The sequence below is a fragment of the Anser cygnoides genome, chromosome 1 (genome assembly GCF_040182565.1).
Source record: "Anser cygnoides isolate HZ-2024a breed goose chromosome 1, Taihu_goose_T2T_genome, whole genome shotgun sequence".
Lineage (NCBI taxonomy): Eukaryota > Metazoa > Chordata > Aves > Anseriformes > Anatidae > Anser > Anser cygnoides.
The window spans coordinates 36,307,890-36,515,894 of record NC_089873.1 but is presented as its reverse complement, the minus strand read 5'-3'; the positions used below and the strand labels follow the sequence as shown (position 1 = coordinate 36,515,894).

At 43.1% G+C, this 208,005-nt stretch overlaps 1 protein-coding gene, 1 long non-coding RNA gene and 1 other non-coding gene across 4 annotated transcripts; 1 reads left to right on the top strand and 2 right to left on the bottom strand.

Annotated features, from left to right (window-relative positions):
* Window positions 1-22,616: 22,616 nt before the first annotated feature.
* TRNAA-AGC (transfer RNA alanine (anticodon AGC)) lies at window positions 22,617-22,689 on the bottom strand. The gene has a single exon. It is a non-coding gene; the product is annotated as a tRNA-Ala (tRNA).
* An 8,682-nt stretch (window positions 22,690-31,371) lies between these two features.
* LOC125182938 (uncharacterized) lies at window positions 31,372-41,172 on the bottom strand. The gene is made up of 3 exons (XR_007163781.2): window positions 41,092-41,172; window positions 37,610-37,834; window positions 31,372-32,482 (listed from the first exon to the last, which is right to left on the bottom strand). It is a non-coding gene; the product is annotated as an uncharacterized lncRNA (long non-coding RNA).
* Window positions 41,173-46,179: 5,007 nt separating this feature from the next.
* Window positions 46,180-185,395, top strand: PPM1H (protein phosphatase, Mg2+/Mn2+ dependent 1H). 2 transcript variants are annotated; one of them, XM_048065338.2, is made up of 10 exons: window positions 46,187-46,741; window positions 108,485-108,650; window positions 124,013-124,357; window positions 131,575-131,687; window positions 146,456-146,540; window positions 153,108-153,226; window positions 166,329-166,392; window positions 168,065-168,172; window positions 174,093-174,244; window positions 180,315-185,395. In XM_048065338.2, the coding sequence occupies exons 1-10, from the start codon at window positions 46,491-46,493 to the stop codon at window positions 180,460-180,462; spliced, it is 1,551 nt and encodes a 516-aa protein (XP_047921295.1). In that variant the 5' UTR covers window positions 46,187-46,490; the 3' UTR covers window positions 180,463-185,395. The 2 variants fall into 2 exon arrangements, with proteins under 2 accessions (XP_047921296.1, XP_047921295.1); XM_048065339.2 differs by lacking the exons at window positions 166,329-166,392; window positions 168,065-168,172; window positions 174,093-174,244; window positions 180,315-185,395 and adding an exon at window positions 157,411-158,125 and having other exon boundaries at window positions 46,180-46,741.
* Window positions 185,396-208,005: the final 22,610 nt, after the last annotated feature.

Genomic DNA, 208,005 nt, shown 5'->3' with positions numbered 1-208,005 from the left:
GGGGTCATGATCTGAGAGGAGTCTCCATTTCTGGGTCCCCCAGACTGTGCTGTGGGTTAGGAGTGCTTGTCAGGGTGGAGGTGGAGGAGAGAGAAACAGCCTGGATACACTGAGGGGGTTAAAGAGGCAGCCCAGGAACTGGCTGTAATCACAGCAGCCTTCTCAAATGGACACGTCCAAGTTGCATCCAGCTCAGCTATGGACACATCCTAACATGAAAGCACTACACCTGGGCTGGCCATCAGTTTGTCCATCCTTTACTGCAGTAGTAAATATTTTACTCCAAGCAATAATGAGTCTTTGGTCTAGGAGGTAAAGCCCTGAGGGGCAATTTCCAGGACATGATTCCTGAAACTCTACATCTGTGGGGAGGCTGAGCGATTCAATAGGCTAAGATTATGCAGGCAATAAAAATTAATACTGTTTGGCTGTTGGTTTAGTACATAGCCTTTGGTCAGCCATTTAATCTTTCCCACTCTCCCTCGTATGTAGTACTGCCGTGCTAGGACCTGGCTCAAGGCATGTTGTGATAGTCTCTGGAGATGTACAGGTTATGTAACTGCTGAGCATCACTTGTGTCTTGTCTGTTACATACCTTAGAGGCTTAAACGGTAGTGCTGAAAGACTTCTTAGTAAGAGGAGTGCTATAGCCATAACGTAACTATAATTACAGGTAAATCCCCTCTTGATGTTTGCTTTGTCCTCAACTGGATCACCAAAATTAATCTCTTGCTTCACACACATTAAATAGCATTTCCAGAACCTAAAGAGTTTTTGGCTTTCTGTAGCATGAATCTTCTGCAAGTGTTCAAAGATGGCATGAGTTACACATGATCTGATTTGCTTTCTTTCAGTTTCTTTTCAGGGGTCTATATGCTCAAATTATGAAGCCACATTTTTTTGTGTTGCCCAGTTTTTCATATCTTTTATACGCTTGGTAGACTGGGTGCCATTTGCATTTAAAGTACTACCAGCAGTATGTTCAGTCAGTAATGAAAGTCTTCACAGCTTTCTGAGCTACTGCTCATTATCTAAATAGTACTGACATCTAAAGAACACACACTGCTTGAGCTTTGCCATTTAAAACAACGTTGGTTCTCAAACAGCACAGTGGAAAATTCTGTAGGATCAGTGTTCTGGGTCATACACAGAAAGATGATAGTCATGTGGCCCTCCTGCACCTTTCTTCCAGCTGCTGAAACTAAGATGCTAACACAGATTAAGACAGACGACAGAAGAAATGGTCTTGACAGCAGAGTGGAACAGCAGAGAAATTATGACAAAATCTGCACTCTGGATATATTTGAGGAGCCCATAATACACTCTTTTCGTTAGCAATAACATTTACACCATTAAGAATGCTTGGGTTTTTGCTAAGCATGAAATGAGAGGAGATAAGGAGTTTGTGGCTGATGCAAGGAAATTGTTAGTTATTCTTACAGATTAATTGCTGATTTGATCATAAAAAAAAGCAATTAACCTATAATCATAAAATTATTATACTCTATTTGAAACGTTGGGGAAAAAGAGAAATATAATCCTTGACATTAAGTGAAAATTAAGTACAGATTCTGATATTTTGCATTTGGGAATGGACCTTGAGTGGTCTTCTTGCAAGACCAGCCCAAATGAAAAGCAACTCTGTTAAATAATGGCTGTCGGATATTTTTCTCATCTGTTGTTAAAAACTCCAAAAATAAAGATTCTCCACCTTTATATGTTGGATAAATTCAGTTCTGTTTTACACAAAGTCAAAGAGAAAATTAGAATTCTTGACCCATATTCACTGGAACAATAAATTTTATTAGAAAAGTTTCCTATCAGCAGTTGGTGCTCTCACTTCACTTTGTTGAAGAAACTGTATTCAAGAAATTTCCCAACCTCACGAAGCCATATGTTGTCCCTCCTAGCACTGGAAAGCCTCTTGACCGAAGTAGCCATTGCACAGCACATTCATTTTATACCTTCTATCAATGCAGTGGGTTTTTTCCTAATATGACAGTAATTTAGCAGTCACTGCCTTATACCACTGCCCCCCAAGTCCCCTAGGAGGCAACTAGTTGACCAACCTTGCCATGCTCTTGTGGAAGCAGCAGCCTGTGCCTGCTCTCTGTTGCGACGGTCCTGACCCTAGTGGGTAGAGGGGAGCCATAACATGTGGGACTCTGGAGAACCTCGCTCTCGTCTTAGACCATGCTTTTACTTTTTGAAGAAACAGCTATCAGTAGCCATTTTCTTCCCTTTAGGATGTTGAAAATACTGTCTGGGAAGACTAAAGCAGTCCATGTGTACGGCTGACTCAGGAAGCCAAAGTGGCTGAGCCCTGGTAGCCGGCATGTTACCTTCCCTTAACTCATTTACAAAGTGCCTCATACTAGGTCTCCATACCTAAAATCTGGCCTACACAATGTAAGTCCTCATCATCCATCAATCCTGTAATTTTATCAGGACCCTAAAGCATAAGACATTTCCTCCTCTCTCATTCCTTCCCAAAGATTCACATTGGGATGGAAAACACGATGCATTTTCTCCTGACATGTAAGGGTTAGAGCTGACTCATGAGTCTTCCTGCTTCTCCCAGGACTGCAGCCACTCTGTCCCATTTCTGCCTTGGAAATACAGCGCAGTTTAGGAATGACCCTCCCTTATACATTTAAGTAGCACAATGTGTTAACTTTACAATACTCTCCCTCATCCCCCTGCACCGGACAAATCCATTTATTTAGTCCCTTCCCTTTGTGTCAGGGAATACTTGTAAACACAACCCCCTCAGGCAACTTTCAAAATATCAGCCTTTATCAAGACTGTTTATTCTGTTGATACAACTTCTCTTTCATGTTATTTTTCATTTTCTACCTTCTCTAGACCTTCTCTGTGTGAAGAAGCAGGGATGCATTTTTCCCACCCTGCACTTGTTTTAAGATTTTACAGGTGTCCCTGGACTCACTGCAATGCAAAACATCCCTATACAAAAAGGGTCAGAGATCACTTTGCTCAGGGCTCCCTGTACCGCTCTCCTATTCCTCTTTATCCCCTGTTTCGAAGAACTTTGCAGTCCCTCTTTTGGTCTCCTTTACAGCGTTTTACCTTTGCTACCTTGCTCAGTCGCTGCATCTCTGCTCTGCCTTCAGGCCCCCCTGCCTCTTTCCCTGCTCCCTCCATCAGCATGTTTTCTCCTCCGCAAGCACCTAGAGAAGTTCTTCTCTTGCCAGGCACTTTTCCCTTTAATTCCTTTGGCTGCCTCTGCATTTCTGAATTTACTCATGGCCTAGGAGTACAGCCTGCAGCTACATCCCCTGCATTTCTGAGTTTACTCATGGCCCTGGAGGACAGTTCCTGCAGCTACATCCCCTATGAAGGGCTTGCAAAAAGCCCCAGTGTCCCAGGTCTGTTCAGAAGGGACCCTGCTGGCTTCTGTTTATTATTTTTGGCCTCTGTCCACACCAGCTCAGCCGTGGGCTCACTAGCAGTGCTTGTTCTGGTAACTCCGGCTGGATGAAGCATCCCCCCAAGGAAAACCCAGGGACGTGCACACATGCCTGCGTACACACACGTGTCCAGTGCTACCCAGCAGCAGCCCTGGCTCTCTGTGCAGGCTCCCACATCCCTTTTATTACTGAATTTCCATTTTCCTGCTGCCCTGAAGGGGCCTCCAGCTCCCATGTATCCGGCCGGGGCTCCAGCATTCCTCACCAGCGCGGGGGGAAGAATAGCATGTATTGCATGTGCAGAATGGCCTGTTCACAGCCTGGTAGACTAAAAACCACACAGAAATCACTCAGGGCTCCTCCGTCTCGGGCCGGGGCACCCAGCCAGCACCAAGCGGGTACCGGTGCACTCCGTGCCCCATTGGCATGTCAGACCCTGCTGTCATCCCAGCGCTGGCTGCAGATCTGGCAGCACGTTCACGGGAGGCACTTCTCCTTCGGCTCCCAGTGAGGAGCTGGCTCGCTTCCAAAGGCAATGTTGTGTGTACTCTTCTGGAGGCCGTGTCAACAAGGCAGTTCAAGGAATTAAGTGGGATTTCTGAGTAATGGCAGCTCCTCCCCGCTGAACCCCCGGCAAGGCACCGCTCTGCTTCCCTCATTCCCTGTGCCACCTCTGTCCAGGCAAAGCTCTCTGCAGATCGGGAAATGCCGTCCTTGGGACCAGTGGTTTCAATACCCCTAGCCATTGACTTGTGTCTTGCTTCATAGATCCCCTTGTTCTTGGTTGTACGTCAGAAAATTGCAGCCTGTTTTCAGACAAAAGTTTATGTGAGAGGGCCTTAGCCGTGTTTTCTGCCAGCAGCACTGCTGGTGGCCCTGGTGTCTGGGCTCCGCCACACCGCTGGCCTCCAGAATCAACATCACCTTACATTTTAACAGCTGCTTTGGGAAGTCCCTGACATGTGAAAACAGCTGAATGCAGCAGTGCTCCCGGTACGCTGGGCCCAGTCTCCCGTACAAGCAGCTGCCTTGTCTGCCTGATTTGACAACAGAAAGCACTGAGGAAACACAACCCTGGGCCTGTTTGGTTTGTGCAGCATCCACTGCTGGGGTTCTAAAAATACTGCATTCATATCACACACTCCTTCTTAATTTAACTCAACTTCAGTTTTTGGCAAAGGAAAGCAGTATTTTAGACATCATCCGTCACAAGAATGAAAGGAGGAGCTTTCACTTCCAGCCCTGAATGGACTTCTGCAAATTTCAGTTAAAATCCCTGGTCACATTTTCTTCATCTGTAAAACTGAAACAAGGCTGTTCTGGTGTCCTTCTCGCGGGGGATTAGGAAGTGCTTTAAATGGCTTTCAAAACTGAAAATACTTTCCTTCTCCTCAGTCCTCTTGCCCACCTATGTACCATTTGGAGGCTCAGACCTTCAGAGGTGTTGGGGTGATGCATGTTATTACAGGAAATAAGCCGGAAAGGAGCAACCCAGGGAGCCAGGGGCTGTGAGGACCATCGTCATTTCAAGGCTACCAGCAGTGATGACAGACCTTGTCTGTGACTATTTCCTATGCACACAGTTCAGCAGGGGTGTAAGCATATCCAAAACACGGATTCAGGGATGACATAGATGGATGGCAAAGATGGCAAAATGGATTTTGGAATACCCGAAATATGACTGTTGTTCATCCAGGTTAAAAAATAAATCAGTAGCTTGATCTTGTTGTCATGACACAGGTAAGAAATTGAAGAAATCAGTGTGACTAATCCTGTGTTTAAGCACTACAGACTAGGTTTGGGACTTAATCTCTCCTGGGGCAATCCCAATTTAACAGGAGTAACAAGATCCTAGCACCAGGTTATAAGGGTCAGTGTTTCGAGCATGTAAAAGAAGGCATTGTAATTAGTTTTCAGATTTGGAGGGATATTCTTCTGCTTAGATAACTCTGTTATACATGTGAGGCAATTTTGTGTTTGATTCTGCAGCTGTGAAATAATGACAGTTTTTATTAGAAAATTAAGATCATGTGAATGCAAGGCTCTTTCAGGACAGCACAGCACTTCTGAAGCATGAAAGGAAGAACCCAGTGATTTGCAGAAAAAGCAGTGATAGAGAAGGGATGCAGTGTCCTTTTTCAGGAGTCACATTTAAAGGGTAAGATTAGAAGTGCATTATCTTGATGCGGGATTACAGAAAGCCCACTTGCACAGCTGGTGCAACTGGCACTGGGAGGAAGACAATCTGCCTGCTTTTCAATTTCTGACCAGTGATAACATCATGTTGTTTTCAACATACAGTAGGATAACAATGGGGAAGGGACTAATTTAATTTTAAAATAATTGCTACATATATATATATATAGGTGCGTGTGGCTAATAGTTGTCTTTTGCTGCTTCCAGTTTCTTAAAGATCACATAGAACAGTTTAACACCGTTCAATTTTATTTTTTTTTAATTTCCTTCAACTCTTATTTTTGAATGTCCTTCTTTCAGTGTGCTTTCCAGGAAGGGAGGGAAGAGAGAGCAGAATAAACATCCACGGTTAGGTCTTGTTTATAGAGCAGTTCAGTAAATTCCTGCAGGCCAGGCAGAAGAGGAAGAGTGTTATTTCAATATTAGAGAGAACTGCTATGTTTTCTCGAAGTTAGAGGCCGTCCAGACATTCCAGGAGTCATTCATTTTTATGCAGGGGGCACATTTTGCTCATTTGCACACGTTGAGTGGATCCAGATGAGGACAAGGGTGCAGAGAGATGCAGACAGCACACCTTCCAGGTAGGACGGGGGTATCTGTGAACTCAGCCAGCATAGTTTGCCCCACAGTTTTATGAGAGTGTCACGTGCTGCCTACAAAGCTGAGACAGAGAGACCTTTGAAAATTATTTCTGCAGATAGCCTGAGTGGAGGGGAAAGTCTTGTAACCAAAGAGTTTACGGTGTTTGTCTTTGCAGTCATTGTGTTTGCAGGTACCTAACTGCTCAAATAGAAGTTCTGTCTGCCATTAAGCATTTGCAGGCTCAAAGCCTCAAAGGTCAGGAGATATCTGGGTTAAAGTCGTACCCTAGGTAGCCCACACTACCCATCCCTAAACACACACATAGGAACCATAGGCATTCAGAAACTAAGGAACCTGCTTTTGTGGAAACGTAAAGTGTTGAAGCCTATCTCTTTTAAATAGGTGGATTTGGACTATTTTTTGGAGACTTTCTGGAGTGTTGCTCTGTAATAGCATAGGTCCTCTGTGAGGCTGCAATGTCAGCAGCAAGCTGGCTGGTGAGGGAAAGGACTCTTGGAGTGTTGTAGAAGGTAACTGGTAAACCAGCACTGAAAAGCAAGAGCCGGCAAACAGTTCAGAAGGAAACCAGTTCCTTTTTGGTCATATAAAATGTTTTCCTTTTTGTAGCCCTTTATTATATACGTTATTTTAAATCAATGCAACCAAATGATAATAATCTGAAAATCCTATTAGCAAGCAGAGTGCTAGAGTTGGTAGTCTGTCACTGCTCAACTTCTTTGCTATTGGTTTGGGATGCCCACAGATAGGCTCCCAGCATGCTTATAAACAATAAAGGGAATCTGAAGAGATCAGAAGGCATATGCACAGTCACTTATTATTTGGTGCCAACTGGGAGCATAATAAAAGCTGTAAAGGAGAAGGCCACCAATTTCTTATTGTGTTCAGTGAATTAGTGAAAAATCAAACCAAAAGTCCTACTCCAATAACAGCTAATGTCTCTGCTGAGCTCCAAGCTTATTTCAAGATTGAAATTTCTCTGAGACTGACTGGCTTACATAATTATCTAATGAGCCAAGCCTCCAAGGAGCAGCATTTGACATCCTGGCAGGGAAAAAACAGCTTAATTGTCAACATTTCATAATCTGAAATTTAAAACGTTAACTGATCATTTTGAAGCTGCTGATCCATCCTGGTAAGATATGTATTTTCCTTATGTATACTACTACTTTCAATCTTTAGGTTTTCCCTGATGTACCTCTGGCTGCAATTAACATGGGCTATAAACCATTTGCTCCCCTCCCTCTACTCCCACCCCACCCCCTCCCCATGTTTTTATTTTCTTCTGGAGTATGCCAGCTTGCTTACTTCTTATCATCTTCTTTTTTCTTGAAAATGCAGCTTACTTGCATTGGTTTAATTGTTGGCCTGCTATAAAATTCCTCATTATCAATTATATCATCAAGAAATTAAAAAAAAACCACAAAAAACTAAACAAGCAGAATAAATCTTCAGTGTCATTTGATGTGTCTGAGTCTCGTTACAAATAAATACATGAGAGAAATATTTTTTGTAAAGAACCTCCAAATTATAGCATTGCCCAGATCCTCTTATATTTACCCGGCAGAAATCTCTTCTCTGAATATCAGGGCTTCGTGATGAAGGAGGAGTGAATTTGCTTCTCGGTATGCAGTTTTTTCTCCTTCCTAAACTGGGTACTTCTGGATGCTCTTCCTTCGCTGAGGAAAATTACGGGCTAGCCCAAACATCCCTGATTTGTTCCACTTAATTTGTCATATAGAATCATTAGCATTCAGTTTGTTAAGCCAAATCTATCAGTTACCACAAGCAGTTCCTGCTCGTCTGGGAAAAAAAGAGAGGCATGAGTCCTTTCCCCTCAGTTGTTAGAGAACTATCAGGGAAAGCATAGCTCATTTCAAAGTATTAAAGGTGAAGTTTCAGTTTTCAGCACTCCTGAGTCAGGCAGAAGACCTACTTGCACCATACAGTAGTGGGGCATCTCAAGGAACTAACTTCATCTGCAAAGCTGAGGGCAGCAGGTGCTAATGACAAACCAGCTATCTAAAATACTACACTAATAGACTGTGAATCCCTGAGTGGTTAGAAAAGTGGTATCATCCTAAATGTAAAGGGAAAGCATCTTTGCACCGAAGGAGGAGCTATAATCTAAAAGACCGTCAGAATGCAAGGCACTATTCAAAGGGAAACTGAGCCCCGACTATATCTGTTTTTCACAACCAAAGGGAAAAACCTTTTCAGTCTGCTTAATTCAAGGAATAAATGTTGGAGGTTTCATTTCAGCATGGTTAATTGTATAGGTATATCAGTTCTGCCAGTTTAATCTATCAGTCAGGGCACAAGAGAGCAAAAGGAAGATGCTCACTAACTGCTTTTTCAGTGACACATAAGGACTTCTGCTGACAAAAGAAAAGGTGGGTTTTGGTCTCCTAGCTCATGACACGGACTCACTATGGACAACCTGAGGAGTGGTTAGCCTTTGGAAGGCATTTTACTCACTCCAATTAGTTTTCAAGGGTTTTATCCATTCTGTTAATGAAATCTTTGGCAGGCAAGTCACTCCCTGAAACATTATTTTGTTCTCTGTAGGTAAATCACAAACCTGAGCCTGCTGTGACCCTGCTGAGCTGTAGCCCCTTGCTTCTTGCCAATGGGCAGCCTTGTGGAAACGTGTACATCTGGCTGTTCTGAAGAAACAGTGTCTCCAGCTGAAATCACATTTTGGCAGAGATGACGTGAGCAACTAAAATTACCACTCTGTAGCTGTAAGTGGTAAGGACGCAACCCAGAGAGTTGTGCTGTGAAAAGGCATCTAGCAATGTAGCGGGGTACGCTGTAATTCCAGGCTGTTCCTCACCATCTGTTGGGAGCTACGTCTTAGAGGAGAAAGGAGGCGCCGCCGTATAAATCCTTTTTATTTAGAAATGCTAAATTTAGGATCCAGAAGGGATCTGCATTTTTCCCCACAGCCTTTTGTGCATGCGTGTGTTCAGCTGTGGCAGCTTTGCCTGTGCCTACACCAGCGCTGCCACAGGGTGCTGGGCAAGGAGGCTGGTGGTGCTGCCTCGCCGTTCCTGCAGCCAGCAGCATGCTGTCCCCGTTGTGCTGGTTTCACCCTGCTGGGCAGCTGAACTTCATCACAACCATGCTCTCACTCCCCCTACCCAATGAAAAAAAAGGGGAAAAAATACAATGGAAAAGTCTTGTGGGTTGAGATAAGGACAGGGAGATCACTCAACAATTATCGTCAAGGGCACAACAGACTCAGCACAAGGAGGCTAATGTAATTTATAACTTATTACTAACAAGCTAGAGCAGTGAGAAACTAAAAACAAAGTAATAACGCCTTCCCCCCAACTACACTCTTCTACGTCCTCCCCCTGAACAGCACAGAGGAACAGGGAATGGGGTCTGTGGTCAGACCCTAACACTTGGTCTCCGCCGCTCCTTCACGGTCACTCTCTGCCCCTGCTCCACGTGGGGTCCCTCCCACGGGATGCCGTCCTTCCCCAACTGGGCCTGCGGGGGCTGCCAAAAGACAATATGGATCCTTCAATATGGCTCCGTACCATGGGGCCCATCCCCCAGGAGCAAACTGCTCCAGCACGGGTCCCCCACGGGCGGCAGCTCCCCCCAGACCCCCTGCTCCTGCGTGGGCTCCTCTCCACGGGCTGCAGCTCCGGCCCGGGGCCTGCTCCTGCGGGGGCTCTCCATGGGCCGCAGCCTCCTCCAGGCCACATCCACCTGCTCCACCGGGGGCTCCTCCACGGGCTGCAGCGTGGAGATCTGCTCCGTGTGGGACCCATGGGCTGCAGGGGGACAGCCTGCTCCACCAGGGGCCTCTCCATAGGCCGCAGGGGAACTGCTGCTGCGTGCCTGGAGCACCTCCTGCCCTCCTGCTGCACTGACCTTGGGATGTGCTGGGCTGTTTTGCTCACATTTTTCCACTCCTCTCTCTCCCAGCTGCTGTTGTGCTGCACTTTTTTTTTTTTTTTTTTATTCCCTTTCTTCAATCTGCTCTCCCAGAGGCCCAACCCACATCGCTCACTGGCTCGGCTCTGGCCAGCAGCAGGTCTCTTTTGGAGCCACCTGGAGCTGGCCCTTATCTGACATGGGGCAGCTGTTGGGTTCTGCTCACAGAGACCACCCTTGCAGACCACCCACTACCAAAACCTTGCCAAGTAAATCCAATACACCATAAATGAGGACAGAGAGAGATGTTTCAGCTTTAACTTTGAGCAGACCAAAGAGTCCACTTAATTCCTACAGCCTTGGGCATTAGTACTCTTGTATGGCAACGGTAATACCTTAGTGGGAATCCTATTTTCTCATTAATATATGGAAAAAGCATCATACCCTCTGTAGGAAAATCTCTCCAGCTGCTTTTCTGTGCTTAGTGAAACTGTTTGGAAGATAAAATACCAAACTCTACCCCAGTAGGAATTTGCTAGGCACTGCACTAAATGACCCATTGTTTCTGAGTGCTTTATGCTAACGGTCTTTAGAAACAAGGATTAAAATTGGAGTTGATTTGACTCCAAATTGACTATTTCCCAGTGCTCAGTAGCAATCTATAGAGCTGTTTGGAGGCTTGAGCTAAGTTTTCTGGGTTGGAACAGTTTTGACTTCCAGCATTTTGCCTCTGTAGCTTTGTTAAAAAAAATGAAGCTAGCACAGTTGTATCTGTATGCATTTGGCAAACCTAATATCAGTTTGTGGTAACCAGGCTGATCCCACCTGTTTAGCAGGGACACAAGTGGATACCTCTTCAGTGCCTTAAACAGGCCTGAACACTGACTTGGCTGAGTAAATTAAAAAAAAAAAAAAAACCAAAAAAAAAAAAAACCAGCATGGTAGTTGATGAAGAAGCAGGTTACATGGCAAATCCCAATTTTTGGTGAATTCCCAGCACTGGGAGCAATTGGCAGTGTGGACAGAAATTACAGAGCTTGAAAGATGTTCCCTCAGCCCTTGCTAGCTTCCAGCACACTAAGGCACAGTGACAGGCAGAGCAGGAAACTGGTTGGATTCTTGCTATGAAAACCAATCCAGAGCAGTGGTTCTTTGGGGGGCTGGCTAGCACACCAGCCTGGTGCTTCTCCTTGTAGTGAGCTGCTAAGTCACAGTGAAAGCTACAACTTTACTGCAAGTGCTTTCTGTTGTTATTATCCCATGTAAACAATAGTGGCAGCTGCTGCAGAGATCACACGTTTTTATGTGATGGCTGTGCCCAGCTCTGAGCTGCGCTGCCATGTGCCAGGGCACCCAAGAGAGCACTCGGCTCCAGCCGCTTGGAAGAAGCCATTTCTCCCAGGGCTGCTGTGCAATCTGCTCTGCCCTGGTCGATAGGAGGAACCAGGCTGCTCCTAGTGCCATGGCCCTTCCTTGTCCAGCCAAGCATGGAGGGGACGGAAAAGATGGGGCAGCTTCTTTGAATTTGTTTTACTCTTTCCCACCAGGAAAAGGAGGCAACTTGGGCAACTTGCTCTCCACTCACAGCCTTCCCCCTGCATTTAGTAGGTGGTGGTAGTGTTTATTTTGTAGGCACCCAGGTCTTAGAGCTCCATATCTAGTTCATTTGTACATTTGTGAGGTTCATGCCTGTTATCACTGTAGGAAAAAGAAAACCCCTCTGCCTATTAACAAATTCCTTTTGCCTTCTCAAATCTGAAGTGCTGTATACCTCTACATTGTCCAAAAAGCTTTCCCCATTCCAAGGGAAAAGCAAGTGAATGGCTCCAGTAGTTATTTTATTACAGTGTAGTAAAGAACAAAATAAAACATAATTAAAATTGATTTTTAAAATAGTTAGATCATCTTCATTTTGAGGATGGGGCGATATTTTGGTGTAATAACTCTTCCCTTTGGGAGTTTCTAGGACTTGGGGAAATTTAGGAACGTAGCAGGGTCATTTTCTTTCACCTCAATATAGTGATTTTCCCCTGAGCATGGCCTTTGCTTTTATTAAGATATGAGAAGACTGCTGCTGGCTGATAAAATACCAGTCTCCAAGACAGCAATAACAGAGCCCCTTCTTTATTTGACTAACAATCTAAATAACCTAATACGTTAGCTTAATACTTTCCAAGTGAGAGTGAAGATGATGATGGATAACGACGAGAAATGTTTTCCTGCACTGTGTACAACTTAATTATGGCCCCAATCCAGTAGCATGCCTTATCCAAATTACTTCTGCTCCAGTCATTACATTAAACTCCTGCTGAGGGATTCTGCTCAGACATGTGCATGTTGATGTGAAGGTGAATTTGGCCCCAAGAAGTGATCCACACCAGGATGTGTAGGGGGATGTAACACATGGAAGCTGAAGCTGCTACAACCGACACAGAGACAGCATCGTTACTCAGATAAAAAGCAGAAGTGGCAACTTCTTTCTCTAACATGACTCCACAATTCTGTGCAGACATAAGACAGCACAAGTTATGCCACCATACAGCTCTCACACCCTTCTCATCCCATCCTTCTCTTGGGATGCCCACAGAGATCAGCACTCTGCCAGGCTATCATCGAAAGTGTTCACGCACAGGGAAGTTCATGCGCAGGGACATCCACTACTTCCAGCTCTTCTCAGCCATGCATACCGGTTCCCTAGAAATGGCAAAAGGTGGCTTTGCAGTTGACATGCAGCACAATTTTATCATAAACAGCAGAAATACGATGTACTCGTTAGCAGTATGTAGAATAATGGCATTCCACTAAATATCAGGATGCAGACATTTTTCCTCCCAACCCTAAAACACATTAATTTTTGCAAGTAGGAACTGGCACAGCAGAGAATTTCTAGTGCTTCCATTTAGGAAAATAGAAGAGCCATTTTGCCATGTTATCTGCAGGTTCCTTTCCTGCGGAAATAATCCATAGAAAATGTTGCTTGCTTGAGCCTTGGAGAAATTATACTTGATTTCCTAATGTGCGATTGGTTTTTTTATCAGTGACAAACCAAGAGAGAATAATTTGTCACTGGATAAAGAGACTACAAAGCCAAAGAACATGGCACACACACAAAAAAATGTTCATCCTAAGTAAAATGAGTGGTCAAATTCATCCACCATTATGAATTTGGCTCCACAACACTGATATTTGGATAGCTTATTATTTTATATCTCTACTGTGTTTTTTTCTCAGGCAGGCAGGTAAGAAAATAGGACAGAATGGACCACTTCAGCTAATGGTCTCAATCCTGAAAACATTTGCCACACTTATTTGGTACTGTGGCAAGTGCAAATATTTCAAAAACATTAGTCACAGAATTCATTTCAAAATAATAGGATTAAAATAAATGAAGCAAACAACAAATCGTAGTCTTTTAGATTTGCTGGTTTGCTGCTGAACCAGCAAGGTGCAGATTTTCAAGTTTCCCCCTGCAATCATAAGGAACTACTGAGCTTTTAATAAAATCTTGGAGACTCACATAATCCAAGATTTTCAGAAACAGAGTCAAAGAGAAACTATTCAACATTTTACAAGTTGGAATGAAATTCAGACTTGGTAATGAAAGCAGTTTTGTTCGCACCTTTGACTTTCAGGGTATTCGGTAGCACAGATTATTTTTGTATGAAAGTATGTCTGCATATTGCCATTAGTCTAGACTCAGATGAACAGCAGGCATCTGTTCATCATTTAGACATTGATTTTCGGCTTTGGTGGCTCAGCTGAGCTGATCTGTGCTTGGAGTTAGACATCCAGTTGAATCAGGGATGTAAAAATGTCCTGTTACAAAAATACTGAAGTGGCATGGCCTTTGGCAAGAAACTGTTCTAATGCTTACAAAAGCTGGGAGTATACAGTTTGGTCATTATGTTATTATGGTTTAATAATCTTTTTTTTTTTTTTCTGGACAATGTACATAGATATCCATGCTCAATCTTGGTACCAAGTGAGGAATCATCACTAGTAGTGTTTGAGGATGGTCACGCATCATTTGTGTAAGATGTGCAAAACTGGCAGTCTGCCGAGGAAAAAGGATGAAGGTGACAAAGATGTCTGTTTCCAGATCTAACCTGACATCCCAAAAGGCACGGCACCAGAAAGCCTGGATCTGAGATATTAGAAAACCTCTGCCATTAAAGCAGCCCCTGGGACAGGTGAGAGCTGCAGGATGCAGGAGGGAGGCTTGAGGGCTCCCCCCAGCCTCTCCAGCTGAGGGCCAAGGCTGGGGCAGGGACCAGCACCTGGAGAGGATGGGGCAGCCAGGAGACGGGAAAATCAGAAGAATGTCTTAATTGATTTGATGGCTTAATGGGCTCGATACATTTGTGATTTATTTGGGGCAGGGGGAGGGGGAGAGGCACGTTTTCAAGGTGTGCAAGGCAGTTGCATGCACCTGCTGTGAACACCAGCAGTTGGAGGCAATAGAAATGCTGAGAGACTGAGCATGAAAAGAGGAGGGAGAAGTAGCCTTGCTGCAGTGGGGATTGCTATCTGGTTCTCAAAAAGGTAAAGGCTCCTTTGGATCTCATTTCTGCAGAGCAGAGGAGGAGTTGGCCCAGATCTTGCAGAACACAACCTTGTGCAAGTGATCACAAAGAATGGTATTCCTGACATTTAGCAATAAAGCAGCAACATAAAACAAATAATTTCAAAAAAAAAAAAAAGAAACATCACTACATGGTGAATTGAGAAATAAGCAAGGCAGAAGTAAAATAGGGGGGTTAGAAAGAAGTTCTAAAAAGGCAGCCTCAAAGAGAGAAACACACTTTATTCTTATTGAAAGGAGACACACGAAGTGTAGTGAGAAACCTCTTTTGCTAACTCAGAAGTTTTTCAGTAACCTGAAAATTATTTGGTGTGGAAAGTAGGTCAAGTTACTAAGAAGATATATGTAAGACTAGCACAAACCTACAAGGACAAAATCAGAAAGGCCAGGGCATAGAAGGAAGTAGAATCAACACAGAATGGAACAAGAAAAAAGAAATAGAAGAAATATCATGAAAGAACATTTGTAAAATATGTAAAATATTCTTCATATTGTAAAATATGAAGACAAAGAAAAAAAAGGCTCATTGCTAAGGGCAAAGAAGGTTAATGTTATATAGAGATAGGAAATGAGGCCTTCTGAGCAGGGAAGAAGTGGTAGATTTTTTGATATTGGCTGCAGCAAAGCTTTTGACTTTGCTTCCCACGGGACACTCATAAACAAGTTAAGGAAGCAGTCTTATTGAAACCACTGTGAAATTGTACAACTGGCTGGAAAATCATACTTCTACAGAAAATGACAAGTAAATTTGTGCTAGGATTTCTCCAGGGTCTGGTATTATACAATATTTAAGGGTTTGGACATAAGACAACGAAGCCGTGTAGTACAGGACACAGGGTAGAAGATAGGGTTGGACTTCAAATTTATTTTGCAAAACTGAAGTGGTCTGAAATAAATAGCACAATACACAGGTAGTAAAAATGACTGTATGAATACAGATAGGAAATGGTGAACAAAGCTCCTGTTTTTTATTTAAGGCTGTGGGGTGCACATGAACACGTGGGAGCACATGATCCGAGTCAGTAATGTTGAGCTGCTGCAAGAACACAGCTTTGCAGCGGGACGCTGAAATAAAGGATTTGTGTGGAAGATGTGCTAAGTAATCCTTCTGCCCTGTTTGTCACTGGCAACGTCTCAGCTCTGCTTGGAGAAACATGGGGTCAGTTTGAAAGAAGCTGGAGCAGAAGCAGCAAGATTAAAGGCTGAGAGTCCCTGATCTCTGAGATGAAACAGAGAGCATCGGGGCTGTTCAGGCAAGAGAAAGCAGAGGAGAAATATACTAACAGCTGCCACCTTTATAAAGTTGTCCTGCAGGCCGTGGGTCACAGGTTGAGAAGAAACACTCTTAAAAAGTGCCTAAACAGCAGATTTAGGTTAAACAACACCGGTCTCAAGCTGCAGGAATAACTAAGGGCTGTCTGCCTCCAGGGGCAGGTCAGGCGAACCTCCGGCAGGGCTGGCCAGGCAGCGCTGAGCCTGCCCTGGGGAAGGGGGTGGCCGACGTGACACCCAGGATGCTTTCTGTAACTCCACGAGGACTAAAATCCTTAGAAAAAAAGAGAAGGGTTGTCACAGAGAGGTGTTGTCGTGCTGACATTTTCCCCGTTCGAATCATAACTGCATCTGTAAGAGGAGTGACCAGAATACCTAATGACTCATGCAGATAAAAATATCTTAAGGAGCAGAAAAATGAGAGCACTTAACATCATCTAATGCCGCCTTGAGGGGGCACAGGAGCAGATTTATTTTCCAAATGTGACACTTGTAAAACTGGCCTGTCTCAGACACAAACAATGCATCTATTACTCTAATATTTCAAATACAAGAAACCATTCATCTGCACGTGGCCTTAAACTGGAAGTATTGGCTCACCAGGTTTCATTCCAACTAACTACAGCAATAATTAGAGAAGACAACCAAGGCGTCTGTTCAATGAGGCTTTTAGATCCATAGGGGTGTCCTGATTCTGCTGCATCAAACCCCCCCCCCCCCCCCCCCCCGAAAAGCCACATGGAAAAGCCTGAACTACCCCAAGCTCTGAGCCATGCCCCTTCTGCCACCTCAGACCAGGCCGGATGGGCAAAGATCAGAAATGAGCTAGTTAATTTTTTTGTGCTTTGATTTAGACTGAAATTATATTTGGCTCTACTGGAGCAAGAAATTTGTTCTGATGTCTTATCTACTTTTTATGTGGAAAAAAAATCCCCTCTGCCTCTTTCTGGTTATGTGGTAGATATGCACATACTTAAATGCTAACACAAATATTTTGATAACTCTCTCTAATAAAGATCCTTCCAAGTGTAGGGAAGGCAAGTGACTGAATGATCACAATCAGTAGACTAAAGCTGAAAATGTGTCTTGGACTTAGATCATGTGTGAGCAGCTTCTGTCTGAAAAACAGGATTTTTTGCTAAGGTTAAAACAATCTGAGAAAGACAGATGGAAATCACATCCCTGCCTTACAACAGCTTTTTGCTACGGGCAAATATTATTATCATGATTATCTATACCAAAGCAAAACACAATAGCTTATTTAGTTGCAACAACTCAAACAGAATTTCTCATTAAGAAATCATCTGGAGAGTTGCTCTAGGAGATGAAAGCCATCATCTTCACCATCCATTCTCATTCTCTGACTCCTCGTGTCAGCTGTATAGATGGATATCCTCAAAGATATCTCTTGAACTCTATCTGCCATAAACGCAGATCTTATAAGCACGGTTTGCCTGTAGGATTGTGCACAGCAGGTATTCCCACTGATTTCAGCAGGCTGCCTGGTGCACAAGGGTCTCATTTCTCAGCCATGCAGGAGGTGCTGGCAGCCTCCAGGGAAGGCAGCATGGGGCAGCTGCCTGGCAGCCCAGACCTCCATCCCAGGAGACCTCGGCAAAGCCACGGCCAGCCCAACTGTATGGGCATGGGAGCCCTGCCTCGTGGCTGCTGGCTGTGGGACACTCGAGTCCTTCCAGCCTGTGATTTGGTGATGAACACCACAGCAGGAAGGGGTTGAATCAGATCCACGATGGAAATTTCCTTAGCGCTTGGAGAGGTGTGTGTGTGTGCTGATAACGGGGTTATCGGCACAGGGTGGCTGTGCGTGTATCTGCACTCTGAATAAATGCAGCGAGAGTACAACTCCGTGCCCTTAGATACGAGAAAACATTTGCTGATCATCATGCAAATTATAAGGACCTGTGACAGCAGGATACGTGTTAAGGATTATTTGCTTCTGGATCGCTTGTGGTGCGGCCAGTATCGCCGCTCGGCTGGGCCCATCCTCTTGCCAGGAGTCAGCAGGGGAGGACAAAGCGATGGCCAACCTTTTCCAGGCCTCTTGTGCCATTTGGGAGGACAAGAAGCAGCACTGAGCCAAGAAAGTTTGGGCATCTATTGAGACTGATAATGCCCCAGTGAAGCACGTGCATTAATTATTAATACAAATGGCATCAGACAGCAAAACTTTGCGCATATGAAATTGCCTTATATTTACATTTGAAACATTCTTGTTTTCTCCAGCATGAAAGTCTGTCTTTAATGGCCTATTAGCGTTTAGTTAATGCTACATTAGCTGATTTTTAATGTACTGCACTAGCAACAAAGAAATCACGATCCAGACATTACCTCAAGAAGGAAACACAAAAGGAATCAGGCATGAAAAAGAGGTGCAGACTTTTTTCCTTTTCACTACATCTCTCATCAGAGTAAATTCATTAGGAACACAGTCTATAAAATAATGCTCAGCACATTACAGAAGATCATGTCAAGGGTAATTTTGTAGTGTGATAGCAGGGGAATTAAACCAGCCATTCACATTAGCAATAACAAGCATTCAACATCTAATCACCTGTGTACTGTCTGAAATTTTTCCTCTGAAATAGCATGTCAACATTTTTCCCTTTTTTCCTGAGTTTGGCCACTCAGGAGGCAGAAAGAATTTTAATGAAATGCTAATGCAGTACCTGTAGCTTTATTTGCAATTTTACATAAAATTAAGGAAAAAAAAAATTAGGGAGCTATACACAGGTGACATAAATACAGCAAACATTGTTTAGTCTGTGGGTAGCTGGTAGCCTGTATATTGCATTGAACTATATAGGTCTCCGCAGAGGTGGTTGCACTAAGGTTATGTGATGCAGCCACTTAGACTGATATGGCACATTAGTAGGCAGCTGAGTAAAGGGAAACAGCAAGTGGCAAGTGTCAGAGATGACAGGTTTGAAGACACTTTCCTCCACAGAGGCTGGCTAGAAGTAACGTGGTCACAAAGTTACCCTCCGGGTGAGCTGCTAGTGGTGTGGGTGCTAAGGCAGCGGCAGAGCTGAGGTAGGACTCTGCTGAGATGCCTCCCCCCAGGCCACGAGCCCCAGGAGCTCGGGGAGGTGCTGGGGTCCAGGAGCACCACGGGCTCCTCTGTAATGAGGCCCAGGGTGACAGCTTCCAGCCAGCAAAAGGGCAGGCTAAGAAAGCAGCATCCACCAGAAGTAAGATTTGTTGCTATTGTCCTAAAAAACAGTGGGGATAGCATCCTTGTATGTACTCTTTTTTCCTTATTTGCATGCATTACTCTTTATTTACCTAATGAGCTATATGCTCAAGATTTTCAGACTTGTAAGTATATTACCTTCTAATACTTGTTTCTCTGCACAAAGATGCATGATTTCTCCTCATTTGTATTTCATATTTTTCTTCCTATATGTTTATAATATGTCTTAAATTGCTTACACTAAAACATAGTCATTGCTTGTGAAAGGTAGAATTTCTGTCACGTAATCGTAGCCACATAGAGTTCAGCATCGTGTCTGTTCTTGCAGTCCAGTTTCTCTCGATTGTCAGTGGAGAGACAGAGGCGTCTCCAGAGAGCAGCTCGTCTGATTTGTCTCAGGTGCCTTCTTTAGACCAGGGCGAATCACTCAGCTATGGGAGGTCTGACATCTCCCTGCTTTGATAGGAGAAATGCCTGTCTCTTGCCTGTCTTCCCGGTGCCCAGCTTGGAGATCACAGAAGTTAGGGGAGCTGAATCTCCTCTCTTCCTGCTATAATGATGTTCCTCTGCAGAAATGATGCTTCTCACAGTGATTTCTGCCTGGCAATAGCAAACTATTCCGGGCAAAATTCATTCAGTGCAAGGCTGTAATGTAAGGCCTATGTACAGTTGGATTTTCATTCATGCCTTCTAAACAACACTTTAGGAGCACTTCAGAAGTGCAAAAGTCCCAGCCTGGCCCTTTGACTTCCACTGACTGACTGTTGTGTGTTAGCCTGGCAGGCAGGTAAGCACCACACAGCCGCTCGCTCATTCCTACCCCCGGTGGGATGGGGGAGAGAATTGGGGAACAAAATAAAACTTGTGGATTGAGATAAAGATGATTTAATAGGAAAGGAAAGGAAAGAGGGGGGAAAAAGAAAAAAGAAGAAGAAAAAAAAAAAGGATACCCAAAACAAGTGATGCAAAACACAATTGCTCACCACCATCTGACCCATGCCCAGCCAGTCCCCAAGCAACAGCAGCCCCCCAGCCAGCTCCCCCAGCTTACAGTGCTGAGCATGTCATCATACGGTATGGGACATCCCTTTGGTCCCTTTGGGCCAGCTCTCCTCACTGTGTCCCCTCCCAGCTCCTCGTGCATCCCCAGCCTCCTTGCTGGTAGGGCAGCTGGCAGAGCTGAAAAGTCCTTGGCTCTGTGAAAGCCCTGCTCTGCAGCAACTGGAATCATCTGTGTGTTATCACCACCATCCTAAATCCAAAACACAGCGCCATATCAGCTCCTAGGAAGAAAAATAGCTCTACCCCAGATGAAGCCAGGGCACTAATTTAGGCTCTGCCTATTTGTTTATTTATTTAGTTAGTTTATTGCAAAGTACAAGGAAGGTCTGAGAATAGAAAAAAATTCTTCTCAGTTCCTAAACCCCAAGACCATAAGTACCTTATATATAAAGATACTCACTTCCTATGCTGAAACTGTTAAACATCTTCGTAGAATAACAGAATGGTTTGGGTTGGAAGGGACCTTAAAGCCCATCCAGTTCCACCCCCCTGCCATGGGCAGGGACACCTCCCATCAGACCAGGTTGCCCAAAGCCCCATCCAGCCTGGCCTTGAGCACCTCCAGGGATGGGGCATCCACAGCACTTTTACAGGTTTCAGGAGGTTCTTAATACCTTGTTGTCATTTTTGTAAATTGATCTCTGATGACTTTCTCCCTGGTTACTTATTCCACAGCTGCTGTCTTGACAAGGCAAGCAGCAGGATTCTGCTCATCTTTGGACTCCCTTAACTCCGCTAAGATGCGATTCATTCATTACAGAGACATAAATACCAACCTTCTGGTTTCTTCATGCAAGCACACCTTCTAACCAGATCTGGATCATTACCAGAAACCGCAGGGTATTCTCCATAACAACAACTTCATTTGCATTTAATGATGCTACATTAGGCGACATTTGAAATGACACTAGAAAAGGTAAAATGGTTCTGCATTGATTCAAGAAGATGGTAGCAGCTCAGTTGCTTTTTAATGAAAGCTGTGCTATGTGAACATTTCCAAATGTGTATCTAATGCCTCCCCTGAGAAGCGGGAAGTTTTTTTTACTTTCTGTGTAACCAGGATGTTCTAAACTTTCTAACTTGCAGGGACTTGCTTTATTTACCTTCCTCTAACTCCAGTGTTGGTTTTGTTTCCAGCTTCCTGCCTCTCTCTTGTTCTCCTACACAAATACTGCTGTGTAAGTCAAAGGGAAGTAGCCTTCATGCTAACTTTTAGTTGATGGTAATAGGTAGGTAGGTCCTTTTGGTAAGAAAACTTCCTTCAGTAAAGATGTAAGCTCCAAAAAAAAAAAAAAAAAAAAAAAAAAAAGTTCTGTTTAAAGCAGTTTCTCTCCTACCTTTCTTTAGTCTTCTCATTGATTTTAGTGGACTTTGTCCCCCTTGGCTATTGACTTGGGTCATCTAGCACTTAAAACCCCTGAGCATGTATGAGCAAGTCTGCTCCTTTATTTGCTTCTTACAGTGTCAAAGACCCAGACAGCCTGGCTGATCCAGGAGTGGCACCTCATGGGGCTGCTGAAGTCTACATGCCTGCGTGAGGGAGGAGCCATCCCTCACCACAGCTTCCTCCCAGCACTCCAGCAGAAGCAGCTGCCTCACAGCCTTACGCCACCTATTTGCCCTCTCTAGGAGTCATGGTAGGGCGCTGCTCCCAAGCTACTTTACATATTTATAAACATTAATAAGGTCACCCCTCAGTCTCCTCCAAGCTAAAGAGACCCAGCTCCCTCAGCCTTTCCTCGTAAGGGAGATGCTCCACTCCCTGAATCATCCTCGTGGCTCCGTGCTGGAGTCTCTCAAGCAGTTCCCTGTCCTTCCTGAACTGAGGGGCCCAGAACTGGACACAATATCCTAGATGTGGTCTCACCAGGGCAGAGTAGAGGGGCAGGAGAACCTCCCTGGACCTACTAACCTCCCCCAGGATGCCATTGGCCTTCTTGGCCACAAGGGCACGGTGCTGGCATGGTCATCGTGCTGTCCACCAGGACCCCCAGGTCCCTCTCCCCTTCACTGCTCTCCAGCAGGGCAGTCCCCAGCCTATACCGGTGTCTGGGGTTGTTCTTGCCCAGATACAGGACTCTACACTTGTCCTGGTTATATTTCATTAAGTTTCTCCCCACCCAGCTCTCCAGCCTGTCGAGGTCCCGCTGGATGGCAGCACGGCCTTCAGGCATGTCAGCCACTCCTCCCGGCTTAGTGTCATCAGCAAACTTGCACTCCATTCCCTCATCCAAGTCATTGATGAATATATTGAACAACTCTGTCCCAGTACCGACCCTTGAGGGACTCCACTAGACACAGGACTCCAACTCGGCTCCATCCCATTGACCCCGACCCTCTGGCTCCTTCCCTTCAGCCAGCTCACAGTGCAAAATGGAGAATGCGGGCATCGATCCCGCTACCTCTCGCATGCTAAGCGAGCGCTCTACCATTTGAGCTAATTCCCCCTAAAGTCCCTGAGCTAAATAAAATGGCAAACTGCTTTGAAAAGTGTTGCTGTTGCAAGAATAATTTTTAAATATATCAGAAAAGGTCTGTTTTTTTAAAGACGTGAATATGAAAGAGAATGCAGGAACACAGCAGACCTGTATTAGGAATATCCATGCAGGAAAACTCAGTATAATAAATGAAACAGAAAACATTTTCCCATGTGAAACAAAGAAGAGTTTGTAATGCTCCTTTATTTATTAGAGTTCATGATCAAGTGCATGATTGAGTATTGCACTGCGTATGAGCTTTTAAATTTCTTCATACCATATGCAGGGTAACCAGGAGTGCACCAGTTATAAATGCATTCTGCTTTGGCTTTTCTTTTTATGATCTCTGGTGGCTCAACAAAGGAATCAGGAGCAAATTCTGTTGCTTCTATTACAGAATGTAAGGAGAAGCTTTCTTCCAGCTAGTGCAGGCCTGCCATTTACTTCAAGAAAGTACTTATCTCTGGGAGCATACCAGGAAGGAAACTATAAAAATACATTTGAGGATCTTGTCAAGTTAAAAGTGAAAGACAAAGAACAAGCCTCTGCTTATATTTCAGTGCATTCCAAAACTCAGCCAGTCGGCCAGCTGTGTGTACCCTGTATCACAATACAGAGAGATTACCCCTGACTTTTACCTTTAAATCTGCAGTTCCATTTTCCTTGTACCTTTCCTGTTACTGCACTTTTTCTGTAATGTTCAGAGAGAGAGAACTTTGCATTTCAAGGAAAGAAAAGAAAAGCCATCAAGAGCTTTCTTAGGAACTATCTGTTGACCTCCGGTTGGCCCAGAAGTATGTGCATAGAAGAGGCAGGACTTTACAGCACAGGAAGTCAAATCAGTAGAGTCTGTTGCAGAATTTGCAAACAAAGATTTAACTCATATAAACCTCAGCTCCAGAGACATCTGTAAAAAGGAAATGGAAATTATTAGACAGCTTTAATGGCAACAGAAACTGCTGTTTTCCTTAGAGTATTCGTATGCCACAGTCACAAGTACGTGCTTATACTTGTACACTTAACATTCTTGCTCACTTACCTTGTTCTTTGTCAGGAAGGAAGACCACACACAGAAAAATGTGTGTTGCAATAGCAATGTTTGAAAAAAATAATGTTAGAGATGTAGTAACCCCTCTGTGGCATGTAGCTAGACAGATGTCAACTGGAGAGCTTCGGTGAATATGACAGACCCGAGGGGCTGGAAGATGCTCTCTGCACCTCGCAGACAGACTCGTGGCCATCCTGCCAGGTGCAGCCCAGCTCCGGCATTCAAAGGAGTGGTTCTGGCCAGCTTTTAGAAAGGCTGATGGTGAGATGAGAAAAAATGGCCCAAGCACCTAGGTGTCTACTTCAGGGTGACCAAATTGCTCTCTAGGCTTTCTCTCACCTGCATTGAAAAAATGTCCCCTGCCTACAGTGGGAGCTTATATACCTGATCATGGATTCATTTGCCCCAAACATAGACATCAAATGCACTTCATGTGAGGTGCTCCAGATTATCAGACCTGGCTTGCCCTGCCACTCCAGGGGGACTTGGGGGTCCCGTGTGTGGCCACAGATTGCCACAGCTGAGTGACTGAGCAGCTCTGCTGCAGAAACATGCAGTCAAGCACCTGCAGCATGCCCTTAGCTCACATACAGATACTCTAGTTTGGAAATCATAATCTTGAACACAATTGGACGAATTCCTTTTTTTTTTTTTTTTCCATAAAGCATACCCAGTTCAGCCTATTTCTGAAGTACAGCTAGGGAAGTGCCAGAGCACTGCTAACTGATGAATTTTCACTTCATTGTCTACTGTGAAGAACCAGATCTGGTTTACTGAAGTTTCAACGCAAACCAAATGTAGGTGTCCCATAGATTTCTGGCGTGACTGAGGAATTTTGTGGGTTTTACTCATTTTTTACAGAGCAGAATGGATATGACATGATATTTTACAGGGACTTAAAGACAAATCCCTGTCCCAAGAGGCTTAAATGATGTAAGAAGTTTAAAATGGATTAACTTCTATCAACCTTAAGGTACATAGCTTTTGCTTCTCTGCTCATTTTCTAACCAACTAACCCTTGTCTTTCTCTGAGAACTGACATGTGATGCTTTACCAGTTCCTGGAGAGCAGAAGCTAGTTGCAGCCTGCATAGCTGAAATTTAACGTGTTGAACTAAACTGTGTCTTTTAAATACAAGCCAGATGGTGGAAGGTTGTGGGAAAAGAAATAAAGCAACAACTGGACATTTAGTGAAAAAAAACATCCTGAGCATGACTGGGAAAGAACTGCAGATGGGAGGTCTCACATGCTCCCACAGGCTGTGCCGTGACTCCTTCCTGTGCTAAGCTGGCAGTCCTCTGCAGTGTCTGCACCCTTCATTTAGCTTCGCTTGTGCAGAGCCAGAAGAAGAAATGAAAGTGCTCTTCATTCACCTCAACAGCTACAGAGAGCCTCAGCATGCAGCACATTACTCTAAGATCTGGGTAGCAGTCTGCTTTTTAAGGAAATCCATCAGTAAAGCTGCTAGTCAAAGCAATGAAAAGTTACACCAAGGAGGTGCAGAGCTTGTAGAGATTCCTGTCTGGTACAGGGGGAAAGCTCCAGCCAGCAGCAGCCAGTCACACAGCCACTTTCCAGACTGGCCAAAATGGCAAGAGAATGGGAATTAAATACACAGTAAGTATATACAGCAATTAAAACGTGAATTTTTAACAGTGTCATACTCACGTTCAGATGTATATTTAAATGATGCAAGAAGTATGTACTTCTACCTCACAGCAACTGCTTTCCTTCTCTCCTCTCCCCCTTAAAGCAAAAGTAGACAAGAGCAGATCAAAGGAAGCATTACCAAATATTTCCTAATTAACTATTCAAATGTCTTTAAAAGTTAATTTGTTGAACACCTGTTTCAAGCCACTTGCTGTTCAAGAACTCAGGTTGTTATCCCACAAAATGCTCATTAACTGTGAATTAAAGCCTTTTGTGCTTCAGTAGAATTAGAAAGCAAATGTTCAGAGACCAGCAAAGTGCACAAGCATCTGACGGCACTCTTCAGAACTGGAAACGGCATCCAGTCACCTTCACCTTCACGGTAACCTTGAGATAAATTTGCAGACTGGCAGCAATGGCAGAATATACTGTGTGGAGAAACATACCTTTCACCAAATCGCAAGGCAACCGTGACCTAAACTGTAGTACACCCTCACGAGGACTACAAGCGCAATTGCTTTGTGTGTAAGTCATCACAAGAAATGAACATTTATATGTAAAAAAAGAAATTTGACAATAACCTTTACTTCAGAAATTATTATTAGGAAAACACTTTATCTGCCAGGATTTTAGGGGGAAATGTTCTGATCTTTTTTCTTGTCTTTTCCCAAGCTCTTATCCTCTGAGCAAAATTCTCATGACATTTTTTCAGCATCTTTTGTCAACAAAGCAGAGAAGACTATGCTCCTTTATCTACCTACACAACGAAGTAATGGCCCTAGAAGCTGTATACTGAATACCAAATACTCACATAAAATTGCTCATAATCAATCCCCCAAAGTCATTAACATTTTGAATAATTAATAAATTCAAGAAAATTACAATCTGTTCAAAGACAATCCATGAAAAAAAAGCCCAAGACTGCCAAACAAGTTCTTCATTGTAAATTATTGCCCTGCTGATTCAGTTGCATCAGATAAAATGAAGCACTCGATTCTTCAAAAACCAAATGTTTTGCTAGCCTTTCTAATGGGTAGCAAACAGATTAAATGAAGCACACAGAAACAACTAATAGAGGAGAAACCTTGCAGTGATGGGAGATTATCCTCAACATGTCTGACATTTCATATATCTGAAACACTGAGATTACTTGTAAGTAGAATAATAATAATAATAATAATAATAATAGACAATAGATAATAATAATTATTAATAATAATAATAAAGTAACACCAAAGCAAGGGTCATGCTGAGACCAGAATGAGTGTCAGCATACATTTTGATGAGGCACAGCTGGAAGGTCTGGGAATGTGCTGTGTAACCAAGCCTATTACTATTGAACTGTGGGATAACTGCTGACACAGCAACTGAGCTGCTTATACCTAAAGCAGCCCCACAGCTGGTGCACAACAGCACACATCAACAAACAGACCAGTGAGCCCCAGTTGATCTAGTCTGAGGTCATCAGAAGCATTTTTTAAATAATCTTCAGGACTAAAAAATGGGCAACATTGAAAATTACCACTAGGTTTATAAACCACTGCCAAGTCTTTTGTTGTATATGAATGATCCACTTTAATGAAATGTGACATTTTCTTCCACAATATACTATGAAAACTATTTGGTACAATAAAGGTAATATCTGAGAAGCTTTCATCCTCTCAGTTTTCTGCTAATAAAACACAGACACTAATCAGATGTTGCCTTTTAAGTGCAAATCAGAGCAGAGATTCACATTCTTAAGGGTATTTTTACAGTGCTTTGTCCTACTGTCAGATATAAAATGTGTGCCAGCTGTAAATGAGTAACTTGAAATGCTTCTTCCCTGGGATAATTTCAGTGTGTTTCTGTTAGTCAGACCAGATGCCAGTCATGTATTTTTTGCACGTATCCAGCTATCGTCCCAGCACTTCCCAGCACTCTTCCCCCTAACCCAGCTCTACCAGCACTGGAGGTGTTTCCATAGGCACATCGATGCTTCTCCCCTGGGAGATGGCCTGACCCAAGCTCAGGTCACCTTTCCTCTGTTGCGCCCATGCTGCTGAGATGCCTTCAGTGCCCTGTGCTCTTCAACTGGACCAGCAAATAGAGCTGGAAGAGGTCCTTAGGACTCCTGTGCGGTGGGAGGGATGCCACTGGCATACCTGACCGGCATTCAGAAGCAGCACCCATGCAAGACAGCACACAGAGATATAGGTGGGCTTCCGTGGTTACCAGGTCAGAGATTTTAAATAGCTCCAGCAGCCAGGTTGGGATGACACATCCCACAGAAAAGGACTTTCTACCCCCTTATCCCTCCAACAACCATTTAGCACTGAGATGATAACTTGTTAAAACTCAGATAACCTTGAGGTAGTCGTATGCTCAAACATTTCCTTAAATAAACACTTTGAGGATTTAAAATTGTAAGGAACCCATTTACCAGGCTGTGGTAAGGGAGGTACTGGGCTGTTAAAAAGAAGCAAATAATCATGATAAGAAACATTTTGTTCTGCTGTACATCTCTCTCTTCATACATTGCCAGGAGACGGTAATGAGCGGTGAGTCATGAGCAGAGTTTTACCAGAATGAAAAGGGGCAGAAATAGACCCTGCCTATCCTCTCCACATCACCCCATCCCATACACATCCAGATATTCATTAATTAGGGCCTGAATGTAAATGATTGTGATTATTGCAAATTAATGCTGGGAACCCATCCAACAGTGCCTTCCAATAGGTGCCGCTGAAAAGAGGAGGCACATATGCTTCTCCTCACAATGCCACCGGGAGCCTTGTCTCCTGCCATGGCTCCCCAGTGTGAATGTGCTCCTGGCAAGGCGCTTTTACATCGTGCCTCCAGCAGCCCTGAGGCCTTAGGGCAAAGAAAGAATGAGGTTAAGCAATTTGTAGGTTTATTCCAAACATAACAGGTCCTTAGAGCCTTAGAAATAGTCATTTGACAACCAGCGAAAGGTTTTCCATGCATACAGAAGACTCAGACAAAACACTAGGAAAAGAGTTGTCTAATCATTGTTGAAAGAATGACTTGCAGAAGGGTTTGTACTGCCGTAAAATATCCTTTCTTTGCTGTCTTACCCAAGTGGGTTTTGCATGGGTGAAGTCCTGTCTCTAGGGAATAAGAGCAACTACAAAGACCCACCAGAGGCTTTTCTGTATTCATTTTATCACTAAACGTGATACTATCTAAATAGGAACGTTATAGCTATAGGAATGATATAGCTATCTGAGTAACACTGAATGACATACTAGTCACCTTTTAGTGCCTGGATGCAAGTCTCCAGCCAGGTATTCTAGAAGAATTCCAGGTTAACAGAAAGCAACAGCACCTTGAGCTGTTCACTTTTTTTTTTGCAAGGCGTCCTTCTAAGTGCCTACAAAAGCTTCCCAAAACAAATTTGTCAGTATCAGCTTCTCTGACCACTTATATGGCAATCTAATTTGTCTTGTCAGGACCCCAGCCCCACATCTCCATCCATTTCCCTACTCTTCCCTATCTCCTGCAACCAAGCGCCCCCCTCTGAACTCTGTGTTCTTTCATTCCTCCTCCTTTACCTGCATTTCCAGCCCTCACCCCCATCTTTTCACCCATGCGAGGCAAGATGCAAACCTCGAGCCATCCTCCCCTCCTCGTTCTGAGTTGGCCCATGACACGTCCCAAACCAAAAGCTCAAACACAGGCTTCAAAGTGCTGTGTGTGTGAGGCAGCAGCTGCAACAACAGCAGCTCCGATCTCGGTCTGTGTGTTTCTGAGAGCACACGGAGGTGCCTGTGTCACGTCTCCTGAAAAGCCCCCACACAGCGTGCTGGGAGAAGCTGTGGCCGCTGGTTCTCACTTTGGAAAATTTCTCATACGACACTTGAGCAAAGCCTGGTCAAGTGTGATACTTGGAAGAGCCACCACCATGTGGTCTGTATTTCCTCGCCTGCAATGAACATCTGGATGTGATCTGAGAGGAACTTTTGCTTCTTACAAGGAGAAGCTGAGGAGGCTTGGGTTGTCTAGTCTGTAGAAAAGAAAGCTAAGAGGTGACCTCATTGCTCTCTACAACTTCCTGAGGAAGGGAAGTGGAGAGGGAGATGTCGGTCTCTGCTTCCTGGTAAATGACAACAGGATGCATGGGAGTGGCACAGAGCTGCGTCAGGGGAGGTTCAGACTGGATATTTCAAAAAACTTCTTTACCATGAAGGTGGTCAAACACTAGAAGAGGCTTCCTAGAGAGGTGGTTGATGAGGGCATTTGGACAATGCCCTCAATGGTGTGCGTTAACTTTTGGTTAGCCCTAAAGTGGTCAGGCAGTTGGTCTTGATGGCATTTGTAGTTCCCTTCCAACTGAGCTATTGTATTGTATTGTATTGTATTGTATCCTATCCCATCCCATCCCATCCCATCCCATCCCATCCCATCCCATCCCATCCCATCCTATCCTATCCTATCCTATCCTATCCTATCCTATCCTATCCTATCCTATCCTATGGACACTTTGTGAAGATTGATCCCATCTCTGAAGGGATATGATAACAAACCCCATCCAGCTGCTGACCTGCTAGTCACCAGCACAGGCAATCTTACGTGCTCATAAACAGATGGCCACTGTGAAAGCATGGCGTTTTTCATGAAGCTTTGCAAATCTCCAAGGAATTAACAGAATTACGCAGAAAGCCATGCCAACTTTGACCCATGTGCTGGATTCAGCAGATTGCTGACTTAGAGCAGCTGGTGGGACCTTTCCAGGATCTGCACGCTTTCCTGAGGGTCAGTCCCCTGAGCAGGACGCAGCCTGACTTGTGGGTGTCACAGTGGCAGAGCTGGGGCTCTCATTTGCCCAGGGCTGCCGTCTCCCAGGCTCTGAGAGCAGGTCCTACACCTGAAAGAGCTGTGGGTTCAAACACCACGCTGCATCCAGCAGCACTCTTCATCCATTCTAAATAGGTATCTTTGGCATCTGGGTTTCCATCTGAGATGCTCTTCGGAGGTGAGGTTGTGAAAACCTGGTACCTGAGGTAGCAGAGAAAGGCCAGTTCTCACTGCCAAAGTCAGACAAGTATTTGCATTTTTGTCTGTCTCTCTGGTCTGTTCCACTCTGCACCATCGCCTTCCCAAAGCTGACCCCCCCACCTCCCCATGCTTGCTGGTAGGCCCCAAAGGCCTTCTCCTCTGTGTGGGCTCCTCAGCAGCACACCCTGAGTGCAGGTGGGAGGCATCTGCAGGATGGGAGGCTTCAGGTCCTCTCTAGGAGACGAAGAGAAGGAAGATCAGGTGTTTCCTTCTCTCTGTAGCCCTACATTTTAAGCTCACCCAGGTCAGTTTTAGAGGTGGAAGTAGCAGTATTGAAAGATTAGTATATCAATTAGTATTGAAAGTAGTAGTACTGAAGTGCTACTTCAGTGCTACTTCAGTACTACTACTTTTTAAAAGGTTGTATAATTTTTTAATCCTCTTTTGTCTTAATTTTATCTCAGTTTTGGTCTTTTTATACATTTGATCAGAAAACTCGTAACTTTTTGAAATAGGTTCAACAAGGCTCAACCCCAACCTTTCACAAAACTATTTAGAAACTGATTAAAACCTGGAAATAGAGGCAAACTGGATAAATAGCACACTCCGCAAGCCAGCCATTTGGTGTGACACAGGAAATGGAAATTCTTTCAAACCTATGCTGCTTCATCATTTTGATCCATTTAATCCTACAGTGATCATTGTTTTAAAAGAGGGAAAGAAACATACGACTAGTGCATAGCGTGCTGTCAGCATGATCCAGAGGCTCATTTGCTGTCTCACTATGCTAATTCTCTAATAGTTTGGTTATAGCTATGGATTATGATAGCATGTATGAGTGCATAGTAATCAGAATTATAACAAATCTGAATTAAGTCTTTAACTGAACCGTTCCAAGTGCTCATTAATCAATATGCTTATCAAGTTGTTTTTCTAATGTACTCTTATTCTGCTGGCAGCAAGTGAAGTGTACTTACACACAGTTAAAGATTTATCCTTGTCATCCAATACAGAAGCAGGAGAATGTCCTCCATCACCGTAACAGCCAAATAGCCGATTTGTCTTGCAGTCCTTGTGTAGGACCGTGATGGAGCAATACATCCTACAGTCATGAAGGACATACCTGAATGTGTGATGTGGAACAGAGAGCACTGGGAATGGCACACGGAGCCATTTTTATGTGAAACAGCAATCTCAGTCTTGCAAATTTATGGATTGCTGGATGTCTGTAAGCAGGTCCAGTCTTTCAGCATAAATGCTGGGTAGCCTTAAGGCTGCTGTCATTTTCATCTGCATTGAGCAACTGCAGGAAAACCTGTACAGCTTGTGATTTTCTGGGGTTTCTAATACAGGTAGGTGTCGCCCCAGGAAATAACAGAAGCCTAGTGAACCTGGAACCAAGTTCCTTGCCAAATCTCATATTCCTCCACCAAACAGGAGGCTTACCACAAGTACTTTATAGTGGAAAATACATCAGGTGCTGAGGAATCTGCCTCCCGGTCCTAGCATTCCTTTCAGTTATGTCTGAACTTCTTAAAATCACATTTAACATTAAAATTCAGGGTGAGGTAGAGATCAAATAAAAAATACAGCTCAGTCAGTTGAAATTTCTCAAAAAAAAAAAAAAAGGCAACTGGAAAAGGAGGTAATAGGCTTAGACAGCCCTAACAAAGGACTGAGTCATCTGAGAAGCACAGTTTAAATAAATAGATGAATGCATGATGTTTTCAGTATAAAGTTCAATCCCTCTCATCCCATAATGGCCGGTTTTCATTTTAATGTAATGAAAAGTTCGTAACACCCCCACCACTGCCTTTAATTCCCCGTAATATAAGATCAATTACATTCTTTCCAGACAGTTGTTCTTTTACTTCATGTTTTGCTTCAGAAGAAATCATTAATATCTTTCACATAGGCATGCTTTTGGTGCCGTTATAACAATATTATCCGAAACAGATTATAGAAGCGGGTTCATCAGCTGAACAATCTTGGCCTCATCATATCTTTTTCAGCCCAGGAGAAACCGGTCTGTTTTATTAATGGCTGCTTTTTCCACCAATATTTTTTCTGCAGGAAAAGAAAATAATAATAAAAAAGTAGTTACATAGCTGTCTCTGAGGCAATATACAGTATTATTTTCTGAGATATTCAAGGAAAAGTACTGTTCTTTTCTTTCATGTTTATTCTATATCCATTACCAAGTTAAGTCACTGCTGAAGTAATGACCTTAGTGTACTGGATTACAGCTATGCAGTAATACATCTTCCATGTATTGTACCCACCTGTCATATATTTTCACTCCTTGAATAAGTATGGAAGGAATAGATAATGAGGATTCATTCAGTATACGTATTCAAAAGGAAGACCTATAAAAGAGCAGCTATTCCATCAGGTAGCTGTTTATTTCAAAGGGATAGAGATTAGTTTGTGTCAAATATATTTCTGGTGTCCTTTGTTACCGCTATGTTTAGGCAGAGACAATAGCTTTTCTTAGTTTTTACAGTTAAAATTGAAAAAAGTTCTATTTTGGTTTGAAATGTTCATTTGACAGTAGCATTTTCTAATTTAACCTGAAGACCAAGAAGAATATATTTGAAGAGCTTCAAAACAATGAGAAAATATGTTTGGTTGGTTGGTTGGTTGTTTTCCTAATAGTCACTGAAAGCTGATGGCCAGGTTTTACGTAGCCAGGCTGCATTCAAAGGTCAGGTCTGTAGGGCAAAAATCACTTCAGGCCACTTTTGTTGTCCTTCTGCATGAATATAGCAGTTCCCAATACACATTAACACAGATTTAGGACAAATGTTGAAAAATACTGTAGATAGACACTGATGTTCTCTTTGATCTGCTTAGTCATGCTACTCCCTCTGCTATTTCTCTTTCTACTAATTTTATTTAAAGCTTTATGGTACAGATCTCTGCAGGAAGGAGAGCTGAGCAAACAGGATTTTTATTTTGGAAGATTTGGGATATTTTCCTATTTTTTCTCAAATCAAATTGAAGTCAATTTTTATGGGAAGAAAACATACAAAGAATTGCAGTTGAGAAAAGCAGAGGTGTTTTCTGGGCGTGTGGTCACGTAATGGCCAAGATTTGTTATGGGACTCTGCAGAACAGATGCCCTCCTGCATGATAACAAAGAAATTCATTCCAAGGACCCAAAGCACTGAGCTTGTAGTTCAGATTAAACAAATCCAAAACAATCTATTCTACTTTACTCCTCTCAGTGCAAGAAGTTTGCAAATTTAACTTTTTCTTTTGAGAATGCCCAGTCAGGTCCAGGAGAAAGTAAATCTTAGAGTTGCACACTGACATAATAAAGGAATAAATTAAATAAACCCAAGCAGGTGAAGTACACACTTGCCCAGGCAAAGAATAGTAGCTGCAATGTGCAGCTTGCCTCTGCAATGGGCAACTTGCCTCTGCAGTGACAGCTAAGCCCCAGGGTGAGAAGGTGATGCTTCAGCCTGGGAAATCTTGTCACTCACTCCACGGAATAAGGCAATTTGTACAATAAAACAGCCCAAGAGATTTAATCACAGAAATTTGAGGGAATCGTGATATGCTCAGAAAAATGTTGTAAAAATAAATTAAAAGGCTAAATCTGTCACGAATATACATGTTGCTGTTAACCCTTCATTTGTCTTGGATATAAAATAGTTTCAATTAAAGGTATCAAGGATATCATCAAACTCCCTTCCAGAGCAGAAGTTGCTCTTCCTCAGCTCACTGGAGTGTTTTTACATTGTCATTTGGGAATTCCAACAGAAATATTTAGCCATAAGGAAATGTTGCAAGCAAAATATGACTTGTGCACAAAATGCTTCAATTTAAAATAGAAGCAGTCCTCCTTTGACAAGGTTAAATGCAACTTTTAACACTCTGAGGGTGCCAGCAGATAAAACACAGAAGTAAAAAGCAGGGAGCCAAAAGACACATATGGAGTTAACAATGCTCTTTAAAGCCTCAGTGGAGGGCTGAGACACACGTTTTTAGAATAGTTAGGTCTGAGTGTGCATATTGGTGCAAGAATCTCATGAAATTGGCACGGGCGTGCCCACACGTGAGCACTTGAGGCAAGCCCTGCAGGTGGCAGGGCCACAGCTCTGGTCTGTAGGATGGAAACCAGGATGGAAACCAGCAGCTCTGTTGCCCTGTTCTTGCTGGAGGTTCTCCCTTTTGCATGGGCTGCCAGCCAGCAAAGTGTGGGCATCCAGATTCGTCCCCAAGGCTGGTGTGATGCGTGCTCCTGGGCCTCTCCAGCTGTATGAATGATGCTTGCACTGAGCCTTGGGCTACCTCATGAGCTCACTGTACGCTAGTAGCTTGGCCAGTGCCCAAAAAGACGTCACTCTGACCTCTGCTCTTCACCTTTAAAGTTTTTTTGCATCCCAGTAGGGCACAGTTTAGCATCCAGTTGGCTGGGGAATTTGCAAGATAACACACTCATGAGAAGCTGCTTACATCTTTTGATCTCAAAAGTCCCCTTTGTAATTACAGCAGAGTCATCTCCTTTCTGCTACGGGGGATGCTGTTCTGCTTGTAACCTTGAATCACAAAGGAATAAGATGGATTGGGTCTACAGGGAGCTGTAAGTGGACCCAAACTGTTCCACAGTGCAGTAGCTGTGATCTTTGTGATATTTTACACTTCTTCTACCTTCCTCTGCAAACTGTGCTGCCTCACTGGCAATGATGCTGGGGAGAAACAGAAATTGTGCCTGATCCGGACCTGCTCTGTGCTTCTGCACACATGCATCAATCCCCTTGCATTGCCGGATGCAAAACATGTCAAATTGGAGGAGAATTGGGCCCGTTACACAAGAGCAAGCTGTCTGCATGATGATGTGTATACAAGGATAGTGCCTGGACTGGTCTGGTTGCTTGCAAACAGGTGGCCTTTGGGGGTAAAGGGCCCAAGCACATGCACTTTGCAGGACTGCAGAGAATAAAGCCTGCCAGGGAAAAGAGAGCATTGGTCAGTGCTGCAGCCCGTGTGCCCTGCATGCATGGCATGGTTTTGGTGCTTGTGGGGAGGAGGGCGCTGCTCAGGCACAGCCCTGTCACCCCATGCACAGGAGTAGGTGGCTTCAGACAGCCCTGGAGGGCACGGGCAGGATGCGTGTACACAAACATTGCTCTTTCAGACCAGGACAGACTCAGTCATACTGTCCTGACTGCAAATCTGCTTCTCCCACTTGAATATGTCACACTCCACTGACAAAAGCAGAAGGTGTCTTGCATCAACTGTGCGTGCAGGTACCTGAACACATGTATAATAAGGCTTTATACCATGTTCATACAGCTTTATACCATGTCTTACAGAGAGAATTCTTTCTCCATACTGCAAAGAAGAAGCTGCCAGCCTTGGGGCAGCTTTTTTTTTTGTAATACCACATTAAAACATTGCTATTCAGATTGCATTTTAGTGTGAATCATATGATCACACTGATGCTTCAGAATGTAAGTGCAGAATTCCCTTTTGGCATTGATGGTATTTATGAAAGAAACCAGAAGAACTTGTTCAAATTTAAAATGTGTTAATATTTTGCCTTCTGGCTATTTTAAAATTTTTATTTTCTTTCTACAAAAGGAAAAGGAAAAAAAGTCTGCAGAGATTTACATGAAAAAATATCAAAAGATCATTTCACTGCCCTGAAGGAGATTCTCACAAGAAGTTCCACTCTGTTGTAAAGGCAACAGTTTTCTGCATAGATTTTGTTGTTGTTGTTAAGGAATTAATCTATATTTTATTACAAGCATTCTGAGCTGATATGCAGTTCAAATTATACAAGATGTGCAACTACCCTGTTAATGACCAGCTGGAAGTGATATGCAGAGACACCCAGAACTTGTTTGGAAGATACTGAAGAGGAAGAACACACAAGATTCATATGAAGATGTGTTGAACATTATGTTTCTACAAAATGCGACTGTCCACAAGCCTGAGGAGCACCAGCTGCTGGGGTCTGGCATCCTCTGTTACAGAGGGCCTGTGCTAGCTTTCATCGGGGTGACCCCAGCTGGGTGCCCTGGTTTCACTGGGGAGAGCAGCGGCCTGTGTTTCAGCACAGGCTGTGAGGAGACTACCAAGGACGTTGGATTTTTCCCCAGTACCTCTGTCACGCCGTCACCTGCATTATTTCATTTTACGGTGACCATTACTATTACCCAAGCTATCAAAACTAAAACTACACACACCGCAACACTCCTTTACCGCTCTCTTTGCTATAGTGGATGTCACCAAACAGAAGGCATGATTAGGCCCTAATCTCACCGGCGTTACCATGTCAGTGATTATATACGGGTGAGCAACCCTGGCAAACTGTCATATAAAAATGTAGTTGGGTTTATGCATCCTTGCAGCCTTGTTAATACAATACAGTAAATTTATTTTTCCAAATCAGTGTTTCAAGACACAGCTGATGATGTATGTGCTAGTATACAAACAGGAAAGGCCAAGTATTGAAGGTGGCAGTATCTGCCCCAATTTTTGATGAAATACAGTCACTAGGACTTTTTATGAAAAATGCTGTTTTGTCAGACTGTCAAGGCCAAGTACTGAACTCCAGCTCTTCAACACCTCTTTGGGTACCTGACAGAAATGCACTGTTTCTCAGAGATGCTGAGGACACACAAATGTTACTGAAGCCGAATGGTCACTGCAGCAGAAGTCAAGGGGCAGAACTTTCTAAAAATCAGGTTTGCTTTCCTTGGCAGCTTCAGGAGTAGTTAGAAACAAGTTCTGCCTCCAGAGTTTCTGTGAGCTCCGATGGCTGTGCTGTGCAGAATAACAACATGAAGGTAAGGTGAAAGGCTACGAATTCCCTGCCGTGACATATCAATAGCAATGTTTAATATGTGGCTACAAAGTTACAGACAACAGCTTTTACAGTGATTTACCAAATTTCCTGTTACTCGTTAAATCAATAGTTTCCAAACTTCATCTTCATCAAGATCTGGAGTCTTTGCTGAAATATTGTTATGGAACTAACAATGGAATTACTATGATAATAGTCTGTAACTATCATAATCCACATCACTGAATTAATAAATCATTACACTTCCTGGATGCCTTTTTCCATCTCGCCCAGACTCCTCTTTTATTCCTGCCTTGCTTCTATCCTCTCACTGCCCCCATCTTAAAAACCTCAACCATTTTTCCCTGTGGGGTATCCCCACAAGCACTTCTCACCCGGTCTTGAGCACCTCATTCCTTTCTCAGAAAGGGTGGAGACCCCATAGAGGCACCATTCCCTGTGTCAGTCCTGAGGAGGATTTCTGGTCATTTTCAAGCTTGTGCTCAGGGAGGAGGCTCCTGGGACCAGAAGAACATCATGAGGAACCTGGGGCACGTCAATGTGCTCTGGAGAGAGGTGGCAGCCTGGGCACACTGCAGTGCCAAAGACCAGCTTGAATCCTTTGTACAAAAAAAAAAAAAAAAAAAAAAAAAAAAAAAAAAAAGCATGTAAACAGTCACTGAAAGTCTTTAGGGCATCTAGAATAAAAAGATAATTGCACATGGGAGCTATATAATCCCCTGTCACAAAATCCCCCATGAGGAGCAAGTGAAAACAAAGCAGGGAGCATAGCAGTTCAGTGCTCGTGGTGTTTTCCTTAAATGTGTTTGTTTGAGCTTCAGGGAGGTTTTTGCCTGGTTTTGCCTGAAAGCACTGGCACGTCAAACGCTCCTGAGAAACTTCTCCAAAGGAACTTTGTCCCTGAAAATGTGTATCAATGCAGCTGCCAACAGGGTCAGAAAGATACCTGCTTATCAGCGTTTTTAAGCGCTTCCTGTGCAGTTTATACAAGCCTTTCCTACCAGCTTTGGATTTCAGGCTTCATCAGGTTTAATGGAGCATTGTCGCTGCCTTTGTGGTGTCGACACTTTTCTTCAGTCTCCTCTCAAGCTTCGGTTTCTCTCCCCGCTATCGTGCCGAGCAACTTTTTGACCTTGATTATCAGACCTGCATCTCTTACTGATGGCTATGGGGTTCAGGTACTGGGGCTTCCTACAGCAGGCGTATTTCTGTATCATGCAAATTATCATGTGTTGTTCCCCACACACCCCTAAATCTTTTAATAGCAAATAATGCTGAAATACAGACAGTACATTTCCAGATTTTTCTTAACCACGAGTCTTTTTATGGGGCTGTAGATTCCCGTGGCTCACTCAGTCCCGTTACAAAAGTGCAAATGGAGACATCACAACCTGTGCTATCCTGAAATCTGCGGAGGGAACCCCTTTGTGTTTCGGGATTTCAAAGCACAGATACAAAATGCAGAGGACAAGTGAGTGCCCAGTGACTCCTGGGTTTTGGCACAGGTTGTCTGAGGGCTGGATGTGCAGGGAGGGGGCTGAGCAGCCCCTGAAGCTGCCCCACTACCCTCACTGTCAGCCCCACGCCGTCCCTGGCCAGGGAAGGCAGTGAGCAGTCACAGGGTTACTTTACTCCCACCTTCAGGGAGACAAAAATGGGCTTTACCTATGCTGGTGGCAAGTTTTGGACACAGGATGAAGGGAACCCCTCTGCACCACGGTGAGATTTATCGTCAGTGGCTAAGCTGAGGAACAGTTGGCAGTGACCGGCAGTAGGTTATGGCATGCTAATTATTTACTTACATTACTTAAATGCATTTGAGGTGCATGAGTCACTCTTCAAAGGGGCTACAGCTCCATAGAAACTGTTGATTTTTTTTTTAAACACTCTATATTAATAAAAATTGTAAACACAGATGTTCATCACAAATAATGATATTTCCAGAAGGTCAGCATATTTATTCTGTGTCAGCTATTTAGTGGGAGATCGTGAGGCTTTCTTTATTGCTTGAAATCTGACAGAAAGCACCTTTTCTATCAAGTTTCCTAGGTTGTTCCGCACAGTAGTTGAAAGGCCATGACCCAGAGAAGTCAGAGGTTAATTAGATTTGTAGCTCAGCTGGAGCAACCAGCAGGCCGTGCAGATTGCCTATTGTTGTGGCTACGTGTTTGTTGGGGACCTTTCCTGCTGCTGTGTCTGCTGCGGAAGCAGCGATGTTCACATAATCCTGTTTGCACTTTTCCCTAATTAGCTAGCCCGGCGCTGGACCGACTTCTCCCCAGCACAACATTTTCAGTCTGATTTTTGGCCTCCAGTTTATTCTTTTTTTTTTTTTTTCTTTGTTGAGGACATCTGAAAAAACAATGGCTTGTGTGATCTCAAAGCAGCCTTTACATTGCACTATGGTTGCAGTGCAACCCAGGTGAAATTTCTGTGCCTTGGGCAATCTGTTATAGGAAGAGATGCGAAAAAAAAAAAAAAAAGTTCATTTTCTATTATTATTTTTAAATCTCCTCTACAAAAGACTGTCAAAAGCCATAGCTTCTAGTCAGTAAAAAAGGAAGAAAAAAAAGAAAAGACAAATCGAAAAAAAACCCCACCCCACACATAAAACAAGACGACAAAGAATCCATTTAAACAATCTTGTTAAAAGCATTAATAAAAGGAAATGGTCAAGCTATAAAACAACTGTGGGGGAAAAAAAAGAAATGTGCTTGCACAACTCAAAAATGGATTAGAGCCCCCGCTACTGACACAGGTCTTTGCAGACAAAGCAGCAGATCCTATAACAAGAGACCTTTGATGCTGCAGAAGAAAGGACAACATTTATAGCACCTTATTACACAGATGAAACTGGAGAGCTCTGAAGTCTTGAACTTTCACATTTTTTTTCTCCAACACAACTTAATAAATATTTATATACACACTTTTACAACTTTGCAAGACTTTTGGAAGTGTCAGTAAATTCTAAATGTTTGTTTTTGCCTTGTTTGCAATTGTTCCTTCAGGTATTGATGGGATTCTGGGTATTACCCATAGCAATCTGAACGATAACACGTTAATATCAGAATGCCACATATGCCACATATTTGGGAAACCAGGCAGCCAGGCTGACCGTGCAGGGCCACATGCACCTCAAGAGCAGGGCTGGAAAGAAAAGAAAGGAAAAAAAAAAAAAAAAAGAAAAAAAAAATGGAGAAAATAGTTTCCATACTCCTGCTTACAGAAGATAAACAGAAATCCAAGAGCCGAATGCAAAAGTAGAGTAATTTCTTTCTCTGCCATGATTCATAATAACCAGGACTGTGATTTCTGACAGCACAAAACATCTGGTAAACCTTCAGCCTCAACTCTAGGAGCCTGGGGTTTTGACAACTTGTTCAAAAATCCCACTTCCTCCCTTGGCAATGTTGCCTGAGAACGAGTGCCACGTAAGAGCTTTACCTGTGATTTTGTATGCCCAGACTGACATTAAAACCTTGAAGGTTTGCCAGAACCATTCACTTAATTTGTATTAAAAGAAAAAAAAAGTCAAGAAAAAAAAAACAACAAAACAAACAAACAAAAAACAAGGAAAATAAAGAAGGAAAGTCAAAGCAGGGTGTGATGGTGAGGCTTGGCTCTCCTGTACCCCATGCCCCAGCCGATGCTCTCCTCATGCCTGCCACCTGCTTCTGCCCCACCGGCAGCCAGGCAGCCCCTGCCCATCCCATTTACTCTTGAAACACCCCAGGTAAGGAGCCAGTGAAAGCAGCTGGCAGGTTACACAAACATTCCCCACCACTTTGCAAACACAAAACACTTCCCTGAGCGCTTAACCCATGCTTGACTTGGGCATGAGTCGAGACCTCCTTACCAGCTACAGCTGACACTGTGAAGCATCTCATGGCATCATCCGGGCAAGCTGTTCTTTCCCAGGAACCAGGGCAAAGGAGCACAAGGAGGATATATAATCATTTTGCTCCACCTCCCCCATGTAAAGCTGCCAAGAGGAGCACATAAACAAGCTAATCCCCAGTGCAGCCCGTTATTAGCAGATTGAGCTACAGGCATTAAAAAGGAGCAGATAATGGAAAGTAAGAGGAGGCTACAGAAGCAAAATGTTGATGATGTTTATTGTGAAATTAGATGGTTATTTCTTCGGGATACTTGCATACAGATTCTTGCAGAAAAAGTCATCCTGTAGTTTTTAGCAAATATGAAAATTTGCGGGCTTACAGGCAGCTTATGCTGAAGTATTTATTTATACTTACACAGATTGCAAGCCATTATAAGGTATTGTGACATCTTTTACTGTGACCGCCTGTCACCTAAGACCCCTCTTTAGGGCCTTTTTCCTGCCTGGGTACCTAAACCAGGGCTACTTCCATACAGCTCAGAATTGTGCATTTATTAGTGCTCCATCGTGAGAAGAAACACGAAGCCATTTTTCTGGCCTGAATGTTTTCCCCATGCAACTATTCAGCGTATTTTTGAGTAAGGGCAGGGCTGTGACAGAGGTCCTCATCACCTGGCTACAATTGCTATGCACTAGGGCCCCTGGCCCCTGTTGCTTGTCAGCATGAAACTCATGAATACAGGTTTTATCCCTAGTTTCTCCCTAGTCTAAAGGAAACCTTGGATGCTTTCTCATCCCCCTCACCCCCCAAGCCACACTGGTGAGGGTGGCTACAGATGCTGCAGCCTGGCAAATCGTACTTACTGGTTTTGGTCACGTCATGGTTAGGGCAGAGATGCAAAATGAAGAGTTTGCCCTAAATTTTGTGCTTCAGAATGAGATATTTGGGTGGTTTGGCCCTGGTGCCACATTGTGGATTTGGTGTCTTTGGGTAGCCTGCAGCCTTCAGTGGGACCACTCAAATCACGCTCTGTGGGGACTGGATTGGGTCCCTAAGCCGTGGGACCGTGGCACTGCTCATGTTCTGCAGGAGATGCTCTCTTTGAACTTCAGCCTCGGAAGTCTCTCATAAGGAAATACCACATGTGAAATAAATACAGACTCAGGGATGAAATAGAAATCAGGTACAACAGAGGAAATACATCACTGCAAGTATTGCTGTTTATTTTTTAATTTACTTGGTGCTCTTGCTTGCAAACTGGCAAGAGCACCAGTGGCTTTGATCTTGTCAGCTCCGATAAGCCTAGAAACACTGTGGGTAGCGAAGGGCATGGAGGGGAGATCGGGCACTGCAGGAAGTAGCACTGATGTCTTAACAAGAGGCATTTTCCCCTCCACGTCTCTGTGATGCTTCAGGCACTCTGCCTCTGAAGGGCCTTTCTCCAGAGATGAAGAGCTTCCTCATGCCTATTAAAGATTGTACTGTACTTCTGAAAAGGTAAGAATAAGTTCATTGATCACCACATGACGTGGTGATCTTCCTAAGCAGAGTCATGTGCAACAATAAGGCTCCAAGTGCTTTTCTTTCAGGGGATTAACTGAGAAAAACAAACAATTCTTCCTTTAATTTTTTTTTTAACCCTGCTGATACAGTTTCATCACCATAATGCCAGATACGTATTCTGACATACTCTCAGAATTAACCTAGTAGCAGAGTTCACAACCGTCGATATTCTGCACATACGCAATACTAACAACAGCACAGAAGTTCATGCCAGCAGAAATGCTCCTTTCATCCCACATTAGACCTACTGCTTTGGGAGTCTTTGGGAAGTCCTTGGGAGTTTTCCCATTGCTTTTATACAGTGCATAAAAAGCACAGCAAAACAAGACTAAAGCAGGCAAGCAATGTAAGGTATAAACAATGTACAGGCAAGTACAAGAATCACACTGAAATAAATATGTATTTTTTATTTATTAATACATTACGAAATAAATTCCATAACCCTTTAGGAAACATGAATATATCCAATGGCTTGTGTAGTCTGGTGCCTTTTATGAGACAGTACTTGCATGTTCTGTAAAAGAAACAAAGAAGGGCCTGCCCCAGACATTTCGTTTAATCAGAAAATACGCAAACACGTTGACTCAAAGCACCTTCATTGGTCCAAGCACTCCTCTCAACATGCCCTCTGCTCAAGCACTCCATATACTCAAGAGACAGAACCAAACTCCTCAGAGCCACACGGATCTTGCAAGCTTTTCCATTTTTAAAGTGAACTTTGTTACTGTTCTTTAAAAAGTGCCCAGAAAAGCTGTGGTATCTGCATCCTTGGTTACACTGAAAACTCAACTGGACAAGATTCTGGACAATGGGATATGACTTTAAAGTTGGCCCTTCTTTGACAAAGAAGTTGGAGCACGTGATCATCAGAAGCCCTTTCCAATCAGAATTATTCTATTATTCTGTAAAGATTTTGAGCATTCTCTGCATAAATTTTTTTTCATCATGAGTAAAATGCTGTTGAATTTGTCAAATGTTGAATATAATGCACGACAAGGTGACATACTGTAGTGCAGATCCTTCAAAGAGCTGCGTGTGAATGTGTCTCTAGCTCCATGACGTGGTTAGCCATTCAGAGAGAAAATTATATTTATCTCAATTTCACAAATACGTTTGCATTTAAAAAAAAATAAAAATCAAACTTGTCATCTTTTCTTTGCATTAGTCATGGGATAGCAGAAAGAGAGAGAGTCAATTTTCAAATAGTGACATTGAGAATTTAGCCTGAAAATTTGATGTGAAGTGAATACCCAGACGTTTCAAGGTCTGCCCACCACCAAAGGTGTCTGGCTTGGACCTGATGGACCACAGGCTGGGCGATTTGAAGAACTTGCTCAGATCTGCCAGGCCTGACTTCCTTTGAGAAGTGGGGCTTCACCTTTGACTCAGAAGTGAACAACACGATCCTCTTTCCTCAAAGAGAACTGAAATCAAAGCATCTCTATACGTTTCATTATGGAAAGGTCACATCATAACTGTTTTATCCGCATAGCGTTCTTGTGTCAGAGGCAAACAACCCCAGAATTTCAAATAGCGCACAGATTTGTTCTGAATGGTGAGCTGCTAAGCTGTCTCCCCATATGTCTGATCTGAGCTTTTCCTTCTCATCTTGCAGAGACAATCATTTAAATTCTAACAAGCCTATATATACACTCCCTTGCATTTCTCCCTCACGTTTTGTGCAGAATGGTGACCACAAGAGGGGCAGGAGGACAAACACTCATCCTCTCTGAGTCCTTGTCAGTGGACTTGTCAACTGTATTTTCTGAAGCCATGAGTCAGATATACTGCAAAATTTAGTCTGCTGGCATAGCCTCTCCAGGAGCGTATGTGATAACCTGTGAGGAGCTCTGCTTTTACACAGAAAAAATAAGCCCCTTCAGGATACGTGTCAAGTTCTGCTCGTGTCCCTCTTCTCACTCTTCACTGTCTTCCTCAGACAGCAGGCTGTTACGGCACTAGTGAGGAAACTGGCACTGAATTGCTGCTTGAGGAAAAACATTGGCCATCTAGCTGACAAAGGAGAGGAGAGGGATTATCCTCAGGTGAACGGGGCCAGCAGTGAACTGAACTGGGCAAATCAAATACTATACAGACCACTGAATAGAGTAACCAGGGGTTTTGGGTCAACCCTGGTCACCTCAGACCTGCCTTCCTCTGTAATGCGTGGATTGGATGAACAGCTGCCCGTTACAGCACACAGACAAAAGACCCCGGAAAAAAAAAAAAAAAAAAAAATTAAATAATTTTAACAAGCCTTTTCTTTCTCTCTCTCTCTCTTTTTTTTTTTTTCTTTTTCCCCTTTAAAGTAATGACCTCTGCAACATAACCAGGAAACAAAGCAAAGCAAACAGAAATGCGTGAATGGCAGACTTACAAGGTGTCCATTACATCGTTATCAACTGGTTAGTTATTAATATCATGTAGCTTTTGACCTAGGAGAGGTTTACTGTTCCCCAAAATATCTCTACCAATCCAGGAAACTGTTAAATAAGAGACCTGAAAAATAACCACCTCCCCTGAGACCTGGGTGTATATCTGCTTCAGTGTTTAATTTGGGGTGGAAATTTTCCCAACTCTACTTCACTAGCCCTTAACACATCCTTAATATCCCTGTTCACTAAGCTACTTTTGGCTCTGTAGGCTTTATTAATAGCTAGCTTTGTCATAAAAACTAGTAGCCGTCACGGCACCTTTACGCTTCTCACGTCTGTAAACAAGGAACTGGGAGGAAACGTGGCACTGCTGGAGCCCAGTGTGTTGTCTAATCACCAGCAACCAAAAGAACTCGGAGGGCTCAGTCTCCAAGGCCGTGTGGCTGTGTTCGGAGGTACGCCAGCTGGTTTCTGGTAGGAGCCAACCTGATGACAGCCGATCGTCCCCGCTGGCCGCGGACGAGGACTAACCAGCGTTTCCCTGCTGGGTGCCAGTGCCGTGCCACCCTCGCGGCTCGTTCCACTCCACACAGGTCGCTGCTTTCTGGTGACTTAAAGGATTTGGGGAGCACTGCAACGTAACAGGGCACACACACAGCCCTGCTGGAGGGGTCGGACCCCCTAAAAATGCTCTTGCTGCCATCCCAGCCCCGTTTCCCCCTCAGCCTGGCACACCCAGCCCCGCAACCTCTCCGCACCTTTGGCCGCCCGCCACCTGAAGGAGGCCTGCCGAGATTTCTGTGCAGGAGTGCGACGGGGTCACTACGCCACAGACAGGCGGGGGGGGGGGGGGGGGGGGGTTGGATAAAACTTCCATGTCCTCAAATCTGCGGACACCCGGGCTCGCCCTTCGCCTGAGCATCCCCCTGCTCCATCCACCACGGCACCTGGGGGCCGGAGCAACCCCTCGGGGGGGTGTCCCGCGGCCACGGCTCGGTGCCGGGAGGGTCGGGCCGCGGGCCGGCGAGGGCGGGGGGCGGCCCCCAGGTGGCTCTGCCCGGGGGCGGCCGTGCCGGGCCCGCCCGCTCCGCGCCGCCGCCGGCAGCCGTGGGCGGCCCCGCTCGGCCCGGCCCCGCCCGCCGCGCACCTGCCGGGGGCCGGGGGCAGGCGGGGGGGCGGCGGCGGCCGGCCGTGAGCTCCGGCGGTGCCGCAGGAGGAGCAGGAAGCGCCGGGGCGAACCCAGCCTCGCCATCACATGACTCAGCAGCAGCCGCCGCCACCGGGCTGAGTCCAGCCGGGAGGGGGAAACCTGCCGCTGCTGCCGCCGCGATGAGCCCGCCGCCCCGCGGCCCCTGAGCCTTGAGCACCCCGGCTCGGCCCGGCCCGGCCCGGCTCGGAGCCCCCCCCCCCGGTGCGGGGTTGCGGCGGGGGCTCCCCCGTTGCGGGGGGCTCCCCGGCGGCGGCTGCGGCGGGGTACTATGCTCACCCGGGTCAAGTCCGCCGTGGCCAATTTCATGGGCGGCATCATGGCTGGCAGCGCGGGCGGCGAGCACGGCGGGGGAGGCGGCGGCGGCGGCTCCGACCTGCCCCTGCGCTTCCCCTACGGCAGACCCGAGTTCCTGGGGCTGTCCCCGGACGAGGTGGAGTGCTCCGCCGACCACATCGCCCGGCCCATCCTCATCCTCAGCAAGGAGACGCGGCGCCTGCCCTGGACCACGGGCTACGCCGAGTGAGTACGGCTGCGGCGGGCAGGTGGGGGGCGGCCGGGGTCGTCCTGCTCCGCCCTGCCCTGCCCTGCCCTCAGCCCAGGGGCTCGGCTCTTCTCCCCCCCCTCCAGGCCTGCACGGCGCCCAAGGGCATCGGTAGTCGGTTTTGGGGCAGTGGGGGGGCATCCGCGGTGCCCTGTCCTCCCCCCCAGCGTTGGTGCCCCCCAAGGAGGAGGGGGTGAGGCCGGAGCCCCGCCGGGGCCGGCTGTGCCCAGCCGGGGCTGGGGAATGCAGGGGCTGTTGGTAGGGAGCTCAGCTTGTGCGGACGCTTCCCGCTAGCCAGAAGGGCTGGGAGGGGGTCTGGGGGCACCTTCGTTGCACCCAGCGGGCAAGAAGTCACACAGCGGTGGCTGGTTGCTTCTCCCCGAAGTGCCCCCAGCTTGGGGGAAGACACGAGGGACACGAGCTCTGAACTGATGGAAACAATCCTAAAAGCGGGCTTCCCCAGCAGCTCGTTGCTCTGATCCGTGTCACGCTATTTGCTTTGGAGGGTGCCCAGCTGGGACTGGAGGTAGCCCTGAGCGCGAGTGACATGGTCGCACCTTCAGCACCGGCTGCAGGCAAAGGGCAGCGCTTGTTTGGATGCAGCTCCTCATCCCGCTGGCAAGGGCAGCGGCTGCGGAGGCAAGGCACGTCCTTGCACTTGACTCTTGTACCAGCACACGTTGCTGCCTTTAGTGATGCTGGGAGCAGGGCCGAGTATTTGATGTCTCCCTGCTGCTGTCTCCAAGTCCTGACTGTACCGTACCGTCCACATCACTCCTACCTGGCAGATTGCTGAAGTCCCACCAAAGGAGCTCTTCCGAGCCACCAGCTCTTTTGCCGTACTGTCTCTCTGGGCATCCGTGAATTCCCAGAAAGCCGCTGCAAACACTACGGCGAAGGCTTTGTGTTGCTAATGAGCGATTGCTAGCTTTATTTAAAAGGTTCATATGAGTTGCTGCATCATTGGGGATGCTGAAATAGGAAGGGAGTTTTAAAGAGTTTCAGATTGGATTGTTCTCCTCAGATTATTAAGGAGTTGAATACGCTGCTGAGCGAATTCCCCAGGAACTATAAGTTTAAATGTTTAAAAGTAAGCTCTGATTGTTCTGCTAGTGTAATAGTCCCTTCAAAAGCAGTTCTTTACCAAAGCAAGTAAGTGCTGCTATTTTTAGCTTACGTGAGGTGCTGTGGCTTTCAGCGAGCAGCTGTAATTGCAGGTTGGTGACGGAGCGGGAGGGAGGCTCTCCGGCTCCCAGGTCTGCGCATCCACCGCTACCGGCAGCCTCTGCCCGGGACTGCCAGGGAAGGAAAATGAGGATGCTGGAAGGGGAAGGCTGGGGGAGACCCTGTAGCTGAAACCTACAGCTTGGGGGGAGTGTTTGGAGACAGGGTAGCCAGCTCTGGCGATAGTGAAAGGAGAATGTGCCAGGATCACTTTCAAATACTTCTTTGAGCTTTGAGCAGTTTGGTTAGTTGGAAGGCGTAAAAAAGTAACTGGCCTTCTCCCTTCCTACTGTTATCTCTGTGAAAAGAGATCAGCCTTTTGCTTTATCTGTTTGTTTGTTTTTTTTTTTTTTTAATCTCATCCCCTCTCAGTGCAGTCCTGGCTGCAGTAACTGACTTGTGTGGAGCAGAGCTCAAGGAGGGTACTGCTGCCTTAAGGGAAGAGAAGAGCTTGTGGAAGTGTTACCAGGCTGATCCCAGAAACATCCCTCTGCACTTCCAAAATGGGGCTTGGTTGTAACCAGATGTCAAAAAGCTCACTGCGCTGTAGCTAAGAAGAAAACAGGGCTACCAAAATTATGTTGTCATCCAAAGGCGAAGCAATGCAACAGACATAATGCACAAAGAAAAAGAAGGAAATAAGGACAAAATCGGGTTTTGCCAAATTTGACTTTTTTTTTTCCCAACACTCCCCCCCTCAAGCTGTTACCAGGCTGTCTGAAAATAATTGCAAGATTTACTTGGTGGTATATATTGAAAATATCTGTTTTCCTTTTGGATTGCATTTGGATTATATAGAGAAAATAAAGGGGAAAAAAAGAAACAGGAAGGTCAAATTACTATTATACATATTCTCAAGTTTGTTTGCTCAGAGGGATGTGGGGGAGGAAGTACTTTTATACCATTATTTAGCATTGTGTTAGCATCTGTATTAAGGAAACTGGCAGAGCAGTGCTTGCCTCTTGGTGCAGTACAAATGAACGCTTGCAAGAATGTCAGGGGCAGGCTTGGTGTCCTCACCAGCAGCTGGTGACATGCAAAGGGCAGCGGTTTAATTTGTGTTTTACTAGTTTGCTGGCAGTGATAGCTCTGGGCTCTGAGTTTTTTTTATTCCTTGAAGTTAAGGAGAGGTTTGCTGTAGCCTTAGAAGATGGAGATTTAGCCCTGGAGAAGGTGTGTGCTGCCTTTATTACATCTTCACTGGTGTCACGGGCTGTGCACAGCAGGGTTGGAGTCACTGGATTTATGCTCTGTGCCCAGTGCCAGTGCATGTCTTACTGTCTTTGGGAGGAAATTTTGGCTCAGAGAACAGATCACCTGGATGCCTTGGCTCAGGAAGGCGTTTGCTGTGTTCATGTTCTTTAGTTGTAAAAGCATGTCAGTGTGCTGATGATACTGGAGCTCCCTCATGTCCTCGTGTCAGTGTTTCATCCAAGCTGGAGAATGTGTTTCGGGGTTAGAGCTGGTTCCTGTGCTGGACTAAAGCAGTCCAAGCCCACTAAATATATATACGTACATATATATTTTCAGGGACTTCCTCTTGTTTCTTTGGTTCCCGAGGACAGGGATTTCTTACCACCTTAGACAGTGATAAAGAAACCCACCCTATTTTTTTCTTCTTCTCCTTAGCATCTGTGTTATATGCCTGTTCATCAGACTTGTCCCACTGGAACAAGCACTGGTCCTTCCCTTTTTCTATCTTTGCTCATACTGAGCTTTTTTCGTAATAGATATTTTTGCAATATTGCTCATCCATGTCATATATTTTAAGTAGGTAATTTAAAAAATAAGTTATCTCTGTGGTGTTATGCAGTGAAATGTAAATTAGCATTTAATTTTTATTATTAGCTTCCCCTCTTTCAGTGTTATAATTATTATGCAAAGCATGTAGGCAGGCAAATGAAATCTTCAAAAACATACTCAATGCTAGCATAAAATATCATTGCTTCCTGAAATTTCAGTGGGAATCCCATAGGGAATCAGCTTTCCGTAGTGAGCAGACGGAAAATTGCCTTCCAAAACATCTGTCCTGTTACTCCCGTGGAAGACCTGAGACCCTGAATTTCAATTCTTCTTGATCTACAGAATAGCAGAAGGCAATAATGTTTCAAAAAGAGATACTCTTATACTGCAGGCAGTCTTCTAGTGGTGGACAAACTCCATAGAAAGAAAATGCAAGTTGTCCCACGTCTAGTAAGCTTTTTAATTGTCTTTAGAGGTATCAATTTGTTTAGAAATACTTTTCCTTTTTTTTTTTTTTTTAAACCAAGGACATCCCTGGCATAACTACTGAATGTGGTTAGCTAACATGCATCGGGAATGACCCAGGGAGTGAGCAGTCTGTTAACAAACATTCCTTTAAGTCTGACTTTAATCCAGAGGGGTAAGGAGATTTGCTGCTCTCTGAAGAGTTCAGTGATTTATTTGAGTGAGGGGGGAGTCGCCCCTGACACTGCATTTGCTCGTTTCCCCCCTGCCCTCCAAAGGCATCTGTGCCCCAAGGCTGAAGAGCTCCTCTGATCTTCACCTCGAGCTAGTTTCTGAGCATCTGCTTGGATTGCGCTGTTCCCGGGAGGAAAACTTCTGTGGTCCCTCTCTCTGCTTGGCTTTAGTGTGTTGTGACCTCTTTCCCATGGTTTCTGTCTGCCAAGCTGCCATCAGCCCCAGTGCTAAACTCCAAACGTAACCGGCCAAGTGGAGGCAGCAGCAGAGCTGGAGGACATAGCATTAAATGGGTTGGGTGGTATTCATCTGGCTGAACTCTGCCTGTAACGTTATTTTTTCATCTTTTTCTCTATCCTGTTCCTGCTTTGAAAACAGAGCATCAGTAGGGTGGAGCAGAGCCTTCCTCTCCTGATTGAATTACCTGGAGCACATATAACACAAAAAAAAAAAATCCTAAATCTGAAATTGACAAAGAAATAGCCTTGTTCTGGTGAAGTTGCAGAGAAACTGCAACTGAATAACATTTTGTGATAGAAAAACAAAACTTGAGTCATTTTTCATCTCTGTTGAATGTGGATGTGCATTTCTGGTGGTCCATAATTTAGTGCTGCAATTACTTTTCTAAATAATGAGTCCTGGGGGTGGGATCATGGCTAGATTTTTCTCTATCACATGCTTTCTTCTCTTTTCCCTACTCTTACCGTTCAATGATCTCTTTGGAGACTAGTATCAAAAGGTACCATTAAATGCACTTAACAGATTATTTGAGGGAAATGTGGAAACAGGCTCATATGTTGACTGTGACTTTATGCAAGGGCTTGTTTTGCTTTTTTTTTTTTAATTTCTAAATGCCACTCTAGATATCTGTCCATTTCCAAGTCATAATAGGTAGCTAGAAACTAGGCCTTTGTGGTGTGTATGCGTCTTGGCTTTATAAAATCAATTTATTATCCCAGCGGTGCCTTTCGTTTGATGAGCCACAAAGTCCGGGCTCTTTTTTCCGTAACGTTACATTTCAGAAGTCTTGCGATGCTGTGGTTTCTCTGCTCTGCAGGCCTGCAGTGGCAATTACATCTGCTCTGTGCTGAGGTGACTACTGGCCCGTAATGAATGCAGAGTTGTAGGTGAAGTCTGACGACCGTGTCCTTCTGCAGTGTTATTCCAGAGGCACGTTGTTACAGCAATAACTTAAGCTTAAAATGAAAAAGGCAAAAGGTGGGAGGGAGAAGGGAAGCTTATGGATTTTATTTCTACTCCAAGTCCTGGCTGTTTGGTAAGGCTGGTGATGTTGCAGCACGTTTTCTCACGCTGTGTTACTTAGCTTATAGGAAATGAATGTATGCAAGGATTGAGCGAAGGATTTTTACTAAAATCTTTTCCATCCACTTTCAGTCGTCAGAAATTTTAGGTTGGCACAATCAAGCCCAAACTTGTTGATTTTGGGGGTTAAAATAACAGAGAAGTCGTTTTCCCCCTGAAGTACCTTTCACATTCTGTCTAGACTGAACTGTTTATACAAATGCTGAGCGTTGCAATAACCCTCTGGGGTAGGTGGAAGCTCACCACGTCTGTGAGGTGGGATAAACCAAAGCGCAGAAACTGCTTGGCCGGAGCTGGGCAGCGTGGCAGCGGATAGCGGAGGGCTTGCAGCTCCCCATCCCTTATTCTGATGCCCATCGCCTGTTAATAGCAGCATTTGGCTCCTGTGAATTGCAAGTTATGTTCTCCTTTCTGGGAGCCAGTCTTTCGAACCGTCAGCTGGGAGCATGACTCATCCCCTGCCTGTAAACAGGTTTCTTGTGTGTGTTCTGCTTGGTACAGATTTCAGGGGGATAGCGTGCCCGGAAAAAGGAATACCTTTTTTGTCTTGTTCTGTTTGCCTTTTTCCTTGGGTTGAATACACAGAAATAACGAATCGCTTTCCTTTTTAAACTTTAAAAAATAATGTTTACTTTTTCCCCTATATCTGGATAAAATCATGTTCCTTAATTCTTTCTGTAGTTCAGAAGGCAGGACTGAATAGGGACCTGATGGATGAGCTAAAAATTCAAGTCCCATATGTGTACCTAAAGAAGCCTGAATGCTTTTCCTGTGAACAAATTATTCTTTTATGCATAATATAATCTTAACTTTAAATAAGAGTTTGGCAATGTATATTAAGCCTGGGCCCATATAAAACAGCCTTCAGAAACCTCATGGTAGCTGTAAGAGCTTCAGAAATCCCTCTCCTTGTGTAAGAGCTGATACCATAACATTTAATATTTATGTAATGGCTCTAATCTGCCAAGTGTCTTGCAAATAATCACTTCAGAACAACCTCGCAGAAGAATATACATGTGCAAATGTCCTGCTGCTTCAGCTGAAGAAACTGAGGCAGCGAGGATAAGCTCTGGCAAGGGGGGGGGAGTTACGAATGTGGAAAATGAGTCCTGTGTTCGAAGTTGCGTGCTTGGACGACACAATTTTTCCTGCCTTTCTGTGCTTGGCTTTTCCTATGTGGTCTCTGGTTTCTTAGAACTAATCGGGAGGGAGGGCACGGGGGGAAAGGGTAAATCATGTGCTCTGGTGTTTTTAATGTTGTCTAAATTGCATGCACATGATTCCTAAAGAGACAAATAGGAAATCCATCCCTCTGTGCTGTCTCGTGCTGTTGGCCCCAGGGGCTGAGGACTGGTGCTGTTTGAGGAGCTTGCTTGAGCTTGGTCCCAGCTCCCAAAATGGGAGGGCATCCGTGTCTTCCCGGGCAGTTTTGGCTTGTCCAGTTTCACCAGGCTCTGTCAGTGGTCGGCGAGCGCTCTGGCTTGGCTCCTTTCCCTCCAGTACAGCTGCATTGCTCGGGAAGGTACGTGCTATAAGGAAACCTGACAGGGCTGTGCCCCCGAGGGTGAGCCTCTTCCAGCCCGTGAATGTGATCAAATGAAACGTGCTCGCGTTAACCTTGAAGGGAAGCGGAGCTGCAAAGCACAATTCATCCCTGTGACAGGACCCGTGTATTGCGTGAGGAAGAAATATGGTTTGTGGGTTTAAGGACAGGTTGGTCAGCTCTGTATTGAGCTGCACCCTGAATATGACTCGTGATTGAACTCGCTGCTCTAAAATGCAAGACGTTGTGCCAGGCAACTCAGTGTTAACTGTGCTTTTTCTCATCTCCTAACTCTCTGAGGACCTTTTTTCCTCCCAGTGAAGCAGGAGGAGGAAGATGACTTGTAAGACTTGGTTCCTATTTGGCCAGTTACATTCACCAAGTAGGGTTTACGTTTAGGATGGCTGCATGCAGTACATGGCACTGTCCCCAGCATTTTCCCTGCCCCCTCGTTAGGCGGAGTGGAAGGGGTTGTGGTTTCAAGTGTTCAGTCTACAAAACTGTTGGAGATGGTGGAGAGGTCCCAGCTTGTGTCCAACCCCTGCAATCCAAACCCAACAGGCACGGGGTGGGATTTTTACTGCATAGGAATTAAAGAGCTTGAAGAATGCAAGAGGAGGCCAGCAGGTCCATGGCAGTGGTGTTGCTGGTTTCACCCATGACCCCCTCGCCTGGTCCCCCCTCCAGCAGCACGTCTGTTATACCCTGCCAAACGTGCTCATAGTTGGAGGCAGCAGCTGACACTGGTAAATGCAGAGGTTGGAGCAAGGCTCTGAGCCTTGGCGTTGGCAATGTGTAGCTGGGGAAAACCAAAATATGTACCTGCGTACTGCTCCACACTCATGCTGATTCAACACAACCCCCCACCACCACCAATAAAAAACAAAACACAAAAGGGTTATCAGTGTTGCTGTGGCAGGCGTGCCTCTCTGGCGTGAAGCAGGGTGGCAGTTCTTCTCTTATGGGATCTGTATTTGATCATCTGTTACTATCACTTGTGTTCAGCTTCATTTCATTTCTTTATCTTTCTTTCCTTTAATACCAAAGGTTGCATTAACACCTCACGTTTGTGATGGCTGCGGTGGTGCTCCTCCCAGATGGTTACCATCTCTGAGACAGGCAGGGATTGAGTGGGCCTGGCCCTCCACAAGGAAGCAGCAGTGTCGCATCAACCTCTTTCTCCTCTGGTGCAGAGAGATCAGGATCAGGCTGTCCCATCGGTTTCGCTCCTGATAATGTCAGGTTGGTCTTAACTTTGCTGGGCATCTCCTGTGCTGGAGGAGGAATGCTGTCAGATCCCGTTGGCTCTGCATCCTTTCTTCTCATGGAAGCAGACCCTGGGTTCTGATGGTCACTGTGGCTGAGGTGGATAATCATTTCCAACCTTTTTTCACCCCTTTGACCCACATTTTCTTTCTGAACTGCTACCATAAGGTGTTTAATCCTGGCTGACTGATTTTGATGCCATTCAGGCTGTCTTCAGCGTGGCTTGTAGCTGTGATAGCCCCCTGATATCGAGAGCTGGTGCAGTTAGATGGGCCTTGCTTTTCAGGGAGAGAGGGTTGGGGGAAGAGTGGGAAGCCACGTACTGCCTTGCGTATGCTTTCCATGTGGGATTCTGCTCTAATAGGAGAAGAAAGCCTGAGCTTTGATTGCATCTTTTGCTACTCTTGTTTTGCACTGTAAACAATTAGTTTGGAGAGGGGGGCAGCATCTGTGTGCTTTGGAGTAGAAGAACAACTGCTGTTTGTGTGTTAGTCCACAGTGGTTTTGTGGACTGCATTCTGATGTCCTGCATACCACTACTTCCAAAATCTTATGACAGTGTCCAGGACTGGCGTTAGAGGTCTCCAAGGTTGTCTAGGGATCCTGTTGTAGTCATAGCTCTGCTTACAAAGTCTTCCCAGTTAAATTCTTCTATTAAACTGCTGGTCCTGCAGCTAGGCTACTTTTATGCTGTCCTGCCTGTGCCTCTGCCCCCTTACACAAAGGTACCGACAGAGATGAGGTCTCTCTTTGCTCCTGCTGCTCCCATGAGCCCTTCCGAATTTCCCAGTTTGTTCTGTCCTTTATGGCCTGTTATAGTTTCTGCTCTCCAAGCTTCCTGCAGAGAGGTGCAAGAAATCCAATTCCAGCCAAGCAAGCTCTTTTATTTTTTATTTTTTTTTGCCAACACTGATTCATTGAGACTAAGTGTTGTTTGTCTGTCTTTAGGTACGTGTTAGAGGCCTCCTTAGAAACAGATGATGCATAGTGCATGGTCGTAATGTCACAAAATATCTACCACGCAGAACTAATGGTCTGGTCCCTGGTGAGGTCTGAAGTAGGATGGAGGGCACATCTCCAACTCTCGTCTGGGACAGTGGTCTGTTTTGTGAAATAGTCTAAAGGGAAGAAACGTTACCCCTGTGTTCTCCTGAGGTCTCTGTCTTCAGCTATAGCAGGTCACCGTGCGGACAGACATGCTTCTGGCTGGCATCCGTCGGGTCTTCCAGAAATGGCAGCTTCAGCCTTTACCCAGCTGTGAAACACTTGATACACCTTCTCCGGGGTGAAACAGGATCCCTTGTGCTGCAAGCTGCCCGGCACTTGGAAGGCTGAGAAAACGCTGTAGGTATTGCTGCTCTGAGTATGGAGGCTTTTTGTTAGGTTTCGGAGGATGCAGTTTGACAGGTCAGAGAGTTTCCCAAAGTGGCAATGATAATGAATGAAATGATGATGATTATCATTATTTAATTCCCCCCTCTTGAGGGAAGCTGCTTTTTTTTTTTTCTTCCTTGGCTGTGGACTTTATTCCTTTTTTGGTTGGTCATGAGGAGGAGAAAATGAGAAGCTGCGAGTCCAATAGCAAGAAGCAAGACTTCCTGTAGTATCTGGTTGGGAAGTACGTTCCTGAAATGGCTGCAGGCCCCAGGGCTGTCACCGGGAGCCGAGCCCTGTCCCGTGAGTGCAGTTTGCAAAGTGTTTCAAGGTGAGAGCCACTGTGTTCAACCCATCACATCCCAGCTGCCTGCACATGCCAGGCTTGCTGAGCAGCGCGAAAGTGCTCAAGGGTGAACTTTTCCTGCATTTCCACTAGTTTTAGGAGATGTGCAGGGGGTTTAGTGCCCCCTTGCCCTCAGACCCCATTAATTCCCTGGCTCAGCTTCTGTGTGAGCTCCTTGGCGTTTAGAGTGTAGGTCTTAGGTTTTTGTTTATTTGTTCGGCAGGATGTGATGCTTTGCAGAAGTCTGTGCAGTAAAACTGAGTTCCTTAAATTACTGCTTATAAGTGTGTGTGGTTTTGAAACAATTTCTGAAATTTTAGAGAAAGTGGTGTGATTTTTTTTTTTTACCCAAATCTATTTTAAAGGTCTTTGTTTCAGGTGTGAATGCTGAATTTTTGTGCTAAAGTTGAATCTACAACACAATTCAAGCTAGTTTTTGTTTTTCTATGCTGCACTTATTTGTAGGTGTCTTGATTGAAAAAGGAAATTGCCCCCCCCCCCCCCCCCCCCCCCCATTTCTTTCCAAGGACTTCCTCATTGGATTTAAATTCAAACTTTTAAAACTTTTCCTTCAGAAATTTTAAGAGCTGTAGAGTGAAACCTGCACTGTGTGTTTGGTGCTGCTGAGGATGTAGTATACCTTTCGATTCAGATAGGTAGGTGTTCAGAAATGAGAAATTCTGATCTCAAAGCTAACTCTAATGAATATGGTTGCTTAAATCATCACATACATCAGAGCTTTTTGAGTTGCTCTGAAATGAGCAATTTCAGAATATTTGCAGAATATAAATATTTTCCTCCCATCTTCCCTTCTTTTCCACAAAAAAAAAGTGTTTTTCAACCATTCTCTTACATCTTTTGAAGGCAAGAACTTAAATGAGGCACATGTGCTCTACACCAATATTATCAGGAAATGTTAGATGAGAAAATACATGTGACCACTTCTTTAGGCTGGGGCTCCCTCCAGTGTACTTCTCAATGTCATTTTAAGGTCTCTGTCCTTTTCCAGTAGTGCAAAGCTGGGAATTACAGCCGAACGAGCGCCTTCAGCAACCCCTCTGGCATAATCCCCTAAAACCCAGGTCTGTGGATTGTAATTCTATTAGCTGTTAATCAAATGAAGCCTGGAAGAATGCAGCTGGCATGCAGGAATGTGGGAATTTCTACATCTCTGGCTGTAATCCTGCTTTTAGAGGGAAAAAAAAGTTATAGGCTAATGTGATTAACTGTAATCCCATTCTTGCTGGGTTTGAGAGAAGTGTCTGATGCCTACATCACCAGCTAGCTCTATGGAGCACCCGAAGGGCTTCTGTGGAGGGGCTAGCAATTGTTTTGCTACTCAGCTGGTTGTCTTTGAAAAAAGACAGTGGCAAGAGAGAAATGAACTGTCATAGTTCGCACTTTGTTTCTACTCTTTGTTGCTTAGCATAATTCAGAAATCTGAAACCAAGAGGATGGAAGTGGAAACACAAAAGGAGCATAATCCTTTCAGGTAGCTGTGTGTGTTTAAACATGGGCAAGAAGCAACTTATACATACACTGCAAGCTGCTCTTTGGAGCTTTGTAGACCCAAAGGTTTATGTTAGAATACTATTATTTGCTAATATATTATTGCTGCTGACCAAATTGCTATTCTTTGTTTTTGTTTGGTCCATTGTCTGCATTAAAAAAAAAGTCTCTTAATAAAAGCTTTAACTTTGCATGAAGTGAATGACCTGGGGAATTTTTTCCCATTGGTGTGCGTGTTTTTCCTTTTAGTGCTAAGAGGGCAGGTATGCTGACTTCTCTTGAGAGGCTGGTTTGAGGTGTTAGCAACCCTGCTGGGGTGGGAGAGACATAGGGCTCTTCATGAAAGGAATGGAAAATACCTCTGCTGTGTGTAAGGGCAGCAGAGCACAAACAATGAGGTGCTCTGGGGACGAAGATCATCTTTTTGCTGTGTGAAACGCGAAGTGCAACCTGAGATGGAGGTCTTTCAATGCCACATCATTTGCCAACAACAACTGGTCGCATTCAAAGGTTGGGTGCTGTCTGGGGGACAGACGGTGGCCTCTGGGAGCAGTGGGGTCCTCTGCACTGCCACTGCTGGGGCTTGCCACAGTTTCCAGGGGGCTTGAAGGATGAAGTATGAGGTATCTGTGGGAGCAGACAGGAAGATACCTTGTTCACATCTTGCTCATTTGCTGGACAAATTGAAAATAAGGGTGGCTAATCTCAGAGTCAGATGCTATGCGAGACCTCTAGAGTGAGTTCTCGAGAGGAGTGAGACCTGAGAACCGAGCTCACTACTTGCTTAAGCAGCAAATTAGAGATGTGCAGTTTCTCTCAGTCTCTACACTGCACTGAGCTGAGGCTTCCCCTTGTTTTCCCATCAAGTTCCCTCTCCCACCAGTGTGTGTATGATGGTGTTAGGTGGGGAGGCCCTGATGGTGCCTGCCTCAAGTCCTGGGGAGAACAGAGGGTTGCAGGCCCCACTGAAAGGATGGCCAGGCTGTAACCTGCCCATCCAGCTCCCTGAAGGAATGCAAAGTGGGAGCAGAGTCACCAAGTTGACTAAAAAGGAGTATTAATTTTGTCTTTGGTGCTTAGTTGGCCTCAGGTGTCAGTCCCCTCATGGCAGTTCAAATGTTTGCAAAAGGTAGGAGGGGTGGGAGAGACGATGCTGCAAACTGCAACAAAATGCTGTAGTGCTAATCCTGTCACCAGTTAGGCTTAGTCGATTTGGTATTTGGAGAGGTTGTGCCAGACTGCCTTGTTTACACTTAGTTTAATAGGAAGTGTAAGGCACGCTGCTTCTCTTGCAGTTGCTTACAGAAGTTTGGTATGTGGTATTAGTACTGCGTTCCCTCACAGCCTCCTCTACTGCAAGCACACCTCTTGAGGCTATCATGTAAATAAATGTGTGGCTTTAAATAAAGAAACAAAACCAACAAATAGTTGAAGGGAGAGTTTTTGTTCTTCTTTTGTCTTTGAAACTTTGCCGAACTTGGAAAGACTAGGTGGATGTAATCTTGGAGAAATGTGGTGGTGGTTGGCAAAGCTGACTTGAACTAGCTACACAGGTATGCATTTTAAAATTACCTTAGCCCCTTTAGAATCCTTCTAGAGAGCTACCAAAAATAGTTGCTCAGGGTGTAGTCAAAAAGCCAAAGAAAATGTTAGAATACAAGGGAAGTGGGATGCAATAGTGGAAAATAAATTGCCTCTGTAGAAGTCTGCATTTAAAACACTGTTGAGAATAGTGTTCACCCTTAATTATGGGCAAAGCTTAAAAGGAGAAATAATGACTATGGAAAAAGTAATTAGGAAATGCAGAGGAGTTGGAAGAGAAGGAATAGAAATCAAGCCTTATGAAACCAGGAGAGAGCACACTGAAGGCAGGCTAAATATTTTTGTATCAGGGGAAACATTTAACAGGAATAGAAACCCTTATCACAGGCTGTAAACGGTGATAAAAGATGATGCTTCTCTCTGTAACTTAGAGTTATATAGACAGAACTTGTGTGAGGACATACAGCGGTGAAAGGCCTGTGACAGGTCGGGGCCTTCTGTGTCAGAGTGCCCAGAGGCCTTGGATCAGTCGGTGAAACTATTGTTAGAGGTAGGTGTCATGAAAGCCCAGAGGCTTTTTAATGTATTTTGAAGAAGATATAACGTCTCATGCTCTGCTGCTTGGCAGATGACTCTACTGGGCATTGAGGGAATTGCTCTGCTATGGCTGGGTTCATTCCTGCATTAACCTGGCATTTCTCAGAGTTCCACTGGGAATAGCGAGTCTGCAGCTGAAAGCAGGGTGCAATTAGGGGGCACAAACCGAGCTGCTCTGAGAAATCCTCCCAAGTGTGTTTCTATTTAGAATGACAGTCCAACCTGTGGGAGAAGGCCCTTCCGTGGAGACTGCAACAGAAATCGAAAATGGCAGCACACACTGTATTGAAAAGCAGTGTGTAGGTATTCTGCATTGGAAGGAAATTCCTTCTTAAACAGAAGGTCTTCTAAGGGTAGGCTAACAAGTCTTTGTTTTAGTAGTCCATAGTTAAGTACTGCAGAAAGCAATTTTTTTGTTTGGGGATGGATGTGCTTATTTTATGGAATCCTAAAACGAGAGCTTTTCCCAAGCTCTCTAGCTGCTTATTCTTCATCTTTCTGTTTTTGTGCAATATTTTAGTCTGCATTCCTGAAACAAAAAAGCAAAAGAAATATATGCAAATAGCTGTCCTCTTCTGTTATCTTTCTGGATGTGCTGTTGAGACTCCAGCCTCTGACAGTGTGACAGAGCTGTGAGGTTCCACACTGCTCCCCTCAGCCTTGCAGAAGTGCCGTTAGGAAAAGACTTTACAAAAATAAAATGAACTTACTGCACCTGTAAGCAGTCAAGCATTGTTACAGGCAGTTATAAGGCTGATACCACAAAGGTGCGTGAGTAACGAATGGAATAGTCAGAAAGAATCTGGAGGAATGGCAAGATGGTCTTGAGTTTTGAAATGAGAATGGGGTTTGAAAATTGTTTCCTGTGTGAGGGTTTTAACAAGACCTGAAGGAACCAAAATATCTCCAGTGAAAGTCATACTAGCAAGCAGCGTGGAGCAGGTAGGGTTTGCTCTCGGCTGAGAGGCACTTGCAATACAAAAGCACCTGGCACTGGCAGTGGTGTGTCACGCAGCAGTGAGGGGTATAAGTCAAGTATGGAGCTAACGTCGCATTTTGCAGGAGAGCTCATCTTAACCGGAATTAAAAGGATGTTTGTGTAGGCAGAGATGGGGGCAGTGTTATTTCAGGGAATGGAAAAACACGGTGGAGTTTTCATACAGCAGGCGTGAAGTAAGCTTGTTTGGGAACGCTGCTGCTAGAGCATCTTCATGAGCTATTACTCTCTTACATGTGAAATAGTGAAGCAAACGCTATCTATAGATAAGAGCTTATGCAATATTCTTCAGCAAACTTGGTTGTAAATCAAATAGAAAATAAACCTGGTAAGCTGTGTGAATTTAGTTGTGCAGAAAGTCAGCCTTTGGGGATATGGGAGAAAATGTAATCGCAAACTTATGTCAAAAGAGTTTTAACCTGTAGTTTTAAGAAACAGCATGGAATCTGAACAAAAACCTCAGATGTAAGAAATGTGTAATACACTTCCAAATAGCTGTATAATCTGTGGTTACACTTTCTACAAGACTTGATCTGCTTTGGGTGGCTTGTAGGAAATGTACCCCTTTCTCCTGTGTTTGTTCACCTGCTGCCCTGGGGAATGGAGACTTACAAAAGCTTTAATTTTGCAGCAGTTCTGTTAATTTTTGTGGGCAAGGAAACCAGTGGTAATATGGCTGTGGAGTGGGAAACTGGATCTGTGTTGTTCAGCTGAGGACAAGAGGAATGCACTGTAGAAAGCGTTGGCTTCTTACAGTCTCTTCATGTGGACGGTAGGATGTCTTCAGATCTCCATCCTGTACGGAGGGGTGATGTGACTGCGAAGCTGACTTCTGTCCATCTCTTTCTCCGTGTTTCATGGGACCAGTTGCTATTACTGAAGAGTGAAATGTGGCCATCAAACTGCCAAGTAGTCTGACAAGGTACTTAGGGAAATACATTTTGTCTCAGTCAACTCAGAATAGAAATTTGGTCTAGAAATCTAGAAATAAAAAAGCTGGCACCTGATTGAAGTCTAGGACCATTGTTAGCATTTCCCTGTTACAAATACAGACTGTGTGAACATCTGCCTTACCTGGTGGTAGCAGCTAGGGGAAATGTACCACAGCTGAGGTGTAGGTTTCATTTGTGTGTATTGGCAGTGACCTGTGACGTGATATTTTCAAAAAGGAAATTGTTCTGTTGCCTTCAAGAAGGCCATTTTAGGCATTTTTATTTTAAAGAAAGCAAATTCATGGTCTTGTAAACAAAAGCCTTTACGCATTCAGAACATGCCCCACAAGCTGTAGGTCTTGGAGACCTTGAAAGGGTTTTGTTTTCTTTTGCCTGTTACTTCACTTTGTCCCTTCCTGTCAAATTGATCACTTGAAATTAGCCACTGTCTGTTTTTCAACAAACAGAAAACTTCTATCTTTATCTAAGAGTGCTGACACACTTTGAGTACCCATTGAAATAGAAAGCCACATTGCTCTACAGCTGGACAGATCATCTAGTGTGATGGAGAAGTGTAATTCATGAAGTACACCCATGACCTTTGATCCTTTTAATTAATTGTGTGGTGAATCAGAGCATAAAAGAGGAGAATTATATCGGAAGAGAGCCAATATTGTTATTGTTTTCCTCTGGCAGCTTTCAGTTGGTGATGTCCAGCATGACCGTGTTGTCTGTTTGACCTGCACAGTGGAGTCTGGGGGACAAGGAAGTTGTTATCACACTTTGATTCCTCTGTCCTTGCCAAGCTTCTGAGGCCCAACCCACAGACCAAGAAGCCTTTCCCCACAAAACCAGCAGGCATCACACACGCCAGCGAGGTGGTGGTTTGCAACTTGGGTGCTCAGTGCTTGCTGTAGGGAGAGCCCTCCTTCATGAGAAGAGCGCTCTGGTTGCTTCTCTAAACAAGCTGTGCCTGTGTACGAGACATTTGGAACAGAAGTTATCATTAATTGTTCATTCCTTTATTTACCAATCTATTCTGTCACCATGATAGATCAGTGAGTATTTTTCAGCCAGAATCAAAAGACCAAACCTTGAAATAAATTTTTCCATTACCCCCAACCCACATACTTCATCTGCCCCTGCTTCTTGAGTCCTCAGAAAAGCCATCAGCCTTACCAAAGTCTTCACAAGGAACAAACTGCCAATGGATGAAAAATAATTGTGAAACCACGCTGGGTCAGAATAGCATATGTTCACATTAAATGTTTAGAGAACGGAGTTGTAGGAATCCCTGAAAACTACATATGCTTTGAATGCAACAGACTCAGTCCAGAGCAGTAGAGCTATCACAGGAATTGTGTGGGTGACTCTAAAGAGCCATTAACACCCAGATGCTTTCCTGCAGACAGTTGGTAAAGGACTGGAACTCTCTGTTTTTAGCAGGAAAGCATCTCTCGTATCTTCCCACTTTCTTCCTGTCCTCGATCCTCCAGTTATTTTGAAAAACAAACAAACAAAAAAAGAGAGAGGGGGGAAGAAAGCAGTATAAATATGAACTTGAGAAATTGAACTTGTTGCAGCTCTCCTGGATATGCATAATGGATAATGGTAGAGATACACATATGCAAAATAGTAGGGATATCTCAAGGTATGCATAATAGCTGTATGGCGTGGCTTGTAATTATACCCCTCTCTCTAGCTTCGCCCTCTTCTTTTCTAGTGCATCCTTTCTCTTGTTATCTCACAAGCTATTGACCCACTTCTCTTGCCTCTTTGTGATCTATGTTCTGTCAGCAGGCTGTTTCTTTCTGACTTTTCATCTTTGTTTATCCGTATTTAGTTTAGAGTTTTCTGCATTTGCTCATTTCTGAAGAAATGTGTACATACCTGGGTGGAAATACTGGGCAAAGTTTCAGCTCTATCAGTTGGTCTCATAAAAGATGCTATTGTTGTCTGGAGATCCAATCTCCTTATTATTATTTTGATGGTGGGCTATTTTAAGCCACAATCAAAAATAAAATAAACCTCTCATTTCATTGTTAAGAGAAAAGCATACCACAGACTTACTGTAAGTCTCCTGGATAAAAGCCAATGGAATTAAGTGCTGTCTGTGCACTCCCAGATGGTGAAGCTAGCAAAGGTTACACTTGTGTAAAACTCTCCTAGTCTCTCAGAAATAGTTACAATATGTATGATGCTTCACTAGTATTAAAACAACTCTTTGCATAACAGTGCTGCTTCCATTGTCAAATTTAATTGTTACAACTGCAAATTCTTGTGATCCTTATTTATGCTGCATTGTAAGATCCTTGTTAAAGCCATAAGTGATTTGTAATTTTAGAATATGGGTGTATTTGTTGAGAGTGAAACACGAGTGGTTCCTATAGGTTCTCCTTCTGCTACAGAAGGAAAATGCATATTTTCCTCTCTTGTTCCAATTTCAGAGTCTGTTTCCAACCACTGCCGCCATGCCTTCTGTTGCTCAGGACCTGGCAGGGAGTTGGGAAGTGTAGGAGGACAGGCAATTGATGTTTAATCCTTCATCTGTTTTCTAATTTATAGCAGGGATGATTATACATGCATCTAGAGCAAATAGGCGCACATGCATATTCTAAATAGAGATACATTACAGTTTTCCTGCTGCAGACACATACTGTAATATCTTTTGGGACCTCCTTGGTTTGGGGCTGGTAAAACTCCTTATTGTGCATTTTCATTTCTACGCCGTTCTTGCAGATGAGAAAGTTTTGATGATTGATTGAGCTGTCTTTCTTCTTAAGAGATTTTGTTGAACTGTTGCTACTTAGTTCAAATTTGGGCTTTTCTTATACTGAGTAATTAAAAAGTATGAGGGGTGCTCCTGAAGTACATGCTGAAGGCTCTCCAACTCCCTGGTGGCACCTGCCAGCAGAGCTGTGTGCTGCACAGGGTTCCCATGCAGCTCTGCCTTGTAATGCACTGCCTTGGTTTGGGGTGAAGGTTTCTTTGCTGTGTGAAGAGAAGGGCAAAAAGAAATATCTCCATCCTCGCATGAAATGTATGTATCTTTAATGACAGTGAGTTGTTTATGTATTAGTGAGCATTTCCTGCTTTGGTAATCGTAATTATTGTTGTGCAGCAGTGCTGTCACTGGAGCTGCTGCCAGATTGGTCTGTAAATCTGCAGAGACTGCAGTTAGCAAGGAAAGTCTATTAAAATAATAGAGACTTGCTTTACAGGATTTCTTTCACTTATCGATATTTCCAGATTGCAGAGTACAGAGACTATGCTTGCCACTTAATACTCTATTTTGAAGCCACAAACCATTTTTTATTCACCTTAACAAAATCAGAGGAGGCTATCAAGAAAGCTACAGGGATGTACCCAACGGGAGTGTGTGCAGGATAGAACAGATCACTTCAGCAAAGACATCTCATCTCTCCTCCATGGGCAGTTCAGCAGAAGCATGGGGATATTGAGCTGGTGTGCTCCCAAGGAAGAGACGAGACAGCCAAAGAGGGGACCGTGCAGAAGGTTTTAGAGATGAATTGCTGCTCAGCATTAGTGGGCAGAGCTGGGGGTTTTGAGATGTTGATAGTTTGGGCCCTGCTTATGGGTTTGAGAAGTCTGTGAAGACACCTAGTGTTGTACAGACAGCCTTGGCATATCTCTGCACTCATAACGTGCCCCAGAAGTATAGGGTGGGCAAGATTTTTGCCTTTGCGTATTGTGTTATTGGGGTACTGGGTGATGTTCTGGTGTCAGCATCCTTTAAAGGATGTTGAAAAAATTGCAGATTGAAGAAGGGGGCTGATAAGGTTATTCAAAAGACGGAGAAGGTGCCTTAAAGCAGGAGACTTGGATGTACTCTATCTCGTTGGCCAAAGGAATGAGAAATGATCTGATTAGGGTTATGAAAATAGTTATGGGGAAAATGCCTTGTTAAGGGACTCTCTTAATCTGGTAAAAAAAGGTAGAAAAGGAGCTGAGGCCTGGAAGCTAAAACTTGATTTGAATGTGAAACACAAGTCTTTCACGGGGTGGTAGGTAATTCAAGGCTCTGTCAGGGATGCTGGTGAAGGTCCTGTTTCGGGGTCCTAACCTGAGGAGTGAATACTCCTGAGAAACCAGAGTTTATGCAGACACAAATTACTCATACTGGTTCAGAGATATTTCAATCACATATCAAGATCTGTGGTAGATTAGAGGACAATAAACTTCTGGCCTCAAACCCTTTTATAAATATATATTTTTAGAAAACCCGTTTTAATAGATAAAACTACTTTGATAGCAATTATCTCTTCTGGTTATAGCACTTGACTAAATTAAGTCTTTCACATGTAACTACACAGCCTTGCTTACACTGCTCTGATTATGGATTGTATCAGCCTTATTAGTAGCTGTGGCGATGCTTGGCACTTTCACCCATTTAGAAAAGATTATCTCAGCTGGGGTTGTAATTAAGCAGGTAGCCAATTAGTTGTCAAACCCCCAAATGCCATGTGTGTACACAATCGAAGTGCAAGGTGGTCCTTGCACTCGGTCTCAGTGTTGCGGAAGGCTGCCTTGCCGTACGCCGCCACACCAGCTCTCAAGAATTGTTTGCAGGGCTATGTGGACACAGCGATGCTCGCAGCTTTACCCCGTGCAAAGGGGCAGCCATCCCAGTCCAGAGGAGCAGCAGCCCACAGTTCGATGCCAGCAAGGCTGAGATTTACAAATGATTCTTGAGCATTTCTCAAAACCGACCTGAAAAACACCTGTCTGAAAGGAGTCTGCAAAAACATATCTTTGGCAGTTTGGGGTTTCAAAAAACATTTTAATTGTAAATTAAATAGTACACCCCTCGTACACGGGTGCCTGTACTCAGAGCATTTATATTTCTGATGGGTTATTTACCACATTTTCATATCTACCCTGGAGCTGCTTTGACTGCTAGAAGAACACTGACTTATATTTTGGTTAATTTTGATTAATTAAAGCGAGCTTTTGCGTCACCCCATTTCCTTTTCCCCTTGATTTCCTTTTATTCGGCCCCCAAGGGGTTATAAAATATCCACCAGCTTTCTGCAGTATCTACATAAATACTTAATTGTGAGGTGGCTGCATTAATGGAATTTCTTCTTCCTTATTTTAGTTTAATTTGTGCGTGTCATTTAGTAACATGAGCAATGAAAAGGAAAGCCTGCCTAGGGTGTTGTTTTGTTTCTCTTGTGAGAAACAATGTCTAGGGAGCCTTGTGTCTGTCTTCCTCTCTAAATATATATATATATACACACATAAGTGTAAATATATTTATAGATATATCTGCATGAATATGTATGAGTGTTTATACACATAGATACATGTTTTAGAGTAAGTTACCATCAAGATGTGACACATCAAGAGAATCAGCTATCTGGACATCTCCCATCTGCTGGGAGCAGAAGAGCAGCCTTGAGGACAGCTGGCTGGAGGCAGGGCTGATGTTTTAACCTTCTTGCTGTCATTGTAAGGACTAGCATTTTCATTGCCAGTCTTTCTTCCCATTATCTTACTACAGATAACAAGGGTTGGAAATACCATAAATGTAGTGGAAAGATTCAAGTGTAGGATACTTTCCTTGACTAAAAATCTGTTTTAAAATGTAACTTTTTTTTTTTAAACTTTATGGGCAAAGTGAAGCCCAGTGATTTGAAGGAGGGAAGCATGCTTGATTATCTTGTCTACTAGAGGCCAATCCACAGTTGGAAGTTCTTTGGAGTATAATTTCAGCCAAACCTGTCCAAGGAGGAGGACGCTGAGTTGAATATTCCCAAGTTTATTGAAAACGCATGGGTGCTGAGAGAGAGACAGAACAGGAAAACCTGATTTGGAGGAAGTTGTAGCAATATCTTAATTTTTCCATTCTCTTTGGCCAGGCATGATCGTTGGTCAGGATGGGCATATTGGCTGGTGAGTCAGCACATGCTTAGCTGGGATTCGAATGTAACACAGGCAGACTCTGCCCCTGCAAGGAAGGATGTGCGGAAGGAGCTGGAATTAATCTTGGAAGATCAAGAATTGTTTTGTAAGAGAACAGGAGTTCAGCTTGCACCTCCCAAAAGGTGAAGGCTTCTGGTGCTTCTGCAGTCAGCTCAGCTAGCCTACTGGTGGGACTCAACGTCGTTTCCTAGACCGCCGTTCCCCTGAAGGAAGTAAAAAATTTTATATGAAGAATAGGAGGCTTTAATATTCTGCCATTTAGAACTATGAATATTTGGTTTCACATAAAGAGTTACTGTATCTCAGTGTTAATAGTAGGAGAGCACTGATGGCATCATTTCAGTCTTTTGCAGTCACTGCGGAGGAGACAGTGAAGCCATTTACTGACCTTCAAGGGAGCATCAATGCCCCTGGTTCCTACTTATTGATGTGTTAAAGTAAGGTCTGGTTTATATCATAGAGCAGAAATAAAACATATCGGAAATAAGCTTTTTTAGCATTATGTTGAAGTGTAATCTATTCTTAATGGAATTCTTTTTATAACTTGCTAGACTATGCATTTAAAAATATTGATTCTAGGACTTCAGAGGTTCCAAGTGAAAAGATATTTTATATGCTACAAGATGAGGAGAGAAGTACCCGTTTTATGTTCCAGTTTGGTTTATGGTGTTAAGAAAGTGCAGGGATTGGAGATATCTCCCTTTTCTTCCTGATCAAAATTAGAAATGAAGTTAAATAATAATAAAAAAGTAGAAAAGCTGGTGATAATTACTTCTGTTAAAATACTTAATGCTTCCAAATGCTTTCTGGTCATTTATTTCTGAACTCGGACATCAGCTAATTACAAACCTAAACTGTTTCGCTAAGTTTTTTGGTTTTGTTATCCAATTGCAGTACTTGCTTCGTGTGGAACACCTACAAGATTTTGAAGATTGTTGTTTCAGTTTCAGAAAAAAATGTTCCATACAGCAATCAGCACCTTTGGATTTTAAAAATAAGCATAAGCTAACAAAATATGCAACAAAAATACATACCGTCCATACTAGCCTTAGTATCATGACTCACCAAAAGTGATTATAGCCATAATCAGTTGTAACGTAATATCATGGATTTGAAAGTTGAATGCTGCTTGACCTCTTCCGAAGTTCGAACACCTGGGGCGTTTTCTCTAGATATGGAGCTGTATTTATCACTTCGATCTGTGGCAGTAATGATTTTATTAAGAATGGGAAAGCCGGGAATAAATATTTTATACTTGTGTTACCTGAAAACTCAGCACAGATTAAATCTACAAAAAGGTTCTGCGTGTATGGTAGCAGGTATCTTAATCAGTGTGCATTAATCCCTACTATTTCTATTTTTTCTAATGGAGTGCTATTATCAAGTGTGAGTTTAATGGTGAAATTGGAAAAGGATGTATGGGGTCGAAGCTTAATTTCTCAAAGGTCTCCAGGAGCATGATGCTAACTGTTTTGTAAATGTTTCTCTGTCCCGTGTCACATGGCATGTGTCACACTGGCTCATGTGAGGCTCTCGTGTTTCTTTAGGAACCTTTCATGTTGCTGGGATGACATACCTCACAGTGTGGGCTTGAAACCCGTTCGCTGTGCGTACTGATTTGTAGTCCTGTAGCCCAGCGTGCCATTTGGTGTCTGGACACGGAGCGTGCCATGTTGCTAAAGAACTAATTGTGATTGTCTTTAGCAAGATGGAAGCCTACCACTTTTTGTTTTGTCCTCGGATCTCTTGATTTAGTGAAAGTGATAGAAAGAGGCTCTTTGATATCACTACAACTGCTTGTTGGGAGCTTGTCGTGGTAAGGCCGGTGTCCTGTCCAGAGAGGCCTGCGGGTGGGGTATGGCGACACTTATCGTCAGGTGCCCAGGAATTGCTGAGTTGCCACCAGGACAAATCCTGTAGGTGTGAGGTATCAGGAGAGCCACAACAGACTCGGAAGGGATGACGCAAAGGAGATTTTGCTGGGAGGCATTTGGGAGATCTCAAACGATGGATGGCTCCCTTGTGGCTGCCACTAATTGAAGACCGCCTGGTGGCCACCAGGGGCTGGCAGCCCTTTGGGAAAGGGGTGTGTGTGGTTTGCACTGTTGTGTACCCCAGTTTTCCTTCTCAGTTCTTTGCTCTTACTACTAAAGGAAACACTACCATGATGTGAATAAGAGGGTTTCTCCTGAGGGATGGGAGAAGGTGTCCTGCTGTGGCTGGGATGACCAGGGAAGGGCCTTGGCTATTCCAAGCATTGTACCCCAGTCTTGCTCAGTTAGAGAACTGGAGAGGTGAGCAGCCTCTCATTGGAGGTACAAGAGCAAAACAAACCTTAAAGGATGTTTGGAGTCTGACAGGAGCAGGGAAGGTGGCAGGCCAGGCGGGACCTGAAGGGACTGTGCCCTTCCCCCTTGCACAGTGCCTGGGCTCCCAGGCTGGTGTGGCTGTGATGACTGGGTGGCTGTGCTGGTCCCCCCCCCAGCACCTACGTGGAGGCTGCTTTAGCCCCTAGGAGGCAGTGGTAAATGCTATTGTAATCATGAGTTAGGTATGGGGGCTAGAGACTAGATTTTAAAAACAAACTCGTGCTGGGAAGTGTTCTTCTTTCTTTCTGCTGCATGCTGCTGATGTGGTGTTCTGGGTTGTCCAGCTGGCCTAAGAGCTCTGACCAAGGCAGTGGGAGGTGATGTGCAGGTAAGCAGGAAGAGGAAAAAAAAAAAAAGGTTTCCTAGAAAAAAATGGGCTGCGTTTCTCCTAATCTGGAAAGAAAGAAAACAAATTGCTAATAATAACTAATAATATCTGTAGAGTAAGTAATAAAGAGAAGAGAAAGCCAGGCAACTGCAGATGGAGGAGGTAAATGGAGTGGCTCTGGGGAAGCCTTGCTTCGGTCAGTAGTGCCTGAGGCTTGGGTGATGGCCGTGGGAGGGAGCAGTGAGCATGGGCTGACTGGGAGGAGCTGCAGCAAGCAGCTGATCCACAGCCTGGGTTGATAGTGGATGATTGCTAGATTGATCTGCTAATCACTGTTTTTGTTCAGTCAGTGCTGGAAAAGTGTTTCAGAGCGCTGCAATCTGTCATCCTTAATGGCAAATGAACCCGTTTGTCCCTTACGGCTTCTTTAGTAGTGGCTTGCAGGTGCTGTGCCAGCTGAAAGCAGAGGCCGGGCTTGCTGCAGAGAAGTTGCATCTGTTTATCCCACCGTGATGGGATGCAGAGATTTGTCCTTCAGATTGCATTATCCAAGTTAAGTGGTTCATCTGGCCACAGGCGTGTGATGACAGCTGTTGAAGTAGGAAGGCGCAGAGCAGCAGTGCTGTGCAGAGCTATGAGAACAAAACTAGAAATGATCTGACTGAGGTGAGTTGCTTAAAAACTTAGGTTTCTTAATGTAATTCCAAGCTGGTAAGACAGGCTGGATGGAGGAGGAGACGGGGTTTGTTGCCTTTAAAGAGCTGGGGAGAGTAGGAAGCAAGTGGATGCAAAGGAGGGAAAGAAAGGGCTGTGATGTGGTCTGGGTTAATATAATTGGAAGGTGTTACACAAACGGGGCAGCAGCCTGGTGGCTGGCACAAGGAGGGCAGAAGGGATGCCTTGCAGGCCAAGACCCTTGCTGTGTGGGCTGTTGGTGCGGCTGTCTGGAGTGGGGCATTGGCACAGGTCCCAAGCCTGGTGTCTCCATTGTTTTGGCTGAGTTTTGGGTCACAGTGTCTGTCAATCCCAGACAGTACCTGCTCCTGGTAGGTGGTGTGGATAAGGCCATCCTGAGGCACAGCAGAGCAGAGTGGAGGGAAGAGAATTTTGGGTGTACGATTGAGTTGTGCTGTGCTGTTTCAAAGAGGCTTGGCATCATTGTATTCACTCAGGTGGACAATAGTTGTAAAAAGCAAGAGACAAGAGGAGGGAAAGGCAGAGCACTTGGAAAACAGACTATAGAGAAAGGTTGGGTGAAGACAGAAGACAGCCACAAGCTATGAGGTGAAGGAAGTTTTCTACTTGACACACAGCCTCAAGAGTCAAGAGCATGCTTTTATCAAAAGCTAACAAGAAACTATAGAAAGACTATAAGGGAGATTATCTCCATTTCAAGCACGTTAACTTCCTAATAATCGCTCACAAGATGTTGGGGGAGCAAGCATAAAATGGCAACATAGGTCAGTAGGGATCAGTCATTCTTCAAGTTCCTTCAAGGCTGTGATGAGAAGACGGCTGGGTGTCAGTACAGAGCTGCTGGGTCTGCCATGCTTTGAGATTGGCCTTTTCTGGGTTGAGTTTTAGAAAGCAAGTATCCTCCAAACCAGTGCAGATGCCTTGTTCTTGCCCTAAAGTCCTATTATACCCCAAAATCTTTGAGGTGAGAACAACTACTGTGGTACTACACCTGGATGGGTGCGCTAGTGGTGGGAAATGAATTGAAGAGTGGAGTGGAGGGACTCAGAAGTTTCTACTGGCCTCTCGTCAAGGGGGAAAAATATCTTTCATACCTTTTAAGTCTAGAACCAAGTAGGATTTATTACTTTGATATTGCAGAGACCTGGAAAGGGAAAATCAGATTCATGTAATGGTTTTAGAAAGCATTTAGGAAGAAGTATCTTTACTCTTTTGAGATACAGAGAATAGCCTTTTCAAATTTTTCTTCTTGTTAAAGAAGAATACAGGCCAAAGAGAATCATTCATAAATCTGTGAATTAATCATTTCCTGTGTGAGTCTGATAACTGCTCAGGTCACTTCACTGAAGCATTTTTCTAGGTATTATTAGAAGTCAGAAGATCAGCTTGTCAGTGGCTGCAGGAGCAGACTCGAAGCATGTCACAGGAAGTAAATCCTTTGGTGGGAAGTGTTTATAAGGGGGAGGCTCCTATAATACGGCCTAAATTTCAAATATCTGTAATAACTATTAAAAAAAAATCCTTTTTAAACTTTTGTAGTTTCATAGTCAAGACTGAATGTGCATCTGAGACTTTAATCCCTCAAAAAGGGTCATTTCAGTCTGTTCTCCAGCTGAAGAATTTGAAAGGCGTTATGTCTTTGAAATGATAGTAATTTCAAGTTAGCAGAAATAAGTTTGAGACAAGAAATTGCAGGATCCTTTTATTCTTGTGAAATAGATTAATGAGTTAGGAAAATGAATTGTAATTACTGATAAAGACATCAAAACCATAGATGAACCTTGTACGTGCCCTCTCTGATGATTTGTAAGACTTGTAATGCTTGCTTGCATCGACTGTAGAGCCACGGTTCTCCAAAGTAGTCAGCACTTGGCCCAAGGTCATCAGTTGGTATATCAGTGAGTTTTCACTGAGATTATTTGTTTTGGTCTGTTGTTTTGGGGGTTTGGGGTTGTTTTTTTTTTTTTTTGGGGGGGGGGGGGGGCAAATGTATGTAACTAGTATTGTTACTTTGTCCTCTTATTACAGTTTCTGCATTTTCTTCTAGACAAAACACTTTTATGTCAAGCAAGAGGATGCCTTGCCAGTTGTTTCAGTGAAAGCAGGGTACAGCCAAGACTAGCTGTGTGTGTCCAGAATGTCATTTTGCACATGCAGTTGTTAGATCTGAAGGTCAATTTATGTAGTCGGCTAAAATTGTAACCTAATTATATGGTTCAGTGAGAAATTGTGTAGTACAGCAGTAGCTGGTAAAATCCCATGTGAAGGGAAGGGAACGTGCAATTTGAAAACAGAAACATCATCTGTAAACCCAGAGAAAAAAGTGCAGTGTAAAAACTACAAATACAATGATACAACACTTTAAAAGTGGACTCTGCATGCATGTCTGTGTTTTATTGTTTTTTATCTAGATAGCAGTGGCTAGTTTGGGTGTTGCGTGTTAACCTCTGTGGGCATCTCAGCCCTACAGAGCTGCTTGCTCGCTCTCCCAAGGTGAGATGGGGAAGAGAATTGGAAAGGTAAAAGTGTGAGAACTCATATGTTGAAGTAAGGATGATTCACTAGGTAAAGCAAAAGCCACGTGCACAAGCAAAGCAGAAGGAATTTACTCGCTGCTTCCCTTCGGTGTTCAGCCACTTCCAGCAGAGCAGGGCTCATCACACACAGCGGTTTGTTGGGAAGACAAACACCAGCACCCCCAACATGCCCCCTCTCCACCTCCTTTCCTCCAGTTGTTATTGCTGAGCATGATGGCACTCGGCATGGGACATCCCTTTGGTCAGCCTGGGCCAGCTGTCCCGGCTGTGTCCCCTCCCAGCTCCTGATGCACCCTCAGCCCCCTCACTGGCAGGGCAGCACAAGAAACTGAGACGTCCTTGGCTCTGTGTAAGCCCTGCTCTGCAACAACTGAAACACCGGTGTGTTATCACCACTATTCTCATCAAAAATCCCAAACACAGCATCAGACCAGCTGCTAGGAAGAAAATCCACTTTATCCCAGCCAAAGCCAATGAGCTTGGGTATAAGGTATGGGAACTCTTTTTTTTCCAGATGTTTGGGCAATATCGCAGAGGAGACAAATGTTCGTTAGTTTTGGTGACTTTTGGAATATTTTGTTTGCCTGTCATTAGATCTGGTGAAAATCTTTGTAAAGTTGCTTTTTCTGTGTAGAATCTATGGAGAAAATGATATGCTTCTGGAAAAGGGATGTGTTAACATATTTAACATGAAATCAATCTTACGTTTTTTGAAATCTGAATAAATGGCTTTTTTCAGTGGTCTTCAAAGCTGACTGAATGAGATGATCCAGTGAGGTGCAGGAAGAAAATATTAGAACGTCAGTAGTGAAATTATGTAATCAGAGAGATGAACACAAGTATACTGGTGTAGTCAATTATTTGTATTTTTTAATCATGGGGTGCGTGAACAAAAAAGTTTAAAGACCAGCCTATTAAGTGATAGTGTATTGCTTCAAATAAATATACAGAAATTCAAACAATGAAGTCCTGTCACAGATTTGCCTCTTGCAAACTCTTGCAGGGAGTTTGCAGGTTGTCAGCCCGATGGCCAGCTGACAGAGTAGGCTTTGTAGTTAGAGCATTATCTCCTATCTCGTTTTTCCTACAACTGGCAAGGTCTGAATTAGAGCTTTAACATGAGCAACAAGAGTTGAATTCAGGGAAAAGTTTTAATGAAGTTTTTTTTTTTTTTTTTCCTGTTTAATCCCCCTCACTCAGGGCAGATCAGATAGCATGCAGCTCAGCAGTATGGGTAGGTTTCAGCATCAACTCTAGCTTATAACATCCTTGGTCAAAAGCACTTGAGTGTTGGCTGCGATAACTGCAACAGTCCTGGCCGGGAGGGGAATGGGAGCGGCCTCCTGCACCGCGTGGAGGCTGCAGCACAGCTCCTGGCACAACAGCTCGCCCCAATTGCCACATCCTTCGTGAGAGGAGCTGCAGGTACCAGCTTCCCAGCCCTGAACCTGGGCTGAAAGGGTAAATGACAGAGAGATGAGGTCAAAGGAAATAAATCAGCCAAGCTGCAGAGTAATGTGCTCAGAGTTCTGAAGAAGCCTGGACTTTTATAAATAAAAACCTAAAGACCACAAAAAGGTTACGTGGAGGTCAGTGCAGCTGATTTTAAACATTTTTTTTAAGACTTTCTAAAAAATTTACTGGACCTGGCAGAGTCTTTCCTTCCCTTCTCACTTTGAGAGTGCGCATCCCTCACTGCACAGCCATCACTTTTAGTTTCATTTGCTGGAACTGAGAGTTTCAACTGCTTCACTCAGCTGTTGCATCCAAACATGCTTGTGTTCCAAAAATTTACTTGTTGTGGGTTAACCCAGCAGGCAGCTCAGCTCCAGACAGCTACTTGCTCGCTCTCCCCAGGTGGATGGGGGAGAGAATCGGAAAAGAAAAAGTGTGAGAACTCAGGGGTTGAGGTGAGGACAGTTCACCCTTTCTTCCTTCTTTCTCCCAGCTTTTATTGCCAAGTACGATGCTGTGTGCTATGGGACATCCCTTTGGGCCAGCTGTCCTGGTTGTGTCCCCTCCCAGCTCCTTGTGCACCCCCCGCCCCCTCACTGGCAGGGCAGCATGAGAAGCTGAAATGTCCTTGGCTTTGTGTAAGCCTTGCCCTGCAACAACTAAAACATTATCGCCACTATTTTCATAAAAATCCGAAACACAGCATCACACAAGCCTCTGTGAAGAAAATTCAGTCTATCCCAGCCAGAACCATGACAGTGGTAAAGCCTTGTGTTATGTTTTGGCATGTTAGTTGGTTGACAAAAAAGTGTTGTTTTCTCCGTGAGGGATGAATGGTACTGACCCCACTTCTGCAGTGCCACCTAACGCTGTCATCCTATCGGAGCAACTTTTCTTCCTCCTTATTTACCCCGGCCCAGACCTTTTGTCTGGTCAAGAATGGTAGGCACAGAGTGGAGGAGACCTGGATCAATCAAATCATTTTGCTTGCCCGTCAAACTTTTGAAAAGCAGAGAAATGAGCCAAATTGGCCTTTCTCTTCAAAAGCTCCTGTTGTGATTTGAGGCAATGCTGTAAATGTTCTGATCACGGATGGCAATCCTGGTACAATTGGGAACTTACTTGTTTTCTGGACTTCTTGCCTCTAGTGAACAGTCCTGGCTTTGCTTCTTGTTTTATGGGGTCGTTTACAAGGTAGGCACCTTCTGTATTGAGAGTTTCTGACCGAGTTAGAAGAGAATTGACCGAGCTGTGTAGAGAACTTGAATGCATCACAGAAAAGGGCTTTACTTCAAAACCAGCACACCTTTGTACTTCTGAACACCTTTAAAGGCATAGGAAATATACATTCGCGTAGCCCTTTCTGTATGTAGACGTTTATTTAATTTAGTGCACCTTTTTTCTCTTGTGCTGCTTCGTTCCCCTTTGCACTGGAGCCTCAGGCATCCAGGGGTTGCAGCCAGCCTCCATCCTCTCTGTTCCCTGCCGGTGAATGAAGTCACAGCTGGTGATATCCCGAGCGGCGTGTGTGAAGTTCAGGAGGCTCAGATTATATATATATCCTCCTTAGCAGTGCAGTGTTTGATCTCTTTTGCCTAGGACTTAATAATAATGATTAATTACACTGCTTCTTCAGATCTCTAGGCTGTGTATCCCTTTTCCCTTACACTAGAGAGAGAGACCTTAATAGCAGTATTTGGGACTGACCTCCCCGTTCAATTAGTATTTGACACTGATTATAGAAATATTAATTTGGGGCTCCTGAAATGATTATAAAGATGACTTTATCTGGTGTTTGTGTGCTAACAAACGTTAGGACTGGCTGTAGTACGATCTATCTTTTTAGGATGTAGGATGATCTATCTTTTCCACGCTTTCAGGAGAGTACTGCAGCATGTATGGTTATTTCAACAATCATAAAATTTCCTAGGGAGAAACCTATTGCCCCAAGCTCTCCAAGTTCTTTTAAGAAAACAAAAGGGGCGAGGGAGTAGGTACAGATTGTCAGTACTTCTTAAACAACTATTTTAAAAGCAATTTTTAAAAAGAGAAGAGGAAACCTCAATGATCTGATTACCTTTTTTGTAGCTGGCTGGCTGAGTAACCTATGTAGTATAACCCAGCTTTTGTATTGTATGTTTGACCTGATTATTGAAGGTCGTTTTTGTTTTCTTTAATTCTCCCATGTGACATCCCTGCCAACTATCTACTGATTTCACTAATTGCATTCCTCTTCTCTTGTTTGTTGTGAAGTCTAGATAACTGTTCTCTGGGGGGAAAATGGCAGTAAGTTCCAGTTGGCACTGTTGCTTAACTTGCAGACATTATTCTGTAGGATTTACCTTGGATGTGGCTGTCCTGTACTGCCACAGCATTGTGGCATTAATAGGCATGTGCCAAGCCAGGACTATGTGGTAAAGGTACAGAATTATTGCAGCCTGCACAGCTGTTGGTGGGAGCATTTTCGTGCATTGGCAGCTCAGTATCATTTTTCCTGTGAACAAGTTCCTCACTTATCTTTTATCTTTAACTGGCTTGAACCTGTTTATTTGCATGATGAAACACCTGTCAGAGGAACAGGAAAGCCTTGTTCAAAGAGTCTATGGCTGATGTAACATGCTGAGCTGGGGACAACCAGGCTGAAACACGGGCCACCTGTATCTCAGGTTGCTGGTTTGCATTTTGGCAGAAAGCAGAACTTTGCTGCTGTTCCTTGTTTGATTGTTAGCACTTTCTAGGCCAGTCGATATCTAACATTTTTGCTGTCTGCTTTATGTTGTTTACTAGCAATAATACTAGTTTAGCTTTGAAGCTGAGCACATCTGTGTTTTTGCAGCCTAACACCATCGCCTTTGGAACAAAGACAATTTCTTAAACAAACAAGACACAAAATGTTTCTTCCCCCAGTACTTGTCTTCAGTCACAAACTTGTAGATGTCCTCCAGGATGGCTCTTCCCCAGTGCAGAAGACATCCCAAGCAAAACCGTGAAGGTCATCTCCTCTGTTTGGTATGAGCCAGCTGGCAAGCTCCCTGAGCCCGAGTGAGTTCAGTCCTTGGAAGTCTTGGTGACAGATCCAGCTCTAGAGACGTGCCTTCCTGGCTCTGTACTTTAGAGCCCAGTTGGCAGAACCTAACATCTTGTGAGAGAACAACTCCAGTGGTGAATGAAAAAAATGTGAGTTCAAGTGTTGGGCTGGGCACGGAGAAGCAGATAAACTCCGCGTAGTCCAAACTTGAACTAGCAAGTTCCATATATACATTTTTGCGTGGCTGATGCTGAGAGCCAATTCACTGGTGGTTGCCACATGGATTGCAAAGATTATGGTAATTCATTGGCATAAAGTGCTGCCTTTCCCAGTGATTACAGACTGGCTCAGCGTTGTCTTTTACATGCCTTTATGATCAGTGGAGCCACAGTGTGAGACCTGGCTCTAAGTGCATGGCAGCTTCTCTCAAGGAGAGGCGCAAACAAGGAGAGGCTTCAAACAAGAAAACTGTACTAAAGGGGGAATTACAGGTGTGATCCCTGCATCTAGGGGGACTGGAGCTGGTGCAGGTACAGGAGATGTCGTGTAGCAGCCAAAACCAGAGGGGTGTATTTCATAATAAACTGATGGAACTTGGTAAAAACCAACAGTCAGGAATGAGTGGTTAGGGGCTGGGAATATCTTGCAGAGCCTGGTATGTGGGGCTCAGGGTTAGGACTTTTAGTACTGTGGAGGAAAGTGAGGTTGGGAGTAAATCTGTTTTTGAGTGGAAGAGGCAATGATGGATATTACTGAGGTACTCAGCATAACGTTAACTGGTGGTGAGGTCAGACACTCGCTGTTCCTTGTTAGGAGTCAGAGACAGTATGAGAACATCCAGCAAGAGGTGCAGCAGGTTTTCTGGTGTGAAACAACACTAGGAGGTTTTGTGAACTTGCTTGTAAATTCTTTGTTATGCCTGAAAGAAGTCTTAACCCAAGCTCCAGGTGCATCTATATACCACGCTGGAGCTAACTAGTGGTTTCTTCTTTGAGAAATAAAGAAATTCAGAGGAGGAATGTGTGGGAGTGATTCAAGAGAGGTGAAAAAGGCTGCTTCACCTGGGTCAGGGCACATACCGCAATAACGGTGTAGCAGTAGACTTGCACTTTTAACCTAAAACTTGAAATTCAGCCCAGTGTTTCCAAGTTAGCATCTTATTTAGTTCTTTCTGCACTTCTTCTTCAGGATGTTTATTACTGCGGTGTTCTCTGTATCCCCACAGCTCCTCACTCGAAGGCTCTTCCAACACCCCTACAAGGCAAGTTGTGCTTCTGGCAGTTAGTTAAGGAAGGAACAGAGCTTCAAAGCGTTTGAAATTTCTGGAAGTGTTATTTGTATGAAACTTATTCCAGGAGAAAATATGTTTTTGGAAAAGGGGAGAGGGACAAAGGAATGAAAATACAGGAAACGTTAAATAATTTGTTGTTCTTTCCTATAACACCAGGCAACATGTGGGTGCAGTCATCCAGGCTGGTCAGTGCATTTGACTGTGCAGAAAAGTCTGGTGATTTCTGGTCTCATGCAGCTGAGAATCTGAAAGATTTTGGCATTTTTATGCTGCGACTAAGTTCTTGTAGTATGGACTATTGCAGGAGTGTTGACGATGACCAGTGAAGCGATTTAATGTCAGCTGCTGGCTAGTCCAATATACTCCCATTTTCCAAGCAAATCATTGAACTTCAGTCAGTATATTTTTAAAGGGCATTTTTCAGCCAATTTTGCATGGATTGGGGATTTTTATGACCCACGTTTTTACCTACTCTCCTTTAGGGTGGAAACAATCCAGAAAAATATTAGCCTTGCTCTACGTAACTGTTGTGTGGGTATTTCTGGGAGGGACAGTAACATGGAGGAGAGAAATCCATAGTGGTTTTTTTTGTTTGTTTTGATTGAGAGTTGTGTGTTACTTATTTTGAGGAGGGGAGTGGGCATGGGATGGAGGTGTGTGCACTTATTTTTAATTTCGTGTTTGAACAGTATCTTGTGCTATTTATCAGTACACTGATCTGCTTCTAGCCTGTGGATGGGTCTCTTGGGTATTTATGCTTATCAAGTATAATTCATGTCTTCAAACATTTTGCCTAACTTCATTATTCGAATCATGTGAAAGATAAAGTTTCCAGTTTTAGTCCTCATTCATAGTTTATTAAAGAGTCATTTACAGAGAAGAGCAGTGTGTGTATGTGTGTTGGGGAGCAGGAAAAAGGAGCTTTTTTCTTCAGAAGCTAGGACATACCTGCAAGCAAGTACACAGAGATTTGGGCACTTCCCTGTCTGGGCTCAGTCGCACATGACAGCATTATTTCGATGTTGTGTGAATGGGAGTGGGCGTTCTTACAATTACTATGGTACACTTATAATTGGCAAGGAGATGCCGTGTGGACAGCCTCCATCAATTCTGCTCAAATTAATAAAATCCTTGATAGAGGACCTCTTGATATTTGAGCATAAAGTAAGAGCTGAAAGGCCTCTGCTCATTAATTTTTAACAGCCTAAATGCCTTCCAGGCTTTTGATTTTTAAGGCGAATCATAAAGCAGTAATTCACAGGGGAAAAATTTGTCAGGTGTAAGCAGCAGCAGTGTCTTGTGGGACCTTGCAGAAGAACACGTTTCCTGCTGTTTGATGACTTTTTATAATTAGTTTTAGGAGGTGTGGTTTTCACCCTCACACTGTGTAGACCTGTGACATCTTCACCATCAGATACCTGTTTACAGATTGGAAAATGGATTATATCATGCTAGATACAGTGTAACGGTGGTGAAATGAGGTGATTACACTTTGTAGCTTGGGAAAGATATCACTTTTTTTTTTGGATTTTTTTTTTGATTAAGCTGTTTAACCTGGCAGGTTTGCGAGACAGCTGTCTTGCTAGGGGAGGCTTTGATGGCACAGCCTCGGGCTGCTTTCTCGTCCTCTGATGTTTGTCCAGAAGAGACCCTGGGACTATGAATCCCAAATCCCCCATAGTGGGGACAGTGAGAGGAAGGGGAACCAGATGCAGGGATAATGACTTCTTGGACATGAGCACTGAGGATGAACTGCCAGTTTAGGTCGTTTTCCACTGGATGTTTTATGTTTGGTGATATCCTTAAGCTATTAATCAAGTGGTAACATGTGTTGCATAGTCTGATATTCAGTTGTACTGGGATTATATTCCTGCCAAATTTCTTACATGGTTACTTAGTACCATCAGAACTGGTTTGATTTTTTTTGCTTGTCTGTAGCACTTGATGAAGCCTATTACCTTCTCTGTGTAAAAAATCTGTAATTGTTAGGATTTTTCTCATGCTTTCAGCAAATCTACATTTAAAGAGTCAGGCAGAAGACTTTGTCTTGAATTCTATTCACTCCTTGAATGTAAAGAGGATGGAAATTCAAATTATTAGAGATGGTAAATAGCCGGGAGATAAAGCAGCACAATTCAATAACCTCTTAAATGTTTGATTCAATGAATTTTGAATCTTTTAAATGAAGTTGGTATAATAAGACAACGCTTTACAGTTGAGACAAAGCAAAAATGACAAGCAGTTGAATCACTATATCTACTCATAAAGTAGTTCACAACTTCTCAAAAGCCACCAGAGGCAACTCCTGTGGAAAGCTTGAGGTTTACATTCTTGTTTCACTCCTTGGACTGTAATCCTGCAGAATTGTAATGTCTGCTTTAATTATCTGCATGTGCAGTCTTAAGAGGCTTGCATGCCTCTGTCATCACTTGCCTCATGAGTCCTCGTTTCAAAGTTGTATTCTGCTGAGGTTTAAAGAAGAAAAGACAATTCCTTAGAAAATGGTGGATCACAAATGTATTGGTACAGATGAGTCATTTACTTTGAGAAGCATAGGATTTTTTTGTAGCAAAACATGAGTTCATTTATTACCTTCAATCCCTGGACTAGAACTTTTATTTTTTAGAATGAAATACGTGATTATTATGCAGGGATGTCACTGTCTAAGTTAAATAATTGCCAAGTATGTGCAATGCTTGATTTTGTTTTCTCCCCCATAGTATTGAACTGTTTGGTGCAGAGAAATTAACTTGTCCTAGGATTTTGACAGCTCATGATCAGTAAATGATGCTAGCTGGATTTTTCTTAAAGGGTCACTAGTTAAAGAAATGGTGATTAGAGATGTTCTTCCACTTGCTGAAGTGTTGTAAACAAGTGTGGAGACTCCTTACTATTCCGCATGTGGAAAACCTAAGTTTGTATCTTGCCATTGCAGTCTCTCCTGAACTCACTGTAGGTTTAGGCTGAAAGTTTAAAACAGAAACCTGATGTGAAAGTAAAGTAACCTTCAAAAGAAGGAGTATACTTCTTTATTTCACTTTTCTGCTGTGGCAAGCAATTATTGTGTAAATTTTACCTCCATCTCGTGAACTCAATGTGCTTGCTTCGTAGCCAGGCCCCCTGAGATGATGTTTGCAAAGCTGATTGCTTGCTGCTCTGCTCTTCATCCTTGTATCTTAAAGCAGTGGGCTTTAACACTACCTGTCCCCTTACCTCCCCCCAAAAAAAAAGGAAAAAAGGAGTTGCAGATAAAACTGGTGAATGCACTTCTCTTTTTAACCCAAGGCTTCAGGTTTTCTTGTATGGCAGCAGGTAATGTGTTTTCTTTGTCTTCAGACTTGAGAGTGGGATGTCACTGTTGCTGTATTTGCTCGTCTGGCTCTTGAGTTTTACAATGAAAAAGCCTTTTCATTGACAGGATAAGCCTCATATATCTTCTTATGTTGGATTTTATGTAAGCTTGTGGAGTTATTTTTGCTGCATGTTGTAGGAGTAGATCATGCTTTCTGGGAGCATTGAATATTGATATCCTTTACTTACTGCTTTTAAGTGGAAACATACTATTTACAACCATGTCATCCAATTATACTAATCTTTAAATTGTGTAGTTTGATTTATTCTGATTTATCCATCCTGCACGTTTTGGGGCTGTGTTGTACCTCTTGAAATACCCAAGCTGTGTTGTGACTCACGATAGATGTGCTCAGGTGCATCTTGTCCACACCGTCTGTGAAGAGAAGGGGTCTTTCCTCTCCCTGGAGCTGGAGGTGGCTTTTCTGGGTCCCTGTGATGAGGGGCCACCCCACCGCTGACAGCACTAGCCCTCTTCTGACTTGACTTTGCCATGAATAGCTGTGGCTTCCACATCTGCCACGTTTATTTTAAAACAGTTTCCAACAGAGGAAAGAGGTGACCCCAAATCCTAAAGTTAAAGCTGAATTAAAAAGTCAAAGAGTACCTGCGGAGAGGTCTGCCCGTGCTGTTCCTTGTGCTCCTCCACAGGCACCTGCTGCCAGGCCCACCAGGCTGGGCCCGACATGGATGCGGCGCTTTCTGCAGGAAAGGCCCAGCTGTGTTTGTGTCACTTGGTTTTACCAGGGGATGGTGGGGAGGAGGAGGGTAGGGGAACTTGGTAATTAAAGTAGGGCCCTGGACATAGTTTAAATGAGTTCCCAAGAGCTCACAGAAGAAGATGGTTGTATTTAAAGTAAGTCTAGTGATAGTTCTGCCTTGTTTCCCTCACAGTGAAAGTAGCAGCCAGGGTAACTGCGTGCTTCAGTACTGCTTGATGCTGTAAATCCTTGCCTGGGAGAGCTCTGCTCTGATCATTTGGCAGCTACAGGGCTGTGTATCACCTTCAGAAGCCCTGCGGTTTTTAACTTCTCATCAAATGAACCCGTTACAACTTGATCTAACAGTGCTAATGGTTTTCCTTATCTGTCGGGGGAAAGGGGGGGGGTATGGTGGTCACGGTGGTGGTGGTTGCTTTAATGTGATTTCATTAAATTAATTTAAATGCTGAAGCTTTTTTTTTCCTCTTTTAATCCAGTACCAAACATATTTATGGGTTTTTAAGATGGAGTGTATACATCAGAATTACAGCAGAGCATAAATAGCAAATGCTTCGCAGCTGGCAAGTGAAAATAATTCTAACTTATATTCTGCAATATACAGTGTCTTAATGACTTGAAGCGCTGTATTTTTACAGGACAGATATCGGATACAGGCTGCTGAAGCATTATGGCAAGTCCTGTTACTGTCCAAACAAAACCTTTTTAGGTTTACACAAAACGTGTTGCTCTATAATTAAACATTTAAAAATTCAGTTCTGAAAGTCACTCCTGCAAAGAGTTTTTGTATGTTGTTACACATCATTTTTATAAGTCCACTGAATGCGGCATTAGGCCAAGAACTGGTAAAACTGAAAGCAAGATTGTACTCTTACTTCAATTTAAAAAAAAAAAAAAAAGTTTTCTCAGTATCATTCTGTCTCAGAACTTAAGAAAAATCACTAATGTAGAGAAACTGGAATGGGATGCTCTTAAGTGTATTTTTATCACTTTTTCTTCCTTGGGTTTCTTGAGTGTTATCTGATGAACATTTTCTGTGTTTGTCTAATTAATGGGGGAATAGACAGCCCTTTTTCATGTGCTTTATTATTGCTTGTGGGGCTCTGTAGACCAAGCCTTTGACAGAAAGTACATCACTTCTTGATGGCAGGACCTCCATAGGAATTTGTCGCAGACGGGAAATTAAGAAGCCTCAATGATTTTACTCAGCATTGGATATTAGACTAGATTCTTCCCACATTCCCTATGTACTGCAAAAATCTTAAACTTATTTTATCTTTATCCTGGAGCTTGCTTTAATGATGACCCTATGTTGTTGTTTAACCCAGCAGGCAGCTCAGTCCCACACAGCTCACTTTCCCCTGGTGGGATGGGGGAGAGAATTGGAAAGGTAAAAGTGCGAGAACTCGTGGGTTGAGATAAGGACAGTTCACTAGGTAAAGCAAAAGCCATGCTCACAAGCAAAGCAGGACAAGGAATTCACTCGCTGCTTCCCGTTGGCAGGCAGGCGTTCAGCCACTTCCAGGAGAGCAGGGCTCCTCATGCATAACGGTTTGTTGGGAAGACAAATGCCACCACTTCAAATGTCCCTTCCCCCCCTCCACCCCACCTATCCTCTTTCTCCTTCTTTCTCCTATCTTTTATTGCCAAGCGTGATGCTGTGTGTTATGAGACATCCATCGGGGCCAGCTGTCCTGGCTGTGTCCCCTCCCAGCTCCTTGTGCAGCTCCCTCCCTGGTAGGGCAGCAGAAGAGGCTGAAATGTCCTTGGCTCTGTGTAAGCCCTGCTCTACAACAACTAAAACATTGGTGTGTTATCACCACTGTTTTCATCAAAAATCCCAAACAAAGCATCAGACCAGCTGCTATGAAGAAAATTGACTCTATCCCAGCTAAAACCATGACATCCGGTTGTTTTGGTTTTGTGTTTTAAGGAGTGGCAAATGGCCAGCTATCACCCTTCTATCTTGGTGGCCAGTGAATTTCTTCTCTTTGATCTTCACCTTTTATCCAACATGTATTACCCTAACTCCAAGTTTTATAATCGCAGCTGGTAGTAGCTTTCAAGGTCATTACAACAAGCCTTCGGCCACATCAACATACAAGCATCAGAGGAGTGTTTTGACTAGCAGTGAAGGACTCTTCTTGGAGAGAGGAGGCAGCAGCTGGGATGTGCTTTTGCTGTCCCTAATCCACTACTGCTCAGATGTGGTTGAGCGTGTTTCGTCAGTGTTAGTGTGCTTGCTTTTTGCCTGGCAGGTAGTATGGACCCCAAGAATGGAAGAAATCAGGTATTTTCTTGTCTGGTATATTAAACAGTACATTGTGTGCAACCAATCTGCACAAAGTACTTTGAACACTTGTTAAGTTCCTCTAGGAAATATTTGAAATGCTATGGAGAGGAAAAAAAGTATGTGCTTCTCTTCCCACAGTGTGTTTCTTCACTCAGAAAAGAAATGAGCGAACTTCGCTGGTGCTCAAGACAAATGTTGAGGCAAATCATCAGTAAAAACTATTCAAGGGTGGGTGGGAGGGTGGAATTCTCCCTCAAGTTTTCCTGCTGTTATGATTGTTGTGCCATTCTACTCAGCAAGCAATTTTAAACATGCTTAAATATGACTAAAGACAGAACCACATCTGTCTCAGCAGTGTACATGGATATGCATTCACATTTCTGAGCAGGCCCTGGGATGATTTTGCAACATCCCAAATGTTATCTTGAAACAAAATTTTCCCCTTCCCTCTTCTAATGACTTCTAAACTCATTATTGTTTCTGGACCATGACAGCAACCTGTTGGAAGTGTAAAGCAAGGTAAAACCAATTCAGATTATTTGTCAAAAACAGCACAATTTCGTTTGGTCACCAAAGTAAAAATGCATCCCTGTCAGTTCAAATCAAGCTGTAGCTGAATTTAAAAGCTTCCTCCTGCCCTGTGTTTTGATGACTCATATGCCAGCTTCATGCCTAGCAGAATTCCTTCAGGATTCTGAAGGTGTAGATGCATTTTGCAGTAAACTGCTGAGTACTGAGGAGGTGGCATGTCCATGGCTTGTCACACAAACCTTCTCCGCCCAAATCCCTGCATTGACCTGTGCAACCCTTAGAGGCCCTTCCAGGTTAGTGAAGGAGCACAGTGCTTTCCTCTGAGAACCCTTGAGCTCAGATGGGATGTGAGCATCCTAAGCATTGTCCATGCCCCTGGAGATGGCATGCCTTGCTGTGTGCCACATGTCCAGACTGGTTTGAAGTAAAAGTTCAGAGTTAAAAATATGTTTATTTGCTCCATTATGGGAAAAGTTTGTTTTCAAACTTGTAAAAAGATGATGCATCAAAACGTATTTTTACGTTTATGTTCAGATGCAAGTTTTTTTTCTTACCATAAGATTCTTTCTTAGCTGCTTCAGCATTTTGACTGGTGCGCAGTGGTGGCTAATGAGCCCACACCTGGGCTGACATGCCCCAGAGAGTCCCTAATGCTGTGTCTTCCTTCTGTATCCTGCTTCCAAGTAACACGTCCCTCTGAAGGCGCTTGCTACAGCCAGCCAGAATGGCTGCTCTGAGTTATTCCCCCCACATGCACACACTTAAAATGCGAGGAATGTGCTGACTTTTCCATCCTCATTGCTTTCACGAGGTGCTGGCCTGTTATCTCCTGGTGTGGGAGATGAAGTCATTTCCCTCCACTTCCTCAGGCTCCGCTGACTGCAGTTGCTGTTGTGTATCTCACCTAGCACATCTCCCCTGCTGGACCTCAGACACTTAGAAAGCATGCTTTGCATTGGATATTTGTCATAGCATATTACATTTTCACAGCGTAGAATATAAAACAATGTAGTAGATGTAGAGGGGTATTAAATGTATTCAGCTTAATATACCTATAGCTTTTCTCTCTGTAAGCAACATATGTAAAATAAATGTGCTACAGCAGAGTGAAAATGAGTTTTCAGAACCACTAACCTGTCTTCCTGCCATTTGCAGAGATGATTTTAAAAAGGGAAGATGGGCTCTTAGAGGATACTGTTAGGAGTACAACTGGAATTGATAGATTTAGTGCATGGAAAAAAGTGCATGACTCTCAGGCTGCTTTTCTTGAATGAGTTATACAAATCTGTTTTCATTTAGGCAGTATTCATACTTTGGGATATAAAAGATAGACTCTATACCTGCTTAGGAGTCTATATTCAACAAGGTGTGCAAATGAGTACCAGGTACATAAGCAAACCTGCTTCTTGATGCATCTGTTACAGTACTGCTTATGTCTAGCTGTGTGTGGACATGGGATTTCTGATTAAAACAGTTTTAAGCTTCAAAGGAAGCTGAAAGCAAAGCATTGAAACCTGGTGTTTCAGGCATAGGCTGTATCATACTGCACTGGAGTTACAGTGCAACTTTGATTCTTCATTCTGTAGTTATCTGTTTCAGTAAAAACACATTGTTTCCTCTAGTTCAAAAAAAAAAAAAAAGAAAAAAAAAAACCACCAAACCCAAAACCTGCCATTCCTGTTGAACTCTGTAACAGCTTTTTAATCTTTGCTATTGTTCTGATTCATACCAAGGAAAACTCACCGAGTTTTCTATGGAAACGAGGTCTGTGTGAATGCTATGTGTATATCTCTATTAAATTTGAAACCTGTTGGTTGTTTTCAGCCAAGTTTGACAGTTCTCAGAGGTAGTGAGGTTCCTACATGTTGTGTAGCAACATTAATTGAGTAGGGAGAAGTTACTGATCTAATAACTCAGTGGGCATAATCTAATAACTCAGTGGGCATGAGGCACATGTCTTCAAACTCCGTCCTTTCCATGGCACTTGCATTTTTTTCAAGCGTCAGTAAATACTTCTGGGGAAGGAGAGACTAACACTCGGGCTCTGCTGATGAAAGACCTGACCAAAAAGGTGCAGGTTTACACTGAGGAATTGTTCCAAGTCCTTAGCTTGCAAAATGGCAAAGCCTTTTGTCATGTCACCTCTCCTCATTCACCTTCTGTAAAAATTGAAATGGATCCTCTGAAAGAAGCTGCTGCTTAAAGGAGCAGGAAGCTAAAAAGACCCTCTAACCACTTTGATATCGTCTCTCTCCAATGTGTTTTCTCAGTATTGAGGGATGTTTTCTCTTGTAACATCTTGAAATTTGATTGATATCACAGTCACACAAAAAAACAAGGCATCTTGTACAGTACAGAACAGCTGTCTTCCACAGCCCTGGCTCATGCCTGTCCCTGTGCTGTGGAGTTCTAGACTTAAATCCACGTTTTGCTAAGTGGAAAAATTGTACCAAGATGTGCCTAGACTGCAGACAGTGTGGCTGGCAGAAAGCTAACCAGGTAAGTGCTTTGTGCTTATAGCAGTCTGCAGCTTAGTGCAAGCTGGAAAACCTGCCTGCGAAGCTGGGACAAGACTGTTTACTTGAACAAACCCCCTGAAGCACTGCTGGCAGATTGGAAAGAGCTCGTGTGCCTCAGCTGCTTCAGTTTACACTTAAACATCTTAGCATAAATTTACCTTCGTCAGCCATGTACTCAGAGCTGGATGTGAACTGGGGCAATGGAGGAACTGGCACGTTTCATTTTTGTGGTCTGCAAAGAGGGAGATGGGATAGCTTCCAGGATGAAGGTGCAATGATCCCGAGCCTTGCACTTTAGCTTAAAAAACCAACACAATAACAACAACACAGAAGCAATAGTTTGACATTTGTTTCATTTCTTATCTTCTTTGGCTTCTCTGTCTTACGGCTTCTGTTGGCTGCTAGAGTCTTCAGTCAGACATTGAATTAATATTATTAATGGCACGGTTTACCTTCTCATATCCTGAGGCCTCATCAGAACAGCACAGGTGCTTTCTGTTACTGAGTGCAGATGTGGAGAAATAACTGCTGAGACAATATAATGCACGGAAGTTGTAGTTTCATCTCCTGAAACCACATAATGGAAGGACTTCAAGGAGGAACAGCACATTTGAGCCACTTCTTCCATTCTTCCTTAATTCTCTCTTCTTGTCATACGTACAAACACAACTATCCAACAAGACAAAGGCAACAAAACAACAAGCTATTACATTATCCTACAGTGAATTTTTAGGTGATGGAAGGGAAATTTTCGTATTTGGTCTGCCAGCACTTACAGTCTTCACCTGAAGTGAGGCTGTTATTGTGGCTGGTGTATCTAGGATCTATTGCTATGTGTTTTTTTCACATTTTTGTCAATATTATAAACTGAAAATTTGTCCTGAGTGGAAGCAACTTCCTTAAAACATAACAGCCAATGTATGAAAACACCCAGCAGCATAGCGTGTGGGTTTGTGGCCTGCACACGTTGGCTTGTGATTCAGCCTTAGAGGTTGGTTTGGCAGAGGGCGAGCAGGCCGTAGGATGGTGGCAGGGGTGGGCTGTGGTGCAGCAGCAGGAGCAGCAAGGAGATAAAGACACCCGGAGGGTGCTCATCAGCCTCTCTGGGCAGGTGAGTCGGTTTCGTGAGACCAGCTCCATGAGGGCTTGTTGCTTGAGCCTTTGCTTCAACGTAGTTATTTCTTGATGGGATGGGAGGATAAAAACCTGTCACACAGGCTTTTATTGACCAAAAAATACGGTTTATCTGATTCAATACCTGGGTTATCTCTTCTGCTGAAGCAAAAGAGACGGTTGCCTAAGGCAACTAATATGTTCAGTGTGATTGCAGGCTGTGATTGGTAAACCTCTGTGGGCTTGACTGATATGACATAAAAATTGTGTTGCCTTTTTCAGCGTAATGTTGGTTGCAGATGCTTATGCATTTTGCTGATTTTATCCTGATTTGCCAATGTGTGTTAAGAACATCTGTGATCTGCTGATAAACAAGACACTGAATGGGAGCCAGCTTTTTGTTTTTAAAAAACAGTTTTAGTATTACTTTCTGTTGCATAGGAGATTGCCTGGGGTATGCAGATATAGCTGGATATTGAAAAAGTTTGCTGGAGTCCTTTTTTCACTTGACTTCACCACTACAGCTGGAGGCAAAAGGTGAGGAGGGTGAGGAGAGACTCTGTGGAGCTACCCATATGGCCTTCCAAGGGCACAGAGGAGAAACTCCCTATCTCAAGGGAATAGAAGGAAGCAGTTAACTCGGTTCATGTCTCAGGGACGTGGAGCAGCACACAGGGAAAAGCACTTGTTTTTTCAGTTTTACTCCAAGCTGGTCTGCCGGTTTCTTGTAGAAATATGTTCCAGTTTGGGTACTAGGGACCGTCAAAGGTCAGGGGGTTGCTTTGCCTAGGGCTGGACCTTCTTGAGGTGAAGAACTGTCCTCGCAGAAGGGGATGATTTGGTGGTCCAACACAGCATTTATATTTATGGCTGTTTGTGTAGTTAGTTTTAGTTATAGTCGGGAGAAAGGAAACTTTTATAAACGTATAAGCAGCTGTTTACAAAAAGAAAAAGAAAAAAAATTCTTGGGGACTACGTAGGAAAAGGGCCTAAGTTTAAAATATGAGTATTCCATGTCCTCCATCTTTTTGGCCTTTTTATCATAGCTTTTGAGGTTGTTGAAAGGTTACTCCTTAGTCTTCAGCAGTGTCATCCAGAGAACCCTCAATTAATGTTGACCTGTGGAAGTGGCTTCCCCAGTCCTGAAAGCTGCAAACCCAGCGTATGGCAAACTGCCACGGGCTGAGTATCAGCACCTTGTCACCGGCTGCGTGTCACTGCTCAGCCTGGGGAAACCAACAAAATGTGACACCGAAGGCTGCTGTTGACAAGGTACCTAAACCACCAGGGAGCAAATCCCAGTTGCCTTCAAGTTCCTTTCCCAGCTTGGCTTTGCCAAGAGCCCACCCCCTAAATAATTAGGAGCAGCCAGCAGAGATCTTGAACCTCGAAAGATACATTCCTAACAGGAGTATCTTTGGCTAAACTGCCTATCTAGAGGTGTCGCCACAGACTAGGGAAACTCCAGATAAGGGAAAGCCGTCTTGCCTAGTTTTGTGGGGAGTTCAGCACAGGGAAATATTTTTGTCTCTTCGCCTAGGCTAGATGACCTTCATGTAGGTGAAAAGGGCTGTTTTTTACTCTTAGACCCTGAAAGAAATGTGCATTTTTACAGTCCTTTCATCTAAGAGATGTGAGGGAAGGAATTATTTTCTGCTTAATACTATATATTTCAAAAGCAACGAAAAGATGCATGTTTTTAAATGCAAGATCACAATCTGTACTAGTTCCTGAGATAGTTGTTTAGAGAGGTACTCTAAATCAAAAGCTAATTAAACACTCAAAGTACTGTTCCTCTTAATTGTTCAGATGCTGATAGATGTACTAGTCTATAAAACTTATTTTCCACTTTAAGACCTGTAAAACCTAGTCATAATAATAATGCTTTTAATTATCAGATGAATTCATCTGTCTTTCCTCAAGTCAGCATTCCTTGCTCTGTCCTCCTTACTCCACCAGCTTTATGTTAGAAAGCTTTATTTGGAGGCTTATTTTACGGCAGTGAAATGGACTGACTTGCATTTTGCAGCACCTGAGCTAACTGGGATGTCTTTTGTTACCATGTGTTACCTCTAGGGATTTACTGCGCTGCCCGTTGTTGCCCGGTGCAAGCTCCCGTAGGTGTCTGTCATTGGTAAGCCTGGCTGCGGTGCAGGACACAGAGCTTACGGGACTGGCCCTGACTTTGGCCCTCCCAAAGAATTGTAAACCTCGTTATTCTTGTAAGCAGCTAAGGCTTTTTTGTACCGTTAGTACACTCCAGGCTTCTGTACAGATTTTGACTTGTTTTTAAAGACATTTAGAGCTGTGAGTGTTGAACAGAAAGGTGAGGAATAAGCACAACACACAGATGACCCAAGCTCTGTGCATATCTCTGAGCTGTTCCTTCCTTCTGTTAAACCTACGATCAGAGCATTTCAAGCACTATGACTTAACAAGATGTAAAGTCTCCTTGCTCACTTGGTGACAGAAATAGTCCTCTCTTTGATTAAGCAGCTATCACAGAATGGATGTAAAGGTGGGCTACTTGTTTTTCAGGCAACTCTGAAAGAAAGTAGATAAGCATCAAGACCCTACTAAGCTGCTGGAGACCCAAATTAGAATGGGTTGAGGAGTGCTCAGCTTACGGTGTGTACTTAAAAATGTTATGCAAAACAGCCCCTCAAAATGAACATTATTTTGCCTGTATTATAATGCAGTAAGTCATAAATACCTACAGAGAGGTGGTAATACAGGAAATACTCTTAAGCAGATAAGCTGAGTGTGGTCCTCGTCTCCTTGCTTTCACGTGTTGTTAATAAAGTGATTTTTTTTTTCTTTACAGAAGATATCCCTCTTCATGTTTTGAGGAGGGTTTGTAAAGAATGAAGTCTGATAGTTAAACATTTTGGGGAGTATTGTTCCCATGTCTAAACAATGGATTCGTGTGTTAGTGTAGAGTAAAAGTCATTCTCTTAGTCAAGAATATTTTTGAAGTTCTATGTGCTATTGAGCGTCAACTGCAACAGTGTTCTTGCTTAATGTTTTTATTATCATATTTAAAGCCCAGCTGAAGGCCACTGTGGAGTCATAGGCAGATGAATATGCTTGAAGCGTGGAAGTCTAATGGATACAATTATCATCCTACTGTTCATTGCAGTAGTTATTGAGGCTACTCAAAATGTTAATTGGACACTAAGTTTCATCCCTAGAGAAAATATCTACTACATGTTTGGGTCACGTTCAAAATATGCAGGATCCTAGGGGGGTATTAGTTGCTACGCTTCACAGCACATTGGACCAAAGATCTGTTATCTGAGGAAAGAAATGCAAAAAAATGATGTACAGTAATGCCAACTACCAACTGGAGTGTTTGATGGTTTTAATTAGGCATTTAGACTCTTTTTTTTTTGCTTCAGTGTAGTTCAGTTTGTGCTGGTAAGCAGAAGAGAAATTAGAGATGGGGGAAATAGAATTGTTGTTGTAGAGATTAAAAAATAGTGTGCAGTGAAGTTTTTGCATGTGCAAATAACTGGAGAAGATGGGATGCTAGTCCCATGGCCACCCACTGATATCTCTATGGGAGAACTTCAATTTATATTCAATGGGTAGTTATGGTCTAAAAAGTGCAGTAAATCCAGAAGACTGTGCAAATTCTCATGCATGTGGAAATAAGAGGATTAAACAATTTCATTTTTTTTACCATAATTGAAAAAACATGCCTTCTTAAGCAGAAATACTGCTTGCAAAGAAAAAAAAAAAAAAAAGGCAAGCAATTTCCCTTCAGCATCCAACCTCCTAGAAAAGCCTCTTTACTTTATAAAAGGAAAGAAGTGCCAGCCAAAACTTTCACAAGAAGGGAAGGAGTTATATATGTGGGGGCTGTATTTATCTGAGCTCGAGTGATAAAATGTGATTAACTGAGATTGCAGAAGCCGTAACGTCGGTACAAGACTAGTGAGCAGGAAGCGGGCAATTCCTTTGGCATTTACACTGAGGTGTCTGGTCCTGGGGCTACTGTAGGAGGGTAAAATTCCTTTGGAAGCTGTTCTGCTATTAGAAAAGTGCATTATTACTCTACCTGCTCCGTGCTGTCTCTCCCCAGAATGGTACTTCAGAGCAGGGACATCAGGGACAGCAGAGCTGTACTGAGGCAATTCAGTAAAGGAAGGTAATGACGCCCGAGGATCTTTTGCCCCGCTGCAGCCACCGTCTGTTCATCAGCCACGGAAAGGTGGATTTGTTCTGTTCAGAAGTGAATTACTCACAGCTGTTTCCTTTGTAAGATTGCATTTTGTACTTACTGATATAATCAATAGTTCAGAGGAATGGAAACTTTTTATTATTTTTTTTTTTTACTTCCTCTTCCCAATAGAGTACAACTCCTCTGTGTTTTAAATCTTTTTTTCTAATTGCTCTGCTGATTACTCGTGTTCTGTGGGGTGTTTGATTTCATCACTGAGAACTGCCGAGATTGGGTTTTTTAATCTTTGTTTGGTAAATAAAATCTGTCCTAGCCAGATAGGTTTATCTTTGTTTAATGTGTGTGTGTATGCACTTAAATGTATTGATATATATATGTCCAAAGAAGATTGGACTATTGTAAGTGTGGTTACAATAACCAGTTATAAAAAAAACAAATCAGGAGGTGGTATGATCGTATTTTGTGTCTGTTTGAGTCTGTGGATCTCCTTTTTCTTAATGAAATACTTTACACGCAAACATGCATACACTTCAGTGGGAAAAGGCTGGCAATTTAAGCTGGTTGATGGGTAAATGGGTGGAAAATGACGTTAATATGATTTTGCAAGTTAGAAGTGAGAAATTGAAAACAAAAATGGAAGGTTTTGACTGCTTCACTAGTTATTTTAAAGATTTTTTGAAGATATATTTATTTGTGTGTGTTTGTGTGTAAGTTACAATACAATTAAGTGGTTATGCATAGTTGCAGTATTATATAAAGAAAATATTTTTATTATTAAGCTAATTCCCCTCATGCTTAAAATGTTTTCCTTTTTTTTGTTCTTACTTTGTAGCTGTTTGCTGTATGTATAAAACCTGTTGGTTGCTATATCGCTCTAATGTGTTGTACAATGTGTTAAGATATTTGAAGGCAAGAAGTAATGCATCTTAAACTGCTGTACTACCCGATATTAGGAGACAGCCTTGCAGAACCAGAGGGTAACTTTGAGAAGCAGCTGAAGAGTAGTATTTTTATGTTGGTTTCTGATGAAGTTTCTGTTTACTGCTGGTTATTAACCCGTAGGACTGGGGAGTGTCGTGTTTGTTTGTTTTTTATTGGCAGTGTCTTTGGGCAGCGTTGGCTGAAAGTAGGCGATGCTTCCATCAGCTTCCTTTCAAGTAAGATGCTGCAGGATTAGAAAGTTCCTAGTAATGAGAAAGGAGAACCAAGTTTTTTGACGGTGGATGAGATCCAACTAGAGAAGGTTGAAGAATTGGGTCTGAAAGCTTGATGCTATCCTTGGGATTAGGAGGAAGCGATGTGGCCTCACCACAACATACCCCTTTAACCAAGGAGCCAGGCAGGAGTAGAGGAACCCAAGACAGTGCAAGCTTAAAGAAAATGACTCAGCGTAGCATTGTAGTTGTATCTGTTGAAGTCCCAGGAGGACTTTACCTGAACCCTGAGGAAGCAGCTGGGGCACAGCACCAGGAGTGTTTGTTCAGAGCCAGGCAGCAGCCAGGACAGCGCCTGTGTTGGGTCGGTGTTGCGAGCAGGGCTTAGAGCCACCCAAGATCAAAAGGAGCTTCAAGCATCTCTGCCAAAGCCAGGGATCCGCAAGGGTGGTGTTAAGAAAGGAGCAGCTCTCACCCTGCCATCACCATGACACCATGAAGCTGCACTGTTGTCTCCCAACGAGGTTGGCACTTGCTGATTCACTGTTCACCTTTTATTGCTGGGACTTGGTTACAACATCCCAGTTAGTAAATTCAGAAGCTACCCGGGCTTCTTCTGCACTACACAAGAGTCACTGTATGAAATGTTCTCGCTGTGGAAGAATGGTTAACTTTATTTTTCCCTGAGTGCAACAGAAGTGTTTTCAATGAATAATGCAATGCATTTGAAGCTTTGGAGAAAGATATCCTGAAGATTAATGATTTTTAATTACAGTGTTTGTGATGCATAATGGCATCTATCTGTATTCATCTTTTATTGCAGAATTGTGTATCAGGTGGATCATATGGCAAAATAATGGTGGGGTAGTTTGTCTCTTCAAGAGAAATTGTGTAGAAAAAATTGAGTTTGTTTTTGCTTCCGTGAGGTTCCCAAGAATTTTTCAGCTGGAAAGGCATAGTTGAGTATCCCATTTGACAGTGTCCAGCACTGGAGACCTTAAAGGACTGTGCAGCAATTCTCGAGTTTGCAGATCAGAGGAAAACTGCCTTTCATTGCAGGTCTTATTCTGGCTTCCAGAGCAGCGTTTGTGCTGTGAAACTCTGCTGAAGCCGATGTTGGCCTAGGAGCTCGTCATGCATTTGCACAAATTTGTTTCTTATTGTGTCCCCAGCATGGCTGTGGCCCACAGTCTGGTGTTTTTCCAGATGGTACCCAGGAGGAACATGGGCAGTACTGAGCCAGGAGCTGCTTTGTACAGGCAGCGTGGATGCAGATACTCAGTTTTGGGAGAGGATGAAGAGCGTAGCCCATGTCCCTTGGTCCCTGGGCTGGAGGTTGGCCAGCTGTATGCAGCAATGCAGATGGAACCCAGGAGGAGGCTTGCACAACGGAGCTGGTGCAGAGTTTGCTGCTTCTGGTTCAGAAGGGCAGACCTGGTGCAGGGAGGGGGCAAAATCTCATGCTGGAGGAAAGGCAGGAACAGGACCAGAAGTGTCAGCAGTGACAGCGAGCTGCCCCTAGGGCCTCCAGCAGCCTGGCCTAGTCACAGGGCTGGATGCGAACCTGCACAGGGAACTTTGGTACATCCTTCAGCCTACGCTTTGCATTTCTTCCATCAGACTGCTTTGTCAGAGGCCTAAGCAGATGGATTTTCCTTCCTTAAAGTCAACACTGAACTTCTTTTACATTTTAATATACTTCCTGTAAAGGAGCAGAGAGCTAGCTGCATGCAGGCTTAGCGAGCAGAAAACTTGGGGTTGCAACATGCTCTGGCCCACCTCTGGTCTGAGTTCTTCAGGTTTTTGGTCAGGAGAGGCACACCTTTGAATGGTTTGGAGGGATTTTTTTTTTTCTACCTTTAAGAAAGATTTGTTGTCTGCTGCCCTTGCAGCCCCCAACCCAGCCAACACAACCATCGGTCTTTTGGGGGCACGTTGATTGACATGTGGCAGCCTGTGCATCGCTTGTATGGTTCGGGCACCACCTCTTCGTGGCTTTCCCAGTCTAATAGCTGTCTCTTGATGCTGCTCTGGAGGTATTTTGTCCTTGGCAAGTGATTTACAAAACTTTTGCCACTTCTTCGTGATCATTTTGAATTGAGAGCAGATTAATGGTTGTTTCTGTATTGGCAGTGGTTGCCTTTTAATAATAGTTATCCAGCTTTCTTGTGTCTGTCTAAGTATCATGTGCTCAGATGACTCCAGAGGAAACATATCTGGGCACTGTGCAAGTGTCTAAATATAGCAGTAATAATCTCTAGCTTTCTTCTTTTAAGTCAGTAGAAGAAATTTCTGGATACGCTTCCGTTTGTGTGGAGCACACACTGAGATAAGCCCATATTGACATCTATCTCAGTGCTAATTTCTGGTGTCTCCCTATTACTTTGCAAGAGGAAAGCCTTTTTCTATAAATCTCTGAGCTTGTCTTTGGGGTCGGTTTTTTTTTTGTGATTTTTTTTCTTATGCCAGAGAATTGCACAGTTTTCTGCCCCTTTCCAAACTGCCAACTTCCTGCTCCACTGAAGTTCCTTCTGGCTCCAGTCCCAGGGTGTCTGGGAACAATAGGTTCTATTTCAGTCCATAGAGATTTAATTGCTGTGAATAAGGTTGACAATTATCTCTCTTTGTGTTTGAGAATCCCACCAGCTGTTTTAGATGCATTTAAATTGCTGCACCATGCTAAATTCACTTGTCACATCAGGAGCTATTGAGCCAGATTTGAGGCAACTCGTAACATGTCCATGGCCTTTACTTTAAAAATCATTTTTGCTGCATTTGATTCTTTGTCTACCACCTCTCCTTCAGCCTTGGCTCTCTGCACTGGGTGGCACTATTAGTCACACCACGGGACTTCTCTTACTAAGAAAATGCATTTCAAACAGCAAGGAAACTTACTGAAAGAGAAGTTGGCGTCTCGTTTTTTTGCTGCCCCCAGCCACATAAGCTCAGGCATGTAAGGTGGGAATCATTTGATCGCATCATATGGGCAACCTGCTGTGTAAGTGTCTAGTGTCTTTTTTATTGTCCACAAAGAGGAACAGCCACTTCATGTTAATGTAAACAGCTAAAATAGGTCAGATGAATCATGCCCCCAGATGTCCTCCTTCTCTTTGCTTATAAATAAAGTCCGGATGATTAGCTCGGACTTAGCTGTCTGCACCGTGGACATCTGAACAGATCTCACCTCTGGGGACCATGCTTGTAGCAGCCATCACATGTAGGTGACTGTAGGCACGTGTAGACACCTAAGAGGATTAAAAATACTTGGCTCAGTGCAGTTGCTGCAACGGCGAGCACCAAGGTGAAAGTGCTCTGGGCTTGCTTTCTCGAAGCTGAAGGCAAACCTGTCTGAGCAGCCGTATTTCTCCTCACCCTGTGAATTTCTGTACTGCTTTCTGGCAAAAGTTAGTTTCCGAAGAAGGAAGAATGGATGGATTTTCCAAAGGAAGCTACAGATTAGTATTTGATAACATGCAGACAGATAGCATTAAGCTATGACTCTTCTTTTTTTTTTTTTCCTTTGCTAGATTCCTCAGCTCATCAGACACAATTGCATAACCTTTATTTTCTCCAGAAATGTTCCTTTAAGCAGGACCTGTCCTCCACATCATCTGCTCTTTCTGCCTTCATGTTGTCTCTTCAGTGTTGCTGTGGAAATATGTTGATTTGGGTTTAAAAAAAAAATAAATTGCTGCACAGGTGTACCTGTGGGCAGCACACTGCCATGTGGAGGTTTGCTTACACAGGGAAAGCCAAGAAAGGGGATGTGTGTGAAAGTGCACCTTTCCTCTTTTGCCTGAGAAGTTGACTCCCTTGTTAACTTTCAGAATTAACTGTTGCATTCGGCAGGGTTTTCTTTTCAGTCCACGTACAGCTTTGTTTAGTGTTTGTTTGCAGTCTTGTCAAGGGGTTAATTAATTACTCTTGAACTTCCAATTTCAGTCGCTACCTTAGTGTATATTTCGTATTTGTGCAACTGCAATTATAATTCTTGAATACAAGCTGTTCCTTGGTGTAGCAGGGTGCAGGGACACTAATATTTTATCATTTTCTAATATGTATTTTCTACAGATCTTGACAAGACTCTAATTTCCCGGTGGCCTGAGGGGAATGGAAAGGTCTGTGTACAAGTTGCAGCAGTCAGCTGGTTCTGCTGTTGACTTCGTACCTGTTGTGAGACCTCACAGGGATTGCAACTGCCTTTGATCACACCAAGCTTTTATCTTAATGGCTTCAAAGATGAGGTCTAGAAAAGTAATTTAAATAGTAGACCTAAAAGATTGACTTTTGAGGCATGTTTCTGTGGCAAAGATTCGTTGTAGTGTGGTTTGCACATGGCCACTTCCTGCAGATCTGCCATTTGATGTTCTCTGGAGGAGAATTGACAGACGTAAAACTCCAGCAGCAGGGTGTATGTCTTCTCTAAGCTATTCCTAAAAATAACCAGCATAAGAATGGCTTTGAATTGATTTTCTACTTACGGATTCTTGGTAACAAAGCTGTACATAATGTTTCCTTTTTTTTTCTTGACTTGCATTTGTGTACTTGCATACATACAGAGTTTCCTATAATGACTTTTAGAGAATAAATTACCAAATTGACATCTTTCATGTTATAGGGGTTTCACAATACCAGCTGTAGTAGAGGGTTATTGTGAATAAAGCGTTGGTGCTTATCTGTGGAAGTGTGTACGCTTTCTGTCACACTTGCCAAGATTAGCTTGGGGCTAATTTAAGTTGACAGCTGTATAAAAGGGATTGGTACTGTCACCACCAAACTGTTGCAGTTAACTTTCACACATGCTAAATATGAAAGATAATTTTTTTTGAAGCTTGAACCAGTTTTGCATAAGCCATTTATCGTGATTTCTCTTAACCCTGAGAGAGCTGAGATGGCGCTTTACAGCAGCGTAGCCTAATGGCGTGGGATTTACTGAAGTCCTTTAAACATATAACTCGCTTCAGGGTAAGTATAAGGAGAGATTTTATTTGCATCTAACTGGCATTGTTCTAGGGAAGAAAGGGTTTATTTGGGATGTGCTTTCACAAGTAGAACTTCAGAAGAGAAATCACCAAAAAATGGTATTTTGTTTTCTCCATGCATCCTTGCCATGTGCAAACATTCACTTATGCGCCACAATAAAATATTGTGAATTCAAATCGAGCATTTGGTTGGGTGTTCTGTTTGTGGGGCTGTTGTTTTAGTAGTAGCAGCATGGAGCTTGTAGGCAAAGCAAGTATTTGTGAGGCCCGAGGACCCCTTTCTGTAGGGGTATGGGGCAGGCTGCTGTCCCTGCCTCTGCACCTTTTTAACCAATGCTTGTGTTCAAGCTTATCCTCAGCCTCGTGCCCGTAAGGACTTGTACAGCTCCTGGGAACAGGCACAGGAGTGGCTGCTGTTCCCCTGCGTCAGAGCCAAGGGAAGGGAAGAGCTGGGTTTTTTCTTTGAGTGTGGGCTGAAGAATTGAGCCAAAGATGTTTCTCATCAAAATACAGCTCAAAACTACTATCCACAGAGCTGTTTCTCAGTGCGAAGCCAAAAGCCAAGTGTTGTTCGTCAGTGAACTCTCAGTAATACCCTTCAAGGCTGAATTAACAAGTCATGTGTGGCAAAGTGGTTGGGAACAACATTCAGAAGTCACTATCACGATGTGCATAGCATGACTTCCGAACATTGAACTGGGTGCTTCAGTTTCAGGAGTTGTCCATCCTAATGTGTAAAATGAAGCCCAAGAGCAATTCTCATGCTGATGAACAGCGCTGAAGTATTTTCCTGTATAAAGGTTCGTTTTCTTTTCACACCTGTTTTGTTGTTCAGTGCTTTCTGCTTCAATTTGAGTCCCTGACTTGTCACAGTAGCCAAAGGTGATGACCATTTTTTGTGTTACAAACAACAAAAATCTAGAAAAATCCAATTATGCATGAAAATTTTCAGATTTTGGGCAAATAAACCCATCTAAAGGCAGACTTCACCAGACTGAGTATGCTATTCATAGAAGAAGCATCAGTGAAGAACTTTCAAAGTAATTTCTTCCTGTATACCGTAGAAATATCTTTACATACAGTTTTCCCGAAAGGAAAAAGCTGGAAGGCAGTGTGTTAGTGGACATCGGGTTAGAAGGACCCTGGTCAGCCTGAAGTTGTTTGTCCCTGTTATCCTCCAGGTCTCTTGCTTAGTTTTTTTGTTTGTTTGTTTGTTTTTCTTTTATCATCTCTTATTATTCTCTTATCATCCAGTGCTGATAGCCAGTAGAGAAGGAGTGAGGAAGGAGAATTGGGCATTTCTATTTCCAGCCGTGGCTGAGATTGCTCAGCCTTGAAGTGAGATCACTCTTAACCACATGTGCCTCCCACCAGACCAGCTCAGCATCTGCTGTAGGCTCACTGACCATTGCATTACTCATGTCGTTTCCTACATCCTAATTACTAACACAGCTGCTGCTCGTCCCTTTCTGTTTAGTGATCATGGAGCCTGCTCCACTACTGTGACCTAAAACTGCCTTGTAGCTTCTAGTTGCTCTGTACGGTATTTTATCTTTTTGGAAAGTGTAGGTGGGTGGTGTGCCATGCATGCATTACCAGTTTGTGTTCATTTACACCAAACTTGTGGAAACTTTAAAAACTTTTTTTGGCGTTGTTTTTGACTTCTATCTTATATTTTAATGTAAAATATTCTTTTGGACCTTGCCTATTTTAATCCCATATTTAGTCCTTATCAGTCTGGCAGGTGTAATAGCTTCTAGCTCAGTCCTAAAGCGGGTTTGGCCCTGTATATTGGTGTGATTGCTGACACACACACAAAAAGACATTTTCACACTGGAGCATCGCAAGACTCATCTTTTTTGGTGAAAAATTCACTTCCAGCTTGTTTAAGAAAATAAAGATTTTATGTAACCCCATGGATTCAGACAAATTATTCATGGATGGCTTTGGTTTCTGCCCACAGTAAACAATACTAGTGGGTATTTTGTTTTTGATGTGAGCAATATCACAGTTACAGTAATGAATGAATGAAATTGTTTAGCCTGTTTCAAAAGCTTCCTTTCATCTGTGGGAGAATTTGAGCAGATAGAATGAAATCTCTTTCAAGTCAATTCCCAATGCAGAAATAAATCTTGTGTGGGTGAAGGGGGGGGAAGCAGCCACCTACCTGGAAATCTAAGACTATAAATGAGATGTCACAGAAAAAAGGCAGTGGCATCCACTCCAGTGCTAATCCATTAGAGGGGAGGGAAAAAAAAATAAAAAAAAAAAGAAAAAGAGAAGGGTGGATATGGAGGATGGGGGAGAAAAGCCAGCAACATGTTTATGAAAGAGGGTACTTGTATGGTATCTTTAATCCTCATTCTAGTGAAATGATGACTACTGGAATTATATAGGAAAACTGTAGGAACATATTGTCTGCCGTTCACAGATACACTATTAATTAATCTGGGCTACTTCTGTGTGGTTGGTTAGGTTGGCTGCAAGCTGTTGTCCCACTGATGGTGGCAGTGTTACACACGCGTACCCCAGCTGGAGTAAGGAAGGAGGCTGGCTGCAGCTCCTCTGAGCTGCTGGAGCCTGGAAGGATGTCCTGCTGCACCATGGACAGACTTCTGTGCTGAGGGTACCTGCTGCACTCTCAGTCCTCAGCCTTAAACTGAAAATCAAAATAAACAATGAGCTGCCCATGGATATATTTGTGTTTGTCTACCTCCCTTTTGATAAGCCTTAAGGAGGGTATGAAAAGCTTTTCTACTTGCTTGAGGGTTAACAAATTGATTTTTTTTTTCAGAAACTTATATATGCTGGAATTGCAGAGAGTCACTTTGATCCACAGAAAATAAAGAAATAACCTCAACAAAAGCTCTTGGGTATCATTGCTTAATTCTTGTAGTTATTGAATAAAGACATTAATTCCTAGAAAAAGAATTGTTTACTTCCCTAGTGAACAATTTCCCAGAATACTGGGATAGTGAACTATTCCCAGAATAACTCTTTAGAATTGTTGGTAATCTGAAAACTGATAATGAAGAAGACAGGAGTATGTTCCAGGTTGTAAAGTTTAATGGATGTTTAGGATTATGTGTCTACTAATTAGATAAATGATGGAGTTAGAGAACATCCTGAGGGAAGAAAGGTAAAGATGTGGTTAGTAGAAAAAAATGTTTTGGTGATTGGAAGATTTTATTTTTCGAAAGGCATGGGTTATTTTGAAGGACATAAATTCTTTGCAGGGCTTTTTTTATGTAGGTATTTTTTTAACATCTTATGGGACTTTCAGCTTTTTTTTTTTGGGTGGAGTCAAGGCTTTTTCTAAACTAAGTTTATAGAGAAAAGCGTTCGGTAAGAGAGCAGTAACTTGAGAATGTCAACTCGTCTTTTATTTAAGGCTTTGCTTTCTGTATCTTTATCAGAAGTGGACAAGACCACCCAGTTCCACCCCCTTGCCATGGGCAGGGACACCTCCCACCAGACCAGGCTGCCCAAAGCCCCATCCAGCCTGGCCTTGAGCACCTCCAGGGACGGGGCATCCACAGCTGCTCTGGGAAACTTGTTCCAGCGCCTCGTTATCCTCATAGTAAAGAATTTCTTCTGAATATCTAATTTAAATCTCCCCTTTTTTGGTTTAAAGCCATTCCCCCTTGTCCTATCACTACACCCCCTGACACAGAGTCCCTCCCCAGCTTTCCTGCAGGCCCCCTTTAGGTACTGGGAGGCCGCTGTAAGGTCTGCCCAGAGCCTTCTCTTCTCCAGGCTGAACAACCCCAGCTCCCTCAGCCTGTCCCCATAGGAGAGGTGCTCCAGCCCTCTGAGCATCCTTGTGGCCCTTCTCTGGACACTCACCAACAGGTCCATGACCTTCTTATGCTGGGGACCCCAGAGTGAAGACAGTGCTCCAGGTGGGGTCTCACAAGAGTAGAGAAGGGAGGGAGAATCACCTCCCTTGACTTGCTGGCCTCACTTCTTTTGATGCAGCCCAGTAACTGGAGAGAGGAACTGTGGTAGAGAGAAGCAGATAGGGTTTGGGATTTATCATGTGGTTGCAAGTGGTTGTCAGTGACTGAAGGGGTAGATCAGGGCCCTGGTAATGAATTTTATTTATGAGCTGGGGCCAGTCTGGAGTAGGTGTGGAGTCAGTTCCTGTGCTTCTCCTGGTGCATGGTGGCTCCCTGGTGCAAGGAGAAGTCTCGGAGCTCTCATAGTCCTTAAGTTTCAAAAAGCACTTTTATGAACCCTGCTGTAGCTATGCATCGTTCAGTATTTCTGCTAAACTGTTTGCGTTTCCCAGATATTTTTGTCAAGATATGAGACATAAGTTTTGCTAGACTTCTGAGTTTACAAAAAAAAAAAAAAAAGTGTGTGGACTACTTATTTAAGTTTTTTCAGAGTTTGAGATCTAGACCAGCGTAAAACAGTCCTCCTAACGCATAGCTTGAAGCTTCTGCTGGAGCAAATACAACTTAATGCAATCGCAACGAGTGTGGTTTAGAGAAGAGTAAAACAGCCAAAGGTGTTCCACAGAGTAAATGTATTGATATAAACTTAAAAAACAGAGGGCTGAATGAGAATGCTTCAGAAGACCTAAGATATGGCTGTTGTGTTTTTGTTAGGAAACGGTTACGGAGAAGCTGTCCAGGGTTTGTTTGACTGTCCTGGTTTGTTCTTTTAACATAAATTTAGGATTTTGTAATCAGTGATGTTGGCAACAGGAGTTTGAGCTCTGTTCAATGAAGAATAGAAGCACAGTGTGACCTACATCTCCATTCAGTCAGATGGGATTTGGGGTCTTGTGAGGTACCAGCAGAATGCTAATTGTGAGCCAGACAAACTAGCTGGCTCATATCTGGGGGATTTGCTTTCAGCGAATCAGATCAGTCTGTAACGTATTGAAGTGTCTATCAAGGTATCTCTGTAAATGTGATGAAATCCTACCATCTTGCCGCGCAGGTTTCGTGATGCTCCTGTTTGCAAAGTAGGATGTATTTTTGCTGGCACTACTATACCATGGACTAAGCCATAGGATTGTGTGTTTATTATTGAGCAGTGTGTGTTTTACACCATAGAGACAGCCAATACTGTAAAAAGAGGGGCTTCTGATCCAAAGTAGATATGCTGTTTGGGTTGAACTTCATAAAAGATTGGATAACAGGTAAATGGGTAATGGGGAAGAGGAGGGAAGGAGTTGATGGTCATGAACAGGTCTAATTCAACAGTTCCCCCAGGAACTGTTATGGGGAGAGAAAAAAAAATCCTTGAAAATGTGTCTGAGTAAAAGCTAGAGAATTATAGGCCTTTATCTCTTTTTCCCCCTTTTTCCTCCAACATTTTCTTATTACTTGCATCCATAACATAATGGACATGAGGACAACTGCATGGTTGGAGATTTTTTTTTTGGAAGGGTGTTTCTTTTATTAAGTGTGATAAGGTAATGCTTGATCTCATTTTGTTCACTTTAGTGGAGGATAACATTTTTGGGGGAGTGGACAGAAAGAAATATGAAGGGGAACTGAAAAGCTTAGGAAGTTGATGCATTTCCTCTATTGATGGAGGGGGGTGGTAGGTTTTCCATAAAAATTTTCAAAGATGTGTGATTAAGTTATCTTTTAGAGATATGAACACCTGTTAGTTCTGCTTTGTTATTTGTTAAGCAGTTCAGATGTGGTTTTTATCCTGACGACTTTGTCTTTGCTCCTTGCTCTCACAGACTACAGTAAAAACAGCATTGGAAAGCTGGTTGAAAGAAGTGCCTCAAGGAGGGATTTAAGAAACTACACAGAGAAAATGATTTCGAAAGACAGCAGTGACACAGAGCTGTTGGAGTAGAAGGTGTTACTAGCTTCTGCGTTAGGCATCAGGGTTAGTAATTACAAACACATAGGTCAAACTTTGAGATTAAAAATCGTGGGACTTTCTGCAGCCTTTTCCCAGAAGCTGGGGTATGAAGTAGGATGTGAGGGCAGAAGAGTGCCCATATCAGGAGAGGGGGACCTGCTGTCATCTGGACCCTGCATTGCCTGTAGTGCCCATAAGCACTGTTTTGACATTATGGTTAATTTATTTCTGAAATAATTGGAAAAGCTGGAATAGTAGGCAGGAACTTGTCTTTCACAGCCGCAATCCTCCCACCTCAATATACTGACACCCCAACCCCCATGTGTTTTTGGTGTTCAGTCTTGCCGGGTTCCTTTTGTCCATGCCCTCTCCTAGCAAGGTGTTCGATGCACAGATTCAGCTGCCAGCTGTGTCCCACAGCAGCTGCCTGCCAGGCTGGCTTGTCAGGTCACTTTGTTCTCGTAGGTTTTCTCATGCATTCAGTGCCTTGACAAATTTTCTTGGTAAGAGCTTTGTAAAATGATACCATATTGTGTGTAACTTAACACACCATTGAGCATCAGAACATCTCCTGCCATTGAAGTCCTGAAGTCCATTGCCAAGCTCAGAGACCAGAGCAGCTCCAGCACCTCAGGGATTTTCGTAAGGAATGAGAAGTGCTAAGGAGTGTAGTGGGTTTTGTAAGGAGTAGCTTTTGGCTCAATTTGTCTTTTCCCTTTTTTTTTTTTTTTTTTTTTTTAATAAGAAAAAAGGGATTGAAAACAGCTAGCATCATCAGTAAGGAAAGTAGTCAGTTGAACAGAGTGTTTATTGTAAAACTGCTCTTTCTGTGCTGCTGCAATACTCTAATCATGCTCATAGCCTTTCAAACTAAAGAAGTGTTGGTCAGCTGATTTCAATTCTTTGGTATTTGTATTTTTACTTCTGATTATATGTCAAGTTTTCGAACTAGAAGCTTATTGCATCAGTATTTTTATCAGTATCTCCATTCATTTGCTCAAATGATAAGGACTACAGAATGCGCGTGGTTAAACCACTCACAGTTGCCTCCCAACTAGAGGCTCCTTAATCTCTGCTTTGTGTTTCCAAAAATGATTTTATCTACAGTTGGTGTTTATTTACATGAAATACTTGTAAACAACTGGTGGCATTATGCATACAGGTGTTAACTGCAAATAAAACCCCTCTTCTGTGTGACTGCAGCGTGTGACGTTCAGCACTGCAAGGAAACTTTCTGGAAGCACTTAACTGTAGTGGATGCACATATAGAGTATAACCACGTTTCTTCTATTTGAAGAAAGAAATGCTCATTTGCATGTTACAGTATCATGTTGCTCTTAAAAAATCAAAAGAGTATTTTATCTTTAAGCGAGACTGACACAGAACTGACATTTCCGCAAGAAGAGAAAAGCTGATGCAGAGTCCCCTGCAGGCCTGCCTTCCATTTTTGTTTTCTTTGCTTTCCAACAACTTCTATCAAGGTTTTTTGTTATGTAAAATTTTACTGTAATCAAAACACTAGAGATCAAGAATTCATGTATGTCTTCAACTTGCCATCAGGGTTATGATATGCCTTCAAGCTGTTGTGCTTTCTGGGGAGGCAGCAGTTGTTTTTCAAGACACTGTGTGCCTGACGTGAAACTGGTTGTCTAGTGCTGGAAACGCCGCCTCAAACAAATGGTGTCTTGGTTATTGTCTCACCAAGCATCTCTGTGTTGCCGTGGTGCAATTTGCCTGTTGGAATACAAGGCAAAGTCTTGTCCTTTAAACAGACCAACAGTAGTTCCTTTTTTTTCCTCTCTCTCTTTTGTACCTTTAGTGCTAACAACTCTTAGATTTATAGCAGGTATTTTGTTTGTGCAAGATTCAGAACTTGACCAAATACACACCCTCAGCCAACAGATTCATTATTCAGCATCGCAGAGATTGCTGTAGAAAAGCAACTGGGGATCTCTTGTTTCAACAGGGAGGCATAAATGGTGTCAGACATGACCATCGGGTAGTCCCTGTAAAGAAAAGTGTGTCATGCCTAAGGGTAAAACACGCTCGTGATACCATTGGTTCTTACTCATATAGTTCTGTGAGAAATGCTTGTTATGCCAAATGTAGGTGTATGGAAACAAGCAAGTATGCATGTGTGTGGGTGTATGTGTATACAAAAGTCAGGTATTGTAATTCAGTTGGTATTTGCAATACTACCTGTTGAGTCATATATAAGATACAGTTGGAGGCTTCTGTGCTTCACTAACTTGGACTATGTCCCTTAATTTCTTTTTTGATTTTTTTCTCCCTTTAGGGTAATAAATGCAGGGAAGAGTACACACAATGAAGATCAAGCCAGCTGTGAAGTCCTGTTTGTCAAGAAGAAATCTGGAGGTGCGAATTCTACACCAAACAAGAATTCAACAAAACGGAGGTCGTCGCTGCCGAACGGAGAAGGTCTCCAACTGAAAGACAACTCGGTAAGCAGACTTCTGTGAAGTACAAAATAAAAATAAAGGGATGTGGTGATAGGACACCGAAAGAAGAACTCTAAGTGTTTACTGTTTCATGTGTTTCCAGTTACATGATATTATTTCTGTGTAAATGCAGAACACCTAACTAAATTTTTCTTAGCTCTACTACTTGATTTTTTTTTCACTGAAAAATGCTCCTTGCATATTAGTTTAAATATGCAGAAGGGAGTACTCCTTGGATTTTCCTTTATAATTCATTTATGAAAACATAATCCTGAGAAATTTACTGCTATGAAATACTGACTTTAATGGTTGTGGTTATCTTGTCCAGTGAAGGTCACTGCAAGCATAACAGAATCATTGTTTATACGGTTGCACCATTTTATGAAGAGTTGGACTTTATTTGGGTTCTTCTTACTGAAACAGGATTGTGTGTTACCAGCTTGGTTTATGTAGGTAGGTTAAGGTCCTCCAGCACCCTGAATTCAGTGATCATGGACTGCAGCCCTCTCTGTGGAGAGTGATGTACATCATGCACTTCTTTGTTGGTAATCATCTTCTGTTCTTCGTCTGTCTTATTTCATCCATTCTTTAGCATGGGCTCAGGCTCCAGCAACGATTGATACTGTGTTAGATTCAGACATGTAAACTCCCTAAATTTTGGATGTTGGAGTCAGACAATGTGGATATGCTGTCTCTCTGCTGTTGGGAGAGCACAGCTTCTCCCTAAGTACTGATTAGTCTTCTGTTGGACTATAAGAACATCTTTTCTTTTTTTTTGTTTGTTTGTTTTTAAACCATATAATAATTAGAAGTCTGCTTCAGTTTCTTTCCCAAAACCCCATGGCTTGGTGAACACCTGATGACTGCAGGGGTCATTGAGGTCCTGAGGAACAAGAACTTCCTCTTGCACCGTGTCCCTCCTCACCTCGTGCTCCCCCTGCTCTGTTTCATACTTCCTTATTGCTGCAAAATCTTCAGACTGAGGTTTGCAAATAGTCTTGTCCTTTCCTCTTTCAAATCTTTCCTAAAATCATCTGTACTAGTTCCTGCGTGCTGATATTCCCCATTGAATTCAGACTGTCACAATGTTTTTTTCCAAGTACATATTTACACCCTCCAGGATAAAGAATTGTGCCCTAATCTGAGACTAATCAGTTTTGCATACACACACGCAAGGCAAAAAAGTATTTTTAATAGTCTGTCTTCAGAAAAAAAATTGTCTGTCCTAGAAAGACCATGCAACTCTCTGCTATTGACCTACACAAATGCTTGATTCCAACGAGTGTATTTAATTTTTGTATGCATTAATTGCTTTTAATGAAGCAAGTGTCTGACTACAGTACATATACACATGTGTAAACCACGCAAAGATAAGCAACAATGTATTTGGTCCACGTGGTGGGTTTGTTTGACACCAAAGGTACTGCTGTCATGCACATAGCACACTACAAGGACCCTGGAGCAGACCCTGACCTGTGTAGGGACGCTAGCGCTGCTCTAGCACCTCATTGAAGTTCCAGGCCTAGCTTGTGGGAAACCAGATCAGGGACCTCTGAATCCATGGCATGGGTGGATGTAGCTGTACTGAATTTGCCTCTGTTTTCATATTTTGGGAGCATGCATGGAACATAAAGGTTCACAGTGATGCTTCGCAAGTCCAGTTAACTTCCAGTTTTGAGTAGTATCAGATGCTTCTTCCCAAGAGAGTAAAAATGCATGCTAGGTTTGTATATACTTTACTGCACAGTTAATCAGTTTCCCCACAAGGTATTTTTGTCCAAACATTAAGTACTTAATATGTTTAGATTGCATGCAAAATACAGGAATATAAAACTTATTTCATTATTGGAAAGATGTCTTCAATAGCCCTGATGTTATCTAACATTATGGTTATCATACTGTTATGGCACCGTAATGGTAGGGTCTATAAACTGAGTACATATTTTTGAAAGCTGCTCTTTTTATTCATTTTAGACTAAATGATTGTTAGCCTTATCAAATATCCCGTTGCCCTGTGTAATGAGAAAGCTCATAGACTTCTCCAATTTCTTCTCTTTATTAGTGTATTTCCTACTTTGATTCTGTACCTTTCATCTCCATTTTGGCATAAATAACTACTTCCTTTCAGGTTTCATGAGAGAAACCTTTTTATTTCAAATCTTTTTACTTTCTTTTATTTCTTACACATTTTGACCAGAAGAGTGCATAGCATCTGAAGTGAAGAACCAGCTGATCTGTACAGTATAGTACTGTTTCCATGCCACTTATCCTGGTTTTTGTATGTTCTTATCTACAGATTTTCCTGTTTACTATGTGACCTTTGAAGGTGCTGTAGCACTCATTATTTAGCTGTGTAAAACCTATTCTACCATGTTATTAGACCACAGCTTGTGAATAGAAATTTGTAATATATTCTCCCAAAGCAGGCAGCATATTTCTGGAGAATGTTATCTCTACTAGAGGGCAGTCTTACACTAGCAATTGTTAGGATGTTTTTCCTTGGTACATCTTTTGCTACTTGAAAATATTAAAAAAAAAAAAAAAAAAATTATAAATAATGATAATGTTATTTCTATAATTACTATGCTTTTACTTTTTTTTTTTGTATTTTTATGCTATGAAATATAGTATTGTATTTTGCCCTCACATAACATTGTTAGCATGGGAAGCAAGTATTTTTTTAAAGAGTATCTGAGTCAGTGTTAAACATGATGAGGATGCAACTATTCTGTATCAAAAGGATGCAGAAATACATGCTTGAGACACTCTGGTGAATGTTGTGATATCATCCCAGCAAGTGTTCAGTAAGAAAGCCAGGGGCTGAATTCTGTAAATGCCTTCTGGGGACATTCCTGTAATGCATGATCTGAAATCATACCTGAGTAGTGAAGCACTTCATAGAAATTTTGGAGAAATTTCCTTTGGAAAGAAGGGATGAGAGAAGTGATTTACTGAGTACTTGTCCAAAGGAGGGAAGAAAAAAAAAAATTTTTTTTTCGGTTCTTGCTTATTTTAAAGCATGGCTCACAAGGGAAATATGTCCTGCTCCCCCACTGCTACATGGTCTTTGGACAGGCGGCCCTGTGGCAACCTGTAAATCAGCAGTGCCTACCCACGTGGCTGAGGTGCCCCCTAACAGGGGTACTGCCGTGGCGAGCGCTGGAGACCATCAGTGAGTGAAATGGGAGTCATATGCCAGGGTCTTGTCATAGTGACGGTCAGGTGGCAGGACTTAACGTGATGCATTATTAATTGTCATCGTACCATGGAAATACATAATTAATAGTGCTGTAGTTTTTCTCTGTGTCACAAAGATGGGAAGGAGTGCTTGTTTTGTATGACGCAAGCCTGATTGTCTACCGTATGTAGCTGAACACACCATCGGTGCCACGAGGAGGCTTTCCTCTGTGGATGGGATGGCAGCTGCTCACCCAATTCCAATTTTATTTGAACCCAAGACTTACTCCATTGCATTTTGTATCTGTACTTCTTATTTGGTGCAATAGTAGTAGGGTGGACTGTGGTTGGTTGTTTTTGTTTTGTTTTTTCAGAACAATTCTTGAATAGCAATGTGATTCGTCTGTCTGTTTGGAATTAGTTGCATAAAAAATCTCTCAAGGTTTACAATGCAGGACCATTGGCTAGCTTACCTGAAAAATATGTCTGAAACTGATTGCTATATATTTCTAAAGCTGCCCACTTTTTACTATAACCAACCTCCAGTTATTTATACACATTTGCTGTCATGATTTCTCATCCATTGCTTGACCCAAAACTTTGCATGTCTTAATTACGTTTTACAATTACAAAACCCAGGAGACTGTTGCATGTGCCTGAGCGCAAGGTCAGCAGATGTGGAGTCTGAAGCTTATTAAATTTCCTAGTGCATTCTGGAAATGAATTGTAAGGTCAGTGCAGTGAAGGATCTGTTTTCTCCTGTTGTGTCTTGTAGCTATTTAGAATGCTGTTAAATTTGAACGAAGGAAAATCTAAAATAAATCAGGGTGTGTTGACTTATCATACTCCCAATTGAGGGCTTTGTCCAGTTGAATGAATGAATGGAGATTCATGATTGAAAGACAAAATACCACCAGAGCTAGCAGAAATGGATGTCTCTGAGACGTTGAAGAATGATAATACCTTTGTGTTGGAAGGAAGTTCAAGCTCCCCGAACGAGAGAGATGGAGAACAGCCCTGCATATGCACACCAAAATGGATAGTAGCATGGTAGCTACAGAAGGCATCTCAGCTGTGGGAGAAAAGAGAGGATCTTCTTGTGCCTTTTGTCTCATCTGGCTGTCCCGGCTGCCAGCTCTTGTTTGTTCTCTGAGTTTCTGCCTTATTTGCACTGTATATTTAATTCTCGGCAAATTGGCACGGGTTTTGGATAATTCAGTTTTTTCAAACAGAGCTGTTTTTATTCTCAGGGAGGTAGAAAATGAGTTCATTTCTGCTTCCTTATTTAGATAGCTAATAGGTTATTAATGGCTATTCTTTTTGCTAGTTCAGAAGTTAATCAGGCTTTGCAGGAATATATACAAGTTTGTGGAGACTAATATTTGTCACAGTAGTGCCTGCAGATCCCAGCTGAAGTTAAGGCAGTAGAGCATCTCATACAAAGATATGATAGATAAGATCAAAGTTATAATATATGTATAAGAGAAATGTTGTGGTAGTCATCTCCCATAACTTTATAATACAGACCTCTCAGTTATATAGGCTATTTCTACAGTCTATAGGAAGAAATAAGTCCACTTTGGAATAAGATGAGGATAGTCTGAAAGTGCAGGGTTTTTTTTTTTTCTTCCACTGGTTGTAAGGGGAATCTAGGGAACTGTCTTAGAAATGTGCAGTATGGATGTCTGAACTTAGCTGAACTGGTAGCAACACTGTCTTGTTTTAAAGTTAGGTGAAGTACACAGGAACCACCGGAGCTGACATAACCATGCCATGTTCAGGTCAAAGACAGCCTGAGAATGCAGCAGGGGCCCACATGAGCTTTTCTGTGCTAACGCATGCTTCCCAGTGGCTTAGGGGAAACAAATGATAACATTTCAGGTTCATATTTTGTCATGGCCTGTCATTCAGATCTGTTTAAAACTTTATGGTCTTTGACACCTTATTTTACTGCTAAGCTGACATGAGTCTGGTATCCAGTAGGTACTGGAGCATCACATCTGGCCCATGCACACCAGAGGCTACAGTGGCAGGGTTGGCACAGCTGTGGGTAAGAGGAAGAAAACTTCCCATCCTCTGGAGAAGATGAGGGTTTTGGCTAGAGCAGAGCTCAAGAGGTGATCTCTTGGAGCAGGGTCTTTCAGCCCTGCTGCAAAAATGTGTGTTATTGTTTCTGATCTACCACCTTCACTGTAGTGCAGGTTCAAGGTTGATGGTGAGGTAAAGGAGCTCCAGGTTTGCACTCTCTTCCCTCTAGTGTGAGGGATGACAAAGTAGTGTGCAGAAGACCAAGGAACAAGGGGCATAAGGCATGAGCAAGTGAGTGGATGACAGTAAGTTTCCCATCTGTGTCCTGGTATTTGGTGTTCGGACATTCCTGCTTGGAAACTTCTCTCTGCCTTGAAGGTTTTCTTGTTCAAGACACCACTGCTCAGTGAAACAAAGAGCTGCACTGGCTCTGACTAGTCTTTTCCAGCAACAGAGCCTTTAGCTCTGCTCCCGAATCAGGTGGTGAGGCAGCTTTGCTCTCATCATGGCCATTTGCTGTGTATTGCTTGGCAAGGGCACTGTCAGAAACCTTGCACATGAAGTGAGGTGACTGCAGCCACAAGAACTGAGCTGAGAAAGCAGAGCAGGAATGGGATAAAGAGTAGCTTGGTATGAACACCTCTTTGTAAATGCTAATCCTAAATGACTGTTGTGTTAGTAAAGAATGAATTACTTTGTGCTCTGCCTTATTTTCTGAACAGCTCTAATACAGACTTTGGGGGCTTGCTTTGGAAGATTCAATAATTTATTTTTAGCGACTAGCTCTTAATTGTAGGTTTCTGATAGAAATTGTTTGGGGTGGGGGGCACTATCAAAATTCAAAACCTCTAGGTGGAAGGTAAAATATTTCTGTTTCAAATAGAGTTAGAGATATGATGTGGTTTAACCTGGCCAGCAGGCAAGCACCACACAGCTGTTTGCTCACCCTCCCCAGTCCCTCTCTGGTATGGGAGAGAGAATCAAAAAAAATGAAGCCTGTGGGTTGAGATAAAGACAGTTTACTAGGACAGAAAAGAAAGGAAAATAATAATGATAATAGTACTACTAATAATAATGTGTACGAAACAAGTGATGCACAATGCAATTGCTCACCACCCGCTGACATGCCCAGCCTATCCCCGAGCAGCCGGCCCCCCACCCCGGCCAGCCACCCCTATATATTGTTTAGCATGACGTCAGATGGTATGGAATACCCCTTGGGCCAGTTTGGGTCAGCTGTCCTGGGTCTGTCCCCTCCCAGCTCCTGCTGCACCCCCAGCCTGCCCGCTGGTAGGACAGAGCAAGAAGCCGAAAAGTCCTTGGCTTGGTGTAAGCACTGCTCTGCAACAATTAAAACAGTGTGATATCAGCATTATTCTCATCCTAAATCCAAAACACAGCACCATACCAGCTACTAGGAGGAAAATTAACTCTGTCCTAGCTGAAACAGGACAAGATATAATGCCTTTATGTGTACACACACAAACCTCACCACCAATGGCAGCACATCTGTGAAGGGCTTGCACCTTATGAATGGTATGAAGATATAAACAGTGGAAGCATTATCCATGGTGCATCATAAGAGAGGGATTTTGGCCAGGGAACCAAACCCTAAGAGAGGAATGGGAGCAGAAGCAACTTGATCTCCAACTCCCAGGAGGCAGTGTTGCCATTCTGAATAAATGGTTTCAGTTTCTAGCTGAAATACTACCAATTTGGGACACTTGTCTCTGCTGGCAAACTACTTCACATTTTGCATGAATAGCAAACTATTTTTGCAAACAGATTCTTTGGTCAGTAATCCTGTTATCTGTTAAAAATGGCTTAGTGCAGAACTTTACAGCCAGGAGTTGTGTGGACTTTGAGTGATTCTGAGCCAAGAGTGAGCTGGCACAACTGCCAGACATGCCCTCGGGGGTAAAAATTCATATAATGTTTTTGGTGAATTTACCAGACTAGGCAAGTGGGTGGGACTGGATATGGAGCTGCATTCAGAGCTGTGTGCACTTGTTTTTTTTCCCCTACAACTGTAGGATGTTTCCTGTATGATACTTACTGTGGTGAGTAATCCAGTACTGCGAGACAATCCTCCCATTTCTCAGCATTTCAATAATGAAATGAACAGTGTGCACAATAGGTTGCTGAATTCCTTTTCTTGGTAGAAGTCAGGCTTGGAGGAGCTCCCTTGTATAGGGGACTATATTCTTGATGCAGTGGTTAAGGATACTTTTGAACTTTACTACATGCAGTTGATACTCTATACATAGAGCAACAATGCCATAAGCTTAAATAATAATAATAAAATGGTAATATTTATAATTGAGACTTCTGAAAGTGCATTTCAAATAGGGTTTTAAGTAATAGTGTTTATTCAGCAACGAACTTTTTGCACTTCTGTTGCATTCAAGGGGTGACCATATAGCTGTTATGTGTCCGGCTGCATTAGGGTACCGAGCTACCCCGATGACAGACTCACACGTAACGCAGCACACCCTCACTCGAATCACGTTCCACGAACCGCCACAGCCACACTTAAAGAGTTTGGTCACGTTCAATGAGAACTGTCACAGCTAGGTTCAATGCAATCTAGTGCAGTTTATTGCAGCAACAGGTACACAGGTTCTTTGGCTTGCTGGTGATAAATTCACTGTCTGCAAAGCACACTCAAATGCCAGAAGTACGAGTAACACAGGCTGGCTATTAATGCGTTAAAAGGCACAAAGCCCCTATAGAGATTTCTGAGTTTCCCGGGGGGGCAGGACTTGGTGTGACCAAGTGTTCAGATCTTACCCAGAGGTGTCCCAGTGGGGGGGGAAGAGAGATTCAGCCCATCAACTGATCCCAGAAGTCACAATGATATCTTCCCTCCCATTCCCCCTCTCTTAAGCCGATTTATATTATTTTCTATCTTTTAGGTGGAGCTTGAGTGACTCTGGTCATGCATGTCTCGGATACGATTGGTGCAAAGTTTTCTGGCTTTTGTTTAAAGGAATAGGCTGCGAGAAATTCAGAGCGCGTGCTCCATGAGGGGTGGTCGCACCTTGGAGGTGGGTGGCTTTTGGGATGGAGGTGTGTTTTGGCATTATAATGATATTATAATGAGCAAAGTTCACTAGAGTACAACATTTTGTCCAAAACCATGGCAAGTGGTTGGCTCAGGGCAGCAAACGTGCAGCTGATCGGTCTCGGTGTGCACAAGAACAATGGAGTCCCCAGCTGGTCACAGAGCCCAGCCGCGGTGTCTCCACACCGCTCCACACTCCGTGCTGTTCCTTAGAGTCATCACACCAGGTTCCCCCGGTGCAATAGCATCTAAGGTTGGGAGCCTAGGGAACATTTTGTTAGCACAGCTACACTGCGCCCTGGAAGCTTCTTCAGTGCTGTACCTTTTTGTTAAAACGTGAATATCGGTTTAATTTTCAAGTCACCTTAGGCAATTATTCCACATAATCCACCCCATGACTATAGTCACTCAAGCTTCACGACATTTGGAATGTATCGGGTGTATCACGTATGTTCTTGTGGTGAGGATTATTGAGTATATATATGTCTCGTAGGTATCATAATCCAAAGTTTAACATACAAACTAATTGTTAGTATAAAACATAATGCAGTGAGTATTAACAAAACAACAACAGGGTGAAGCATCTTGTTGAAGATTCCTGTGTCAGTTGGCAACCATCTAAACAAAGTGTCCCACCAGCGGTGTTTTTCATTTTTCTTTACTCTTTTCATCACTCGATGTATTTCTTCTATATCATGATGGACAATAATCAGAGTCCTTTGTCCATTTTCTCGAACTCGTTTCAGCTGCTTCAAAGCTTCATGTAACAGTAATTTCTTCACCAGTGTAAGGTTCATTCCAATAGGAGTAGACAGCAGATCATGAAGTAGAGTATAATTGGATGTAATAAGTTGGTAAGAGATGACAGGAGCTGAGTAACTAAAATCACATCCTAGAATCTTGGTAAAGTTACAAACACGAACATTGGAGTCATTACTTGTACTTACAGTAATATTATCTATGACTGTAGAATCACAATGGGTTCTCGTGCAAACACAGCCTATCCCAATATATACAAATAGTTTCAAGGGTTTCATTAGGATGTATCTCAAAGTGACAAATGTTTTGTTCAGTGTCAAGAACAAATGTCTTGGGCTTCAAGCGTGTTACTTTCAAAAATGAAGCCTTTTTGGTCATGCACAATACATGCATTTACATCAGTTGTTTGCCACTTTCCTCCCTTTTGATGGGCCCATACTTTACGTTCCTTAGAATAAAGTATAGTTCCATTATGATTGAGTCCTAATGCAATGATTGGATATACATTGTATACTGTGGCATTGCTTATTAAGGCAATATTTTATCACTTTCTGCATAATGGGTAAAGTTGACTAATTGCTGCCATGCTTGAAACTCCTTTTCAAATTCTGAAGCATTATCCCAAATCAATTTTCAGATTTTAGTGGGTAAGGTTCCTCCTTCTCCCTCTCTAATAATAGCTGCTGCTACAGACTGTATTCATAACTGTGCTTGGATGCAGCTCAAGGCAAGGGAAGTATTACCTTGGGTTTTCCCAAGGGTGTTTACAATTAATTGATGATCATTTTCTTCAGTTTGTTCCCAATGGGGTAAAATGTCTGATAGAAGCCGTTGACGTGCTCCTAAGGCCAATAAGGATACATTCCAATTTCCTTAGGTCGTCTGTAGTAGCAGTTATTCAGCTCATTAGGACCTCAGCATCAATGCTATTTAATATACCTAATCCTGTTCCAAATAACCCAGTTACATCTGGTGGCGTGCACCGAGATTTTTTCAGAGAACGTTCATGTAACCATGCTAACCATCCAGTATAGGCAGTTCTCAAAAAGGTGGTACATTTTGATTTGATTTCTGAGATATTAATGCACAGTTATAGCTCTATCCTTTTTAGAGACCAGCTAGGTTAAAGAGTTGCAATGTTCCAACACCTGCACTATATCGTGACAATGCATGGTCCAAGGGTCATTATGAGATGTCACGGTGAAACACCTCAGCTCCATGCACAACCACAGTAGCTAAGTTTAAGTTTTCCCTGATGGCATGTGTTCCCATAATCCAGTGTATTTAGCATGGGCTTGGGACCACGGCCATTCTGGGTCTTTTTGGTTATGAACCAGAGGGGATTGCATTAAGGTCAGGGTAAAGCATAGCATTATCAATCCAAACTGCTGATTTGTCATTCTCCAGCTGTCCACACGCAATTCACACGGGATTCCTGTGAACACAAAAGGAAAGAAAACATGCTCGGTTGTATTCAACCGGCAGGGTTAGAAAGAGGGTGAAATCCACCAGGTGCGAATCTGGTGTACTTTTCCTGAACAATCTATATTAGTGTATGCAGAACCGACTAAGACTTCTGCCCTGGTTAATTTTTGTTCCTCTGGCAGCCAGAGTGAATTTTTTTGCGGTGGGGCATTGTTTTTCCACACCATCGATTCCTGTGAATTTAACCCTGCGTTGACCAGGTCTTATGCCCAGGGTTTGTGCTGTCTCATGGGTAATTACAGACATTTGGGCTTGGGTATCAAGGAGAAAGGTTACCAATATTTTGGGGGTCCAACGGGAAGGCAATGGTAGGGTCAGAGTATTCAGCAGAGAGCCATTAAATTACTAATACCCGCCAAGCAGGGTGGCTTGCTGCCCTCCCCGGGGACAGGAGTTTTTTTGCTGATACTCTGCCTTGTCAGTTGGGCTTGGCGCAGGAGGTGTGCTTTCCTTATGGGCTGGGGGCTTTCCAGTTAGGCAGCTCTCCCCACTGGGAATATTTTTCTTAACCAGAGATCGGACTAATGTACGGAGATTCTCCGTAGGGACACAACGCAAAATTGGTCGGGGTACACCCAAAGCTATGGCCTTACGCCACAACTCAGCCCGTTCTTTATGATGTTTGAATGTCTCTTTAAAGTTGGGGTATTTGGGGTTTTGAGTGTGGATTTGGCGTGCTCGCCAGGAGTAATCTGGGGGCTTAGTACGGGACAAACTAATCCAGCCCATTCGACGTGCATACTTATCTATATCTTGTACAAATTCACTCCAGGTAGGAATGGGGGAGTACGGATTTCGCCTACGACCATGATCACCATCCCTGTGAGCAGCTTGTATGCGACCCTGGGTATTTGCTACAAACATCTTAAGACAATCAGGGAGTCCACGGATGAGAGGGGTTAATCGAGCTGGGTTGATAGGAGCCAACATCGGGGATTTCCTAAATTCATCTCTTTCATATATCGCCTGAATGCAGGCTGCTTTCTGTACTGCGATAGCCACGTCAGCATAGCTTGTGGCTCTAATTTCCAGTGGTTCCCCTCTCTCCTGGGGATCTATACGACCTGCCCAGTATGCAGCTCGTGCAGTTAAGGAGTAATTATGGTCTCCTGGTGTGGTGGTTAAAAATACTCCTGGTCCCCAAAAGCCTCCTGCTTCTTCCTCACTCAACATAATTTGATCTCCTCCTTCAAGAGAAACTCGCCACACGTACTTGACTTCTGATTCTCCTGACCGCCTTGAGAACTTCTCCTGTATTTTTATCAGCTCTGCTGGTGACCATGGGATTTTTCGCACTGTAGTGCGGATCTCATCTCCATCATTAACAGTGGTCTCAGTTTTAACCAAAGGTCTCAAGGAAATCGACTGAGGTTCAGAATTGGCAGTCTTTTTGACCTCATCATCACTGTCAAACCAAATATCACCATTCCAGCTTTCAGGGTCTGCACTATGCATTAATCTATGAACCTGCTTAACTAGAGCAGAAGACTTTATTTTATTTAACAGGTGATTATACTTCTTCAGTAATTGTTTAAGATGACTATTCTCATTCAAAAGTTTATTATTCTCATTCAAAAGTTTATCCACACTGATTCCTAATGTTTTTCCCATCTCCCTTTCAAAGGCCAATGATGACTTTAACGCCTCATTTTCTGATTTCAAAGCCGTGTATTCCACATCAGAAATTAGTTTGGGAGCAGGAGTTTCCTTAGCTCCTTGCTGAGCAGAAGACAAACAGCTTCCTAACACCGCACAAATTGCACCTTTAACTTTTCCCACTCTGATCTTTTGTGCAGCCTGGCACTGCTTAATGCTTTCTACCAATTTCTCTCCACCTTTCCAAAAATTTTGAGCCCACTCCCTCACAACCTGGGAAGGGGCACAGTTGTATTTTTGCAGCAGTTTATACATGGCAATCCTGCCGATTATGGCAATTTTTCTGTTGCGTTAAAGGGGTGACCTGTTAGTCCTTACAAGTCCGGCTGCATTAGGGTACCGAGCTACCCCGATGACAGACTCACACGTAACGCAGCACACCCTCACTCGAGTCACGTTCCACGAACCGCCACAGCCACACTTAAAGAGTTTGGTCACGTTCAATGAGAACTGTCACAGCTAGGTTCAATGCAATCTAGTGCAGTTTATTGCAGCAACAGGTACACAGGTTCTTTGGCTTGCTGGTGATAAATTCACTGTCTGCAAAGCACACTCAAATGCCAGAAGTATGAGTAACACGGGCTGGCTATTAATGCGTTAAAAGGCACAAAGACCCTATAGAGATTTCTGAGTTTCCTGGGGGGGTAGGACTTGGTGTGACCAAGTGTTCAGATCTTACCCAGAGGTGTCCCAGTGGGGGGGAGGAAGAGAGGTCCAGCCTGTCGACTGATCCCAGAAGTCAGAAGGTATCCTTCGTGATGGTATCTTCCCTTACATCCCCTCTCTCTTAAGCCAATTTATATTATTTTCTATCTTTTAGGTGGAGCTTGAGTGACTCTAGTCATGCATGTCTCGGATACAATTGGTGCAAAGTTTTCTGGCTTTTGTTTAAAGGAATAGGCTGCGAGAAATTCAGAGCGCGTGCTCCATGAGGGGTGGTCGCACCTTGGAGGTGGGTGGCTTTTGGGATGGAGGTGTGTTTTGGCATTATAATGATATTATAATGAGCAAAGTTCACTAGAGTACAGCATTTTGTCAAAACCATGGTAGGTGGTTGGCTCAGGGCAGCTGGTCGGTCTCGGTGTGCACAAGAACAATGGAGTCCCCAGCTGGTCACAGAGCCCAGCCGCGGTGTCTCCACACCGCTCCGCACTCCGTGCTGTTCCTTAGAGTCAGCACACCAGGTTCCCCCGGTGCAATAGCATCTAAGGCTGGGAGCCTAGGGAACATTTTGTTAGCACAGCTACACTGCGCCCTGGAAGCTTCTTCAGTGCTGTACCTTTTTGTTAAAACGTGAATATCGGTTTAATTTTCAAGTCACCTTAGGCAATTTTTCCACAACTTTGAACAGCATGAACTTGTAGTGATTGTCTAGATACATGTTGCTGAATGAGACATTTTGCATTAAGTTTCAGATTTTGTAACTCAGGTCAGCAATGAATATTTACTTTTGGATTTGTGAATGATAGTTTATGGCGTTTGTAATCCAACCTGTTTTCTCTGCCCTACTGCCAGTGTTTGGCACCTTTTTGGAGCTGCTGGAACAGCAAAAAGTAAAAGGAGCTGTGGTTCACAACCCTGTGCACAACTTTGAAATAAGCAGTGCTTTTGGCACATGGGGTAACAGGATTCAGGTGGTGTCTAGACCATATGCTGATCTGCTGTGTAAGGGAGCAGTTTTGGGTGAATGAAATAAATATGCATTTTAGCTGTGGAGCTATTGCTAGGATGTCTGCGATCCTAAATTAGACCATAGTTAGCACAAAGTTCAGACATAATTTTGAAGTTATTTGACTGCTTTGAGATATAGGTTATGCTTTTGTAGTAGTTGGTGTTTTGCAACAGAATTGCCTGATTCATGTCCCTTGCAAAATCATTTATTTCAAAATCTTTATTAGCCCACTCTCTTCTGGCTTGCAAGACAGCCCCACGAACAGTTTTTTTCAGTAAAGCTGGGAAAAGGTGCAGGATTAAGAAGAAACAGAGGGGGAAAGAGACTGGAAATACTCTTTCCTGAGGCTGCTGCCAAATATGCTATCATGCAAAGACAGGTATTGTTAGTCCTTAAACGTTTCACTGAGGATGTTGAGGTGAATTTTCCAGAAGAGTTGGGGTTATCTAGGGTATGACTCCTTAGTGCTTTTTCAGGCAGATCTGAGCTTGTGCTGCTGAGAACTTGGTCTACCCTGAGGCCTGGGTTAATGGGCCCTATCTTAGTGATACTGAACACCACCACGAGAACGTGGTTTCTGTTCAAATCAGAGCAAGAGCGGAGATGACTTACACCCATCAGAAGGAGACTGTGTAGAGCAGAAGTGAAGAAATATTTTAGAATCATATCGTTGATCAAAAACTGCTGAACAAATATATTACATTACCACATATACCTTATTCTTAGTAACGTATAGAAAAAATTACTTTTTTAGATACTTTCTCTGCCTGTATGAGAACAACTGTGTTGACCAGCCTGCTAGGAACTGAGGTAAGATGTGAGATCTAAAAGCGTGCTATCATGCTGAGAGCCATCCTGAAACATTTGCCATAGCTCTTCTGATCAGGGGACGTGTAACTCCACTACCGTACAAGAAACTTTTTGGGGGACTGGGAATATTTAGGCAGTGAATGTGTACGCTAGTACAGGAAGAGTGCAGCTGGACCTAGTTGCATCCACCATCCTTGAGGACCTCTGTGCTGGATCCAATTCTGACACAGACAGGAAAAGCCTGAGCTGTCCCCTCTGTCAGCATGGGTGGGCCTTACCTGCCAGTCACGGAGGTAGGGGTCACACCGTGGCACTAGCTAGGCACAGTGGTACATCATATATCAAAGATGTGACTCTCCAGTACTTCTCCTCTACACAGTCATTAGGAGATGAAGGCAGTCTCACAGAGGTAGCTGTGTTTGTCAAGGCATTCTGTGATGACTGTAAGGTACAAAAAGATTGCAAGCTCAACCTTTTTGTTAGTATTTTTTGCGGAGGTTAAAAAATAGGCAAAAATACATGTCTCTTCCCTGCAAGAGTTGTACTAACACGCTGGGTTATTTCCTTTTCAGTAGAAAGATCACTTCTAGGAAAGTGACCTGTGTTTTACGTGCTGCAGCTGTGCCACTGGCTGCTCCGTCACTTATCTAACTTGTGGTTGCATGACGGTGACTGTCTCTTTTCCTTTCTTTTTTTCCCCTCCCATCTCCCCAGGACACAGATGGGATCAGCCTGTACTACTGGTCCCTGTTCGATGGACATGCTGGGTCAGGAGCAGCGGTGGTCGCTTCCAAACTGCTGCAGCACCATATCCTGGAACAGCTGCAGGAGATCGTGGACATCCTGAGGAACACGGCCGTCCTCCCCCCCACCTGCCTGGGAGAGGAGCCTGACAACCCGGCCACCAACAGCAGGACACTGACACGGGCGGCCTCCCTGCGTGGCGGCGTGGGGGCCCCGGGCTCACCCAGCACCCCTCCAACACGCTTCTTCACCGAGAAGAAGATCCCACATGAGTGCCTGGTTATTGGGGCTATAGAAAGTGCATTCAAGGAAATGGTACGTGCGTCTTTGGGTGTTGAAGTTCTCATTGCATACATCAGTGAGCCACATGGCCTGGACAAAATGAACTTCAAGGGATTTTTTTTCACTTTTTTTTTCTCTACTTAAATAATTCTGTCCATACATAGATGGTATTTAAGAGCCTCAAGAGTTTAGCTGTTATGTCTCTGTGAGGCAGGGAACTGTTTATCTCCCTTTGTCAAAGCTGCCGCCAGGCTTGCTAGCGGACAAACAGGAGCAACATCCTAAATCCCGGGTAGCGCCATGACCACATTGTTAGTGGTTTACTCTGCTAGAAAGACTCTGAGAAGTTTGTTGTTCTTTCTTTCATCTTTTCTTCTTTTTTTTTTTCCTTTTTAATCTTAAAAATTAGCATTGCCTCATAGTAGCACATTCAGAATTGGCCATTGCCATCAGGCTACACATATGGACACGCGCCTTGGAAAGCCTCATTGCCCTATGGGAGCAGCAGCGAAGGCACCTCAGCATCCCTTGCACTGCAGACACTTGTTGTTATCGCCCACAACTGCACAAAAATGAGTCCTAAAATCACATCAAGGACATGGATGAAAGCCAGCTTCCTTGATCTAATGACCTGCAGTTCATTGGGGTTGCTCATAAGGCAGTGTCTGTGGGGAGAGTGCCTGCAGTTCTTGGGTGAGGTTGGTTGGGAGTGGGTGAGCGGGGCATGAAGTATGTTCTTACCACTCACTTTGACTTGTGTACAGCAACGATATCTGAGAAGAAATCATGACCCTGTGCAAACAGAATATCCTCCAATTTCCCCATGGAAGGCTGTGTTTTCTCTTTGAGCTTTTGTAATTGATATAACTGCTATGCACTTTCCCCTTCAGTTCTTCACGGTCTTAAAAATAATTCCTGTCAGGCAGAGTAAAGGCTTGGTCTGCCAGCAAGTACACGTGGGATAAGGTCTTGGGAGATGTCTTCTTTCTCTCTCTCTCTCTCTCTCTCTCTATGCCTCTTTTTTGAGCAGAAGGTTTTTGAACTAATGAGCATTTCCCAGAGGTTTTATTTGTTGTCTGGAAAGAAGTACAAAGGCAGGATTCAATCATAGCTTTTCCTGACATATGTGAATTTTGTTTAGTACATGCATCTAATTAGAGACTGCAGTTGTTACTACAAAGTGGTGTTTCACTTTGAATTCTGAATGGCAGTTATCTTGCTGGATTGCCCTTTTTTCCCAAGGATGTGTAGGGAAACATATCCACCAACTGCGTCTCGACAGCATCATCCAACTTTTAGGTGGGTATGTGCAGGAGTAAGACCCACAGCCAAAGTTCAGGTGTCAAACAGTGCGTGGCATGTGAGCAGATGAGCGCACTGCAGTTACTGGGCTAAGTTTCTGCTAGCTGAAAGGAAAGCAGAAGACGTGAAAATCTCCTGCCAGTTTACCATGTCCCCTTCAGAAAGAGGGACTAGCTTGCTCCCTTCTTTGTTGAGAAAGGAGGGAAGAGATGATGCTACCCTAGTGTGTGGCCAGGGATTTTTCTTACAGCATTTTTCCTTGAGCAGTGGAAAAGCTGTAGTACAGTAGAAATGTAGAAACCGTGGATAACTTATTACAGATGTGATGGCTGGGTGTTCCATGTACAGACCATAGTAATCTGTCCTCCCTTTTTCTAAACTGAAGTCCAGAGTATCTCGTTTTCCTCCCTGTGCCTTTGGTCATATGCTACAGGTCAGGTACCTTAATTCCCACTTTTACTTTGACTCCAACTGTGGCTATCACAATGCAATACAATCCTGGCATTATCTTTTACTTTAAAAGGAAGCCTTATTAAAAAGTCAGACTAAGAAAAGCATTAGATAATTATATCTACTTTAAACTCTAGGTGGTGTCTTGTGATCATAATTGGTTTAGGCAAAGGACCATTTTCTTTTGCACAAACGTCTGTGTAGGGGAGCAGTTCATACGGTCAGTACTCCTGAGTCTCAGCTGTGCCTGCAATGATTTGTCTTAATCCCACTTCTCTCTAACTTTCTGCTAGTTTATACTCCTAGCAGGCTTTGGATGAAGGCTTTGGGCCTCTCCTCCACAGTACATTGTTTATCTGGTCCTGTTTTGTATTGGAACATCGTGGATGTTGTTGAATTAGTTCAGCACAGCGGAGACTTGCATCATTTCCAAGGGTTCAGTGCCAGCAGGGTGTATCATTTTACCTGGCACTTGGGGAAAGCTCATGTTCCTGGACACGTAGGCAGACCTCTCGGTGTTGTTTCCTGAAAGACCTAGCACTGCAAAGGAACCCTTTGAACCCGGTGAAAATGCTGGGTAGATCTGGTTCCTTTTTATTTTTATTTTTTTATTAAGTAACAGTCCAGCCTAACAGGTTTATTTAATGAGGGTTTTGTCCCCTTTTCCTGGGAGATTTTTTCTGCATGCCATTACTTTTTTCCCTGACGTCCTTTTGAATTCTAGTTAAGCTCTCCCTGTTTCAGCCTTGAGTGACAGACAAAATGCAATTTATTCCTATCAAATGGCTTTTAAAAATTATTTTCCTTTGTCAGGTGTGATTTTCTTTTGGACAGTGTTTGTCTTACAGCTACGTGCACCAAAACACTGTAGGAAGCTGCTACATGCTAAGTCATCACCTAACTTGGAAATTTAAGCAATTAAGATTTCCACTCTTTGAAGTACTTCTAGGTGGTGTTCTCTGTGTTGAAACTGAGTTTAGCAAGTTGCTGTGGGGTGTTCTCTGATAATTTACTGTCCCGTTTAAAATAGTAATAATAATAATGATAATTCTCAATGTCAGTAACTGTCAGTGACCACAGTTACTTCAGTTAAGTGGAAATAAATTAGCTCAAGTTCTGAAGGTGTAGTAAATCAAATCCTGTAATTTCATCTCTTGGGTGTTGAGATGTGCATTTAGAGATTCAGTTTTAGGAACCAGGAGGGTACATGCAAGTGCTCTTCAGTTCTAGATAGAAGCATCAAACTATAATCCCTTCCCTGAATTTAACCTTGTATGTATGACTGCAATTTTTTATCTATTTTAGTCTTGTGAGAGAAGGCACGTATTCCACACTGAACCCTATTTAATTTTGGACAGGAAAAAATGGCACAGAACTGGGCTGCATTATTTATCGGAAGGTGTATGTTTGCGTCCATTCTTTCTCTGTGTCCATGCTTCCAAGTCCATGCTTTTTCTTCTTCATTGAAATTCATTTGACTCACATGAAATCTAGAGAGATGCTTTTACAAAATGCTTCAAATGAAAATGGCACCAGTCTTGAGAGCAGCATATGTTGTATGGTTTTCTTTTGGAAAAAAATCTTCTGGTTAAATCGCCACATAGAAATAGAAAATAGAAGTAAGGAAGCTTGCAGCAGTGCTACAGGCATTTTGGTGCCTTTTTGACAGAGCTAAAGCAAGGAGTGAATTTTGATTTTTTGCCCTCTGAAACGTGGTCTTTTGTTTTTATTTTTATCCTTTAACAGACACCTTGTAGCCTTTGCACAGGGAGTAAACCTCCTTGCTGTCATAGCAAGATAAATGTCCCGGAGGGCCTACAGTGAGGATGTATGTAGATGACAAGCAGTTTCGTTAGTAGTTATTGCAGTGTAATGACTAGCTGAAATGCTGGTGCTGCGATTTGATGAGTTTACCTACCTCTGTTTTCAAGATGCCAAATTTAATTTGGCACCAGATGCGGCTGGCGCTTGCTTTCTGTACCACCACGTTTGCAGCTTTCTTACCCTCTCCCCCCGCCTCTGCAGCACGCCAGCAGCCTGCATGTGCGAGCCTGCATCAGCTGTGTCCAACACACGCTGCTGGAAGAAGGGGCAAGGAGAAGGTGGGGTCCCGCAGCACCCCCAGACCACCGGCCCACGCTGTGCTCGCAGACACCCGAGCCCCTCCACCAGGTCTCCACGAGGTGGCACGAGCAAGCCGCCGTGAGCCTCCGACTGAGCGAATTATACGGGCTTCATGGCATAATCTTCCTCTTTTTTTTGGAAGAGATTGTTAAGTAGCATGACGAACCAGTGCTTTTGCTCTGGGAAGCTCAGGTCTGAGCTGTAGCATGCTGAGGACGCACCTTCGCTTAGGATGACCCCCTGGGTGGTCCAGGCAGCGGTGAAGGTCTGTCCCAGGGCTCACACTACATCCTCAGGCTGCTTCTGTAATCAGCGGAGCAGTGACCGCAGTTCTTCATCACCCGCTCTGGAAACATGCCTCGCAGCACTTCAGTGTCCTCTGCAGGCTTGGCTCCGTCCTCCCCTGTGCGCCGTCACTTGGTGGGGCCAGGTGTGAGGCAACCACGGGGGCACCCTGCTCCTACCTGCTCCCCTCCCTAAAATGGAGAACAGAGCACAGATTAAATTATCTGCTTCCTTGGCACTAAATGATTGCCTTTTGAACACAGGATCTCTTTATTTTAAACAATTTCACAGCTAAAAGAGAGGTGTTGTCCCAGCTACTAATGAGCCCTCTATTTCTTCATCCTTTGTTTGCCAGCCTGCACTTCACATCCATTTTCTACTTGGTGAGTGAAGTTTCCCAGCTCCATCGGGGTCTGAGAGTGCGCCACGTGCTGCCCCTTGGACTGAACGAGGCATCAGTTGATTCAGCTCAGTTTTGCTCAGCTCTTCCCCAGCAGGCAGATTGCTATGTAGAGAGAGATAAGTTGCATCCTCCAGAAAAGAGGGGAGGTGAAAAAAAAAAAGAAAAAAAGTTGCTCTGAAATCTTTCTCCAGGTGGGAAGTCAGGAAAGCTTTGTACGTACTTGGGCTTTGTCTGAAATGAGCCCCTTTACACCTCTAAAGGCTTCAGGGGGTTCTTGAGTTTCTGCCCCCTTTGTGCTGCACTACTTTCCAAGAAGCACTGTATAAAGTATTTCATTAAAAGCCAATGTCTCTACATCAGAATGAGTTAGTGGCAGTTGTGGGCTTTATTTAGTTTTACCTTTTTCCCTCAAATTTTGTTGATATGTAGGAAACCTTCACCTTCAGTACACAGATCTAGTTTAAGTCAAGGAAACTCTGTGAATGAGGCCCTAAGGATTATCCATCTTCTCTTCCATAATAAATGCTTCTGAGTTCTGCTTATTGAAAGAAATAAATTTTAATTTAGGTATTCTAGCACTCGTGAAGTGTACGTGTGACAGGGCTGAAGCCAGGTGAGGAATTGTACTTTGTTTCAAGGTCTCAAAGGATACCCTGAGCAGCAGAGATGAAGGTATTTTAAAATTCCTGGCAGTGCCTGGAAAATCCACTGTAGTATTTGTAAGTTTAAATTATTTTGATGGTTAGAAACGTCTGCTTCCTTTGAACTGTTCTTTTCAGCTTAATTTAAAAACATATAGGAACCACGGGGAGGAAAAATCAGCTTCTCTATGGCAAGATTAGATAAAGTGGCATTCGCAAGCAGCCCATGTCTGTGACCAAAGGCGCTGCAAGATTTGATTTTAGCTTTGAGGTGTTTTCCTCCTGGTCCTCACCACCTAAAAAAACCAAACAAACAACTCAGTAACAACAGCTTTCACCCCCCCAACAATCCATCCTCGAATGGACTTGCAAGATCTGCAGCAAACCCCGCTGTCCGCAGGAAAGCAGTGTGCAGTTCCCTTGCGCAGCGGAGGATGGCCTCGTCGGGCAGCGCTGCACATCTCTCGCTGTCCCCGCCACCCGCCCCATGGCACAAATGGGATCGGGCTGCCTGCACGCCAGGAATAGCATTATTTGTGACAGGCGCTGTTAGAAATGGGAGCCCTCCCTGCCCAGCTCGCTCGGGACAGCAGCCGAGCACTGCCGAGCATCCCCGCCACTGCCCCCGGTCACCTCCCTCTCCGGAAATTTGTAGGAAACAAAGAGTGGTCCCAGCCTGCTTCGGCGCTGCAGGTTTTCAATCAAATTGCAGCTGTCATGGCTAGCATTTGTTGTGGTGCTTTTCTTTGGATAAATTTAGCTCTGAAATAAAGCTCTAAATCCCATACCCCAAGGCGTGGACAATTTGAGCTGTTTGTTGCTCAGTGCAAATATGAAAATGAAGTAGAGCACACACAGAGGCAAATATATTCATAATAAAAAATGCATACAAGTAGGCAGGGTTTAGCTGGAAAGATCTGCCAGTATTTGCAACAGCCACGTTAAATGATGATCCCTGTCTGAATCCAATATCACAGAGAAAGACCACTTTGAAATGGGGCTTGATTCTGGACTTGGGAGAGGAGGGTAGCTTGTAACATGTTGGGTTATTACCACAAGACCAACTAAGGGGCAGCAGAATGAGTTCATTGGCATACAATTCAATTTTTGTTTAAGATTCACGGAGTACTGGGAAGTAGCTAGTTTACCTGTTTTTTTTTTCACGCTCTCCAGTCTTTCTTGGGATAATGCATATTCCTGGGCTTGACTGACTGTCAGAGACAGGTGTGACTTGTGCCCTCCACATCTATTAATATAATATATATATATTATATGTATTAATGTATATAATTTATTAAACTCAGAATCAGTTGGAAGTTAAACACAGGAAAAACTGCTTGGGTAGGTACTTACCTCCCTACGTTTGCACCCATGCATGTGCATAAATTAAATCTTTCCAGGGCCTCATAATAGTGGTGAAATAAGACACAGCCTTAAATACTATGGTTCATCCTGCAAGTCTGTGAATGCCTGGTATTTTTCAGTAAATGCTGTTTTATTGACCTTTTGTTTGTTTCCCTTCACAAGTTTAGCATCCCTCCCTTCTGTGTTTCTGAAGGGTAGCTCAGTGGCATGAATGTGTTTTGCTGCTGTTTGTAAAGGTGTACGCTCCACAACCCCAGCCTCCTGTTTGGAGAGCAGGTAGTTATTCATGTCAGAGCTAGGTCTCATTAATTATTTGCTGTCTATGTAAAGTGCTCTCCAATTATACCACCAGGTACCTGTTGTGAAGTTACATTTATCTTTGCCTCCATTGTGTTTTTTTCCATAGCAAAATCTCTTGCATCCCTCAGCCTTGCCATTTATTCTTTGATGTGTGATGTTTTACAGTCTCCTGTCCTGATTTTTTCTCAGCTTTGTATAAGTAGTAGCTAGTCCAAGACTTCTCATTCTTTTCCCTGACCATGTGGCCAAAGCTGTAACCATAAAGACAGCCAGAGGGACTTGCAGTTTAAAGAAGACTGTAATCTTTTAGAGGAGTCTTCATTTTCCAAAACATTAATTGCAGTGCTCTCTTTATACGTTTTTCTTCTCTTCTCCCATAGGATTTGCAAATAGAACGAGAGAGGACCGTGTATAATATTTCTGGTGGCTGCACAGCCCTTGTGGTGGTGTATTTATTGGGGAAGCTGTACGTGGCAAATGCTGGTGATAGCAGGTAAGTGAGCGTGATGTCTCCCCAACTTTCACCTCCAAACTCCCAAGATCTGGCATTACTGATTTCTTTAGTGGCAACTGCTATCACAAGGGGGATTCTGTTTTTTGGCTGGACTCTTGACAGTTCTCCCAATAATTAATGCGAAAGGCAGCGACAGGCTTCCAGTATCTAACTGAGTGGTGGATGCACTCAGGTAGGTTGACTCTTTTTCAGTTCCTTGTTATTGTTTCTGAATGAGGTGATGGCTGCAGGGAAGTAGAAAGTCACTAAAGAGCCATTGAAACAGATGTTGGACGTGTACTAGAAATGTGTGTTGAACACTGACAAGGGGACTGCATCTGGAACAGCTGGTGGGGCTGACTGGTTCGATAGGAAGTCTGGTGGCCCCTGTCCATAGGCCTAGCCTCAGCAAACCACCTGACACCATCTCATCTATCAAGATTTTGATATAATTGACGGTAGTCACCTGTAAACAAATAGCTTCTAGTCATTCAGTGGAAGAGGAGGGGAGGGAGAGGGGCTATCACTGTTTTTTTACCATAGCCTCTTCTGACTTATGTACTCGCCCATTTCTCAGAACTGAATGCTGTAGTTCAAGAGTTGTCACTTTGTTTTAGTTATAAGTTGGATGCTTTAAATCTCGTGAATGAAAAGCTGCTGCTTTGTCTTCTAACTCAGCTAAAACTAGAAGCATACTTTCCCTCTCTATTGTTCTGTGGTCATACCACTGCCAGAGAGAAAATGGCTGTTCTTGCAAGACTTCAGACCTTCACATATTTCTTCTGGCAGCGCTCTCCACAAGCAGGCCAGGGAGAGTAGTTCTCCACAGGACACAGTCTGCAGTTGGGTCCAGCTAGTTAGCAGCTGAATAACTAAAGTCTGTGCAGGTACTGAGTCATGTCTTCTGATGAAGACTGCTACAGTTACGCATTCATGTTTTGTGAGTTTTGAGTGCTGACAGTTCCTGCTTTTTCTGTGTACAGCCATGTATTTACAGAGACAACACTCAAGAGCAAAGTGTTCTGTAACAAACCAAATATGTTTTTTATTGCCTCTGGCTGCTTTAAAATGTGTCGGAGATAAGACAAATCCATTGTGCATAAAGTTGCTATTCTTTTCTTGTTGGTGATTGTTCTTAATATGATGAATTTGCTGAATAAAATTGTAAATTGCTCAACAGGTTCCTTCTGACAAGTGCCAAATTTGACTCTCCTTTTCCCATCAAACGGCAAATGAGTCCTCACAGAGGGTGGCTGCAGACACATTTGAGTAGACCACCTATCCGCTCATCAGAACCATTAGCTGCACTACATTTTAGCTCTCTTCCATTAAATTGAAAATAATCATGTTTTCCTATGCTTCTGTCCATTGAAGTAAAGTTGAATCTCTTCCATCAAGTTAGCTGAATTGCTGTATTGTCTCTTAACTGTGTGGTATAAAACTGGCCTGCTTCTGAGTAGCTGAGGTCTTGATTCTTAAATGATGGGCTGCTTCCAGTTCCCCAGGGTTCTTCCTCCGCTCCCTGAGAGCAGTCTCAGTTCCTTTCTTACCTCCTGGTACTCATGGGAAGAAACTCCTATTGATGGTCGTCTTGAGGTGGTTCCAGTGTCATTTTCAAATGGGCCTGTTTGTAGATTTTCCTAGGTGAAGAAAATATATTCAATAAAAGGTTTAAAACGTAGGAGACTGGTTGATCTTTCCCACTACTTCCCATGCTTCAGAAGAGTGTTTGCAGTTGTCTGTGAAACATCCAAGTTGCTTATCATCTCTAAAATGACGTTTTAGGATTAGAAAAGCAGTTCTGAGCTTGTCTGCCTACTGCCAGAGTGCACAGTGCATTATTGTATTTTTAAGAGCCCAGTCTGCAGCCAAGCTCTTATTCTTGTTAGTGGAAAAATATGTGCATTTTTGCTGTCTCATGCCTTGTGTGGTCAACTTTGTATTTTGTACAGATACAAATGAGGGCAGCGATAAATATTATGAGGAAACTACTAAACAAAATGTTTATATACTCTTGAGGAGAAGAGTGGGTTTTGTTTTTTTTTTTTTCCCAAACAGGGGACTTTGTGCTTTTTGCTTTTGGAACTACATGCCAAAACCCTCCGTTCTTCAGTGGAGTTTTAGTTTCCTTGAGTTCACCTATTCATTTGTGCTCTTCTCAATCCTCATTCTGCTACCTTCTCCACTCCCACACTGGAAGAAAAAAACAACTGCAAATAAATCAAGCTACGTTTCCAACAGACTAGTCTATGAGAGGAGATTTCATGCTGCAGGGGTGAGAAATGAACATTCTGAGTTTACGCAAACCTCATTTGTACCGCTTCTGCCCAGAAGAGGGTTTGGTCTTCTAATTCCAGGCAATTTCAAAACAGCAGAAGTTTATAAAGGTGGGTTTTGAACAGCTTCTGCTGTCACAGGACCAAGGTACATACAACAAACTGTTACTATCACAATGAGACTAAGGAAACGCCAAGTGTGAGACCTGAATAATAATGTGCTATGTGGTGCCAGCTATACCTCAGACTTATGTCTGTGGTATTCAGTTTAACCACTAAAGCTTCTCAAATCTAATCATTTCATGCCACGTACCCTGGCACTGTTGTATAGCAGCTGTCCTTTTGTAGCTGATGTGTAATTACATCATGAAAAGACTTTAATTACCATATTACTAAATTACCAGCCAGCAATCCTTTCAGGTTCAGCCCTAGCTCACTTCTGTAGGGACTATTAGGCTTCTCCAAGCTGAACACTTTTGGTTGGTGTAAAAGGGAGAAAAATTGTGCTAATTGTACGTTTTGTTATGAACTATTGTTGAGCTTGATGTTATGGCATCACTAATGTCAATGATATAATTAAACTTCTGCTAACGACGCAATCACAGTTCTGTAATAATTATATGTTAACTGCACATGATACCAGAACCCTACTAAAAATGAGGTGATGTCTTCAGAGCCTGATAAAAACAACTTGGAGGGAGCCACTTTCATTCTCTAATGGCCTGCTGATCATTCTTGAACTCTGCCATAAATATACCTACTTGTACAGTCAAAATTTATGTCTGAATGTTGGCCAAAGCTTTTTAATGCCTCCCTCTCTCTTTCCCCCTCTCAATGGTTAACATTGTCCATGCAAGGTTGTTTAGGCAGGGACTGACAGTGCTGTAGTCAGCTATCCGATCTATAGTGCCTTTCTAGTGAGCATTGGTACTTTGCTTACCAATTTGATATATATGCTGTGGACTCTCTGAATAGCTGATTTTTTATTTTTTATTTTTAATAATGAGTAGTAAATCTCTACTCATCCTTTTAAGTAGTATTGTTCAGTTTTATATTGCTAAAGTGACTTTTACTTCTAAACTGCCATAACACGCCTTGTTAATCTCGGTTCTTTTTAGTTTTATGTTCTTTATTAGTATGTTGTTTTATAGCTAGTGATGAAGCAGTAGTAAAACAAGGACTTAAAATGTTTTTACTGATTACTGCCCATTACCGTATAGCCTCACGCAACATAACATTTGCCCAATATCACTCCAATGACTCTAATGCGATATGATCATATTAACCATCTTTGGCACAAGCATTCTTCTGGCTTTCATGTTGTCTGGCTAAGGAGCTGCTCAGAGACTGCAGGCACTGCCATTTTGTGCTGTGTTTGGAGCCACTTAGGTAGGCAGTGCTTTTATCATTATATAAGATGCAGAACATCACAAGTTGATTGGACTTTTCCATAGGCCCTGAAACACTCGTTAAATCTGCAAATGAGTTCTTGGGCTTTTTTGATTTATTGGCATAAGATGGCATCAAAGCAAAGAGCCTGATGTTTTGGAGGCTTCATAGACTTGCAGGATCACTGGATTTTTTGCTCTACTTCATCAGCTTTTTTTTTCCTTCTATTTTCTTTCTTTTTTTTTTTTTTTTTTTTTTTTTAATAATTTTCTTTCTTCCTTGCTTTTTGCTCCCTGTGCTCATCTTTCAGGGTATATTCACCCTCTGTTTCAACATGTAGCCTCATATCCAGAATATATTTTCTCTTCTTTTTTGCGATTGTAGATCTAATGCTAAGGCATTTGGGATAGCTAAATGATAGGAGCTTACTGAATAGATGGTTTTGTGGCATTTCCATGTGGCTACAGGTTAAGCAGTTTCATTGTAGCTTCAGTTGCCCAGATGTGTATTTAACACTGACTTCTCACAGTGCACTATAATAGTAAATCGAAAGTGGAATTCTACTGTGTTTACTGTTTCCATTCTTTCCAGATTTACTGCTTGTGTTGAATCTCACTACATTTATACTTCTTCTGTGTCATGATGTTTGTTAGCTGCTTCTCTCATAAGCAGTTCTCGTTGAAGGGGGTAAAATTTGGGGAATCGTGGTTTTATGAAGTAAATGAGCAAAGCATGGAAGCAGCAATATATTTGTTGGCTGACACTGTAGCTTAACTAGAATTTTTGAGAAATCAGAACTGAAGATTCTGACCCATTTTTGTGGTTCATGTTATTTGACCTCTTCCTCAAGGCACTTCAGCAGGGTGATTTTTGCCAGAAGTTCTAACATTATTTAAGGGTGGAAGCCAAGCAATGTTCTAGTATATTATTATTGTAGAGTTGGTTTGCTTTTGTCTTTCGTTTACAGTATCTTTTAAGAAACTTTAATTTTCAGATTTTTCTTAACTAGCCATTTTCTAATCTAAATTGTGTGTATCTTTCCTTTTTTTTTTTTTTTTTTAGTTGTCTGTTTAAACTCTCCTTACATCTGTGTCTGCATAAACAATGATTGTGTTTCGCCTTAGAGGTCCCTGGAGGAAAGACTAACTCAGTTACTGCACTTCTTCAATCTGCAGTATTTGGAGCAGCATTCTTACTCCTGTCTCCCCCTAAAAGTGAGGCAAGAGGAACTGCAAATCTGAGCCATGCACAGGGTTCTTTTGCCCTGTCACCACACAATCCGTGGTGACACTTCCTCCACCTTTGAAAATTCTCATTGCTTCAAATCTTCAAGTGGTGCCCCTTCCGAGGCAAGAGCAACACCTACAGACCATGTTTTGGCCAAGCTGCATGCACTTCCTTTTTTTAGATGATAGTTAATTCTTTGGCGGAATCACTCAAAAATAATAAGTGTTTAGTCTTCCCAGGGCAACAGACAGTCTCTGCTTGGTCTGCTCAGGAGGCTGTGAAGTGAAGAGGGACTGGATTCAAAACAAAGCTAGTCTCTCCCACGCACATTCTCCTTCACTGACTGCAGTTTGGTAGGTGGAGAAGTCTGATTCTGCTGCCTAGCAGAAAATGCTGGAAAAGAGCGTGACATGTTAGTCAGACCCAGAAGATACGGCCAAGTCGCATCTCACTGTTTCCCCAGCTTCTCTTCCTTTCTGCAGGGCCTGCAAGTCAGGCTTCCAAACACTTCTGCTTCCCTTCTGCCACTTGACCTCCTTCCAAGGAGAAGTAAGAGCACAGGATTCACAGGAATAGCGGTGACCTCAGATCATCGTGCAGAATTTCGTGTTGGGTGAAGCTTTTGGAGGCACTTCAGGAAGCACTTTATCAAAGGTGTGGAGAAAAAGTGTTGGATCAGAAATAAGTTGTTGCACTCAAAGTGCAGTGACGGGAGAGAGCGTTTTCTAACGACGCGGTGGATGACGAGTTCCAAAGCACTGGCACATGCTATCCAGCACTGACTTGGCAGAAATGATTACTTTGGCAGTCAGTGTTCATAGGCTTTTGAAGACCACAAAAAAAAAAAAAAAAAAAAGTCCTGCCTCTTCTCCAAACTCTTGTTTTTTCTGGGAGAGAGTATGCCTTAGCAATGTCTATGGCAATCTAGCAGGTGTTGCAGCCATTGTAAACACTTTCTATGTGTGGTACATTCAGTCAAGTCTTCGGTCCTAACCACACAGGATTTTCTATCACACACATGGATTTCTATCCATGAAGTCTTTACATTTCAGGTTATGAGGAAGAACAGAAATTTTTGCTATTCAAATTCTCTCAGTAAGCTGCAAAGCCACAGTTCATTGGTATTAGTTTCCAGGAGCAATGGATTCTGTAAATTGTCATCCTCCTTGTTTTTTTCAGCCTTTTGAAAGACAAAACAACAACAACAAACAACAACTAACCAAGCCAGACAAAAAACAAACAAACAAACATAAAACAGTTGCTGTTTTATTGGTGCATATAAGCACTCATCAGGGACAAAATTCACAGTGTAATATCCTCACATGTATTTTCTGCGTGTAGCCTGTAGAGTTCATAATCTGAGGCAAGATGAGCAAAGGGTGCTAAGGCGTAATTTTAACCACTCTTTACTGGTACCATGCTGATACGTAAAGAGCCTGTGATCTTGAGTCCAGGCAGCTCGTGATGTAAGGAGCACAGCAGAATCCATACGTCGCAGTGCACAGAGCTGAGCTCAGAAATGTCTTCCTAATCTGTGCCTTTTTAGCTGACCTGAGAGGGACCAGTGGGTTATTGCTTGCAGTGTTACAGGGCCTGCACCAAGGCATGCCAAGCAGGCTGGACACCTTCCATCCCTAGTTTCCATCCATACCTCAGGAGGGGAGCCAGGGGGAGCACCCGAGGCTTGCTTGGTCTCCTGGGGTCTGAAATGTGTTGGAAGGTTCTGCTGCTAAGTTAAGAAAGCAGAAAAGCTGAAATCAAAGCAGATGTAATGCTTTAGGGGCAAAAATCATTCTGACATCCTCAGTGGTAAGTCGCTGAACAGCAGGCAAAAAAAACCTGCACTTCTTCCATCTTCTGTGGTCAGCTGTATCCCAGCCATATTACTGGCAAAGCAAGCACTGGCTTGCACAGCGATGCCTTCATCCCTAAGCCCAGGTTTAGTTGCCATAGTAACTCGTCCTGGAGATGAATGTGATATCCTGGACAGCAGAGAAACAGACTTCGATTCCACAGATACCGGTCCCGAGGCTCAGAGCTGGTCACAGAGATGTGACTGCGCTGCTTTGCTCATCTCCCTGGCATGACCCGAGTAATGGGTGGCACGTTCAGCCAGTGCAGAAATGTGGTGGTGCTATCATCACTGCGACCCTGGACTTGGTGGTGTTCAGATGAAGAATACGCTGAAATCATCACAGGCAAGATGAATCCCATGAGGGCAGCAAATCTCCAATGTAAGCATGCTGGAACCATTGGCAGGCAGTTTCTGTGGGCTAGCAGTGTCCTCTCCCTGCAAACTGGCTTGTAATGGCTTCCTGGCTGCTGGAAGATCAGTGCGTTCAGATGTAAAGCGACAGGAAAGTACATGCAATTCATTACAGAATGTTTTAGTGCAGTTAGCTGGCTTTTGGGGTCATGCTACTGGTACTGGAGTAGCAAATAGTACAAGGTAGATGTGGATAGGTAGACATACAAAGGCACCACCGGTGGATATTTCGATAGTAAAAGTTACTTTCCCAATGAACAAAAATAAATAAATAAAGGAAAAAAATCACATACAGATAGCCAACACCATCACATTACTGATGGGAGGAGTACTAAAAAAAAAGTGTAATTAGCCCTTAAAATGAAACCCTGTTAATAAAGCTGACTGCTAATAATTAGCCAACTGCTAATAATAACAACTCCATACTTAGACTGGCTCAGAGAAGCAGTCCACATGAGGACCTAAAGTAGAGCAGGGAATTTAAGGGAGAATCTCCTAGGAACAGAGGTACATCCCACCAAAGAGTCTCTGAGCTCCAGGGGTCAAAAATCACCGGGCAGTATGTCTTCTCCAGGCTGTCTCCTCTGTGGACAGCCTGCAAGCCCAGTGTTATATTTAATTTAAAACCAGGGAGTGAGCAGTTATGCAGAAACGACTGAAGAAGTTTAGTAACAGTGCTGGTGACGGCCAAGTGCCTCTCACTGTTGGATGCAATATGTGGGGCAGAGGGAGGCTGCCGGGTGTAGGAAGTCCCTTTAACTGCTTACTAAGTTAGCTGAATACACAAGATGGAATGGGAGAGCTCTAAAAATTCAGATTTTTATTGCTCTTAGTGGCAGTAAGGAAGATGCTGACTGGCTCGGCTGCTGGTATAAATGAGGAGTAAACACTTCCATGGAAAGCTATGAATATTATCCTGCTTTGAGAAATAGCTTCTACCTGCCCAGTCATGATCCTTTATTAAAAATAATACAATTATTTATTAAATCAGACCAGCAAAATAGTGGCTGTAGAGTGTATCAGCACCCTCATTTTTCCCAGAAAAATTCCTCATTTTTCCTTCTTCACAGGAATCTCCAAATAAGCATTAGAAATGTAAATACAATGAATCAGGTAACTGGAAACAACATAAAGCCCTACAAACGTGCTACAGGAGCAGCTCACTTGCTGGTACGATGCCTCTGAAAGATGACTCCCGAGGTTTCTTACAGAAACTGAATTTTATAACTTATTCCCATGTTTCTTGCAAAAGCAAGAGGAGATGCCTGTAGCACCCCAAGGTGGTGCAGCACGGCTGGCTCAGTCCTGGTGCAAGGAAATGAAGAGGGGCCCTTGGATGTAATACCCGTTGAAGCCCAGCACTGGCGTTCTCCTGGAGCACGGGTGTGCTGGACACCAGTGCCCCTGAGGTGGCCACCCCAGCTGCTGGGAGGGCTCATGGCCCTCCAGGGCCTTCCGGAAAGCCTGGGAGGGTTCTTCATGGTTCCTGCAGGGAATGCCAAAGGACACTGGTGCAGGAAATTATTTTAACCCTGCCCTTGTGCAGCCCCTAAGTTCTTGCACCTTGTATTATTGGCTTGAGGGAGCTGTGGACAGCCTGATGTTCACACTGAGAAATGTGAAGAAAGCAGGGTGGCGGGACTCTGTGGCAGTAGATCAAAACTAAGGACAGAGGCAAATTTAATAGTTGTACCCCTTCCCCATTTGTGGCTTTTTTTTTTTTTTTGGTAGAGATGCGAAGTAGGAGCGAGGCGTATATGAAACGTATCTTGGGGATCACAGGTGGGAGGCAGCTGCGTGTTTTGCTGTTCGTGTTGCTGAGGGTTGCTGCTTTCACCTCTGGGTTTTATGGTGATGGATATGTCATCACTGGGGCCTGTTTTAATGCCAGCTAAACGTTGTATAATGGCTTATGTCACTATCCCCAGCCTGACTTAATTCATAAAATTAAGGAAATCGTTTAAAGGCTTTGCACTATAGTTCCATGATTATGGCCAATGCAATGAAGTATTTGTTCACCTGGTTTCTAAGTAAACATGGGAAAATGATCCTGCATGGGACTAAGGAGAGTGATCCAGTTAGTAGTAAGTGAAACCGAGGTGCCAGGGCTGAAGGTCTTAAAACTCAGCAGTAATCATAATCGTTGTTCATAACGGTGAAGTTCCAGTACTTAATTTATAGACGAGGTGAGCATTATGCTGAATCTTTTTATCATCACTCCTCTTTCATTTTGTAGCAATTAAGAAAACATAAATAAACGGAACCAGTCTGAAGCTCACCAGGCAGTAGCATTGTGCTTCCTCGGCTTCTTTAAATGCATGCATTTAGTTACCGTAGTAAACAAGCACCCACCTAGACCAATTCCACGGTTCTAGGATTTATATTTTGTTTTCCTCAGCTATTTTGTGACACACCTAATTAAAATCTACTGCTTGGTTCCGTCTTTGAATGTAATAAAACCCTGCCTTATTCTTTCTGTCAGTTTAATCCCTCTTTCTTTTCCATTGACACATTTCTAATACCTCTCCAGACAGGCCAGACACTTCTGCTTCATCTGTACCGAATCCACAATGCTTAACACCTTTTGACAAAACAGATACATCCTCCCTGTGGCTCAGAATTGATATACACTGTCAAAAAGCGTTTTCCAAATGGTCTCTCTTTGTCACCTTTACCAGATTTTTATCCTTGGTTGTAGGAATGTGCAGTTTAATGTTGCGTTTCAAATCATTTTTGGCTGGAAAAGTGTGTAATGGAATCAGGGCATCCCTTGAATACTCCTAACAGTAGGAGATGCCTCTTTGTTTTGAGCACCAGAATCCCAATGGGCCCATGACAGCAGTGAAATTACACTTTTGACCTTGTTCACTAAAGTGTTTCTTTCTCTGTATGATTAAGTGAGAGTAACCAACAACAGCTTCCTCTAAAATGTATGAGTTTCCCTCTGTTTGTTTCTCATAAGGAACGCAGAAAGGATGCTGTGCAATTCTCAGCTGATTGTGTTCTTCACAAAAGAAAGGGAGAAAAAAAAAGGAAAAAAACAACCAACCCTGCTTGCTTGAAGGAGGGGTGGCTGTTTTATCCATATTAAAAATGCAGAAGTAATTGTTGTATTGATATTTTCCCTGGGCTAGTGTGTTGTTGCTATATCTTGAGTGTGAAAGCTCCACTACAGCACACTGGCAGATTTTTACTCTCTGCTTGTTTTCACTCACCACCTATTTTCAAAGGGGGTTATATACTAAAGCACCACTTATTGTTTTAAAGTATCAAATATGAATATAGAAAATAAGTAAATGCCTAAGATGCTGAGATACTCAGAATATTATTTACTTGTGCACCATGGACTATGCAGCTATATCGATCTAAAAGATAAATGTAACATTTTTTGCAGATCTGTATGCAGCCTTTTAAGCTCATAATGTTTCTTTTCATGTGTGTGAGACTTGGGGGATGTAGCCTGCTGCAGACTTCACCGTGACTGTCAGCCCCATCTCACACACTGAAGCACGGGCACATCGTTTGCTCCACATCATTGTTAAGGGCAGGCGTTTTCCAAATCAGAAAATCCTCAAAGTGAATTGGCCAGGAAAGAGATACAAAGTCAGATTGTTTCTTCCATTTTAGACTACTTTGGCTGATTTTTTCCCCAATGTTTTCCTGTTTCCTGTGAATATTTACCAGTTCCAAACTGGTGAATGTACTTTCTTTTTTTGTGTGGTGCATGTGTCCATGTAATGCCAGGGCAAGTGCAGTCCTGCAGTCCGTGCGGGTGGTGCCCTGCGCTGGGCATTAGGTAGCTAAATTCAAAAGAGGGGAGGGGACTTGGTGAGATCCCTAGTTTTTAGAAATGATCAAAAAGTGCTTGACGTGAGCCGTGAGGATATGGAGGCCACTAAGAACAGTTTCCCTTTTCTCCCGCTGAGATGATGCTACATGGAGAAGGTGCCAGAGCCACAGAGCTTGGAGGGCAGTGCACCTAGGGCTGCAGATCTGCGACTCCTCACCTCCTCTGCTGCCAAAAAAAAACACTATTGTGCTTTTTTTTTTTTTATTACTTCTTCATTGCTGATATAAATTAATGATTGGTATGGTGCTGAAGTAACCTTGTCATCAAAGAATATTTTGTTAGTGTTGACATGCTTGTTCCCTACAAACATGAATCATCCGGCTTCCTTTGGCAGGCTTGCCCTGTGGCCGTGCTATAATGTGTTTCACCAGTGTGGTTGAAATTAAAATGTCACCATTAAACATGGCAGAATCAGATGCTCCCTGAGCACTGCATCTCTTCAAGTTTTCTGGCTTCCTACGTCGCTATTTTTGACAGTTTAATAGGGCAGCTTTATTCTGGTATAAAATAATACGCTCGTACTTCCACGATGCACAGGGAGCTAAATGCTTGCAGAGCACTATTTCATGACACGCATGCATCTTCCATGCGTGGCAGTAGCAGCAATGTCCAAGTAACACGATGTTGCTTGTTGGTCCATTAGGAAGCGTAAAGCCAAAACTAATTGTTCTGCAGAGCTACATAGAGTGGGTGTTCAAAAGCAGCTCTTGGGCTGCTCTTGACACCAGGCTCCCTCCGTGGTGCTGATGTGGGGCTCTGGAGGCTGCTCCATGGGAAAAGCCTTCAGGCTGCACTTGGCAGCCTCGCTGCTCCAGCTCCGTCATTGCCAGGTCACTGGAAGGGCATTTTGGTCTCCGAGCCCAATTAGGGACTGATTCGGCACCTCTTAAATCACAGGGAAAAATCCCACCGAGTGCAGCAGCTCCCGGGCCAGGCTTTCACACCCGGCCTCTCCGGTGAGGCTGCCAACAAATATGTCCGTTTTTGTCATGTAGACGGTCAGAAATATCCCTCGCTGTCAGGAAACTACTAAGCAGCTGGTGTGGAAAGTTAACGAGACTGCTAACAGGATAACAAGCCCAGCAGAGCTGAATTCAGAGCAGCGACCTGTATGTGTGCGTCTGCGTCCCTCCCGTTGCTAATATCTGGGGCTGTTTAACTCCTCAGATCAAATCACTTGACTCTTATGAGCAGCTGTAACTTTCGAGTTGAATAAAATCTAACTGCTGAAAGCATTAATGAAAAACATAAAACCGAGTCTCTATTTAATCACATATCAACATCATTGCTTTATTTCCCCCCGCAAAGGTTTTCGGTGCCGGGTTGTACTTTTTTGTCCCAGGTGGCTGCAATTTCTAGTGAAAATAAGTTGAGCCATGAAAGGTTGACCCACTCACCTCTGAATTGCTTTTTATATGATGTTGGTCCCTTAGGGCCCAATTCTACCCATAGAAGTGAGAATGATAGCCATCAGCATATATAGGAAGTATGTCAGTGTGCACAAAGAAAAAGCTGAACCCCAGACTTCAGTGGTCTTTAAAATGTGGATTTCCTGTGAAATGGTGATTAAAGGGGAAGCAAAGGATAATTTAAAAATTAGCTTGACACGCTAGCAGTTAGGTCACTTTGTGTTTCTATTCTAGCTCTTTCAGACAAGCACAGGATCAAGAGATTCCTTATGACTCTCTTAAACTAGTATGTAAAATTGGGTTTGTGTCTGATCAGCTCCTTTGATCAGTCCAGCCTAGGCTATTGCCAGAGTACTTAACTCTGTACTAAACCCACAGTCCCTCCAAGTTGAGCTTACTCAAGTGAGTCAAATTACCTATGAAACATGCCACTGTTGTTGGTTAAATGAGCCTGGTTCACATCTGAATACCTTAAGAACTGCAAAAATAAAAGCAAAGATGTCATTGCAGAAACGGCGGTGGTGGTCTTTTTTCAGTTTTAAAGGACTGTCTCAGAAATCCAAGTGTGCTGTTAAAGTAGAAAAAAAATCAGCAAACCTTCAAACTGACATTTTTGTAAGCCTGTAATGCATTCAGATTCCATAAAGAGGGATTTCCACCAAAAATTCTGCACAAATTTCTCTAAATAAATTAATGAGTTACAACCACCATGTCTGCCTTGTTTCAAGCATGCAACGTTGTTTTTAATTGTAGCAGTGGAGGGCCAGTGGGATCCTGCAGAGTGTAGGATTATGCTCTTGCCACCTCTAATTTGCAAAATGATCATTTGCAAGGGAGTGCTGCAAGTCCAGGAGTGGTAAATTTGTTACCTGTCAAAGCAGAGCTGTTTTCCCCTCAGCGCTGGAGCCTTTTCCCACCTCTGCCAGTGCAGCTCAGTCCTGTACCTGTATGTTCTTTGCCACGTGAATCTCTAGAAATATGAGCAGTGCCTTTCCTCTGTGGTAATGCTCCTACCATTTGCATAGTACCAATATTAGGTGATCATTCAGAGTCTATGTTAGTCCAATATTATATCCGTGGCACTTGGAAAATTATACAGTGCCGCTGATTTTGCAAAGCTATTTTGTATCAGAGCTGGTTTTCTCAGGATGCCTATGTTTTGACTTTAGAGGTTAACTTTTTAATATTTGTGCGCCTACCATATTCCTTGGATGGATTGCAGTGCTATCAGAATACCTGGCATGAAGCAATACCAGCAAATTGATCAAATTATCAAGAGAATTAAGCTAGCATGTAAATATCACATCAACAAGACTAAAAGAGCACACAAAGGAGATAAAAGAAGACATGTAGAAAGTACAATCCGAGTGCCAGTTACTTGCTTAATCCACAGCAAATTCTGTGCGAATTCAAGAGGCATGCTGCTATTACCCAAACACTGAATTAATCAACTGATGGTTGAGAAACAGCTCCAAATCAGGTATTAAAATCTTTGGGATGATAGAGGGTTCATCCAGCTGTTTGAAAGCACCAAGCATTACTGTACTTACAGAACTGTCCAAATAATAGATAAAGCAATACAATTTTGTGAGTCAATATATGACCAATAAATGCAGGAGGAACACTGCATAAATTTTACCTTCTCTTAACTGTGTTTCAGCTAGTGGAATTACACCAGGGAAGGACCAGGCCATGTTTTGCTTGCAACAAAGCAGAGTCAAAGGCAAGAGACAGGTGTTTGAGAGCATTTGTTCTCTGCCATTTGCAGAAGTACATGTGAAATCTCCCCACTGATCTATAATCATTCCATTACCTGTCTGCTTTTGGCAGGTAGCTAGTTAAATTTCTGTTAAACTGGATTTGCTTTTCCATTTCCATTTGCTGTTGGAGAAGAAATGTTCTGACATGACATATGACCAATCAATAATTGGAAAGTGCTCGCATGAGTCATTTGAAGCCAGTGCTTCAGACAGTGTCAGCCCCAGCTGGGTTTAAAACCTGCAAAGAGTTGTTCTGCAATCAGTGATTCTGCAGCATCTCCTCTGGGTGTCTGCATTTCACTAATAAGGATACCCAGTAGACATCAGCTAAAATAACTCTTGCCTTTGTTGCTTGGATGTTTTTGTGTGCTCTGAAATGAACCTGGCATATACAAATATACTTTGTTATCCAGCCTAAAGGATGCATGGCAGGAATTGTTATTCTGTCTGTTGAGAACTTCGGTAGGAAAGAAATGGCTTTATTTTACTGTGACTCTGAAGACAGTAAGAGTCTGACCCTACCCCGTGGTTTTCTGTGTGTTTTTACATTTTTCCCCTCCTTCTGCTAATGATGCTTTATTACTCCTACAGGGCTATAATAATCCGAAATGGTGAAGTCATTCCAATGTCTTCAGAATTCACTCCAGAGACTGAACGCCAGCGACTTCAGTATCTGGTAAGAGACTGGAGAACCAAATCAGGTGCTGCTGCTGCTGAGCATTGCCCCAGGAACGTCTGAGGTTCGGAAACCTGCAGCTGAGTTACTGGGGCTCAGTGGAGGACCACACATCTGCTGAACACTAGTGGTTGACTATGCGTGTATATGTGTTTTAGCCATCAGTAAATATGCAGAAAAGCCTGACAATGCAAATCCTGGTGAAACAAATCTTACCTCTTTTGTAGAGGCCATCGGTTGGCACGGCTGTGCTTATGTGCCTTGTGCAGCTGCCGACCTTAAGCAGCTCGTTGGTGCTGGATAATGAGAGCTCAGACACACAGCTAACAAGCCACAGAGGTATTTCAGTACATCCCAGTGTTTACTTTGTGACAGGATAAGATACCACAGAGTGCTCTACGCACACATGTGGACAGTATTGCAGGGTTTTATTCATTTGCTGTAATAGTATGCCAATAGAACCAGCTCAAGTAAAGAAGTCCAACGTAGAGGTGATCTCAGCGGGCGTTAGTAGCTGCAGCATAGGATGGGTGAAGAAAGACAAGTTTTGTGTAATGTAGGAGCACCCATAAAGCTGTGACAGGGCGACTACCCGAGGGGATGCAGGACGCTTTATACACCAAGTCAACATAAGTCAAACTGCATGTTGTTTTCCATGCAGACAATCCTGTTGCTTTTCAAGTGTTTCACTGACAGTCAGATCATTTGGTTGAAGTTGGTTGGCTGTTTATAAAAATGCCATTCCTAACGCGTCCAAGAGATTTCTTTTCTGCTTCCTCTGGCCTCCTGCTTTTACCTCCTAGGAATTCAAGCCTAAGCCAAGGCAGGCTCACTGTTAGCTTTGTCTAAAGCAAGGTGGACAGGCCAAGGCTGGTGGCATTCCCTGCTCTTCAGGTATCTTCTATCTTCAACCTGGCCTGAGCGCTGTAGTTTGAGACTAGACAAAATGCCAGGAGTTGAAGATGGTGGTGGAAGATTTTAAAGAAAATTGTAGATGTTTCTACAACCATCATGTTTAGTTTTTAGTCAGATTCACTGGCTTGAAGCTGAAAATTTCAGAGGAAGTGCTACTTTGGGAGTATTCATATTCAGTAAGCCAAATGGAAAAGAGGCCTAATAAATATTTACACTCCAGTTACATGTAAAATAATTTGTTTGCCTTTAAAATAAAAGGTATCTTTAGTATCTAGCAAGTCTGGTGCTTCTGTAAGAAATACAAGATAAAACATTGCCTACAAGGAATATTTTTCTCTTTTGATGTCCTTTCTGGCTTATATTGAAAACAGCAGCTGATCTGAAAAGCATTTCTGCTGTTTCCTTTGGATTTTTTTTTTACCTTTGTTTGTTTATTTTGTTTCTATATGTAACAAATATGCCAGGACTATGGGTATCATGTTCAAAGAAAATACATGCAAGGCAGCAAGAGCGTGAAACAAAATCAGAGATAATTTCAAACACAGCATTCTGTTAGTAACATTTTTACTCTAGTGTTTAAAAAAATCGACCCCCAATTCCTTGCAAGGTTGGCATAAACATTACATATACATATTACCATAGGAATGTTACATTCCGCTCTTGCATCTGTCCCATTGATTACACCCCAAAGGACTCCCCTTACTCACCTTGGGCTGTCCCCTTACTCTCCTGTTGTTCTGCTCTCTGTATCTCTTGTTGTTCCTACCCGAAAGTGATTTGCTTTGAATTTATTTTTTTATTTGCAGTTAAGGCTGAATTTCCCCATTCCAAACAAATTGCACTGTTCTTGCTGAACAATTGGAAGAAAGTTGCTTAATCATTTTAGCATAAATATTTTACTTGCTAAATGCAGAGATACCGTTCTGCTCAGGGCTTGTCTATGCAGGGAGGTTACTGTGAAGGCAGATGGAGGGTATGAATTTACAGCAGGCAGGCTCCTGAATGGCAGCAGCCTGTGGAGATACTGTTAGCATAGGCAGGCTGAAGAAGCCTTCCTCTGCCTTTAGTGCCTGTTGATTACTTTGGCCACAAAAGGTGTTGGTTTAGGTTAACTGGTGCCTTCTGCATTCATCCTCTATCTTCTGGGCCTCAACTTCCACATGCAAGGAAATCTTGGGGAAAATGAGCTGTTCAGTCATGAGAGTATCACTGTATAAAGCCCTCCATCCCGGTCCTACACACAGCTGTGTTCCAAATAGTGCTGGTTGAATAAACAAGGGGAAAACGAATGCTTTCTGTACCCAGCTCGTGTTTTAATGCAGATGACCTCTGGCATGGCAGCTTCAAAAGAACAAGGACACTACCCAGTCGTTCTGACCTTTGGGCAACTCTGGGCACGTTCATCTCTGCGTCCTGTACCCTGTCCTTGCGGTGGGAGGCCAGCATGCAGCTCCTTGGGGCCTCCTGTGGGATGATGGAAGACCTGCCATGAGTATCCCCTTGGCTCTTTGGCTTCCCAAAGAGGGTCAGGGCACACACTGCTTCTCTTCCACCATCAGGCGTTCATGCTCCTCCTTTAGTTTTGAATTTTGGGGTCTTTAGCGCTCTGGCAGAACTTGCACAGTGCCTACTCACGGAAATCTCTGGCTTTCTGTATCAGTACATCTGGAGAAAGAACGAAATGCAGCATTGACTGGGAGCTGCTCTGGTATGTGCAGTAGTTGTGCGGGCAATGAGTGCCAGAGGCAATTTTCGTTTCATGTTCTGAGGACGCTATTAATTTCAGTCATGATAGTTTAAATTGCAACAGTAAATGGCTTAGATTTTGTTACTTATCCCCTTGGAAAACGTGTTTAAAACGAGTGATGAATGAGCTTATTGCAGGTGGGTGTATTTCTGTTAGTTAGCAAAGTCACACTTCAGAGATGTCATTGCTGCACGTGATTTTATGTAATGGCCTTTTGTAACAAAGGGAGGACCAATCCAGGGATGGATTCAGCTCCCACTTTTCCTCCTTTCTTCTACCACCACCACCTTTAGTTATGTCCGTTCGGCTCAACATGAATCTGGCCATATGGTACTGGCTGAGTAATTTGGAGAACCTCTGGATGTGTTGTGCTGTACATGTGGTTGTGAGAGGTGTTCCCAAGTAGTAGAATAGCCTACAGGAGAAAATGGTACGATACTATAAGAGGATGACATTGTAAGGTATGGCTGATGCATGGGACAACAGTAAGCCTAAAAATGCCAAGAAGTGCAGTGAAACTACTAGTGCCAGTGATGTCCTAGAGCAGCACATGCCAGAGGAGCTGGAAGAGGGGTGAGGGAAAGAGACTTGCAAGGTATGATAAGGTATGTACGATGTTCCCTGCAACCTAATTAACAAGCATACTAGTGTGTAAGTCTAGGTTTGTCTTAATTTCATGTTTGCTTTGCTGAGCACTAGGAAACACTGCAGGAAGTAAATGGCCTTTTGAAAGAAACGTGACTAATATTTCCCTGAGCAGACTCCATTTCATACAGCTAATGTTGAATGTAATACATCCAGCCACAAAATACACCATAAAATGGCTGAGTACCAAACATATGATACAGTCTGTGCCAGATTTATGCCAAAAAAACTGTAACAGCTTCTAAAAGAAAAATGATGGAAAATATTCCCATTTCATAACACAGAATAGCAAAGTTGTCTGAACATGCCTCGTAAGGATATAGAAAGTGTTTGACGGACACTGTTTCTATTACCTTTTAAGTTCTCTGGACGATGTTTCTAATCTGAGGTTCTTACAAATTGTGACTAAACAAATGAAAAGTAGAAAATGTGGTGCCTCATCACAGCTGAAATTCTGGTATTAGTTAACTTACTGTTTTTGTTTCTCTTTTGATCAGTCATGGGATTTCTTAGTGTCTGCTTGTGTATCTACTTGAAGGACCTGTAGACTTGAGTTGCTTTTATTTATTTTTTTTATATTTATTTTTTGGTTCAGCATAGTTTGGGTAGTGTGGAAAGGGAGAAGAGCCCTGCCTTGTAGTAAATGGAGAACAGTTCTCAACAAACTTGAAAGTCAGCTGAGTTTTATAATGTATCATTCTTTTCTCTGCAGAATTACCAGTGAAACATCAAGAATAACTGTTAAAAAGAGAATAAAAATTAAAAAATACCTCCCCAAAAATGAATTTCTTCACATAAGAATTCAGCTCACAGCACCAGAAGCTTCCAAATTGCTCTTTTCCCTCTGTTCCACTGACGCCAAAAATATTAGAATCAAGTTAAGATCCCTAGATTGTAAATCAAGCATTGAGGCTTGGCTGCGGAAGAGAAATCTTATTTGAACATTAGCAGTCCTCTGGTAACTCTGCCAGCTTTATTAATCTTATTTCACTTGTGACCTCAGACTTTCCATCTGAGTAAATCTTTATGAAATGCAGTCTCTCCCAATCGCTTTCCCTTTTCAATAATGAAATTCTTGTTTTCAAGGGGAAAAATGCTAAAAGCCTGTAACTTTATTTCTTCTGAACCTATGATCTAGCCTAATAAGTAATCTCATAATCTAAGGGTTAAATAGCTTTTGATTTCAGATATGAGTTTTTTTTGCTTTAAGTAAGGCTTGGTTTTTTTTGTAGGTAGATGACACCAGTCTTTAGCTAGAAGTGGTTTGTAATGACTCAATCAAGGTAGGCTATGCATTTTCAAAAGTGAACTGAACTGCACTTTCTAAGCAGACTGTTAGCTTCATTTTTTTTACAAAGTCATAGATTAGAAAGAACAAATATTAAAACGCTGCTCTGTTGTGCATAACAATACATACATCATTAGGGATGTTGCAACTTCTTTGCAACTTGAGCAAAAATGAACACGAAGTTTACATATACTTGTCAATAAGGAATCCAAAGTTCTGGAAGTATGGAAAACCTCATCTGGACTAATACTGCTGGGCCACTCAAAAGTCAGTAGTGCTTCTCATCCATATCTGTATTGAGAAGCAGCAATCCAATTAGAGGGCCCTTGAAACAAATATTTGGGTGGGGGAGGGAACCCTGGGTGCCTGTAGATTGCAGGGGAAAAAATGTAATGCCCTTAACTGCGCAGGGAAATAATCTGATGGAGCTCCTGTTTCAGGAAGGGATCACAATGTCAAGATCACACTTGTGTGCTTGAAAGCCGCCTCTTGAAAGCAGAATCCAATCTTATCAGCTACACAGCATCTCCCTCGGCCCCATCTCAGCAGAGCTGGGAGGTGTTTTGTGAAAGGAGCGGGGACAGGCTGATGGACGGTTAGCACTGCCATGCGCTGAGCCTGATCCAGCTCCTATTAAATTGAGTGGGAGCAGGTTCAGCCCTTAAATGCAGGAAATATTTTATTGTGAACTATCTGCATGATAGCTGCCAGGTAGATCAATAAGGGCTTCCACTGCTTCCTGCTGCTCACCTTTGATGAGCGCTAGATTTATGACAAACCCAGCAACTAAAGCATGCTCATTTGGTCTGCCCCGATGGCAGCTGCTGCTGAAGATAAGACAGACGTTATTGCCTTAACTGGCTGGATAAGGAAAAAGAGTTATCTGCAGAAAGGTTAAGAAATGCAACTTTTTTTGTTGTTCCATAGCCAATTTGACTCTATCTTCAGAAAAGCGCACTCACGGCATGGCTTTGGGGAGAGAGGGGGAAAGGATTGTTTATGCATTTGTTAAAGAAAAACGAGTGAGGTTTATTTCAGAAGGAAGAAATGCAGTATGATTAAGGATTAACCTATTGCGTCAGGTGATCTGTGTATAAAAGTGTGCAGTGGACAAAGAGCTGAAGCTGCCTCACGTTGTTCTCAAGCACGCTCAGCTCTGAAGCGCACAGGCCTTGGGCTCAGCTCCACTGAGGAGGCCTCCCAGCATCTGGAGAGCAGCACACCAGAAGGGACAGCAGCAGCACTGGTTGAACGTTCACACTGTCAAAAACATCAGTCGCTGCTTTTCTTTAGTCATATCCTGTATGAAGGAAGTAGTTTTTGGAAAAACCAAAATAAAGTGCTCTGCAGTTCACGTTTACTTGCGGCGTCTGTGCAGTGGGGTGCAGCAGGCTGAGCAGGTAAAAGGGCTCAGCCTTTTAAGACTTTTAAAAGAACCATTGCTCATTTTTTTTCTGGAGACAGTGAAAATTCAAGTGTTGGAGTAACATTAGGTTGTGTGTGTTGTCAACATAGGTGCACTGTGTGTCAAATAGCTTGAGCTTCTTTCCACATGCGCCCCTCCAAGTCTCTGCTTGCTCAATGGCTTTGTCCTTTGACCGTTCATTCTCTCAGGTCACCAAAGTGCAAAAGGATATGTTCTGCTTTACGAAGCCCTGCAGACTCCTTCAGGGCCAGTGGATGAAGTCTACTTTAGAGATCCCAAATGTTGAGAAGCAGTGAGAAGAAATGAGGGGTTTTGAGGGACAGAGGACTACTCCCAGTAGGGCCACTGCCAGACACCAGATATTGTGAGAACTGGTGTATGTGCACCTCACAAAGCAGAGCTTGTCGTCTTCCTTGTTTAAAAAGGGAAAAAAAAAAGTGTGTGGGAAGGGAGTGAGAAGGGATGGTAATGCTATCTCATTAAAAATAGATGATGTCTTGTTTTATGATGTTCATGTGGTATCTGTGGCTTGGTTTTTGCCCACAGGCTTACATGCAGCCCCACTTGCTGGGAAATGAGTTCACACATTTAGAGTTTCCACGGAGGGTGCAGCGCAAGGAAGTTGGAAAAAGGATGCTCTACCGTGACTTCAACATGACTGGCTGGTAAGGATGTGCCCTTCTCAGCATGGGGTCAATCTTCCCCTCTACCCATGCCTGTTTTGTATGCATCTTTGATTAAACTGCATCAAAGGTGGAGGTATACACCTGTGTGTTATAAGGAAAGGTATTTTCTTCTTTCAGATGTATTTTTCTTTTAGAAGTTAACATTTGAAATGACTTGACCTCCCTCCACAGCCAGGACCTCAGTTCATTTTAGCGTGTGAGCACTCAAAGCAGAGCAAACACTTAAAGCGGAAGATATGCCAGGGGGTATTCGTGAAAGCTGAACAACTCTCCTGTCTTGCAAGTAGCTTCTTACAGAATCTGGATCAGTGGGCAACCGTGTCTTTGCATGCCAAGAAGTGCTTGCAAAAGGGAAGAGCTACCTTCCATGCTCTAGTGCAGCTAACACCTGATTTGGGTAATCCTTGAGGAACTGTTTTAGAGGTGGATCTGAATAGGAGTCATAGCCATCCGAAAATGAAGGGCTTCAATGAACAGTATTGACAGGAAGAGTGATGAGGTTTTTGTCTCAGGCTAAATGACTTCATTGTTTTGTGTCAGCTCAAGAGGCTCCTTCTCAAGTGACTCTCACTTAGAGAAGCCCAACTCCTTGTTGTTGAGCACTGTGTATACGACCTATAAAGGAACAGGCCCTGTGTATGCAAATGGACTTTACTTCCTTGCTGTTTGTGTTTTAGCATCCTTAGAAAACGTTCATTCAGGAAAGGAAAAGATGGAGGGGGTAAAAACACCTGAGCTCTTGTATGTTTGGAAACTTGGATGTACTCACACAACTACAACTCCACATGCTTCTGATTGTCTGATACTTTACAGACCATAAATATAATGATGTTTTAATGACAGAATAATGACCTAAGTTTATAATATAGTTTGGAGTGTTTGTACTGTACAGAACATGCTAATCTGGGAATAACCATCGTTGTCCATCATCCTGAACAGCTGCTAGTAGAAATACCTAATCTCTCCCTGAAAATTATGGCTGCACATTTTAAATAGGCTACAGGCATGTGTGAAAGAATGGGAAAAAAATGAGAACACTGCCTCAACTGAGGACTTGAACAGTAAAGTATTTGGAAGATCATGAGACAGTCTTCCAGTTTCTGCAAAGGGAGAGTTTTCTTGTTAAACTCATAGATTTCTGAAGACATTAGAAAAGAATGGCTTCATGTAGACTTCCGAAAGCTTTTTTCCAAGATGTGAGAAGCTACTGGGCGGGGGGGGGGAGGGGGGAAGAAAAAAAGAAAAAAAGCCAAACCACCCAACTAATTCTGGGGAGAGCTACAGTAGTTATCATGGGCCAAGAGGAGGGTAAGAGCAAAAGTCTTTCACTGGTTGGAAGATAAAGAGGGTTTCTCCAGGTTCATAGGAGTTGTTTTGGCCTTTCCCCAGTTGGTTAGATGTCTGGAAAGGAAATGTGGTTAGAACGGTTCAAGTTGCAGTATTTGCAGGTGATACAGCCCTTCTACTAATAAACAAGAAGGGCTGTGAGGAACTGAGAAGATTTAAACAACTTACACAAATAGGCATAACAGTGATCAAATTTGGTGTTGATAAATAGCAAGTAAAGGATGAGTTGGGAAAAATAACTATTTTTGCACAGTAGACGTTCCAAATGAACTTGAGAGCCATGTCAGAAACTGCAGGGCAAGTTCAGCTTGCAAGCAGGATGTTGGGGTCCATACAAGGTTGGAATGGTTAAAAATTAAACAAAGGGATAATTCTGCGTATCAGTTTGTGCCTTATTTGCGAATCTATGCATAGCACTTATTCAGAATGGTTATTGCACAGCTAGTGTTGTTTGGCGATAGAAGAAAGATAAATAAGAAGGAACATGTTTTAAATGTGGAATAGTGAGTAGAAGAGATTGGGTAAGTCTAAATGGATTACAGTTTGACTCAATGTATTGTTTTTCAGTACTGATGTGTGAACTCTGTTAACCCTAGCATATGGCAAGTGGGAGAAATGATTTGATTTTCCTGCTGATTTTTCTGAATTTCCTGAAGTATGGGACACACATTGATCCAGTTACAGATTCTAATGTGGTCAGTGCAAGGATTATCACTGATTTAACACAAATACACCTAGCTGTAAGTAGTTGTTCCAGAACAAATACTTAAACTGTGACTTGAAAATTCAAGACTAAATTCACCTCAGTGTTTTCCCAGGTGGCCTGTGCCAAGCAAATGCATGTGGAGACTGTGATGATGCTACCTCTCCCTGCTGTTCCTTTTGACTTCTGGCAGGAAGTGGAAAATAGGGGCTGCACTCTTGTCCTAAATAAAAGAATCAGAATCTTCTAGCTGTTCTGTACCCCACAGCTAGTGTATCTGTTACCTCTTTGTTTGATTCGCTCACCATTTCATTGTCCTGAACTGGTCTGTCATCGTAAGATTTATTTAAATCAGAGTCCTTTTAAACAAGGATCCATTTCTTCTCTCAGGGTGTGTGCCCAAGGAAGTGTTGTTTTCTGTTGAATTGCATGCAGTGAGCACCTAAGCAGAGGAAATGCAATCTGCTTCTATTTATCCAAAAGTCTGGGTCAATTTTACTGGTTGATATTGTGGAGAAGACGTTAGATTTCCAGCGTGATGGGCCCTCAGAGGTAATGGTTTGAGGTGGCTGGCGTTTCAGTGATTGTTTTCTACCTCAAGAGTCTTGCTCTTATTTTTTTCCCTTTCTAATTCTTAGAATTAATTGGTGCATCAGGGTCCAGCAGCCATGGACATATCTGTTCTCCATTTGTTTCTATGGACAAAATCTATCACAGAAAATAAATTAGCATATATATTCCTTTTCTAGAAAACGTCAGATGCTACTTTGGCCAGCCAGAGCCCGGTATGCTAAAATGTTGCCAAACCTTTGTCACTTACAATGCAGAAGATCAATTGTCTGAGTCTTTTTTTGGTCGGTGACTTCACTGTGTGTTGACGTTTGCATGTACCCATGGAGAGGTGCAGGTGATGTCGGGAAGAAGCAGCCGCTCTTACACTGACTTACTGCATCCTTTAGTGGGAGGGTGTAAAACTCAGTGATGTGATGTTTCCTCAGGAAAATGAACTGCTTTATTTTAAAATTCAGGACACTTTCTGTGTTTTCTATTAGAAGCTGTATGAGTGGTTTTTTTGTTGTTGTTGTTGTTTTTTTTCCTTTTTTACCCTTCTCCTGTGCTCTGGAGCTTTTCAGATTCGCAACAATGAATTGGCTTGCCCAGCTCGTTTGGATTACAAAAGGTTATTGTCTTTGGGTCTGTCATAATGCATTTGGCCTTTTCTTTCTTTTCTCTTTTCTCGTTTTTCTTTTTCTTTCTTTCTTTTTATTTTTTCCCTGTGAAGTTTCCACACTGGCTTTGTCTCAGCAGCCCACAGTGGTAGCAGAGCTGCCAAGTTTCCCCACAGCATTAGGACAACCACTGATCCAGCAATGTGTGCTGCATCACTAGTCCAGGCTGCCCGTAACTGCTTTGAGACCAGCCTTTCCCTTCTCCCCCCAGCTCTCCCACCCTTCACCCTTTCTCCCTTCACTCCTGTGGGATTTGGGACAGGAAATCTGCTGTATTAAATATATATAAAATAAATCCCATCTAGGTGGGAGCTGACCATGAGCTGCCCCTTTGGCACCCTCGCCCCCCGCACATCGTGCTTGAGCAACTCTTGCAGATCGCGTACTGCAGCTGGCAAGGCGTCTTAAGAGCTGTGTCTCCTGCTGAACAAGCCTCCGAGCTGTCTCGAGCTGTAATTTGCTGGCAGACATCTGTGTTACTAACAGTCTTTCACAGCTGGATCTCTGGCCTAGGGTTTTCAGTCCGTGGCTTGCAGAGGTTAAGCTTGTATCAGAAAGGAGGGTACTTCTGGTGACACTGACATGTCCTGGCAACAGAAGCATCAGGGAGGACTCTGACCACAAGAGCAAAGTGTTGCCAGTGCTAAAAGAGGTAGAAATTATGGGAAAGAAACAGGCCTGATGATTACTGTGCTCCTTTTAAGGACTGCACAGAATTAGTGTTTTCCGTCTCTTCCTTTTATTTAGCATTTAAGACACGGTTGGCAAGTTTTCCTTTACACTTGGGTAAGTCCAGTGAGATCAATTCTGCTTTGCTCTGAATGTATCTGAGACATCTTCCTCAAACCTGTCGGTGATTTTCTGGTTTACTGTGCCCCTTACAGGCATGTGTACACACAAAGCTGCTTCTCCCAGTGTTCCTCCGTCAGCCTCCTGCAGCGCCAGAGCATCCGTACAGCAGTGTGTTTAACCAGAGGCAGCCAGAAGACACTACCAGTTGGCATCGGCCTTTGTGGTTTCAAAATTAGTCTTTTGCTCCTCCTTGGAACGTAAACAGTGGCCTTTCTGCTGTTCTCATTAAAGTAGGATTCTTTAAATGCTTGTTTTCAGATCAAAGCTTCAGTGTTTTGACTCCAGTAGATTTTAGTGGCAAAACAGCCCCAGACAAAAGTCCGGTTTTAGAGCTGATTTGTTTGTGACTTCTTTTGCCCTCCAGGACTGCACGGAGTTGAACTGGACCCATGAAAAGCGGTTCAACCCGGCGCAGCCCCAGCCACGCGTCTTGGGCTGAAGCCCCAGGACGCAGCGAGCGGGAGGACCGCATGCTCCACCCGAGCGTGCCCTATTGCTGCAGGGGCTGCAGAGCCCTTAGCAGCAGCCCTGTGCCTCCAGAGGCCTTGCTGCGGTACGTGACCAGCCGCCCGACGGCCAGCCCCTTCTGGGGAAGCGCTGCGCGTGTGATTTATTCCCAAGCAGCGAGGCTGGTGCCCTGGGGCTGGTGCTAAGCAAAAACCATTTTATTCTAGAGTCAATATTGGCCACTTGCTGGCAAGCCGCCAGCCTATTCTGCGCTCGCCCTTTTCTTTTCCAACAGGGAATGTCTTTCAGCCTCTGAGCATCTGATTAAAAAAGCAACTTCACTTTTCAAGCCATTTTATTTGGTCTGGGATGGATGCTTCTTGCTTTCATTGTGCAGCCTGCCTCGCGGCCTGCGGTTCAGGCTCCAGCTCACAAAACCCAGGGTCTCATTAATCACTTATTGGGGATCCGGAGTGCCACGGCAGGAGCCAATGTACATGTTTTGCTTGGTAATGCGTGAGCCCGACTGAATAAACATTGCTGGTGTGGCTGCTTGTTCGTTGCTGCCCCGCTCCATGTCCTCTGACGGCGCGTTCAGGTAGGCCGGCCGAGGAGCGCGTAAGCAGATTGAGAAATGCCACCGGGAGCTTTATGAAGCAGGCGCCCGCGCTGCACCCCCGTTTAATATAAATTGATTTATTGAATCAAGCACAGAAGCCCTGCTACAGAAACCTCGGGCTATATCCTCCGGAGAGCCACCTAATAAAACAGCCCCGACTGACACTCCTCATTAGCTTTCCCACCGATCCCAAGGCAGCATTTAAAGTGACACTGTCCCTCTTTCTGCCTGAATTTATCTGCCGGCTAATGCCGCTGGGTCTAATTAGCTTAGCATTATTAGTCTTATTCAGATAAGCTGCATTTCCTAACAGCTTGATTCCAACTTGTAAAAAGTAATTGGAAGTCTGCAGACCCTGTGCCATAACCTGCTTGATTACGCCTTTTAGCCAAATTCATGTAATTTACAAAAAGTCATTCTCCCCTTCCCCCCCCCCCATTTTTTAATTGAGCTTTTTTGTCGAGTGAAACCTTCTGCGCTTCTTCTGTTGAAACCCCGGCAGTATTGTTGTGTTTGAGACCTCAGCCGTATCCTTTGCACAATCACCAGGGAGAGATCAAATTTTAATTTCATAATTACTTCACAAAAAAAGCAGCCTTTTCCCGAGTCACTCCTGGTATTAATTTCCTCCCAGCAATTTACATTTTCATAATTTAATGATTACGGGCCACCTTAGCAGCATTAGGCCTTTCCAGAGAAAGGAGACAGAGGGTGTCATTTTTGCAGCAGGAACCGTAGTGTGCGGCCGCTTGCCTGGCTTTTTTGTCTTCACTCCCGTAGCGAGGCACTCGGCGTGCACAGCCCCAGCATTTTGGGGATTTTCGGCCCTCGCTGCAGGAGCAGCGGAAGGTGGGAGCTGGCCTGCTGCATACAGCACGTCTCCTGGCAGTGATGGATGGCTCTAGGGTCCCCAGGGGAACACATGCCACAGGAGCTGAGCCGGCGTCTTTGGGGCAGGAGAAAGCAAAAATAAAAAAAAGTAGTAGTTCTGCAACAAAGGGGGAAACTAAGTCTGAGGTAAAGGTCTTTGTAAACGGTCTTTCTGAGGCCAAGAGAGCCTGGCAAGAAAGTGTCTGGTCTGAGCCGTGTTCTGCAGAAGCATCTTCTGCAAGCAGTTTATCCAAGACCTGTCCCTACGTGGCTGTACAGCTCTGCTTGGGCTTTGCCTTGGTGCAAGATCAGGTGCTTCATGTGCAATGACACCGAAAGGCTCCCAGTTCGTGGAATTAGTTCTATCAGCCAGAAACTAAACTGAAATACGGTAATAATCTTCAATCTGAAAACAAACACAAACAAGTCTTCCTCCTGGGGAGGTGCAGTCTCTTTCCCCACTCCTGCCTTCTAGTCCAGAAGCTTCCTCTGGCTTCTTGAGCTGCACATATTCCATGTGACCTTCCTGGGTTCCCATGGAGTCCTCCTTTCCATTGCCACTCGGGTTGGATGAAGGCTCTGCTCCCAGCTGAGAGGAGGCCCCGTGCTCCCCAAAGGAGCTTCCAGCACTGCTGTGTGGGATGGCAAGGGCTCTGCTTGCTGTCTTGCTGCCCACCCCATCCTATACTACAGGAATCTTTCTCAGAAGAGTTTACTCCACGATCCTTCCTTACCAGCGACCTCCTTTCCTTCCAGATGATTCCAACGAGCCAGTGTGGAGCAAACACTACAGGTGAACAAGCAGTCTTTCTCCCGTCTGCTTCACCCCAGCCTTTTAGCAAGAAGTGCAGCAAAATGTGAATTTACAAGCAGTTCTTCTGTCCATCACAGTGAATTAAGCCCATAGGGTGTTGACAGCCCACTTCCCCTATCCCTCTGTCTTCAGGGTGAGCTGCTGACAAACCTTCCTGTTTGTCTTTTAAAAGTAGAAGAGATGAAGTAAATCTTAAGAAGTACTTGAGTCAGCAAATTCACTGGAAAGAGAAAGACCTGTTGAAACTGTTGCAGAACATGAATCCATTGTTGTGTTAACTGCAGTGTCTGCACTTGGTTGAGTTGCTTGCAGGTGGAGAAGCTCTGCCGGTCGCAAGCAGTGAGGCAAAGTGCTTGCAATACACTTGGCCCTCCTGTCCTCCTGAACACAAAAGTAGTAAGGGAAGGTGCTTATAAATTACCCTCAGTTACATTTTTTCATGATTTGCCCTTTTTTGGACAAGGTCCTCCCTAGGTCCTTGGCTACCTTCTCCCCAACTTTTCCTCCGCCACTTTCTTTTAATGCTCCATTAGAGACAAATGTAGTAAAAAATCAGCCACACTCAGGGAAGTGCCTGAGAGAGGATGCCAACGCTCGAGTCTGTAAAATGGGCTGACCAAGATGGGTGGAGTTCGCTTTGCTTAGGAGTTACTTCCACAGCAGTACCTGGTACTTGGGGGACACGTCCTCTCCAGAAAAAGCCCACAGCTCAAGTACCAGTCTGATTTGACCAAACTGGAGAAAATATCTCTATGCAAGCCATGCTGTGAGATTTTAAACTTTTTTAAATGTATACATGTGTAGACAGAGCTGGAATTTGCAAAATTTAAACACTGTAAGTTTCAGTTTAGAAAAAGGGGTTGCTGCCTTTTCTGGGAAAAAGAGATATTTTAAAACTTGTATGTTTTCCTCTTTACCTGAAAGAAACCCTATTAGAGTGTCTTTGTTTAGAATAGATGTTTCCCTAAAAACTGTTTTGTGCACATGTGCACATGCCTGTCTTCTTTAATCCATCTGGGTTTGCCATCATCCTTTCTCTTATAAACATTGCTATAGTTTGCGTGCTTTTATTGTATTTGTATATTGTAGTTTTGCCTCATTAAACTATGTCAGATGAGTAATAGGGGAAAGACACTGAAGCACTGAAACATTAAAACTAACATATCTAGAGGGTACTTAGTATCAGACAGCGCTCTCTGGATTTAGAGAGCCTGACTCCGCAAAGCACACATGTAAGGACATTTAAAAAAAATTATGGTTGGATTGAGACATAAATTGCAAGATTTTCAGTGGCTCTTTGCCTAACCTGTGCTACATATCATTTCTCCTTTTGGAAAATTTGGTAGTAAGCACTTACTTACATTGGTTTGATACCTGTAGTTCAATAGACAGTAAGGAAAACTGGTTCCTCTGGGTTGGTGATTTGAGCTCTGTTATTCAAAAATACCTCCAGTCCACTGATTGCTTGGGAGGACTGGGAGGGGAGGGGGAACTGGGAACTGTTTCTTTCAAATTTTATGTTGCTTAAGGATAAAAATCTAGTTTTCTATTGGTATGACCAAGAAAGGTCGAGCTTGAGTAACACAGGTCAGGATGATGGGAGGCTGGTTGGTTTGCTGGAGGGGTTTTGTTGTGCTTGTTGTTTTGTGTTTGGTTTGGTTTTGTCTTTTTTTTTTTTTTTTACAGTGTAATAGCAAAGTAGTACTAGAAATACACTGCATCCACAAACATGTCTCAAAGGAGAATCTTCATCCTTGTGTTCAATATAAACTAAGACATTTCTGATGGTGTAGTGCTTTTTCTTTGTGCTTGCCACAAGTGGGTTTTGCTTTATGCTTCAAGCTAAAGCCTTTTTGATGGCAATTCTTTTTGCTGTTCCTCAGTTTACTATCAAGTGTCACTAGCAGAGATGTAAAAACGAGCAAACATTCAAAAGCCAAGTGTTGTGGAAAAGCAGAGCACACAGTGGGCATGGAGTCTGGATTCTCCTGTTGTTTGCAGAACTGAGCCTTCCAGGTCAGCATAGATTGTGTTTTTGCTACCATCTGTTGTGCCTGGGGATGCCAATGCAATACCTTCAATGAACAGTAGACTTGCACAGTTTGCTGTAAAAGAGAACACAATGTAGATTTTTTATTTTTTCTGTCACTGACAACTTCTACTCTTACATGAATTTGTGTCTGCTTTCAGAAGACCAATTTTAAGAACAAATTATATGTCAGGAGAATGCTTAACATATGTAAGAAATTATCTAGGATTTTGGCTCTGAAATTTGTGTTTGGGAGCTGACTAGTTTTTTAAGTTCTGACCCAGCAATATTCAGGTAATTTTAACAATCTCTTATTTAACAAGTGTCTAAAGCACTGCTAACAACTGCAGGTATTGTAGGAAATTTATTTCATAGATCGTATTGGGCATTTATCAGCTTCTGGTGATTTTTCGCCATGTATTTAGAGCAGATTCCAGTTTGCATACGAGTAACATCATGTCAGTCCTAGTTCTTTCATTCTGACATCTCTTTTGGCTCCTGGTGCGATTTGGCCTGGTTTTCCAAAATGTTGATCCTGAGTCCAAATGTAACTTTGTGGGTGGTACGTATGTCAAGCCCTAGTTCAGTATTTTTGGACAGCAGTAGCATTTCATAATTCTTTTGAAACGAAAAGAAGAAACAAAGTTAACTGAAAAAAATGCAGCTAGATTTAGCTGGGCACAAGCTTGCCTTTTCTACTCCCCCTTCTCCACCCCCTGTGTTTTTCCATTTGGAGAAGTAGAGGTTTACGTGGCAGAAGCACTGACAGGATTTAGGCTCGTTGAGAGCAGCAAGCAGTAGTATGGCCGTGTCCTTATAACCTTATAACCTGTCTTCTCATGCCCTGCTGTCTGTGGAATCCTTCTGGGATGGCGATGGGGAGGATGGGGAGCTCAGAGGACCGCAACCCTGCCTTTATGTTTGTTAAAATAGCGAGATAGGCTGAGTTACAGGGATGTCTGAATAAGGCTGTGTTGGCATTAAAAAAGCCAAACAACCCCCTCAGGTTCTCCATATGTCTGTGTTTGATATACCTATTGCCATATTACATCTTTATATACAGCATACTCTCTCTCTAAAGAGCACAGGAAGGTATAAATGCAACTTTACTACATAAAGTCAAGTGAAATAGTCCAGAAGGTTGTAGCCTGTGTGAAATAAACACATGTACAAAGTACAGGAGGTTTCACACGGCATAAATCACCGGGAACTTCATAGCTTCCTTCCTTCCTTCGCCCCGGCGCAGTTGCAGAGCTGCTAGCTGAAAAGCTGTCCTTCATCATTCTTTTGCAGGAAACCACAGGCTCATATATTATTAATTCTGTTTCGCTAGTAGTGCAGGGCTTAGGTACTTCTCTCAAGTGTCTTACGTTGCTTTTCAGTGTATCCAAGCCAGCTCCACTGCTGTGGTTGCAGTTCTAAGCATTGTTTTTCAAGGGCTTATAATTTTTCAGGCAATAGCAATATCAATAGGAAAAAAAGTGCATTTGAGATGAGTCTTGACACCCACATTCTGAGCCCAGGAGATGATTTGCTTGTGAGAAACCATGAAACAAATCACTGTGGCCCTCTGGTCATCTCTGACTGGGTCACATAGCTTCAGGAGGTCATAGGCCAGCCAGATGCCCTTCCTAATCTGTTGATGAAACAAGTTAGCTTCAGCCCTTGCAGCATGGCCTCTACCAACATCCCTGCACCGTTGTGTCACAGTGGAAGATGATTGTCTTTTTGGTGGGTCCATAAAAGATGCTGGACTTAACCGTGGGGACCATTCTTTCAAAGGACGCAGGAACAACTGATGCTTTTTTCCCTTCCATCCTCCCTTCTTTTTTACCCTTCTTCCTAAAGCACAGTTGGTGTGAGGTGCTACAAAGGAAAATGAGGAGGGGGGGAGAGTGGGATGAAAAGCTGGTCCCTGTTTTGGCTACTTACAATGTGAAGTGGGGGCTTCAGTCTTCAGTATTTTTAGTTATCATGCAGATAATATAATCTGTGGGTAAAGAATGGGTTTGTTTTTTCCTTTAGAAAGGGGGTTGTAAATAGTTAAGTCACATCAACTTAGTCGTATTTGCTTTTTATAACAAATATCTGCAGCAGTTTAAAAATCCAATAGGAATTGTCTTCTTGGGCTTATGGTTTGGATTAGTCATTTGACTCCGATGACCAACACAGACTCAGCTGACACCGTTTTTCTTGGTGTCGGAGCACAACTGCCTCTGTGGAAAGGAATGAGAAGAATTCAGACTCCTCCTCGGGGAGGTTTTGCCAGGGCTTCCAGAGCTGTGGTTCTAACTGGAAGCTTTGGGGTGTGTTCGCGACCAGTCAGGGAGTAAATAGAGCGATGGTAAAATTATCCTCCTTGTTCAAACCAGGACATCCCAATTGGTGAGGGAGGCGTAGACTTTATCTATTGCCTGTTGGATGTAAGAAGAGGAACAGGAGCAAAGCCCATGACTGACTGACTCATCCTTCCCAAGAAAATGCCAATCCGAGTTTTAAATGTCAGTAAAGTTTTACCATGCTCGCTATGTGTAGTGATTTGTGGCCTTTGGTTTAAGAGCTGTAGTTTCCCTTCCCGCAGTACAGAAGCCATTTAAGTGCCTTCTCCATAGCATCCCTTGGCCCACGTACCCCAGATATTCTTGACTCTCTGGTCTCCCGTGAAGCACCCACTGTGTTTTGCAAACCTTACCTGGTTCCACTTAGGGATTTCCCATGTAGTGATGTTTTATAGCATGGGAGTGGAGTCCTCCACTACTGTTTCGTCTTTGGATTTTGGTTTCTTTTTCTCCTTTCTCCCCCTACCCCGAAGCCCTAATATGGACCCTACCTATGGTTACTAAGAAATGAAAGGGGGGTCTCAAGTGGGTCTACTCTACTTTCTTTTTAAGAGGTTTGCCTAGATGCTGCAGCATGCATAGCTGTGTAATCCAGCACCATTTACTGATCCCAGGTCTGTGCCGTATTTTGGTGAGGCAGGGGGCAGGTAAATTACAATCTAGGATTTCACCTTTGCTTTTTAATTTCCTGCTGGTTTGTGTCCCATTGCTTAAATCGAATGCAACTCCCTTGAGCTCAAGCAAGCAGCCCAGCTCAAGAGCCACACAGCAGGGGCTGGCAGAGACCTGCTGCTGTCCCTTCCCTTCTCCTGCTTGTCCCTTCCACGTCAGCAAAAAGTGCTGACCCGTGCTCTCAGACAATGATTTTGGTATCACCCCGAGGACTGGGGGCAGGGGTAGAACAAAAGGGAGGACAACACCCAGGGAAAGCATGGGGAGGAACAATTTTGTGGCATGAAGGGAAGCATGTCCTTCTGGCAAAGCTATGGGGTGAGGTACTCTGACCAAAGAGGGACCACAGGTTATGTTACACAAGCCACAGGGCTCTGTGGCTGTGAGAGTGACAGCCATCTATTTTTCTGATTTTATTTCTCACTTGCAAAATTGCTCACCTTCTCACCTCATCAGTGTCAACAGCTGGATGTGTAAAAGGTAGAGTACGCAGGCATGAAGCGAACAGAATCAGAGCATGAACATTTACTTCTCTTGTCTCACAGCCATTGGAAAACTGCTGCGAAATGTAAAATTTCTGACAACCTTGAATGTTGCAGTCAAGGTCAAATGAGCACTAAATAGCCTTCTAAAAGTCTTCAACATGTGAAGCTTGCCTTTAGTTTAAGCAGTCCTGAAAGGTGAGAACAGGACCAGAGAGCTGTTTCACACTTCGACCACATACACACTCAGTTGTTGCTCACCATTTCACATTAACGGTGTGAATCGGGGCTTTGGTTGGTTTCTTGGCTTTTCGTTTTGTTCCTTTTTCTTTAATGGCACTGTGTTATGGTATAGCTACTGCCATAACCCACAATATGTTACCTGATGAGGATGCTATTCCAGTCCACCTCTTTTTCCTTGTAGGCAGTAGGAGCAGGTTGGCACGTTACATACTTCATGGTCACTTTTTTTTGTGGTGAAATGGACTAAATCTTCAGGACAAATCTTTCCATGGAAAAAGAAATGTACATCTCGGATCAAAGGCAGAGTCCCTAGGAAAAATAATGATTTTAAAAATAATAATAATAATAATTAAATAATCACATCTGCTTGTTTCAGGGCAGTGGGTCACTAATTGAGTGCAAGCCTTATAAACGTTGTTTGTCCCCCCCCCACAGGGCATACAAAACCATTGAGGAAGACGACTTGAAGTTTCCCCTAATATATGGAGAAGGCAAGAAGGTGGGCACGCGTGCTTTCCTCAGACCAAAGGAAGAACAAATTCTCTGCTGTTTACCACTTGATTTAGCCTGTGGCAGTCCACTGTTTTCCACTCAGTATCTCTTTATTTTATTGTTTTGACAGCTTGAAAGAATATCTTGGTTCTGTTATAAATCAGTCTCATGTCTGGGGTGGAGGGAAGAGAGGAGAGAAGTCATTTGTTGTTCAGTTTCATTTTGGTTTTGTTTCATTGCAAGTAACTAGGCTGCAATGAGACTGTCTTCAATAGATGACTTTAAATGTTTCTGTTTTGATTGTAAAATATAACTAGGATGGATGAAGATAGCAAAATAAGTCATGTTTGCCAGAAATGAAGCAGGAGGATGTTTAAAAATATTTTACAATGCTCTGAGATGCAAAAACCCTAATTTAGGAAGGGGAGGGATCAAGGCGGGATTTAGGAAGTAAACAGCCCTTAAACATGTTTTCTTCAGCTAGTGTACGTGAACTCACTGTTGAATTTTTCTGATGTGATTGCTGATAGTTTTTCTTGAAAGTAAGAAGCGCACCCTTCCATTTGGGTGAACTTTGTTTCCAATTCCCTGATTAAGAACAGTGAGATCATTAGTGCTGATCCCAGCAAGCTTAGCTGGATGCAGCAATAAGATCAATACAAGGACGCAGTGGTGTCAGTTTGCCGATATTCGTATGCTCGCCGTGTTTCTAAATAGTGCTCCCCTGCTGCATTAGGTTCTTATCTCAGTGCAAAAATACACGCTCTTCAGAATTACCCCAAGTTTTAAAGGTTCGGACTTGCAGCTTATCTCTGAATTTGGTTAGGTTTATAATTATTTGCAAAATGTTTCATGCACATCTTTTTAATTGTCTCTCTTTTTGCCTTATGGAGCCAGGGGTTAGGGAGGCAGAATAATTTTGAGTCAGCCTTGCATTGTTACTGATGCTGTGAGCTCTCCTGTTCAGAAGCTGCTGCAGCAAAGGTAGTGTTTTGGGGGGGTGATGTGCAGGGAGTTAGGGTGCCCATGGGGCAGGCTGCCTGGTCAGGCTCTGGAGAAGCTTTAATGAAGAAGAGCCCATCACCTCTTGGGAAACAGCTCCTGTCTCAAAGGAGGATGCTTAGCGAAGGAAGCATTAGATGTGAGGTAAGAGCAGACCTGATTTGGACCAGCTCTCCACAGAGAGCTCAGTGGGCACTGGCACTCTGTGTACTCAGCAGTTTGAGGTGGCCTTTGGCAATTTGCCTTGATGAAGAAAATATGTGGCAATATGTCAAAAGGAAGAGGCCACAGGTTTCTTAAGTGATTAATTAGGCTCCTTATTCCTTTTATAAAACCTGTTTACTTCATATTAACAGTGTAATTTGCTGAAGGAGCGCTCTCATTGATTACCATGGGACAGTGAGGCAGCTGAGTTAGGTTTCCATAGTCCCAGTCCCTTACAGATGGTCACAGTCTAAGATGGGCATACTTAGACTGGCATGTGCACAAATACAAAATGAGAAATGGAAATGATGTGTGAAAAGTTCTTACATTGATTAGCTATGTTAGATCTCAAGCCTCTGGGAGAAAAAGGGGAGTTCATCCCTAGCTGTGACAGTTGTGGAGTAGGAATGTTATCTCTTTCCATGTCGACACAATGCACGTAACAAGTTTTGATCCCGTTTCTTTATTTCCAGGCTCGGGTTATGGCAACAATTGGGGTGACACGAGGACTGGGAGACCACGACCTGAAGGTGCATGACTCCAATATCTACATCAAACCTTTCCTGTCCTCATCTCCTGAGGTAAAACAGCCAAGCTCTGACTATCTGATTTGTGGGAGAGAAACAAATATACTTACTGTGCTTATTTGTTCTTCCGAAATCTGACTCCATTCTTGTGGCCAATCTCGGTAACACACTGCACTTCCTAAAGGTGCTCGCGGGGTGATACCCAAAGTTAGTAACTCCCTTGGAGTATGAATGTTAACAATTCCTGCTCCAGTTGTGTGCCTGCCTCTGGTTGCTCCACATCCCAGGCAGAGCACTGATGTCTTCTCACCTTCTTGTCCTTAGTGTGACATTCTGTGTGGCAGACACTCATCTCTCCCCATCTTCATGTGCTCTGAGGCCTGGATCATGCAGCCTTCACAGAAGCTGAGACAAACCAGTGTTCTGCAGAAGGGAGCATTGGATGTCTTCCATGGTAGCATGGCATCCTGCTTTAGGCAGAGGATACCAGATCCAACTGCTAAGTAGGAAAACGCCAAGAGTGTGTTGGAAGAGTGCTTTATGCTTCCATCTGGCTGCCCCTTCACATCCAGTACTTAATTTTTTATGGCGGTTCTGTGCAAACCCAAAATAGTGTCAGAAATGGCAATGTGCATTCCCAAATGATGGCATAAAAAAGAGATTAGGCAATATTTACTATACTAGGGGTAGTGAACCTGCTACTCACCTGTCTGGAAACCAGTTTTAAATGCCTCCATTGTTTTGACTTGCCTCGACACAAACAATTCTAGTGTTTGACCACCATAGACCTTGCAGTGAGGGATACAAAGGCTTTTAAATGGGTTTGAATGTGTTTGGTTATTAACAAGAAACATTCAAACCTCACTTTGTTCTCTGGAACTTTATTCATGTTCCTACATCAGGGAACAGATGACACATTTTCAATAAAATATTAAGCAAGGGCAAACCATCCTATGAGAGCACAAAAAGAGGAGGTTTTGCTGCCATGGCCCAAATGCTGAGAGCCGTCCACTGTGAGCTGCCTTTCCATTGTTTTAACCATACCCAGTATCTGACCTTGAACTTATTGCTTGATACAGCAGCGTGAGAGAATGAAAATACACAAATGGCATAACACTGCTAGAAAGGAACAAAAGTATTACATTGACCTTGCTTAGAACATCTTTGAGTATTTAAAAATGAAGCACTGAGAGATTCTGGCCCTGAGGAAAAAGAGGCGATCCAGAGACAGCCCCTTCTTCGCTTTTCCTTGATGTCAATCCAGTCCCTTCCCTCTCCCCCTTTTGAGTGTGTGGTGCCCACCACTGGGGACCTGCTGCTGTACTTCTCAGCCAGGCAGGCAGCAGCTCTGCCCTCATCACTCTGATGGTTTTGCTTAGTGCCAGTGCAATGATGCAGTTCTACCTATTTATTTTTTCTTTCTGGCTTGCTGAGACACAGCATTTCTGGGGAATGTAATAGCTGCAGCGCAGTATCTCAGCAGTACCATCTCTGCTGATTGCTGCTGCTGCTGTATTTGTCTGTGTGGATAAACCGAAGCTTCTCATGGGCTTTTCTGATTTGTGTGTAGTGCGTGTGTGCGAGCGCATGTTCAAATTCTGGAATATGTCATTCAGTTCCTATGCTATCCACGTTTCAGGATCTCTTAACTACTTTGTTAAAGGGAAGCAAAATTAGCTTTGTTTCCATATTCCCTTCTCAGTTAAATTCAGTAGAAATGTACTAGGGCAGCAGGAGGAAAGACAGAGCACCTGCCACCTCAATTTAGAGATGTGGGAAAGCAGGAAAAAAACACAACATAACCTGAATTTTATTAGGAAGTAAAATATGTTCCAACTTGCTTTCCATTACACCTCTTCTCTTAACCATCTTTTCCTTCTCTTCCCAGAGAGGGCTCCAGTGCTTTATTTCCTCACATTCTCTGACTTGTTCTGCCCATATGTGGACACCTTGCACAGAAACCAGCATTAAGAAACAACCTCTTTATGCTGCCATCTGGGCAGCCTAGCGCTTGGAAGTGCAGTGGCCTCAGGCAGCAGTCACATTTGGCCTTCGTGCAGCATTGGATTTGGAATTGTCTTTGTAGAGGTAGGGAGGCACGTTGTCTGGTTTCCAGACCTGGAAAAGGGGAGGCACAGGAAGTGAAGCCTCACAGTGAGTCGTGACATGGGGAGAATCCAAGTCTGGCTTCTGTTTCCATGCTGTAATTACAGAGTCCTTTCCAAATCTGGGGGCAAGGTGGTGAGTTTTCAGTGTATTTACTGCCAGGGTGACAAAACTCTGTTATGGCGTGTCCACCAAAATTTATCTGAAGGCAAGGTAAGCGTCCGTGTGACTATATCCAGAAACAGGCATAGAAGTAATTTGGGGGTGGTATGAATTTACATTTTGATAGAGCGCCAGGCTATGGGAGGAGAAGTCATGTAGCCAAGACTGACAAATGTAATCAGGATTCAGTGGCTCAGCTGTTACGAGACCAGATTTGGAGGACTTCTGCAGGTTGGTGAGCTCTAGAGAATTGAGCCTTTTATAATGAACTGGAGTAGCACAAAGCAGGCAAGCTATGGCTGAGGCTCTCTGGCATGGAATTAAATATTTATTTTTCATAATGGAACAGCTCATTTGAAAGCTTTCAGCAGGAAATTCTGCTTTTTAAATCTCAGCAAGAGCCTTCTTGTTGCAGCGGAAAAGCAGAATTTCATCCTGAAATTTTTCAAGCAGCAGCTCAGCCGTTCGGTGGACGCAGTGTGGCTCCGACAACAGCACCTGGCCCTTGCCACTGGTGAACCCAACGCCACCACTCAGAGCAAATGGTAAGAAGGTAACCAAGGAGAATTCTTCCCCATCCAAACACGTTAATAAAATCTTTGTGATGACTTCACAAATATGTCAAAGGAAGCCGTTTTAGATTCACATCTGCCTTCTGGAGAAATCTTGGGGAATTACAGTGTTTAAAGGAACAAGTGAGGCAAGTACTTACAGAAGTAATCTTTGATCAAAGGGAGTCAAGGTGGTTTAAGGAAGCAAACATCACGCTTTAGTAGCTTGAAGTCCTTCAGGGTTATGTCTACCAGAGAATTAAAAAAATAAAAATGCCGTAGATGATCTTGCCTGAGCACTTTGATTTCTGAAAAAAACATTTGAGAAACTGTTCTGCATCACAGGTTATTAATATAAAAGATATGAAGCTATAGACTAAGTGGAAAGTTGGCACAGTCTACTGGAAATTGGCTAAAGGGCAGGAAACAAAGGGTGGCAGTAAAAAGCTAAAAGGAGATTAATTGGTGAGTGCTGCAGGGAGCAATGTTGGGACCCGCTTTTTATTATTTACATATAAATTACTTGGAGGGTGGTATTGAAAGATCTCGTCGTTTGCCAGTGGAGCCGCACTGGATAACACTGCACATAAAAAGGGACAATACAATTAAGAAAGGGTTTAATTTATTGAAGAGACTGAGTTGATCAATAGTGCAGGCAACTGAATGCAGACTGTTGTGTGGCTTGAATTCCCCCAGGCAGGCTGCTTGGGAGCACCTCAGAAGGCTGTAGGCTCTTGTGCCACTTTGTCTGAACAGTTTTCACGCCACAGGGACTCGTGTTGGCTGCCTCGTACAAACAGAACTGGCTGGCAAGTCTCAGCGCCTTCGCAGTGCTGGTGTGGTCCTTTGCATGAGCCAAACACAGGTTTTGTCCGGTGGGTAGGTTGTTTGAAATGTAAATATAAAACTGGCCCACCTGCCTATTTGTTGCTTGCCCAAAGCATTTTACTCAGCACTTCTAATTGCGAGTAGGCGAGCAACATTAGAAAGAAATACCTGTAATGAAAAAAGGCACTGTGTGACGAACTGCGCAATGCATATTCAGAAAGGTGTGTGACTGTGGGTTTGGTGGCGAGTGTCCACTGCTGAATTTCAGCAGAGATCTGTAAGTACCAGTCGAGAGAAAATGTGGTGTAACCCAACTCTCACTGTCACGGGTGTTGGTGCTGCTTCCTTGTAGTTGGCTTTTCGCATTTGCTGATTGTTGAAGTCAGATTGAACCACTTCACAGGTCTCCAGTTCTGCTGCTCCACGTCAAATAGGACATCAGTGGATGGTAGAAGTATGGTGACCTAACTGGAAGCCTTCAAGGGGTGTCCTGTTGCTCCAGAGATGTTACAGAGGGCGAAAGTTTGCCAGGGCAGTAGAAGGGGCTGGGAGGCTCAGGGGAGCTGGTGGCAGGGCTCTGTGAAAGGTGGAAGCTGGCTCGTTTCTGCACTTGGTCCAAGCAGTCTGTAAGCATAACCTGAACCTATGATAGACTGGACAACTCTAAAACAGCTCGTTTTTGTCAACAATGTACAAGATTGTGATGTTAGAAGCTTGGTTATTTGTACGAGGTGCTTGCTGCTCAGTGGATCCCTGAGCTTTAGCCACGATGCTATCTGAGATACTTGCTTATACCTAGGAGACTTGACCAGAATGTGTGGTACGCTTGTTGGTTGCTGCATTGCCCAGTTTATCCCCTGAAGCCCAGTAAACTCTGGGCTGTTAAAGGTTAACTAAATTCTGGGAGATGACAACTGCTGCCTTTTGTGCAGGGGGCTTGAAAAGAGAGCTGTGCTGCATATAAGGATCTTTTCTATAATAGTATTCCCACTCAATCTGAATAAGGAGATATGCTCTAATGAAGAGAGTATCTTGCCTTGACTTTAATCCTCTCCAAAGTCCTTTTTCAGCTGTTACCTTAGATAATGAAATGAAGGTTACATTTTACAAATGACCTTTTTGTGCTTTTGAGTGAAAGGCAAACAAGTAAGGATCAGCAGTGAGGTCTAGATGATTGTTTCTCCAGAGCTGCTTGCAGTCCCATAAAATCATAATTACATTAAAAGGTCCAGGCATTTTATGTGCATTTCCTGCTCCATGGCTCCTAAGGGGAGAGTGCACCAGGGGGGAGAATAAAACAGCTCCATGTCTTCTGGCTATGCCAAGTGCTTGTCCGACCAATTTGCTGCTGTCGGTGAAGCCCAAGGCTGGAGCAGGATGTGTGACAAGGTGTGCTGCTTCCAAACTTCAGATCATCGTTTCCTCCTGTCTGCCGTGCTGGGGTTGCCACACTTCTTTCAGATGGGGCTTGTTGCTGTGGTAATTGAAGTGCTCTGGGAGGGCTTTGTAAGGGCTCCCTGCCGGAGCCTGGGAATCGCAAGAGCAGGTGCTTTGTCAGCTGGAATACAGCGTGTGCTGGAAGGAGAGGTACAGCCACCAAAAGGCTCGTTTTAAAATGCTCATGATGACCTTTGCTCATATTTGGGCTCAGCTGGTGGCCTCCCAGCCCCTTCTGAGGCTTCTGCCCCGCTCCTGGCTTTCCCCGGCCCCAGTGAGGCCCCAGAGGAGAGGGCTGGGGGTCTCGGTATGGGCCGTGAGGCAGTGCTGGTAGCAGCCATCACCCTGGCTGTGGTGCTGAAGCCAGCCGGCATTTTAACTAAACAGCCTAACACAGATAAGCTTGGGGGTTCACTTCTGTGCAAGTCTCAAGTGAGCCTCTACCCGCTGAACGCCGTAGAGATGCACACAGCCGAGCAGATAAATAGTTTCTCTCCATTTTGTGGGACTGCTCCCTTGCCCGGGCATCATTCAGAAGCGCAGCGCCTGCCTCAGGCCTGGAAAGGTGAATGAGATACCTTCTGCTATGCACAACGTACGCAATTTATTTGGCAGAGTTAAATGGGTCTGGACAAATAGTGAAAACAATTATTTGTGAATATTTTATTAGAAAATATCAAAAATTCATCAAATGAATTATTCAGCTTCCATTTGACTAGCCCTGCCAGCGATAGGGAAGAGCTTCGCATGCAGACCAGGCAGCTGGGCTGGGGGAGGCTTTGCTTTGATCAGAGGCTTGCTTTGAGCAGCCTCGCTCAGGAACACTTGGGTCCATCCGGCTGGGTCAACACTTGTGGGATGTCTCTCATGATGTTTTTTGTGTGTTTTAGGTGAGAGTCTACGACCTCCTGCAGTATGAGCATGGTCCGGATGATGTTCTGATCCTAGCTACTGATGGACTCTGGGATGTTCTGTTAAACGAAGAAGTGGCAGAAGCTGTCACTAACTTCCTACCAAACTGTGACCCTGATGATCCTCACAGGTTTGTGCTCATCCCTGACTTTCTAGTGTCTCTGGAATTAAGAGTGCTTTTTGTGTAGAACATATGATGTAGATAATATGCAGCAGATATGCACCTTTTTATACATTGGATGGAGTCCCTACAGCAAATGTGATTTGGGTTTGTTTTTTTCCAGTTATAACTCAGAATTGCCTACCTTCAAAGGAAAGTTGTGGGATCATGGTATCTTGGCACAGGATCCATCTTGTGTGCTATAATAGATCATATGGAAACTGAAGGAGGCTGAGGTCTTAGAAGAACATGACAACAGGTCTCTGTCTCCAGCAGTCACACTTAACTCTGCTCTGGACAGTCTTTTAACACTAAGGAATTGTTTCTTGCTAGGACCTTATCGGTATCTCTCTTACACTCTATACTTATGGATAAATACTGCGTGGTGTGGGTGCCACTCATTCCTAGTCATGCTGTGGCCTTTAAACCCACCTCTGGTGGGGGATGCCCAGTGCCTGCCAGCTGCTGGACAGCTGTGGTGACAAATTAAGCGCAGAGTTTTATTCTATTTCATGTAGCTGGATTCTGTTTAATTTCATAATTGTAGCCCATGTAATCCTCTTCATTTTCCTGCCTTTATCTCCTCTTGGTCAGTTTCTCCCTTTAAAATACACCATCAAGCAAGCAAAAAACTTCCCAAACTAACTGGAGCAGTGTGTGCCTGGAGTGTCTGTCTGCTGCCGAGTTCAGTGTCACTGTGAATTAAAACATCAAGCCAGAGATCAGAAGTCTCTCGCTCCTAAAAGGGAGGATGATGAAAGTGGAAATAGCTTCATCCTCCTCCAGAGATTGTTCTGAAAGGGAGGCGCCTGTTGCTCCTGATTTTAGGCCTGGCTAGCCATTGCTGTCTTCTACCCTCTCCCTGGGATGAGTATGGGTGAAAAGAGCCCTTAAAGCACCCTCAGCTGTACCCGTGGAAAGTGGAGTTTGGGACATAAGCAGTGGGATATCTCAGCAGCCAAGTGAGAACATGCAGGACTGTGTGAGAGCTCGAGTTTCGCTTGTTTAGATGTGGCGGCTCTTGAGGGTATGGGGAAAACCAGTCTCAAAATGCTTTATGTTTCTGTTATTACTGAGTGGTCATCTTCACGGGGTGAGCCCTGTTCTCCATCATCAAACGGGAGGACGCAGTGGGTACGGACACCCTGACAGCCACTTGGGTTTTAAGGTGGCAGCCACTCCAAATCACAGGCCCATCTCTACTTCAGCAAGCCATGAAAGTTCCTCTGCCCTCCCTCTGGGAGGAGATCAGGCATGGTTAGTGAGGAGCACTTCCAGGGCACCTGGCACTGTGCTGTGCAGATCAGCTGTTCAGTGGAGGTAGGAGGAGACCAACCCAATTGCCTTCCCATTTTTCCCTAGCGCTGTTCAGAGATGGTAGGGAGCTTTTGCTCTGAATTCTGCACCCCTGAGTCTCCTGTTGCAAACACAGCTAGTATAATGCAGTACCTGTGCCCTACTCTGCCTCCATTGTCTTTTGGTAATTGGGAAAGGTTGACTCTTCCTACAGTCCTGGCTGGGCCTGTTAGCTGTGAACACAGTCTGGGTGCACTGTGTCGGTCTTGTTCCTTCTGGTGTTTCCAGCACTGGAGATAGCCAACACTTCTGTTGCAGTAGGAATGGGAATTCCTTGTTCAATCTGCTTGACCTTCAAGGTGTGTAATTTCTCATCCATTATAGAATACTCATAGAAGTCTTAGTGAAGAAAAAATAATATTTTCTTTATTTGATTTAGATTTATTTATGCTGGTTTAGCCCCAATAATTGTGGGGGATTAGTCTCATTTGTACCAGTGTGAGTACGACACACTCCAGAATTGGGCCTGCTGTATTACGAGTTAGAACAAACACATTTATTAGTGTTTGACCTATTGGTCTATGAATGGACATCTGAATCAAAAATTAATTTGTTCTTTTAAGTAACTTTGTGCCAGGTCATTTAGAGGCTTACAAATAGTGGTAGCAAGACATTTCTCACGCTAGCTTGCAAAAGGTAATTAGAACAGTCCCTCATATAGTTTACAATGATATTTATGAAAATTACCTTTGTGGAATTGCTCTTGCTGCTTGGTTATAAAGAATATTTAAAGGGTTTAAAGTACTGTGTGAGAGGTTTTATGTAATTACTTCAGTGGTCCAAATGAGGTATAACTAATGAATTTACAATAGCATAGCAGCTCAGACGATGGAGTTGTGTTCATTCCTCTCCCTACTCAGAGACAGGAAAATCATGTTTGCAGCATTATCAGTGTTATGTTTAAAGGAGATGTTATCCCACAAAATGTCAAGTTCTGTGATGGGTGCAGTAACAGTCTGTGGTGAGGTGATCAGCTGGAAATGTAAAATCTCTAGGGATGCAGAAAACTTGTCAGAATGTAAGGGGCTTGCCCCCTGGGCTTGGTAATGCCATGGTCTTCTGAAGAGCCCACCATTTGGAGCAGCCCCTGGACCCTGGATCCATCTGACCCAGTAGCCTACTTATTCCCTGACAGCAGCATATTTAACAAAGAGAAAGGGGAAAATAAAAATAGGAAGATTTTAGAGCTGCACAGTACTTATCTATTATGTAATTAGCTCTTTTAGGGAACAATATCCCTCCCGTTTGAATTAGAAGTCATTTTACAGCCTGATGGATAAGAGCTCATAGCTCTCCGGAAAGCTCTTGGGACTCTCTCCTGTTGGTATTTACTGTCAGAGCTCTGAGTGTTTGTTACCCACAGAAAAACATTTCTGAATCCTGTCAAACGTAACATGTGCCTGGGCATCTCCAAGTGCACAGGGAGTGAAGTCTTCACCCAGCCATGCAGACACAGCCTCAGGGGATCTGGGCAGCGGGTGACGAGAACAGACTTGATCAGAGAGCAGCTTCTCCGCGAGGGCTGGGCAATGCTGCGATGGAGCGAAGGAGCCAGGCTTGAGCTGGATTTCTTAGCCAGCTCATTTCTTACGGGTACTGTGGCCCACAAGAGCATGAAGGCGACCCTGAGCGAAGAACAGGTGGTAGCAACACACTGCTGCTTTTTCATACATCATCTGTCTGAGAAAGTATGAAGATGAAGAGAAGCATGAATCTTGACCATTTCCTTCGGCTGCACTTACACTTACACACTGACCTTGGGAATCTTTTATTTCTCATCCTCCCTCTTGTCCTTCCTCTCTCTCACCCCATGTGGAGATTTATGAGGGTGCTGGGGAGTTGCTCCACCTCTGCTGTGTGTGAGCGGATAAGAAGCTGCTCAGACAACAGCTTGTTGCCCCCACTGCCACCGTTTCCCCTGCAGTACTTTCACTGATCAATACTGAAAGCTTGAGCCGGAGAAAATATATATATATTTATTCTTAAAACACAGAAGTTGTATTCCAGCGAGGCTGTTCATTAGGAGGAAGTAGATACTTTAAAACTACTTCAGCAGTTCTCTAATGCTGTCTTGACAGCTGAATCCCAAGTTCAGAGCGCTGGAGAATAAAGCATTCAATAATGGACTGCTGCTGCTATTCATCTCCAGGTACCAGAAACTCGCCCCATCTCCTCTAGTGCCAAGCTGAACAGCATCACTCAATTCAGCTCTGTGCTGGGAGAGGAATACGTTACCTCGCTGCTGCCTTCACCTTTTCCTTCTCCTCCACTTCAACGTGCTGGTTTTCTTGTGTATTTCACAGTCTGTACAGGAGGATTTCTGGCTTCGTAAAGACTTTTTTATTTTTTATCTTACCCTCTCCAAACATTAAGCAGCACATCTTTACACAATAAAGAGCAGTACTTATTCCTTTGTACTCTTTAGATGTGGGGAGCCCTAGTTAATTAGAAAAAGAAGGAAGGCAAAGTTTTCTCCCAGAATGATGGGTTTGCTTCTCTTAAATTTTGACAATAGCTGAGAAACCCTTGAAAAAGATGTTCTTAGCCAAAACTCTCTTAGCATCAGACATGCTGTGAATAAATATTTCAGTTTCTTGCCTGCCACGTGGAGTCCTTTTGTTCTTAGCCCTGCATCTGATTTGGGGATTTGGGAACTGAGGAATGCAAGTAATGTATGTTTGTTTCTTTCCCCTTGGAAAACAAAATTTCATGTCGTTATTAGGACAGTACAATCAGTGCTTCTTGTCACCTCCTGCTGTTACACCTTGAGGTCTTTGGTGCAGACAGATCTTGGAACATGCAGACAGCGTCTGTGCAAGCGTGTGTGTTAGAGTTCGTGACTTGACTGGTGCAAAATGACCCTTGGGCCCTCCTCTTATGGCTAAAAGTAAATTTTGTGTCAAAACTAGAGAGACCTGGAAATGTTACCACTCCCTCAGTACCACTAGGAGCAGGTAGTGCATTGCTTCGCAGAGCATTATTTGGATTTAACATCGAACCTTTTGTGTTGTGAAACATTGGTTTATTTGCAGTAAAAGTAACTTTCTAGTAGAGCAAGTAAATCTATTCCTGATTCAAAGGAGTTGTTTGAGCTTAAGGAACCAAAATTGTAGAAACAGGACGTAATAAATTGGGTATTTCTCTTCTGTTATCCCAAGAGGGTGAATAATGTCTCTTTTGATAGCATTTACATTTAATAATTCATTCTTTGGTGAAATTACCTGGCGTTAGAACACTCCTTGGATACTCAATTAATAAACCCCTTTTTTGTCCACTGCTTATGATCAATGGAGGCGCTGTTCTTTCCTATGCCTCAGATGAGATCTGGGCAGATCACTTCTGGACAAGGATCCTCCCTAGGAAAGGGAGTCTTGAAATGCCAACCCTTCTCATCCTTCCTGCTTTCTTCAAATTACGCAGATGCGCTCTGCTTCTGATTGTCTGTGAGTTTGGCTTTACAGAGAGCCCCTCATCACATCACAGGCTGATACTTAAGATTTAAATAAAATACAGGCAGACACAATATTGAATGTGTGTCTTTTTTGTTCCTTTTTTTTTTTTTTGAGTCTCTTAACTGTTCAATTAATTTTTAATCAGCAAATCATAGAGAAGCTTGGCTCCACCCAACTAAATTCAAAACATCTCAGGCAGGTGTTGGATTGAGGATTGATTGGAGTACTTGTTCATCCATAATGAGATTTCTTTCGGAGGAAACTTCTAAATTAGCACACAGATGTGTTGATCTAGTAACAGCAGGTAAGACGATATGGGATGACATATCTGATCAATATTGCATTGGGCTCAGGTTTGTTGAATAAGGACTCATTTTAGAAATAATCCAGTTGTAAACAACCGGTTCTCCATTCTGTCTGGCACAGGGCAGAGCACTATCTCTGCACCACTTCTTGTGCTCTGATACCCTTCAGCCTCCAAGCAGCATCTGGTATTTTCTAAGGACAGAAAATAACTCCCATAAATACAATGCCATTCAGCCCAGCACAGTCTGGGAGTTTTGAAGGAACATGAAACTGTCAATATTTCACTAAATTAAGCACTTGACAACTCACATTCACACAGTTTTCATTGAACTCATAAATGTGAATGGACTGTGGACTCTGTGAATCTGGCTGTATTAAGTTTCTTTTTCCGGTTTCACTATAAAAGAAATTCAAAAATCATTCTTATAGTCAAGGAAAATAGCTTATCTACTTGGTTTAAAGGGCAATTCGGATTTTATTTTTAAATATTGCTTGTTTTCAAATCACATTCTTTATTACAGTTTGTCTATGGAATGAGTAAACCCATATTTATCTCCAGGTGTTTCAGTCCCCAAGTGTAGGTCTCAGTAAACAAGTGGAGTTACTTGTGTCCTCAATTTTTTGGACTACTCCTAGAAACTTAACTTGTTAAAGCATTTTTTTTTTTAATATTTTCTGAAAACTTGTGAATTTGGGCACTTAAAATGACCGGTCGCTTTTTGATTGATCATTGCCTGTGAAATACCTTCTGAGACAAAAACTGCTACTGAATTATGAACAATTGCTTTGTGGGGATGTTGTGCTTACCATTTCTCTGCTTCTGAGTAACTTGTCCTTGTACCTGACAAATGTAAGTCTCCAGGCTTTCTTCACCAAGCTGGGCCATAACGCTCGCCCTCCCTGGCTGTGTTCTGCCTTCTCCACAGGTACACGCTGGCGGCGCAGGACCTGGTGATGCGAGCCAGGGGAGTGCTGAAGGACCGGGGCTGGCGAATCTCCAACGACAGGCTGGGCTCTGGAGACGACATCTCTGTCTACGTCATTCCTTTAATACACGGGAACAAGCAGTCGTGAGAGTAGCATCGGGAGCGGTTGCGGAAAGGGGATCTTTTCAGGAAGGGCCTCTAAGAGACGATGTGTTTTTGGTGATCTGACCGGGACATCTCCAACTGATGTAATCTGTTCAAAGCTAATGCTGGAGGGGTATTTTTCTGCCCGAAAGGCAGGGCTCTGCACATATACTGTATATGATTAAAGATAACCCTTAAGATTACAACTCCCCTATAGAAAAGGTTTTGGTGCTTAACGGGAATGGGATTTAAATGCTGCTAGCATATTATGGATTCTGTCATCCCTCCAGGTGAAGACATGAAATATGAGTTAATTTTTTTCAGTTTACTATGTAGCTTGGAAGAGCCATTTCAGTTCTGAAAGTAGAGGTGGGTATCAGAAGCCATGGAGACTCCTGAAGTCTAACCCCAGATATTCAGAGTAGTGACTTGGGTTACATCTCATTTAAAAGTACTTTTATAGATATATATATATATGAGACTCAAAAGTTTTCTTCTTCCAAAAAGTTGCTTTCATGACTTACCTATGGACAACTGCAAACTTGTGTAATCCTTTGAATCCCCATTTTTCCTCTCGTCTCTTCTTCAGTAGACTATACTCCTGTATTTTAGTAGGAAAACTGAAATCGTTTTGAGTGTGACTATACCTGTTTACTGCAGCTAAAACAGCCAGCTGCAAAATTGTCCAGGAGAAATAGGTCACAGTCTTGTACTGCAAGATTTGTTCTGATACGAGGAATTATTTGTCGAGATTCCCTATTGTGTGTATACCATGCTTATACAGAGCAAGCAAACTCAGCTTTATGTGATGTTTACCTGGAGGTCGTGGTTTCTTTGGGATCAGAGATTTTCATTCATTGAATGGGTCTGTCTGCCTTATCCTGTTGAAAGGATCCCTGAACACACAGCTTTTGCATCAGCTGGGATTCGGTAAATTTATTTGGGCTCCTGAGTATATTTTCGGCTGGCTTTCTACTTGAAGTGACGATATTGTTCTGGTTATCAGTTTGGGTACACAGATAGTGATCTGTTTAAGAATGATTTCACTTCTTCCTGCCTCACTTACTATTCAGCATATTCCTGCTTCCTGCTTGACTTGGCGATCAGAAAGTGTCAGCTTATAACTTTCTGTCCTCTCAGTTGTTGAGGACTGTAGTTGAGGATCAAAAGATCACTGTGATAGTTACCAGCCCTTCACCCTTCACTAGCTTCATCAGCTTTTTTCTTAGCAGTACTGAATTGATTTAAATAAAGAAAACCTGAGTACGTTATTGGAGTAAAAGCAAGTCCAAGGGAGTAACAACTGAGCAAATCTGCAGCTTAACCTAGCTGCCTGCTCTTCAGACAGACAGCTCTTCACTTCATTGGCTGCAATTAAAAAAAAAAAAAAAAATGAAGGTTCTCATATATAGGCAGATGTGTCAGCTGGGGAGCCAGATTCAACCTAAATTGCTCCCAGACCACGTTCTTTTGGAGCTGCTAATCTGGCTTGTACATAAAAGCTACTTCTTGAATAGCCAAAAGACAGGGAGCTGACATAATTGCAGAGTACTGAGTGGGCATCTCACAAATGTTATATCCTTTCTAAAGGAGAAACTGCCAGCTCTAAGAGGAGGATGCTGTGTCCTTTGTGCTCCCTGAGGTGTGCAGACTTTCTCCTGAACAGGAGTAGCTTAGAGCTTGCCAGTTTTATAATTTATAACGTGCTATGTAAACAAAGAACAGTGCTGTTTGGTATAGCTGCCCAGATGCTTTATTTGATTGCATCCAAAAGTACGTGTGCAACATTCTCAGAGAATTTCAAATGCCCTTCTCTAAGTCTCTAGACCCAGTAGGAGTTTCAGAGATGAGCTGAGCCGATGCGGAGTGTGTGATGGCTCACACATGCAGCAAACTGCATGATTTTAGCCTGGAAACTTCCATGCATGCCCCAGTGCCTGCATATGATAAAGCTGTGCAGAACACTGAGGTTTTATGTTCTAGAGCTTCAGTATAAATCAACCGTGTATCTGATTATGTGTTATCACACTATCTATTCCTTTTTATTTTTTCCCCTTTACATCTTTTTGTATGAGCAAATGGGTGAAAAGAGATCGGCAGGTTTGGAGTCTAGAGTATTTTTCACATGGCCCCACATATGTTTTGAAGTTCAAGCAAGAGATCTTCTCTTGCAGTCTTTTTTTTTTTTTTTGGCCTAATAAACTTGTAAACATGCTTTTCATGCTCAGTGTAACTCCTGTTGTCTCTTTGCAAATGCAGTTGTGTAGTCCTTTAGCAATAAAGATCCTCTTTAATGAAGAAACTAATGGCAATTCCTCCGAAGTCACGTGAACAGCAAAGAAGCTGATGCTTGCTCTTACCAGCTACAAGCCAGAGTCAAATATTTTGGTACCCATGTGTTAGTCTTCATTATTCAGTAACATGGTGTCAGCATTCACACCAGTCATTATAAAACCACTGAGTACAATGTGGTAGAAATTAATTTCCGGGATAGCATCAGCCAAAATTTAAAAGTGAAATTTCAAGGCAATGGAAAATGCATCTTCTCTTTCAGTGGTGTTTTTAAATGTACCCCTAGAGAGATGGGGCAGCAGAGTGCATGACTCGGTGGGAGCAAATTCAGGGATCAGTTTTCAGAGCAAAATCTCGCAGGCACTAGTATGGCTTTGTGCATCAGCCTCCAGTTTTGCTGTTCACCTGAGGCATTGCCATCAGTCAGCCTGCTTCTCTGCAGCTGCTGTGCCTACCTGGGTCAAGTTGTGTTAGCTATGAGCTCTTCTCCTGGAAAGGGCAGAAGCACAGGATCAACAATTAACATCAATTAGCATCAATTCTGAAAATTTTCAAGAGTAATAAAAAGCTTTCTACTCAGATGTATGTGACTGAAACTATGCTGTGATGTTTTTTTGTTTTGCTTCTTTACAAAGTCCCCGTTACACATTTACAGGCTTGCCTACCCTGAGTGTCGCTGGTTCATCTCTGATACGCCGCTTTAGCACCTGGGCTCTCACTTCTACTCGCCTTCATTAGGAGCTTCCTACATGCCTGCACTGTGCTCTGTGCTCTGCTTCACAGCATGGTATGAATACATCTACACGCCAAAGCATGGCACGACTAGGAAGCAGGAGCCATTTGTTGGGGAGGTTTGTGTGAAGCTGGTATAACTAAGCGCATTCCCTACTTCATCACAGAGTGCATTACTGGGGAGTCACAGCATTAGAAATCACTGACGGCAGGGAGGAAGGGTTGCTGTGGTCCACAATGCACAATGCCATTTTTCAGTTAGACACAGGATGGATACGGCCACGTTCAGACTTGTAGCTGCTCTGCTGCTCAGGGAATCTCTGAAATCAGGAGCTCATCTCGAACTGGAGCAAGTTAGGCACCAAGTCCAAATCTTAGGTCCTTGGCACATCATCTTAGTCACTGCCTGATGCCGTCAGCACTATGTTTTTGTTGGTGTTTTTTCTGGCTATTGAAGTTCTCTTAGTATCCAAAATTGTTTAAGCGTGAGCAGCAAGGAGCCTCAGCCCTGAGTTACATCTGTATTAGCGCTGCCGTTGCACAGTGCTGTATCCTGGCCAGTGCGTTGGCACTGCTCAGAAAGCTAGGCAAGTTTTCATTCCTTGGACGCCAGCAAGGGAAGGAAATAGTATGCCACATAGCTCAGAATAGCAGACAACGCCATCTAACATTGCCTTCTGGTGCCTGGTCCAGTCCAATTTCTAGAAACCCAGACCCAAGAAGCTTCTACCATTCCCCTGTGAATGCTGTTGCAGAATGTAGGGCAGACATTTCAGAGGTTTTCTCTCACACTACAGCCTGAACTCACCCTTACTTAATTAGATGAAGACAGCAGTTCAGAATTTCATTTACACCTTAAGTGACGCATGCAACTGTCTTTTGTAAAATTAATGCAGTGATGCTTCCCGTATGAACACAGAAGTTTGTTGTCCAAGTGGGCTAATTTTCAATGGCCTCATGCTGGAGAGAGAAAATGTTTTTAATAAAAGGACTTCTGAAGAGCAACAGGTCTAACAAGCTAAAGGAAAGCGGTCATGGCCTGCCATTAGCCGTGCTTTTTCATGTTGAAGTTGATTCCATATTAAAATACGACAGGTGAGGTCTATGAGATGCGGTAGACTCTGTGTCTCCAAGATATTTTTGAAGAACTAAGAACTGCACTTGATGTTTTGGCTTTGAGCTTTTACTAGGTTTTAAAGAACACTACACACTCCAAGCCAATCTTCTGTGTTTCTTCCTGCATCAGCATTTTGCTGCCTTTTTTTTTTTTTTTTATCTTATGTGCAAATAATTTCAACGCTTGTATCAAACAGGAGCTGCAAACTCTGCAGAACTGTTGTTCCTCCCTGACATTCTCGGTGTGTAAATAGTTTTCCTCCACATGTCTTAGATGCAGACTTAGTGATGTGGCTGTCATAGAGCGTGACCAAACAATGCTGTAACTGTGCTGCTGTATTTCTACCTGTGACGTACTTGAAGGAGGATGCCCTTGTCCACCTCCAGTCTCATTTTTTTATTATTGTTATTTTTTCTTTTTATTTTTTAACTGTTGCTGGTGATGTTCTTTCATAGGTATCTTATTTTTGTTTGGGATTTTTTTTTTAATAGCCGTCACTGTTTTCTTCCCTTCATTGGACAAGTCATCTTATTTTGAGACCTGTAAAACTCTCTAGGTTTTATATGTCCTGAAGAATGGAGGACCTGCTGGAGGAAGATGTTTTGGACCAATGTACTTATGCTTTGTGACTGTGAAATGTTAATCTTTTTGTAACCTAAGAACAAAAAAAAATGTTTAGTAAAGGGATATATTTTGTGTTTTTTGAAACTTTTCAGTGCAATGAAAAAAAAAAAGAGGAGGATGCTGAAGAAGTGTATGCGCAAAATTTTAAATAAAATTTTAAATTATATATATACATCTATATCTATAACCATTATTATTCTGACTGTCCTGAAGAGTACCTGAGTCTCCTTGTGTATTAATTGCGCAGTACAGTCAAGCAGCACACAGTGTTTTACCAGGGAAAGGCCAAGTCCTTGATGAGAGTTCTCACACCAGATCTAACGAAGTAGATCCCTGAGAGGTGCCTCAGCGTATGGGGTGATCCAGAGGAGTTCAGCTGTAGGAGAGCCCTGTGAGCTGCACGCTGCTTTTAGGTTATGATTCATTGCTCGGGTTGCCAGCTGCTGTGTTTGACTCAATGAAGAGCTATGCAGAGTGCTCAGCTCTCCGCTGTCTGTGGTATGAAAAATTGGGTGCAAGTTCTGAAATGACAGTGCAGTTGGGATATGTTTTTCCTCCCCAGTTTCTCAGGAATCACCATCTCAAATTCCATTCCAAAGTTTTTATTAGAGTGAAACCGAAGCCGATTCATTGATTCCATCGAAGCAAGTCGTCATGGTAATTCAGCAACCAAAGCTGTAGCTGAAGGTACAGAAGAGGTGGGAGGTAACACCTGCCTCTTTGCACTGTACCAGCACAGCCATGGGCAATGTCCTTATGTAGCACAGGGATGAGATCTGGGCGTGCTGTTTGCTGTTTGCCTCTTCAGATGTTGCCTTGTAGCACTACTACTTCTCCCCATTATTATTTTAAGAGCAGTGAACACATTTGTTCTGTGTCACCAGTGCTACCCCAGTTTTTAAAATGCTGCATGTGCCCGGTGTGTTAACTGAGCGTAACAGAGCAAGGATGAAGGATTTGTTGTTTTCAGCCTGGTTCTTCTTACTCTCCTCTAAGTCCTACCATTTACTACTGCACTCAGACCACTGAGTCAGGTTTAAAATTACAGTCCAAATACACTTTGGAGTAGCTTTGCTGGCCTCACTAGTGCAAGCTGAATAAATCAGTGTCGGTAGTGTGCAGTGACAGGGTGCTGTCCCACGCCAAGGGCGCCTAAAGGAGCATGCTCTGCATCGTGCTATTGCTTTTGCGTCTCTTAGACCCTAAATTGTGTCAGACTGTAGCTCAAGTAAGGCTCATTATTTTCATTTTTAGGTAACAGATACAAGTCTTCAGATGTGGACATCAGTTTCTATAATCCCTATATGCAGTAAGTGCAATAATACTTTCATATTCTTATACTGAATGTACATTGTTACCTAAAGCTATAGAAGGGAACAAGCCCAGTAATTTATTGTATTTTGTGCAGTTACTGTAAAACAGAGGCCTGAAGTTTTGTCTTCTTAATGTACCCCTATACAGCAACATACCTTCACAAAAAGTTTACTTTTTTATACTCTTACACTGCAGCTTTTATTGATTCCAGAGTCACACTCGTGCTTTCCAGGAATGCTTATGTAAACCGAAGTTACTGCACATCCTGTTCTTGTTAGAAGGAAAGATGAAGGATTTATTTATTTATTTTTTAAAGTAGGTTCTTCCACTTTGCAAAACAGAGGATGGCATAACTTTTTAGGTAGATACAGTGACTTGAGGAAATATTGCGCTTAGAGGACAAGGCTAATAAAAGGCATACGATCAAGGTAGACAAAATGTGTCTACAGGTAGAGAAAGGATGATTCAGAGACTCCTGTTTAATAATTTAAGAATAATTAATCATGAATTTGAAGCTGCAGGAATATTCTTCAGCACTCTGCCACAAAATACTAAGGGGAGAGGGAGGAAGCTGCAGTAGAAAAAATAATTAGATCTTTCCTGCAGCTAATTTAAGACTGATTATTTAGATGCATAGACTGATGAGATCTCTGAACCCTCATGAATTTTAGGCCACCTAAGATTAGAACTGCATTGTTTTTCTTGGGCGTATTACTGCATAATATCTCAGTCTCTAAAGAGTCAAAATGTCCCTGACCTTTACTCCTGAGCAGTTATTCCCTCAAGCAATAGAAGGCAATCCTTCATGGTGTTCTGTAAAGACAGCTCTACAACTGACTGTAATGATCTGGTATCGCCCCTAAACCCAACACTCATCCCTGGATTTACCACTCTGTGTGTTTCTGTGTGTGTATGTCTTTTTTTATTTATTTATTTTTTCTTTTCTATGGTAAGTCAAGACATTTCCCTGCAGGCTCTACCCCAGCATAGGGTTCATTTATGCTGTGGGTGTTATTTTTCCTTCCTTCTTTCTCCTTACCATGCTCCTCTTTAATTTAAAATATTTTGGAGCAGGTAGCCATTGTTTTGGAAGAACCACTGAGCCTTTGGCTCTTCACCTCTCCCCACCTCTCATCTCCCGTGGCAGCTGATGCTCACCGGCAACGCAGAAACCACTGCTAGCCGAAGGGAAGCCCAGCGGAAAGGGAAACAATTTCTTTTTTGTCTTTTACCTAATGTGGCTCATTACCTCAAAATGAAACCATACATGCATGTAATATGTGAATTTTCCTACTTTAAAAGGAAAACTTTTATGGTTTTTAGTTGATTTTTGGAGGGCTCTATTTTTGAACCTTGTTGCCCCAGTTCTTCGGCCCAACTATTCTGTAGGGAAACTACTTCTCAGTAACTGAAGAGCTGGCTGGAAGAGCCACACAAGCTCAGATGAAGCTTTTGGCTTCCAGTGTGATAATTGTCACCTATTTCTGTAGTTATTGCTACAATTTTTCAGGGACTAAGCAGAAAACAATGAAATTTTGCTGTTTTTTTTTTTCTTTAGGAAGGTAAGACAAGCATAGAGACACTGCAATATATTGAAGTAAAATTACAAGAAAACACTGTTTTCCCATGAAAGTAGCTGTTATAGACAAATAACAAGAAAGCCTCTTCATCAAGTAGCACAAACTGTTCCTCAGTTTCGCTGCACAGTATAATATTCAATAACAGACAGGGATGTAAAAGCAACTGGCACACCCGCAGTCATTTTGCTCTTTTCCAAAAGTCAGACTGCGTCTGCCCATCCAGAGCTCTGAAATGTGTGTTAGTTCAATTTTTAATCCTAAACCCCGTTGCAGCTGGAGAGCCTCAGCGGCTGTGGGCTGTGGCAGCTGTTCCACAGTACAGGGCAATATCCTAGCACGTACTGGGATGGGATGGGGTAGGCGAGAGGATGCCAAATCCAGTTGCGTTTCTCCTAGATCTAGAAGCAGGCAGACCAATTATTTAAGTAGGAAATCGCCAAAGAATGTACAAAAAGCAGGGAACTGCTACATCCTCAAGTGAGTTAGACCTTGACGCTGAAAGCTGCGCTCATCCTCGAGTTGTGCCTGTTTACTTTTGTTCCTGGGTAGGTAGCAGTGGTAATTGCACCAAACATCTTATTATCATCCTCCAGCTCTCCCAAGCTGGCAGCCAAATGTCAACTGCACCTCAGCTCGCTGAGAACAAGGTACTCCAACAACAAGCAATAAACTTCTTATGCTGCATTTGCTGAGGAATAAGTTCACGTTGCTCTCAGCCAAATAAATAAATAGTTTGGTGGTCTTTACACACATGCAAGCATGCACACACCTTTTAGTACTTGTTGTCTACCAGCAGTCATGCAATGTTATTTTCCATCTGAGCCTTTATAATATTTTATAAGAGATGGGACATCATTCTTCCCCCTTCTCTGCTTGAGCACTAGCATATAAGCAGTTTAAATGAGCCAGACAAGAAGCAAAACACACCCTTCAAACTGAGTCTCATGTCCAGACATACAAGTATTTTATGAATGGGAAAAATATTAAACACAATGCTCAGACAGTAAATCTTTCTGTGGTTACATTTTTCTGAGAATGGTGTTTTAGAGAAGGTCTGTTTAGCTCCAAAATTTAAAAAAAAAAAAAAAAAAAAAAAAAAAAAAAAAATAAAGATTACAGTTATGTAAAACTTCCAAGTAATGCTTCTCTGCTACCGCTTCTGCAAAATTTCCCTGCTGATAGCTTCACTGGGAAAGCAGACAGAGGGGTGCTCAGGCACTCGATCAGTTGGGAATTGCAAAGGACAAAACCCAACTAACCTGAAGTGCTGAAGTTAGCTGAATGGCACAGACTGAGTGCTGGTAAATAAGCACATACATAATTTTATAGTTATATATTAATTATATAATTTGTATGTATTATCCATAACATATTTTATATAGACTTATGAATTCAATTTTCTGCATGTATGTATGAAAAAGTATAGCAAGGAACTTTGAACAGCAACTAAGATATGGGAAAGTGTGCTCTGTTTGTGCATGCATGTTCCAGGGGCTGAAAGAAAGCGGTGGTCTGCAAACACACCCTTTTTAGCTGTCTGTTACCCAGAATACAACCACGTCCATATTTGTGCTTTCGTTAACAAACCCGCCATCTTTTAGGTGCTTGGTCCCCCTGAGCCGCTGGCACCCGGCCAGCAGCAGGCATTTGAGCCTCCTGGGCATGAGCAGAGATGATTGTTGGTGACCTGTGAGGTTAAAGAGTGGTCGAGTGGCTAAACAACAGTAGGACACAAGCAGCTAGGTAGAAGGTTAAATCCTGCAGGAAATACTGCCTTTTTTTTCCTTTCTTCTTTTTCTTTTTTTTTTTTTTAATATATGAAAGCTAATATTTGCACACTATCCAAAATAGGATCAGGAGCAAGAACACCAAGTCTTGTAAACCTCTCAGTACAGCCACTGCTCTGCTCCTCCACCCAGGAAAATGGAAAATAGACTCCTCTCCTGCTGTCCGGGAAGGTAAAGAAAAGCACTGCTTTGGTAGCAGTCAAGAACCTGCAGCATGGCTATACTGAAGTGCACGGGCTGTCTGTCTCATGAATGGAGTCTGGTAGCGTGGCTTGAGGATTTGGGGCTCTTGTCCTTGTTGTGCTGTGCTGTAGCTGGCGCTCAGGATGGTGGGTTGTTGTCTCACAACAGCTGAGGTGGATTCTGGTGCTTTTTGCCAAGCCTGTGTTGCTCCCCCAAACAGATGTGCTGAGTTTTCTGGATAAACAGTTATTTTCATTTGTTTAAGTGCAGCCAGGTCTGTAACATGCCAGCCTCCCCCACCAACTGTGCACGCACCCTCCCCTGCCCTCCCTGGTGGTGTGACATGCTGTGAGCAACGAGCCACTTGCTCCCAGGAAGGCGATTCATTTCTAAGAGGCATATTCATAGGAAAAGCGTTTTGTGGGTGTTGCTGTGGCTCTGTGTGACCTGCATTGGGGATGAAGGAGAAACCTCAACGTTGCAGACATATCCCAGGGTTGTGCTCATAAGGCACGGGGAAGCAGTGGGGGGAGGAAAGGAGCAGAGCATGAGCAGCTCTGTTGCTTCATGTGAAAATAAACTCTAATAGCAATTAAGGGAAAGGAGTAGGAAATTAATAAGGCAGTAAAGATTTTTCCAAATTGGTCACAAACCATTGGCTTATCCCTTGAAAAGCTCAGCTGACAAGGATTCTCTCATCCCTTTGTCCCCCTATCTCTTTCAATAATCATCCTTCTTCATGCAAATATAGATGGAAAGGGGAGAACAGTGAAAGGTTAAAATGGAAGCGGGCTATCTTTCATCGACATGGTAATTTCGCTTCTTGGCTCAACGCCAAATGCTCAGTGCAGCCACTAGCTGCCATTCTAGCATGAGTGAAAGGATCTTTAATAAGAGTGTAAATAAAAGCCAGGCTGAGAAATGAGTTTTCCATCCCAGCAATCGCTGGCCTAACCTCTGCTGTAAATAGTCTCTCGGAGCAGCACAGATGGAGTACCAGCACCTGGGGATCAAGGCAATCTCTGCGCAGTGCAATTTAAACAGCTGGGTACAATTGAAACATGAATTAGCAGGGACAGACCGAGGGATTCCATTTTGTGCGCTAGGTAAAAACAAATAATTCAGGCATTTTTCCCCTTTAACACAAAAAAAAGGGGGGGGGGGGAGAGAACTTTTGACATGATCTTGTGGGAGGTGCTCTTCACTGCAGCTGTTAGATTAATTTAACCATGAGAATTTCCCACAAGGCACTGTAAAAACAGAGCCCTAATTTATGATCATTGATTTAACAGCTTGAAAGTGATTTATCTGACCTCAGTAAAGATAGCGAGGACACCAGAAGAATGATCGGTCATTCTGGGCTTTGTGTGTTTGAGATTGGCCTTATTAATTTAGAGCAGAAGGTCTGTTTCAACGTCTTACCGAGACAGTCAAAGACAGTTGGCAACTGAACCATTTTAAATACTTTTTTTTTCTTGAAGCATTACTAATGCTGCTAAGTACTAAGAATTTATTCCACATGGAGAAGATCCTCATTAGTTAAGAAATGGTAAAGCTTCATTTAGAACTGCACACAAATAGATGCCTGGTCTTGGATTTGCAAGTTGTTTTTCCTTAAGTAATTTTTTTTCTGTTGTTGGGAATCTAAAGCACACTGTGAAATAGGATTGTTAAGCATTACAGTAAATGAGAAATAGCTTTGGAAGAGATAAAAGAAGTTGGTACAAGGGATTGCTGGCTCTTGCTTTTTTTAAGGGTAGATTTCAGAACTACCTAAATGCTTCACATATTTTACTATTTTTATCATTCAGTTTTCTTTACAGAAGTTATAGAGCATATCTGTTGACATGTACATATACCTAGGTTTTGTTTCAGAAGGATATTCTTTTGGTTAAAATGAGTGTAGCTTCCACCACTGAAATGTCACAACTGAGTGATGCAATTTCACTGCACAAATAAGACCAGAAAGGATGAAAGGCAAAGGGAAAGGTGAATGCTCTCTCCACAGGCAGAACAACTGCTTTTAAGGGGAGCATGAAATGAAATACAGATGCTTTACAAGTTTACCTACACCAGAAAATTTGAATACAGAATAGGGTGTGTTGGCACATACATGTGCACATGTACAAAAATCAGCTCCCCAGAATTATTTCCTATATTTACAGCACTAACCAGGAAAGTGAGCTGGAAACAGTTGAGTGCCAATTTTATCTTTTCACCTGGGCTGACGAGCAGTTGGGTTAAATGTCACTGATTTGGAGGGTTATGCATTTTGTTCGCTGCTGGATTATGCCCAGCTTTAAAGCCCATCTACAAGGATCTCAGTAATTGTCTTGCCACTCTTCAAGGTGGGAGACTGAAATGCTGCAGGTTAGAATTTCATCCGCTGGGGATGAATGCTTACAGTCATTTCACTGTTCTGATGAAATGCTATCTGACCTGAAACTGAGGTAGTCCAGTTACTCTCCAAACAATGGGGGAAAAAAGGCAGAAAACAATATTTAAGCCCTCCAGTGTGAAATAATAACAGTTATTTTAAAAACTGAAAAGACAGCATAAGACAATATAATAAATTATCAGCTATGTAGAAAAGCTATTCCCCCACACAAATCTTATATACATTGTCAAGAAAATGAAGAAAAAATGCATACACAATTACCTATTTCACTAAAAGGTTTGGGAGGCCAGTGGTAACTATTAAAACAACACCCAAAACCCATGCAAATAAAAACAAAGCTGAAGCCCACATTACGGACCTGCAGAATACAAAAAGACCTACGTCAGCCTGCACTTCCTGCCATCATCACACAGTTGTGTCGTTCCCTATGGCACACTACAGAGACATTAGGAGAATCTGATAAATTATGTGCAATATTATTTTATTTAAATTCAAATTAATGGGGAAAATATAGTTAATGTATCATACAAAATGTTTTTACACAATGTTTTTACCCGTGAAATGGTTCTCCTAAATAAATAAAGTGAGCTTTCTTCTTCAGAGCACTGACCTGCTTAAAAACACATCTCTGTACCTCCCAGAACAACGATGGTTACTTCTTCCCAACTAAAGCACAGTCTGGATAGGTTCTGATCAAATTCTGGAAAATTACAAGTAAGCATATATAGCAGCACAGACATCAAGAACACTTCTAAATGACTGCTTTTCAGCAAATGGATATGGATTTATTTATTTATTTATTTTTAATCCCTTAATTTAGCACTGATTTCATTCTAACAACACTACTGTGTATGGAGATGTAAACGACTCTTACAGGTTCATTTAAAAGTACACCTAGTCTTCACTTATCAGCACGGGAAAAAAAAATATATCTTTTAAGGGTTATATTCCATGTGACATACTGGAATGCTGTTCATCTTGGAGTTGTCTTGTTTAAAAGTCACAAAGATGGTTTAATGGGTATCTCAGAGTCTAACCTATGTAACTTACTGCTGAAGCACCAGCAGTTCAGGACTAGAACATACATGATCACAACTGGCTTCTAATGCATTTATTTAAGGAAGAAAATTAACAACTAAGAAACAAAATTGTTCAGTTCGTATGTCTGCAAAAGTATTCCTGCATTAGCAAGAACCTGAGAGAGCATTTGAGATGATCAAAACTTGGAAAAATATCTAACAATTGACAAGCCCGATGAGGTGATATATCGGGCTTATACATCCTCCTCCTCTTTTTCTTTGAACTTCTAAGAGCCACTTGAATGGGGGGGAGCGGGGAGAAAAAGAAAAAAAGTGTCTTTGCTGCAAGACCGATCTGCAGGCAAATATTCTGACCTGCCAGTGTGTTTACCATTAAACCAGTGAAAGACATCCCCTTCCTTTGATGCTGTGCTGCTTCCTAGATCTGGAGCACACCCTCTGGCTCTCCCTTACAGTGTGCCTGCCTTGCTGTTTCCACACCCAGCCCCTACAAAGACCAGAAACGGGATTCCCCTGAAAAATGCTAGAAGGAAATCTCTGCTTGGCCAAGACTGTGATTAAAGTCACACTTAGATAATTGCATACAAAACACAACAAAAAATGCAATAGCTTAGATATATCAATAGCTTAAGCAAGGACACTGGGGGGTTGCTGGACTCCCCAGATATATAGATTATGTTGTGTGAACAAGAAAAGCATTGTTCTGCCTAAGGAGTGAACAGAGTAAATAGAACACAATCTTCACAATCTAGACAAAATGCTATGCAACTTACTAGTGAAGTGTAATGTCCACAGAAATTCATAAAATGTGTGCGAGAGAGTTAGAACTGTCAGCTAAATATCACATTTACTGATGTGGGTCGGGTAGTAGGAGCAAATTTGGTGCCCACGAGAAGCTGAATTTGTGTTGTGGCTTACTTACCAGTGCACAAGTGGAGGATATGCCCAGAAGCCAGCTCACACAGCTAAAACCCATGTAGAGGTGTAGCCTCTTGGTGAGCTCCAGGGCTTCAGCAAACGTCTGCACCGCAGAAGTGCAACCACTATGGGCAAGGATGGCACCAGCAGGAAAGAAACTGTGCAAAACTATGCAAACTAGAAGTGAATTTGCCTGATATTGCAGGCCAGATGTATGATACAAGAGCATATTTGTGTTAATAAGCATAAAGTTGTGTGATGTTTCAGTCTGGGCATTACCAGTGAAGGCAAAAAAAAAAAAAAAAAAAAAAGAGGGATCCTAGCTTCTATGTATTTCCTATTACAGTGTTCCCAAATCACCAGAAATCATTTTGTAAAGGCGAGTCAGCACATTTATGGGTGGGGCCAGCCCATTTCTGGGACAAGCTAAGAGCCGGGACCCAACACACAGCTGCATTTCATCCACGGCTGTGCAGCTTCTGACTCAGCCTTTATTTTGAGGAGAATGGATGAGATGCTGCATGTGACTGAACAGCCCTGGTGACATTTTAAGACACCTTGGGGCCACCAGCCTTGCACAGTTTCACTCCAGCTGGTGACTGGCTGCATCCACACGGCAGGGCAGGAGCAGGGAGGCTGATGTTCAGGGCTGGCAGGGCTCAGCCACCACGGCACTGCCACAGGCCGCACCCCACAGGTTCACAGGGGGCCCAGCCATGACCCTGCAGCCCCACGCACCCCCTGATCGCCCAGGGGCTGCGGCTGTGGGGTTGCTACAAGCCTGCTGCCTCAGTGACTGAGGCTGAGTGAGGGAAATGGTGGCAGCTCCTTGAGCTGGAGATGCAGGACAGTGGGGTGGGTAGGGGTGACAACGAGAAAGAAAGCCTGCCACGGTGCCCTCCTGCCCCTCACAGCTCCATCCAAGGTGTATATGTGCTAAACACTCGTGTTGTGTCAGCAGGGACACACAAAGGCACCCGCCTGATCTCTGGGACCTCACGGGGCCTACAGACAGTGACCAGAGGCTGTCCTGCATACATAGGGCGGCGCCAGCTCCGCAGCTAAGGAGATGATGGGCTTGGAGCTAAATGGAAGAACATGGCACTGCTCTGCAGGCTCAGCTCTAGAGCGAACTCAGGCAGCTGATGGGAACGCTGGACTCATTCAGCTGGGCAACCCTTCAACATCAGGAAAATCACTAGCACAAAGCTTATGGAACTGCATTAAGACATGGAACTGTTTGCAGAAGATTTAACATTACTTGATATTTCCTGGAAAAAGACTTACTTCCAATAACATATCCAGCCTGACTTGGTCCACAGAAACGAACAAACAAACAAACAAAACAAGGTATTAATAATTAGCCAGGTGTAGAGCATACTGTTTATAAATAAAGAAGTAAGAGAAATCCTCGAAGTGGAATCTGGAAGCTGCAGGACTGCAATAAGGTAGAAAATTTGTGAACCTCCATTTTGCTTTCACAAGGACGCATCACAAAGTCAATGACAATTTTGTTCAACTTCAAGTGATGCCATTAATAGATATGAGAGGAGGGGGTCACTGGGGTTCTGTTAGAGAGTGTTTGTAAGTGATCAGGCGCTTGAGTGCAAATGCATGATGTTGCAACAGATGGAAAACAGTACACAACTGGTGGAGGAGTAGCAAACAAAGTAGGGTTGCAAAATCAAAGATGTATGATCAATCTTGTTTATCTTTAGGATGAAGGCACTGATGGCACTTCATATGCGAAGAGCCATCTTCTGGATAACAGCTATTACCTATAAGTATAAACGTGTTACACACTATGTGATTATGCACAAAAGCAGCCTTTTAGATCAGAAGAAGGAAATAGATTGTTTATATGGAATGAATTCGTGTAACAGAAAAATGCTGAATCCTGTATTTCCTGCTTTCAGTCTCTTCCCTATGGAAAGGAACTAATTGCTGGTTATCATCAGTTGTATATATAGTCAGAGCTATTTAACTGAAATTTCAATGTTTAATGGAAACATGCTTCATCTCTAATGTCATTATTCCTACCATCAATGCTTTCGCAATCAGTTCTTGTGGCTAGCATTAGGCCATTGGCATTACTAGGCAAATGAGGATACAAATTTTCAAGAAATTATTCGTAACAATAAAATTCCCAAAGATATAACTTCAATATAATTACCCTATGCTCTTAAAAACTGCACTTTATGAAAGAACCACTATGAAATATTTGCGTTCTCACCATGCCCTCTTTCCTACTAACAGCTGAATTTTTCTTTTTGAACAGAGACTGTTTGGATATATATTCACCATTGACTACTGCTGAGAAAGCCTATGCTAATTTTTGGCATGCTTTCTGTAGATACTCCCTTAGACGGGGATGAGCAGCAGTATTTCAAACCAGGACCAAGAATGATTCATGCATGTATCCTATTAGTTTAGCAAAGCTCTCAAGTTTCATGTGTTTTTCTTAGACTGCTTTTTTTCCTGTGTTCATCATGTTTTCTGCCCCATCAGACTAATTAAACTTGGAAACCACAGAACAATGAGACCAAGATTTGCCAGGAAATAGAAGAATATGAAAAAGTGTATTGATATAACAGCAACATCTCTCAAACCAAAAAATGAAAACTACCTCAGAGTCTGGGGCACAACAGAGACTGAAATGGCTTCATTTATGCTAGCAGTTTTCATTAAATGTCCCACCATTGCACCATATCTAGGCTACCATTACAGTAATACTTAAAGTCAGGCACCTAACTGTCAGTGAGGTCTCCCAACCATGCCTTGAGAACACCAGGTCTCCTAGGCTAAAATTCTTAAATGCCACCACCTGGTGCAATCGCATCATGGGGCCTAGGAATTTTGAAAGATTTGAGCATGTGAACCAGTAAAGCCTGGTTCTTCTGGATTTGTGCCTATAAAATGAGCTCTCGTGGATTTTAAGATATCTGGTAAGAGCGATCTTGTCTTTCCAGTAGCAGATGCCTAGATGAAATTGTACTTCTTCAGAAAATTAATATTTTTCACTGTTGGCCAAATGTGGATGAAATAAGCCAGTGAATTCAAAGTTCGTAACAAAGGGGTGGCAGATGCACAATCACATAGATCTTGTTTTCTCAGAAAGTCAGGTTAAAAGTGTCCAGTCATAGCCAAGTAATAGGTTGGAAGAAAAAAAAGCAAGTAAAATTATAAAGGAGAACAAGCTTCTGAGAAAGAAAAAGAACAGACAAGCATGTGACTATGGATTTGTTTTACCTTCCTGTTTCAAGAGACATGGGAAAGGCTGAAATGCTTAAGAACTACTTGGCTGCAATAAAAAGCACATAACAGTAGCATGACATGACAAAACAATGGTTAACCAAAACAAGTTGTTGTAAGTCAGGATCAAGAGAAACAGTTGAATAACATCTAGATAAACATTTAGGAGCATAAAATAGGAAGGGGCTTTTTTATCCCTTGCTGTTCTTTTGCAACTGTCTTGAATAAGCCTTCTCATGAGTTTACAAAATGTTTTCTTAAAACTAGTCTCTTGCTTTTCCCCTGATCCCAGAAGTCTGTCTAGAATCACTGCTGCTCTAACATGCCTGTCTTTATGCCATATTATGTGATGAACCTTCATAACCTATGTCTTCCCCTTTCTGTTTATGTAGGCATGGATGACATGTAAATACAGTTCTATCTCGACTTAGTTGTCTTCTACATGGGCCTTAGTTGAATCTCAGAGTATGTCTGAGCATATGCATTGAGTAATACTCTCTGTTGTGTTCTCAGTGACCCATCAACGTTTTTCTAAGCACCAACTCTTGAGTCATCTGTTGATCAACGTAACTTTACCCTTCCTTCTTCAGACAACAGGGAATTTCCACTGAAGTTTCTAGGAAATCTGTACACTTCTGTTCACTGGAACATTATTGTTTTCAGATCCAAATCTGTAATTTTTATCTTAGCTTCTGGACCTGTTCTCATTACAGCCTACCCATTTTTCTTTAGAAGGAAGTTCCAGTTACACACGTCCTCTTTCTAATACTAACTACACCTTCCTTAGATTCTCCATCTTTTCTTTCTTCTGTCTTCAGACCATTCTATCATCTGTTGTCTTTCACAGTCCATTCATCATGTTCACTACTCATTGGGTGCTAGCTACTATCACAATTTTGTCCTCTTCTGTGCTGAAGCTGCTTTCGCTCCTCTTATTGTCTACCATTCCATTTCATTTTTTTCTCTTTTTCTCATCCTTCACTAAGGCAAAGTGAAGTTGTTCCCCAACTTTATTTTTCCTTTACTCACCAGTCTCATCAATTTGAACTGCGCACCAGTGATTCAAAAGATCACTTCCACTAGTTGCTTGCCTTTTTGCAGTTGTTCTCTTTTGGTAAATACCATAAATAAATAAATAAATTCAAAACATACAAAAATTCAGCCATCTAATAGTCTCTCCTCTTTCACTCCCATTTTGTTGTCTTTGGGGATACATCAAAACTTATGTCGTTGTCACAAGCTGTAGGTAGAATTTCTCTTAAAGAGATGTGTGTTTGTAGGGAAGTGAAGGAAGTAGCAATATTTAACTGGAATTATCCACCAGTCTTTCTACATAATCACAATTAGGTGAAGTGAGGTGAAATCTGGGAAATGGCAAGTACATAAATTATTTTAAAACATAACAGCATGTGTGTATAAGGGCTTACAGTTCTGTATTTCTTATGAAACACTAAACTTACCATGAGAATTTCAAGCACCACTAAGATAATAATTAAGTAGTAAACTTCATCATCATCAATCAAGTGCAACTAACTAAACTTGCTTTGTTTGATAGGGAAACAAACTTTGCAGAAAGAAGAAATGCACTAGTGTTAGTATTAACTTAAGGGAGTTTTAGAAACGTGTTCTACTAGAATCCACTCCCAAAACACACTTCTCAATGTATTTATTAACAACTATGAGGTGGCATAGAAAAAACAGATTCTTACTGAAATTGTTTGAAATGGAAAAGAGCAAAAGTCTAGTCACTATAAATACAGTATCATGCTGATAAATTAAGAAGTCACCTGAAATAAGCAGAAGCATCACCAGAGATGCAATGTAGTCCTATTAGGAAGGAGTAACCAAATTCAGAAAAGGGAGAAAGGGTTATGTTATAGGAACACTGACTCAGGAGATACATTTTACATCCATTACACAGTAAGGTAATACTGTTCCAACGAAAATAAAAAAACATGTATTTTATGCAAGAAAATGACCTCATTAGTTTATGTATGAAACTACTCTGATTTCAGAACCTAGGATTCTCTCAAATACAGTATTTTTTTTTTAAAGACTAATGAAAATCATCTCATGGGAATGGTTAAAATCATTAAAGAAAGTAAAAGATCCATCAGCGAAGTTGTGAAAAAGCGCTTGAATAGATGCATTCATTATAAGAAAAGTATTTTCCATGTGTATGTACAGATCTGTTTTCCAAACTGCATAATCACTTGGAGAATGTAACTTACTTTGTAAATAAAAAGAAAATTTGAAGAAATTCTTATCCTTTTTTCTTGAAAAAAGAAAAGTGGAATTATTGCTGAAAAAAATATTTTTTCTTCCTTCAGTTGTGCAACTATTAAAGACTTGCTTATTTATATACTTCTTGATATAAAGCAGCATGTTCTTACATGGAGCAGCATTCATTTGCTGTCAAGTCAAACAGCATAAGAACTCACATTTCCTTCCATCATTTGCAAGTATCATCTTAAATGCAATGATTTGCAACCCATCCTGCAGCCTGCTAGATTTGGGTACAGATAAGAAAAGGGAGGTGAGACAGACAGAAATATAATTATATGTGTTGCTTTTCAAGCAGTTCCTCCTTTCGTTTTTGTAGTTACTATCCACAGGCATCTATGATAATCTCAGGTATGACAGTGAGACAGAGTTTCTTCATTCCTCTATATTTTTTTCTATAGATTTTAAGGCATGTAGAGCTCTACAGGCACTTACTGCAGAAATAGAAACGCAGCTGACTTGCATTACACAGCAATGCCCCTGAACTACAAACAGGAAACCATGTTCTTGATCAGATTCAATACGTTGTAACATACAGCCTAACAATACAGCCACTGCACCAATTTGTGGTTTAGGTGACAATGATGTGGCAGCTGGCTGCAGACTCCTCAGAAGAATACTTACAGTTTCAATAGAAAAGGTTAGTCATTTTTGCTATAGCTTCAGGCTGCTTCTTCCAAACCACCAGACTCATCTGTGTACCATCTTGTTCAAGTCCTCGTTCTCTTGCTGATCCCCCAGTTTCACTTGGGGCAGCTGAAAAATCTCAGTCCAGGCTCCTCGAACAATTCTGTGAATGGATTCTTTCAAGTGTTGAACAAGGCAGAGATTAAGTTTAGCTGGTTATGCTACAGTAGGTCACAGAGGAGTGTCCTTGGAGAGGAAGAGCAATTTCTCAGCACTAGCTTAAGAAAAAAATCTGTTGGCACAAACACAGATACTTAAAAATAAATATATCATCTGTGCAGAAAAGAATGAGGAATCTAGGGAAATAAGCCTTTATCACATCCTTTTTCTGCTGTTTTTATTTTATTATTTTTTTGTGAGAAGCAGACCATAGCATAGACTGATCTGATGGCCCACATTAAGCAATAGTTTCTTGCTGTAGCAGCAGCTCAGATGCTTCCGTAAATGGAGCATATGATCTGCATTCCTTCAAAGGGATACTGACCATACCCAGCAGTGGGTTCAGCAATTGCACAGTTGCCTTCTATAGCAGAAAAAGACTTACACGGAATATACAGTGCTAAACAAAGTGTGATTCTAATGCTTTCAGTAATTTGGAAAACAAAACCTGCTAGAATAAAGAAGAGAACAAAACCAAGTGTTTGAGAGGACAGACTTTCCTGGTGCGGAGAACTTTTTTTTTTAAACCTAAGTAAAAAATTTTAAAACAAAGACCTTTGCAGTAGCAGTGCTCAAATAAGCACCCAAACAGAAACAACGCATTATCCACAACCCAAGCCAGTGATAGCAAAGGAAGCTGCCTTAGTGTTCTGTACAGCCATGCCATAACAAAACACTGTAATCTATTTGCCAAAGCCATCCTACTGTAAGGCAAGTCTTTATTCCAGCATACAAACTCTCCATTTATGAGAAATAATTGTCTTTAAACTATAACACCAACAGGTATTTACACTAGCTATTTGCCACTGACTAAAACAAGCAAAGAACACCTACATCCAAGTAGTGATGCAAATACTGTGCCTTGCAGAATTGTTCTCACCAGCCATTTTCCTCTAAAGTCACAGCATACCTCCTCCGGAGCCTGTCCACAGTCCAACATATGAAGGCAGAGGAAAAAAAAAACAACTTAGTGTCATTGGAATAAAAATGCTCAGGAGAGCTGCCTTTGAGAGCTGCCCACTGCTCCACCGTCCTTCCCAGGACGCTGCAGCAGTAGCTGTCCAAGCGTTTCAGTACGCTTACAGCAGGCAGCGGGCCAAGTGTGTTTCACTCGCTACCACCCTACTTGTAGTGGCAAAACCCACCTTTTGATGATGAGCAGAGGAAAATGAGCTCAGTAACCGCTCAGGGAAGGAAGAGATTGTCCATCCCTGTGTAGGTTACGACGGGTGGACATTATTGTCTCAAGAAGAAGAGACCAAAGGATCCTGTGCTCCTGCAGACGAAGCTATGCCTGGGTGCTGTTGCTAGTGGGAGGGCAGAAGGCCGCCCAGATACAGGGAAGGAGGTCTCCAAAAGTGGGTTTGGAGGTTGGACAGCTCAGAGCATGTTGCATAGCCAACAGCCCTGTCAGATATGTTGAGGTGACCATCAGAAGAGCATCCAGCAGAAAGGATGACACTGAAGAAGACTCATTAAGGTTCCAGAAAGAAGTGACTCATTCCAACAGGGAAAAAAAGCGTCCCTATGCTAGAGGTGGACATGTGGGAACCTGAATCAGGAACGTGAGCTTAGCATGATTTCTAGGAACAGTGATAGCACCAGAATATGAAGCCAAGGAAACACTAGTGACAGGCATGCAGTAACTCTTTTTTTATAGAGAAAACTGTGGCTTACAATACTACCATAGTCTGTTGTTAATTTTTCTCGATGACAGAAGGAAAGGAGTTAAAGGAAAATGCTGACTTTGAATTTTCAATTAATAGCCATATGCATTCTGGAGATTTTTACACTACAGAAAGAGAAGGACCATTATTACCATGGTCATTGACCTTTTGGACTCAATGGAGCTGAGGAACTGAAGCACAGTAAGGATGGCAGGACTACGAAGTCATAAGAAAGAGACGTCCAGCACCCACCGCTTGAAGTAAGAAGCCATTGAGTAAGCCTGGAGTCTGATGCTGAAGACAGCTACTCCCCGGTACAGCTTCGGCCTACCAGTACCACTGTCATCACCTACTCTGTACTACACTCGTATCATTTTTTTCATATTCTGGATCATATCATGTGGTTAGAAGAGATATGTAAGACCTATAATATATTTCTACTCTACCACTTTCCCCAGTCAATTGTTCAAATATTTAATTATTCCTAACACTCAAACAATAGAAATTAATGGCATAAGATCCAACTGGATCTTCATGCCTCCCTGTGTGATTAAAAGCCCCCCATGATCAGTTTGCTTTGCCATATTTAAGTGCTGTGCTACCTTCCATCCTTTCCATTGATCTGCTGCAATTGTGTATGGTTTGCGTCTTGAGACATTCCCCCCCTCCCCGAACACTTCATTCTTTGAATTCTCTCCAATAGTTCCATTTCCTTTCTGAATTAAGATCAGTCCATCAATATGCAATAATCAAATACTATACGATGGGAAGATTGGTTTTGTTCAGCACAACAATCATTTTTCTGTGTACTGAAGCACAGTAGCAAAAGTCCACAGCGAGCAGACTACAATGACGCCAGATCGTTGGTTTGTTTGTTTATTTTTGTTTGCTTTGTTCATTATTTTTTTAAGTCTTTGCTTTATGATACATAGCCCCTGTGTTGACTATCTTGGTCCAAGCATCCTGCCAAAATCAGTACAAAGCAGTTAACATGATACCATCTTGAACAGTATTAAATGTCAGTGTTATGAGACCAACAGTCTCACACTCTCATACTTTATCACAATCAACCATACTAGAAAAGTAGGAGCCCTTTATGAAGACTGTGGAGGAGGCAGTAACAAATCCTACCCAGTTAAATCATTTGAAGGATAACCTAAAGCTTCATTTGTTTCCCTTTCCTGTTACTTTAGGTATACAAAATGCTGAACGGAAAAAACACTTCTGTTTTGACAGTCCTGACAAACCAAGACATCGTTGACAGTGTCTCTAGAGATAGGAAAACAAATTGAAATAGCCTAGAGATATGTGCCATGAAGCTGAAAGGGAGGCACAAACATAACATGAGAGAAAGGGAGAAAAAAAATATCTAAGCATTAAACAAATAAGATAATGCCATTTGGTGTTGCAAATTCTTCCAAACCAGCCACTACAGCCAAGTGTCATCTTTCTGTGATGTCAAGCTCTGGCCAAACTAGTATCACATCAAAGACGTTATTTTCTACCTGGCCTCAAGGTTGTAGAAGACAAGCTTTTGACTAATTTAACAGGACTTCATTAACATGAAAGCAAAAATCAGGACTAGAAAAGAAAGATGAAGGCACAAAGGGGCAAAGCAAAGTAGCCAAGTACACGTATTTCAGGTCATGGTTGGGACTACAGCAAATTGAGTAAAGGTGTAAGATACCTCAGTCCTTGCTGCCTTCACTTAATCTGAAGGCTTTGTGATTCCAGTGCATCATGATTGAAGTCTGGTGACCACCTTGCTGCTGACTTGCAGGTAAAGCCGCATGTCATTTTACTCAATGAATTCTGAAGGAGGTAAGAGGGGGAAGCCCCCCTGTTCTACCATTTAGGCTTACCTTTCCAAAGAGCAGGTCCACTTCACTGTTCTGCTGTCACACACTCCTATTATCCATCAGATATAATCTCAGTATGTTCTTTAAACCAGTAGGAATTTTTGACTGAATTAAATCTATTTTTATTTTTTTTTCCTGACGTTTACAAATAATTTTATATAACAGAGTTGCCATCTGTTACCTCAAACTACTTTTAGGTCTTTACACAACACATCCTGTGGATGTAGCCTACTTTTTTTGCTAGTAGATATAGTACTTCACAATTGACAACATTGAATACGTTGGACTGTGACTAATAAAACATTTTGGATGGCTTTGTAACAGTAAATGCTCCCCGTGTACTGTCCTATCAGTCACTGTGTCATCTGCAGCTATCACCACAGGCTGCATTTTGCCTTGTAGACCATTGGTAACTGGGTTGAACAATACTGGCATCCATACACAGAACTGCAAGGTTGGGCCTCGGGATGCAACTGCCAGAGTACAGAGGTGCTGGGAAGCAGACCTGTACGCTGCTCGGTTGCGATGTTCACTCTCTGCCCCTCTTCATCCTCTTGTAGAGCAGGAGTGCTTCCTGCTCCACAGCTGCCTGCAACCCCTCCTTCCGCACAGTGTGCTGCGGAGGATACCACAAAGATCTCAAAATTACCGTAAAGGATTTTATGTGCAAATGCCAAGCCCAGCCTTCACATGAGCTGACCGAAGCCATCTGGCCAGGCTTACTGTGATCACTGTGACCAGGCAAGTCACCTGCACTGGGTCTTTTCTGAAGCAGATCCTAATGGCACCTGAGCTGTTTGAGTGCTGCCTCCAAATTCAACTTTAGCTAGTTGCAGCTCACGTGGTGGGTCCTGGGGGTTATCAGGAGACGTGACATCCTAAACACCACGACGCTGTTACAGCAGCAGGGCTGCTGGAAGTACAAGCCTAGGGAAGGGAGGGGAGAACATACTGCAGAAATATTTAAGGGCCTTTGATCCTTCTAGACCTTGCACTGATCATTTTGTTTGGGATTTGATTGTTAACACTATTTATCTACTTTAACCTTTGCACCTTGCTTCCTTACTAAACTATTTTTACTTTTCAACTGTTAAAAAAAATGGTACAACTTAAGTACTTGCTTCCTCTGGCATCCTTCCCCATTTTCTATTCTACTCCAGCCTATAATCATGTACTAAAGTAGCAAAGATAGCAGCTGGGTACAGGATGCACAACAGACCACACACAACATCAAGGACCATCATGACTACGCAGCAATCTTTCAGGTGGTAGAAAGGAGAAAGATGTTCAGGAGGCTGGGGAGCAGTGGGAAAGCTAATGGGAACAAATGGGAAATGAAAGCTTTGTAGTTGGCAGGCTGATAAACCTAAAACGTTTAACGCAGTGCAGCAGTGCTAGCTCTCATACGGTGCAAGCATACAGAATCATAGAATCTTTTAGGTAGGAAAAGACCTCCAGGATCATCAAGTCCAACCGTACCATACGTACCTTGTCAGCCTTAGTTCTAGGCCTTCTAACCAAACCCATGTGAGGTTACACCAAGGTAACCTACTGCATCCATTTCTGACAGCAGCATTTCTTGGCTCCGTATTCAAGTTTTGCTGTATGAAAGGCCACACTGATACTGATGGCACCAACAATGAGCCCAGCTCAAAAGATCACTGCTTCACTGCCACAGTAGATCACTAGGCTGCAGAACCTCAGCATCTGAGAAAGCACTGCGTAAATCAGACATTGTTACATGACACGGAGCAGCGCAGGATAGATATGGACAGTGGCAATGCATGTGTACAACCTGATAACACTTGTGATTACCACCTGGGGAAGAAGACCTCAGGAAGCACAGATGTCACATACTCAGTACAGCCCATTGTATATGTCAGAAGCGGTCCCTAACGAGGTAATGCAGGTGGGTAAGAACATTTAAGGAAGTGATTTATTTTCTGCCTAGCCTGAGGCCTTTAGAGAAGACAACATAGAGAAAAATAGATCCAGTTCGTAGTTCCCTACAGCTGGTAAGTTTCTGCATCACCATGCTACAAGCCACCCAGCGATGCAGATTCAGATTTATGTATTCTGAAGTAGCTGTCCACGTGGTCAGGACTAGAGGAAGCAAGGCTCTCTCCTCTTGGTAAAGAACAAGTTGTAGCACGGCATAGACCTGTAAGGAGGTGCAAGCAGCTTTGCAGACATTAGTGTTTGAAAGATAAGATGACAGAACACCTATGATCCAAACTCCAACTACATCGTTGTAGATGACCTTGTGCCATCCCACATGATGCAGATGGCCTTGAAGCTGTCATTGCTAGACACAAGCAGCAAAAACTAATGCCACAGAGCTGCGAATCAACTCTGCAAGACTTGCTGAAGGGCTGTGGTTTATATAAGACCCTTACATAAATTGTGCATGCTGGTGTAGTCCGTAGGCATGCAACAGCGACTCCCCTCACGGTAACAGCCTGCATTAGCAAGAACTTTGGGATCAGCTTTCCCCCTGTAAAGAACAGCTGCTGGCTTGCAGTACAGAGGTGACCTGTTAATCTGGAAGAAGCCCAGGGCTTCAGCTCCACAAAGAGTCAGATCACTTCGCCCATGCATCTACCGTGCAGGTGCAGCATTTCAGAGAGGGCTGTACTTTGGCCCCACATCCCCCTTCCTTCTAAAATGTGTGTTCGATTTAGGAAGAGAGAGAACAAGAAGAGAGCACATTGTTAAATGCCTACCTCCTTGGCCTCATCTTTCTTCAGGCATACCTCTCAGTTCAGCTACAACGTATCTAAATATCACTCAAAGAAACATGTAACAATGCGATTTATATAACAATGAGATTTATCCAGTCAACATGGGGAATAGAAAAAATGGAGCCAGATGGTGGCTTTTTTTACATGGATTAGTACCTATAATGACCCATAGGTCATTAACTTAGCAATAAAATTTTCAGACGGTTCTGGAAGTCCCACACATCCATACCAGCTGAGGGAACAACACAGAGGCTCTCAAAAAGATGCATCAGTTTTTCAGTTCATGTTTGGCCCCTTGGTGTTCCTTGTTAGGCATACAGCCGCACTTCACCACCGCATGACAGACAAATGTGTTCGCCTGACTGTGCGAGCTGCATGCACCAGTGACTGGTGAATCCCATCATCCTCTACAGAAACACAATTCACCTAAAATATCATTTTATTGGACAAAAGCAATACAGCTTTCACTTAAACCTACCTATGGTCACTACTTCTTGCTTCAAATACTGAAATGCATTTAGCGATTGTAATCAAAGCTTTTTACAACTAAAATGTACTATTAACGGAAGATTTATCTTAATCTTCAAGAAGATTCCTTCAACTGCACACTTACACACATTGCAATACACAGAAGCACAGACAAAAGATGAACAAACAAAATATATTTTATATCAAGTCACGATCTCAGTGCTCAAAGTTGCCAACTCCAGTTTTTGGACAAGCTTCCCCTTTTAGAGCGCGGTCTAGAAACTTTGGGAATGAACAAAATCTCTTTTAGACTGCAAACTAAGCTTCAGACTTAAACACAAGGCATCAGCGGCTGCTTTAAACAAAACAAAATCTAAACAAAAACCCCACGGCACACTGATTTTTACCAGATAAACCAGAAACTAGATTAAGAAGCTGATTTCAAA

Coding starts and splice junctions, on each gene's coding strand:
- PPM1H (XM_048065338.2), top strand. CDS start 46,491: ATGCTCACCCGGGTCAAGTCCGCCGTGGCCAATTTCATGGGCGGCATC. Junction 131,688..146,455: donor GCAAATGCTGGTGATAGCAG/GTAAGTGAGCGT, acceptor TTACTCCTACAG/GGCTATAATAATCCGAAATG. Junction 146,541..153,107: donor GCCAGCGACTTCAGTATCTG/GTAAGAGACTGG, acceptor TTTTGCCCACAG/GCTTACATGCAGCCCCACTT.